Source organism: Dermacentor variabilis, chromosome 4, assembly GCF_050947875.1.
Source record: "Dermacentor variabilis isolate Ectoservices chromosome 4, ASM5094787v1, whole genome shotgun sequence".
NCBI lineage: Eukaryota > Metazoa > Arthropoda > Arachnida > Ixodida > Ixodidae > Dermacentor > Dermacentor variabilis.
Genome location: NC_134571.1, coordinates 188,718,606 through 189,006,963, shown reverse-complemented (window position 1 = coordinate 189,006,963; position 288,358 = coordinate 188,718,606). Strand labels below are relative to the sequence as shown.

At 46.1% G+C, this 288,358-nt stretch overlaps 2 protein-coding genes across 5 annotated transcripts; one reads left to right on the top strand and one right to left on the bottom strand.

Moving 5' to 3' along the window:
* The first annotated feature begins 92,887 nt into the window (after window positions 1–92,887).
* Hmgcl (hydroxymethylglutaryl-CoA lyase) lies at window positions 92,888–138,709 on the top strand. 4 transcript variants are annotated; one of them, XM_075690740.1, is made up of 10 exons: window positions 92,888–93,562; window positions 118,676–118,795; window positions 122,182–122,253; window positions 124,804–124,911; window positions 126,156–126,251; window positions 128,758–128,816; window positions 129,407–129,496; window positions 134,521–134,695; window positions 135,092–135,295; window positions 137,562–138,709. In XM_075690740.1, the coding sequence occupies exons 1-10, from the start codon at window positions 92,987–92,989 to the stop codon at window positions 137,661–137,663; spliced, it is 1,602 nt and encodes a 533-aa protein (XP_075546855.1). In that variant the 5' UTR covers window positions 92,888–92,986; the 3' UTR covers window positions 137,664–138,709. The 4 variants fall into 4 exon arrangements, with proteins under 4 accessions (XP_075546855.1, XP_075546856.1, XP_075546858.1 ...); XM_075690741.1 differs by lacking the exon at window positions 92,888–93,562 and adding an exon at window positions 99,672–99,878; XM_075690743.1 differs by lacking the exons at window positions 92,888–93,562; window positions 118,676–118,795 and adding an exon at window positions 119,226–119,460.
* A 780-nt stretch (window positions 138,710–139,489) lies between these two features.
* Window positions 139,490–260,748, bottom strand: LOC142580019 (uncharacterized). The gene is made up of 10 exons (XM_075690745.1): window positions 260,385–260,748; window positions 245,980–246,173; window positions 233,143–233,344; window positions 221,350–221,453; window positions 218,491–218,693; window positions 216,671–216,839; window positions 206,234–206,509; window positions 179,571–179,715; window positions 177,131–177,400; window positions 139,490–143,647 (listed from the first exon to the last, which is right to left on the bottom strand). The coding sequence occupies exons 3-10, from the start codon at window positions 233,297–233,299 to the stop codon at window positions 143,499–143,501; spliced, it is 1,473 nt and encodes a 490-aa protein (XP_075546860.1). The 5' UTR covers window positions 233,300–233,344; window positions 245,980–246,173; window positions 260,385–260,748; the 3' UTR covers window positions 139,490–143,498.
* Window positions 260,749–288,358: the final 27,610 nt, after the last annotated feature.

Here is a 288,358-nt window from a genome sequence, read left to right as displayed (position 1 = left end):
GTACTAATTGCGTACAAATTTTTTTGACGATTAATAAATAAACACTGCGAAATATGGAGGATACCACGTGACTGCGCTTTCACCCGCATCATAAAGCAGAGCCCTCCGAGTTAGTCCGTTATCTGACGCGCCCCGGCCGAAGTAAAACGTCGCGTTTGGTTTTAGTTGGAAACAGGCTGTGATAGTAGTTGTCTTAGCGTAGATAAAGTGTACGGCAGGTTTTTTTTTTTTCGTCACAACACCTATCACCACAAAATGGAATAGACAACGTCAGGGCAAATGTTTGAAGATACGCTCTGTTTCGTCCCAGTCGTCATGTGTTTCTCTAATGAGCAGGAGGAAAACATGATCCTTGCCTTGGGAGCTGCAAATGGCAACAATAGGAAGGCCGCAAATATATATCAGTCATGGAAGAGTGGTGGTAGATCAAACGCGTTGACAATCATCAGAAATTATGAAAACCTGAGACAAACCGGCAGCTTCAAGAAACATCGGCGTAGAACTCCACCTTTCAGTCCTAGCCTACGCACGAATGTTCTGCCACTTATCGCCTCAAACCCTCATGCTAGCGCGCGGGACCTGGGCGCCCAGGTACAAATTTCCAAGTCGTTAGTTTGGAGGCTTCTAAACGATTGCCTTTCACCCGTACCACCTTAACCAGCACCAATGCTTGGAAGATAGGGACCTGTAGAATCATCTATATTTCTCGAATTGGGCCCTCGCAAAAGCCGATGAGCCACCGGACTTTTTGAGTAGCATCATGTGCACAGATGAAGCCATTTTCACAGAAACGCACAGGTGAATTTGCATAATGCACATTGGAGTGACTACAATGCACACTGGGTAAAGCTCAATTGGCACCTGTACCAGTGGTCGTTCAATGTGTGGTGCGGAATTTACGCCGGTGCTATAACCGGTTTCATCTTCTATCTCAGACTGACTGGACATCGTTACGTGGACGAAATCCTTGAAGGTGTGGTTGATGAGTTTCTCAGCGAAGTCCCGCTGTCATGTGTTCTACTTCTGTGGCATTAGCAAGATGGGGCACCCGCACACAGCAGCCGCCGAGCACGAAACTGGATGCATGCGACTGCTCATGCGCAATAAATTGGAAAGCACGGACCTGTAAATTTGCCCGCTAGGTCGCCTGACCTCTCTCCTCTCGATTTCTTTCTTTGGGGTTATGTGAAAGATTGTGATTACATAATGAAGACGGACGTCAGATTAGCTAAAGGCAAGGATAACGGATGTACTCCGTAGAATTTCAGCGTCGGTAATAAAGAAAGCCACTGAAGGTGTGATAAAACGGACTCAGTACTGCGTAACTACAGAAGGATACCTACTCGAACACGTCCTCTAAGCAACAGCTGGTGTTCAGCGGGGCTTACGAGCAAGGACACAATAAAATCTGAAACTTTTTTTTTTTTTTGCAGGCATCCCGATTGCCGATTCGGCTCATTTAGAATGACTTTATTTTATTTCTTGAATGCATCGCTTCTCCCTTTTCTCTACGTGTGGTTCACTTCTCGGTCGGTTTGTTTCGGTTTTATTTCTTGCCACGAACCTGTTTTTTGCAGCAGGCATACGCTTTCAAAAAAAATAAAACCGTCACTTTAATTTGGCTTTCGTCCGAAGCAAGTATCTGGCGCGAGATCGAAAGAGCTCGCGCACACTTCCGATGCGGTGCGAGCAGAGCGGCAATTTTGAAACGTTCTATGCCTATTACATTGCTTTTCGCGTTTTGTGCGTGGTCAGAGTGGCGCTTCGGCCATGTTACCAAAGGGCTTTTGAGATCAATGTGATCAGTCGGCCTTGAGAGACGGAGAACAAGTGTGGTGCCAAAATGAGAGGAAGAAACAGCTGAGAAGCCGCGAAACCTGCTGTTGGTGCTGCTTCCGTACCATTATCAAGGTGATGCGCTGTCTCGTGGAGTTTACGACAGGCAATGCAATTGCTTTCAATCAGCTTACTTGAGGGCGCTGCTTTATGATGTGGGTGGGAGCGCACTAACGTGGTATTTTTTCATATTTCGTGAGGTTTCTGTGCCGGTAGCAAAAAATTGTGCGCAATTAGTACGTGGCTGAAGACACCACAGTTCCAAGCCATTTGGCGGTGCCTACTCATATCCCAGTTTCATAATTATAACAGCACTTATCAAGTTAAATAATTATTGCAATTACTGAAATAAACCTCAGTAACAAAAAAATTACTGACGGCTGGAGTAACGCTACAGCTCTTTCTTTAAGTCTTGGTGCATGATAGTTGGAGCACCCTTTATAATTCACTCAGTAACCAAAATGAGGCCAAGCCGGATTTACTCGAAATCAGAATCAACAGTAGGCATCCGCAGCAGCGCTTATACTCGGACTCGAAAACAAAAGAAAAAGAAAGAAAGACAAAGAGGCTGCAGTTTCGCCGGAAAGGCGAAGCAATATCAGTGATAGCTAAGTATACGACAATTAGACGAAGGAAGATTACACCACCGAGAGACGCCAGATTCTTGGTGCTGCGAGGAGACTCAGGCTGTGAAACTTAACTGTCTCCTACTATGAGCTCTTGTCAATTCTCACATTCTCCGACAAGTGATATATATATATATATATATATATATATATATATATATATATATATATATATATATATATATATATATATATATATATATATATATATATATATATATATATATGGGGCTCGCAAAGCGGCTCAGGAACTGGAATCACCCTCCCGGAAAAATTTCCGGGGGCGGAGGAAAAACTTTCCGCCTATGCCTTGGCCCGTAGAAAACGAATAACACTTCGGTGCTCGTACGCAGCGGACTTGCGAAGCACAACCGCCATAACAATTGACAGCAACGCCGTTCCACGGAGCTACCGGCATATAAGGTCGGGCCGATCCAAGAGAGGTCCGCCGCTGGTAATCAATATGTTGACTTCGCTTTTACAGCCGTAATTTGGCTAAAAAGATAGGCGTGAAGACTTTGTGATTCGCACTCGTATAACATTGAACACCCTGTATATGGTTTCCTACAACGCGACCTAATACAACAGCATGCTGTACGACGTCACAATGGGCCACGAGGCACAAGCCGTGACAATAACCCTGAAGACACCACCAAGCCTGTTGACATGAGGTGAGCATGCAGTGCCGACGGCCCGAATGCAAACCATGCCTCGCGTAAAAGAAACGTACGAAGCAGGAGACAAAAGTGTTTGCCATAAAATACTGGTGCTGGGCATATTCCTTTCAGCAAAGAAAGCCTTGGAGTGCCCAAGTTAATGCTTCCAGCCCACGATCTCTCCTGTTTTGTTTCGTTATTGTGGCCATTTTTTTTTGTTTGTAAATTGCAGTCCTTCATTGAGTTTTAGAAAACGGTCGCCCAACTTTGAGAAAAATCTAGCTAGCCAGCAAATGGTGCAGAAGAATGTCCATAGTGTACAAGTGCTGCCTGCTGGGCCATTTGGTTCATACTGAAACTAGACAAAACCAGCGGAAGATTCTCAGTGCCCTTCCACTCTGTGAAGAAGGATGACCAGGGAAGCTGCTTATGTGGGCCTCTGAATGGCGAACTGCTGTGCTGTGTGTTTCCTTGCTGTGCTCATGCGCAAAAGTTTTGGAACACATCATATTCAAGCACCTGTCACTTTTTCTCGAGCAACATAACCTACTCAACGACCGACAGCACGGCTTTCGTATGGGACTCTCAACTATCACACAACTGCTGGAAACTGTTCACGATATTGCGGCTATCCTAGATAAACAAGGCCAAATTGACATGATCTTCTTAGACTTTGAAAAAAGCGTTTGATCGTGTGTCTCATCCCAAACTTCTCACACAACTCAAACCTATACTGAAAAATGATACCTTAATTTCATGGATCGAGGCCTACCTCTCGTATCGAAATCAAACTGTCACTATCGACAAAGTGTGCTCCGATTCACGACCGGTGAAGTCGAGAATCCCTCAAGGTTCAGTGCTTGGGCCACTGTTCTTTTTAATATTCATAGATGACATCACCGCTGATATTCCGGTCACTATTAAGCTATTTGCAGACGACTGCATCCTTTATCAGGAAATACGCAGTCCACGCGACCAGGCTCTCTTAAACACAGCTTTAATCAAAATATCTTGGTGTGAAGTCTGGCAAATGAAGGTCAACGAAAAGAAGACGGTGGCTATGAGCGTGACGCGTAAACGGTCTCCCTTAAAATGCGATTATTTTATTATTGGCCAAAAACTATCTTTCGTTGATACTTACAAGTACTTGGGCGCCATACTTAGCGCTGATTTTAGGTGGAACGCGCATGTTGCCTACATCGAAAAGAAAGCTATGCAGAAATTCGGATTTTTAAGAAGGTCTCTGCGCAAATCCACCCCAAAATTAAAACTAATTGCATACAAAACTTACATCCGTCCAATCCTCGGGTACTCTTCCGTGGTTTGGGATCCGCATAGCCAAGAAAACACTAAAAAGCTTGAAATGATTCAAAGTAAAGCAATTAGATCTGTTTACAATCGCTACAGTTTCTTTACATCCCCCACTACACTTCTAAATAACGCTAACCTGGATACATTGCAGACAAGAAGACTACATGATCGTTTTAAATACATGTTTTTACTTTATCATGACAAGCTGCGCATAAACAAGGACACGTACATAGAATCCGTTAATCGGCGATCCAAGCGATCCGAGCGCCCAAAGAAACTGCGGGAGTATTCTTGCAAGACACGAGCTTTTAAAAATTCGTTTTTTCCGCGCACCGTTACTGAATGGAATGCTCTTTCTGCTGATACAGTAAACTGTACTACTGTTGAATCGTTCATGGCAAAGCTGCGGCAACAATCCACTTGATTTACCTCACCGTACATGCCCCCCCCCTTCCACTCTCTGGCCTCGTTCAACTCACGCGCACTACGCTTCAATTTACGTTTTCTAGTATTTTTGCAGTGTGCTAAAAATACTTGCTTGGCGTCATGTGTATATTTCGGTGTTCGCAAGGCGTAATGTTTACAAATTTATCTTGCTCTGATTATGGTATGTTCACTCGTTGCAGAGATGTTAGTCAAGAGATGTCTGTTGCCGTCATTCTGCCCTTTAATTGTATAATTTCTGGTATTCGTGTTTCAAGCGCTTGTTTCTTGTACCTGTGCATGCATCACGTTCTCCTAGTACCTGCATTGGACTTGCTTTGGCAACTTTTTTCTGTTGCGCTTCTAGATTTGTTTCTCTTTGTTTTCAAATATGATGTGTTATAACCCACTCCTGCCTAAGGCCCCAATGAGAGGTTGGCAGTACTCCTGAAATAAATAAATAAATAAACTGCACCTTCGCCGCGGGTCGGCCCGGCATTGAACTATCTTCGGGATCAGCCCACGTAGGGGAGTGCTTAACGCCTCCTTCACTTCCGCCGCGGGTCGGGCCGGCATTGCACAATCTTCGGAATCGGCCCACGCATGGGCAGTGCTTAACGACTGCTTCACCTCCGGCGCAGGTCGGGCCGGTATGGCCCTATCTCCGGGATCGGCCCAGGTATGGGGAGTTGTTTTTGCTTACAACGACACGAAAGTTTCCTTGGATAGTAGAGGTATGCAGCTTCGCTGTAAAAATTGCGACGTCAACACGACGGAAAGTAGAGATATCACAACGCTTGTGGCGTCCAACGCTTAGCGTTTATGTATCTCTTCTTTCCATCCAGTTTGCGTCGCTGTTTTTACGCTTGTTTTCTCAAGTTTTAATGCCCACACGTCGATGTTCAGCGCTAGTATTTATTTAAATAGAAACAAACACAATATGAACAGAAAGGACAGCCTCCCGTTTCTCCATGCACTGCATGCGCTCTGCAATATTTCCGCGTTTCAGATTTTTGCTTTTTCCAATTATGTTTATACGACTCATGAAAAAAACCACTTCCGGCCAGTCTTCTACCAACACCTCGGCAACCTGCATGCTCACCGAATCTCGCCTCTTGCACAGGTAAATGGTGCCTTACGTGTATTTTAAGTCGTGCAGCACTGCTCGCTTTGATATAGCTTCTAGCTTGTGTTTCTGTCGGTGGTAGCCCCGTTGAAAAGTGTTAAGAGGAAGCTTCAGCTCGGGCCCAACTCCGACGCGGCCTATTCAAATATATGTAAAAAGCAAAAACGTTTTGCTGAGACAACCCCTGGACTGATTTTAATGACATTTGTTGCATTTGAGAGAGAAAGTTAAATTCTAGTGACTGCTGGAAGCGGAATTTCGATTTAGGTCCTGAATTTTTTGGAAAGATTTTCAAAAATTTGAAACCTTGAAAAAAAATAGAAGTACGAAATTTACAAACTCATATCTCTGCATCAAGAACAGATATCGCGGTTCTGTAAACGGCATCCATTAGATAAGTCAAAGCGGACCAATTCGGTATGTCATTTTACATCTTACGTGAATTTGTTACGTTGGTTACAAGGGTTCTGCAAAAGCTGTATTTCCATATTCCTAAATATTTTATATTCATGTGTGACATATCAGTTTTGTCCGCTTTAGATGTACTATAATATATAATTCATATAATTGTATTATCGTTTTTCGTTGTTGAGCTACAAAGTTGTAAACTTGATAGTCTCGTTTCTCGAAAATTTTTAATTTTTGCAATTTTTAATAAAAAGTTCACGACCGAACTCAAAAATTCGAAACCAACAGTCACTACATTTGAACTTTCTCTTTTAAATGCAACAAACCTCGTCAAATTTGCTGCAGTGATTGCCTAGAAAAACGAATTCTCATTTTACATGTATTTAGATAGGAGCACCCGAGCTAAAGCTTCCTATATAAGGTTCTGTAACGTGCACTTAGCTGTGGGACCGACCTACCTTCTCCTCTTGGGGCGATGGCATTTTTCAGCTCATTTCTCTCATCAGCGTGCGAAAGAAGATAGATGCAGGTGCGCCAATCAACGCTCAGCTTCCACGTTCTACCAGCAAAGCTGAAGAGCAACTTCCACGATGAAAAGCAGAAAGAAGAACGGACACTACCAAAAACTCAGGAAACGTCACAAGCAACCACAGTCACCTCAGGCAACAGGAGACCGAAAAGCTGCCGCAACGTTTCGCAGGAGAGAAAGCCGGTATAATACAAGCTCAAGAATCGGAGGACACGCGACGAAGACGAGAGATGAACGAGTCGAACGACAAGAGGAAACAGTATTGAGCGGAAGCGTAGATGCACGCATGGCGTTCTGCATAACGTATGCAAAAAAAAAAGAAAGCTGATGAGCTTCCTGGCATGGGGGGGGGGGGGATGAATAAAATATGCATAGTCGAGAGATAGCGACCAGTTCTTTCGCAAGTTATTGTACAGAATGTCCTCTCACTTGCTTTGTTCTTCATCATTTAGACATGTTGTCGACGAGGCAATGCTCGCCATACTCGAGCAGCCATGCGCAACAACGCTGCGTCAAATTTTTCTTCTGCTACGCGCCTTGGAAAGTGCTGTACGCTGGCTAACTTGATATTCAAAGACGTGCTCGTGTGCCCCCCAGGCAAACGATGCGCCATAAGAATGCCAGGAACTAATAGCAATGCTCCTTTGAACGCTCCCTGAACCCTCGGTGCAGACTCATTTGGCAAGCACACGAGTGTCTAAGGAGCATTGCTAGAGGAAACTACGGCCCCACGATCATGCAGCTCTCATGGGAATGAGGGTTGGTACATGTATTTGCCTCATATTTGTGCTTCTGGCTTCAGACGTTCTTGTGGCTTTGTTTACAATCCTTTATCCGCTTTTATATTAAACTTAATTTTGAAGCATTCTTACTTTTATAAACCGAAAGACAACAAGAGTCTGCAGACATGCACAATCCAAGAGAATTGTTTCATCTGTAACGGAATATTTTGCTAGAAACTATGTATTTGCAAAGTCATAAAGCCATTTGGAACCACAAGGACGAAGTTTAGGCAAATACCGTGAACCATCATTCTTGTGCTCACTGAACCGCCATGCTTGCGCCTCCCGTGGACCGGAGTTCCTTTTAGCAATTGTGATAAGAAATTCTATGGTGGCCCGGTCTTCATTCAGAGTAAGCAAATGAAATGCTTGTGTATGTGTATACGCGTGCGCGCTGTAAACTTTACCTACTAACTTCTCCGACTGACCGGCATTCGTGTGGTTGCCACTATTGACAACGAATGATGCTAGAAAGATCTACATGTCGACGGCTGGAGGCACGCACCATTCACATAGCAGGAGATTGTGAATAACTGAAATTGGAATTTATTTCGCAACAAAGAAATGTTGAGAGGAGGACAGGTAAAAAGCTGTAAAAAACAAATTGAGGCGTCCTGACCTCCCAGCATCATCCGGATGAGCACGTCAGGTCAACAAATAAGTCACGCATGGTTGGCACGATCGGCGGATGATGTGTAAGATTGCCTTTCGGAAATTTATTTCTCGCTTAACAGAAACGATAACAGTGTTTGTGATTATCGCACCTAAGCCCATTTCCATCAATCTTCATTACTGGGTACGAGAGATTCATTTGTGGCGTCAAGAAGAAAGAGATCAAAATGAGATGCAGCGTCATTCAATGCATGAGTGTGCTCGTATAGTTTTGCAATATGGCATAAAATGGTGCACAAAATTGTCGACGCCTGTTTATTATACGTGGGAGTGTGAACCATACCTTTGAAGTAATGGTTCATTGATTTATAAGATTACAGAGCACTGGAGATAGAAGAGGCGTCTCTGTGGGGGGCTCCGGCTTAATTTCGCCTACCCCAAGTTCTTCAACGTGCCCCTAAATATAGGGATACGAAGATTTTTTTGTCATTAACATTCTATACCTGGCTATCTGTGTCTCTCTATCCTGTCCATCTTGTGGCTTCAAGTCGCTCTTGAATAAAAACAATACTTAAAATTCGTACAGCGCAAGGCGGATTCCAACTTGCGTCCCACACTTTCTTCAAGTACAGCAGCCAGATTCTTCAGCGCAGCCTTACAAATGCCCACGGGAAGCGAAAGATCCATTCTCTGTGTTAGAACGCAGCAACGCGCCACTGGTGAAATCTCGGAGGGCACGTAAACTTGCCCTGGGACTTCACGCGGGTGCCGCTAGGTGGCACAGCGGTTTCTAAAGAGAACTAGTTTTGAAGTGAGGAAGGCTCACAGTAAAATTGAGTATGAAGAACGAATGAGGAATACGGAAGAAAGTAAACAGGGTGGGGTGTTGAGGTATCTGTACGTGAAAAACATTGATTCACAGTGGAGGAACAGAACTAGGAAGCTTACCAGCAAGTATGCGGTCTGTAGAGTGAACAACACAGCTACAAGGAACGTCAAGCGGAATGTTAGAGAGGCTGAAATAATCTCATGGGTGGCGGCAATGGAAAAGAAACCTGCCATGCGTAACTACTGAAGAGGAAAAAAAGTAAATAAGGAAAGAAACAATTTATGATAACTCAAAGGGAAGCGCATTACTCTTCTAAGCGAGATCGGGATGCCTTAGAACACGCACCTATAAAGTTGAATATAAGAAGGAAGAAGAAGCATGTGCTTGCTGCGGTAAAGCTAGGGAAGCTATGGAGCATGTTTTATTAGAATGGGAAGGAAAAATTTGAAAGGGAAATCTTCAGAATAACGCAAATGGCAAGGTCTTGATATTTGAGGCTCGAGCTGGTCGCCTAAGGACAAAAACGTACCTGACCAAATATTCGCAACAAGTTCAGGCATGTATGTGTATGCTGCAGCAAAATCTGGAGACCAGTGAGCACATGCTAATGGAATGCGAAGGTATTCCCCCTGTGAGAGCCGTAGGTAGCGTACACCAAGCGCTTGGCCTTAAAGTGGGCGGTAGCATCAAGCAGGGAGCAGTCGAGATAACGAAGAAGCATTAAGAGTATTGATGGAAAAAAAGCAGGGAAGTGAATGTTACGACCGGATCCGTTACAGGCATACGTAGCGATACAAGGTAGATAGAGATGTTTTGAGGACGGAAAAAAGTATTATGGAGATGAATACAAAAATGCTAGAGCGAAATACATGCAGAGCATACCTGATTAAATAGAGCGGGATAGATGACTATTTGTCACTGCCCAGTTTAAAAGTGGATGCCAATAAATCGTCATCGAGAAGTACGACAGAAAATCCCGCCTGAGCTAGACGTCTCATAGATGACGCGTTTCGGCTCTGGCAGTAAGGTATGTCGCTGCTTTGCTTAATTGCTTATCGCGTTTTTATTTACAGTCGAGCCTTAATGCGATGAGAGAGACTTTGTACGCGACGACAAAGGCGAGTCGAACCTGTGATCTCGGGCTCAGCTGCAAAACGCCATAGTCAGTGATCCACCGCGGCAGGTTGCGGTGGGCAAGGCAGCGTGTTCGGAATATAAGTCCAGCGCATCGCTCATATTGCATAGCAGCAGTGACGAAAGTGGTTACGACCGAAAGTGGTTCCGTTTCTTCAGGCACCGCATACACTGTGTGCTTGCCATTTCGGGTCAGGTGCTGCTCGCAATAATGTTCAGTGCCTTATTGGACGCCAGCCTTGTTGGTCGAGCTTGCTGTCAAACTTTTATCGTCGGTCTGAAACAAGTTGTGTGACCGAGCTAGTTGGTAATCTATGATGACGTACCTCATCTGTGTGTTCGTAGAGTCTCAAATTTAAGCATCAACCAGTCTGCTCCACATATATCGGACCACAAGAAAGGGGAATATCGTAGCTTGCCATCTAGAAGCAGTCAATAAAAGGTTATTTTATGCTTTCCTTTGTACATGCGTGTTTCTTTTTTACTGAACATGCCCTGGAACATAATCGCAAAAGCTTTCGCGCAGATAAAACTGCGGAAATCTTCAAGAGCTCTTTCATGTTTTTTAACCTAAAAGGGAGACGCAATGTAAGTAGGCAATGACAGCAACCTTCTTTCGTACTGCTTCACGAGCCTTGAAAGAGCTGCTCATATCTTGGAAGTTGGAAAAAAAGACTGCGACGCCGCTTCTGATAGGGAGTTTATGAAAACTGACGAGGGGACGGTTGGCAGCGTCTGCGAAGAGACGTAGCTTGGAAAAATTGCAAGCATACTACTCGAAGACGTTGTTTGGTAGGAAGGCAGAATTCCGCATTTTAATCTTTGAATTACCAAGCACTTAAAGAAAGAAACATGGATGCATAGTAGTGTCTTACATGATAGAGTGTATAAGCGCGACTGAACGAGGTCGTAGAAAGGAACAGATACACAGAGACAGCGCTTACAGTGTCTTACACTTTTTTTAGCTAGGTGACATCGTCCTGCTAAGCGATTCTGGAGATCATTTACGCTGAATGAATGAGTGCTTGGAGATACAGAGGTAACAAGTAGACTTAAAGATTAACACTGCTTCTTGGAAGAACCTATGTACCTCCCAAGAACCGAACACTACTCACGGACATAATCGTCTTTGAAGTCTACGCTTTTCGCCTGGTGTTAAATCGGATGACAAAACTGCGTATTCATGTACGTGGATAAACTGTCAATCTCAGAAAGGTTGTTATGGCAAAAACTGCTATATATTGTTCAAACGTACAGATGAATACGTAACATCGTGTGGTTCGTTAGGATGATGATGGTACGGCTTAGACTTTCCTGACATCTCATCGTGTTTCATATACACCTCAAAGTTGCTTTTTGCCGTTTGTGGCAACGCAAGACAGCCAGCTAGATCAAATTGATGTCATTCGTCTTGAAAGCTGATGGAAAGACTATCATTAAACCGATTGCATAGAGCCCCACATACGCACTATATTCAGTATAAACGGGTTTGTGTCATGATTCCCGAGCTAATTTCGAAAATTATTGAAGGCGATGCATAACATAACTTACAAAGGGCTTCAGGAGGCCCTCTTTCAAGCAACAAAATCAACTTGTTCCTAGGCAGCACCCTTTGTTGATTCCCACTTTTTCACTCTTTCAAGGACAGAGGTGCATCACTCATTCGAAAGAAACGTTATGCAACGTAAAGGTTGATGTACGAGGGGCGTTCAACAACGATTTCCCCTCACCCAATTCCAGTGGACGGAGAGCAACGAAACATTGCAGATTTACTAGTCCTTCTCTACATAGGTGCCAGCCAGGGACACACACTTCTCCCATCTTTTTATGCAACTGTGAACACCTCGCTTGTAGAAGTCGACAGGTTGCACCAAAAGCGATGTTGTGACTTCAGAAATCAGTCTCATCATCTGGAAAATGCTTGCCCTTCAAATGTGACTTCATTGTTGGAAAGAACTGGAAGTCCGATGGTGCGAGGTCGGGTGAATAAGGGGGATGTGGTAGAATTTCAAAGCCGCAGCAGCCTGCTTCCATCTGGGCAACATGTGATTTGTGAACTGGGGCATTGTCTTGCAGAAGGCGGACACCTTTGGTGAGCATACCACTTCTCTTGCTTTTGATGACCTCCCACAATTTCCGCGTTAGTGAAGCATAGTATGTCCCAGTAATCGTGGCACCTTTGCTAGGAAATCTATCAAGACTACTTCGTGCTCGTCCCAAAAGACTGTGAGCATGACCTTGCCCTCTGAGGGCTGAGCGCGTGCCTTCTTTGGAGGCGGTAAGTCCAAGTGCTTCCATTGCATTGACTGGACTTTAGTCTCCGGATCATAGTGATGGACCCAGCTATTATCCTCTGTAATCAGTCTGTTGAATAAGTTCTCCTGGTTTCCATGGCACATGGTCAAAAGCGCCTGGGAGCATTCGACTCGTTCCTGCTTTTGGAAAGGTGCGAGCAGCCGGGGAACCCAGTGAGCGGATACCTTACGCATAAGAAGATGGTCCTGAATGATTTTTTTCATGGACCCTACACTAATCTTGACATTTTGGGCTAGGTCTCGAACGGTTGCGCGGCGATTTTCCAAAGTGGCGGCCTCCACTTGCTGGATGGTGTGTTCATCAATAGCAGAGTGGGTTCGCCCCGCAATCGGTGCCGTTTGCACCTAAATCTGACCACATTTGAATTGACGATGCCAGTATGATGGGGAATCCTCCCCATAAGCCTCTTTTATCTCATCGAACGTCTCCCTTGGAGTGCGGCCTTTCAATTACAGGAACTTGATGACTGTTCTGTATTCCACTGCATTCATTATCACACTTCACACTACTTCAGCACCTGTAAAAGAAAGTCCGTTATTAGTTCAAAGTTGCAAATTGCCATGTGACCTATAGTGGCTTATGTCATTACACATGCGCAGTTTCAGCATCCTGCAATAAATAGAAGGGAGTCAGGGGAAATCGTTATTGAACGTCCCTCGTATTTAGTTGAGGAGATGGGAGCAGTGTCAAACCGCAAAACTTTGCGGATTTTTTCACATCTCCTCAGCCATGTGATATACTAGTGGCACTATGTTCTCTAATGTACCTATTGTATAAAATTAATAAAAAAAGAAATCATTCACAGAGAGGATGAATGTATTTCAAGCACATGTAGAAAATAATCAATGTTCCTCCTGCTACGATAGCTACTCATCAAGGAATGAATGCTAGAAAAAGCAGGAGTTGTCAAGCGATGACCAAACGTGCGGCATTCAACTAAAGGAATTCATGTCACTGTTTATTGTAGTGTGTGGTTCTCAGTTCCTGCGGAAGGTGCGCTACCAGAGGCGCAAACAATGGCTTATTCAAATGGTTTCTGCCACAAGGGAAAATGGACAATCTGAATGCGGGAGGGATATTCAGATAATTTACATCTGCGTTCTCGCCTTTGTGTGAGATGATAACGTGCAATTCCTTTCATTCTACACGCGATCGGATGCAAAAGAGATAGCCTAAACAATGTACGATGGCTTTTGCGTAGGTCCCATGATAGCTTATTTTGTATAGTTGTGATGCGAGTTAGTGAGGAGACATTCTGATCTATTTTGAATGGCTTCCAATTTTCTAACGGGTTTTTCTATGCTTGAGTCCCATACCGCAGCGTCACACTCGAGAATCGGTCGAACATCGGTATATAGTAGGCGACATTTGCTTGATTTCCGGAGGTGCGCTTTGAAAGTTTCGTTTAATAAAGTTCAGCGTGCATCCCGCATTCCACTTGCACGTTCCATGTTAAACCCGACGAGAAAGCTACGCCCAAGTGTTTCGCGTTCTCAGCCGCAGCAACATTTCCATTTTAGGCGATAAGCGCAATTACATTACTCTTTTTTTCTGCTAAAACGAGTGAGGCTGCATTTTGATACGTTTGAGTTTAGGTGTCAATACCTGATTATGAATTGGAATCATGATTTGGAATCATGAATTGGAATCGCCATTGGAATCTGAACCTGGCAACGTTTAACGTTAGAACGCTATCTAGTGAGGCGAGTCTAGCAGTGTTATTGAAGGAATTAGAGGGTAGTAAATGGGATATAATAGGGCTCAGTGAGGTTAGGAGGACAAAAGAAGCATATACAGTGCTAAAAAGCGGGCATGTACTGTGTTACCGGGGCTTAGCGGAGAGACGAGAACTAGGAGTCGGATTCCTGATTAATAAGGAAATAGCTGGTAACATACAGGAATTCTATAGCATTAACGAGAGGGTGGCAGGTCTTGTTGTGAAACTTAATAAGAGGTACAAATTGAAGGTGGTACAAGTCTATGCCCCTACATGCAGTCATGATGACCAGGAAGTCGAAAGCTTTTATGAAGACGTGGAATCGGCGATGGGTAAAGTCAAAACAAAATACACTATACTGATGGGCGACTTCAATGCCAGGGTAGGCAATGTTACGTTTCACCTACGACGCGCGGTTTAGCCGGCGCGACTGCAACAAAGCGGCAGACATTTTGGCCCGTTCGGCGTCGCCGCTACGCCTCCCCGCCAAGCGCGTCCAGGCATGTTCCGATGCCACGTGTCTTCATGTGCGTGTGTGAGTGTATGTGCCATTGTGCCCGACCGGCGGCGATACGACAGTAGGGGTCACCTTCTCCTCCTTGTGCCCGACCGGCGGCGATACGACAGTAGGAGTCACCTTCTCCTCCCCATTGTGCCCGACCGGCGGCGATACGACAGTGTGAGTCACCTTCTCCGGCGACACGACAGTATGCGTCACCTTATCCCATTGTACAGTCACGTGCTCGTCTATTGAGGAGTTCCTTCTTGCCCTCAACTGCGAGAGTATAAAAACAGCTGCCCCCGGACGCAAAAGGAGGGCTCCGATTTCTTCTGTTGAGTAAAGTGCACTCCCGTCTCTCTACTTCGGTCAACCTGACCGCCAACTCTTTGCGATCTTAAAATAAACAAGTTGTTTTGTTGTTACCAGTCGACTCATGCTTTGCCGGGACCTTCGGATGATTCCAGTTGTACCCCAGGCCGCCAGGCCAACGCTACCCTTGGGGCTTGCGACCCAGGTGCAACAACGGGCGTCAGCGCCGAGTTCCCAACAAATCGCACCAGCGGTGCGACCACAACAGCAAGAAGCAGGCTGGAGACAAGTCAGTGGGGGAATATGGCATAGGCTCTAGGAATAGCAGAGGAGAATTATTAGTAGAGTTTGCAGAACAGAATAATATGCGGATAATGAACACCTTTTTCCGCAAGCGGGTTAGTCGAAAGTGCACGTGGAGGAGCCCGAATGGTGAGACTAGAAATGAAATCGACTTCATACTCTGCGCGAACCCTGGCATCATACAAGATGTAGACGTACTCGGCAAGGTACGCTGCAGTGACCATAGGATGGTAAGAACTCGAATTAGCCTAGACTTGAAGAGGGAACGGAAGAAACTGGTACACAAGAAGCCAATCAATGAGTTAGCGGTAAGAGGGAAACTAGAGGAATTCCGGATCAAGCTACAGAACAGGTATTCGGCTTTAACTCAGGAAGAGGACCTTAGTGTTGAAGCAATGAACGACTATCTCATGGGAACCATTAAGGAGTGCGCAATAGAAGTCGGTGGCAACTCCGTTAGACAGGAAACCAGTAAGCTATCGCAGGAGACGAAAGATCTGATCAAGAAACGCCAATGTATGAAAGCCTCTAACCCTACAGCTAGAATAGAACTGGCAGAACTTTCTAAGTTGATCAACAAGCGTAAGACAGCGGACATCAGGAACTATAATATGGATAGAATTGAACAGGCTCTCAGGAACGGAGGAAGCCTAAAAACAGTGAAGAAGAAACTAGGAATAGGCAAGAATCAGATGTGTGCGTTAAGAGACAAAGCCGGCAATATCGTTACTAATATGGATGAGATAGTTCAAGTGGCTGAGGAGTTCTATAGAGATTTATACAGTACCAGTGGCACCCACGACGATAGTGGAAGAGAGAATAGCCTAGAGGAATTCGAAATCCCACAGGTAACGCCAGAAGAAGTAAAGAAAGCCCTAGGAGCTATGCAAAGGGGGAAGGCAGCTGGGGAGGATCAGGTAACAGCAGATTTGTTGAAGGATAGTGGTCAGATTGTTCTAGAGAAACTGGCCACCCTGTATACGCAATGCCTCATAACCTCCAGCGTACCGGAGTCTTGGAAAAACGCTAACATAATCCTAATCCATAAGAAAGGGGACGCCAAAGACTTGAAAAATTATAAACCGATCAGCTTACTGTCCGTTGCCTACAAAGTATTTACTAAGGTAATCGCAAATAGAATCAGGAACACCTTAGACTTCTGTCAACCAAAGGACCAGGCAGGATTCCGTAAAGGCTACTCAACAATAGACCATATTCACACTATCAATCAAGTGATAGAGAAATGTGCAGAATATAACCAACCGTTATATATAGCTTTCATTGATTACGAGAAAGCGTTTGATTCAGTCGAAACCTCAGCAGTCATGGAGGCATTACGGAATCAGGGTGTAGATGAGCCATATGTAAAGATACTGGAAGATATCTATAGCGGCTCCACAGCCACCGTAGTCCTCCACAAAGAAAGCAACAAAATCCCTATAAAGAAAGGCGTCAGACAGGGAGATACGATATCTCCAATGCTATTCACAGCATGTTTACAGGAGGTATTCAGAGGCCTGGAGTGGGAAGAATTGGGGATAAAAGTTGATGGAGAATACCTTAGCAACTTGCGATTCGCTGATGATATTGCCTTGCTTAGTAACTCAGGAGACCAATTGCAATGCATGCTCACTGACCTGGAGAGGCAAAGCAGAAGGGTGGGTCTGAAAATTAATCTGCAGAAAACTAAAGTAATGTTTAACAGGCTCGGAAGAGAACAGCAGTTTACGATAGGTAGCGAAGCACTGGAAGGGGTAAGGGACTACATCTACTTAGGGCAGGTAGTGACCACGGATCCGGATCATGAGACTGAAATAACCAGAAGAATAAGAATGGGCTGGGGTGCGTTTGGCAGGCATTCTCAAATCATGAACAGCAGGTTGCCACTATCCCTCAAAAGGAAAGTGTATAACAGCTGTGTGTTACCAGTACTCACATATGGGGCAGAAACCTGGAGACTTACGAAAAGGGTTCTGCTGAAATTGAGGACGACGCAACGAGCTATGGAAAGAAGAATGATGGGTGTGACGTTAAGGGATAAGAAAAGAGCAGATTGGGTGAGGCAACAAACGCGGGTAAAGGACATCTTAGTTGAAATCAAGAAAAAGAAATGGGCATGGGCCGGACATGTAATGAGGAGGGAAGATAACCGATGGTCACTAAGGGTTACGGACTGGATTCCAAGGGAAGGGATGCGTAGCAGGGGGCGGCAGAAAGTTAGGTGGGCGGATGACATTAAGACGTTTGCAGGGACAACATGGCCACAATTAGTACATGACCGGGGTAGTTGGAGAAGTATGGGAGAGGCCTTTGCCCTGCAGTGGGCGTAACTAGGCTGATGATGATGATGACCTGATTATGAAGTCTTTACGTAATGTAAACGCTCGGTCCTTTTTCGCAATTTCTTTTGTTTCTCCTTGCTTGTCCTCCCGCTATTAATGTAGAAATATCTTCATTCCTACGATTATTACTGTTCTTATTTTGGCACTCCTGGCAGAAAAACTAATACAAATTTGCAATACCGAAGTGCTTCGCTCATGGGCGTGTCCCTTACCCAGGCAAGGTCGGCGTGTCCCTTGACCAAACTGAAACCAAACACTTTTTTCATATTATGTCTGGAAAGGTGTATAAATAGCGGCAGAGCACCTCAGACTGGCTGACCGACGTTACGATGGCATTCCACTACGATAGTTACACACCAATCGAAACTTTGGCCCGGTCTGGCTGAGGCACTTTACCCCTATTTATCAAAACTTTATCCTAGAGTCTGTTTCCATCAGTCGGCGCCCATTTTCAATTTAAATTTCTAAACATAGAGCAGCGCATGTGAAATTTGAAATTTCAACTTGAATTTCCTCTTGGTTTTTTTTAGAGCGCAGCTCTTTGGCGTCCGTTCCTGGGTTTCGCGTCGTCGTCGGCCTCGTAACCAGCTCCGCCCCCCTTTCATCCCCCCAGCGCTAGCAGCGACCGACTGATACCGCTGGATGCCGCTGACGCCGCTAGAGAGTCAAGATAACGTGTCGGCATCGGCGGCGTTGTCCCTGAAACCAACTCCGCAGCTGGGGTTGACTCACTATCGGCGTCAGCGGCATCAGTCAGTCGCTGCTATCTCTTCCCTCCTCCCTTTATCGTGTTGTCCGCTTGCTGCGCGCGCTTCTGCCCCCATCGTTTGCCGCTGGGTGTACACGCCGCCCCCCTCCCCCCTCTTCCTGCGAGTCTCCGGTTGTCAAAGCGCCGGCTCGAACTTAATTCCTTTCTTCGCTCCTCCTCCAATGCAACCCCTGTGCGGTGGCAATCAGAGAGCCAGATCGGTGGCGGCGGATCTGTATATGTGCACCGCCCGAGCCGAAATTGCCGCTGCCGTTCGCCACTGCGAAATTATCTGCCAGTTCTTTCTGAGCCATGAGCGAGACGACCGATGGAAGTCCTCCGTCTGCTGCTGCTGCTGCTGCTGCTAAACGAGCTGCCAGAGCAGAGGCCCAGCGCCGTCGCCGTCAGAATCCAGAGGTGCGTGCCACCGAAGCAGAAGCTTACCGTCGCCGCCGTCGAGATGATCCAGGAGTACGGGAAATATAAAAAAAAATTCTGTGATAGCGCATACATGTGTTGCTCGATTTCTTTGCCTCAATCTATCGAAAAGGTGAAACAGCTTATTTGCTGCGCTCAAATTTCGCATTAGGAAGTAACGTAATCGTCGGTGCGTTTTTTTTAACTCACAGTGGGCTGCGCAGTTCCGCCGAATTGCAATCCCACGCTTTCCCCACGCATCGAACCCGGCAGGCTTCCACTAATCGTTTTCTTCCTTACGCAGGTGCGCTTGCAGCAATGGCAACACGACATATAATACAGGCTCATGCGATGCGTGGCACGTGCGTGGTGTTCATTCGGGCTTCTGCGCGACGGAATACACACGAACCGGCGAGCGGACAAAAGGACGATAACTTCCCCATAACAGTCTGATACGCGTGACACGACTAGGAAAACAAAAGCTTGACTTGCCGCGATGGCTGAGAAACTGTAGTCCCCGTTTTCTCTTCGATGCTGCATCATTGCCAAACAGTACCGTGTCTTGTCTCGGCTTAAGATCTCCCATCTATCCACTGCCGTTGGCGCTAAGCTCTCAGCTCGCGTATCGTCCCTTCTCTTACACCGCAGAGCGCGGCCGTCTGTGTTACGTAATCCGTGGGGGCGGCGGTTGCACGAATGAGAGAAATCGGTGCCTCCAGTGAATCGCATATCGGTGGCAGGGAGGCCGTTGTATACGCATGCACCGACGCAAGCCTCGGGAACTTATCGGACTTTCCGAGGAAGTCGCATGCAGTGTGCGTGCTAGGGCGCCCCCATATGCGTTGTTTTTCTCTGTCTGCTCTCGCGTGTGTCGCTGTCGGTTAGATTAATAAGATCAGCCTGGAATGCACAGAGGAGGCCAAGGTTGAACGCCTTCGGTATAAGTTCATTTATTTACTTCACGTTTTCAGCTTGTCAAGTGCAATAGTGACGTCAATTAAGGCGATGACAGCTAGTGACGTTAAAAACACAATAAAATCGAGGGGTTCCTGTTGTGTCACACTTCGCAATATTTATACGATATGCCGCGAGTCCTTCTGATCTTTCCAAGTACAGCGTATCGCCCCTTCTGAGTGCACAGGTGTTGCAATTCGCGTGTCGCCGTGAACGACAACACTCCACAAACTTTTCCTTCGCTTTTCTAGGCATGAATAATGCAAATAAAAAAAACAACGCACTGAACCAATGAGCTAATAATGCCTAATACATTTATTTTGTTTTGATTGCATATATATGTATATATAATTTTTTTAATGCAGAGACGGGGCTAGAATTAGGGTACCATCGCGAGGAGATTCATTGCAAAATGCGACGCCGTGCTCATTCGTTCTTCTTTCCTTCCAAAGTACACTTTCACAGTCGAGGACCCTCATGCTGCTGTAATCGCCGCGGTTACCTAGTGGCTGCGGAGTCACGCTGACGAGATCGCAGGTTCGACCCTGGCCATCGCGGCGAGATTCCGACGGGACGAAATGCACAAACGAACGTGTACTTATATTTAGGGGAACGGTAAGGAAACCCACGTGGTCAAAGTTAACTTGGAGTTTCTACGTGCGTGCTTTGTAGTCAGATCGTTGTTCTGGCAACTAAAGTCGTGGTATATTTAACCGGCACCCTACGTGAAGCGGCCTCTAGGAGCACAAAAGAAGGCATGACGAAGAACGGGAGAGGGCAGCGTCGCTCCCTATTTTTGCTTTGTTCAGCGGCAACATACGAGAAGGGCGGACTGAGTTCAGGTAACCAGTCACATTGACATCTGAAACCAAGACAATGGTAATTTTCTTTACCACGTGGTCACCACGGGAGACAGAACACAATATCCCTAAGCTTGCAAAGAAGTCTGACGTAAGCAAGCTGCTTTGTCTGGCTGGTGGAATGCGATAAGGTGCGTTTGAGGTAGAACACTTTGTTCAGGGCTTTTTTTAGCTACGTACTGTATGTGCGCATTCCAGCTTAGGTCGGATGAGATGATTACGCCTTTTGTACTGGGTGACGCTTTGGAGAATAGTGCCAATGAAACCGTACGGGAACTGCAGACATGATTTTTTGTTTGTGACCGACACGCAGACAGTTTTGTCGGAATCTATCTCCATTTGCCAGTCTGCACACCACTGCACTACCTTATTTAGGGAATTGTTCAGTTTTGCTTGATCTTCGTGGTTACGCACAGTATGATAAAGAATGCAGTCGTCTGCAAATAGGCGAATGGTGACGTCGACTTGGTTTGTTATATAATCTATCTACAATAAGAACAGAATTGGGGCCAGAACAGAGCCCTGGGGAACGCCGGACAAAAGAGGGACATCACCAGAAAGATGATCATTGTATTCTACGTATGTTGAGCGGTTTGACAGAAAGTCATTGATTCAACGAACAAGAGGGCCGTTACCAAGCAGGCGTTAAGTTTGTGACGCAATTAACATGGGAAACACGATCAAACGCTTTAGAGAAATCCATAAAAATTATGTCTACCTGTAGTTGCTCATTAATGTTTTCAGTTAAGTCGTGAAGAGTTTCCAAGAGTTGGGTGACTGTTGATAAACCATTTCGAAAACCGTGCTGGTTTGAATGGATTAAATTGTTTGATTCCGCGAATTCTGTTAAGTGTTTCAAGATTATGTGCTCTAGTATTTTGCACCACGTGCACGTTAAAGAAATTGGCTGGTGGTTAGACAGGCAAGATGTGTCACCTGATTTTGGTATGGGAATATGAGCCACTTCGCAGGAAGGCGGCTCTCACGGAGTGGCTTTAAGAAAATTAAGTGAAGAAGCTTGCTTACTGGTTCTGCGTACCTTTTCAAGAAACTGTTCGAAATTCGATCTGGACCATTGCTTTTCTTTTCATCTAAATTCAACAAGAGAGATAATATGCCAGCTTGTGATATTTTTTGGGGTTCCCAAAACGCTTTCATGGCAGTGGCTAGGAACGAAATGGTTCAAGTAACCATTATCAACGGTGAAAATGGATTGAAAGTACTTGTTAAACGCGTTAGCTTTTTGCTTACTTTCCTGAGCATTCAGGGAGGGTACGTTAGAGCGTTTCACGCTTAGGTATACTATAGCGTCAGAATTTTTGAGGTGAGTTCCTGATAAAGCTGTATAATGAATTTTTGAGGAAACTGTTTTTGACACAACGTATTTTTCTTTTCAATGACGTCATTAGCAGTGTTATTTCGGAGTCAGTTTTTTTTTACACATATGGGATTTTCTTCTTTTCCCAAGTCTTCTTATTTTGCGCTTCAAGTGGATTATATCTCGACATATCCAAGGACTGAGTTTTCTAGTTTTTCTTTGAACTCGTGGAACAAAGGCGCTTATACAGTGCGTCACAATGGCTTTAAACTCGGTCCACACCACATCAATAGACGACTGCTGGTCGGAAGTGGGGACAAAAAATTTTGATATTTGTAGGCAAGGTAGGTCATGACAGCTGCATCGTCTGCATCTTTGAACGAGAGCACTCGCTTTATAGGACCGAGCGTTCGTACAGGATTTGGAAATTGTAAAGAACAAAATATTAGCTTGTGGTAAGATAACCTTCCAAGGGGTTCAACGTGAACAGTATACTCAAGGAAATGATCGCTAATAAACACAACGTCTAAGAGTGAACTTGAGGTACCGACTACCCTGGTTGGGAAATCGACAGTTTGTGTCAGGTTGTATGCTAACAGAATATCTGATTATTTATTTATTTATTTATTTATTTATTACATACTGCAGACCAATCTGGTTCAAGCAGGACGGGCATTACAATTTACAGAATATCTGTTTTACACAAAAGGAGAACAAGAAGAAAAGAAACATGATAGTACCAGAGTAAAGAACACAAAAAGACACTCATCTATTCATATAGTGCGTCATAAAGTTCTGTTAGGCTATTCCAGTCGGACACAGAACGCGGAAAAAAGGAAAATTTATAAACGTCTGGTCTTGCAAAGTAAGGGGTTAGAAAGTGTGTTTGGTAATGTCGCGTAGGTCTTGTGGCCAAAGGGGAAAGAAACTGCCTGTTCAATAGCCATTTTACCTTTAAGAAGTCAGCTTAAAAAATTCAAACGACATATTTTTCTTCTCGATTCAACCAGCTCAATGTTGTTAGCTTTCATGAGCTCAGAAGGAGAATCAGTATATTTGAATTTGGAATAGATAAACCTGACTGCTTTTCGCTGAATCCTTTCTAACTTTTTAATGTTAAGCTTAGTATAAGGATCCCAAACAATACAGCAATATTCAAGCTTAGGTCGTGTGAATGTGAAATAGCTAAGAAGTTTGACATTAGGAGGAGAATTACGAAGTTCATGTCTTAAGTAACATAGTTTGCGGAAAGCTGAAGAGCAAATGTTATCAATGTGCAGATTCCAAGAGAGGTTATTAGTGATTGTCACTCCTAGGTACTTGTAACTGGTAACCTGTTTCAAAGGAAGAGATGTCAGGTTATAAGTATATTTAAGAGGAGGTTTTTTAAGCGTTACACAAATATAACAATTTTATCGGTATTACCAGTCATGCCGAAATCTGTGCACCACTTAGATACGTTAATGAAATTCGAATTCAACTCAACCTGGTCATGTACACCTCTGATTTCACGAAATAAGACAACATCATCTGCAAATAACCGAATCTGAGTTCCAGGAGTAATTACGGAGACAATGTCATTTATATATAAAAGAAACAGCAAGGGTCCCAAAACACTTCCGTGAGGCACACCTGATGTTACAGAAAGACTGCAGGAATCAAAACCGTCAACTGAAACAAACTGCGTTCGGTTATGTAAGTAATCGGAAACCCAAGGGACCAAAATGTCGGGAAGGTTCTTATTTATGAGTTTATTGAGCAATTTATCATGAATAACTGTCAAATGCTTTACTAAAATCTTAAAATATCGCGTCAATTTGTCCATAATTATATATGCATCCTGCAAATAAATGAACTACCGTGACCAATTGTGTTGCAGTAGAGAAATTTCTTCTAAATCCGTGTTGAAAGCTTGAGAGTAGAATTTTCCTGAAGAAATTGAATGATGCGTTTTGCTACGTGTTCCAATAATTTACAACAAGAAGGTGTTAAGGATATTGGGCGATAACTTTCTAATAAAAAACGGTCACCTTTTTTATAGACGGGTATAACTTGAGCTGTTTTCCATTCATCAGGTAGCCTCGCACTTAATAGTGAACATCGAAACAAGATCACAAGACATTTAGCGATAGTTTGGGCATAACAACGAAGAAAATGTTGTGCAAACCATCAGGACCGCAAGTCTATTTTGTTTTCAGATTTAACAGTATTGCGACTACACCGTGATATTAAATGAAATCAATCTGGGATGCTAAAAATAACCCGTGACGCAGATTCATGGTTGTACTTGCCTTTGAATAGACTCCAGTAAAATAAGTATTAAAATACTCAGCGATGAGTTGTGGATCTGTAATAGAGATGCCATCAACCGAAACCTGCGTCACGTGCATGTCAGCATCGCTCAAGTAATTCCAAAATTTTCTTGGTTCATTATTCGTAAAGTTGGGTAAAGTTGTTGTGAAAAAAGAAATCCTTAGACTCGTGAATTGTACGTGTGAGATCGTTTTTGATACTATTCATGATAATAGGATTGGGAGTAGGCTGTTTAGCCCGTTTTAGTTTCCATTTCAAATGAATAATTTTTCGTGTTACTCAGAGTGTACGTTTATGCACTATCTTTAGCTTGTTTGGTACGAACGTATTCAAACAATAATTGCACATATCAGCAAACTTTTTCCATAGCAAACATACATCATGATGCTCTTCAGCAAAATCAGTCAGGCAATTTCCCATATGAGCAATCACAGAAGCATCATTAGCTCTGTCGTAATCTCTAAGATAACATATACAACTAGTTTTATGAGAAGCAAATTTCGCTAAGGGAATTGACATATATACAAGACAGTGGTCTGATAACCCTTCAACTATGACAGTGTGTTCCGTAAAATCCCGGTTTATAAAAGTCAAATCTAATATCGAGCAAGATGAACCCTGGATGCGAGTGGGATGTTTGACAATTTGAACCAGGTCATGAGTGAGCATAATATCAAAGACAATATTCATATTTTTGTTGAATTTGCTAGTTCCTTGCAGTCGCTCCCAGTCGACGCTGGGTAAATTAAAATCACCCAACAAAAAAAACTTTCTTATTGCGACAGAAGTACATGCACCCTTGTAATTTAATTAGGTAATCAGAAGTAGAATCAGGTGGCCTGTAGCATGCTATCAGGATAAAGCTATGACCCCAACAAGATATTTTAAGAATAAACACTCAAGATCGCAGAAGCAGTCGAGAACCGCTGCCTCAATTGAAGATTTAACCAGAATTGCTACGCCCCCGCCCCTGGTTTCTCCGTCTCTGCGAAAAACTTTATGAGAAGAAGGAAAGACTAAGTCATCTGCTATCTTCGGCAACATCTGAAATCTTCGGCAACAGAATATTCAGTATTTTTTAGTTTATAACCTTTCATTAGATATGGTGTCAAGCGTAACAATTCCTGGGGTCATTGAATTCCACCTTATATCAGGCAAGTTGAAGTCTCCCGCCATTATTATTTTGCTGCCATAGGATATGTGTTGTTGCTCGTATTCTGAAAGAGATTCCGTGAATAGTGGCTCAGCATCAGGCGGCCAATAAACTGCACCTATATGGAAGACATCTTTTGGACGGTGCACCAAACAGCCTCGATGCCTGTAGCCTCGGGCATGACACTAAGATATCCCTTGCCTAAACAGCAGTGCAACTCCCCCACCTCTTGTCTTTCTATCTTTGCGTACAATTGCATATTCCGCTAGCATAATTTCTTGGTTTAAAATATTCGAGTGAAGCCATGTCTCTGTAACGACGGCGATATCAGGCTGGTAAGCAAGTAGAACAGCTTCTAGTTCGTTGAATTTGTTCACCAGGTTGCGCGCACTTTTTTATTATTGCGATAAAGACTTGCCCTCAAGGCATAATTCTTGGTGCGTATATGTGTATTATATGTGTGCTGTGAGGCCTGTGGTGTGTATGAATTGAAGCAGTGTTTTGTGGAATCTGTTGTCATGTATCCAGCGGTCATAGCTGGTTGTCACACTGTAGCGGAGGCCGGCTTGCAGTAGGACATGCGAGCGTTCCGATTTTAAACCAGTACATGTCCATATTAGGTGGTATGTATCTGCTTCCATCACAGGAACGGAGCAGTATAAACACGTAGCACCCAGTGGTAAATGCGACCAGCTCCACCTTGAGATAAAAGCCGGTGTAAGGGCCACCCCGGCCCGAAGCCTCCTAAGCACAACTTCCTCCGCCCTAGTAAGGTGAAGTGAGGGAGCAGACACACGGTGGGATAAGAGTGCGTGTGTCCTGCCGGAGAAAATTTTTACGGGCTCGGAGCGAGTTAAGGTGTTGAGGTGGGAGGGGAATAGGCGGAAGATCAGGATCAGGAGGGCAGTGTGCCTGCTGGTCAGCAGCAACGTTGTGAGGGTTCGCTGAATGGCCTTGAATCCAGTGTACCTTGACGCAAGTAGCTGTTTTGTTATTGATAGTGTGTATTGTCTCGCAGATTCCCATAGCCTTATCAACCTTCTTGAGTTCCTGAATAGCCGCTAAAGAATCAGTGAAGATATCTAGTTACTTGATGGTAGGCAGCTTAGCACAGCTTCGTGGATGGCTTGAAGTTCCATTACTAGAGCGCTGGCTTCCGTAGATAAATAGCGCTGGTGGCCGCTGATGAAATTATGCGCAGTACTCAGGGATGATGTCCTTCCGCCGTCTGGGAGAATGGCAGCATCCGTATAGACTTTGCAGGTATTATCGCATGATGCATCGACGATATTGTGTTCATCAGTAATACCTGTTGTATCGCTGCGTCGTAACTTCGTTGGCTTATTAGTTGTGATGCTGGTGAATTCCCAGGGAGGCATTGGATAAGGCTGATTGTCAATCTGAGAGCCGCGTTGAAAATGAGCATGCAACGCAGCGAGAGCTGGAATAAGTTGCTTTTATGGCAAGTGCTTTTTCACATTGCAAAATTAGCTCTGCAATTGTGTTGAGCTGGGCATGTTCCTGTAAGCTTGTTATCGGAGTGATGCGGGGCAGTGCTGCGATTGTGCGCATAGCACCGCGATTAATCGTCTCCAACTGTGCCAGCTGTGCCAAAGTCAGCCGTTGAAATTGTGCCTGATCTAAAATTCGTGGCTGCAAGACTGCACACACCAACCGTAGAGCTACGTCAGTACGAACTTCAGCTGCTTTTGCTGCAATGCGACGAATAAGGTGAAGTGTTTTTGTCGAACTCAAATTTTACGGAGCCGGTGTGCACCACTGCCGGAGTGGTTAATATCGAGACCCAGTATGCGGACCTCAGAAGCCTCAGGGATTGTCACTGCGCCGAGTCTAAATGTAAAGGGGTGCTGCGTGATTTTTGTGCGCCCTTTCTTGTTGGCCACCACAACATAGCTTGATTTTTGGGCAGAAATGTCCAACCCTGCTTTCCGAGCGTAGTTGTTCAGAACATCAAGGGCTTCTTGAAGCTGTTGAGTTTGTCTAGATATATCTTCATGCACAGACCACAACGTGACGTCATCCGCATAGATTAAGAACCTCACGTCTGGAATCCGATGTAGTTGCCAGGCTAGAGGTATTAGAGCAACGTTGAAGAGAAGAGGAGCCAAAACCGAACCTTGTGGGACTCCTCTGTTCGATGTGAAGTATCGCTCTTGCCTTCCATCTACACTAATTACAAATGTGCGATTCTGAAGGAATGAGTAGATGAATCTTATCACCCGTGGTGAAAGTCCCAGGTCGATGAGGTTGGCTATAATGATTGCATGGTCTATATTGTCATAAGCTTTCGTTATGTCTGTTGCTACTACCGTGCGCACAGCTTGACTGTGTGGTGAAACCTGTAGAACATCGTCTGATAAGATAGAAACTCCGTCTTCAGTTCCCGAGTAAGAACGGAATCCAGTTTTAGCAGGATGATATTTATCGTGGCGTTCAAGCCACCAGGAAACACGCGTGGCCAGCATCTTTTCAGCGAGCTTGCAGACAATTGAGGTTAGTGAAATTGGCCGTAAAGACTGTAAGCTATTTGGAGACTTTCCTGGTTTCGGAATCACGACAACAATTGAATGCTTCCAGTCAGGTGGAACGTTTCCAGTCTCCCATACTTTATTAATAGCCTGAAGAAGTGCGTCAAGAGCTGCTCCTTCCATGTTCTTGAAAACCTCATAAATAATACCATCGGGACCAGGTGTTGTTCGTTGCTTCGAAGTTGCAATCGCCGCTATTAGTTCGGCCATGCTGAAAGAGCTGGATATTTCGGATTTGGAAGTTGTGTCAGACTCATCAATTTCGGTGCAGTTTATACGTGACGCTTGATCGTATTTCGGGAAAAATGCTCTAGCAGCGTGTTCTGCAAATTGATGTGGCGAACTCTGCATCGCTAACCTAACGCTCGCTGCAGGGTCAGGTTGCTTATGACCGCGTTCCATTGACCGGAGCGTATGCCAAAGTGCTCTGTTTCCAATGCCCGATCCAAGATTCTCGCACCACTCATACCATCGTCGTCGAGAAAGGTGCTTTTCGTGCCGACGCGCCTTCACCGCTATATGATTAGCACGTGCACGGCTACCTGGTGCATCGGGATTCCCCGACGCATACACTTCTGCCTGACATCGCTTTGCCCAAAGTTGCAAAAGGGCGAGGTCCGGTTGAGGTTGTTCCTCGTCAACTGTGGTTACAGAGGTGTTCCTCCGTAGCAGTTCTTGCAAAGCGGGAAGAATTTCTGAGGGCTCTGAGGGTACTTTATCAATCGATGATTCCCGAAACTTATCCCAATGCGTGACTGTTACTCGTCGCCGAATTTTCTTTATGCACGTTCTGTGCAAACCAATCATTATTGGCATATGATCACTGCCCCATGTATCTGGTTCGACCCCCCACTGCGGCATTCCAGGACCCAACCAGCACGTGAGGTCTGGAGTGTTTGTTCTACATACTGCGGGGACAGCACAGGTAGCCACAGCGTGATGGTTCAACAGTGTAAAAGTGGCATCGCTCATGATGTTTTTAATTTGGTATCCTCTTCGGGAGTTGTACTTGTACCCCCATTCTGTATGTGGGGCATTGAAGTCTCCACCCACGACAATAGGAATTCCAGGGTAGGTAGACCGGAGATGGGCTATCCACCCCAAGTTCAAGCGTGTGCGCTGTGGTCTGGCGTAGAATGACACTAGAATGACAGGAGTCTTCACTGGTCGTGTCAGGACCCCGACAACTTCTTGATTACCACTACACCATGGCTCCAGATCAATCACTGTGTGAGCAATATGCGATGATATATAAACTGCAGCTTTTCCCGGAGCTGAAGCCATTGTAGTAGCGCGTCTATCTCTAATAGATGGGTTATGATACCCATTAAAATTGGACAGGGAGCATAGCTTATTATGCTCTTGAATAAGCAGTGCCCATACATGTAGCTTATTGTATTGAAGCTTGGTTTTAATTTCTCCTAAATTCGGGCTTGGCCCCGACAATTCCACTGTAGAATTCCATCCTATGACAGCTGCTGCAGAGAATTAGCCATGATGCAGACAATTCTGAATGAGCAACTTTAGTTGAGCAAGTTTATATAAAACTGCTGTCGAAACAGCTTGGTTGACCTGTTGTGCCGGACGGGATCCAGGCGTAAGGGTGGCATTCGCAGTGGTTGATGCGTCACGTGTTGGTCCTATTTTCTGACGACGCAGAATTACCAATTCCTTATGTTTGCGTAGTCGCTCAATCTCTCTGGCCAGTGCGTCTATCCGAGCGTCAATGTCATCATGGTCATCATCCGACTGTGACAGAGGTTCCGGTAATTTCTGTTTCTTTGTCTGCGACTGCTTGCCACGTTTAAGAACAGAAGAATACAGTTGCGTTCCTGGGGCTCTTTCTTCTTCTGCCAAGAGCATCTCTGGCTCTTCTGCAAGAACCTCATAGCGATTGTGTGTTGTTACTATAGCCGTTTTTGGTATAGCCTTTCGTATCAGTACTGTGGCCTTCTGTTTAGTCGGACAATTTGTGCTTGTCATATCGTGCTCATCTGATTTACATAAGCCACATCGTTATCGTGGTTGACCTTCTGGTGTGAGCTTTTCTGGATCAATAGTACGCTGTGGGCAAAATGCCTGCATGTGTCTACGTTGAAAGCAGCGGTAGCAGAATATTGCCCGAGGGAGGTAGGGTTTAGGTCGCAATATGCAACCATAGTAACAAAACCGTTTTGGGATACATTGAGGGCCCTGTACCGTCGCTAAGCATGTACGGCTTTTGCCCATGAATCTAGCTGCGAGCACCCTGTGTGTCGTGGAGGTCAATTCACGACATATTATCTCAGGGGTGTCTTCCGGGTCAATGCTATAGACAACACACCTCTGTATATTAGGGCGCGATGCAAAGTAGCACTGCACAGGTAGGTGTTGATCTTCTGACAGCGGGATAGATGTTAAAGTGCACATTTTCTGCACATCACTGAGAGATGCCAAGTGCACAGAGATCGCGTTGGTGGATTTATATGTTGCGAACCCTTTCTATCCAGTGGTTTCAAAAGATTGGTCGATGACCCTTTGGACATATTTTGTCGCTACTGGAGTTATGTCGTAGCATGAAAGGGGGCGTATATGAACTCCGCGCGTTTATATTTATGGTTGTAGCTGATTGCGGTTTTGAGCACTGCGCGTCCGCATGCTGATGTGTTCTTCGTTTTTTATTTTACAATCTACGATACCGTTTGAATCGTTGTCCCAGGCGAAAAGGCGGCCATCAATGCGGACTTTGTCGAAGACTAGAAATCACTTTTCCTTGCGATCACGGTTCGCTTTTGTTTCTTCCCACAACTTCTTACTTCCCGGATAAGTCACGAAAAATCTTCGCCTATTGAGTAGCCGGACCCTTTTAGCCTAGAACATCGTTTTGAATAGTCAGTTTGTCACGGTGATCAAGTAGCTTCAGAATTACGGGCCTGCTTTCATCGTCGTCGTTATTCGGCTTTCGGTTTCCGAAGCGATTGATTCTTTCGATGCCTGGGGTATTAAAGTCCAGGACTTCCCCCAAAACTTTCTTCGAAACTGTTTCGTGCAGAATTTCTGGGGTTTCACCTTGTTCCTCTTTCACGCCATAAATAAGGTTCGATCGCCGACTTCTATTTTCTAGTTCATCGATTTTCTTACGCGTGAAGGCAAGGTCACCTTCAAGATCACTTATCCTTTTCAGACAGTTGGAAACCTGCTTTTCAAGCCTTGCGATTTTTTATAGCTTTTTGCGAATGGCTTCTAACTTTGCCATAGTTTCAGTCTTGCCAACTTTTATTTCCTGTATGTCCGCGTACATAAATATTAGCTGACCTGCGACAGAGGGACTGGGGTTTGTCTCGATGTCACCACTAAGCAGGAGCAATGACCGCACATAGGTGCTTATGCTACTAAACATTTCACTAAATGAGTAAATGGACCATGGGCATGGCAGCAACAGCAAGCAAACGTTGTCACTGCGGTATGACTTTCCGCAGTATTTTCTCACCTGAATGAACTAGAGAAATGGGTTTGAGCACTCCATCTTGGCGTTGCAGCCGTGCCCACTGCCAGCCGATCGCCAAGAAGCTCCTTTTATACGGATGGGTCTCGATGACGTTTGGCTTGCCGGATCCTTGAACGACAGGGTCACGCGGCGAGGAACATGGTTATCTACGAGGGCGAGTAGGGGCAGATGCGCCGCCGACACCAGTATCGGTATTCAGGAAGCCAGGGCGGAGGGTTGATGCGCATGGCATCCCGGAGCAAGCGCTGTCGTCATGGGCAGCAAGTCGAGCATTCCCTGAATGAAGAAAAGAAATGGGGTTTGAGCACTTCATCTTGGCGTTGCCGCCGGGCCCACTGCCAGCCGATCGCCAAGACGCGCCTTTTATATGGATGGGTCTCGATGGCGTTTGGCTTGCCGGATCCCTGAAAGACATGGACACGCGGCGGGGAACGTGGTTATCTGCGAGGGCGAGTAGGGGCAGATGCGCCGCCGACACCAGTATCGGTGCTCAGGAAGCCAGGGCGGAGGGTTGATGCGCATGGCATCCCGGAGCAAGCGTTGTCGTCATGGGCAGCAAGTCGAGCATTCCCTGAATGCAGAACAGAAATGGGTTTGAGCACTTCATCTTGGCGTTGTCGCCGTGCCCAAGGCAATCGAAGACATCAAGGCCCATTTTGGACCACCAACGCTTGAGAACGAACGTCAAATCTACAACTACAAACATGCATAACGTGTCAAAAAAGTAAAGAGCGTGGACATCGCAGGGAAGTCCTTAAATTAAATTATAGGATTGTAGGTGCCAGAACCATGCACGATCTGATTATAAGGCACGCCTTAGTGGGATACTGCAGAATAATCTGGACCTCTTGGAGTTACTTAACGTGGACCTAAATCTAGGTACACCAGCATTTTTGCATTTTTCCCGCATCGAAATGCGGCCGCCGTGGCCAGGATTTGATCCGACGACCTCGTGCTTAGCAGCTATAACACCACAGCCACTAAGCAACGAGCGCAGGTCGCGAAGTGTTTGTCACAACAAAGCAAGCATGCTTACGATGTCGAATTGAAAGTAAGTTAACAAATCATTATTTTATACCACTTAGGTGACAAATACGGCCGTAGACGTTTTTCATCTGCCATTTGTAGCTTCATTACTCGGAGCGTTCCCTGCACCTCACGATTGTTGAGGTATTGGCGTATTCGTAGTAAGTGCCTTTTTTTCGTTGACAAAGTGCCTAGAGCATATCCTGGTATTGTAGTTCGGGATCGAATGTAACAGGTCATCACCGCTGAAACATAATAGAGAGCAGTCAGCTGAGACTAAACAATGTGAACACTGAACAAATCTGCGCTAGCGTTCGCGAGAGAACGCTAATTTGCGAATACTCGGCGTGTGCTACGCTGCACTCCAACCTTAGTTCTGTTGTTTAAAGCGCGAGAAAATATCGGGATGAATCAGCCCGTTTCCGCTAGTCGCGTCTTGATCTTGGCGCAGAAAGAAGCTGCAGGTTGGCTTATTAATGCACAACAGAAAGCACAGTGTGTACAGAGCTCTAGCACGGAGCGCTTACGAAGCTAGATTTGACACCTTACAACCCCTATATACGCGTTTGTTTTGGGGCGAGACGAGCTAAACAACTATGTAAACCGATTTACAACAACGGGAACCAGTTCACGCGTTTTTATGCAGTTGTCACTTTACTGTGCGTTTCTACTCATGCCGCTGCTGGTGTTTGTTTTCCTTGTTATTGTTTTTGCATTCACTTCTTAGTCCGTTTAACGGAAATTCGCAAGACCGACACGTACCACGACGATCCACTTCAGCCGCCAAGTTGCTTCCCCCGGTTTTGAAGGGAAGCGGTACAATTTGATGCCGACATCCCCTTTGCGGTTGTGACAATCTTTAACGCAGCTATATCTGCACTTGTTCTTTTTGTTCACACTTCTCACGAAGGAGCTACCGAGACGCCGCGGTTAATCCATTGCAAAATTGAAAAAGGAAGCCTTCAGGCGGGCCTGAGCGCAGTACGGACAATGGTGGAATGGTGCTGAGGGCCTACAGGCGGGTACTCACCCCGCTGCTAGGTGGCAAGACATATACAGCCAAACTTCATTGAGGGGTTCCTACGACATTGCGCTGCTAAGTACGTGGTCGCGGGATTGAATCCCGCTAATGGCGGCCATATTTCGGTGGGGATGAAATCCGAAAGCGCTCGTGCCATGCATTGGGTGCACGGTAAAAATCCCCAGGTAGTTAAAATCAATCCGCCATTACCCACTACGACATAACTCATAATCAGAACGTGATTTTATAAGCAACTTCCCATAATTAAAAAAAATGTAAGACACGCGAGGAACGCCGGCTTCTTCAAGCCCCTGCGAGGTTGCATGAATGAGAGCGCCAGAGTATCCTCCATGCGCAGCGCCTATCGGGGGCGAGTTCCACCACTGAAAAATCTGGCGCCACCGTCGGGGTGACGTGGCATAAGGGATCACGTGGACATAGCGGTCACGTAGGCTGGATGGCCCGAAGCAAGCTAAAAGCGAAAGTTTAAAGTCCTACCTGCGCTGCGGTTCTGATTAAGTGGTGAGGCTTTCCCGCCGTGGGTGTGTGCTTGACAGCATTTGAAATCACTATAATAGGTAGTGGCTGCCTTTGGAGGCGTGCGTCATGGTAGGCTATTGCTCGGTGCCGCAGTGCCGGACGTAGGCAACAGAGCCCGGTGTCAGCCTTATTCACACGTAGCCGCAGGACCAGAAGCTGCGTGAAGCGTGGCTCGTGAAACTTAAAACCGGCAAGCAGCCATCGGCTACAACTCGGTTATGCCGCAAGTACATACGCGAGGAATATTTCTGCTACGGTGCCGGGACTGCGATGTTCGGTGAGTAGCAGAAAACGCGCACTGAGACATTCGCCCGCGCTCCCTGCCCGGCTAATGTCACGACGGTTTGGTCTATGAACTTGTTCATGCCAGACGCTGCCAAGTTGACTGGAATGGAAAAAGAGTAGTAAAAAGCACATTAAATAAAGGCATAACATACGGTCATCTTTTTGTTATGAATTACCGCACTGGATTACGAAAAAGAAGCAACGCAATATCACCCGCTGACTGCATACTGTGCGACGCAACTTTAGAAATAATATTGAAAAGTAAAAAAATATTGAATCGTCGCGACAGCACATCACAGTCGCCGTAGGCGTCGAAGTCGTTTGTTAAAACGAAATCGTCTTTGAAAAGCTCTGATAAAGCCCACGCAAGAATGTTTGCTTGTGGATTGTCAAATGCTCATATGCTGTGGCTTAAAGCTCACAGGATAGTGAGAAAATGCTCTCAGCGAAAGCGAAACATTGTGCGCGGACATGCATGCAGACGCGCAGTCGGTCGCCGCAAAACCGTGCGATCGCTGCATGCATTGATGCTTCATTCTGTTATGCGCCATTTTGTTATAAAGACCACCCACTATAAGAACATAATTCACATAGTTTGCGCTCAGCGATTGCCGGCCTTTCACGCAAGAAGCCGGTTGGGTAGACTCCATCGCGACGACCGCGCGCAGTGGCTTTCATGTATGTATTCGGTAAAGAGATAGCGTCTGTAAGCGATTCTGTGTTTTACGTCCGTTCAAGGTTATTATTTATACAGTAATAAAGTTCCCTCGTTTTGAGAGTACTTAGGGAAATGTACAGGAGGGCTACCGCATGATGTTTCTATTAAGCGCCGTAAGTTAAACCTATGAGGAGCGCGCCGCGTGTTCCCGCAAGAGAGGCACTTCCGACAGATGGCGACTCCGTAAGTCCTCTCCGTATCATCGGTGAGCAGGAACGTAGCCTCGAACCAGCGCGCCGCGCCACTCTCCTGCTCGCACTGGTATGCGCGGATTCCGTTTTATCCCAGCGGCACCTTGGAAAACTAGCAGTTTAACTGCGAATTATTGCAACTCTAACTTGTTCTGTCTGGGATTCCTGCGATGCCGGATGACTCAAGGTCGACGGGCTATACCACTCTTCTGTATTCGGTTGCAAAAATAACTTTTGGAAGCAACCGTGAAGTTCATCTTCAGCCGCGACGACTTCGTGGACACCGCCGCTGCGATAGCAGAGAAGCGACCGCTTTGCATTGTCAGCATAAAATGAAAGAACTTGATGCCATCGCGTGTATGTTCGGAAGGCATTGTTCGAAGTGAGCGCTCGGCGACGAACCCGGAATTCGGCACCCTTGATCAAACTGCGATATTAAAGAAAAGTTCGTATTCGAGTCGGTCAACTATTGCGACTGGATGAAGTTAACTATTTCTTCGTGCACGCACGCGCATTAAACTTATTTTTTTCGAACGTGTTCTAAGATTATCATGCTTGGCAACTAACGTTCTAGTGGAAGTTGACCGAGGGCATATTAGGAAAACAGTACATGCCGACTAAGAAATGAAGGTGTGTTCTTTTACATTCTGTAACTAGAACCATGTCTGCCGTGTGCACTCTAGTTCACATGGCCCCTCCCCTGCTTCCGAATCTCGCCGGCAAGCTGTCGACGCCGCTCATCGCGCGCTGCATTACTGCAGAAAATAAAGTTGTTGTTTCGAAGAGTAGTCGTTAGTTTTTCAGCTCTCTCGAGCAGGCGAGGTGCCCTTGCACGCACAGGCACCACTGGAGACCTCAGAGTGCGCGTAATCTTTCAACGCGCCGCGCACGTGCGTCTGGTTGAGCGCGGCCTATTCGCGACTACCATCATCACCTAATTTTATCCATGTTAACATCCATGTTAACAGTTATTTTGCACTTCCTTACTTTGTAAAGCTTGATGTCCGGATGCAAGATAAACAATGTTTAGAAAATTGCACCTAGAAAATTTTAGGAGCCTGAAACTAAGCTGTGAAAACGGGCTTCCTCTTAGCTTCGCAGTTACCTGGATAGGGAAGTACGCTGGTGCGGCACACCGCATGACACATGAGGACCCTTTGATTGTTGTCGCCTGAATGGTAATTTAATAGAGTTCCCGGCTAGACAAAGAATAATAACACGTTACATGTATACGTTACGTATCGACAATGTTCAGACTTGACTCGCCTACTATTTCGATCGTGGGCAGAGCTGCTCGAGCGCCTCTAGGCCCGTCGCAGTTCGGTATTGTGGCTATATCGAAGCTGAAAGCTTAGTGACGAACGCCAAGAAGTTTTCCAATCCCAACAACTTGCTGACACCCCTCGGGAAAGCGCGAAAACTTGCCACTAGTCGTCAACAGCACGTTCGCCGTGCACCCACCATGTGCGATCCCACATACCAGCATGGTGCCGCACGATAAACGGCGCTGCCATCGCAAAATCGAGGCGCCCTCAATACAACGGTCTGTAGGGCCTTCGGAAAAATGTTACATAGGAAAGTGTCCTATTCGCATTTCAATGGTGAGGAAAGAGACGTTATTTACATTTGTGTTGGACGTGATAATGCGACACACCTGACGCCTTTGCGTGCGTGTAAAAAATACGCACATTGTCGCAAATAGCTTTAAATCTGTCAAATGGTTGCAGGTATTATATTTTAATTTTGCGTTTGATCTCTGATTTTAGCCAGATATATCAAGGAAGCCTGCTTGAAAGTTCAGGGCTCCTATTCGCAAAACGCTCTAACGTTAGCATTCTACGTAGGAGCATATTTGAGCCCTTGCTTATGCTGGGCACATTCTTAGCCAAGGCATTAAATATCCAGAAGACGCTAAATCAAGACCACTCCCACCGCGGCTCGAGGCAGCCGCGAAGAGCTACGACCGAGACGATCAGCTCTGGGCCGTCCAGCAGGTCCTCGAGGCGCTCGAAAGGCACGGACCCAGCGAGCCGGCAACGGCGAGCGGAGACCCGCGCCGAGTAACGGCGACTTCGAGGATGACGTAGGCCCTCGTCGGGGCGCGCGAGCGCCCAACTGCAGGCATAAATAAAGTTTCTCCAATCCAATCCAATTAGCCAAGGCAGCACAGCCAATGTCGAAGAACATTCCCGAACATGAACTTTCGTGAATTCAATCCCTCTCTTTTTACGCGTGAATCTTGAAGTTAATAGTATTATTTTCGGGAATCATAGCAACCAAATGAATGTAAACCGTTCAGCTAGTATACCAGAACGCCTATAGGCTCATATTAAGGAACCAAAATTAGCTGGCACATTTGTTACTTCCTAGCAGGGGAACGGAAATCAACCTTTGTTTTAACATGATCATGTTTTCAGGCCGTAACAGCACCAACAGTGTAGCGCACTTCGGTGCTGACATTGCCAGCTGCTTGGATAAGGGCTTCGACGCCACGCGGTCAAGCGAAGTGGAAACACTACGCGTGAACTAAATATGCGCTTACGAGACGAGATCACAGGCAAATGCGCATGGATACGTAATGAAGTGTACTGGAAGCACACAAAATCTAAAATTCAAAAGCGCAGTCATAAGAGTAAAAAGAGGCTCTCTGATTTCATGCAGGCTTCATAGCTAAAATGATGAATATGATGATCATAATGATCCTTAAACATGGCGCATGCCCACAATCGGCTATCGGCTGTGAGCTACTTTGTCTGACATGGGCGTACGGGTCATTGGGCCTGAAGTTAACCAAAGAGGAGTGGGACGCGCTCCTTTCCCGTCCGGTCCCGTCCCGTCCCATCCGGTCTTTGATGTCTAAATCCTGGCCGTCGAGCGCGCCCACGATCGGGCTGGCAGGCCATATCTGTCAGTCCCGTCGTGGGATTAGCCGGGTGCGCATTTTATCGCGTTTTGCTGGCCCAATAAAAGTTCACTCACTCACTCACTCACTCACTCACTCGCTACTCCCTCACTCACTCACAATCAGGTAGTTGTAGGAAACGCACGCATAAGTACAGGAATAAAGTGATGAACTAGAAAAGGTAATGAGGTAACGGAATGATAGGCATTCCTTCTTTTTCGCTGGCGCTATGACCGTCCAATTGGAGGATAAAGATGCCGTCTGGAATAAGCCCCTTCCACGTCATGTCTATCGTGCGCTCCTGACCTCAACGTCTTTGATGCCCCACACATGACAGTTGTCACGTATAGCGGTTTATATATATATATATATATATATATATATATATATATATATATATATATATATATATATATATATATATATATATCTTCCGCTTCTTTCTTTGTTGTTTTGCTGTACCGCGCAGTCAACTCCCGTGTCAGCCTCCTGCCCATCGAATTAGACTTCTGATAACGGCGCTTATTCCCGGAAAGTGCGGTGCCCCGTGATTGCTTCGTGTGCTCCGCCGGTGGTTTCACAATAGCACATGTTTGCAGGGTGTTCTTTGCTCTTCCTTGCTCTTGCTTTTGCACCCAAGTCACAAGCACTTGTGGAAAGACCCAGCTATTCTAGCCGCCGCATTGTCAGAACTCAGCTCTTTCTTTTTTCGCCCTAAAATGCATAATACGTTCTCTGCTTTAAGCTCGAAAACTGTAAGCGATGCATATAGATTGGCGAGCTCTGCTGGGTTTCTGTTTCAGTTCAAGAATTCGAAACGACTCGCATCGCGAAATTTTCGAATAAGTAAAGATTTCTAGTACCATTAAATGAAGTGCGATATGGAGGAATTTGTAACACCGTCTATTCACAGGCTGTAACAGACCAGCGATTATCGTTAAAATTAAAAGTTGTTTTATTTGAATCCCGAATGTTGTCCTACCCGATCAGGTGGTATTTTTTTCGATAAACAAAAGTAAAAATAAAACCAAGCTAGCCTCAAAGGCCTAAACATTTTCACTATAAATAGCTGAAGACATAGGTAAAAGTTATTGACACTGCCTAATCTTTTTCATAAATAATGCTTTTAGTATCGACCTTCTTTCCTTAAAGGGCAACTCCGGCGATTCCTAAATGTCGACGGACGTTGATGAAATTAGCTGGGTAGGTTCCTCTGCACACTCCCGTCCTGCCCTCAAAAAATCAGGTTTGAGAGTTGCAGAAATTTTTTACACATGAATTTAATAAATTACCTCGAACACCCTACCTTACCTGCTCCTCAGTTACAGGCAACATTGAGTATGACGTCAGGGTAGTCCCACTCAGAGCCTGCCGGGATGCATTGTTACAATTGCTAGTAGATACAGCGGGACGTGGCGTTTTTCGTGGCGCTCGATGTTTCTGCGCAGGCGCGAGTAAGAGCGGGTGCGAGAGAGAAAATCTTGGGTCTTTGCTCCTTGAACATGTGACTGCCTAGGCACTACGGAGGAGGTTTCTTAGCGCATGTTGTATGCATTTGTCCTCTAGACATGCCGCTATCGCGGAGTGCGGTGGAATTTGTTTACGCTCCGCAGCTGGCAGCACGCGCGGTGAGGCAGTGGGCACGGACGTCTCACTTAGTGATGTGTCTGAAGGGGGAAGGTTTTGACTGGTGCACGTATAAGTCTCGGGGTGCTTTTTTTCGTCGCGACGATAGATTGCATTTCTTACAAGCACTGCTCCAGAAAGGCGCATGAAACCGGCAAACGGAGGCCTCAGGAGAGCACCTGAGGTTATAATAAAGCAGGCGGCGCAGAATCTACTGGGGAATCCAAGGGGTAGGGGTAGGGGGATCAAAGCTGGAAGCAGGGCGGCTAGTAGGTTGGGGCCTCCGAGGCTGTAGCATGCCAGGGGCTGTTCGCACAAAAAGTAGGCTCTCCGCGCAGACAGTCGATCTTATACACCCCTGGCACGCGCCGGGTTCTAGCTTTGGTGTCCCCATTGCCGTTTTGGTGTCCTGGAGGCGCCGCCAATAATGCGAAATAATGACACGGTGTAAAAATAAGTAAAAAGCACAATTGAGCAAATATAATTTCATGCAGTCGCCAACTTGTGATGCTAAGTTCAGCACTACCGCGCCCCGCGCCCCGCGCCTTCTGCACCATCAGTCACAACTTCGCCTCTGAAGGCACGTCGGACAGGCTTTCTCGCGCCTGCGGAGCTGGTGCTGTTGCGTTCGACCTGCGGGAGCTGGCGATCTTCGGGGAAGCGACAGTCCCCAACCGAATGGCGGCGGGATGTTAACTGCGGTCACTCGCTTTGCAAGAACGACAATACGACAGTCCCTAATCGAACGGCGCCGGGATATCTACACGCAGTCGGTGGACCAAGTATTGTTAGTGGATTCGCCGTCACCGCCACGGTTTGTTTGGAGCGGTGGAACTCCTTGAAGGAGGTGTTTTGCGGTGCCGTCTCACGGGTCTTAGAAGTCGTCAGTCAATGGACAGACGCGGCGGCCACTGTCTGCGGAGTCAACACTGGGATAAAGAAGCGCCTGCTCGGGACAGGGCCCGTATCTGCGAGAGCCCTCTCACCCCGTGTGGTCAGTGAAACTTGTGCGGAAGTGAGCGTGCAAACCCTCCCCCTCAAAGGCGGGTCGGTTACGATGACTTTGGACGCTCCGAATTGGTGGATGGTTGAACGGCCGTTTTCCCTCACCTAGGGATCTAGGGAGGACAGATGGGTTATAAGCAGTCATGGCGCGGCTGCTGAGTGTGCATTCTCTTTCAGTCATGCTAGACTGATGAACTGTAATGTTCTCATGTAGATACTGTAAATAAATCCCATATTCCTTGTTCTCGATGGGAACAAGCCTCTCCCTTCAACAACGTCCTCAGCGTGGATGAGTTGGACGATGGCATGGGCCAGCTACCATTTATTTCATGCCTGACCCCAACCCTTACGACTGGCTGACAGCGGTGAGACAGAGTTTGCATGGAGACGTGATGCTGTGTCTGCGGTGAGTGCTTGGTTCTTGCTTTGACTCCCTAGACTTCATTTTGTGGTTGTTCTGTTTAGAACAGTAGGGAAGCTGGATTGTTGATAGTTAGTTAGGTTGTGTTAACTAGGTATTTTTAGCGAGCAGGACCAGGGCAGTAAAGCTGCAATACTATCGACACGTTGCTGCTATACGCACCAGATTCCTCAGAGTGCACGCCCGTGTCGGAAGCCGCTCGTTAAGCTGAAGATTGCCGACAAGTAGCAAAGTGCTTCGCTACAGCCCACCAACAACGCCAGAAAAAACGCCCGCTATGATGACCACTCTGCTGCCGCAACATTCGCTCCTGGAGCACTTGCGTGGCTGCTTGTACCACCCTGCGCCCATGGCTTGTCGTCCAAACTACTCTCAAGTAATCATGGTCCCTACCGTGTCGTCGAGCGTACTTCCCCCGTAAACTACGTCATTGAACCTCTTACGCCGCACGGCGACCGTCGTCGTCGTCGACGTGGACGTGATGTTGTTCACGTAGACCGAGTCAAGCCGTACTTCGACCCTCTTGTCCCCACCTGTTAGATCGCCAGGATGGCTCCACCTTTCTCGACGGGGGCAAATGTATTGAATAAAGGAAGAGAATGACATCCCGGGCTCAGCGATCATCATCAAGAGCGGAGGGCACGAGATCGGCGCTCGCACACTACCATCTTGTTCTCCCTGCGTACTGTTCCGAGCTACTACCCGTCTGTTGGACTCGTCCAATAAACCTCTTTCCAATATATATATATATATATATATATATATATATATATATATATATATATATATATATATATAAACGAGAAGAAAGGGGGTTAACCGAGGGGCCCGATTTTTTGTTGTTGGCTTCTTATGATATATATATATATATATATATATATATATATATATATATATATATATATATATATATATATATATATATATATATATCACATGACATCCAATGTATTTTTCAAGAACCTGACAATGCTTTTTCGGCCAAAGATGAATAGTTGTATTTCCAGAGAGAGGCGCTTTTTTTTCAGTTTCCGTATGACAAACACGTTTCTTCACTTGTTCAAATTATAGTTCATGACTATCATATTTGCATGTCATGTGTTCGCATCTACTATCCTATTTGTGCTCACTATCCTATGTGAGCTGACGTAATGATATTCTTGTACCAGGTGTGATGTTCTGAAGAATAGACACTCTGCACGCCCGCGCGGCAGGCGCGCGTGAACACTTACGCGTTCACGCGAAGTATCACATCTTGCTGTGTGGCGTTCTCTCCTCTGCACCTGTCACATAGTGCCTACTGAGGCCATCATATTCAACATAGTAAGCAATATGCAAAAGCCCTGATACGCCAGGCAGTCTCACGAGTTATTCCTCAGCAATGTTATTGAAATTTTATGTTCTATTTACGGTCCGTCAAGAAAAATATGCTAAACTGTTCTCACACAGTAATGTGAATCGACAAAATTTAACCTTGGTAACGTGGTTATAGCGTATTCCAGCCTTACACTAATCTTCAAAATATATAACGAATATCCAGCAGGGACATTTATATAACATCTTTTCAACGTAAAAAAGAGGACCTTTTACAGTACCATCAACGTTAGTTTCACGTGAACTAGAGCAATCTCAACCTCTATTGCAGGTTTTGAATCTCCATCTGATGCATCTAATGTACCTCCAGTCAATGTTCGTGGTTTATAGGGGGTGACTGATTTAAGCGGAAGACACGCTGTTAGGTGCCATTAGCAATGTATCTCGTGATACGGGATTATAGCAGAACGAATGCAGGTGAAAAAGCCGTGATATAATACGGCGAGATGCAAAGGTTCGGGGATGGATTGTTTTAGCTGGGTGATAGTGGTTCGCTTTGAATGCTGCGAGGTGATAAAGCGCCCAGAGTCGTTTTGAATGGCTGGGATATTGTGAACGAGATTTGCTTGTGAGGGATTGCAGATGGAAGATGCATACTCAAGTTTTGTTCTAGCGTATGTCTGATATGCCAACATTTTTTATGTCAACTGATGCAGATTTTAGAGTGCGTTGAAGGCATCCAAGCGTTCGTAAGGCGTCTGAACAAATTGTTTTGATATGCGTGACCCATAGAAGCGACGGTGTAAGGTGCAAGCCGAGGTATTCACAAGGACTGTGCTTATAAGAGTTGAATCTATGCAGAAAGTGTGGCGAATATTGGTGCTATTTCGGGTGAATGAAAGATGCTTGCATTTGATGACATTGAGTGGCATGTATCTTCTTGCTGCACCATGTTGTAACAGCGCTGATGTATTGAAGTGCCATACAATCCACGGTATCAGCGATGGGATAGTAAATATCGTATTTATTGGCAAGAAATCTTAGTTTGTTTATTCGACGCGAAATCACTACTAGAAATTACATATAGAAGGGGTGATAACCCAGCAACCTGGGGAACTCCAAATGTAAAAATGCTGTGGTTAGAGCTTTTCTCGTCAATGGAGGTAAAATTAACACGCCTTGCAATAAAATTTTCGAGGCGATGGATCTAACTACGCTGGAGGCCGTGTGATGGCAGTTTTACTGACAGGTGTCTTTATAAAGCCTATGAAGCCCTGAACACGTTTGGTGATGAACAGGGAACTAATATTTGGAACGACATAATTATGCACACGTCCTACGCATTACCCTCTCATTTCTTTTTTACTTTAAATGACCACTAGAGTGTCGGCTATCCTCGTTCGCTCTCTAATCCACAGATACATGTCTTGCTGTGTCCTAACGTTACGTGCAACATTTTTCGTTCCATCGCTCATTGCGCGCTCCTTCGCCTCTCGAGGTTCTTTGTTAACCTCCAAGTTCCGGCGCCATATGTTAGCATCGGTAGAATGCAATGGTTGTACACTTCCGAAGCGCAAGCGTCAAATGGCCCATTGAGCGAAAATGCCGGTGTCTGTCGTCTGTAGTAGCGAAACGGTTCCTGCATTCGCATTGTCACTGGCTGCGACGCCACGTCACGAGCAGGCCTCGACAGAGGGCCCGCTTGCTGCGACGTCACATCAGGAGCGCGCTTCGACGGAGCAGAGCGGGCGAAAGGGCGCACCTGCGTCCTCGTTAGCGTGCCAGTTTTTGCCTCAAGGTAAAGAAAACGGAAGCCCAGACAAGGAAGGCAGAGAATAAGTTGGTTCAATGGAATTTGAAAATGATCAGGCATAACTTGGAATCACCTACCGCAATACAGGCGTAATGGGAGACCGCTAGAAAAAGCCTTCATCCTGCAGTGGACTTAATGAACGCTGCTGCGGCTGCTGCTGCTGCTGATGGTGAAGCTGAAGATCATGATGAATTATACACCCTATGGGCAAAAGTTGTCTCTTATTCGAGAAGCTCTCGGAAAGACTACAGGCGTAGGATGGAAACCTTCAAGTCACGCCAGCGTACGGCGAGACGGTCGCGGGTGGTCGTGCTGACATACAGTGCAATGCCGTGCTGGCACACAACTGTACCAGGCGCAGGCATGGCAGTATCCATGGCACTTCCGCTCCTTTCATTTAGAGGAGGTCCTGACCACACTGATGCAGTCCATTCTGACGAGACAAGAAGAGATGTGCTTCTTAAGACTTGTGCGTTTGTACCATTCCCATTGTCAAGACAGCGAGTTTCAATACGAACGAGGCGTAAGTTGGTAAAGTTTCATGCCCGCAAAAAATTGTCCGTAATTCCGTTCGTCCATAACTAACAAATGCCACATAATACCTGCCACCACTGTTGTTGTTCTTGTTGCCTATCACGCGTGTGGCTCCTACCCACGATGGGGGATTGGTCAAGAAATGGGTGGATTATTCCAAATTAATATGTAGCATAAGTTTCCGAATATCTATGTAATTAGCGTTGAATAGTGTAGAATTGCCTCTTAAAATAAAATCAGCAATGTCCTATGCAAACCCATTTGTCTTTTTGTCGTCCAAGTATGTCCTGCACATTGTTGTCTGTAGCATCGTAAAAGCCCGTCCTCATGTTTATAGGCTTATGTGTTGTGGAAGCATAGTGACTTTGGCATTTCGGTTTTACATTTATAGTCTTGTTACCGTGCCGTTTTACAGCAAGGCTGTTTATGCGGGCCCTGTGCCGTCGTTGCCGGAGTTCGCTAAAACTGTCACCGTCATCAATGGCTCGAGCGTCGTCGTTTTCTTCCACAGCTGGCTCCGTTGCCGCTCGTCATTCCAGCGTGTAATTTCACTTCTGTCTTCGTAATGGGAAGGCCGCGTTTACGGGGCTATGGGTCATGGCTTAAGGGTATACGAGTCATTCATTGTCCTAGGTGACGGACAGATTTAATTTTGAAGCAATTTTGAAGAAACGCAAGTTGCAGTGTTGGGCGAATGCTGCTAACCACGTCACTGAGCAAACTCGAGACATCGAACGCAAGCGACAACGGCGGACTGCGTCACTGACTTCGCTCTCTCCGTCGCAGTTGAACGTGTGCGTAACCCCATTATGAAACACAAGGACGTCAGTCGTCAATCCAATTTAAACAATCGTCGAAACGATCGCAGCGTCCGCATCTCCATTCCTGGGCCTTGCACCCAATATACGAAGCTTTGGATAAGTAGTGACGCACATTCTATCCCAGCTACAACTATGGGAAGGTCACGGGTGTGAGCAAATTGCGCGCGAAACAAAACCACGGCAAAACACAACTACAACCCTCACGCGCAAAAAAAAAAATGACTTGGAGAACCGCAAAAAAGCACTGCTAAAGCATGTTCATCACGCGAAGCACGCGAAAGGAAAAATGAGGTGAAAGAATGGTGAAACAAAATATTTACAATATAGACTGCTTGGGAAGTTTCACTTGCATGGTGTAACACTCACTGTAACTAAGACAGCTTCGCTGTTAGACTATCCTCACGGACTGGAAGGGGCGGTGATTTTTTATTCAAGAAGCAGCGCTCTGCTTAATTCAGCTAAGATTTTGCAGCGAACACCACACATCGCTGGGGTACGCACAGCCCATAGCGAGATGCACAGGACGTACAACTTGTTACTCTGCATTCCTGTCCTTCGTTCCTTTTGTTTTCATTCGACATTAGGGAGCCTACTTGCTTCGAGGCTTTCTTTCACGACTTACATAGGTCGACATAAACGACCAGTGGGAGAAATAAATGAGATGGGAAGGGAGGAAGAGTTAACCAAAGAGAAGCAACTAGTTTGTTACGCTCCGCCAGGATAACTGTAATGAGGGGAGGGGGGGGAGGCGAAAAAAGGCAAAGGTACAAGATAAATTGTACTGACATCATCGTCGATGATTGTAAGCAAATAACTGAACACTTCCAAAAATACTATTCGTTTTATTGCACGAATGATGCAATCGACCACGCATGTTTGTTGTAGTTGAGATATTTAGTCAGAATAGGTGGCTGTATTGGGTAGTATCAGGTATAAAACAGAGCCGGTCAACCAGCACATCTGTAGCCGTACTATAAATGAGCAACCCCCATAGGGGCGTCTGCGTCTGTAGGCGTTTGGTGTATTGCGACACCACGGACTCGAGCACATGGGGGTCGAACCCTTCTGTGTGTAGCTGAGCGCAGTTTAGACGTTCCCGAGGAAAATGGGATCCTGAGGGTTCAACCGGTGCCGAGTGTTTGAACTTTTATGGCCTCTCAGTACAGGCAGCACCCCTCATTGGCCTCTGCTTCACGTAGATGGCACCACCGGATTGATCCACCCGGGGAAATCGGTAGCTCCTTTTTCCTGCCCTCCTCGCCAATCTTCGGCTTTGTCTCTCACTTCCGATCTTTCCTGTCCGCTCTTTAATTCTATTTACTCTTGATTTCCTGAACAGCAAGGGTTAAACTTGTTTGGAGCAGCCAGTCTTAACTGTACATAATTGTTGATAGCAAATACCTACAGGTGGCGTCCGCAGGACTTGTGTTTTGTAAGTGCTGCGGCGTCGTCTTGTTGGATTTCACGGTGAGCGGCCGGCGTTACTGCCGAAATCTGCAGATGTACTTATGGACAGCTTTTAACCCAACCTCCCTGATCGTACTAAAAAGTCTTCCAATCTTTTGGTACCCAGAAGTAAGTCTTCCCCCGATTCCGTTCCGATGAACTCGAAAAGACGGTGAGAAGGATCTCAACTTTCCTGTTTTCAAAATGTCTGACTGAAATACTCGGCGCACGCTACAAAGCATCGTAGGGGGGCTAGCGTCAGTCTCCTTTCCGAACTCCCAAATAAGAAACAACACAAAAAGTGGTCTACCCTAGTACACTGACAGTATCTCCGCACCGCACGATGAACACCATCCGTGGCGCTGTTTTCTATGACGACTCGATCAATGTGACCGCAGCTGAACTATTAAAAGGCTGGGGCGAGCAAAATGTAATCAATGTAAAGCGAATAATGAAGCACCTTATAATTCATTTTGGCTCAAGCGATCGAGGCAGGCTATATAACTATCCAGACAATCGAGGCAGGCTATGTAAAGACCGAGGTCAGATCCAATGTGCCAAATCCACTTCGATGCTTTACGTATCAAAAAGCCATGTGACAGTTGGCGTTGTGCGACGAAAGCGCCCTGCAACTCGGATGAGCGAGAGCACGTGCACTGGCGGTGAACGTCTCCGTTTCTGCCGCCAACCACGAAAGTGAGCGCAAGAGGCTAAGTAACAACATACTGAGGAGGCGAGGAGTATCAGAGCCTCTCTAAAGGCATAATTAGCCAACTAGCTGAAATTGGGATTCTGCTCACAGCATAACAACTTCCTCGCATGATGACAGGAGCGTGTTGCCCCGTGGCACCACGGAAACCCCGTCGCTTGGCTCCCGCAGCTGAAGGTCACTCATTCTTTATTTTTTGCTTCTCTTTATTCTGTAGGGCATTTCGCTCCCAACGCAGACACGTCTGGTGAAAATGCTTTACGTGACGGCTTTACCTTCCACTATCAACACGTCAGAGTGTTAGAAAAAGATTTTGACACCACGGTCGTTGTTCGAAGCGATAAGTGCATTGTAAAAGGAGACGCCGTGTCCTTGCCTGGCGCCGTTCCTTGACTGTTCGAAGATCTGCCGGTGTGCTCGGGATCACGGCGCAAATTGTGCACTTTTTTCCCTGATGCCATCTTCATTTCTTCACAAGGGACAAGAATAAGCTTGCACGGGCAAGTAAGCGCGCAACATGCCCAGCCGGTGGGGGCAAGAAAGTGATGTGCTAAATTGCTTCCTTAATGGCTTCAACCATGCAAGCGAGCAGCAGTTCTTTTTTTCACTGCTTTTTCTCAATGCGACAGATAATCGTAAAAGAAATGCATTTTCCTCTTTTCATTCACTAATGTGTCAACTATGTTCATTTTTCTATTTTTAAACTACTTCATTAGAACTATTGGGCCTCAGCAGAACGATCCACTCCTCACATTTAATGAAATCACTAAACATTACCAACTTGGTCGGAGAATTTATCCTCTGCCTCACCCGAAGCTCAGCAGAGGTCAGTCAGCTACACTTAGAATGCTGCAGACGGGATCTTTCCCGTCGCGGGGATTCCTCAGTCGGATGTACTCGGATGTGGACCCTAGTTGTCCCGACTGCACTGAAACCTTTTGCTCAATGGCTCACATGCTCTGGCGATGTCCCACGTTGCCTAACGACTTCCTCTCCAGTGAAGCCGAATGGGAGGAGGCCATCAGAAGCACGGTACTCCGAAAGCAAGCCCAGGCTATCCAGAGGGCCCAGGAAAGAGCGGAGCGTCACGGCGTTCTGTCATTTACGTGGGCGCGGCCAGCGGCTACAATGGCCTCCCGTTAGGAGGTCCTGGTAGCTCCTCAGGATTAAATAAAGTTATTTGTCTGTCTGTCTGTCTGTCTGTCTGTCTGTCTGTCTGTCTGTCTGTCTGTCCGTGTACTTTACTTAGGCTAAGACGTATCGCAGCTTGTTTCCCACTAACGCCAAACGGGACGTGTTACTATCAGCCGTGGCGCGGCAGATAGGGCACTAGTTCGATCACGATGTTGTTTTTTTTATTCATTTCCCTTATTTCGTCCGGGCTAACTCAGGGGGAGGATGTTCGAGGGCGTTGCTTTATGATGCGGGTGGGAGCGCAATGACTTGGTATTCTCCATATTTCGCAGGGTTTATTTATCAGTACGAAATTAGTGCGCCGCTGAAAGCACCGCAGTTAGATATCCCTTGGGTGTGCCTACAAATGCCTCATTGACACTTCGATAATTAGTATAGCATGTCCCGAGTTAGATAATTAATTACAATGACCTCATTAAATATCAGTAACAAGAAAAGTGCTGGCAGCTACTCCGCTGTTATGGAAGCAATAAGCACTAGATTTTCTTCGAGTAACGCATTGCTCGTTTTTAAACCTTGGTGAACGATAGTTCAAAGGAAACCTTGTATACATTTATGGCCTCTGCATGCAAGTGACAATGTTTCAATGCCTATTAAAGGTTATAAATTATTAGAAATGTTTTTGATGAGTCATTAGCATTGTTTACTGGAAAGGCAATGCTGAGACACATATAATTCACGTGCATTTCACACGCCGGTAATAAAATACTCTGCCGGAGGGGTCACTGAAGTCTATAGGTTTTTTTCAGGGACAAAAAAAAGCACGCGAAGCAATTTGAAGCGAGGTGAACATGCAGAAACATCTTCATTCTCTATGCATAGGCTATCCATACCTTAAAAAATAATGGTTAATTGGCTACCTCCTTCTCTTTAAAATTGTGATGAAATTTGTACTTTGTATATATTTAAATATATTGTGTATGTGTATGGTGTTTACAGCGTAAATTTAAAACAATGCTGACGTTAGAAATACGGATGAGAGAGCCTCCGCTAGTGCTTCTAATACGCTTGTCCTCCTATTCTCAGGGTCTGTAGAAATAAAGCGAAAGTATGAATTAGAAGCCATGTACGTCCGCGCCAACAATGATGCAGTAAGCGATTAGCCACAATAGAATTGTAAGTGACAAGGTCGAAGCAAGTCACAAGAAACCTCAAATGATATGGTTCAGAAATGCTGTAGTAATGAGAGCTTATGTGTGTGCGTGAGTGGGGGGAAGGGGGAGGCTCTGGCATCGTCAGAGGCGGGGGGAGGCTCGGGCCCCGCAGTCCCCTCGTAGACGGCGCCTATGAAGCAGTATATTTGTATATTTGGCAGAATCTTGAGAGCCGACTGCCTAGCCACAGTGCCATACGTTCAAGTCGGCAACAACAGGACCCGCAGTGGTTTCTTACGTTGCTAAGCACGAGGTCGCAGGATCGTATTCCTGCCACGGCCGCCACCTTTGAATGTCGGCTGAATGCAATAACACCCGTGTACTGTGCATTGGGTGCACGTTAAAGAACCCCAGATTGTCAAAATTAATCCGCAGTCCCCCATTACGGCGCGCCTCACAATCAGATTGTGGTGTTGGAAAGTGAAACACCATAAGTTAATACTATTTTTTTTATAACAGGGCCATCTATAGAGATACTCAGGCGGCTGAATATGGCATTTCACCCTAATTCAGTCCACGAAGACCCATTGCACAAAGCGCGCAGCCTTGACAAGTGCAGAGGGACCGTTGAACAAAATTTCTGCAGAATGGTTGAGCGTGAGGACGCAGTAAGTGGTGTGCATTAAGAAAGGTAAGTGAGTAATATTAGCATATAATGTACAATTGAGAGAGGAAATAATTGTAAGGCTAGGGCAAACGCTAGTGATTCTGCATGAAATATGGGTGAGAACTATAGGAAATGCCAAGAGAGCGCTGAAACAATCCAGACAAGACGCCCATGCCTGCATTCTCATCGGAGAAAGAAGAGCCAATATGGCTATTATATACGTTGTCAGTGGCGATCTTGCTTAGGTGGGCTCGATATCAGTTAAATGTATACTGGCCAATCTTTTTGGATAAGCACGCACGAGTGCATGGTTTGGTTTGGTTTTCCTTCAGTAGGTCAAGTGCTTATTCGCTGCGGTGGGCTCACGATCGACATAGTAGGAAAGAAGCTAGCTATTAATGAAACCATAAATTTCCGGTAAGAAATTCACTAAATATAACGTACGAAGAATTTATTCACAAAAGTGCCTCAAAACAAATAAACATTCCTCCACTTCCGACCAAAAATTTCTATATGGGAGTGTTGTTGTTGTTGTTTCCAAGCTTAACCTTCCTTATCTTCTTCCTCCTCCTCTCTCTTAGGCAACACGTACACTCGTGATCTAATTTTAATTATGGTGTTTTACGTGCCAAAACCACTTTTTGATAATGAGGCACGCCGTAATGGGAGACTCCGGAACTTTGGACCACCTGGGGTTCTTTAACGTGCACGTAAATCTAAGAACACGGGCGTTTTCGCATTTCGCGCCCCCGTGGAAAATGCGGCCGCCAAAGCCGGAATACGATCGCGCGACCTCGTGCCAAACACCACAGCCATTAAGCAACCACGGCGGCTACGCTTGTGATCTGCATACGAGCTTCATTCAGCTGCTGCGTTTCTCAGCGCTCGACTCCCCATTTCTGTGTTTTGTCAGTTTGTTCTGCGCCTTTTCTGCCCACACCTCTTTCATCCAGGTGGGCACTGTGCCTCCTTGCGGAAGCAGCTGTCAACATGGCACGATAGTTTTTGTTTGTGGCCTGTTCGAAGAACAAGATCAATATTTGGGGCATTTACGTATTTTTGTATGTACTGACAGATTCGGCTTTCGTGAACGTGAGAAACGCATACGTTGTCGGGAAAACGAGTCCCGCTAGTTGAGCGGGTACACTTCAGCCACGTGAGTTTACCCACGCAGCACATTTAGTTTTTCGTTCTTTAATGTCCTACGCGCGAGAATTTCCCAACTCCTAAAAAAGAAGTTGCGCAAGGGAATGACGCAATGAACCTGCGCGTGCCGGAAGGAAGACCGGCACGGCGGTGGGCGCAGCGGCGGGACGCATTCTTTTACGCGTTACAGCGCTTTCCGATTGCCTCGGTATAAGGTCAGGCGCTTATCACATCTCGGGCAAACGTGCTCTGGGGCATCGCGGGTCGTCAGTTTGGCAAGAAACCCCGCTGTGGTTGATGTCACGTCGACAGCACAGTGACGAAACTTATAACCGAAAATCTCCTCGAACGACCTTCGTGGGCGGCGCTCCAGTGAGTGCTTTATACCGCTACTGCCTGCCACTATTCGCTCCTGGTGCCGCATTTCGTAGCGATACATTTCTCTCTTCTTTATTTATTCTTCTCGCCATTCGCTCTTGAATAGGAATGCGCCTAACCGCTGCTGCCGCTGCGATCGGTGGATGATAAGAATAATGGCAAACAAGAATATACGTTTGAAAATGAGGCTCTTGTTCTTTCGTGTCTTCAGCTGAAAAGGCGCCGCCCATGACGACTCGTTCGAGCTTGTGGCTCTGCAAGTACACGCACTCGGTTACTTGTTCTCTGTATTCATCACCAGTGGGGGGCGATGGACGAAGCAGCAGCAGCCGCTGCACATGTGTGAACTGCTGCCACTCTCTTAGTTCAGGCGTGCTGTAAGGCACGCGGTCCCTCCTACGTGCGCTGTTTACCCGCCGTAGTCGGCTAGTGGCTGTGGTGTTGCGCTGCTGAGGTGGAGGTCCCATGTTTGCTCCCGGCCGTGGCGGTCGCCTTCCGATGGGGGCCAAAGTGTTAACGTACTTATGAAGTACGCGCACGTTAAAGAACCCCCTGCAGGTGGTCCAAATTTCCTGAGTCCTCCACTGTCGTGTGCCTTATAATGAGAAAGTGGTTTTGGCATGTAAAAACACATCATGTAATTAATTTTATTTTGTCCCTCCCTTCGCAACAGCTGGGAGAGCTCGACCACTCCAACACAATATGCACCCTACACTATGGGCACTGCTGGTAGCCCACGTCAAATACTATATAACATCCCACCAAATGCACTCAGCATCAAGACCTGGGACTCAGAGGTACTAAAACACTGACAACATGGACTAAAAGTCGTTGTGAAATAAAGCATATTTCCCTCCCTCTCTATCTCTCTTCCGCTCCCTTCGACTTTTCCGCTGCTGTTGGCTGCTGTTGGCTGCTGTTCTGGGATACTTGGGTCATATTGAAAACAATGTGGTCATCAGGCTGTCATTGTCGTACCATTGTCATCTTTGCTGGCGGCTGGTTACGGTCGTCCAAGATTAGCTGGTACCAGATATAGTGCAAACACTGAAATAGTGCGAATTAAGACGGCCCGGTTGTCCGGTACTGGACATAGTGCAAGCAAGCACCGGATATAGCATTAATTAAGGGGGCCCGTGGCGGCGAGTGATGAACGTCAGTGCGGACGGAAGCTCTAACACCAGCATGCCGTCGTTCTTGTGTCGTCGTCATCATTCCGCCATTGTGATCATTCCTTCGCTGTCATGTCACCTCACCTTCATCTTTCCGTTGTTTCCACGCTGTCGCTGTCACTGCGCCGCACGTAGCCATCACGCCGTCGTCTTCAAGCCATCATCGCAATACCTTCCAAATCATTTCCATCGTCATCATGTCATTTTCGTCATCGCGCCATCATAACAGAGTCATCGTTATGTTGTTGTGCTCCTTCCATTGTAGTCATCTCGTCGTCGTCAATCTACTGCCGTCATCTCAATGTCATCTTGCGTTTGTCGTCACACCGTCGTCGGCATTCCAATCCCGTTATTTTCTTCGTCGCAGCATCGTCGCCATGACGTCATCTTCATACTGTTGGCATCATTCCAGCATCGGCAAGACGTCATCATAAAGCCGTCGTCGTCACACCATCGCGTCAATTATGCAGTCGTCATCATGCTGTCTTCTATCGTGTTCATTTTGCCCTACTGATTTTAATGATGCAGTCGTCATGCTTTCGTCGTGATTTCTCCATCGCCATTGCATGGTTATCATACCGCTATCTTTATGCCGTCGTGGTCGTTCCATCGTAGTCGTTCCTTCGTCATCGTGCGTGTAATATGCATCATCGAGCGCAAGGTGATTGCGTTGAGCCAGCTAGTTCTCAGAGGGAGTGTCCATTCGGGTAGTGCGACGTCTACTCGCAGATCGTCGCTAAGCAGCAACACCGTTGTTCACAAACACCAATGAAAGCTTCGTTCAGACCGACTTCCACGGCGCGTGGGATCCGGAGAGTTTTCTTTAAGTAGTTTTCCATTTCTGTGCCCTTTCTCTAAACGGCTCGTTGGGTACAGTCCGACAAGCCGCTGTGGCTCGCACTGTCCTGTCCTACTTATTATTTGCATTTCCTGAATAAACAATATTTTATTTTGTTATTACGAAATACAATTAACTAAAATAGAATGTTGTTCAAGCCGTACTCGGCAGTCTACATGTAATCATTGATGTCCATTCCCATTCGCCTTAGTCCCTTCGGCAGTTTCCCTTCACTTACTCTGAATAACTCAGCCTCACTCAGCTTACTCTGAATTTACTGGAACTCGCGCTCAACTGGACGACCTATCCCACTACTGCACAATTGCTCATGTAAAAAAAGAACAATTAAAGACGCCTTTCCCTGCACACCCCGCCATTAGAGAAGTGAGTTGAGACATGGTCTTAATTCTCTACCCGGCGACAACTAAAACTCCGCAATGATCAACCAAGTAAAGATGTGAAGCATATTGTTAAACAATTCCTAGAAAAAAAATACGCTATTTCATCGTGATTACACGCTGACCAAGACATGACAGAGCGAGCGACTTTCTTTCATCATCATCATCATCATCATCATCGTCATCATCATTTATTGTCCCTTAAAGGCCCCTCTCGAAGTATTACATAATGGGGGAGCGTATACAATGTAGATAATAAAAACAAAGGTAAAAAAAATAATAATGCACACAGGGACATAAAAAAAGAAGCAAAGAAGGCGACAGTTAAAACGGTGCTTGTCAATATTGGCTTTATGCCACAAGCGCCACACACGTCGGCGTTAGGGAAGCAGGGCGAGTATACAATGGTTACAGGGGAAAAAAACTCAATACACAAAAAGGGATGAAATTACATATCACCACAAATCGGAGCAAAAAGAAACATGTCATCTCAGATGATTTAACAACATCGCCTTAAACCTTGGCGCGTCGTGCTCATGAGTTAGTGAATCGGGCAGCAGATTCCATTCTTCAATTTCGGTCGGGAAGAAGGACTTGTTAAAAGCATTAGTGGAGCCATGAAATCGTTGGAGGCTATTTGAATTGAATAGGCGGCGCGATGTACGAATGGGAGGAGATATAAGGGAACCACGCAGATGGGGGAAATTGAAATAATTAGTTATGGAATAAACACAGGCGCGCAACTTTACGTCTGAGAGCTAAGGAAGTGAGGCCAAGTGATAGTTTGACAAGTGACATAATGAGAAATAAACCAGCAGCCCGATCTGCGCATGAGGAGGGTTTGCAAGACGCCATTCCATTCTCAAGACAAGACGCAGCCATAAAATTCCTGTGCTTGCAAATGAAGCCATAAGATCTTTATGGAACACACCAAGGTTTAAGCACACACGTCTACACCGACTGGATCGGTCCCTTCGACTTCGACCCCCATCTGGACTCTCTCGACTCGACACAGCAGTACTTTGCCGACTGTGGCTCGGTGTTGCTTTCACAAGATCTTTTGCCTACCGAGCCGGTATGGACGAGAGCGAGGCTTGCATTCACTGCGACAGCGAGGAGACTATAGAACACGTACTTTCCCACTCTCCTCGATATAGCGCGCACCGGCTGTCACTAGCGGCCGTGTTGGCACACCTTGACGACAGGCCAATTTCAGAACAGACAGTCTTGGAATGCCGACATGAACTGTAGTCGCACCGAAAGTCGGCCAAGCGTTTGTTGACCTTTTTACGAGGCAGTGGCCTATAGAAAGACTGCAATGACCCCATCCCGTCCCTCTTTCTTTTATTTTTCACGCCTTTCTTTTTATCCCCGTTCTTATTTCCCTCTTTACTTCCCCTTTCCCTTCCCCTAGCGCACTCTCTCGCTCTCTCTCCAAGCTGCAGGACTTTACTGCGAGGATTTGCTTCTTGCCTTGGCCATCTTTTGCGTGCCCGGCAATAGAGGCTATAATTGAGAACGTTGCGGTTCTTGTTGCCGAACAATGTCTCTCATCCAATGCAGGGGCTTACCCAAGAAGCAGGTCATTTTTACAAGTGCACTTTCTTGTGACTAATACAATATTAAAATAAACTAAAACAATTGTTTAAAAGTATGGGTTGGACACATAAAAAGCGTGCAGAAATACTTAAGTTAGAATGAAGGATTTAGACAAAAAATCATTTTAAAAGGAAGAACTAACACCAAAAATGCAGGATACAAGTTAGGAACACTAACAAGGCAGTCGTTTTGTGTCCCCGATAGAGCTGTACCTTGCAATATAGCTAGCCCTGTGGGAGCCTAGCGAACAGGCCACAATGGAGGGGAATAGCTGATGAAAGCTTTTAAGCTGGGCGAAATCAACCTTCCCAATTTTTTGTTTCGTTGTCCGAATGTCGGCGCCACAACAGAAAACAAGATTGGTCAGTATATTCCGGTGCGTTGTAAAAATTACACAGACGGAACGCAACACGCATAAACACAAATTCAGCCGCGAAATGCGGCAACATAGCTGGGAGGGGGGGGGGGGGGGTTGCAAGCGAAACATCCTGTTGCCCTGAAGGATTATTGTTACAAAGGACACAGAGACCACAGAAGTCGAAAGAGAAGGATACTGTACATATGCGGAAAGTTATCATCTGTCTGGGGAGGGCTGGGACCCGACCAGGTTTCCGAAACCTGTAGACACACACACACACACAGGCACACACACACACACACACACACACACACACACACACATATATATATATATATATATATATATATATATATACCGAAAGTGGAGAGACCACGGCTCCAGGCGCAGCACCAGCGGCGGGGCCGCTACGCGGCGCTGCTATTTCGCGCCACGCACTCGCTTCGAGAGTGCCCCGAATGACGGCTAACGTCACCCTCGCGCTGGCGCGGGTGCTTATCACGCTTGATAAATTTCTAGGGCACCGTTGGGCTGCTCTGCTGTTGACGGTGGAGGCGAAGGGTATTGATCATCGCAAAGCGCCTAAAGCCTCTAGGGCAAACTGCTTCCCTCCGGTTTAGGCGCGCCTTGACGGTTACGCCTCGATGCCGTGCCTGTTTCGGCATGCTGTTGGAAGGCACACACGGCTTCCACTCGACTCCCAAATCATTAGGTAGAGACCGGAGTCCTTCAATGCTTTTCTGGCCACGAAACTCCCTAACCCTATGGGAGAGCTTGCTATGTTGCCGCAGCAGTCACGCGGCGGCGGTGGGAGCTCGGTGGGGGCTAGACGAAAGCTGCGCGCTGCGTCACACAGCGTCAGTTCGCTCTTTATTCTATGGCTGGCCGGCCAAGTAGTCCTGTGGCATCGACAGTCGGCTTTCCTCATTTCAAGAGATAATGTGTTGACCTGTACAGCGTTGTGGCTCCGGCTACAGAAGTACCAGCGAAAAGGTATCGCTGTTTTGTTTGCCTAGTGAGGCCGATGAGCGGGAGAAATGGAATTTACGGCGACAGGAAGCTGACGGCTTTACCTTCCACTATCAATGCGTCAGAGTGTTAGAAAAAGATTTGGACACCACGGTCGTTGTTCGAAGCGATAAGTGCATTGAAAAAGGAGACACCGTGTCCTTGCCTGGCGCCGTTCCTTGACTGTTCGAAGATCTGCCGGTGCGCTCGGGATCACGGCGCAAATTGTGCACTTTTCTCCCAGATGCCAGCTTCATTTCTTCACAAGGGACAAGAATAAACTTGCACGGGCAAGTAAGCGCGCAACACGCCCAGCCGGTGGGGGCAAGAAAGTGATGTGCTAAATTGCTTCCTTAATGGCTTCAACCATGCAAGCAAGCAGGAGTTCTTTTTTCACTGCTTTTTCTCAATGCGATAGATAATCGTAAAAGAAATGCATTTTCCTCTTTTCATTCACTAATATGTCAACCATGTTCATTTTTCTATTTTTAAACTACTTCATTAGAACTATTCGCAGCTTGCTGTTTTTTGAGGTGCTTTCCATCGTATAATGTATTTTGCATTATTTCCTTGTTTACTGTGAATTTTGTTTCGCGACAGTGCCAAGTTCACGAACATATGTAATTAAATGTGTCATTATACTGAAGCTTGTGACGCAGTGGGCATTAGTGTGTCCTGAGCGTGACACGTTTTGGGGTATTTTGACCCATGTTGTGTGGTTCACATTCTGAATAAATCGGCAGTGCAGCAGCGGCATGTTCGTGAACACGTGTGCTTATTTTGGTTTAGATTAGTGACATGAAACACGGCTATGTTTCACTTAATCAAGTCTCCCCAGTGCATTCTTCATTACGCAATCTCCCGCCATGCAAGCGTAATCCGTCGAAGGAACACGCGCTGTCATTATGAAGCGTGCCAAATTGGAGTGGAGGTGATAGCGGGACTCGTGCCAGAAGGCGAGACATTTGTGAAAGCGCAACCAAAACGAGAATTACAGCTGCGCGGGTGGCCTTGCGTAGCTGCGCAACGTAAACTGAGACGCACTTTCGCTCGTGCAATGCCTACGTAACATGAACGTGTCAAGGTTGCGCGTCGCAAATGAGCAGACGGAGATTGCAAACTCGGAGTGAAGGCCAGGTTAGAGATAAGCGCGTATGCACGTGACACACGGACGTTGCCTGGCGAAAGCTACGTCGTTCCCGGTTTGAAATGTTGCCGACGCTCTCTGCGATAAGCTGCAGCATAGTGTAGTTAGCTTTTATAAAATGTAAACACGGCAAATCTAGTAGCCTTTCCGTTTTGTAATGCAGCAGCGGCAAGCTCGCGCTGCATAGATGGTCTCATTTCAAATAGCTAGCGCGATCGGCGCTGCTTCAATAATAATAATAATATTTGGGGTTTTACGTGCCAAAACCACTTTCTGATTATGAGGCACGCCGTAGTGGAGGACTCCGGAAATTTTGACCACCTGGGGTTCTTTAACGTGCACCTAAATCTAAGCACACGGGTGTTTTCGCATTTCGCCCCCATCGAAATGCGGCCGCCGTGGCCGGGATTCGATCCCGCGACCTCGTGCTCAGCAGGCCAACACCATAACCACTGAGCAACCACGGCGGGTCGCTGCTTCAAGTCTCGCTGCGAGGCTTAAATTTGCGAGTTGGCGAGTTTCGTAGGCTTTCACAGTGTCACAAGCCCAAGCAAACGACCTATTCCTAAGTAAATGACCTCATGCTCCCCTGCCTGAGATAAGGAACTGCGCTGCCACGACTCATACATTCAGTCAGGCTCGTACCCAAAGGGGGGCCCGGCCCCCCACCCCCCGAAATTAAGCGGCATAGCCTCCCCCCCCCCCCCCGTTTCCCGCCCACGCCACCAATCGTCACACACATTCCTAAGGCGCCGCCAAATCAATGTTGAGATTTCACAGTAATTTGGCGGTCAACATTTTGCTGCCTTTTTCACTCCTTTTAGATGGCGGTAGTTATCGGCATCTCCTGGGGTGTGAGAATGGACCCACGGTATCGTCTGGTGCCCCGGGCACGAAGGCCTGCGGGGCAACGAAGAGGCGGACTGCGCAGCTCGAGGTCTCACTAGCCGAGCGGCAGACCACACCGTTCTTCTGCCCCGACAGACCGACGAGCGACCCACGAGCTATTAACGACAAGTCAACAAATACTACAGGACCAACGTCTCGGAAGAACACAATACGCTCCCCCACACAAAGCTCTCAATAAACTCCAGGCAAGGGACTGGCGCCGCCTGCAAACTAACACATACCCACACTTGTCTCGTCTACACGCAATCTCCCCAGACAATTATACGTCCCGAACATGTCCCTGGTGTAGCAACCACACAGCGACACTCGCGCACATAACACACGAATGCACCCAACGTCCGGGCGACGCAATTTCGCCACGAGTCACACACACACTCACTCACACACACTCACAACACACACACTCACTACGTGGTCTTCGGAGGCGAGACTCTCCGAACTGGACCTGGCAAACCAACCGGAGACCCTCGACCAGGCCCGGCGAGCCGCGATCGCCAGTGGAGCCCTGTCAGAGGGAACCACCCAGGAATAATTCGCGCAACGGTTTCTGCAATAATAAAGTTCCTCCTCCTCCTCCTCCTCCTGGGGTGTGAAGGCCATTTTTCTCATAGACTCGGCGACCGCGCGGTTAACTCGAGATGCGTTCAGCGTCACCTCCTTTTCAACGGTCACGCGCATTGCTGTTGCTTCGTTAGTTCAGCCTTCTTTGTTTAGACAGATCCAGGGACCCGGAAAGAGATTCCGTTCGTAGTCAGCTGGTCTGTATGCACAAGAAACGTATTGCGGCCTGACAAAACGCCAGTTGCGTTTAACTTGTCCTATTGCTTCATTATTTCCTCGAGTGACGGCCCGCCGCGACGGTGGCAGATCCTCGGAACCATATACCCGCGGTATGAGTTAGATAAGGTGGAAAATAATATTATGCGAAACAGCGTCCATCATCAAATCCTTCAATAACCGTTAAGAGGAAGCTTTAGCTCGGGCAAAACTCCGATGCGGCCTACTCAAACAGATGTAAAACTCAAAAACGCGTTTCTTAGATAACACATGGACCGATTTTAATAAAATTTGTTGCGTTTGAGAGAGAAGGTAAATTCTAGTGACTGTTGGAAGCGGAATTTCGATTTATGGGGTGAATTTTGTGAAAAGATTTTCAAAAAGTCGGAAAGAATAGACGCACAGAGTTTATAAATTAATAGCTCTGCATCAAAAAGAGATACCGCGGTTCTGTAAACGGCATCCATTAGATCATTGAAGGCGGACAAATTCGATATGTCAATTTATGTATTACGCTAACTTGTTGCATTGTGTAGAAGGGTTCTGCAAGCGCTGTATTTCTATATAATAGATTTTTTTAGATTCATGTGTAACATACCGATGTTGTCCCTTTTAGATGTAACATAAGGTGCAATTCACACAATTGTGATATCATTTTTCCTTGCTGAGTTAGAGTTGTAAACGGGATAGTTTCGTTTTCTGAAAATATTTTATTTTTTGCCAATTTTTCAGTAAAATATTGACAATATAAATCAAACATTGGAAACCAGCAGTCACTAGATTTTAAGTTTCTCTTTTAAATGCAACAAACCTTGTCAAACTTGTTACAGTGGTTGCCGAGAAAAACGAATGCTCCTTTTACATGTGTTTAGATAGGAGCACCCGAGCTAAGGCTTCCTGTTAAATCCATAAGCATTATGACTGTCACCCGTTACCTCGTCTGGTAATTCCCTAACTGTACAGCACTTTTCGTGCAAACTTGGCAAGTGGAAACAAGAGTCGCAAAGAGTTGAGAAGTTAAGCGACCTACTAAGGGAGAGAGCCAAGGCAACACCCAAACAAGAAGAAAAAGCGTATATTAACAAATTCAACCGCTGTTTATAAAAATCGTTATGGATCAACATCTTTTTATTTAATAAGGAAGTAGAGCAAACGCCACCGGAAGTGGAGAACAGTTCCGTGTGTTTTGAATGACGCCTCTGCAGTTATCGGTCGAGCCGTCTGACGTATAGCCACTTCTCCGCTGTGCTTATGTATAGGTGTTTTTCTAACCTTCCGCGGTGGGCTGAGTACGTCTAGAACCGCAGCAGCGTTCTGCGCTCTACACGGTTGTACGGGACTGGCGGCCACGCATCGTTACGTAACTTCCCAAATAACAATACCAGTCGGTTGTGGCACTTAACTTGGTAGAGCAGTAAACGAGGGATCCAAAAGAACTGTGATTGTTCCGCAAATGTACATTCCTCTATAATCCTTCCAGGGGTAACACAAAAAACGCTGTTTTAATCGGATACAACTCAAGCCTGCAGTGAAGCCCTGCACACGCCCTCATAACCGCCAGCCACTGTTCCTCCGCGAGGCTGCAAATAATTCGTACTTTAAATTTTGCCTGTTACCCAAATCAGGTGGTAACCACAAAAATAAATTTATTAGCGCGTAAAGTTATACGTTTTCCCTCACCTATTATAGTGGAATGACCAATGCCTAATCCTTTATTGAACTGAAATAAAATACTTGCTTCGCTGCAACTATGCAGTATATTAACAAGTTGCAGTTCAGTTGGCAGTAAAATTTCATGAGTAAAACGGGCTCAGCAGTGAAATGTACCACATACTCAGGCGGCTGAATATGACATTTCACCCTAATTCAGTTCACGAAGACCCATTGCACAAAGCGCGCAGCCTTGACAAGTGCAGAGGGACCATTGAACAAAATTACTGCAGAATGGTTGACCGTGAGGACGCAGTAAGTGGTGTGCATTAAGAAAGGTAAGTGAGTAATATTAGCATATGATGTACAATTGAGAGAGGAAATAATTGTAAGGCTATGGCAAACGCTAGTGATTCTGCATGAAATATGGGTGAGAACTATAGGAAATGCCAAGAGAGCGCAGAAGCAATCCAGAGAAGACGCCCATGCCTGCATTCTCATCGGAGAAAGAGGAGCCAATATGGCTATTATGTAAGTTGTCAGTGGCGATCTTGCTTAGGTGGGCTCGTACGATATCAGTTAAATGCATACTGGGCAATCTTTTTGTGGAAGCACGCATGAGTGCATGGTTTGGTTTGGTTTTCCTTCAGTAAGTCAAGTGCTTATTTGCTGCGGTGGACTCACGATTCACATACTAGGAAAGAAGCTTAGCTATTAATGAAACGATAAATTTCCGGTAAGAAATTCACTAAATATAACGTACGAAGAATTTATTCACAAAAGTGCCTCAAAACAAATAAACATTCCTCCACTTCCGACCAAGAACTTCTATATGGGAGTGTCCAAGCTTAACCTTCCTTTTCTTCTTCCTCCTCCTCTCTCTTAGGCAACACGTACACTCGTGCTCCAATTTCAATTATGGTGTTTTACGTGCCAAAACCACTTTTTGATTATGAGGCACGCCGTAATGCGGGACTCCGGAACATTGGAGCACCTGGGGTTCTTTAACGTGCACCTAAATCTAGGCACACGGGTGTTTTCGCATTTCGCGCCCGCGTGGAAAATGCGGCCGCCGAAGCCGGAACTCGATCGCGCGACCTCGTGCCAAACACCACAGCCATTAAGCAACCACGGCGGCTACGCTTGTGATCTGCATACGAGCTTCATTCAGCTGCTGCGTTTCTCGGCGCTCGACTCCCCATTTCTGTGTTTTGTCAGTTTGTTCTGCGCCTTTTCTGCCCACACCTCTTTCATCCAGGTGGGCACTGTGCCTCCTTGCGGAAGCAGCTGTCAACATGGCACGATAGTTTTTGTTTGTGGCCTGTTCGAAGAACAAGATCAATATTTGGGGCATTTACGTATTTTTGTATGTACTGACAGATTCGGCTTTCGTGAACGTGAGAAACGCATACGTTGTCGGGAAAACGAGTCCCGCTAGTTGAGCGGGTACACTTCAGCCACGTGAGTTTACCCACGCAGCACATTTAGTTTTTCGTTCTTTAATGTCCTACGCGCGAGAATTTCCCAACTCCTAAAAAAGAAGTTGCGCAAGGGAATGACGCAATGAACCTGCGCGTGCCGGAAGGAAGACCGGCACGGCGGTGGGCGCAGCGGCGGGACGCATTCTTTTACGCGTTACAGCGCTTTCCGATTGCCTCGGTATAAGGTCAGGCGCTTATCACGTCTCGGGCGAACGTGCTCTGGGGCATCGCGGGTCGTCAGTTTGGCAAGAAACCCCGCTGTGGTTGATGTCACGTCGACAGCACAGTGACGAAACCTATAACCGAAAATCTCCTCGAACGACCTTCGTGGGCGGCGCTCCAATGAGTGCCTTATACCGCTATTGCCTGCCACTATTCGCTCCTGGTGCCGCATTTCGTAGCGATACATTTCTCTCTTCCTTATTTATTCTTCTCGGCATTAGCTCTTGAATAGGAATCCGCCTAACCGCTGCTGCCGCTGGGATCGGTGGATGATAAGAATAATGGAAAACAAGAATATGCGTTTGAAAATGAGGCTCTTGTTCTTTCGTGTCTTCAGCTGAATAGGCACCGCCCATGACGACTCGTTCGCGCTTGTAGCTCTGCAAGTACACGCACTCGGTTACTCTTTCTCTGTATTCATCACCAGCGGGGGGCGATAGACGAAGCAGCAGCAGCCGCTGCACATGTGTGAACTGCTGCCACTCTCTTAGTTCAGGCGTGCTGTGAGGCACGCGGTCCCTCCTACGTGCGCTGTTTGCCCGCCGTAGTCGGCTAGTGGCTGTGGTGTTGCGCTGCTGAGGTGGAGGTCCCATGTTTGCTCCCGGCCATGGCGGTCGCCTTCTGATGGGGGCCAAAGTGTTAACGTACTTATGAAGTACGCGCACGTTAAAGAACCCCCTGTAGGTGGTCCAAATTTCCTGAGTCCTCCACTGTCGTGTGCCTCATAATCAGAAAGTGATTTTGGCATGTAAAACCACATCATGTAATTAATTTTATTTTGTCCCTCCCTTCGCAACAGCTGGGAGAGCTCGACCACTCCAACACAATATGCACCCTACACTATGGGCACTGCTGGTAGCCCACGTCAAATACTATATAACATCCCACCAAATGCACTCAGCATCAAGACCTGGGACTCAGAGGTACTAAAACACTGACAACATGGACTAAAAGTCGTTGTGAAATAAAGCATATTTCCCTCCCTCTCTATCTTTCTTCCGCTCCCTTCGACTTTTCCGCTGCTGTTGGCTGCTGTTCTGGAATACTTGGGCCATATTGAAAACAATGTGGTCATCAGGCTGTCATTGTCGTACCATTGTCATCTTTGCTGGCGGCTGGCTACGGTCCTGCAAGATTAGCTGGTACCAGATATAGTGCAAACACTGGAATAGTGCGAATTAAGACGGCCCGGTTGTCCGGTACTGGACATAGTGCAAGCAAGCACCGGATATAGCATTAATTAAGGGGGCCCGTGGCGGCTAGTGATGCACGTCAGTGCGGACGGAAGCTCTAACACCAGCATGCCGTCGTTCTCGTGTCGTCGTCATCATTCCGCCATTGTGATCATTTCTTCGCTGTCATGTCACCTCACCTTCATCTTTCCGTTGTTTCCACGCTGTCGCTGTCACTGCGCCGCACGTAGTCATCATGTCGTCGTCTTCAAGCCATCATCGCAATACCTTCCAAATCATTTCCATCGTCATCATGTCATTGCCGTCATCGCGTCATCATAACAGAGTCATCGTTATGTTGTTGTGCTCTTTCCATTGTAGTCATCTCGTCGTTGTCAATCTACTGCCGTCATCTCAATGTCATCTTGCGTTTGCCGTCACACCATCGTCGGCATTCCAATCCCGTTATTTTATTCGTCGCAGCATCGTCGCCATGACGTCATCTTCATACTGTTGGCATCATTTTAGCATCGGCAAGACGTCATCATAAAGCCGTCGTCGTCACACCATCGCGTCAATCATGCAGTCGTCATCATGCTGTCTTCTATCGTGTTCATTTTGCCCTACTGATTTTAATGGTGCAGTCGTCATGCTTTCGTCGTGATTTCTCCGTCGCCATTGCATCGTTATCATACCGCTATCTTTATGCCGTCGGGGTCGTTCCATCGTAGTCGTTCCTTCGTCGTCATGCGTGTAATATGTATCATCGAGCGCAAGGTGATTGCGTTGAGCCAGGTAGTTCTCAAAGGGAGTGTCCATTCGGGTAGTTCGACGTTTACTCGCAGATCGTCGCTAAGCAGCAACACCGTTGTTCACAAACAGCAATGAAAGCTTCGTTCAAACCGACTTCCACGGCGCGTGGGATCCGGAGAGTTTTCTTTAAGTAGTTTTCCATTTCTGTGCCCTTTCTCTAAACGGCTCGTTGGGTACAGTCCGACAAGCCGCTGTGGCTCGCAGTGTCCTGTCCTACTTATTATTTCCATTTCCTGAATAAACAATATTTTATTTTGTTATTACGAAATACAATTAACTAAAATAGAATGTTGTTCAAGCCGTACTCGGCAGTCTACATGTAATCATTGACGTCCATTGCAATTCGTCTTAATAATAATAATATTTGGGGTTTTACATGCCAAAACCACTTTCTGATTATGAGGCACGCCGTAGTGGAGGACTCCGGAAATTTTGACCACCTGGGGTTCTTTAACGTGCACCTAAATCTAAGCACACGGGTGTTTTCGCATTTCGCCCCCATCGAAATGCGGCCGCCGTGGCCGGGATTCGATCCCGCGACCTCGTGCTCCGCAATTCGTCTTAGTCCCATCGGCAGTTTCCCTTCACTTACTCTGAATAACTCAGCCTCACTCAGCTTATTCTAAATTTACTGGAACTCGCGCTCAACTCGACAACCTATCCCACTACTGCACAATTGCTCGTGTAAAAAAAAGAACAATTAAAGACGCCGTTCCCTGCACACCCCGCCATTAGAGAAGTGAGTTGAGACATGGTCTTAATTCACTGCCCGGCGACAACTAAAACTCCGCAATGATCAACCAAGTAAAGATGTGAAGCATATTGTTTAACAATTCCTAGAAAAAAAAATACGCTATTTCATCGTGATTACACGGTGACGAAGACATGACAGAGCGAGCGACTTTCTTTCATCATCATCATCACCATCATCATCATTTTTTGTCCCTTAAAGGCCCCTGTCGAAGTATTACATAAGGGGGGAGCGTATACGATGTAGATAATAAAAACAAAGGTAAAAAATAACAATGTAGCACAGGGACATAAAAAAAAGAAGCAAAGAACGCGACAGTTAGAACGGTGCTTGTCAATATTGGCTTTATGCCACAAGCGCCACACACGTCGGCGTTAGTGCAACAGGGCGAGTACACAATGGTTACAGGGGAAAGAAACTCAATACAGAAAAATGGATAAAATTAGATATGACCACAAATCGGAGCAAAAAGAAACATGTCAACTCAGATGATTTAACAACATCGCCTTAAACCTTGTCGCGTCGTGCTCATGAGTTAGTGAATCGGGCAGCAGGTTCCATTCTTCAATTTCGGTTGGGAAGAAGGATTTGTTAAAAGCATCTGTGGAGCCATGAAGTCGTTGGACGCTAGTTGAATTGAATAGGCGGCGCGATGTACGAATGGGAGGAGATATAAGGGAACCACGCAGATAGGGGAAATTGAAATAATTAGTTATCGAATAAACACATGCAGGCGCGAAACTTTTCGTCTGAGAGCTAAGGAAGTGAGGCCAAGCGATAGTTTAATGGAGCTTACGCTGGGATGAAACTCGTATATCAACGATATGAAGCGTGCTGCACGGTTCTGGACGGATTTCAGCATGTTAATTAGGTAGGACTGATGAGGGCTCCAGATCGCGGATGCATATTCAAGCCTACTGCGGACAAAAGTTTCATATGCCAGTTTTCGTATGTTAGCGGGGGAAGTTGGAAGTGATCTTCTGATAAAACCAAGTGTACCTGAAGCGTCGGCCTTGATTTTTGTGATAAGAATCGACCCAAGTTAATTTGCTATTGATTGTGATGCCACGGTAACGATAAGATTCTACCTGCAATAGGTCCTCAGAAAATAAAGAGTAAGGATGAGTTAAATTAGAGCGCTTCCGAGAAATTTGCATAAAACTGCACTTCCTAGTGTTTAGTTCCATCATCCACAATGTGCATCAATTTTCAGTAAGCTTCAGATCATTCTGGAGGGCAGTTTGATCGTCTTTAGTATTTATACGCCGGTAGATAATGCAATCATCTGCGAAAAGGCGGATGGTGGATGAGATGTTGAGTGGGAGGTCATTAATAAAAATTAAGAAGAGAAGCGGACCCAATACAGACCCCTGTGGTACTCCGGAGGTGACGCAAGTAGAATTTGAAGGAAGTCCGCCTATTACGGTGAACTGAGAGCGAGCTGCAAGCTTTCTGTGTTGCTGCAATAAAATACAGGTCACTGGTGAAGCCTTCATCTTACTGGTCGCATTTCTGCTACAAAAACTTCAAAACACAAGAAATCCAAACGAAAGTGACGGTTTACGTGGGAACTTTCTGGAATTTTTTCAAGGATATGCTACACCTTTGCTGCCTTATTTGTATTTTTTCTTTTCGCGTCCGCTTATACAGATGCAGTGCAAGACATACAAAAGAATGTTAGCGGTCAGCTATGCGTCTTATTATTCATGCGTCGGTCTCAAATGGTTCCACGTTCCAAGCGAAGTTTTTATCGCCTGCCTCCCCGAGGTTTGGCGTGTCATTGCGCATCTCACTGAATAAACAGGGTCGACCCCGCAGTTGGAGTAATCTTAACGGGGCGCTTGCCGTCGACAGCGTACAAATACGTTTGGTGACTTGGTGGGCCGATCCTGACACCAGTGCGCGATTTGCGTCTCTGCAAGGTTTTTTTATGTTGTTTGCAAAGCAGGTCGATCCTGAAGGCAGTGCAATCAAAGAAATAGGTTAGCCGATCGCTGCTTATTTACAGTCGTCCGGGTGTAATATGCGGACCTTGATGGCTTGGGTCCTTTTCCGCGTTTGGCTTTGGTATCTAGCACAGTGGACGTGCCGGAGGTCTCTGAACCAGCCGAGGCGCAGAGAGAAACGGCAGGGAGAACACTTGTGACGACAGCGTGAAGGAATTGAAGACAGAGTAGTCTGCGGTGTGGTTCTCTTTTATACGTCGCGGATGCTATTCGCTTAGTTCAGTGCTACCGTAAATGACATTCACCAATGTTATGACTGACAGGAGGAATTAATCACGTCCTGCGAAGGGGTGTAGACGCGCTAAAGGAAAAGCTTTACGGTACCCCGTCTCGGTACTGAGAACGTGGTGAAACCGTCGAGAAGCACGGTGTGACGCCCACAGTGCGTGGTATCGACATGGCATTTTAGTGGAAGAGATTCTTCGGCTCAACCACGCCACTTTCTAGTGGTAGGTTCCTCTCTCGCCACGTTTTTGGGCCTCTTCAATAAAAGGGAATAACTGCAGGTGTCCGATGGCGGGATCGAACATCTGCATGCCTACCCTATATGCTCTAACCTTTGGGTCCCGATCACGCTGGTGGGCGACTTCAATGCCAAGGTAGGCAAGAAGCAGGCTGGAGACAAGGCAGTGGGGGAATATGGCATAGGCACAAGGAATAGCAGGGGAGAGTTAGTAGTAGAGTTTGCGGAACAGAATAGTATGCGGATAATGAATACCTTCTTCCGCAAGCGGGATACCCTCAAGTGGACGTAAGGAGCCCGAACGGCGAGACTAGAAATGAAATAGACTTCATACACTGCGCTAACCCTGGCATCATACAAGATGTGGACGTGCTCAGCAAGGTGCGCTGCAGTGACTATAGGATGGTAAGAACTCGAATTAGCCTAGACCTGAGGAGGGAACGGAAGAAACTGGTACATAAGAAGCCGACCAATGAGTTAGCGGTAAGAGGGAAAATAGAGGAATTCCAGATCAAGCTACAGAACAGGTATTCGGCTTTAACTCAGGAAGATGACCTTAGTGTTGCATCAATGAACGACAATCTTGCAGGCATCATTAAGAAGTGTGCAATAGAAATCGGTGGTAACTCCGTTAGACAGGATACCAGTAAGCTATCGCAGGAGACGAAAGATCTGATCAAGAAACGCCGCGCACCTTCTTCCCTCGTGGAAAAGACAGCTACCTCCTTGCGCCGTCTGGCACCTGCGTCACGTGCCAGTTTCTCGCATTCTTCCCTCGTAACAGCTGACGCTTTCAGACGGTGACTGTTTGCCTACACCGCTTTCGCGATCGGCGCACACGGCTGAGTCATTTCCCTGTATACAACTCTACGTAGAAGCTTTGCCACATTTGCCGCCTTCACGGATGACCCAGGTATAACTGTCTGTAACGTTTCTTCGACAGCTCACATATTCTGTTGTTGTTTTAACATAGACCGCACGACATAGACATAGACAATATGAGCGTATGGCACTTCGTCGCAGGTGGCAACACAATCTTTACTTCTCTCACTTACACCTGTCCAGTGCCTACAGCTATATAGCGTCCAGAAATCGGCATGTCGTAAGCTCGTGTCAAATAGGCCGAGCATAAACTTAGCGAGAGCGTCATACAATTGTCACCGCGTTTTTGTCATCTTGGCGCTGTTGTAACGCAAACGCTCGTGTCACACGACAGACAAGCGCTTGCCTCACAAAAATACATTCAGGCACTTGTTAATGCTTTGCAGTAACCCAAACGGGGCAGTATGGCCAATTACCTGCAAGACCCTTCGCATCACGTCGATTCCCATAGTGCACAATTACTTTTTTTTAGATGCGCATCAAGCAGTTCACGTCGGACCTACTCTGCTTTAGATGTCGTAACTAGCTCTCACAATAGCGGGGAAAAAGCATCGCGAGGTGACAAGTACCAGGTGGCAATTTGCATGTATAATGTGCACAGCGCTCGCGACCGCCTGTCTGCCCGGTCATTCCTGTTTCTCTTTCTGCAGGAAAGCTCCGTTGTTCGTGGCGCAAAAAGGGGCGGGACCGCCCAAGATGCGACAGCCGTTTTCAGGGGCCGTCCGGTGCGCCGCTTTTCGCGCCGCGAAGAACGTCAGCCGAGAAGGGATGACGCCTTGTTTTGACGTCAAAGGAAGCCACAGAAAGTTTTGCAAGATAAGAGGGATCAAGACGTGTTTTGCGAGCCGATGAGCCCGCCGACGCCCACTCTGGGAAAAACGTGCATCCTTTGGGGTTTACCTTCTCCGATCCCCATGCAATAATCGTTATCCTGCCATCAAATGGACGTCGTCATCAAGGATACTCATAATCAATGGTGCTAACGATTTTATAACGTAGACGGGCGGGTTTCGGAACGCGGTTTAATGTATCGATAAACGTGACCGGGTCCAAACTAGGTTGATACGATTCAGCGGATTTCAAACCCGAAAGTGTCTTGGCTACAAGATGCACTGTAGGCGAGAGTCCCGGACCAGTTTTCGCCAACTCAGGTTCACCTAACATGCACTGGTTTGTCAGTTCAATATCGCTGTACGGTTGCAGCCGCGGCCACCATCGAACTGCCGAACCAGAGCTCAGCTTGGCAATGCGCACCGCTGATTCACCATGATGCGCCACAAATTTGACAGGGCGCTAATGTGCGCAGCTTAAATTCCTAAATTTAGAAGGACCTACACCCTGTTTCAGTGAGTTTGTTAATTTACCACATTGTGCTTTTTAGTAAGAACAAAATTATTTTAAATATAGATATCCTGTGAAAGAGATCTGTTCCGTTTCACCATATTCAGGAAGATTCCTGAAAGAAGGAGAAGTGACCTGCACAGATCGCAATGTCCAGACACCTAAATAAAAAATATCGTTAATTATATTAAGAGTTACTCCCTTCGGGAACTATGTTTAAATTGCGAAATTATAGCTAAGCAAGAATGGTGCCATGCTTCCTTTACATAAATAGCACCCCCCATGTCTAGATATTCGGAACTAAAATTTGCTATAAACTGCATTAACGCTGTAGTTGGTATCTCCGCAAATTGATAGACAAATGCTCTTTAAGAAGTGTTACCCTGCACGCCAACATATTTCGCAAATATTTCGAAAGGGCCATTAGATGTTACGTTTCTGCTGAGCAGACATGAGTTCACTAATGCTCGTCTCATCATCATTATCATCATCATCATCATCATCTGCCTGGTTACGCCCACCACAGGGCAAAGGCTTCTCCCATACTTCTCCAACAACCCCGGTCATGAACTAATTGTGGCCATGTCGTCCCTGCAAACTTCTTAATCTCATCCGCCCACCTAACTTTCTGCCGGCCCCTGCTACGCTTCCCTTCCCTTGGAATCCAGTCCGTAACCCTTGATGACCATCGGTTATCTTCCCTCCTCATTACATGTCTTGCCCACGCCCATTTCTTTTTCTTGATTTCAACTAAGATGTCATTACCTCACGTTTGTTTCCTCACCCAATCTGCTCTTTTCTTACCCCTTAACGTTACACCCATCATTCTTTCCATAGCTCGTTGCATCGTCCTCAATTTGAGTAGAACCCTTTTCGTAAGCTTCCAGGTTTCTGCCCCGTACGTGAGTACTGGTAAGACGCAGCTATTATACACTTTTCTCTTGAGGGATAATGGCAACCTGCTGTTCATGATCTGAGAATGCCTGCCAAACGCACCCCAGCCCATTCTTATTCTTCTGATTATTTCCGTCTCATGATCCGGATCCGCCGTCACCACCTGCCCTAAGTAGATGTATTCCCTTACCACTTTCAGTGCCTCGCTACCCATTGTAAATTGCTGTTCTCTTCCGAGATTGTTAAACATTACTTTAGTTTTCTGCAGATTAATTTTTAGACCCGCTCTTCTGCTTTGCCTCTCCCGGTCAGTGAGCACGCATTGCAATTGGTCCTCTGAGTTATTAAGCAAGGCAATATCATCAGCGAATCGCAAGTTACTAAGGCATTCTCCATTAACGTTTATCCCCAATTCTTCCCAATCCAGGTCTCTGAATACCTGCTGTAAACACGCTGTGAATATCATTGGAGAGATCATATCTCCATTTTTACATATGGCTCGTCTACACCCTGATTCCGTAATGCCTCCATGACTGCTGAGGTTTCGACAGAATCAAACGTTTTCTCGTAATCAATGAAAGCTATATATAAGGGTTGGTTATATTCCGCACATTTCTCTATCACCTGATTGATAGTGTGAATATGGTCTATTGTTGAGTAGCCTTTACGGAATCCTGCCTGGTCCTTTGGTTGACAGAAGTCTAAGGTGTTCCTGATTCTATTTGCGATTACCTTAGTAAATAGTTTGTAGGCAACTGACAGTAAGCTTATCGGTCTATAATTTTTCAAGTCTTTGGCGTCCCCTTTCTTATGGATTAGGATTATGTTAGCGTTCTTCCAAGATTCCGGTACGCTCGAGGTCATGAGGCATTGCGTATACAGGGTGGCCAGTTTCTCTAGAACAATCTGCCCACCATCCTTCAACAAATCTGCGGTTAGGTGATCCTCCCCAGCTGCCTTCCCCCTTTGCATATCTCCAAGGCTTTCTTTACTTCTTCCGGCGTTACCTGTGGGATTTCGAATTCCTCTAGACTATTTTCTCTTCCATTATTGTCGTGGGTGCCACTGGTACTGTATAAATCTCTATAGAACTCCTCAGCCACTTGGACAATCTCATCCATATTAGTAATGATATTGCCGGCATACATCTGATTCTTGCCAGTTCCTAGTTTCTTCTTCACTGTTTGTAGGCTTCCTCCGCTCCTGAGAGCATGTTCAATTCTATCCATATTATACTTCCTTATGTCAGCTGTCTTACGCTTGTTGATTAACTTCGAAAGTTCTGCCAGTTCTATTCTAGCTGTAGGGTTAGATGCTTTCATACATTGGCGTTTCTTGATCAGATCTTTCTTCTCCTGCGATAGTTTGGTGGTATCCTGCGTAGCGGAGTTACCACCGACTTCCATTGCACACTCCTTAATGATACCCACAAGATTGTCGTTCATTGCTTCAACACTAAGGTCCTCTTCCTGAGTAAAAGCTGAATATCTGTTCTGTAGCTTTGATAACTCATTGATCGGCTTCTTATGTACCAGTTTCTTCCGTTCCCTCCTCAGGTCTAGGCTAATTCGAGTTCTTAACATCCTGTGGTCACTGCAGCGCACCTTGCTGAGCACGTCCACATCTTGTATGATGCCAGGGTTTGCGCAGAGTATGAAGTCTATTTCATTTCTAGTCTCGCCATTCGGGCTCCTCCACGTCCACTTTCGGCTATCCCGCTTGCGGAAGAAGGTATTCATTATCCGCATATTATTCTGTTCTGCAAACTCTACTAATAAGTCTCCCCTGCTATTCCTAGTGCCTATGCCATGTTCCCCCACTGCCTTGTCTCCAGTGGGCGAATATGGAGTGGGGGGAATACGGGCAATCCTGCTCTGGTGAGGGAGCGCGTTACCGTTTCTGGTCACCGGGATCACGCCACACTCCAGGCCTGTTTATGCAATTTTGTCAACACGCAGATTTTTTTTTTCGGTGAAAAATTGCCGACACCGGGATTCGATCTACGGACCTCTTGCACGCGAAACGGGTGTTCTACCTCTACGCCACCGCTGCACCCAATGCTCGGCTACACCTTCGCAATTTCGGTGTGTCCTAAGCGAACAATCAAAAAAAGTTAAGTGGTGGAAGTTTGTTAATCAGGTCATTGAACATGGCCATTGTCTTCTTTTTTTGGAAGTAGCGTCTGCCTCTTCAGATAATCCACCCGAACAGGTCGAGCTGCGTTATACGCTCCAGGAGGTTATGTTAAGATATCTTTAAAGGAACAAGCACGGTATAGAAGAAGTCGTTGTCAATAAGCCTTCAAAAGTTCCAGTCATGAGTTAATAACCGTGACACACATTTCTGCGGGAACACTCAGCATTCGCGTGTGTGAATTGCACAGCTGTAGTAAGTGGTTACTTGGGCAGAAAATGACATCAGTATAGTTAGCATCCGTCAACGGTAACTTCTCGCCAATGCACTTCCGAATTCCCGAACCCTCTGTACGCGAAGTCAAAAAGACCAACCTTTCTGAAATGAGCTGGTTAGTGTACACGTAAGGGAAATTATTGCGAACAGGATGAAATCAATAACATCAAGGGAGTGTCATCAACCACTTTTGCTGTACCCCAGTGTCAGTATGCATACGAACACACTGCTACCGAATAAATTGGTAATACATAAACAAACAAATAAATAAAAGAAACGCAATATCGCCTCATTTGGGTGCGTTGCAGTGCGCTCAGCAGAGATTGCCCTCATTGGGGTGCAGCGACAACGATGGTCTAATGAAAGAGAGTCACCCCTCCTGCGAATATGAGATTTTTCTAAAACCGGCACCGGAGGCATGAAGGAAAACAATCTCCTCAGGCTGATCAATGCCTTCGTACTATGTCACTTAACGTACACGATTTCTATGCATAACTGCCTCAGAGCGGAGCGAGACAAGCTCAACGGTCGAGGGTGCTCCCCGAACCTCAATGAGTCTACTCACGAGGCTGCCAGTCACCTCACCGACCGCGCTTCCTCTGCAAGGAGCGCCGACTCTCCTCCTCCCTACGGCTACAGGGACGCTCCCGCTACTCACAACGATATTATTAAATTCTTCTGCATGTCTAGAAGGGTCTTTCCACCCCCTCACCCCAAGTTGAGTAGGGCGCAAGCCGTTTCGCTTAGACTTCTACAGACCAGCACATATATACGTGTCTGGCCGTTCTCCACGAGGCTTACCCCTATCGCGGCGACGCCTGCCCGTCCTGTGGGCAGACCTCCACTCTAGCGCACATGCTCTGAGAATGCGGGTCGACATACCCCAAGTTCATCAAGGAGGAGTGGGACTCGATTCTGCGTAGCCCCGCTCCAGAAAAGCAAATATTGGCTGTCCGGCGTGCCCGCGACCGGGCCGGTGGGCTAGACCTGCCAGTCCCGACGTGGGACTAGCCGGTTGCGCGATGAGTTCGCGTCCTCGCCGGACCTGCAATAAGGTTTCTTCACTCACTGACTCACTAACTCGCTCGCTCACTCACTCACTCACTCACTCACTCACTCACTCACTCACTCACTCACTCACTCACTCACTCACTCACTCACTCACTCACTCAAATGTCATGTGCACACTGCCCACGACATCAATCTCAAATTGCGCATTTATTCGACTTAATGACTATCAAAAAAGACCCCTTGAGCATGTTCGATAAATCTGCCAGCTGATGAATTGACGACATACGTGGCTGAGCAGCATGGTAAAACGTCATTTATTTTGTGTGGCCATTGTCGGGCGCTATATTAGGATCACCAGGCCGTTCATCATTTCAAGTACCCAATCGGGCCCGGTCAGGCAATGTGCGGCCTACGTCATGCCTAAAATAACTTCATCCTGAATTCAGAAATGCCACTATCGGTAACATTGATCTGATGGTGTGAATACGAGTTTCACTAGACTCGAGACCTAGATGCCCTTCAATGGTCAAAACTCGTGAGCCTCTCTTAAAGCTGTGCTTCAAGCCAGATAAATAAGACATATGTGGTCACTTTGCTCGCCTCTGCTTTTTTACTTTTTTCCGCTATCGTTCACAATAAGAGTATTAGTATTGGCGCCCCGATCAGTAGAAATTCGGGTTTGTTGGTACGTTTTCTGGAAGGGTTTTCGGCGCAGCGCAACCAGATGCAAAGAAATGTCATCAACCAGAGATGTAGATATCGCGAGCATGCGCAATTTTAATATGATTGGCTTGCTCTGCCTACTTGAGCCGTTTCGAGCCGATCTGTCTGTCTGTCTGTCTGTCTTCTGTCTGTCTGTCTGTCTGTCTGTCTGTCTGTCTGTCTGTCTGTCTGTCTGTCTGTCTGTCTGTCTGTCTGTCTGTCCGCCATCCGTCCGCCTGTCCGTCCGTCCGCCCTCTCACCACCGACTGAGTGGCCTAAGTTGTCTACCAGCTAGGGTCACAAGGTATGTGCTCGTAATGTGATGTGGTAGTGTTCGTTCCTTCATCGTCATTCCACCTTCGTGATATCCTACTCTCATCACGCAGCCGTCGTCACGCCTTCTATGCCGACCCAGTGGCCCAAGCTGTCTACCAGCTAGAGCCACTCGGTATGCACTCGTGATGTGATGTGGCTGTGTTCGTTCCTTCATCGTCATTCCTTCTTCGTGATTCCTACTCTCTTCACGCAGCCGTCGTCACGCCTTCTACGCCGACTCAGTGGCCCAAGCTGTCTACCAGCTAGGGCCACTCGGTATGTGCTCGTGATGTTATGTGGCAGTGTTCGTTCCTTCATCGTCATTCCACCTTCGTGACAACTTACTCTCATCACGCAGCCGTCGTCGCGCCTTCTACGCCGACCCAGTGGCCCAAGCTGTCTACCAGCTAGAGCCACTCGGTATGTTCTCGTGATGTGGTGTGGCAGTGTTCGTTCCTTCATCGTCATTCCACCTTCGTGATATCCTACTCTCGTCACGCAGCCGTCGTCACGCCTTCTACGCCGACCCAGTGGCCCAAGCTGTCTACCAGCTAGAGCCACTCGGTATGCGCTCGTGATGTGATGTGGCTGTGTTCGTTCCTTCATCGTCATTCCTTCTTCGTGATATCCTACTCTCATCACGCAGCCGTCATCACGCCTTCTACGCCGACCCAGTGGCCCACGCTGTCTACCAGCTAGAGCCACTCGGTATGTGCTCGTGATGTGATGTGGCTGTGTTCGTTCCTTCATCGTCATTCCTTCTTCGTGATATCCTACTCTCATCACGCAGCCGTCATCACGCCTTCTACGCCGACTCAGTGGCCCAAGCTGTCTACCAGCTAGGGCCACTCGGTATGTGCTCGTGATGTGATGTGGCAGTGTTCGTTCCTTCATCGTCATTCCACCTTCGTGATATCCTACTCTCATCACGCAGCCGTCATCACGCCTTCTACGCCGACTCAGTGGCCCAAGCTGTCTACCAGATATGGCCACTCGGTATGTGCTCGTGATGTGATGTGGCAGTGTTCGTTCCTTCATCGTCATTCCACCTTCGTGATATCCTACTCCCATCACGCAGCCGTCGTCACGCCTTCTACGCCGACCCAGTGGCCCAAGCTGTCTACCAGCTAGAGCCACTCGGTATGTTCTCGTGATGTGATGTGGCAGTGTTCGTTCCTTCATCGTCATTCCACCTTCGTGATATCCTACTCTCGTCACGCAGCCGTCGTCACGCCTTCTACGCCGACCCAGTGGCCCAAGCGGTCTACCAGCTAGAGCCACTCGGTATGCGCTCGTGATGTGATGTGGCTGTGTTCGTTCCTTCATCGTCATTCCTTCTCCGTGATATCCTACTCTCATCACGCAGCCGTCGTCACGCCTTCTACGCCGACCCAGTGGCCCAAGCTGTCTATCAGCTAGGGCCACTCGGTATGTGCTCGTGATGTGATGTGGCAGTGTTTGTTCCTTCATCGTCATTCCACCTTCGTGATATCCTACTCTCATCACGCAGCCGTCGTCACGCCTTCTACGCCGACCCAGTGGCCCAAGCTGTCTGCCAGCTAGAGCCACTCGGTATGTTCTCGTGATGTGATGTGGCAGTGTTCGTTCCTTCATCGTCATTCTACCTTCATGATATCCTACTCTCGTCACGCAGCCGTCGTCACGCCTTCTACGCCGACCCAGTGGCCCAAGCTGTCTACCAGCTAGAGCCACTCGGTATGCGCTCATGATGTGATGTGGCTGTGTTCGTTCCTTCATTGTCATTCCTTCTTCGTGATATCCTACTCTCATCACGCAGCCGTCATCACGCCTTCTACGCCGACCCAGTGGCCCAAGCTGTCTACCAGCTAGAGCCACTCGGTATGTGCTCGTGATGTGATGTGGCTGTGTTCGTTCCTTCATCGTCATTCCTTCTCCGTGATATCCTACTCTCATCACGCAGCCGTCGTCACGCCTTCTACGCCGACCCAGTGGCCCAAGCTGTCTATCAGCTAGGGCCACTCGGTATGTGCTCGTGATGTGATGTGGCAGTGTTTGTTCCTTCATCGTCATTCCACCTTCGTGATATCCTACTCTCATCACGCAGCCGTCGTCACGCCTTCTACGCCGACCCAGTGGCCCAAGCTGTCTGCCAGCTAGAGCCACTCGGTATGTTCTCGTGATGTGATGTGGCAGTGTTCGTTCCTTCATCGTCATTCTACCTTCATGATATCCTACTCTCGTCACGCAGCCGTCGTCACGCCTTCTACGCCGACCCAGTGGCCCAAGCTGTCTACCAGCTAGAGCCACTCGGTATGCGCTCATGATGTGATGTGGCTGTGTTCGTTCCTTCATTGTCATTCCTTCTTCGTGATATCCTACTCTCATCACGCAGCCGTCGTCACGCCTTCTACGCCGACCCAGTGGCCCAAGCTGTCTGCCAGCTAGAGCCACTCGGTATGTTCTCGTGATGTGATGTGGCAGTGTTCGTTCCTTCATCGTCATTCTACCTTCATGATATCCTACTCTCGTCACGCAGCCGTCGTCACGCCTTCTACGCCGACCCAGTGGCCCAAGCTGTCTACCAGCTAGAGCCACTCGGTATGCGCTCATGATGTGATGTGGCTGTGTTCGTTCCTTCATTGTCATTCCTTCTTCGTGATATCCTACTCTCATCACGCAGCCGTCATCACGCCTTCTACGCCGACCCAGTGGCCCAAGCTGTCTACCAGCTAGAGCCACTCGGTATGTGCTCGTGATGTGATGTGGCTGTGTTCGTTCCTTCATCGTCATTCCTTCTTCGTGATATCCTACTCTCATCACGCAGCCGTCATCACGCCTTCTACGCCGACTCAGTGGCCCAAGCTGTCTACCAGATATGGCCACTCGGTATGTGCTCGTGATGTGATGTGGCAGTGTTCGTTCCTTCATCATCATTCCACCTTCGTGATATCCTACTCCCATCACGCAGCCGTCGTCACGCCTTCTACGCCGACCCAGTGGCCCAAGCTGTCTACCAGCTAGAGCCACTCGGTATGTGCTCGTGATGTGATGTGGCAGTGTTCGTTCCTTCCCCCGCAGGCGCGTCTGCGCAAGCAGGCGTTTGGTGTGTTGCGACACCACGTACCCGAGCACACGAGGGTTGGACCCTCCCGCGTGTAGCCGTGCGCGGCTTAGCCGTGTCTGGGGAAAGGGGGATCCTGGGGGTTGAGCTGATGCTGGGTGTTTGGACCTTTAAGGCCCCTCGGCGGAGGCAACACACCCCTTTGGCCTCTGCTTCACATAGACGGCACCCCCGGACTGACCCACCCGGGGGAAATCGGTAGTTGCCTTTTCCTGTCTTTCTCTCTCTTAAACCTTCGTCTTTCTCTCTCACTTTGCACCTTTCCTGTCTTCTTCTCACTTCGTTTACTTCCAATTCTCCAGGCAGCAAGGGTTAACCTGGTGTAGTTCATCCAACCTTGGATCTATTATATTGGGTTATAGTAGCTATGTACAGCTGGCGTCTGTGTTTCCTTCGGGTCTCGCAGCGTCCCCTTGTTGGGCTCGGTGGTGGGTGGCTGGCATAGCTGCCGAAATGTAATAAGTTATTGATGGCTTTAAGCACCTTTCCCCGACTTCCTGATCACCCTCTTTCGAAAAGAGGGCGCACCGAAGCAACTTTTCAATTCTTTGCCCAACGCACGGAATCCTTCCCGCGCTACCAAGTCATACATAGTCAGTGCCCTGATAAGACAGTAAGAACCCTTTCACCATTCACCGTTGCGAAAGTTCTCCCCGATGTTCATGGTCCTGGATACAAGATCACTAAAATGGCTAGCGGCGACTTACTGCTTGAAGTACGTGACCAGCTCCAACGTGAAAAGATTTCAAATATTCTGGCTTTTGGTGATGTCGAAGTCACAGTGACGCCACATCGATCTATGAACACATCCAGAGGTGTGGTGTCAGACGCCGATCTTTTGAACCTGAATGAAGAAGAACTACTCGAAGGATGGAAGGAACAAGAAGTTGTCAAAGTACAAAGAATAACGATCAAGCGCGACAACAAAGAACTTCCTACAAAACATCTCCTTCTCACGTTTGCTACAAGTGTTCTGCCAGAGTATCTCGACACAGGATACACAAAAACACGAGTAAGACCATACATTCCAAATCCACGTAGATGTTTCAAATGTCAAAGATTTGGCCATGGCTCACAAAGTTGCCGAGGCCGTCTCACTTGCGCAAAATGTGGTCAAGAGCATGCTTCCGACAACTGCACTGGCGCACTCCACTGTGTGAACTTCGACGGTGATCACGCCACATATTCCCGATCATGTCCGACGTGGAAAAAAGAAAAGGATATTATTACACTGAAAGTTAAAGAGAATATATCGTTTCAAGAAGCGCGGAAACGTGTTTCATTCATTCATACCGCAGGCTATGTTGGTGCGGCGCGTAAGGGGGCAACGCCGCAGCAGACTCCGGCATCAGCCCGGCCCACAAAGAGTGTGGCCGAAGTTGTGCCACCAGCCCCCTCGGCGATAGCAGCCAACGCTGCCTCGCCGTCACAGAAAGAGGGCCCATCGACCTCAGGGTTGGTAGGCACGAAGGTCTCATCTGCTCAGGTGAAGCCTTCACGACAAACGCGCCGCTCACAAGAGCGGACGTCCAGTGCCTCTCAAGAGGCAATGGACACTACTTCAAGCCAGACGGCGCAGCAAGCGCCCAAGGACCGCCGCCAGTCTCAGGACGGCGGCAAGAAAGACAAACTCCGCATTACAGGGCCTGGGAAGGCCCTGTAATCTAAATCAAATTTCCTCTCTTAACACACAGCACTCACACACACACACACGCACACACTATTAACTATGGGGACACAAATATTACAATGGAACGTCAGGGGTCTGCTACATAACCTCGATGATGTCAAGGAACTCTTGCGTAAATATAATCCAAAGGTGCTGTGTGTGCAAGAGACCCATTTAAAACTTACACAGACAGGATTTCTACCCCAATTTAACATTTTTCGCAAGGACCGTGACGATGCTTTTGCTTCGTCCGGTGGTGTCGCGATTATAGTTGATAAGCGTGTAGCATGCCAGGCCTTGGAACTCCGAACGCCGCTTGAGGCAATTGCGGTTCGAGCCTTACTGTTAGGTAAACTCATTACAATCTCTTCTGTGTATATACCACCCCAATATCGACTCCAAAGAACAGAATTTCTTAGTCTAATCGATGAGCTGCCTGAGCCCTACGTACTCGTTGGGGATTTCAACGCGCACCATACTCTCTGGGGAGACTCTCGATGCGATGTCAAAGGGCGCTTAATAGAAAATTTCCTTGTTTCTTCAGGTGCATGCATATTAAATAAAAAGGAGCCGACATTCTATAGCACAGCACATGGCACGTACTCTGCGATAGATTTAGCTATCTGCTCGGCTACACTTGTACCTTGCCTAGAATGGGAGGTAGTCAAAAACCCATATGGGAGTGATCATTTTCCCATCTGCCTCAAAGCTTTAGAACAAAATGAATTCCTACCACACCCCACTCAATGGAAAGTTGCATCCGCAGATTGGAAAAAATTTGAGGAAATCACCGAGATGCAGCGAAGCACTTTTAAAGATTTTAGTGTGAACGATGCTATTGCTTATTTTACCGCTTTTATAATTGACGCTGCAATAGAGTGCGTTCCACAAACAAAGGGGACTACAAAAAAGAGGCGCGTGCCGTGGTGGAATGAGCAATGCAAGAATGCGCGTAAGGAGCAAAACAAAGCCTGGCGTTTACTACGTCAATCTCCAACGGCAGAAAACCTCATCAACTTTAAGCACGTGAAATCCAAAGGCAGACGAACGCGTCGTATCGCTAAAAGAGAAAGCTGGGAAAAATACGTCACAAGCATAAATTCCTATACACAAGAAGCAAAATTCTGGAACAGGCTAAGAAAATTAATTACTCGACAAACCTACAACATTCCTTTGGTTGATGATGAAGGCCACAGCCTTCAAGACCAGGCGAATGCTCTGGGAGGACACTTCGAGCGAGTTTCTAGCTCTGCGAACTACTCGCAGTCATTCCAGCAACGTAAACAGATAGCTGAAAGTAAGGCGCTGAACCGTAAAGCTAGTGGAAGTGAACCGTATAATCATCCTTTAAGCATTGCTGAGTTCAAAGCTTCCTTGAACGGCTGCAGGAAATCTGCGCCAGGAGCCGACAGAATCATGTACATAATGATAAAACATCTTCACCCTGACACGCAGATGGCTCTGTTGTCTATTTTCAACACTATCTGGAAAACAGGAGACATTCTATTGGCATGGAAAGAGGCGATTGTAGTCCCTGTCTTGAAACAAGGTAAAGATCCGTCCTCTGTGGCAAGCTACCGGCCCATAGCACTCACAAGTTGTCTATGTAAGCTCTTTGAGAAAATGATAAATCGCAGGCTCTTGCACTTCCTTGAATCAAACAAGCTCCTTGATCCATATCAGTGTGGTTTTAGGGAAGGCCGATCGACGACAGACCACCTCGTTCGCATTGAAGCATATATTCGCGACGCTTTCATACACAAACAGTTCTTTCTTTCTGTATTCTTAGACATGGAAAAGGCTTACGACACCACGTGGCGGTATGGAATTCTACGTGACTTATCAGAGTTGGGCATCCGCGGAAAAATGCTTCATGTAATCGAAAGCTATTTATCAAATCGCACATTCCGTGTCAGAATTGGTAATGTTCTCTCGAGACCATTTCTACAGGAAACTGGGGTACCGCAAGGTGACGTGCTTAGATGCACACTTTTTATCATAAAAATGAATTCCTTGCGCTCATCAATACCGCGTAGTATATTTTATTCAGTATATCTTGATGACGTTCAGATTGGATTTAAGTCATGTAATCTCGCTATCTGCGAGCGACAAGTACAGCTTTGTTTAAACAAGGTGTCTAAGTGGGCTGATGAAAATGGCTTTACGCTCAATGTCAACAAGAGTACCTGTCTTCTTTTCACTCAAAAAAGAGGTCTCATAGCAAATCCTGAAGTTGAACTTCAGGGACAGCACACACCTGTGAGCACAGAACACAAATTTTTAGGCGTTATTTTAGACACGAAATTAACCTTTATTTCACACCTGAAGTACCTCAGAAACAAATGCCTAAAAACCATGAACATTCTTAAAATTTTGTCACACACAACGTGGGGTAGTGATAAGAAATGCATCCTGAACCTTTACAAGAGCCTCATTCGAACATGCTTAGATTATGGGGCAATAGTTTATCATTCGGCTAGCCCTAGTGCATTGAAGATGCTGGATCCTGTTCATCACCAAGATATCCGCCTCGCGACCGGTGCCTTCAGGACAAGTCCTGTGGGGAGTCTTTACGTTGAAACTAATAAGTGGTCGCTTCATTTTCAGAAGTCGTACTCAAGCTTTATGTATTTTCTGAAGGTAAATGCAAACCGTGAGCATCCCTCTTACCCAAGTGTAAACAACATGACATCTGCAACTTTATTTAATAATCGACCAGCAGTTAGAGAACCCTTCTCACTGCGTGTACGGAAACTCAGTCAAGAAATGGATGTTCCACTTTTTGAAAATCCTCTTATGGCTCCTGTCATGCTATGTCCGCCGTGGCAATGGCAGCTCATTGAGTGTGATACTTCGTTCGTTGAAATAACGAAGAACGCTCCCCAGGTACACATTGAAATGCACTTTCTTGAACTTCAGTCGAAGTACTCTTGCGAGGAATTTTACACAGCTGCCTCAAAGTCGCATGCCGGTGTTTCGTATGCAGCCGTCGGTCCATCATTTTCAGACTCCAACGTCCTGCACCCACAAACAAGCATATTCACTGCTGAGGCATATGCTGTACTGACAGCTGTTAAACATATCAAGAAAATGAAATTGCAAAGGGCCATTATAGTCACAGACTCCCTTAGTGTCGTAAAATCCCTAAAGTCACTCCAGAAACGCAACAATCCTGTACTCAATGAGCTATATTCGCTCCTGTGCACAGCATATACATCTAATCAGCACGTCATAATATGTTGGGTACCTGGGCACAGAGGCATTAAGGGCAGCATGCTTGCAGATGAAATTGCCACATCCATTGCAACGAAAGCTGGCAACTGTTCCGTAGGTATCCCTGCCTCAGACTTAAAGCCATTTTTGCGCAAGAAACTTAGGCGGTATTGGCAACAGAAGTGGGACACCGAAACCTCTAATTAACTCCATTTGATCGAGCCACAATTACGAAATTTCCCACCGATAACAAAAATACGGCGAATCGAGGTCATTTTCTGCCGCCTTCGGATAGGTCATACGTATGGCACGCACTCTTATCTCTTGACCGGTAGCGAACCTCCCATATGCTGTAGATGTGGCGAGACACTAACCGTCCTCCATGTCAAGCTGGAGTGTAGAGAAACGGAAACTAAAAGAAAAAAACACTTCCCTCTAGCCTACCGACAAAACATTCCTTTTCATCCTGCAATGTTGCTTGGTGCTGACCTGTTTTTTCACAGAAAGTACGTTTTTAACTATCTGGAAGATGTTAATTCATTACAAGTTATAGGGCCAACAGATTCGTAGCACAGCATCTTACCAGACGCTGCTGCTGCGAGAGTAACATTTTGTAGAGCACGTGCCTACAGGCCCTTGCACTTAAGGGCCTCTTGAGGCAATAGTGCTATTGGCATTTACATATTTTATTCCATCCCTCCATGAGAACATATCTTTTAAATTCGTAGTACATCAAAAAAGTCACTGTGACAATTTTAATAGATATATATTAATTTACTATTGTTTTAAGGCCCCTATACAGCCAGGTTCCATCGTTATAGCCAACCACGACGCCATTGATCATTACTTGCATCACTGACTCCATTAAAACATTGCCTGGCGCTCTTTGGCCATGAGTGGCCCTTGCGCCATAAAACCCCACATATCATCATCATCATCATTCGTTCCTTCATCGTCATTCCACCTTCGTGATATCCTATTGTCATCACGCAGCCGTCGTCACGCCTTCTACGCCGACTCAGTGGCCCAAGCTGTCTACCAGCTAGGGCCACTCGGTATGTGCTCGTGATGCGATGTGGCAGTGTTCGTTCCTGCATCGTCATTCCACCTTCGTGATATCTTACTCTCATCACGCAGCCGTCGTCGCGCCTTCTACGCCGACCCAGTGGCCCAAGCTGTCTACCAACTAGGGCCACACGGTATGTACGCGTGGTCGTAATGCTGTCATGGTAGTTCCATCATCGTCATTCCCGCTCTGTCATCCGACTCTCACGATACCGTCGTCGTCATGGAATAACCGTCACAGAGGCTTCGTGATATAATCGTCAACATATGCCATTGTGGTCATGCACTCATAGTTATGTACTCATACCATTGCCATGTCATTGTCGTCATTGCATCTTCGTCGAAGCATGCTGAAAACGGTGATAGGTGAGCGCGATAGCGATTATACACCGGCATTAGTGGAAGGCACACCGAAAGTGCGGCCGTAGCTGTGAGAAAGTATGATTTTGTTTATCAAGCCGATGTGCGTGCGATTCCTTTTTTCGGAATTGTTAAATGATGTATGCGATAATATGTTTCCTGTCCAACTGCTTTAGAGAGAGAGAGAGCGCTCTTTATTAGAAAAACAGAATTTTGCCGGCGAGTATATAACCGCTGGCATGCTACTCTTTATAGGGATGGGGAATGGGATTAAAAGATTCCAGAAGATAGTGGGAGAAAAAGAGTGATAAAAATAAATATGAAATGTCCGAGTGGACCTGATATTAATATTTACAGGTGACATGGCGGGTAAATTTGTATATGTAGTGTGCAATTTTTAAAGCTTTCCTATTACACCGATTTCTGTCAGGTATTTGAACAATAAATCTAAAACCCGTCGCTGTATTGAAGGGCCGGGCATTGGACCTAAGATGCTCGGTAACGTTAACGGTTCGTGGCAAGTCATGTCCATTTGTTGCTCAAAAAATTGTCTCTCGTCGCGGTACGCGGGGCATTCTAGTAATATGTGCTCAATTGTATCTAAGTTGCGACAGTTATCACAGTATGGGTTAGTAGTAAGCCCTATGCGGTACAGATAATTGTTCGCGTATACCACGTTCAGTCGAAGACGATGGCACAATGTCTCTAAGTGTCGAAGAAGTGGTCGTGGAATTTTCGGTCTCATTTCTGGCTCAATGTAACGCAGGAAGTTATCTTGGTGAAGTGGCAGATTCGAGATGCGGTCTTTTTCTTGATGGGCATATTTTTTTTTGCAATGTTTGAAGCGTCGGCTTTTGTAAAAAATGTTCTTTTGAACTTGCGGTATTGGAGTTCATTTCTGGTAGCTTCATCCTAATCAATCAACCTGGAGCATTTGACATTGCTTATCTTTACCACAGGGCTAAGATTGCTGGGAATTGCATAAAGTTCCAGTGGATACCTGGCCCCATGCCGGCATTTCGGGAAATGAAACTGCTTTAGTAGTTAGCCAATGAAAGCGAAACCAATAGGATCGAAAGCGAAACGACGCTTTTACACGTGATGCGGAGTTCAGCGCGTTTCCGTAGCCACGCGTGAATTTTGGTTTCCGAAGCACAGAATAATGCGCAAGTGTCTAATAATATGCCAGCTGCCATATTAAGCAATAATTATGCTGTACTTAACAACAGTCGACTTATGTGCAGTAATCTCATAGAATACATCCAAAGTACTAAGACTTCACCGCCGAGTCCCGCCACTTACTGGTTTTTAAGACTTTCTTTGCCACTTTAACATTCTAATTCACTCTAAAATTGAGAACAGCATGCTGCATTCTATAATTATAAATTATGATCATTTCATTTCCATCAACGTCTCACAACACATTCTGGCCATTTGTCAGTCCCTTTAAGAACATGTGGGCGACAAACATGTGGTTGTTATTTAAGACTTATAAAACGCGTGATTTATTTTATATTCTTGAATAACCAACGTGTGTTTAAGATCCAAGCTTCTACTTTGGCACTATAGAGTGTGCGCAAAAAACAACCAAAGGACCAGACTAGAGGGAGTGCCAAACTGGATTCGTTGCTTTGTTACGTCTGTTAACCAACTTACCCACCGCCGCATTCTCCTTTGGACGTTTCTTTGCACTTCATAATTTTAATCAGTATGCTGTTACAAATCAGCAACGCCTCTTTGGTCACAATATTGTGAACCTTTCATTACTCCTTGTTCATGTAAAAAAAGAAACATGTTGTCTTTAAGATGTCCTAAAGTCCTCTAGCATGCCAATGACGCAAGCGTAATGTGCTATTTGTAAACAAGTTTCACCGATTTCACTGGTAGTGATATTCTCATGCTTTAGAATTGTTTTAAAACCATTTGTATCTTTAGCTTTGGGCCGAGCCAACAAAAAGAAAAATATCCAAGCAGACGCCTCAGATGTCACGGGACATGATTCAGTTGAAGCGCAACATAAAGGGAACAAAAAAGATGCTTGCTGTTCCTATCTTAACCGAAGATCCCAATTGCAAAGTTGCACTTGTAGTACACCGGGCAGTGTATTACGATTTCAATACGTCACTATCAAGCCTCATTAAATATGACCTGCTACGATTCTCGAGCTACATTAGCGAAGCGATACATCTCAATTAGTCTAACTGAGGCCTGGCAGGGAAAGGCCTTTCCCCTAATGGTGCGTGTGCAAATAATGTTCCTGTCTGCTGTTCATGTGATGCCTGTTTTATTGCTAATCCTGTTATATTATTTTTATTGCATAATTTGGGACCAATACTATCACGCAGCCCTGACGGTATTCCAAAAGCTTTCCTTCACCGATAAGGGGAGATTGTTGCAAAGTTTCGTAGGTGTTGTCTCTTCATTGTCAGGGAAGTTGCAAAGAGACTGGAGGGTGACCCGAGTGGTGCCTATGTTTAAAGGAAAATACATTATTACTACATAGTTCCGCCACTTGTGGGCTAATACAATACACTATGGAAAAAATCATGCAACTTCATAGAGCAGTACTGATTAACTTTAACTCCTCCCAAGATGAGTTAAGTAAAGGGCACTCTACCAATACACAGATATAAGGCATTGAAAGTACTTCTATGGCGATAGGCGCCCCATATATGGCGGTGAGACAGCGGGCCACATTTTTCTGACTGTTGGGGCGCAACAGGAATTGTGCGAAGCGAGCAGTTCAATTGCAATAATGGTCCTGACGTTGGAACGTCGCCTTGGCAGTGGCGTAGCAACAGGGGGGGCCGGGGGGCCGTGGGCCCCGGGTGCACGGGGCCAGTAGGGGGGGGGGGTGTCATATACGTCTGAAGACGCCCGAAAATTGTCGATATCCTCGCGTTCCTCGACTACACCCGGGGGGGGGGGGGGGGGGGGTGACAGAAGAGCTAAGGGCCCCGGGTGCCAGACGACCTAGCTACGCCACTGCGCCTTGGTGAACCAGTAATGATGATTTAACTCAGTGCGGGGCCCTCAGACTAGCAGCTGAGGGCACAAGTGAGTCTGGTAGAATGCAAACGCGGTAGCAAACAGAAAAAAGTGGTGCGATCGCGCGTGCGGAAAGCAGAAGGCGGTGAAGACTTCGTCAGTTCGTCACGAAGATGTTGGGGAGTACTGCCAAACAAACGTGATTTTCTCCGAAGACCAAGGAAATGTCTAGAAACTGAATTACGCGTCGCTGAGGAAATTCCTTGGTAAACTTTAATCCTCCACCATAAAGCTTAAATTCGATCGTCGAAGCCGTTGTTAAACTTTCAATTCAAGCATTCCAAGGTATTAAAAAAACGGAATTGCCATGTCGTGCCTTAAGTCTGTTCTCACCAGATCCTGCATGCACAAAATGAGCGCCAGTTTTGATGCGCAGTTCTGGCGCCTATTAGAAGCAGGTTATCCTAGTGTAAAAGTGTCCACATTGGATGAACGCCTAAAGAAGTCGGTTTCGAGGGGGACGGACGTGATTACAGAAAGAAGTAATAGCAAAAAAAGAGTAGTGGCTATTCCGTACATTCATTCAGTGTCGCACAGGCTTAAAAAAGTTGCAAGTAGATATTGACACGTGTACTTATCTTTATCGGGCAACCACGTTTCGCCGCCTAACAAATGTAATCGCACAGCGTGGGACGCGCCTGCATGTGCCCGAAGTTTCTGGAAAGTTATCGATGCTTCTATCCGCTGTCTGTTGTCACCGAACCTTATGTTATCTGATTTCATCACCTGACGCGAATGGTGTAGAACTTTGTGGAAGGCACGTGGGTCCGAACGATTAGTCTGGAACATTCGACAACAGCTGTATAAAAGCCGACGCGCTTGGCCCGCTGATCAGATTTTCGACGATCGCCGACCGTGTTCGCCGCTATCGTTGTGTCATAAGTGCAGCCTGTTTTTGTGGGCACAGGTTCGCCCAATAAAAGTTAGTTTCTTTCACAGTATTACCACTGTGTTCTTCAACGTCACCACCACGTGACAATATGATGTTAATTTCGCTTTCACTGCGCCCGATAGGTTAGGTAAGATATGCGCTGCCGTGCAGAGGAAAAAAGAGCAGGTAAAAGGCAAAAAAAGAAAAGAACAGATATTTGTCCTGTGAAGCACAATAAGAACAACAGTTTTACCTGGTTTTACTGACTGTCGGTGTGGTTTATAACACTCCCCTTAGCTGTGGCCAGTTCTACGTAGGGCAAACGGGGCGGTGTATTAATCAAAGGCTAATGGAACATAAAAGGTGGATCGCCTGCTAATTTTTCCCTACATTGCCAAGATTGTAACTGCACGCCAGAGTTAGATGAATGCGCGATATTGTACAGGCATAAGAATGAAGATACACGTCTTATGGTAGAGGTATGGCATATCTATAATGGTGGAAGTGCGCGCATGAGTCAGCCTTCGGTTACTTTATATGAGGAAGAGATTAAGTGCCTTAACAGTTATCTATCAAGTAGACCGGCACGTGTACCCGACCGACACGTGGTGGTATACCATTCCAGAGCTTGCGCAGATCAGTTTTGTGTCTTCTTTCTTTTTTTCGCCTCAGTGCTCCCTTCAGTTGATAGTCGGCGTTCGTGTTGTCCACTTCTCTACTCTTGTGTCCTGTCTGCACACCTCACCTCCTTTTTGCATAATGAATCCTTACCAACTAGCTCAGCTGTCTGTCATTCTAAGCAATGAACAGACAGTTGCAATATAGGGCCAGGAAATACCTCGGCTAAAAGAATATAAATGCCTTGGTATATCGATAAACGAAGGCAATAGATATATGGAAACACAGGAAAAACAATAACAGTGAAGGGGAAGAGAAATGGGGCAGTTATAATGAAGCACAGAGCGCCATGGGGATACGTTAGGCACGAGGTGCTCCGGTGTATGTGGAAAGGTGTAATGGTTCCCGGACCTACTTGTGGAAATGCGGTTGTTTGCTTTAAATCGGGGTTACAATCAGGATTCGATGAGAACAAAAGGTCAGTGGGACGCCTCGTATTGGGCACTCACGGGAAGACTACAAATGAAGCTGTGCTGGGTGATATGGGCTGGACTAGTTTTGAAGGGAGGGAAGCTCACAGTAAAATTGATTATGAAGAACGACTGAGGAATATGGACGAAAGTAAATGGGTTTGGAGAGTGTTTAGGTATCTGCACAGGAAAAATATTGATTGACAGTGGAGGAACAGAACTAGGAAACTTACCAGCAAGTATGCGGCCTGTATGGTCGTGGAAATTACTTTTCGAAGCGAGATCGGGATGCCTTAGAACACGCACCTAAAACGCGAGATATAAGGAAGAAGAGCATGTGCTAGCTTGCTGCGGTAAAGGTAGGGAAACGATGGAGCATGTTTTATTAAAATGTGAAGACGTCTGCCCAGATGTCAGTTTAGGCACCACTGGCTTTCTTGAAGCCCTTGGGTTCAGCGAGAGCAGGGAAAAGTAAACATGTCCGTAATAGAGATTAGTAAAAGGCGATTTATTGGAAGATTAGTGGAAGTATGGAAACGACGAAAAACGGAGCCGTACAAAAGCATAGTTCGCAATAGGTAAAGGGACCCTCATAACATCCATCCGTCCAACCGTCCATGGAGTCCGTTTTTTCGAGTAGAAAGAAAGATAGTGGCGCGATGGCCTGGTTTACACATTGCCGTGCAGGGCGTTCTAATTCAAACCGCACGGTGGCTGGATTGATTTCCATCTCTTCTTAAAATACATTTCGTCAAAATTTGGGACGATACTATATGTGTGGACGAATGCTATGAGCGTCGAAGTTGAAATGGGGTGGTGGCTTGCGCCACCAAGCTGTTGCTGTTATTTTACCTAATGCTCTACCCATCTCTGTGACACACACGCACACACACACACGCACGCACGCACGCACACACACACACACACACACACACACACACACACACACACACACACACACACACACACACACACACACACACACACACACACACACACACTCACACAGAGAGAGAGAGAGAGAGAGAGAGAATTCCCAGCGTCAAAATTTCTGACCCACTATTGGGAATATTGTTTTTGTACGCCTCTGTTTGTGGTCTCCCAACTCTTCTGCCACCAAACCTCTATAAACGCCTCTTACAAAACTCAGTTGGTTGTGGCAATGCCTCCTTTTGCTTGCGGACATGTTTACTTTCCTTTTAAATCTTCAACTCCGGCGAGAGGTGCACGACAGTGCCACTGAGTTCGACAGAACACGTCGCTTTGCTTTTCTGCCCCTTCCGCCAGCGATCTCCTCTTTCCAGCATCGGTGACAGTAGACTTTGCCGCCGCCGTTCACGTGCACGATCTTATGTGAGTTTGTTTCGCTCACATTGAAAGCACCTATTTTTCACCAAAATTGCTTGCTGCCTGCTCGGCGGCATTCAGGCTCATCGACATAACGCGGACGTGGCATCCGAGATCCTGAATGAACATTTGTGATCTCAGGGCCCATTATGAACAACACTTTAGCTATTAAAATTGACAGATATAATTTTTCTTGCTCGTGCGGTGAGTACGGTAAATAGATTTTGTAAATAGGCGTTTATAATATTAACGCTTTGGTGAGAACGTGGTAAAATTCTAATTCGTGGAAATTGATGGTGGCTTCCTCAAAATGCTTCAAGCATGCCAACGTTCTACTTTTATCCAGTGCTCTCTCTTTTCTTTCTCTCTCTCTCTCTCTTTTCTTTCTCTCAAGTTAATTCGACGCGGACGCGGGCGTGGAAGTTTTGTTGACAAACAAAGCTCGTGCTGCCTGCTAAGTTGAACATTGGTCGTACAATGTCAACGGAGCTCTATGCGTTACACGCATCGCATAATCCTTTTAGTAGTCATCGTCGCTACTTTCTTCTTATTCCGTGCCCTTTACCGACGGACAGACCGCACGGGCCGTCTCTCCGCCTCCGTACGGAACTGGTGGGCCGGGGACATCGTGGACTTCGACAATGCCGACAACGTGACGGGCTTCGACTGGCCAATCGTTCCCAACGTCGTTCACTTCGTACGCCTAGGCAACGCATCACTCACCTTCACTGAGGCTGTTTGCATCCGAGCCGCGTGGATACAACAGCGGCCCACCTCGCTCATCGTGCATTGCGACCGGTGCGAGGAGTCGACGCGCTCGAGTCCTCACTGGCCACTGGTCGCCGGGATTCCCGGCTTGCGGCTCGCGACCGTCAAGAGGCCGCGCAACATATTCGGCAAGCGGCTCAGCTCCATCTACCACGCGTCGGATATCACCAGGCTCCGGATTCTGCGCAAGTTCGGCGGCATCTTCCTCGATGGCGACTCGTACCTCGTGCGCTCCTTGGAGCCGTTCCGGCGATTCGAAATGGCACTGGGATGGTACCCGAATCAAGCCCTCGGCACTCAGGTTGGTGGGATGATGGCATAGGTGATGCAGTAGGTAACCAACAGCATTCGAATGGGCCATGCCACTGGATCCAACGTTTCGACAAAGGAATCTGTCTTCATCAGGGCGAAGACAACGGGCTCACGTACGCAGACAAGTTTCTTTGTCAAAACGTTGGCTTCAGTCTCCACCTTCCTGTGAGCACCTGTGCTGTTCAGATTTACGTGCACGTATCAGTGAGCAAAGGGTACCATGACTTATACGGGTGTCACACGTTCACTTTCGATCGCGATCAAGTCCGATGCGTAGCGAAATACTCGACCGCGATTGGCTCCCTGTCGCAGCTTGCGCTAAGACACCAATCGCGACCGAGAAATCCGATCCGGACCGGGCTTGATCGCGATCAAAGGTGCGTCGTGGGACACACGTATTAGATACGGATACTGTACGCAACTGTATTGTTGCAAGAACTTTCTAGTTTGTGCCAAAGTATCAGATTTAAACCGACAGGTCATTGATGGAAGAAATGGATGGAAGAATAGTAAAGGCATTGATATTAAGATAAGTCGAACCTCATTATAAGGAACAGTCATCCTTGCCAAAAGAAAGAAACAAAAAATAGTTTGATAAAGGGAAAATCAGACATCCACCCTTTCGTAGCAATTGCTACAAAGGAAACCCATACAGGTTCCTCGAAAGAAAAGCCTCAAGCTGAAGAAAAATTCGTCCTGGTCCAGGAGGAATTTCACCGTTCGTGGAATCAGACATCCACGAACAGGTGGATGTCTGATTTTCCCTTTATTAATTACTTCTCTCCACTTTGCAGGTTTCCGCAGTACTATTACGTCAAAAAGCAGTTTCATATATATCAGTTAATTCGCCCTTTCGAAACTTGCTTATAACAAACGTAAGTGAAATTTCATGATGCATTGTGACCCGTTGTGGTTGCTTAGTGGCTACAATGTTGGGCTGCTGAGCACGAGGTCGCGGGATCGAATCCAGGCCACGGCGGCTGCATTTTCATGTGGGGCAAAATGCGAAAAACACCCGTGTACTTAGATATAGGCGCCCGTTAGAAAACCTCAGGTGGTCCGAATTTCCGGAGTCCTCCACTATGGCATGCCTCATAACCAGAAAGTGGGTTTGGCATGTTAAACCCCTTAATTTAATTTTAAATTAATGATGCGTTTTGTTAGCCACCAGTAGTATGACGAACAGCGTAGATGTCGAAAAGAATTAATATATATTAAAGATTAACCTGGATTAAATGATTGTTGCACATGGCCACTAGGAAGTGTAAAAGCAGTCGGAACCTTTGCCGCCTACCAGGCATCTTGTCCTCAACTTGAAATTCCCACCCACCCCCTCTCCACACACCTGTGCTCCTTGTGCTAGCTCCCATGGTCAATGCTCATTCTCAACTCCGCATGCCTTGCTTCTTCTTCTCTATAAAAGATGACACTAGCATTTCTTGATAACACTGTAGATGCGCACAATGCCGACATTGAACTGGCAGCAGTTCAGTATATAGAATTTGTTATCTCCCGTGGAGAAGTGCAGTTCACCAAGACTAAGCTAACCTTGTGTCCGTTTATCGTCAGTTGATTGTCCCAGTTGCACTGTCACTTCTGGAACAAGAATCCACGCTTCTATGCCTTGCTGTTGAAACTATAGATCACTGGAAAAATACACACTCCCAAAAACACTTGGGCAAGTATAGCTTAGACAACCCCAGTAACAGACGGTCATATTGCGTTCCCGGAAAACAGCAAAGCGCGCGGCTTCTTTGTCGTCATCTTGAAAATGCTCTGCTTGCTGCACCAAGCCCCACGAAGCTGCATTGTCGAAAAGAAAACACTGTGCTAGTGCCTTTACGCACCCCAGCCATGTGACATATGTGTAAGCAATCGATAAGATCTTTCTTTAATATTCTCCAAGTATTCTTGCATGCATGGTCAAGAAAAGCATAACAAACAGAGCTATAAAAGTAACTCCCCTGATCACTTTGTTTGCTGCATGGAAGTGGCTTTGTGGTGCTGGCAGCAGATGCCTCATGCTTAATGTATCCACTGTCCAGTCTGTTGTGAGGGACTTAAGTTAGATGAGTATTGGTTACTAAGTTTCACATGTCTGTGCAAATAAGTTGCTTTATCCAGGTTTGTTATATTCAGGTTTCACAGTGTAGATGTAAATTAGTTCAATAGGCTGGCTAAAGAATGAAAATCATTTATTGGTAGCCAGCCTCATGAATATGCACAAGAGTATGTTTATCTAGGCCAATTACTCACGGGGTCCCAGATCATGAGAAATAAATCTACAGAACAATAAGAATGGGTTGTAGTGCATACGGCAGGCATTACCAATTAAATCGTTACTGGTAGCTTACTGCCATAAATGGTGGAAGCTCAGAGGCTCACAAAGAAGCTTGAGAAGAAGTTCAGGACTGTGCAACGAGCGACGGAACACAAAATGATAGGCATAACAAGTACGACAGTGGTATGGATTAGAATGCAAGCAAGGGTAGCCGATATTCTGGCAGACATTAAGAGGAAGAAATGGAGTTGGCAGGCCATGCAATGTGTATAGTAAATAACCAGTAGCCTATGATAGTTACACGATGGGTGCCAAAAGAAGGAAAGCACTGTCGAGGACAGCAGAGAATTAGGGGCGTGATGAATTGAGGAAATTTGCCAGCATAAGATGGGGTCAGCTGGTACAAGATGGGGGTAATTCACTGGGAGAGGCCTTTGTCATGCGTTGGACATAAATAGGCTGATGATGAGGAAGATGGAAATTCACTGTATACAAAGAAGCAGCTCTAAACAAAGTTCAGAGCATCAAAACGAGAAGTGACAACCGTTTTCAGAAACACTAATGTGAACACGCCGAATAATATTGTTACGGAAAGATGAAAGAAGAGAGAGGAAGAAGAAGATCAGAGATGCTCGCTGCTGCGTGTTGGTGGTGGTCAGCCATCCTGACTACTCTGACTCATCCTGTATATATATCGTAAATATAGTCTTTTTGTACTCCTACCATCCCCGTAATAATATTAAGTGTTAGCTTTGTTTTTCAATGGACCTATAAAGGCGGCTATGTGAATTTAGATAAGTTACATTCATTAAGAATAATTTCTTGAAATTTGTTCTGTTCTTTTATCGCTTTAGACAAGAATGATTGATTCAAAGAATTTGCTGTAAGAAGTTTAAGTGCTATGTTTGAAACAGGCACAGTCGGTCAACTTTGCACAGTGGCGAGAGTGGGCAAAGCGAGATTCGCACTGACTGAAATTTGTTCCTTCATACAGCTCCAAAAGTGCCTTTTTCATTTGAATTGTGCCAATGCTGTGCCGCAATGTAGTTTCGGTGGTGTGAAAATTCTGAAGCTACCACTCAATACAAAACAAACCGTGGTGCCATTGCATTCATCGGCCACATTCATTCAGGGCATCACAGCCAGCGAGACTGGCGCTGTGACAGGTGATGGAATCGAATTGATTCCCATTTTTATTCGCCAACTGTGAGGCATGCATAAGGCTACAGTGAATTGGGTGGTCGTGCTAGCTTTGCGATAGCATGATCAACGCAGTAGTTTTACACATCAAGGGCTGATGCACGATGGTGCTTTGTAAACAAAAAGGTGATCAGCGTCCACCGTGCTTATTCGTGTTGCTTGCAACTTTATTAGTGGCACTGTATTCTACTTTTGAAGATAATTTGAGGTCGTTAAATTTAGCATTCAGCATTACAACCAAACACATGGCACTGAGGTACTAGACTGCGGTTCATGCTTTTTGTCACCTATGTCTTTGGTAATAGATGTGTTTTTATAAAGCTCGCAGTAAGAAAGTTGAAAGCGAACAAGCAAGTAGTCTAGCCCTATATTCCTGTCTTGTGAGTGTGTATGAGTGGCGGAATAAAGAACATTACGTGCTCACACTGCCCTGGTATGGTACATAAAACAAAACTTAAATGTTCAAAATAGCAAACCTACGAAGTGGTCCTTCCCTAACAGGAAAATAAAAGGAGACTAATTTCAGCTGCACTAGTAAATTACTTATATAAATAACAAAAGAGCCCCTCTTACTGTGAAAACAGGCTTCGCTAAGCCAGAAGAGATGCCAGAACGAAAGACAGTTGGCGACCCCGCCTTGGATTTCCTGCCGCAGATAATGATGATGTCATAGATTTTGATGGCAACTGCTCAGGCCCAGATAACAGTTCTTTGGTTGAGTTGTACTACATTCCATCCTAGAAGAACGGACGACTACTTAGCCAATTGCAAGAGCTTTTACAGATCCATAATGGCCCAAATACAAGAAAGTACTTTGAAATCTGGGACGCCAAGCTAGTGCTGATATTGCAGCACCAAATTCATTGAGGACTGTGACCTTCATTTGCTGTTCTAATAATCTACTTAATACCACAAAATTGAAGAGTGTTTCTCTTTTTTAGTGTTGCTTTATTGCTCCTTGTGTGGTTTTGCACAGTGCCGCCGGTAGCGTGTCACTGTTAATGTATGACCACTACTGCCATTACAGCTTGCTGTGGTGAATCACTTGTTTTGCACTTTGTTTTTATCAGTAAATGATTATATGAACTAAAGAAGACACTAAACTATATTTCATTTTTAGTGGAAGGCTTACACCTGCTCCAAACACAGAAGTAGGTGCTCCAAAATTAGATTTTGCATGCTCCAATGGCTGCTTCAAAATGCTGAAGGGCATTCCAACTGCTGCTAATGATCTAATTTCACTAATACTGTGATGACAAATGTACTGGAATGTGATGATTCTGGCTGCACAGTTTTGTATTCTTTCTGTATTCGACAACGTTTCACGAATACAATAGAAACTCCCCACCGGTAAAGTTCGATGCGGCATGCCTTTCATCTCTGCACAGTTCAATTCTTCACCATGGGTGTGTGCCATACTTAGAGAGAGACCAAACTAAATTGCAATTACTACTTGCTTTGCAAATGACACTGGCACAAGTAAGAAATAACTGTGAGTGTGAACGAGCGTTGGTGAGTATGAGTGGGCATGACTAGGAACATGAGTGAGTGCCAACAAGTGAGAGTGAGCACATAGCCTGCGAAAATATTGTTGAGTCATTATCAGTGAGTATTGGATTATTCTGCCAACTTGTGCTGACAGCTGAAATTGCCCTGTGTGGGCACAAGCAGAACAGCTCACAGCACGAGCAACGTGTTTGAATAGAATATTTAGAAATTGATTTTATTGGCCTGTACAAAGTAAAGGATGTGAAAAAAAGTAACTTCAGTAGAAAAGATTGTAATTATAATATCCCAGGTAACTGGAAGCAGTCTCACATGATGTAGAAAAATAAACTGATTACGGTAAATATGCCTTCATTACAAATGTGGTAAGCATGTCAGTATGTGCTGGTGATGTCATGAGAATAACTGTGTGCTCACACCTACTTCTGGGTCAGCATTATGTAAGTATTCTTTTCCTTTGATTATATCCATTTCTTATCACCTGTCGCAGCGAATGGCTAACATTGGCAATAACGAAGGCATGGTGTCATGCCAGCCAGTGACGAAGGGCAAAAGATTGGAAAAAGCAGGAGAATCTTTACATAACGCAGCCCCTAGATTCCTTTTGAAGTGCCCATCAATGACACCTGTAAAAAACAGTTGCTTGGGGCTGTGTGCGAAAATGTGCATATTGTTGTTTGGCCCCTTTATTTTCAGGTTCTTGTTGCCCACAAGAATGCCCGGTTTCTCCAACTTTGGTACAACTCGTACCGATACTACCGTCCCGAGCTGTGGTACTGGAATGCAGGACGCCTTCCCACAGAAATGATTCTGGTGCCAAGGCCGCACCTTGTTCACCGCGTGCCTTATGACTTTGGCGTGCACAATGTGGCACACCTCTTGTACGGTGTCTGCAAGCCCGACTGGAGACAGTTCTTTGCTATTCACCTCTTGTTTCGACACCGGGACTACTTGGTCACCTCAGATACATTTGGACCATTGACAGTGTTTAACGTGGGCCGCTACAACACGACATTTGGCCAGATGGTCAGGCTGGCTCTGTTTGGAACAACAAGACTCGGAGACCACCACACTTTGAAAGACCCTAAATGGTTTCTCGAAAATGAGCTAGAGTATGTCCTGGATGCTTGCTAACTTAAAGTGTTGGGGCACTTGACTGCCAGCCAGCCTTTGACGCCACTTCTCCCTTGTGACCTTGCCCAGCTGCCCTCGCAGACTTACTGCACCGCTTGTGGAGTTGTCTCAGGCTGTGCTCATGAAGGCATCACTACCTGCTGAAAGTGGGACTACACCCAAGCTGCCCCCCGGACAACCATCTGTAAATATAATGTCCAGATCATAGATACCTGCTGAAATTCATTGAATGGACTGAGGTCTCTAGAGGCCTCTTTCTGAAATTTGGGCATTGGTTCTTGGCATAGCGCAGCACCACATGGGGAGCATGCCATGTGACGTCCATGCAGATATAAATCAACACTTTGCTGCACAACCACCACATGTTGTAGAGTGTGCTGTGTCGATGCGCACCTCCTGACAAAGTGACATCCTCAGTGTTCCCTCTCCTTTCTCTCCCTCTTTTTGCCCTTTAACCCCCTTCCCCTGTGTAGGGTAGCAAGCTGGACAGGCATTTGGTCGACCTGCATACCTTTCTTTTTCTCTTCCCTTTCTCTCACTGAGCAGCACAAGCTACCGTATTTGCTCAAATGTAGGCCGATACCTTTTTAAAAGACGATGAGTACGAAAGTTGGGAGTCAGTTCAGATTTGAAAATGCAGTTTAACCACAGCCACCAGACACTCAGTGCATTTTGGATCCACAATATTCTAGGCACTATATTGCAACACCGCCTCAGGGATCTGGCGGCGGGCCACAAGATCTGGGAGGTCAAGATTGCAGCTGATGGTTCATGATGTGCCTCGTTTTTTTTTTAAACGTAGTGTGTCGTCGTTAGCAAGGACAGTGCACTGTAGGAAGAGGTCAAAGACATATAGGCTAGGCATATTGACAAAAATGACAACAAATGAATGTTGCACATGCTTGCGATGGCTGTCGGAAACCTTAATAACATGCATGTTATTTTTGTTGTCGGATGCCTTCTTTTCATTTAGTTTACATTTTAGTAAAGGTTTTAATGTCCTGGCCTTTTGAGTTTTTGGCATTTGCCTACAATCAAGGCTGGCATAGATTTGAGTAGATACAGTATGTATGTGTACGTATAATGTGCTTCACCTGTTTTATGTCATAGGGCGAACTTTCACATTAAAGGAAAGGGCATTGAAGATTTTTGCGAGAAAGGGAGGATAGCAGTCTCTCAGTTTGTAGACAAACATGGTTTTTGATTGTCAGCCTGGCTGCTAACCACGTGTTCATTAAGACCATGTTCATAATGCTTTTGTTTGTCATGACCTGTATATTGCCAGGCATGTTTTGTAAGGTTGTGCTTGATAAGCATTGTCACGTTCAAGTCATCGTGCAAGTGTGCTTGCGATATCATTGTTAGTGAATCTCAGAATCCCACATGTAGAAAGACAAACCCATCTAGAGTGTAAAAATTACTGTAGCATATTTTCAAATTTTTTGGCATTGGATTTGGCATTACCACATCCATACTGCGAACTTACCGCTGTTGTTGAAAAGGGTACAATCATTGCATTCTACTGGTGCTAACATATGTGGCAGAAACTTGCAAGTTAACAAACAAGCTCAAAAACAAGTTAAGGGCTGCACAAAGAGCAATAGAAGAAAAAATTTTCTGTGTAACGCTAAGAGGCAGGAAGGGAGCAGTGTAAATCAGAGACCAAATAGGGATAGCCGATGTTCTAGTTGACATTAAGAGAAAGAAATGGAGCTGGGCAGGCCATTTAATGTGTAGGGTGAGGAAGTTAGGAAATTCGCAGGCGCAAGTTGGAACCAGCTAGCGCAAGACAAGGGTAATTTGAGATTGCTGGGAGAGGTCTTCATCCTGACAACAGACATGAAAATAGGCTGATGGTGATAATTCTCAAACTTGTGTGATTATCTGAAGACAAAATAAATGACATTATGACACCTCTGTTGGTGATGACAGGTGAACTCTCCAGAAATGGAAACTAGAAAGCACTCATTACTATGAATTCAAAGTTCGGGTGGACATTTTAAGGGAGCCCCAACCACTCATCGTTAAAGGAAGTTAACTCCTGAGTCATGGTATGCATGGCAAAGATGGACGTAGAGGTTGATGATGAGCTAATCCATTCAATTCTGGAACTAGAGAGTATCGGTATATCTGATACTGCGAACAAGGAACTTGAGATGAGCTCAACTAGGCAGCACTTCAGGAAAACAATAGAGCTACATGGTGGCAGATACGTAGTGTCATTGCCTTCGAAAACCAGGTTTGAGCTGTGTGATAACAATGAAGCCGCCATTACAGAGGCTGAAGAAACTTTTGAGCCGCTTGTCGATCAAGGAGGATCTTCTACAGACTTATGATGCCATGATTTGTGACTATATACTGGCAGCTCATGTGGAAGTTGTAAAAGACCCACCTCAAAATCTGGTGAAGGTTTATTACATAAAGAAGTTATCTGACTACAAGCGCTGACAACAAGGTATGAGTTGTCTTCAATGCGTCGTCAAGAACATGGGGATGCAAGTTGCTTAGTGAGTGCTTGGAAAAAGGCGACAGCTTATATCGGGACCTCGTCAAAATATTACTGCGCTTACAACGCACCCCATCACCATAATGGCAGATATCGAGAAAACCTTCCTTCAGATTTCGATGCAAGAAAAAAACAGAGATGCCTTTCGATTTCTGTGGTTCGAAGGAGGTGTTGCTGAGCTTCTGCATAAAGACGCACAGGAATGGAGCATGACCAGAGTACCTTTCGGAGCAATGCGAAGCCCATTTCTGCTGACGGCAACCATTTTTCACCACGTAAGAGCGCCACCAAGTATGTCTTCGGCTGCCAAGACCTTGGGTGAGTCGTTTTACATTGGCGATTTAGTGACAGCAGCTGATTCAGAGGATGAAGCTGCCCAGTTTTGTAGAGAAGCACAACAGCTCCTGCTCTCGGCAGGAATGAATCTTCGCAAATGGTTGACAAATGCTAATGAGCTTATGAGCACAGTGGACGTCAAGCACCGCTCACCAGCCAGCAGGTGGCTGTACTTCATGACGCCTCAGTTGAAGTACTGGGCATTGTTTGGAGTCCCCACAGTGATGAGTTCAGCTTCTTGATGGCCAATCTTCTCGACTTTCTGAAAGAAAAATTGGACACAAAAAGGCTTGTCCTACAAATAACATCAAGAGCGTTCAATCCGATGGGATTCATTGCGCCATATACGGTGTCCGTACAAATATTGTTTCAAAAGATCTGGACACATGGGATTGACTGGGATGAGTGTCTGCCCACAGATTTATGAACAGAATGGCAAGACAGGGTGAGCCAGTTGACAAAGCTGCACTCAGGGTACTGCATTGCATCAGCATTAGCAAAGAGAAACTGCCACACGTACTAAAAGTGCACCTCTTTTGCAATGCAACTCCGTGCGCATACGGTGCAGTGGTTTACGTTGTGACTACACAAGCAAGACAGCCCCAGTTACTCATTGCAAACTCATGCGATGCTCCAGTCAAGACAGTAACTTTGCCTTTTCTAGAACTTCTGGGAGCGTTAATTGGTGCAAGGTTGATGAGCTTCGTATCCAGTGCACTTACAGACTTCCAGCTACGCTACACTATGTGAATGGACTCGACAACAGCATTATCGTGGCTTAGGAACGACGTACAGAAATGTAAACAGTTCCTTCACGACAGAGTCACTGAAATCCAAGAGCTAACCGAGAATTCCGCTTGGAAGTATTGCCTTGGTACTGAAAATCCTGCCGACCTGTTGACACAAGGTGTATCTATTGACCAGATAGCTGCGAGCAGCTCTTGGTGGCTAGGGCCTCACTGGCTTCAAGATCCTGAACACATCTGGACATCACAACCACTACAAACAGTGCACAACATAGTCGTCCATTGTGAAAAGGTGGCCGTTCAGGTATCACTTACCACTCACGTCATGCGTCCGCTAATTGTAATGGAGCATCACAGTAGACTTGATAAGCTGCTGAGAGTTACAGCATGGGTGCTGAGGTTCATCAGTTGCTGCAGATATAATGGCAGCGATAAAGAAACTAGTCCCCTCACGACAGAGGAGCTGTCGAGAGCCGAACAATACTGAATTTGACAAGTGCAAGATTAGTTTTTCAACGCAGAAATCAAAGCTATCTCAGAAGGGCATTTATCGATATAACGTCACTCATTGCAAGCCTGAACCCATTCTAGGACAAAGATAGGATACTTCGGGTTGGTGGCTGTTTAATGCTAATGGAATCTCTGGAAGGTGTCAAGCATCTGATTATACTGGCCAGTAATCGCCACTTTTCAAGGCTAATCGCAATCAAAGCATACTGTGAAGTACTTCACAGAATTGTTCGAGATACACTGACACAGTTGAGAGAGCGCTTCTGGATGTGCAAAGCATGAAGCCTGGTAAAGAAAGCAACCAAGGAATGTTACTTGTGCAAACATTACACCGTTACACCAAGCAGCGCTCCAGTAGCTCCGCTCGTAAAGCATCGGGTAACACAAGCACATGCGTTTGAAGTGGTCAGAGTGGGCTTCGTGGGACGTTTCTTCATAAGGACACCATTAAGAGATACGAAGAACTACATTTCTCTATTCATGTGCACAGCTTCGAGTGCGATCCACTTAAAACTTTTGTCCAGCGTGACATCTGAAGCATTCCTGACGTCCTTGCATTGCATTGTGCCTGACGAGTCCTTTCCCAAGTCATCTGTTCTGACAGTGTGAGGGCTTTCAAGAAAATGTCAGGGGATCTGCAAAAGCTTTGCAGAATGCCACTAGAAGGTGACTTCGCCAAACAGCTGAGCAGTAAAGGCATCAAATGGAAGTTTATTGTACCAAACGCTTCATGGTTGAGTGGATGGCGGGAGTAGCTTGTAAGATCATTCAGGATTTCACTCGGCAAACTTCAGTCCTTGATTTTGTTTTTCTTACTACATCTCTTTTTAATGCCTGTTGTGAATGCGATGTTATTGATAGAATAGCTGACCACAATGCTGTGTTAATTTCAGTTCCAGGCATTGCCCCTAAATCCCGCTATATCTACTGCACATTTCCCGACTTTAACTGTGCTGATGATTTGGCAATAACAGATGCCCTATGCGGTTCTTTTCACGAGTTTGAACTCATAAGTTTCACTGGTGATACTAACACCTTGACAAGTTTCTTCGAAAATCTTGTCAGTAAGTGTGTCAACCTTTTTATTCCTTTAAGAACAAAGAAAACAAACACTAAAATTCCTTGAATGACTGGGGACCTTTTGCATTTATCACGCCGTGTGGCCAGATTACGTCAATCCAAACGCTCTGGTGTTTCAACAAAACTCATGCAGCCCCATAGTGCTAACAAGGAACATTGTTCTAAAATGATTGCTGTAAAAGAATTTTATTACAAGGTAACCTTGCCAAAATTAATGATGACTAATCCCCGTAAATTTTGGAAAGCTATCCTGCCACCTAGGTCATCCTCGGACACATTAATAACTAACAATGTTGCAGTTTCTGATTTGCAAACAATAAACTTCTTCTTTTAATGCCTACTTCCACTCTAACTTTATGACTGATAACTCTGTAACCCTTGTTTTTGATTCCGAACCATACCCTCCAATCGACGAAATATCACTGTCTCCTGAGTGTGCACTTAACTTAATCCTAAACATAGACACCAAGAAGTCATGGTCCTGATGGTATCCGGACTGTTTTTTTCTTTCGATACTCTCTTTGGGGCAGCAGATATCGAACACTTATCTTTAGAAAATGTCTCCCAACCACCACCCTTCCTCCCTCATGGAAACTTGCTTCAATTCTGCCCTTATTTGAGTTGGGTAACGTTCAATTGTTATCTAACTATAGCCTAATCTCCTTAACAGCACATGCATGTAAATTACTCAAACACATTATCTTTAAACATATTATGGAATTTCTTGAAACTAACAAACTTTTATGCTCTTTCCAGCATTGTTTTAGACGTGGCCTTACTATAACACAAATAAAAGAATTTGTTCGTGACATCAGAAGCTCTTTAGACATAGGTGGCCAGATTGATGCTATTTTTATAGGCTTTGCAAAGGCCTTCGACAATGTCTGACACCCTGAACTTATGCACGAGCTGCTCGCTATACTAAAAAATGCATTTTTGGTTGGCTGGATATTTTACTTTATTTCCCAGCATTCGCAATATATATGTTTCAACTCTACTAACTCACCCTTGATGCCTGTTTCATCAGGTGTTCCCCAAGGCTCAGTACTGAGTCCTCTTTTATTCCTGCTTTATATTAATGATCTCCCCCTACACACCTCAGTTAAAATACACCTTCTTGTAGATGATTGCATTTTATATCATATAGTTAAGTCTCATGCTGATCATGTTGTCCTTAACAATTATTTTACTGGCTTCGGTAAGTGGTCCAAAGCACGGCAAATGAATATCAACTTTCCAAAACTGTCTCCATGTCCTCTACATGGCGCTCATGCCCTTCCTTCTTTGCCTATGCCTTTAACAACATTACTTTAAATAGGGTCTTCGAATTCAAATATTTAGGTACCCTACTAACAAACAATTTGTCGTGGTCAAAACACACTGATGTCACCTGTAACAAGGCCCTTAAATGACTACATTACTTACATCGTACGCTGCATCTTGCTCCTCAAGAAACTAAACTTCTTACATATAAAACTCTCATTCGCCCCATCCTCGAATATGGCTGTGTTGTATGGAATCCATACAAACACTGTGACGTCAAAAAAATAGAATCAATGCAAAAAAAAAAGAAGGCAGTGCGTTTTGTTTATAGAAGATATGACAAGGAATTTTCGCCATCTAACTTTCTTCCCTTACTTGGTCTCACTCCTCCTGCAGAGTGCCGCAAACTTGAATGCCTAAAATTTCTTCACACGTTAATTAATTCTCCTCGCCTCTCCTCTATAGATAACTATTCGACTTTTTCCAAACCCTCATGTACAGGAGTCACCATGCTCTAAATATCTCAACCTTTATTACCCGCATTGATTCCTTTAAATCCAGTTAATACAGTTTTTTTTATCAACCATTGAAGTCTGGAATTCAATAGTAGGCAACATCCATTCACTACCACTGAAGCAATTCATGCAAGCTTGTTTATAAACGTTTGTATGTTTGTTGTTCATCCCACTCCTGCAATAGCCTCATTAAGGCTGCAGTATGTATAAGTAAATAAATAAATAGTTAAATAAATAAATAAACTGTAAAGACATCGCTTCATGAGGTTCTTCAAAGAGCCTGCCTAAACTCTGAAGAACTCATGACAGTACTAGCAGAGGTTGAAGCCGTTGTCAATTCTAGGCCACTTACTTTCGTTGAGTCGGAAGACGGCAAACCATTCGCTCTGACTCCGGCCGATCTGTTGATTGGCCGTAGGTTCATGACAATACCACAAGGCAATAGTGAAGAACCAGAGATGTTGACGCATACGGAGGCTGTCCGGAGACTTCAGTACAGAAGGTGCCTGACCGAAAACTTATGGAAACGGTGGACCAAAGAGTGCTTACTCCAGCTTAGATCAGCACACATCTGTGACAAATGGGGCAAGAATAAAGTTAAAGGCGACGTTGTACATGTTGAAAACCTTCCATTTTCAAATGTGGCAACTCGTAAAGGGGATGGAAGTCTATGGAAGAGAAGATGGACACATTCACTCTTGCAAGGTAAAGCGACAAGACGGCCTTGTAACAAGGGCCATCCAAAGACTGTATCCGCTAGAAATACTGGCGTGACCGCACTTCGCAGCCAGGAATATGTTGAATTTCCCGCGCTCTTCCTACATGAACGAAGATGATCCTGGGGCCGGGGAGCACGTGAGCACATTTCAAGAGAAACTGGGGGCCATCTTTTACGTTCTGGGCTCAGATGGACGCTAATAAACGCCTTTCTGAGTCTTAAGTCTCTGTCGGCTGTTCTTTGTACCATATAGGTATTCCATAGCCTTTATAAATAGAGGACGGCATGATAGTTATGTCATACACTTCGATGACCACAGACAGTGCTTGTTGCTTTTACTGCCACCAAGTTGTACCTTGGTTTATTAAAAGTTGCCCGATGAACAGTTTACTTCCAAGTTGGTCATTTTTTGGCCTCCCTGCTCGCCAGCACCCATCACTACTGCATGACAATATCATAGGTCACGATCGGGCTTGTCACAATCAATATTGTACACACAAACATTATGGCACATATGACCCACATTATATGTAAGGAGAGGTGAGTTTGAATCATGGCAAAGGGTTCATAATTGTCAAAAACGAACTAGTGGGCTGTGTCAGCTTTTTTGCTTTGCTGCTCAGCTTGGCTTCTGTAAGTTGTGGGATGAAAACCTGCTCTCAACATTTTCCCAGCATCTGGCTTTCTGCAGAGATAAACCTGTGAGAAATAAATCTTTTTGAACTCCCATTCTGAATGCTGTGTTTGGACTGCTTCAAATTTCCCTGCATTACAAGGCAGTTCCCAGCATCTTATGTCAGAATTGAAAACATTTTTTCATTGGTGTTCGTGTGTGCCTGTCTCATGCACAGCAGTACACTCGACAGCTGCAACATGGGACAGTATTGCCTCTTTGTGCTTGTACTGTGTCTTGATGGGATTGGATTGCCTGTTTTCACAATTATTGGCCTGAAATTAAATATCCTTCAGTTCTTTAGTGATTTGTTTATATGTTTGTTTAGATGCCTACATATTATTGGCACAACATTACAATGACAGTCGTGTTACATCGGATGCTCTTCGACACTGTTTCTGTGTATGAATTTGCAGTTGCAAGCAAAAGCTTTCATGCCATAGGCACCGGGACAAAAACATTTACTCTGCACCCCTGAATATGGAGCCTAAAATAATGTTGTACGAAGCATTCATGCATGTCCAAGCAGTGCAGTGGATGCCCAAATTCTAGGCTGCGTGGTCGTGTCAGAAGAACATTAAAATTTGTTGCTACAGTCTTAGTTTCCAAACTATTGATTATCATGCTGTGTATGACAAAATCAGGACATCTAGCATGTGAATCAGAATTGCGAAACGTTTAGCATTTTCTGTAGTCAGCATGATTACATTGTATACATACCGTGCAGTATACGTAGTTGAAAAACAGGCTTGTGAGGTTGACAATCCTACATGAAGTGATTGTATTAACTATACTGACACAAAGCTTTTGTTTGTCTTCCTTCACTCGTTCTGTTAGGTGCTGTATATGGCAACTGCATAGTCACAATACTATAATGTGTCAGTTTCTGGAATGCACAACAAACTACTTTTGGATGTTTTGATGTGATCAGTGAAGCATCCCACCAAGAGTAGCATGGCTTCATGCTGTAGTGTTAGTTAAACGGGGTTCCTTGTTATACTCTGTTAAGCGGTCTGGTCACGTGGTGTTGCAAAAGCCACCAATGTGCAAGTCATTCAGCCCAATGCAGTAGTCGTAGGTTATGCAAAGACCATGTCACCAAAAGTGTGACGCCCACACTTTCACATCACCCTTTTCTTTTTTTCAAGCTTCTCCACATTCGACACCATCCAAGCCTAGTCCATCGCTGTAGGGTTCTTTTGGAACATAGATTGCCCATCTCACCTTTCAAGTATTGTCTCATCAAGTGTCTGGCATGCTCAGCTTTTGGTGAAATGGTTGTGGTAAATGGCCTGCTCAGTGACATTCATATCGGTAGTTTTGGATACTACATGATCGCCGCCTTCAACTCCTGTGATGTAATGAAACCTGTGCATGCTCAACTTTCTCAATCAATGAAGACAAAGCTAATATCTTTGTTGCATGTATTTTGAACTGGTCGCATTAAAGATTCTATAATTGATTATTTGTTACATGTTCAAGGAATCCAGAATTTCATAACATTGAGGTGTGTTACGATGTAGTATAGCACAGGAGGACCAAGGCCAGATAGTGTAATGGGGACTTGTGTACAAAGCACCGTATTTGCATGATTCTACCACGTCCCCGATTCTAACATGCAGTTATATTACTGCCTAAATATTTAAAGAAAAATAATTTGGTGTCGATTTTACCACACACATGAAGTAACAAAACCTGAGTCAATGCCTACCATGTTTCAACAATTTTATGCAAAATGTAAACGCACAGACACGCATACAGGTGAATCTTAGCAGCTGGTCGCTATCAGAGCCTGGCGAGACCTCCTTTTTGCTATCTATCGAATGCAGCAAGTCATCTTTCAGCTCCATCTAATGCACTAAAAATGCTGCACGTACTGCAAACTGGAAAATGCCGATTGCAAACCATGGCATTAAAAACAACGTACATTATATGACAGTGTGGCTAGCTACCTTGTATTGAGCTTTTTCCTTTTAGTAAAAATTTGTCTCATTTTTTTATTTTGAGTACAACTAGTTACGATTGTAATTCATGTGTAAATTTGGATGCACTATTTTAGTAAAAGGAGGTGTCCACTAGAATTGTGCAAATATGGCATATGCAAGGATGTAAAGAGTAGTTGCAATAAGTAATACGAAAAAATAAACAGAGGCCCCATATTGTGATAGGGAATTTAGGCATAAAAAAGCTAGACAAATTTTTTGTCGGGACTTGTTCCTGATTTCTATAGTGAAATGGGAGTAGAATTGAAGTCAAATGGGAAGTCAAATGGGACCTGCTTCAAGCAGACTGAAATGGAAATACCGAGGGGGAAAGAGTAACCTGAATCTGCTCTCTTCAGTGCATAGCTGCTTTAGAAGTTTTGCATGAAAGGAAGCTGCACCGTATGCATAAGTGTTGATGCCTGGAGGCCACTATTTACTAGTAAATATCTTTAAAGGGACACTAAACAGTGACATTATAAGTCAATCTAGGCTGGCAAAGTGTTCTTTTAAAAGTTAATTTTCAGCACAAGGTCGTGGTTTAGATTCCCAACTGCAATGGTCACATTTTGATCTGGGCTGTGTATAAAAATGCTTGTGTACCGTGCTTTGGGTGCACGTTAAAGAACCCCAGGCAGTTTCAGTTAACCCGGGGCAATGTACTGCAGTGTCCTTCATAACCCATGTTATAGTTTCAGGGTTTTAAACCCTACCTTTTAATTTTGAAAGATTCTTCTCATTCGTCTGGTGGAAAATGTTAAATAATCAGCAGGAAATAAAGGGCAAACTTCTCTTTATTCTTTTATTTTATTTCACACCAAAATCATGGCACCAGTATGCCAGCATGATGTTGCAGATTTTAAAGTATTTGCTTGTGTTGTGTCGTTTTGATTCAAAGCGTTCTGGAACTTGCCAGGTCACGTCTTTGGTTCATTTAGAATACAACATAGCACTTTTTCTCAGTGATAAGTTAGACTTCTGTAAAAGATAAGTCCATTTGTCAAAATACTATAGCTCCGGCCTGTCGAACAAGGTTTATCTCTTGTGCTCCTGTTACACAAGCATGTTAACAATGGTTAGGCTGTATCACACCTGCACAACATAAATAAATGTAAATGCACTAACTTATTTAATCATGGTAACTGCATATATAAGTACAATTAGGCCTTTTTGTAACAACCCATAACTGCTGTAAAGTCTTGTAATCAAGGTGCAGCCACAGCTGGCATACCTGTGTAACAAGGGTATTAGCTTTAAAAGCATTACTGGTTGCTGCCTTCTACTGTTGTCATGTGACAGTTTCCATAAATTTTGCATCACAAGTATGTGGCATGTTTTCTTGAAAGCATCTCGCATATTACTATGGAACATGCTTGTGATGTGATTCAAAATGCCTATGTTCCTCATTGCACGTGACATCTGGCAAATCAGTTCTGCAGAATCCCGCAAGGTGGCGGAAGTATCGTGAAAGGGAAAAAGTCACACAGTACTTGATATCTGTGCACTCATGGCAGCTGAGAAGATAATCATATTCATGTGGAGATCAATGCACATTAAAAGGCAAAAAGAAGTTCTTTAGCTGCTTCTTACTGCAATGCATATAAATCCTTAATGAATCTGTATCCATTCTGCAAAGGACATGACAACATCAAGACAGCCAGAAGAAGAATGCAGGTTTATTGGGAAGTGTTGCTTTTATAAATGACCAAGTGATAATGGACCGACCGTAGCAGACATGTCAGGAACAGGTGCACTGTCATGCACGTGCCTGATACATCCTTTTGCACAAACAAACAAAACAGACTGTGTTTACAGATTAGTACGCAATTTGATTAAATGCCTCGTCATAGTGAAGGTGTTGTGGGGGCCTCCTTTTCCGGGACAATATTCTCGGAGTTGGGGTCTGCAAACAATCCGGTGTTGACCTTCCTTCTGTGTTGGTTGTCCACTGTTGTGTCTCATCAGTCATTCGTGACGAGTCTGAGGCCTGCAATGTTGACCCAGCCAGAGAATGCATTGCAGGTACCTGAGGGTTGTCGACAGGTGTGCTCGCTTCTATTGTGTCGTCACCCTCTTCGCTGCTCGTTTCGGCAAACGGATCATCCGTTTGTATGAGGTATCCGCGGTTGCGCCGCAGAACTCGCCCGTCTTCAGTTACCAGCTGGTAGGACCTTGGAGCTTGTGTCCCTCTTACACTCGTTCTCCGATACCACATTCTCGTTCCTCACAGCCTTACTACGTCCCCTCGAGAAAGCCTCGGCAGAGGTTTGCCTTGTGCATGCTGGCAGTGCTTCTTCACCTCGGTGCAGGGTACTTCATGGAAGTCCCCCCTCCCTTGCAACAGTTCATTAGGGGATCGCCTGTCCTCCAGTGGAGCTGAGCGATAAGCCAGTAGTCCTTGCCAGAAGTCATTTCCCGACTCCTAAGATTTTTTCAAGATGCATTTGATAATCTGTACACCTTTCTCTGCCAAGTCATATAAATGCGGGCAGCGAGGACTACAATTTACATGTGTAAAATGATAGTTTCATGCAAACATGGCAAAGTCATAACTCGAAAACTGAGGTCCATTGTCTGTGCAAACTTCCAACGGGATGCCATATCTTGCAAAGATAACACTGAATGCATCAATTGTGGTCCTTGAGGTACTGTCCTGGAGTTGCTGGACCTCTGGAAAGTTCGAGAATGCATCATAAGTGACAAGGTAGGAGTCTCCAACAAAGCAAAATATGTCCACTCCAACCCTGTGCCACGGGCATCTGGGAACCGACCGCATCAGTAGAGGTTCTTTTGCTTGCGTCATAGAGTTTCATGTTATTATAACTAGAGGGAAATCTGGTGCTGCAATCATTCAACCATCGTGGGAATGATTGAAAGTACAGGCTACGGATTGGCATTCTGTTTACTGGGGATCTAGTCAACAAGTATTTTTTGGTAGTTTTGGTTTCGCACCAAGTGCAGTTGCTATAACCTGTGGGACAGTGCAACGCAAAGCTTTCTGCCTTTGTTCTGTTGCTCGAAGTGGCGATAGCATGCTGGGTCAGTGGCTGGGACGATGTTTTTGTCACAGTGTGGTGTTGAAGCCCTGATGAGAAAGTGACGGCATCGTAAACGTTGAAAGAACATGTTTTGACCGTTCAGACTGTGGTTTGTTAAGTGTGTTAGGTTGGCGCTGTAGCATTACATGCTCTATGACACTACGGAATAGAAAAAATAAGGCACTACTTATACAAGAAATAGACAGTTGTACTTCTAGTGCCTTGACAATCAAATTTCTCATTTATGTGTTCATTGAAATGCATGTTTTAGGAGACTTTGAGAACACAAACTTACTTGTGGTAGGAAAGGTTGTTGCTTTCTGCCTGTAGTCTAGTGTCGCAAAATTGGTAAGTGCAAAGCCACGCCGTAACGCTTTGGAAGCGGTACGTAAACATAAAATAAAATGAAGCATACTCATAGAAGGCCTCAAGCATTCCTGCTAGCAGTCCAGCAGATGTGCTTAAAAGTACTTGAAGGTGTTCAGCAATCGTGACAGCCGATGCAGCTATTCGAAAGAGTGCAGGAGTTCGCAAGTGCCTGTTGTCTGCGAGAAAAGTCTCGCGTTCGCAGCGAGCAGATGTCATAGCGGAGGACACTTGTAGCGTTCCTCTCAAGGGTGCAACACTTTTTCACAATACAAAATTTGTATTTCCATAAATACTTGAGTATTTTTGTATAAGTACATGCATGGTTGTTATTGCTGTTGTAAAAATAAAGAAATAATTATTATCTGGCGTTAAATCAAGAACAGAAATGCACAAGAATGTATACCGGTGGTGTGTCCTGGTGTAAACCATAGTAAACCGTGCTTCAATCTCAAAGTCATACAAAGTTTATGTAACGTGTTGTGCATTATATGAGACACTGCAGAAATAAAATTCGATTTTACGCTATAATATCTTAGTATAGCTTCGTTTACTGCGCCGCAAGCAAACGCCACTAGTCTAAATATCGGAGTCAATCCGAAAACTGTGCTTCCCATCATCCCCATTTAGGTTGAGGCAACGCTCAGGAGAGCCCCCATAGACACTAGTGCCACATTTCCCTCTAGGGTATTTATTTAGAAACTCTGTGGCTTGCACATAAGCATATTTCTTACAGGTTCAACAGCTTGCATGTAGCGCTACAATTTCACTGTTAAGTCCTGGCCAAAAAACAAGGCGGCATGCCCGCTCTTTGCACTTTTGAACCCCAAGATGTCCCGCATGAATTCTGGACAAAATCTTCTTTTGCGTGCTCTGGGGTACGATTACTTTGGAACCTTTAAAAGGTATCCCATTTACAACCGATAGTTCTTGTGAAAAAGGCTTGAATTCACCCTCAATGGGTTGGCTCCTTGACACACATTCCACCACTATCTGCAGGTAGTTGTCGCACGCAGTTTCTGTCCGCAATTCGCATTCTGTCGTTGGCGTCACCATGTAACCTAGGGACTGCACTGCATGAATTTCCACGTCGTTCATGTTTGTGTCTTGCCTGCTGCAGTCAGCAGCCATGGATTGTGATAACATATCAGCCAGAATCAGGTTCTTTCCCAGAATGTAGTGCAAAACAAGGTCATACTTAAACAGGCAAAGAAAAAAAGCTTTGCAGTTGGGGCGGCATGTCATCAATTGCTTTTTCCGATATCGACAAGAGTGGCTTGTGGTCACTTTCTATGAGTAGCTTTCGCCTCTAGACGAATTGATGAAATGTTTCGCATCCGAAGCAAATGCTAAGGGCCTCCTTTTCAATCTGAGCGTATCTTTGTTCTGCCTGTGTTAGAATGCGTGATGCGTATGCTACGGGTCGCCATTCATCGCTGTGACGTTGCAGAAGAGCTGCTTCTACATCGTCCCGTGAAGCATCGCACTAAATCTTGGTTTCCTTTTGAGCATCAAAGATAGCAAGCATGGGAGTTGTTGCCAAATCTTGTATTACGCTCTTCCACTCTCTAGCATGGTGTACAGTCCACTGAAAATCTGAGTGACACTTGATGAAATCCCTCAACAAAGCTGTTCATTCAAGCAGACGTGGCACAAATTTTCCGCAGTAGTTTAGCACTCGCAGCATGCATGCATTGTACATCGGGCTTGCTTGTTGGTTCCGGCATTTCAATCATGCTTTTAATGAGCTGTGGGTTCGGTAATATACCATTTGAGGTTATTATGTCACCAAGAAACTTGATTTCTGTCACGCCAAACTTGCACTTTTGTGCATTAAAAATCAGGCCAGCTTTTCAGTGGCTTTCAGGACAGTTACAAGGTGCTCGTCATGCTCTCACCCCGTTGAACCCCACACCAAAATGGTGTGGGGTTCCATGTTACCATGTATACTATAGTATGCTCGGTAGCCCATCTAGAACTTGAGTCATTGTTTGTTGAAACACTTCTGGTGCAGAGGATATTCCAAATGGTAGAAGCGAAAACTGGTATCTTCCAAAAGGTGACGAGAAAGTACATATCTTCAAGGTTTGCTCATCCAAAGCTATTTGGTGGTAGCCCGCATTAGCATCCAGGCAGATGAAGTAAGTGGCTTCCGCTGAGATAGCTTCTAAGTTTTCGTGCTTCAGGAGAGGAAAATGCTGCCTTTTAACATGGTGATGATATTCTTAGGATCCAAACAAACTCGTAGGCTGCCATATTTTGTTACAGGTACCAGTGGGCTTACCCAGTCAGTAGGCTCCTGTTCTTTCATGATGATTCCAGCACACACCATGCTTTCGAGTTCATTTTTGAGAGGCTCCTCCAGTGCCAGAGGAAAATGACAAGCTGGCTGGACAGCCGGTACTGCTCCAAATTTCAGGACCATGTGATAAGGCTGCTTCAGGCAACCAAGTCCCTCGAAAACATATCTGAAATCCTTCAGAGGACCATATGCAGAAGCTGCGTTCACAGCATCCACAGTATGGTGAATCAGTCTCAAGGACTCACTGGCTTCTAGTCCCACTATGCGCTGGCGACCATTTTTTACAATAAAGAATTTCACCGGAGTCTGGGCATTTCCAACACGCACAATTTCCCACACTCTACCAAAGCATGTTTAGACACCGTCGTTATACGCCCGCAGCACTGTGCTTGTCGGCTGTAGTTCGCATGATGGTAGTTTCCGATAGACTGAAAATGGCTAAAGTTTGCTGGCTTGTGATACCGTGTCTACCTTGAAGGAAATTGCCTGGCCATTAACTTGAGCTTTTACACTCCACTCATTCGTTTTTCCATCTTTACTGCAGACATCTAGGATATCAAAGTCACTCTCTTGAAGTTTGTTGACTTCACTCACTTCTCTCGACTTCCTACAGCATATAGCAAAGCTATATGGCACACATAGCATTTTTTTCCAAATGCTAGGCACTGCTTCGGTCTATGCTTACAGTTACACTGCCTGCACTGCAATTGTTCCCCACAGACCTTGCTGTCGTTTGTGCGCCTTGAAATGGCATCAACGCAGTCATCTACTTTGTGCCACACCTCATGTTGTTGTGCAACTGACTCTGCAGTTTTGCACATTTCTTCCGCTTTCAGTAACGTCAGCCCTTTCTCACAAAGCATCTTTTCCCGTCGCTTAGCGTTGTTGGTACCAAAGACAATTTGGTCCCTTACCAGTGAGTCATGTGAGACTTGTTTCTTTAAGTCACGTAGAATTTTTTCGAACGGTTCTCTTTCCGCTTGGGTCCTCATGTGAAACAGGTATCTTTCATGCACTTCTTTGGTCACCTCTGTGCAGTTGGCATCAAACTTTTGTATTAACGTCCTGTAGTCATCCTTGCTCTCATTCAGCTCAAACTTGAAATTGTTGAATACATCGAGCGCCTCGTCACCTGTGATGCTCAGCAGGAGTGCAGCTTTCGAAGCCTCACCTTTTTGCTGGTCCTTCACTTCCAATGCTTGCAGGAAGAGCTCAAACTTTTGCTTGAAACGTTTCCACAATGCCGAGATGTTTCCTGCCAGAAGCAGGGGCTCCGGTGCCTGCAGCCATTCCATGCTTGTGCTCCACCACTGCCTAAGCTAGAGTGTCGTAGCTACTTCTGACCATGAATCCATGCTGCGAAGGACGTGACAACAGCAAGATAGCTTTATGCAACAAGAAGAATTCATTATGCAAAAAAGAAGTGAGGCGTGCAGACAGGACACAAGAGTAGAGAAGTGGACAACACGAACACCAACTATCAACTGAAGGGAGCACTGAGGCGAAAAAAGAAAGAAGACACAAAACTCATCTACTACTTCTCTACTCTTGTGTCCTGTCTGCACGCCTCACTTCTTTTTTGCATAATGAATCCTTGCCAACTAGCTCAGCTTTATGTTGTTCTAAACAAGAAAAACGCAGGTTTACTGGGAAGTGTTGCTCTTAATAGCCAACCAAGTGATAATGGGCCGACCGCAGCACGCATGTCAGGAAGAGGCGTCATGCACGTGCCTGATACAGAATCAACCATACCTCCTGAATGTTCACAACACTGTGTTTTTTAGGCATATTCAAGACACCTAAGTGGTATCCATAATAATTGACGAACATGCACAGTATGTCACATGCACTACAAAGTTCACAGCCCTTAACACATGCCAGTGATGCAACATGGCTGCTGCTCTTAAGACCTTCTTGGACACTTAGTGGACATGGACTTCATCATTCAAAAGGAAGCAATCACCACAGTGTTCCTATTGCACGGTTAAGAATTACAGAGGAAATAGAACAGTGGAACCGGCACTGTTGGAGTAGTGCATACTGAAACAAACACCTTGTTTTTCTGGCTGTAACTAACTGGCTAGAGATGCTTATAATTCTGCTTATTAACTCAACTCGCTATGGCTGATGCTAAAATTAAAGCAAGAAAGTTCTACAACTCTTGTTATTGAAGTTTCTCCATTTAATACCAATTCTATGAACGGTTTGCTGTCCTAAGTTTGAGCAGCGAACATGTGCTTTGAGGACAGTAATGAATAGCTCTACTTATTGCCAGAAAATTTTCCACACAGAAGGTATCGTCCTTTACCTATGAAGCATTTTTGTTTGTGGAGAAGCCAGGGTTGCGGTAGTGGTCAAAATCCCTAATTCCAACCAAACACCTTGTCTTGCTTTATTCACTACTTGCCGACTTGAGAAGACAGCAGATGAAAGTAGATATTGTTACATGGTAATCCCTAACCTCTACCAGGATTCTGTGTGAGGAGAAAGCAAACAGCAAGACTTGCGGAATACTGATCACAAGACACTCGGTGACAACATGGGAGGCAGACCGTGAAGTATACAGCATCATCTTCAGCGGTCGGCTCAAGCTTTGCTTCCTCAATCATGTGCTGGGTGCGTTGTGAAAATGTTTCTTAATGCGACCAGTCCAGAACAGTAATGCGACAGTCCAGTCCAGTTCAAGTGCTGGATAGTTTCAGTTGTAAATCAGGCCTCTGGTTACGTCACACAAATTGAAGGGTGGCCATATGTTTGTGGTACAACAAAGCACTGATGTACAGATACCAATCAGCCCAGTGCAGTGGTCACAGGACCACTTACCATGTAATAAAAATGGAGCTGTGCACACATACGTCGCCATGTATCAGTTCATTTTAGTAGCATGCGCATATTTGTTTTGGGTGTGCCGATCCCTTCTAACTCTCATTTTTCCCATGGAGACAGCTTCTCGAGGAATGCAGTGTGCACGTTTCAAGCACAATTACTGTCTCCATCCACAACGCACTACTGTGCACGTCAGTGGCATGGAGAGGAGCACGTGAGGCAACCAATCAATTTGCCATCGTAAGTGGTTTGCTCTAATTAGCAGTCCTGACTTACTTATTGTTTTTTATCTTTTTATCACTTTGTAGGTATGGCGGCTGCGACTTTTGTGATTCGTAATCGGAAATTTCAAAGAGCGTGCTTTGTGCACATTTTTTACCTTGCAGTTTACGCTTGTTTTTATTGTTTTTGCTTTAAAATTACGGCGGCACAGGCGATCCCAGGGCTACAATGCCAATGGTCAATATCTCTGTCGAAGTTTTGGTTTCGGTTTCTAAGTAAATGGATTGACCACCCATTTGAAAGTGATTAAAAATGCGGTACTGGTTTGCAAATGAAGTGACGCTAAAGCTCCTGTAAATTATTTGCATTTTTACGTGGGTTACAAAAACATTTTGCACGAATCGCGCAGCCGCTCCAGAGGCCACGTATTGCGCGAAGCACAGCGTGTCGCTAGTGTAGCCGTTATCCAACTGCTGCACAGTGGTGCAGTCGTGTGTAAAATTGCGGTTGATCCGTGCGATACCGGCGCGTTGGCACGTAAACACTACAACGCGTGATTCGACTGTCATAGTGTGGAAATAACGTTAACACATAGTAGTACCATGTTTGTGTCATGTGGCGGATTCTTGAACCTAGGCGTCGGCCTGGCTCGCCGCATGTGTCGGACGTACGTCACTGCCAAGGTGAAGATCGAGCCACTCGATCAGGCTTTCTTTCTTTATTTTTCGCCAGCCATGCCGCGTACGTACCTTACGCAGCGCTGCTTCAGCGTTTATTTTTGTTTAGATTGTTGTTATTTTGCCGCTTTATCATAATCTCGTTTGCCGCCTTCCGACGACCATGCAGACAAAAGGAAACGGGTTTAAAACAGCGTATTCAATTATTGCTCTCTCTATATATTCTTTTTCAAGTTCTAGTGCCCGTCTGCTGTGTTATTACCTTTCTTAGCAGCCACCGGATAGACTTGGAAAACGCTGCAAGCAAAAATTGGCCCTGGTGACTGACCTTGACCCGCAGTGAAACATGAGCCGATCGGCGCCGGTTAATACGCTACACTACCAGCTGTTTCGTGCTTTGCGTTGTGTTGTGGGCTGTAGGCTGCTTGTGTGTAGGTTTCAGAACAGGTCTTTAGTGCTTAAATCCGCATTTTAAACTTTTAGTAGGTAACTCGCTGCTTTTGTAGATATGCGACACTGGCGCTGCTAGGTGAACGTGGACCTCGATAGAGCGTTTCACAGAACTTCGCTTTTCCGCGAGCATAGCCGGGGTATATTGATCATTGATCATACACCATCCGCCTAAGGTCTGTTGCCTGACTGTTGAAAGTCTTGCGGAGTATCTGTAAGTAGTTTGTAATTACGGTTATTTTCTCCGACGCCAATTGGGCATTCATTTAATCACTCGCGGAAATTTTCCGTGTACGGAGCGCGAGTTCGTACATTTCTTTTCCTTCAATCCTATTTTGTTTCTGCCTGCATTAATTCAGTTGGCGGGATGGTGCCGCTGCTTCTGTAATATCGATCACTGCTTCACCTACAGTCACGGGCACACAGTGGTCTGCCGACATCCGTACGCAGGTGCTCCTCCGGTTGCTTAAACCAGTTCTACCACCACATTCTGAATTCCGTCAAAACCGAAGAAGGGGAAAAAAAAAAGAAAAACTAGCCGCACATTTGTTCTTGTTCTTTGCTTGCCGGGAGCCGCAAAGGGAAAAGTCGCGCGACGAGCGCCCGTTGGCCACGTGACTTAATCACCCCAGCGATTGGCTTGAGGATTGGGCTTTACGACTAACGTCAGCGCGCGTCACAGCGAGGGAGAGGGTGTGGGGTATTTGAGTTCAGTCGCGGTTTCTGTGACCTCTCAGAACACGATTGAACTATTTCCACGAGGAGGAGCTTCCCCTACCCCCACCCCTTCCGATCAGAAAGCAAAACGGTTGCGTCGCGATCACTCGCACCGTGGTTCTTCGTTCCGTCGGCGCGGATTGTTGAGCGGAGAAGCGCACCCTTGGATATAACATGGTTGTTGCGGAGTTCGAACAATTCACACATCCAAAGGTTAGTGTTGGTGTTAGTGATTCAGTTTAAAGTTAATTGTCGCCCAGGTTTGAATCTGTAGTGCGTTTGAAAGTCGTTCAGAAGGAGGTAACTTGGAAACATGAGCCTATAATACTACAATTTCTTGTGCTTCCTTTTCTGGTGAAGTCTTGGATTAATTAAAGAAAAAGCTTCACTAGCTTCTAAATGACAGTTATTACACTGAACTGAAAGGAATTCTAGCAATACATGTTTTATGTGCAGATTGGAATGTTTGTTCTGCTGCATGTCCTGGTAATAGTGTCAATCCAGGCAGAATTGAAGTGTCAAGCCCACATATAGCGATGCCTGCATCGAATTTTATGACAGTATAGATTAGCCATTTATAAGCAAGCATCCGGCTGTTTTGGCACATGCAGCTGTGGGTCATGTGATATGTGCAGCTGTTGCGAACTGACTCGTCCAAGTGCAGCTGTTCTTCTACCACACGGCATTTTTAAGCAATGTCAGTTTGCCTATTTTTGCACTTCACATTGTAGGTGCACCATTCTTTTGCAGCCAAGTTGTTGCTATGTGCTACATGCTTCATTGCGTAGTGCTTTGGAAACGTTATTGATATCGTAAAAAAAGTGGAAGGCAAGCCTAATTTTCAGCTTGAAAGAGTACAGAGAGATTCGCACTTGATTGCACAACATTAAATTTGTGACATAACTTGCATTTACTGAGACTAGCAGTCTTGCTTGTTAATCATTAAGCAATATGCAGGAAAATTCAGTGTGCTAGAAATTTTCTCTTGCATCCTTTAGAAGGGCCTTCATCCGTGAGCTTAGGATTCAGTTGTATTAAGGCATACACATTCACATCTTTAGGCATCAGAGAAATCTGCATGTCAATAAGGTAAATATGAAATCGATAGAAACTCCTGGACTCATGGTCAAAAAGTGTTATCATAGTTTGATTGCTTGATGTGCCTTTTAGAAAATGCAAATCACTGCCTCATATGGGGGGGGGCGTACCCCCAGTGTGCATGTTGTACTGCTGCGAGTTCTCAGAGTTGTGTTTGTAGGTTGCTGTGGTTCTCTTGAGTTGTAAGCCTTGGAAGTTCTGGGTGGGAGTGTGCTTGAAGTAAGGGCTCGTATGGAAGTTGTGATTGCTGCAGCAATGCTGCAGCCAATGAACGTCAGCGGCGTAAGCTACACTGCAGTGGCTCTTTAGACACTCTGTCTGCAAGTGCCTCAAGTGTTGTGACAGAGGCAGTGTAGAATACATTTTACTCTGCAGTCCAGCGGAGAATGTGGTACTTATGCTGCACCAATGGCGAATGTGAATTTGTGACGGTGTGTCCCATTACTGTTTGTATATTTGCAGAACATTGGAAGCTTCCCAGACTATGTTAAAGTGGTTGAAGTGGGCGCCAGGGACGGCCTTCAGAATGAGAAGGTACATGTAGGCTCATTCCTTTCATTGTCATCTCTCATGTTTAGGTGCCGCTGCTTGTTTTATCATCTTATTGGGCAACCTTACGAAGGGTAGACTCCTCTCACTGCTTGCAATCATGGCCAAAAATTTTTGACTCATGCATGAAAGAAATATGTAATTATACATCATGTAATTCAGTGTAACATTAAGTCTGATGCTTTCATGTTGCAAAATCCCACGTATGTAATGTGTACATGAAAAGTGTCGCATCTAGGAACCTACATACCAGCAAACAAGCAAAGTTACCCATTTCTGCGAGCAGCAGCCGGGGCACACCACATGCGCCTGTGGCTGAAACAGTACGTCGCATAGTAGAAACGCAAAGATTCACAAATAATGCATAATGAGAGCATCACGGACTGAAATACAGCTGCACTGTGAAACATAAGACTTCTACAATTGCACCACTTGTGTGGCTGAAATGAAATGGAGTTAAAGGGCTCAACAGGCAATTGAATGGCAACAGTAAGCAAATAGTTGAGACACAAGTCATTATCGCAACTTGGATGCCACTTGTTGCATTGCAGCTGCTGAATATTTCTTTGGCAGTTGTGTATTTAGTACACTTGTATGTATCTAATGTATATGCGTCCCATGGAAATGATGAGGCATTCAGTACAAACACCACCATGGCTGTTGTCAAGCAACTGTCCCATATTCTGTGGTCACATTGACACATCCTCTTTCATTACCGGGCCTTGGCACAGTAGGCACAATGTATGTCAAGGGCAGGAAGACAATGGCAGTTACTCGTGTGCCGCAGCTTCCTATATTTGTTTCGTGTCCTACTTGGGGTAGTTTACATTGCACCCTCGGAACCTTCCTTGCTTGTGCACCTGTATTCATAAATACTGCATTTGTGCACGCATACTCAGCCTCCTCCCCACCACCGCACACTCTCAGAAAAGAGAAAATAAAAAAAAAATACATTGTGTACAACTTGTTCAAGAAGCCATCTAAACAACCCAGCACAGTTAACAGCACACGTGCAAGGATCAGAATTTCATTTAATATGCTAATTCATTTGAGTATTTTACCGTGCACAACACACTAACCGTGATGTTTTGCACTAATGGACTTCATTAGTTTCCGGCTGTAGTGTGTTCACAGGTTGGAACTTGCATTCATGGGTCACACTTTGGCAAAACACTGAGTCACTACCCTTACTGCTGTTCTCTGTTCACACGTGGTTCAAGTTGACTCCAGAGTAGAGTACAATTACTAAGTTAGATAGCACAATAAATACAAAGGGAAGCTATTAGTGTATTTTCTTGCATATTGCATGCCACTAACGCCTGAAAAATTTAGAAGGCCAAGTACCAAGTAGGGGCCTGGGTTAATGTTGGCTTGACAGTAATGAGACATTTATTCCTGTGTGAATGTGCACTGAAATACAGTAATTGCTTTAGTTTATAATTACTTTCTCACTTGATTCTCACTTTTTTTTTTCATTGTGCTAAGGCTTGTCATTTACTGGCATGCTTGCCATCAATGTGGCAGTCAGTGTGAACCATGATGACTTGCCTTTTTATGGCCTACATGACTTCAGGTGAAAGGTTTTGCTAATTGCTGCGGATGCAAATTCTCCTTGCTCCTTTGAGCCATTCAACCCTGCTTTGTCGACTCTTACTAGGACTGTATTCTTAATTGGTGATGTTTGGGGAAAATTTTCATTTTTCTGTGATTTGGCATTCAGTGCGATGTTCGTCACAGGAGTGGCGAGCATCCTGTCTATTGGATCAGCCAATCAGTGTGCGCAGAGAGTGATATCTTTCAATTTGGTCAGTTGAGCATGCAGCAAGTGATTTCAGATCCTAATTTTGGGCTAGCATGGAAGAAAGTTTGTAGGCTAAAATTGCACTTACTACGACACGTGCTTCTAGCAGGAGATATCGCACTCACCGGGGAACTTTTTTAATCAGTGTACTATGCCTGTTCTTTAGCATCGCCGTGCAGTCTATTTTTTCGCCCTCTGTGGCCATTTGTTGAACTTCAGAGTTTAGGGCCTGGTTGAACCCAGTAAATCTTCACAATTGAAAATGTCTGTCACAACTACTTCTCTGCGTGGGTACTTTGACTCCCCATGTGACACCATATGACAAACTTTGTATCTATCCTGGTGATCTGGCAGCTTTATGCTTTGGGATTAACAGTGTTTACCTAATGTGAAGGCTGTATGATGGGACCAAAGACTGGTTGTTCCGTCCCATCGGCATAGGAGAAGTCTGTGCACAGGAGCCAATTTAAAAATGAGCTTTACTGGCAGCTTTTTTTCCTTTACGCTGGGCATTCATTTTTCTGCAAGTCCTTTCTTTGTAATGGCAATTTGAGAGAGTGATCACCATTGCTCTGCTGGGCAGATTGCACTGTGCGGTGTGAGTTGTCCAAAATGGGCCGTCGTATTGCTCGAGACGTGACGACGGGCTTTTTACGTGTGCTGTAGTTTTGCACTTCCTCTCCTTTTCTTTCTTTCATCGTTCCTTATGCCTTTACGCTGCTTTCACGCTGCAGGAGATAGTGCCAACGAATACGAAGATTGAACTTATCAACAGGCTGGCGAGTTCGGGTCTCCCTGTTGTGGAAGCGACAAGCTTCGTTTCACCCAAGTGGGTCCCTCAGGTGAGCAAAGATAGCGTCGCCCTTGAGTGTGCTTGGACAATGTCATCTTTGGTTTGTCTCATTTTCACTCTTTTTGCACTTCAAGGTCATATACGAAAGGCCCATGTCATGAATGTATGTTAAAATGTGTGTGCCTCGTGAGCTCACTTTGATACTTTATTAAGAATTTAATGGCCTTGAACTTTTATGTATTTTTTGCTCTTTCTTTGCTATGGCCCCCAAAAGAGTGGTGAAACAGTGATTATAAAAAAATCAGTACTATTTTGTAAGTTCACTTGGGAAACGATGTTTCATATGAAATCGGAAATAGTTATCCACCTCTAGGTTGCGTAATGCTACCGAAAGAAAAAAGAGGTAAACATGCAAGTTTTTATGGGAAACTTCAGAGATTAAAAAATTTTAGTGGATCTCCAGGGATTGTACCCAAGTCCAGCACCTATCCGGAGCCATTGCTCCATATCTGAACTTACCAGGAAGCTAGCAGATCACGGAGTGAGACCAAATTAATCGACATCTGAAAGCACAAGAACACTCAAAAAGGGAAATCGGTTCAGTAGCAACACCTTGAAGTGGAAAAACTTTACTAAAAGGAAAATTTATCACTGACCTGGTAGTAGCACAAATGTGCAAAGCAAACACAATCCGGATTTCTAAAATAAAAAGCTTTGCACTTGAAGAAAATTTTGGCCTTCGTAGCTTCATGCCACTGTTAGGTGGATGGCAATCTTCCTTTTCATGGATCATTTTGACTGACTTTATCGCTTGTTTTTATTGACAAAAATCGAGCCTGCCTGTTGGATAGTTCGCTGCTCGTTCTTACCACTTTCTTTACGGATGGTCTGTTTTGGTTGGTTTCCCCGCAGGGTCTCAGTGTCTGATTCTGCCAAAGGTGTCAATCTGAACTTGTTGGCGCATCTTGACTATAAGCAGTTGAGCGCACAGGCCCCTGTGCACCCAATGTGCCCTCGCGTTTTCCTGCGCTCGACCAACTTTAGTCTGGTCTCGCCTCCATTTACTGAGACTTCACTTATACTTCAGGGTGCATGTTCTTCATGTATAAAATTCGTGACATAGTTTTACTGCGCCGTTATTCCGCGATCATTTCATTTGAGCATTTTTCTCCGGTGAGGCCCGTAATGTTTGTGTTGTCCTTGTTGCGTAAATTGCTTGCCGATTCCCTGTTCACAGTGCTATTGCCAAGAGAGTATTGACCACAATGAACGGCCACACGTGCTCTGTTCCAGATGGCAGACCACTCGGAGGTGCTGAGGGGCATTGAGAAGCACAAGGGCGTCAGCTATCCGGTTCTTGTGCCCAACATGAAGGGCTTCAAAGAAGCGGTGGGTGCTTATGTTTGTTACATCACACTGAAATTGTTTGCACTCTTTTTGTTTTAAACATGAAGGCCATAATGAAGTGAACACCCGTTGGCAGTAGTCCGGTGGCTTCTGGTGTTGCACTGCCGAGTTCAAGGTCATGGGTTTGGTTACCGGTGTGGCGCCACATTTTGGTGGGGGCGAAATGCAAAACCACTAAGATGCATGTTAAAGAATGCCACATGGTCAGAATTAATCCGCAGTGCCCATTACCGTGTGCCTCATACCGTATTTACTCGAATCTAACATGCACTTTTTTTCTCTATAAGATGGGTCTGAAAATTGCTTGCGCATTAGAATTGAGTACGACCCTAAATCTGTGTTACCATATCACCATCGGCATTTCAATATGGCCACCTCATACGCACTTCAAGCTTAGCTGCCGTAGCTTCCTCTATGTGCTGTATAGTACATGTGCTTAGGTTAGTCCACCATCCATCTTCCCGTTTTTTGTGTTTGCTCTATCAGCACGGAAGTGCCGATTGCAAAGAAACGACGAGTGTTCATCATGATGCCACAATTAAAAGGAAAGTGATCACGCGTGCGGAGTTTGGGTGTAAATCAGGCCGCATCATCGGCGTTCGGAGTTCCTGAAACTTGCGTGTGGGACTGGCGCAAACAGGAGAGGCGTTCTACTCCAGCGCCCGCTGCGTAGGCACGACCGCACGGCCCCTATCTTGAGAACAATCTGCGATGGAGACAGTCGACATATCCAGGTGCACCGCACTGTGTTATCATCGCTTAGTTCAGCTTGAAGTGAGAGGTCACAAAAAGGTCAATTCAGTCGCTCCTGCTACCGCACTTTCTCCACTCCAGTGTTTCGATAAAAAGTTTCCACGGTCATTGAGTGAGACGTGTTCATGTTTGCTTCTGTGCAGGTAACACCTTGATTGTTAACTAAGTTAATAAGGGAATGTTTAAAGGTTCATACGGCCAATAAAACTACTATCCTCGCTTTTCACACAGGTGTCCACTAATTTGCTAACGCAATCGATGCTTCGCCTTTCGGACGAAACTGTGCCCTTTTTTATATGTCGAAATTTTATTGCATTGGGAGTAAATCTTTGTTTTTACAAATGAGAGAAAGTTGTATTTTTGTATGAAATAATGAGGTGCACGGTACTGTGAAGGACTTTTCTTTTCTTTAGGTCATGGCAAATAGGTGCACATTACAATTGAGGGTGTTTTTTTTCCCCTTTTTGGTCATGGATAACGGGTGCACGTTACATTCGAGAGCGTGTTAGAATCGAGTAAATACGGTAATCATATTGTGGTTTTCACACGTAAAGCCCCAGAATCTAATCTCATATGTTCGATAGGAACAATAAGAGCAGTAGCTTCCCGTTTTAAGGATTGGTTCTGTGTAGCCTTGGTCAGTAAGTGCATATCATTGTGTGTCTTCACAGCTCATACAGTTTTCAGTGGAACGAGAAGTTAACTAAAAAGTTTGGAGCATTAGTAACATTTTAGTGAGGGCTAACTAAGTTGAAACATCACAGCTAAGCAAGGACACACAAAGAAATGGATACTGCATGCCTGTTCTTTGGCATTTGTTTATCTGTGCATCCTTGTTCTAGTCGCGCTGTTTCAACTTAGTCCTATGCCTTTGTGCATATAAAAGAGCACGCATATTAGAAATGGCAGTGCAGTTTTTCAAAAGCTTTTGCAACCATTAAGTTATTGTTGTTGCAGCCATCTCCCTTTAGAAAGCCTTCAGGATATCTTGACTAATAAAATTTGTTCTTAATACAGCAGGATTTCTATTAATTTGACTCTGATTAAATTGAAATACATTGTTTAAAGTACATTGTAGCACGAATAAACAACTTAGAAAAGCAATTGTAGCTATAACAGGGTAGAAGGCACATACAAACAGTTAATTGAAATCATCATCAAATGTTGTAGGTTCACGAGTGTGCCTCCATTGTGTTTCATGGGACCGCACAGTGATTTGCTTACTCTGGTGCATAGTCTTGTTAATATATTTGTTGATAGTAGGCCGCAATTATGTTTTGTTGTGTGCATTTGTTCATCTGTAGATGTTTAAAACTTGATAAATCATGCATTTGTAGTCCCTAGGAGTATAAGTGGGAGCTGGCTGTATTGCCCACTGAGTTCTTATAAGCCGCAGGCCTGTTTAGAACTGACATGAATGTGATAGGTAATGCAAAATATTGACACTTGACAGCTAACTTTGAGTGATGTAATCATTCAGAGCCAAGCTAACGTTGGCACAAAACCTGCTAAAGTTCCATTATATTTATTGTGTGAAGTCCATGGGGAATTTTAAGTGAATCGCTAGAAGTTTGAAGCAAGCTTTATAAGGAACATCTTTTATTCTGCCTTTCTGGTGAAAAACAAGTATTTTAAGGTATAGCTTCATCTTTGGTAATGTTATAAATTGTGGTACCCATTACTGAATGCTGCAGCATTATATGCAATGTTCTCATGCTTTCATCCACATCTGCAGCTTGCTGCCGGGGCCAAGGAAATTGCTGTGTTCGGAGCTGCGTCTGAAACATTCACACAGTGAGTGACTTATGCGTGGTGCTTGCCTTCGCCAACTGAGTGTCTAAGCCTGTGCAGATAACCTGAATGCTAGTGATAGTAGTAATACAGTTAATAAGACTGAATGATTGTAAGCTACGTAAAAAAATATATACATTGTTAAGCATCTTGAAACCGATATTACGCAGTATTTTAAACTGAGCACGTTGAATCACTCAGTGCTTTTTGTAGCGTGTGTAATAGAACAAGTGTATTGGGCCTGCAAGCACTCTCTGTACAAATAGAATGAACCTGCTCTTGCAGTGGCAAAGACAAGCGTTTTTGTGATTGTAAAGCTAGCTTTAGGATAAGGGCTGCAGAGAATTACGTGGTGTGTGTTTATTAGGAAGTGACCAGGCATAAGGTCAGCTCACACAAGACGGGAGTGATTGCAGTTTCTTGGTCTATCTTGAAGCAGTGATCAGTCATGCTCAGTGTTGTCAGAAGTGGACAAGTTGCCAAAGAGCTGCCTAAATTGAATTTTATGAAACCTGTCTATTGGAGAATTGTGTAGCTCACAGTTTCAAAACACTTCCCTCTAATGTTTTCTCTTTTTCTTTATTGACTTGTAGGAAGAACATCAACTGCAGCATTGAAGAGAGCATCAAGAAGTTTTATGATGTCATTGAGGCCGCGAAAGCAAACGACATTAAAGTCAGAGGGTGAGCTTTCATTCTTACCTACTTTTGCAGTTGTATTTCTGGGAGAAATATGACATAATTCAGTTTATTCAATATCTACTGCCAAATTATTGTTGCAGCCACAAATATGAATGGTGCACACGCAGAGGCTGTGGTAAATAGTATGAACAGCTGTGCAAGTTGGTACGATTGCATTCTTGAACTGCACAGTTGAACACGGGACAAGTGTAAGAAAATTTGCCAAGGACAAGTGCAGAATCGCAACTGAATTTATTGAATGAAACACAAAGTATATGTTTGCTGGCAGCTTCTCCTGATCAATTGCAAACATTAAAAAAAAAATCAACATTATGATTGTGAAACTTTCAGGCTATACTTGCTTCGCAGGTACACAAAATTTTTTGTCTGTTAGACAAAAGACTTGGGGGACACATGCAGCAGCCAGCCGTCAGATACAAAATGCATCAATGATTTCACAATTAGATTTTTCTTTTCTATTTCCTTGGAAATAATTTTTGTCTTTGAAGACCAGTTGGTTTGGTTGCCACATACTCGACAGTTCTCTGCTGGATGCACATTTGTCGCAGTCGCTCGTAGTAACTGCTTATGCTAACTTAGTCCCTTATTTACACAATGACCAGTTTTGCTTTTAGCTCTGCAGTTTTCAAGCATACACAGACAGCGAACAAAACTGGTTTCATAGCATGTTTAAGCATGGGCCACACTGAAATTCAATTTCAACTACGGTGCATCCAGACAACCTGCCTCTGTAAGGTGGGTCTTAAATGCATACCGACTCACATTGCGCTCCTCATCTTCACCTCATTCTTTAATGACGTGACTCGTGTTGTCACCCTTGTGTTCACCGGTGTCCATCATAAACCTATTGTATTGTGAAGCAGCACAAACTTGCCCAGTTACTTCTTATCGTGGTCTATATTAGTTTTGAGACCTGCTGAAAGCTACCTGACCTTTTAGCAGTGGAAGTATGACAGTAGCCCTTCTGCTCATCTATACTGAGCCTAGAACACTCGGCAAATTTGTTTACTCCTTGCTGATCGCATGCAAGCCCTTGTAACGGGGTTTGTTCAAAAAAGAAGAGCAAAACATTCTGCTCAGCAGGCCACTTCTTGCTTCTAGCCAGCTGTGGCATGCTGCATAAGCGAGTCGCTGCTTTCGGCCACTCCATTGTGATCTTTAGCCACTGAGCTACAGCTGCGAAACTGGGCGCTCATGGAGGGCGTTAGGTGAACCTCGCACATGTTGGGAGTGATGGAAAGGCTGGCATGAATGTGTTCTGGAATGCAAGGCCTGGCAGTACCTTCATAAGTGTTAAGTTTAATGCAGAGCATGTTATAATCCACTCATTTGGCACTCATCCCATGCCATGTTAGTAGTACTTTCATGGTTCATAGCAGTACCCAGAATCGCAGACTGAGCAGCATCAAAATTGGCAGCATCTACAGTCGAACCCACTTATAACAATATTCAAGTGCCATGAAAATTCCATTGTTATAACCGATAATTGTTATAACTGGGTTGCATGGAAAAATCAAAATAGGGGGATGCCAGAGCTGATGTGAGAAAACTATAATGGCGGGGAGGCCAGTGCCCCTCCCCACCACCTTCCTCCATCTGGCTGCTGATTGTGTTCACTCGTTTAACTGCTTCCTAGGTGCTTCGATCGCGTGTAGCAAGCCGCTGCTGTCGGTGTTAAGAATGGTACTTCTATAACTGTAAAGAGGGGTCATGGGTAGCAAGCGATATTTGAGCACCGCCGAGGTATTGCTTTGATGGCCCAAAAGGGGCCTTTCAAAAATTGCAAGAAATCTGCCGCGGCAGCCTGTCCGCTTGAGAAATCCAGAAGAAACCCTGAGGTGAGATCGCCACAAGCATCTCGTCACATACTTCTCACTGGCTTGCACGAGAAAACCCTACGTCCGTCAGCCTTGTATGCTTTACACGAAGCTTGCGACATCCTTCTCCAAGGCATCCAGGTGCTCCACGTAGTGTAGCGGAAGGTTCCTTGTGAAAGCGAAGCCCTGGAGGGGGGACTGAATCATCTGCTGGGCCTCCTGTGAGGACAACATTGAGGTAGCCTGCCCTACCACGTCATCGCTGCCGTCGTCGCCATCACTATCAGATAAAAGCATGTTCGCGACGATCGCCTCATCGGTTAGAAGCACTTAAGCTTTCTTTTCACTGGCAGCGTCGTACATTGTCGATGATCAGCGGGCGCATTAGCCATCTTCTGTTTTGGCGGCAAGTCAAACCAATCATTGTTCAAATGAGGCTGAGAAACTGTGTGGCCAGGAACGATTTCAACGCAACCAACAAAGACAAATGCAAGTGATTAAGCTGTTTGCAGAAATGCGATAATGAGGAGCCAGCGAGCAATCTGCGAGCAGTGCAGTTGGTGCGGTCCATTTGTGTTTCGGAGGGTGAGGCGGCTAGAGCTATGGGCGCAGCCCATTCGTGTTCGGAGGGGTGGAAGAACGACGGGCGAGAGGTGTGCGGAGACGACTGGAAAATGAGCGCGCAACCGCCGTTGAAGGAGCGGCCCATCATGCAGTGGCTCGAATTTTTTTTCTTTTTTTCTTTTCTAAGATTTCGTATTCCACTACCTTTCGGCTCGGACATCGAGCAGCCAGACTTTATCATTATAACCGATAATGCGGCATCGGGGCATTGTAGTAGGCAGGTTATTTCACCATGGAAAACATACAAAAGTTGATGCTGCCCCAGCTTCTCATTGTTATAATCAATATATTGTTAAAACCGGTATGGTTATAAGTGGATTCAACCGTGCATGCTTGTTGTGATGTGAGGTCACTCAGAGTGACTGTCATCGCTGCGAGCACGCACAAACTATTGTGCCACACTCAGTTGAGCAGCTACCTAGGAATATAAAGTTCAGGGTTGGGCACCAAATCAGTGTGAAGTTCTTATGCACAGCATAGCTGCTGCTCAAGGCAGCATTCACGCACAGTCTGCTTTAAAGCACACCATATAGTACGAACTATGTACAGTCAACAACCGATTTTCTGGACACCCGATTTCTTAAATGCCTTCACGGCACCGCCATGTCAATGTGTACAAATGTCTGAAATTTCACTCGCAAAAAACCTTCGCTGTCCGATTTTCCAGAATCTCTGCCATGACCACAGGTTCAGTGTGGCATTAATTGAAGCCACCACCGCCGCCATTTTGATTATCTCACCACCTCAAACAGGCGCTCTCGCGCGCAGATCCTTTGGCAGTCGTAGCCACCATCGTGGTAACGCTAGGCCTAGCTACTTTGATGTTCGCCAGCAAGCTTGTTGCTGTTCAGTGCGGTGTTTTTCATTGAAACAATTCGCCGCTGTTAGCAATAGCGTCAACTCCGCCTTTGTAATCCTCGCCAGTGGCTTCGAAGTTCGTAAAGCATGGCGCGTTGCATAATGCCGATTCTCAAAAGTCAGCTTCGCCTCTTTGCAGAAAGCATACCAAAAGTGGGAAGGGGTAGTTGTCACGGGGCACAATATGTTTCCCTTAATTATACACGCATGCACCCGTTGTCTCCTATTACAGTAGGAGCACTGATATGCCTAATAGGTGTACTGGCAAGCCTCTAGACCTATTTCGTAAGTGCTTGTGGCAATTTGATCCCTTGGGGCAGTAAAAGGTATGCGCTTTTTTAGATTGCCCGATTTCGCAGATGTTTTCGTGGGCCCCTAGAGAGTCTGGAAATCGGATTTTGACTGTAGTTCGAAAGAGTAAGCCCCACAGGGTAAGGGTGAAAGCTAACACAAGTGTCATAGGGCTCGTCCCTGTTGTTGCATGGGATGTTGTTCTTATTTTTCATGCCTTGTTCCTTAACCTAGAATATGTCACCAACTTCCACCAGCAAAGGTCTGCTACATATTCAACAGGTGTTGTTGTAAGAGCAACAGATTATCATAATTCATTCACCCAGTGCCAGAAATTAACCAGAGGCCCTTTATTTACTTAAATGTTTGTTTATTTATTAATTGCACCCTCAGAGCATGCATTACATTAGAGAGAAGAGGGGCTTTAATCACGCCAGCAAGGACAAGACGAAATAATGCAGGTATACAAAACAAGCAAATAAACAATGTCATAAAATAAGGTTATTTATTACATATACAAACAAAGCAAAAAGAAACAAAATAATATGTAAACTGAAGAGATGTGAGCACGAAAAAAATACTAGAGCATCTCAGAGAAGACTGCATTCTGCAGTGGTGCTTCATGGAGCTGTCTCAAAATGCCTGTCACGTGCACAAGCGCCAGCATATGCAGAAAGCAGTATAATATGCCAATCTGAGCAACGAATACATCAAGCTTAGTGAAGCTGTTCGAGCAATTTTTAAGTATTATGGGTCTTACTGCTGGCTGTCCTCAGTGATGATTCATCACTGGCGAACATACAGCCACTTTGGGGCTCCCACACTGGTTGTGTTGCTGAGCACACTCTCAATTTCGACAACCGCAGCCGTACAAATTCCTAGCTGACCTTCAAGGTAGAGCCGGTAAAACTCATGTGACAAAGAGAAATTATGGATTACCGCTCCATAAGATCCCAGCAAAAAATTTCTCTTCTGGAGTGAGGCACACCCAAGGTAACACTTATTTTATAGCCATTTATAATTGCATTTCAAAGCAAAATTCGGGAATCTGACACAGGTTAGATTGCTGGCCAATACGAAACGCACTGGCTTTCACCGCTGCGCGGAGGCAACTGTGTAACGCTCCTTAACAGCTTCGCTGTGATTACCAGCTTCGATTTAGCACAGTTGCTATTGGCTGTACTTACCTGATTGCCCAAAAACGAGGGTTGAGCACAGGCAGGACATACACAGCGCCATGTATGTCTCTTCAGTGTTTGTCCCTGGTTTTATGCACTAACTAGTCCGAATTTCCATTTGAGTGTACTTTCCTGCAACTCCAAGCTAAAACATGCTGGCTTTCCTTTTTTTATAAATACATGTAGTGCACCATATGCACCGTACTCACTACAACTGATCTTGTGCCTCTTTTTCCAGATATGTGTCGTGTGTGGTGGGCTGCCCGTACGAGGGTGCCACGTCACCTGATGTGGTGGCCAAGGTGGCTGGCATGCTGTACCGGGCAGGCTGCTACGAGATCTCCTTGGGGGATACCATCGGTGTCGGCACGCCGGGAACCATGCGGCCAATGTTGCAGGCGGTGCTCAAGGAGGTAAGCTCGGCCATTTGTGTAAGCTTTTACCGTGGGTTAAGCCTGCAGAGGCTTTTTCATTGCCAAACACACCTTACACATTTCCAAGTCACAGCAGGCCTTCCAAACATCAGATCACATCGGCAAGGTAGCACCCCTACATCTTTGGCTACCAAATTGACTGCAAACTGACTCCAGAGTTGGCTTTAGGCCAAAGCTAATTTAAGTTTAATTCAATTGCAGCAGTGTCCAGAGCCGACTACATATGTCAACCTCTGTAGTTTGGGATGCTAATTTTTAAGATGCAGGAGTCGGACCTACGCGCAAAATGACTAGTTTTTCTAGCTGCCAGTAGCCACAGCACTGGGATGATGCAGAGGCCCTTCTTAAATGCCTCGTATCTGTTGGCGTCTGCAGGTCCCAGCAAGCGCTCTGGCCGTCCACTGTCACGACACTTACGGCCAGGCACTGGCCAACATCCTGACCGCCTTGGCCATGGGCGTGGCCGTGGTTGACAGCTCTGTGGCCGGCCTCGGTGGCTGCCCCTACGCACGTGGTGCGACGGGAAATGTTGCCACCGAGGATGTCCTGTACATGCTGCACGGCATGGGCATACCCACGGTGAGTGAATGCCCGTCCCACCGAGGCTGCAGCTTTCTTACAAGTGAAAATCACACTCCACTTCCATCAATTTGACCCTGACACAACCTGTGAAATTGATCTGATTATCCGGCAGGTCAAATTAAACAAGATGCAGAAAGAGTGGCAAACTTCATCACTGGTTCATTTGGCACTGTTTGTCAGATTCTAACACTGTCTGGAAGTAATGTTTTGTTTAACTTATAGTGGGCTGGTGCAGGAACCCCAGTTTACAGTTACTTTAGGACTCCGAACACTCTCTCTGAAAAATTTTCTCTTTAATTGTTGCATCAAATTTCTGTAAGAGAAAGTGTATGCGAGCAAATACGGTATATTGAATTTCGACAGCTTTCAGTTTCAGTTTATTGTTAATTCAAGACACATCGTTGGTTGTTAGTAGTGTACAGGCAAGAGTCCCAAAGTCAAACAACCGCAGCGGGATGCTCGGTTGACAAGAAGATTTGTACAAATTCGTTCATTGATACAGCAGTGTAAAATTATTAAATCTACTAGCAAATAAAAAGTGAACGAAGCAGTGGAAATACAGTTAAACCTCGATATAATGAAATTGACAAATAGTTCATAGTACCATCAATAGCACACTATCGATATCGATAGTACATACTATGGAGTGCACCATCTACAGTGAACTATTGAGTGCGTAAAACTCTGCAACTTGCCACACGTGAATACTGCAATGTAAACTTGGCGATGTATCTCTGTTTCGAAATGCATGAAGTGGGTGTTACTGATTGTGAGGAATCATTAAATATTTAGTCTTTTTTTACTCTATCAATACAGTCAGCATCCAATTTTTCAGACTCCCTAGGAGCACGCCCAAAAAAATGAAAGTATACCTTTTACTGCCCCCAAGGGCCCAGATCACCACAGGCACGTATGAAATAGCTCTGAAGGCCTGCCAGTACACTTACAGTAAAACCTCGTTAATTCGAACTCGGTTAATTCGAAGGTTTTCGGCGGTCCCGTATTTTCCAATGTAAATTTGACCGGATAAATGGAACTGGCGGCCTAGGCCATCCCGGTTAAATAGAAGATTTGGGGTGCTATGCAGCAATTCCCGATCCCCATTTCACTGCAAACCCGACGAAGCGACGGCCATTCAGAACCACAAGGCAATGCCACATAGCAATCGCGATTATTTATAGAAGAAGCGCCTGACCAGTAGTACTGCTAGCAAAAAAATCAGTCCACGGCATGCCCCGCGCACCGCCGAAACGCGCGCCTGCAGAGGAGAAGACATGCTTCACTGCAATGCAGCGGGCATACTAGTTTTTGTCACGTGCTCTGGTCCCGCACTCCGCATGCTCCTCACAGTCGCAGCATCAGCATGTGTTCTGTGCCGCTGCCGCTGGCTGCCGTCCTCCCATTCTCTCTCCACACCTGCGGCGACGTGTGTGCGCACAACGCCGGTCTGCACCGTTTCTTTGTGTGCGATGGTTAGGGGTGTTGTAGCTAGCGTGGTGTTCTTTCTTTTTTTTTTTTCTGAACTGTGCAGAAGTGCCAATGAGCGAAGATGTCAAAGTATAAGACTTTAACACTGCAGCAGAAGTTCTGCTTGATCCAAGAAGAACACATGTTCCAAGACCGAGTTGGCTGAAAGGCACAGCGTGCCCCTCTCAACGTTGTCCACAATATTGAAGGACAAGTCGAAGGTACTGGAGGACTACAGCAAGACATATTCTTGGAAGCGGTCGCGAGTAGGGGCTCCCACGTACCAAGATGTGGAATCAGCTTTACTTCACTGGCTGCAGAAAGCAAACGCAGCCCACCTTCTAATCAATGGAACGATACTGCGGGATAAGGCCAACGACTCGGCTTTACAACTTGGGCACGAATAGGCCCGGCTGCTAGCAGATCTGCATGCCATTTCGAACCTTTGGTCAGTGTAAGAAGTCAGGAAAATTGTACAGCGAAGGGTTTCTTCGTCTGAAATCTTGGATGTTTCTATGCATTAACTCTGTAGGGTACTTGGCGGTGCCGCGAAGGTGTCTGAATTATCGGGCATGTCCGAAAAATCTGGGCGTCTGAAAAATCGATTGTTGACTGTAGTCCTAAAAAGCTGTCGATATTCAAGTTACCAATAGTTTTGCATAACTACTGACAAGATTTCATTTGTCCTCTTTCCTTGTCATGCATCCCTGCATTGTCCCTCACGTTCAAATGTGTGCCAACCGGCTCACATAAAGCACTGTAATAACCCTGTTCCCTTCTGTGTGTTCATTTGCAGGGTGTTGACCTTCAAAAGGTGATCGGCGTGGGTGACTTCATCTGCAAGGCACTCAACAGGCCAAACAATTCCAAGGTCTCGCGAGCCCTGAGCAGGCTTTAGAGTCACACGTGTAGCCAGTCTTCACCGCTTCATTCCGGAAGCCAAAGCCCCATCACTCTCATCGTCATCATCACTGCCCAATGTTGGTCACGTTGGCTCCTCCCTGGCTCCTGTCGGCACATTGCTGACTTGGCTTGGAAGGTGGCTCACCACTATAGTCATTGTTTTCGTACCGACCTCAGCAATATTTTTTTTTCTGATGGCCTTGTATTTAAGAACCTCATTATTGAGCAGTTCATGTAGTCACCGCAGATGCTTTGCGCGTATTTATTTTCACGCAGTACCTTATCGCTTAGGTTAATTATATGTACAGTTTCATCGTATACTTCACTTGTGCCATTTCTTTTGACACATCTGTGTTACTGTGCTGTTTTGCATATTCAAAGCAGCTTTTGTGGTCTGGGTCAACACACGGTCACCAGGATAGTTGAAGACCTCTGATCATTACTATTTCTTTGTAACTTATGAAATTAAATTAACTTGAGTTCAGTGCTAGTGAGATGTGTTAGCTTATATATTTTACATTGATACATAGGAAAACAGTGAAGCCTGTTACCAGAAAGTTGTACACATGAACATCGCACTGGAAATAATTCATTAAAGTTTATTTGATGCAACTAGTTTCTTTCAGTACAGCCTGATGGATTATTTTATATATGTGCTGTAAATCATTACCTTTGTTAACTAGACGCATGCATTCTATGGTTTTCTTTGTTGGTGTCAGCACAAATGTAACGGGAATTGCCTGCGTCTAGCTTCGTGTTGTGAAAGTTTGCCATTTTCCAGTTGAAGGCCAAAAGTTTCTCAGATTGTGCACTGTGATAGTGCCATAAGAAAACACACATTCCCAGCAGGGGTATCCTTTACTATTTCTTAAGAAATGTTTCATGGTGTTTTTTTTTTGTTGCATTTTTTTTGTGAGCATATACACATTCAAGGACAGCGTCCATGCTTTGACAATCAAGCTGCCTGTACCTTCTGTATAGAGCTTTATTATATAAGCTTCAAAATGCAGTTGTTGACAAATAAAATTTGTTGCTACAAAGTCTGTTGTCTCGGTCTAGTTACTGGCCAACACAGTAGTCAACAAGTACAGTGAGGCTTTTCGTCAGTGTTCTGAATACATATCTTAGCAAAATTAGTTACAAGAGTGTCAAGCTGCGTCATACTTCGAGCTAACAGTATTTAACCTTTTACAACTTCTTGTCCATAGAATTGCATATTTGTTTTCATTGCAATATAAGAAAATTTCACTGTCGCTGCGTAGGAATATTGAAGTAATAATAAATGGAAACTGGCCGCAGATGCAGATGGTGAAATTCCTGAATTGCATAGCTGCTTGGGAACACGTTTCAAATCCCGCAACAGACAGTGGCCACTGAAGTGGAGCAGCGTCCATTAACTATTAGTAACAGTACAATAGTTGAGTGCAACTTTAGAAGTCAGCGGCATTTGCCCCTCAAAGGCAGATGCACATGAGCCTCCAGAAAACGACGGCCACACTAGGCTGGCATCGTGAGCAAGATGGCCAGTGACCCCGCCGATGGAGGGCATGGCAACCCACGCTTCGAACTGAACTGAATCGCGTCAGCGGGACTATTTCTTTAGTTGCGGAGGGCAATCTGCTGCCGCGCTTCGGTGGGGCTTCTGCCTTCTTAAGTCTCACCCAGCTGTAGCAGTTCTAAACACAAGACACTCTCGTTTTCATGCTCTGTATAAAGTCCGATTGCGATTAGGATCGTATTGTGCCCTGCGTCACTTGTGCTTTCTGTGCGAGGGAAAGCATGCCCGAGTGGGCCGAGAGAGACGGTGGCCTAATACCCGTCTTCCTGCGAGCAAGAGGGGTGGGAGGTGAGCGAGCGCATGGTAACATTATCAGGCTTGTGCTAAAAGGGGCAAGGGCACGTCTCTTCTAACCCGACCATCGGTGTGTATGGCGCAGCTGGTCGCACATGCCTGCGCACCCTGTCTCGGAGGTAATGCCCTGTTTTACTGCACATTTAGTGCTTGAGGTTGCGTAATCTCCAGTTTCAGCGGCGCATTGAAGCGAGAGGCAGATGAAGCGTTCGCTCCCCTCTGCCTGTGCTCTTCGTCACACCAGCGCTGTGACAGCAGGTGTTCGTGGTGATTGAGCACACGGGTGGGAACCCTGCGCCATTTGTACTATTTGGATACAAATTCAATTTTCTGCGCCAAACATACGAAGATCGACCGAAATTTCGCCACCTTGCACCAAAACAGCTTCGGAATGTGTGTTCCAGCAGTGGCCGCGAGTGCAGCCGCTCGCATTCCACACATCGCGTGACGGCGCCTCCCACAGTTTCTCGTAATTTTCACGCTTGTAACGCCAGATCACATGCGCGCAGATGGCTCTGCCATATTAAGTTTCCTACAATCTCAGTTGCACACATACATACCATGAATTAACAGACGTAAAAGAACTCTGGACACGCTTTACAAATATTGTTAAATATTGAGAAAAGGCCTTTATTCTGGATCAATAAATGCATTAATCAGAATTACCGATGAATAAGTCGTGAAATAGAATTAAAAATTAGAATAAAATGATGGCGGAAGAAGGGAACTAAGAGCAACAAAGATAATCTGAACACTTCTAAAACTGAAGATTTCAGAGGCAAAAACCTGTTTCTTCAGCACTGCTTTATTTTCATTTATGGCGCACAACCACCAGAAATTCTGGTGATCTATGTCAGATGGTACGGAAACCATCTCACAAATTAAAACTTCAGATAAAGTTATCAACGATTCCAAGGATATTCCTAATGATATAAATGACACTTTCCAATCAGTTTTACAAAACATACTATCAAAGCGGTACTAAAACCTTACGCCTTGAAGGTACCCGTGGTAGAACTAACCGTAAGTGAAGAGGGCGTACTATCTCTTCCACATAAACTTGATTTAAAGAAATCCACTGGTCCCGACGTCATAACAAAATCATTCTGACGTCTATAATCAATTTCGGTATCTAAAAATCTATTTAATATATTCACACTTTCTCTTTAAACATCATCGTTACCACTCAATTGGCACAGTGCCAAAGTAATTCCAATACACAAAACGAATTCATAAATAGATTTAAATAACTACCGCCCAGTATGACTAATGAGCTCATGCTGAAAAATAATTGGACACATAATATTTAAGGGAATAATAGCTCACCTAGAAGCAAACGGAACTAATCTACCAACAACAGCATTGCTTTAGATCAGGTCTTTCAACTATACCTCAATTTGCTGAATGACATAGCTAACACAGTTAATGAAGATGTCCAATTAGCTCAAAATTTTTGGAATTCACTAAGGCATTCGATGTGGTTTCGCATCAGGATGAAATCACAAAACTAATGGCTTTTGGTATTCGAAACAAAATATCATGGATTTTAAATTTTCTGAAAAATCGGAAACAGTATGTAGCAGTTGAGAATAATTTTTCGCAGCAAGCTGATGCTAACTGTGGAGCAGCTCAGGGGCTGGTTCTTGCACAGCTGTTCCTCTTGTATATTAACGTTATCCAGTTTACCGTTAAGATCCCCATCTAGACACGACTGTTCGCTGATGACTGTGTTGTGTAGACAGCCACACATAACTCAGTCGACCAAATAGAACCTAACGATTCACTGCACACAACCTACTTTTGGTGCAACACTTGGGGCATGGAATATTAAACACATCAAAGACCCGTTGCATCTCATGTTCAAATTAAAAAATGCCCGTTAACTGTACATTTACGGGTGGAAGCACTCAAATCAATGAAAGTATTCAGGCAAAAAAATACTTGGGTATTGAACTCACCTTTAACCTTAATTGGGAGCCACATGTCTGAGCCATACGTCAGAAATATGAGCGAAAGTTATAATTCTTGAGAAGGAAATTAGAAACTACAGCGCCACATGTCAAACTAAATGCTTACATGACACTAATTGGCAACAGTTAAGTTTCTTCTCCTCCATGCCTTCCAGGCAGACGATTCTTCAAGGAGGCGACAGTTTGCAATCAAGGAGGCCAACTTAGAAATACGTAGGTTTATCGAGACAAAGTCGCATACATCGACTAGCGGCGGTCGATCATCGGCTCACTCGCTTCTCGCCCTCTCCTCTCTGTAGACACACTCTCCTAAATAACCTCACGAATTGGGGCGGTACCCTTATTTTAGGCCTCTTCGCTCACATTCTGCCAATCCGTTTTATTTTACAGTGGACGGACCGTCGGCAATGTACGCTGTGACCGCCCCCCTTTACTAGTCCGGATTTTGGAAAACACACATCGACATCACTTTAAGCGAATGCCACATATGGCCCGCTTGCTCGGGGTCCACACGCCTCTGTACAGCGCCGCGAGCCACTAACCCCGGACATGCGGCAGAAACGTACCCTCGCGCAACGTGGCCGTTACGCACGTATGCTCGACGGCGTAAACACTGACTCCCCCACCGCCACCGGAACGCCGCCGGGCAAGAACGCGCCTACATGCCGACATGCGTGCGGCGAGGCTTCGCCATTAGTTTACGTGTATCGTGACATGAGCGTAAAATTAGAAACACATCGGGGGACATGCGGCACGTCAGTGCAACCGACGTGGGCGCACACGGCACGTATACAAGAGTACGTTTATAAGACGCGCGAAAACACCGACGGGGCGACGCCAAAGATGAAAACTTCATTCCTAAGAATTGCCACAGCTTATTACCGTATATGTTCGCCTGCCCGTGCGACGCACTTTAAGCGCAATAAACTCAGTCAGCGTAACTTCTAACACGCATCCCAACGCTTGCGTAGGATACTTGTTTGCTTTTATGTCCCTGTAGAGTTGCACTCCTTCAGATGACTTCAAGATGGACGAAACAGCAAAACCACAGTGTGACGCTCAAACAGAGGTCTCCTGTTACTTCGCGCCGTAAATTATACTTCGTTTTTGGCACTTCTCGTCAATTACTCATGCCGCGGTGAATTTCAGCACTTCCATTACCTCATAGTAAAATATAAAGAAAAGAAAGATGTAAGGTCGTTGTGAATGTTCGCCTTGGTTAAGCTCATGTGTGTCTTATTTGATTGAAGTGCGTGCCTGCTCGACTTCTCTGGGGTCCACTCTGTGTTGAATTGCAATGTTGTGCTGTTGGCTCGCACCTGGGCCACTTCCACCGCTTCCAGAGAACGCCGCCTTTGGGAAGGCGCGGTGGCCGGACGCTGTCTGGCGAAAAATGGAGCGGCAGGGATTCTCGCGCGCTGGTTCTGGCGAGCGCCATAAATCGCGCAGCGAGGGGCACCTGGAGAAGGGAGTCTTTGGGGAGTGTTTGGGTCGGGCCGAGGCGGCGCGGGCGGTCCGACCTGGTCCGACCAGCGGCCGCCGCCGGACACATGGTCCCGCGGCTTGGGGAGAGAATGTGCGCGGCTGAGCGGGCAGTGTGGTCTGAGACTTGAGAGATGACGGACCGATCTCGTCAGGTGGCCCATCGCAGCGACGGACTGCTCCGAGGCCTTGCTCAGCCGCATTCGTAAATGTGAACCCGTTTTCCTTGTTTAATATATACTCAGTGTAACCGCTATAATGTCTATCTGTAAATAAATTCAGTTCAAATTATTGACATCCAGCATCTTTAGTCCCGGAATGGCGAAGCAGAGAACAGTGCAGCGGCTTAGGAAAAGGCGAGAACGAACGAAAACACCAAGAAAGGAGAACCCGCCGGAGGAAGAAAAACCTTACTAAAGAGAATGGAGGTTACATTTGAATAATACTGAAATGGCTCTTTGGCGCAATTCATAAGTCGGCGTGTGTCCGACAATGGCTTCTGCTGTGGGGAATACAATCTCTTGAGTCACACGCAGTGTGTGGTGCCACACAGAAAATCTATTCGTGCACCTTCTTCCACCAGAGCTTTACGGCTGACTTTTCCGGTTTCCGTCCTCGGTAGCGACTCCATGAAAAACACGCCGCCGTGGAGGTGCTTGTGCACAGCGAGGTGATCTGCCAGGAAGGAAAGAAAAAAGTGACGCATAAGTTTCAAGGACCGGATGTTTGTTTTCTTCAGGTGAGAGCAGTGACTACCATTCCCTGAGATCGTGAACGCTGAGGCCTCAGGAAAATATTTTCAATGTGATTCATTTCGATTACTAATTTCTTCATGATATATGTACCCGATAGGCGAGAAGTCCGCGGTAAAGCTATATCTCGATAGCTTAAGTGACAGAGGCACGGTCACCTAAAACACCTTCAAGGATATGTAGTCACGTGGATAGGGCAAAATTTTTGAAAAGATCAACAAAATAGCGTTCTTTCTACGCGTGTCCCACAGATGCTGTGATTACACGACCGCATCAGGGCTCGCACGAAGGGCGCGTTACTTTTTCATCGACAACTGACACTTCCGACGATGCCAGATTTCATGGCCACAGCTCTTCAAACTGTCACTTTACCTCTGACTCAGTAAAAATAGATCTGAGAAACAAAAATTATGGGATTAGTGGTTCAATTCAAAACGAAAAAACAATGCTCAAAGAAGCTCCGGTCTATTCAAACAGAAGTACGGAAGGGAACTTTTCATTTATGATTGCGTTTGAAGTCATTTCAAAATTTGGGTCATTGACACCTATCCCGTTGCTGCTTTTGCTTTGATTGACATCAGATACCGAGCACGCCAGCGCACGCCAGCATTTACTGTCCGACCAAAACGGTTGCAAAATTCACCGTAATGGATGTGCTGTAAACATTACTACGTGCAGTACTCAACGATTGATACTCGATACTCGGATAGCATGGTGGCTTGCCTTTTTGCGTTCCCGATTAGTGCTGGGTGATTGCTGACTAGCCGAATGCAGTCACAATGCATCGCACATACTCTAGCTTTCATGTGACAGCAAAATGCATCCGCGCAGTGTTTCCAGTACCCACCGGTGGCGCAAAAAGTGCACGACAGCCACGCGCTCTAAGTGCCGCGTTTCAGTTTCTGAGCGCTACACATGCACCGGCACCATACGTCACCAGGGAAAAAGGAAATGCATCAGAATGCACCAGGAAATGCATCGACATTTACCCAAACAACGCTAGGTATCCTGGGTAGGAAACACTCCGGTAGAACAAAGGACGTGAATGAAATCTATGATTCGATTATATGACTTTTCTTCGTCTGGGCCCTTGTCGATAATGTAGCTTCAGTGACATTGCTTGTCACCCTACCGTTAATATTCTCGAAGCCTCCACTTTGCTGGGAACCACTCTCTTTTTTTTAATTTGTAGCAGCATCGACGTCGAGAAAGATGAGGAGAACGGCGGCTAGCTAGGGACAAGTCCTTGCTCTTGGCACAGACGCGCTGTTGGCCTCGACAGAGCGACCGTTTCGTTGACCTGCAGCGCTGTTTTGGCTAAGTATCGGATGGTTTCAGGTGTCTCACTAACCTTATTTTAGTTCCTGGTTGACTGGCATTCCTTACGACAGCCGTCTTGAGCTCATGTCGACCAGTTCTCCTGGCCAGGCGCGATCCGCCTGGTCAGCATTCCTGCCACCTAATGAATTGCCTATAGATTTATTTTTTCGCAGTGGCGTCAGCACCATTCCTGTGGTGCTTGTGCCTACCATTGGAGGTTTCATCAGAATCACGAATCCACAGGCTGTCCAGAAGGCACCTAAGACCACGTCCAACCACTTCCAGACCATCACTGATGTGCGAGCGTTCGGACGGGGACGTATAGTGTGTCGTTCACCCGACCAGACCTGTGTTGAAGACCTCTTTATATGCACTTCATTCGCTTCCACCCCGGTGGGTGCTTTTATTCCGCCTCACCTCGCGTGCACCAAGGGTGTTGTACGGGGTGTAGACTCCCAATTAAGTCCTACCGAAACCCTGGACAAGCTATCCGCAGAAGGCGTCATTGCTATCTACCGTTGCAATCGACTGGCAAATAACGAGAGGGTTCCGACAGAATCTCTAATTGCAACGTTTGTGTGCACATCATGTCCATCTGAAATAAAGGTGTGGCCTCTTGTGTTCCGTGTAGAGCCGCTTGCGTCTCGTCCAATCCAGTGTCAGAATTGTTGGAGATTCGGGCACAGCACAGGAGGATGCAAGTCTAGCTTGCGTTGATGCACCTGTGGGGATGGTCATTCTTCAAGTGAATGGTCTACTCAATCTCAAAAGTGTTGCCTCTGTGGGGGAGCACAGCCAGCAGACTATTCGAACTGCTCAGCTCGGGCTCAAGAAATACAAATTCTTGAAATAATCGACCGCCGTCGCTGCTCCCGAAGAGATGCAATTTCAGTTATCAAAGACAGGGCCTTCGGATAATCTGGTGTTACAGCGCGCAACACTCCAAGCATGTATCTTAATCTCTCAGAAGCAATTGACTCTGCTGTGGAAAAAGCAATGGCTAAAGCTATGGATAAATTGATATCCAGTCTCTCTGATTGCTTAGCGCAAATCATTTCGAGTAACATGATGCAAATAATGCAGACCACTAAGACACCAATGCAGTCCCCAGTACCTAACCCAACACCTCGAAAGCCCTACAACGAGGTAGAGACGCCTTCCACAGTTGCAGAACATTCCACAGACACTACTTCGCTAGTCCAACTAGGCGAGGATGAGCCCTCTTATTCAGACACTGTTAGTGTCACAGATATGGAACTTGACACTCGAGCACCCAAACGTATGGGGTCCCCAATTTCAAAAAACTATGAAACCAAAATCAAAAAAGAGTCAACCATCTCCTGTGCTTACAAAAAGTATTCTAAAGGCGGCAGTTGCCGCTGCCGTGCGTTCAACACCATTGGACAGTTGAAAGTACTGTATTGTAACTGTCGTATATTTTCAGCTTTAACAGATTTATCTTGCCTATCTATTCAATTCAATCCAGATATCTTACTTCTTCAAGAAACACGGCTTTCACCAGAGAAAAATTTTCATTTAAAGGGTTTTCGGTCTTTTCGATTAGATCGAGACTCGCGAGGGGGAGGATTAATGATACTTGTTTCCAGTAAAATTTGTCATAAGCCAAACATTTCTTTTCAAATCATGGACTGCGACTGTGAAATTTTGGCCATAGATTTATGTCTCCCAGGATACCATCCGTTTTAAATCATATATGTTTATTTCCCCACCAGTGGGCAAAGTACACGTAAACTTCATAGGGCTGTGGCTGCCTGTAGAAAAAAAAATTGTTTGTTTGCTAGAGGTCCCTTTCGTTCGGTGTTAGATTTAACATTTTGTAGCGCTGGCATCAAGGTTTTGTCGTGGGTAGCGGTTGACTCAGCAACCAACAGTGATCATCTTCCTGTGTCATTTGAAATCGATTGTCAAATAACATCTTTAGAATACCAGGCATGCACATTTGTGGACCATACGAAATTTAAGACTTTCTTGCGTTCTGCCGTTTCGAAACTTGCCAATGCCAATGATAAGGAAATCGCTTCAACCATTTGCTCAATTCTAGAGGATTCCCGGAAGCAAGCTGAATTTGTCACCCCTTCGGCTAAAGGCACCGCTTGTCGTTGGTGGAATAATGAGTGTACGCGGGACTATAGAAAAAGAAAGGCCGTTTGGGAAATGCTTCTGCATAATCAGTGCCCGACAAATTAGAAAAAAATTATCAGTTTCACGCTGGCGTATTTAATCGTACTGTTAATCGAGCCAAAGAGGAATACGATATTAGGCATTACGATTATGTATCAAATTCGAAAAATAAGCGTGCTTTATTTGCATTCCTTAGTGCTAGGAAGGGGCTACCAACACCCTTAACATTAGACTCAATTGTTTTGACCCCGCAAGAACTGAGCGCCTCCCTAGAAGAGATTGCCGAAGGCTTAGAAAGTCCATTTACGGCCAGGCTTCGGGCTATTCATTCTACATTAGATCCTTGGGATGGCTTTACTCCAATTTGCTTAGCTGAACTAAATGAGACTGCACTATGTTTACCGAATTCAGCCCCTGGCCCTGATGGTGTCACAAATGCAATGTTAAAAATATTGTTACAGGAATCGCCTAACGTTCTTTTAGACCTGGTGAATTATTCAATTAAATATGCTTGGATTCCGTTGCAATGGAAGCTCGGGAAAGTAATATTGATGCTTAAGAAACAAGAAGTAACGTATGTATTGGAGAACATTAGGCCCATTGCGCTTACATCAAACGTAGTAAAATTCATTGAGGGGCTTCTTCACCGTCGTATAATGAAATTTATTAATGATAATGCCATTCTTAGTCCCTGTCAGATTGGTTTCAGGGCCGGCAGCTCCATCTGGCATGCCCACGTTGACTTAGAAAGCCGAATACAACTCGCTCGACCTCATAAGCAATACGCTGCCTTAGTGACGCTCGATATCGCTAAAGCATACGACACTGTGGAGCACACTGTATTGATCAATCGGTTAACATCCTGTGGTGTTCCTGGGTATATAGTAGCGTGGATTCCGTCATTCTTAGGTGAAAGAGAAGTCTATCGCTACGAAAGCGGCGTTTATTCTTCTAAGCACAAACAAACGAGAGGCGTACCGCAAGGCTCAGTCCTTTCCCCGGTGCTTTTTAATATTCTCATGAGCACACTACCTTGTCAACAAGAAGTAGCTACTTATGTTTTTGCAGACGATATTGCGTTTTTTGCATCTGCAAACGACATCCACACGCTATACCAACGACTGCAAACTTACCTTTATGCTCTGGAGAGGTGCTTAGATGTTAGTCACTTTACACTCAATGCCAGCAAATGTGCCGTTCTCGTTTTTCCGATACGTGACACAGTGCACAATTCATTGTCTTACGACCTTCAAGACACCACAGGTGGAATCTGGAACCTCGGGATTATTTATAACGCCTCTCTCAACTCGCGCTCACACACAGATCATGTAACTGGAAAAGGTACCCGTGCAACATCTGGAATAAGGACACTTTTAAAAGCTCGGTATGTGTTTAACCAGGAAACACTACTCTCTTTATACTACTCATTTATCCATTGACATATAAAATATTGCTTTGCATGCTGGGGCAATACGTATCGTACCCACTTACAATCATTACAAGTACTACAAAACCAGGCTGTTAGAATAATTACATTTAGTCCTAACCATTTCAATTCCAAATACTTATTACATAACTATAATATTCTTACTGTGGACGAGCTTATTAACTTTAGTCTTGGTACGTTTTTATATCGACAACTAGATAACGCTTACCGCAACAGTTTGATACCTCAGTGTTGTCTAATGAACACTAATCTTACGCGATTTGCACTAAACAATAACTTTATTCTACTCATGGTTCGCACAAATTATGGTAAGCAGAGTGTCCATTTTTCGACCGTTTCCCTCTGGAACACACTACCTCCTACTATCAAGTCATGCAAATCATTTCAATTTAAGCGACAACTAAAAGACCACATTTTATCATCTGCAACCACTTAGATAAGTATTTTTCCCCTCCAAATGTACATTTGGTTACGCAACACAAATTAAAGTTCATTTGGTTAGGTCTCATTATCCATTTACTTTCATAATGGTGTTATAGTTCTGTAATTAGTCGAATGTAGTAATATTATTATACTTTTTTACTAGCATGTTTGCAGTTGATTTGTTTAGTACTGCCAAACCTAAAACAATACCAAGTTTGTTATCTTTTGAATATTTTACACTATTTGTTGCAACCGTTTATATTTTTGCTTATACGCTGTACAGGAGGTCCCATTACAGTCTTTGACCTCGGGACCTCCTCGTGTATATTACTGCCTTGTACTATATCTTTTCTATTATTAATAATAAAACCTCAACCTCATGCAATTGGCATATTGCGTAGGCTGAGCAGTCGTCGAATAGGATTGAGAAGAGATACACTCCTAATGCTATATCGTACGTACGTCTGCCCTGTATCATGAATTTGGTTGCGTGCTCTTCTCTGGAGCTCCAGCCTACATGTCCCGTCCTCTAACCCTCTCAGAAAGAGAAGCATTACGTCTGTGTTTAGGTCTTCCTAAATTTGTTGCAAATTCTATTCTTTATATAGAATCCCGTGTTCCTCCTCTTTCGTGCAGGTTCCGGCTTTTGACAGTGCAGACGTTCTTACGGATTTATGAATCACCGCTGAGTCATCCCCAAGCAATCTTTATTTCACAACCTGCATTGTTTTTCGGTGTCATCATGCCGCGACTACATACTCCGCAAATTATATTCGTGCAAAAATTACTTGACTCTTTGGGCGTGCACATATGCGATGTACGTCCTATTCCCGACAGAGCTGTTGCAACGGATATTCAATTCGATGACGTTTTTCTTAATAATGTAAAATTACTTCCACACCGTATTCTTCACGGTATATTACAAGATCATCTGAAAAACCCTCAAACAAACATTGCAATTGCGACAGATGCTTCACAATGTGAAGAAAAGTCAGGTGTAAGAATATTTTCCTCGATTCTCGATTGGACATTTTCTCTTCGGCTGCCAGATTTCATACCGACCTTTATAGCCGAATTCATGGCCGTGGTGCTGGCATTACGCAAATTAGGACCATCAATTAATTCAGCCGTGATAGTCACTGATTCGCTATCATTGTGCTCATCCCTTACTGCTTCTAGTGATTCTTGCGTGATGAGGACGTTTCAATCATTGGTACCTGGGTACTTGAGAAGCGTGCGTTTGATTTGGGTGCCTGGCCATAAAGGACTAATCATAAATGAAATTGCAGATTCTCTAGCCGAGACATCGATAAGTGCTCCGATTCTCCTTTGCTGCCCTTTGACTGCTTATGTTACTGCTGCTAGATTTCGCAGGAGTGTCATTATACAGGCAGTATCAGGCTCCGCAATTACCAACTCTGTGGATTACGGACATCTAGCTCCTACACCCTTGGTACAGAGATTTTTGCCGAACACGGAAAATTGAAGTGTCCGTCACGAGGCTGCGCTGCCGTATACCTGCATTGAACTTCTACCTGAACAGGTCTGGTCTGGTCCTCTCACCATTATGATCATTCTGTGACGAAGTGGAGACAATAGACTATTTCTTGTTGTCTTGCAGACGTTTTTCTATTACAAGAAAACGACTACTCAAAATCCCGCTTCGCTCTATTCGTCTAACTTTGTCAGTGCCTGTGATCCTATCTTTTGGAGCCTCCATTATTGGGTTCCGTCACAGAAATGTTTGCTTTGCAATCCAAAATTACCTAATTGAAACCAATCGATTTCCATCTTAGACTGATAGTTCTCCCTCCCAACCATAGCTTTCTTTTATTTCTTGTCTATTAATTATTATTATTATTATTATTAATATTATTATTATTATTATTATTATTATTATTATGTTATACCCGGTTTTCCTCTGATTGTTTCCTTTTTTCTCCAAACACAAAACGTTTACTTTTAAACTCCAACGCTCTCAAATTGTTAACTCCCTTGTTATTATTATTATGTTTATACACCTAATTGAACTGTGGGTATGTGCCACGGCTACTCAGGACAACAACAACAACAACGACAAGCCATTGCCTAGGGAGCCTCGTGATCTGAGCCACGCGACCATGCGGGCGCGTGGCTCAGATCACGAGCGGCGGCGCGAAGTGCCGGGGAGATTTATCCCCCGAGGAATGACCGTCAGCTAGGGCCTTCTGCTCAGTAAAAATATACTCCTATTTATTGTGGCTCATTGTCGCCACTGATTTTGCACGCTACAAAATTGGTGACCACGGACAGCGGAAATGGCTGACGACAACCGCAATGCTTCCGATGATCAGCGCGGTACCACCGTCACGGATGACTGCGATCGAACCACACCTGCACTACAGCGCGACGTGGCTGCTCCTAAGTTGAGATTACCCCAGTACTGGCCAGCGGACCCCCACTCTGGATCGTTCAAGTAAGCAGCCAGTTCGCCATAGCGCGAGCCACGTCGCCGGTTCGAAAATTCCACCATCTCGTATCCTCGCTGCCACCCGAGATTGCCACCGAGCTTGCCTTGCGTTGCCGGACTTCAGCTGAATTCATCGAAGTGCCGTTTTGATCGTCGCCGCATTCCGATCCTTGGCCACATTGTGAACGCTGCCGGCTTACAACCTGACATCAAAAAAGATCGAGCCGTGAAAGACTTCCCTGTTCCCGTGTTCCAAAGATGTTCGCAACTTTGTGGGACTCTCCTTTTTTCGCCGGTGCGTGAATAATTTTGCAGTGATTATAAAACCGGTCACACAGCTTCGTAAACAAGACGCACCTTTTACCTGGGGTCCCGCGCAAGCCGCGGCTTTCTCCGAGTTAACCACATTCCTCACAGCACCTCCTGTTTTGGCCCACTTCGACCCATCATCTCAAAGCGAAGTCCGTAGTGACGCGAGTAGTTATGAAATAGGCACTGTCTTCGCCCAACGTGAACGTGGAGCGAACTGCGTCATCGCTTATGCCAGCAGGCTGCTGTCCGCATCGAAGCGGTATTACTAAATTACAGACAGTGAGTGCCTGGCGGTTGTATAGGCACTTGCAAGATATCACCTTATCTATTTGGTCTACCGTTCACCTTAGATTCCGACCACCATGCCCTGTGTTGGCTCGCCCCTTTGAAAGATCCTACTGGCAGTCTAGCTCGATGGGCACGACGCCTGCAAGAGTACACCTACACGGTGATATACACAAAGATGCGGATTGTTTGTCCCGCTACCCTATGACCGAATGTGACTGTTCCTGCACTGAGTACCTCGATTGCGTCTCTTTCGTGAGCTAGTTGCTTAACAAGGCCAACGAACAGCGTCAGGATGCCTGTTTACGGGAACTAATCGAGCGCCTGGAATCATCTCCCAGTGGCGCCTCTGTGCGCACATTCGCCATGAAGGATCGTACCCTGACAGTCCCGATGTTCTAGTAATCCCATCACACCTTCGCTCAACAGCACTTCCAAACCACTGGCCGCTTTGTGTTATTCGCACACATCACTGCATGTACCGTCGCTTCTATTGGCCTGGCCTGGTTATGTCAACACCTGCGAGCTCTTTCAACTTGGAAAAAAAAAACGTCTACGCTTCCTGCTAGGTATGTTGAGCCCATCGACGTCCCAACTGGTCCCTCCTTGCGTGTCGGTTTGGACTTTGTGGGACCCTTTCCTACATTTGCTCCAGCAAACAAATAGGTTGTCGTCGCTACCGATTACGCGATGCGCTATGCAATGAAACGAGCGCTGGCGACCAGATGTGCTACTTACGTGGCCGAATTTGTGCTCCCTGACGTAATTTTAGTACACGGTGCCCCACGTCAACTGCTGACTGATCAAGGTCACACCTTTCTGTGGAACGCCATTGACGATATCCTGCGCTGCTGCTCCACGCAGCACAGCATCACCACTTCATACCATCCCCATGCAGACGAACGGGCTCGCCGAGCCCTTGAATCGGACATTAACAGATACGCTTTCGAAATACGCTTCAGCTGACCACCATGAGTGGGACCTTGCACTTCATGCGCCACGTTCGCATGTAATTCCTCTCACCACGACACTGCTGGATACCCTCCCTTCTAACTTATGTTCAGACGTGAACCACCTTTACTATAGGACACATTCTATCTCACCCTGCAACCTCGACTAGTGAATATGCACGCTTAACGATTGCCCGGACTGATTACGCGTGACAGCTAACTCTTAGTATACTTGCTGCTTCCAAAGACAACCAGAAGCGCCTTTACGACCAGCGACACCCGACGAGCGTCTTGATCCGGGTGCTCTTGCGCTGATTTGGACTCCCTCCCGACATATGGGCCTTTCTGAAAAGCTCCTTCCTCGCCACACGGGCCCATACTTTGCGGTAGAGCACGTGAGTGCAACCGTAACTTTTTGAAAGACAGCAAATTCCAGGTGAGAGTTGGAGCGTTTTGCCCACCCACACCTACAATATAAGTATCCAACAAGAAGTGCTGAAGTCTGTCGAGTACTACAGTCTATGGGCAAGCTATCTCGTATTATTATTGTTGCTATAATTGAGGCAATGCTATGTCGGCCTGCAAATAGAAAAAGTTGAAACTAGACAAGGGGCAGGGGAAGAAAAGAGAATAAAGAAGAAGCGCGGTAGTCTTTCGGCAAGTGACTGACGCCTCGTGCGAGATTGTGCTCGCCAGTCCCACAAGACGTTGTGTTTGGTTGTGCGACGACGGCGTCCACGTTTCGATACTTAAGCATTATCATCCTTCCTCTGCTGTGGGTTTTCAGTGGCGTCGCACCGGCGCTCCTGTCGCCGGGCGTCATGCTGCGTGCTATTCGGAGAAGGTGATGTGGACACTTGGATTCAGTTGGACGTACCTCTAAGTGTCCTCCGGCCGATCTGAGGATGACGACGTGCCTTGCTTGATGTTGGCTGGTTTTCATGTTGGCCAGGGGTTTCTACTCATTGTAAATACCTCCTCTAGATAGTTTACCTACGGTACTTCCACGTAACAATATATAGGCCTAACTATAAGCATTATTGCCTGAGGAACTCTTATGTACTCTAACATGAGAGCATGCTCTGATTCTGCTTAAAATGTATTGAAGATGACTTCTTCAAGGAAACGCTGCTGTCCAGGTGATTACAGGGGAATCAATAGCCATTGTTTTCATTTCAAAGGTGAAGGATTTCTGCAGTACCTTGCCGAAGGCTTTAACACAATTAACAAATAGCGCGTAGACGTCTACAATAGAATGCTTGCAAGCATGTAGGTCAGTGAAAATATCGAATGACTGGTTTCTCATGTTCCACCGGAAGCCATGCTGGTCCACAAATAAGTGATTATTAGTGGATAAGTTAATCACTACGCTTGAACAAAGGATACATTCCAACGCTATAATTCGTAAGAATGATGTTACAAGCTTTATACTCCTAAGTATAATCCGGCTGTATATTAACACAAGCGTAGCAGTACCATTTCCGAAGCCAGGCAACGCCCCTCACCAACTTACTCAGGTGGCTACTATACTTTGCCTTGCTAGTGCTGTGGACTAAATACAAATATGTTGCAATCACTTGATATCGACATCACGAAGTCTGCTAATACAATGCCTCATGCTACTCTAGTAGGAGGAACGATGAACAAGAAAATTTGCAGTAGAGCACGTGAGTGCAACCGTAACTTTTTGAAGGACAGCAAATTCCAGGTGAGAGTTGGAGCGTTTTGCCCACCCACACCAACAATACAATACAAGTATCCTACAAGAAGTGCTGAAGTCTGTCGAGTACTACAGTCTATGGGCAAGCTATCTGGTATTATTGTTACTATAATTGAGGCAATGCTATGTCGGCCTGCAAATAGAAAAAGTTGAAACTAGACAAGGGGTGGGGGGAGAAAAGAGAATAAAGAAGAAGCGCGGTAGAACAAAATGGAGTCTGCGTTGTAAAGCTGCTAAGTGCAGTTTTAGTACATATTTTGGCGCAGCCGGCTTTGTACGATCCATGATGTTTGTAACCTTCTTCGTTCAGCCAGCCAAAGACATCCTCGTCTTCACGAAGTATGCGCTCTCTGGAGACCCGGCAGCCGATCTTACCGTCGACGTGACGACAGGTGAACTCGTGTCTATCGCTATGGAGAAGGAATCTATATCTTTGGACGAACTTTTAGAAAAAGGGTCCGTGAAGATAAACCTTCAAGTCTCCCTTTTCAACCGCCTTGTGCTATCGCAAGTAGAGAAGTCAGTCGCATCGGAACCAACTTACCATTCAGATCTCTCCGTTATGCTTCAAGCGATTCAGCATCAACAAAAGCAAGTTTTACAGCAAAATGAAATGATTCAGACTCTTGTCTCGGCTCTGAGTATCAAAGAAAGCGTTCTTACACAGATTGTGGAAGCTGAACCCTTTGACGCTTCCTCTGGGAATCCACAAGCTTGGATTACGCCTGTCGACAAAACGGCTGGGACACAGATGAAAGAAGAGTGAAGCATATGCTCCCTTTTCTAAATGGCATCGCAAGAAAATGGTACGAGGTGCGTATCATGGGACACCAATGTGATGCATGGAGCACGTGGAAGGAGATCTTCATCTTATCATTCCATTGCAGCCCGCTTGAGCGATGGGAACAAGCAATATTTTATCGCTACAGGTCTGGAGCAGTGCTCGAGTATTTCTTCGAATACAGTCGACTACCTCAACTTTCAGAGCGGGAACTTCCACTAAAATTTGTTAGAACGCTCATAATATATGGCCTACCTCGGGAATCGCAACGACAAATTCAAGCTGCACCACCAACAACTATGAAATAAAGTTCATCATACCATACCATACCATACCAACAACTATGGACGCTTTGCTGGAGTCACTTCAAGAAATCGCCTGCCATTGGATGGAGAGGATGATAAAGCCGTGTTGGGATGTCCAACGGGCAGGAGCAGCGAGAAACAGAGTTTCATGAACGGTTACCAAAGAACAGTTACCAAGAGGAAAGTCACCATAGGTCGTTGCATACCGCTGAAAGAGAGTCATTGCCTGAGGAACGCAAATTTCCCAGATTGAAAAAAACAACAACTAATCAATGAGGGTTCTCAGTATGACTCTATGACAAAAAAGACTGTTTCTTTGATTTCTCTGAATTTGTTACATAGATATATAGGCTAATGGACCAAGTACAAGAGCACTGAAAGACAGCGGAGCTACCTGCATCCATTCTTAAGGAAAGCAACGCAAACCCACAAGATGTATTCCGAGGGAGATCAGTTCTTGTGGGTGGATATGATGGAAGCGAGAGTATTGTGATTGGGCACGCCTGAAAGTAAAATACCAATCTAAAGAGGCAGAAGTGGTTGCATTAGTTTTAGACACTATAGAGTATGACTTTCTCCTATCTCGTCCTGACATAAAGTTGTTGAGACTGAATATTTATTGGGGCGATACGGTGTCTGTTGATCAAGAGGCTGACCGAACAGAGTCGGCACAGAAAGAAGACCATCTACGGATGCTGAGGAAAGACAGTGTAATTCCTTAACTCTACCCGAAATGGTATTCTTGGGAGGATATTCACCGGTTACATTTGATTTTTCCGACAAAACAGTTGAGAGTAAAAAGCCTTACAGTTTGACGAGAGAAAAGGAGGCGTGGCTAAAAGAAGAGCATAAAAGATGTTAGATGCTAATGTAATTCGCCCGTCGGTGTCTCCGTTTTCTTCAGCTATCACCATTGCTCCAAAGCAAGATGGTAGCTGGCGGCTATGTACGGATTACCGAGCCGTAAATATTCAAACCCTGTTGATTCCTTTCCCAATGCCAAATATTGACAGCATTATTGATGAAGCCGGAGGCTATACCTGCTTTTCCCGCATAGACTTATGCAAGGGCTTCTGGCAGGTGCCACTGCAAGAAGACACCAAGCAATACACCGCATTTACGACTTCCTTTGGCATATACGAATATAACCGACTTCCTTTTGAATGAAAAAACTCACCTATTTCGTTTCAAGACATGATGAACACAGTTTTGAATGCCTACATTGGATGCTTCTGCAACGTCCACGTGGACGACATCATCATATACTCTAAAAGTGAAAAGTCGCGTGAAGAACACCATGGTCATATTCTGGCAGCGTTATCTGATGCTAAGCTAAAAGTTAACTTCAAGAAGGGTGAGTTCTTCAAAACTAAGCTGACATTTTTTGGTACAGTTTTGGACGGAGCAACGAAGAATACGAAAGAAGAACAGGTAGCTCTTATAGCAAAATTAATAAAGTCATGCGATGTACACTCACTTCGCGTGTTTCTAGGCTTGGCGGGCCATTTCAGAGCATTTATTCAAGGTCATGCTCTGAAAAGTCACTCTCTGACAAGACTAAAAGAATGTTCCCTTTTGCTGGACAGAAGAATGTGATGACACCTACCGAGAATTGGTCCGAATAATTTCTTCTGATCCTGTGTTGTGCTTACCAGACTGCGCTGCCCTTCGAATTGAATACCGATGCATCTCGCTATATCACGGGAGCAGTCTTGTATCAGAGAGACTCATCACGACCACCAAACCAACAGCTTTTTTTTGTGTAGTTGGATACTACAGCTACACATTCAGCAAAATTTAATCGAATTGTACCACGACAGAAAAAGAAGTTCTGGCCTTTTAAAAGCTCACCTGGCACTTCCGTTCATATTTGGAAGATCCAAAGTTGAAGCTATACACAGATCATGAAGTACTAACGTACACGTTGAAGATGGCCGAACTGAAAAGGAAGATAGCTCGTTGGGTGGGTGAACTTCAGAAATTTGATTTTAAAGTAGCTCATCGCCCGGGAGCTTCTATGAAAGACGCGGATGCAATGCCGCGATTAGCCATTATGTTTCCAGACAATCATGAAGCGGCAAATGTTGCAGGGATGTGGGAATGAACGGAGGTTTTGCAACGCACTAAAAATGGACAAGTTGCCGTTCCTGCCTCCTTGGTTCCAAAAATATTGGAACTGTTTCATGATAGCCCCGAATCAGGAGGCCAAGCTGGCTTTTGGAAAACCTACATGTAAGCGACAAAAAGGCTCTTATGGTCTCGTATGAAGCAAGAAACAAAAATCTATGTAATATGATGTAATAAATGCCAGATTAACAAAGCAAAATGTAACCGACGCAAGAAATGGTTATACCACAATATTCTAACACGTCATTTGAGGTCATTCATCTGGGCTTCACGGAACTACGAAAAAAGCCTGAAGGAGTTAAGAAGACAAGCCTTCCTGTGGTGCATTGATGAGTGCACCAAGATGATTGCAGCAAGACCTGGTAAATAGTATGCTAACAGCGCAATTTTCTTTTTGAACACAAAACATTTTGACAATGTAAAAGTAATTAGCTCCGAAAATAGACCTGCTCTGCGAAGTCGTCGGCTACAGGAATGGGCTGAAAAGCGTAACATCAAGTTACGGTTCACTGCGCCATATCATGACGCAGCAAATGGGCTAGCTGAAAGGGCTAGCAGGGATATCAAACAGTACATTAGCATGTACCCAGCATTCCCAGGTGGTATTAAATGTTGTCTGGAAGCGGAAGTAGCTCACCACAACTGCTCGTATACAATTGGCCTGGGATGCACTCCTCTATTCGCTGCAGCTGGGAGACCACCTTGTCTGCCTGCGGATATAAGCCTCGCCATTGACGAGAACTTAAAACTCACAGAAGAAGCAAGAACTGAAGCTAGTAGATCAAGGTATCGTGAGAGAATGAAGAGAAATTTTGACAAGAGGCAAAATACAACGTTACCAACACTCCACGTCGATGACTTCGTACTGGTAAAAAGAGGGCCAAGCCTGAACATGGCCTATAACGGACCATTTCGTGTGCTCAAGACGGCAAGTCAACATGGACACTTAAAGACCATATGGTACATTGGTCCTAATGACACCATGGAATTAGCTGCTATTGGGAATATATTCAAATATCATCCCAGGAGGGATGCAAACAGTGCTAAGGGGAATGAAGCAATCCTATGACGGCGTGCAAATAGAAGAAGTTGAAACTGGAGAATGGGCAGGGGGAGAAAAGAGAATAAAGAAGAAGTGCGATAGAAAAAAATGGAGTCTGTGTTGTGAAGCTGCTAAGTGCAGTTTTATTACAATAATTATTCGATATGGAAACATACAAACGCACAAAGGAAACAGGGAGGGGGCAAGCTGACAAATGCCACCGAGAGGGGCACAACGCCTGCCTACTCGACCGGGAGGGAGGAATGAAAAGAGGAGAAGAGGAGAAGGAAATAGGAAGCAAAGAAATAGGAAAGAAAACAGGAAATAACCAAATGACAGAGACACGGACAAAAGAAAGTAGGAACACGGAAAAAAATGTCTATAAATGGGAGGCCAAATAAGTTTTCTGCATCAAAGTTAGCAAGGTTCTATGGGACTGGTCGCGTTGAGTAGCATTCCCTCTCGGAAACAGGCAATCGTAAAGGGTCGTACACTTGAGTCCAATCAGTCCATATTCCTTAATTAGCAGTGCACGTTGTGTGATGAAGACAGATTGTCCACAAACGCCTGTTTATTAACCCAGGATGCAGCACAGTGCGACAGTCACGGCTTGTGGGCAAAGGCTCGTCGCAATACCGACCAAGTACTCGCGCCTACACTGAACATGACATCATGCAGTATACTCATGTATGGCCGTACACATTAGGTAATTTTCGAATAGGGCCACAATGGCTTTATAGCCGCAAAAATAATAATAATAAATAAATAAAAATAAAACAATCGTCAGGGCCACTGCGCGTGCGCGAGACGCAAATACGGTGTTTGCGTTTGCGTCGGTGACGCTAGTTAATCGAAATCATGCAGCGATGCAAACTCGACGCAAAAGTTTTACGCCAAAAAACATGACGGCACCCATCAAAGTGGGGACTCTCGCTGCGCACCATATTCGCTAATATCATTCTTAACTATGCCCCACGTGCGATTCTGATCGCAACGGCTCCTTCACCAAGTCCCACTATCAACCATACACATAAAAAATGTTTACCTTTAATCCTAAAATGTGACATCCTCCTCCGGAAAACTCCGCGCTACCAAGCGGGTTCGATCAACACTAAAATGAAGCGCCAGCAAGATGGTACAGCGGCGTTGCACTGTACGTCCGTCAGTGAAAAATGCGCGAGTGATGAACCAAATGACTGTGATGGGCTCATAGTTTCTCACGATAGAGTGAGGAACTCCATAGACGGGCCTCTGCTTCCTTCTATGATAATAATGATGATGGCAACGGCGTGCTGTTTGGATTTCAGTTTTGCTAGCTGCGAAGCATTAACGGAAGCAGGCTTTCGCTTTTATGAATGCTTCGGCGCAACCTCGGCGCAATCTTCCGCTAGAATGCCCTTGTGGGATGTCGTGTCTGCCGAAGGACGAATCCCAACATGAAAACGTAACTCTTCTTTATTCGACTAACGATGGCAGCGGACGGGCATACCAACACTAAGTTTGTCACAGTAGCGGAAGGTAGAAGGCCGTCTTTCTCAGCCAGGCAGCCTGTTTTTATAGCCACCGTCGGTGACGCATACCTCGGGTGACGTGGCGGTGGCGCTATGTTTTATCGACCATGCAGTCCAGCGTGCAGCTGTGTTATGCCGGGCCAGGTGATAAGAAGACGGAGGGTGCGCAGATGTATGCGCGGAGTGTGTCGCCACATCCTTTTCGCACAAAACGGCGCAAAGGGTCGCTCTTCTGCTGTTTGGCGCAACTGGCGCAGCTATTCCACCATTGAAATTGGTGAAATAGAGACAGAAAATAATATTTAATGAGAGAAAAGCGGAAAGGTTGGCCGAAGGAGCATGTCTTTGGCCTGCTATTCCACACCGACGTAAAGAGGAAGGGTAAAACCGGCATTCTTGAATTATCCGTGGTCTGTTTGCGCTAGGTTTCAATTAGCAGATTTCTTTGTAACCAAATAACAAACCGCACAAAAACTACAAGCAATACGTCAGCTCACAGACACTATAAAAGTGCACAGACCTCACGATTTTCCATAATTTATTCGAATTTGTCATATTTAACCTAGCCCATTCTTGGGCAACTGGAATGTGCCACAGTGATACAAGGCAATATTTAAGCGTTTTTATGTTCTTGAATGCCTTGCTCCTTAGCTGCTCTTTATCATGAGGCTTTGTATAACTTCGCGGCCGTGATCATTCTAAAGCGAAGCGTAGTGCTTCACTCGTGTCGGCGTCGGTGTTGCAGTACGAAAAAAGCTTGTGCCGTGCGAAAATAAAAATTGCTTGCCGGGCTGCGGATTCGAAACACCGACCTCCGGGTTGCGAGACCATCATGCTAACCGATTCAGCCACGGTCGTATTATTATTTATATCTTGGCTGTTTTGTACTACTACACCAAACAACTGGCGTTTAGGAAAATAAGATAAATTAGTAAGTTTTCAGCACCAAGTGTCAGGCTTACTGGAATTACTATTTCAGAATTCTTTGAGCACGGTAAAGTGTTCCCCCCTTGACAGTCAGGCAGGTGCACTATCTTGTGCTTTCTGAGTTTGTGCAAATCTGGACGTGCATTCTCAAAAATACTTTCGTGCAGGCCGAGCACCCGGATCGCAGTGAAACCCCTCCATACGGGCGCGCCATAGTCAGTGAGGCCAACCGGCATAATAAGGTCAAACGGAAGTCCATCATCATTTTCTATACATAAATATCTAATGCCCGCTGAATCTAACTGAAAATCTTTCCTGATGGTCCCCTGAAGTACACTCCAAAAGAAGACACCCGCCCATCAATCTAGAAATACATGATCTATAGTTCCTGGTTCTGAGCAATGTGACCCCCATAGTAAGAAAAAGAAAAAAAAAACGATCTTCTATAAAGGTTTTGACAGGCAACGTACCCGCGTGAAGCTTAAGAAAGAACGGCTTGGTCCCTGGCGTAACTGACATTCTTTTCGCCCGCTTAAGCACGTCTTGTCCTTGGCCTCCAATGTATATGGCTATGTACATTGGAACCGGGAGAACTACGTCGTATACAGCTTTGTACAGTATTTTACGTTTCACTGAAAAAAAGTACTCATTTGAAAATCTAACAGACAAGAACCATGCACTTAAAATAGCTTCTTTAAGAAATCCACGAACAGGACCGGTCATATTCTCTGTACAGACTACATAGCCAGGCAATGCGCTCCTTAGCCTCACTTAGCGCACCGTGCGCAAGAAAGGATCGCTTAGGTCACGCCGAAATAAAAACCGGTTTATGACCTGTCATATAAAAAGGTGCATCATTCCCAAACTTCCGTCTCTGACTAGTCTGAACAAATTCGTTCTACTGCATCATTCCCAATTCGACGCCCACACAAATACTGCGAAGACGTGGTGCAACTTCAGTATATTTATACTTGCACAATGCAACACCTGTATTACATACGAGAGTTTTGCAACAAAAAATAGATTGAAACCTGCAGCTCTTGCAAACATTGACAGATGCAACCTTTCCACATGTTCGCTTTTATCTGTTTTTCTCTTGTCTGCTCTTGCCAATACTAATCGTTATTTCTGTAATATTCCAGCGGGACTCCTAGATATTCAACGGGTGTTGTCAGCAAGTTAACGTCGGCGAAAGTGACCGGGGTCCCCAGTTTACAAGGCTTCCCGTTAACTTGCCAAAACCATTTACTATTGCGATAGCTGTAGCTACAGTCTACCTGTACAACAACTTCCGCTATTTACCAAGCCGATTCTCCAAGCTGCCGGCTTGAACTTTCCCCAAAAGAACATAAGTGAAATGAAGTTCTTCCAAACGGCATATATGCAAGTTCGGGCAAGGCGAGGGTAGGATGGCTCAAAGCAGATTGTTTCACGCGTCTGGGCAGTCAGTACAATGTGTGAGGCTTGCCTCGGCTGTCGAGCCCGTGAACTATACTGCTCGTGTCTGAGCACATGGGGATGATTTTATTAGGCCTTGCAGCTCATTTCAAAGCGGCTGTCATTTGCAAGTGAAGCTTGTATTGCCTCACTCGTGACGGCGTTGGTTTTCCCGTACGCAAGAACTGAAGCCTTGCGAGCGAAAATAAGAATTGCTTGTCGGACTGCGGACTCGAACCAACGACCTCCGGGTTGCGAGGTCACCGTGCTCATTCAGCCACTGCCGGTTTATCACACGCGCCCTTTAAAGCGGGGTTTTGCATGCATGAAGAAGTAGATGTAGTTCAAGGCGTGAGCCTATCACAGGCGTCCCCTCCCTCCGGAGGAACGAAAGGGAATGATCGCGTGTTTATCTAGCTTCGCACCTGCCGTTTCCCGCCAGTCCTGGCCCGGCATTCAGATGGGGAGGCTGCACTTGGTTCGTTCTGCCGAAGAGCAGGCTGCGTTGAAGGAACGGCAGCAGGAGCGGGCCTCCCATCGTGCGTTTAGCCGAAGAACACGCGGCGTTTGATGAACGCCGCCGGGAACTCGCTCGAGAAAGGGCAGGTCGTCGACGTGCCGACATCGCCGTGAGGGAGCGCGAAGCCGATGCCCTACGATAACGACGAGCCGCGGATCCCGAGCTTCGCTTGCAGCCCTCTTCACAGTAGTAGAAGGGCATTAATTTCTTTTTCTTTTCATTCCGCTTAACTTCTGCTTAAAGAGCCTTGCTCATTCTTTTTTGTTATTGTTTGTTCAGTATTATATAAGGTTGTGCTCTTCCTTTTGTAACTATTCTTTAATTCCCCCCTCACCTGACACTCCAACTTTGCTGCCTGTGAGGTCTATAAATGAATAAACAGATAATTACATAAGCAGGTGTCATTCAATCCTTTGCATACACCTCTCACCATGCCTCCCTAAACAAACCTCATTGCGTTGGTGTCTCGCAGTGCGCGTCCACATTAACTGCCGTTTGCATATTGGGGTAGTTTGTGAAGTTTAGTGCACACAATTACATGGCATTAAGGTTCTGATCTATGCTATGCATAAACAAACCATACAACAGATGACATGTTGGAGTTTTGAAAATAAGTACAAATGTTTATATCGCAGTTAATGCAACAGCATTTAAGTGACCCCTTGACAAAAACTTCACTTCGCATAGGTTCCAACAAGTGCACTGAATCCGCATTTTTCGCTCATTAATGTGTTCGCTACTGTGTGGCGACATCTTATAGATTTCAAAACAAAGCTGAATGATTTACTTCGTTACAACATATTTAAAGAATACGCGCATCAGTGCGATTGCAACACCAGAACTTGACACAAACACGCACAAGATAGAATCGGAAACATGCTCAGGGCAAAATCCACAATGGTTGGATCCTCAAACTTATGAAGATGAACAGTTTCATTCCATCGCTGTTAATGAAAGCGAGAAAAAATCTTAACTTTCTTCTTGAAAAAAGTCGCATTGGGTAGTTTGGAGATGTAGTCAATGATTAACACTTTCAAAATAAATGAGTATAGCTTGCTAATCATATTGAAGCAGCCAAGAAAACAGTTTTTCCACCTTTGAGCGTTGAATTGCAGGCAATTCCAGCGTGCCTAAAATTTCGCAAATAAAATATGTTTAGTAATAGCAGATAGCAATGGACATTCAGTCTTCTTTTTTACTTTCTTACATTGGCTGAGTAATCTAGTTTGAAACGACTTCCATTAACATGTAATAATGCTGAGCTAATACCATTTAAATACATGAGTAGCTTAAGAAATCCTGATGATTGCTATATATTAGAGTGAAAGGAAGGAAGGAAGGAAAAAAGTGGGGAAGGAATGTCAGGGAGGTTAACCAGCTTAGCTAAACCTGTTTGTTACCCTGCACATGGAAGCGGGATGGGGGGATGAAAGATGGGAAGGAGAGAGAAAGAGAGCACATAGCACAGCACACACGTTGTCAGTTACAGCCCATCACTCTTGCACGGTACGTGATATAACTGTCACAGCCGCTTGTCCAAGCCCGTCTCTATGAAAAAACTAAGTGGTCCCTTTGTCGCGTTCAGCTGCGATATCTTTTGTCGGCGACATGTGAAAACCTTTTCAACTGACAACGGTATATCGTCAAGGTGGGCTAGAACGGAGGCCAGGGACTGTCTTTGAACATTATATTCAGGACAGTCGCACAGAATGTGTTCTAGCGTCTCCTCGCAAAGACAGGCATTACAGAGAGCGCTGTCGGCCATTCCAATGCAAATGAGCCTGATTTCGTGAATGCCACCCCAAGCCATAAGCGATAAAGCAGAGTGGCCTCTCTTCAGCGGAGTCCAGTTGGCATACAAAGATACATCGAAGGGGGCCGGTGGTATTGATGATTGCTCCGGTTGGTCTGGCTGCTTGGTGTGCACCATAGAGAAAGCGTGATCTCCTGTGCAAGCACTCGAAGTCTGTTGGCTGCGTCGGACCGTGAAAGTGGTATGGCCTCTTCCTGTGCGTCTTCAAGAGCTTCTCGACCGGCATTATCGGCGTCTTCGTTTCCTATTACGCCGCAGTGACTTGGCAGCTACTGAAACGTTACGTGATGTCCTTTCTCATGTGATGTATGGAGTAGGCATCTAATATCGAATACGAGCTGTTCGTATGGCCCGCGACGTAGAGACGATAGCGCAGATTGTAGGGCTGCCTTTGAGTCACTGAAGGTTAACCATTGTCCAGGTAGTTCCCGATTGACGAAACAAAGTGCAGCGCGAAGAGCAGCTAGTTCCGCAAATGTCGATGTCGTTGGGTGGTCAGTCCTAAAGCTGATGGTAATAGCTCTTGCTGGAACAACCATAGCACTGGACGAACACTGGATGTTTGTGGAACCATCAGTATAAATATGTACACTGTCCGCATACCTCACGTGCAGAAGAAGCAGAGACAGTTGTTTCAGCACAGGCGACGACAGCTCAGACTTTTTCCCGATTCCTGGTACACTGAGATGTACTGTGGGGCCGATAAGACACCAAGGGGGTATCGATGGTTTAGATGCAGCGGTGAAGCCCGAGGGAAGTTTGTCGTTGTACTTGACGATAGTTTTAGAGAATGATGCTTGGTGCCTGTCTGAAGGCAGTGTTGCAAGGTGGTGATAGGAGACACGTGCAAAATGTCTGATGTGCGTTCTCGGGGCTTCCACTGTAATGTGAGTTTGCATTGGATGGTCCCGAGTAATCGCAGTAGTTGCCACTGTTGACGTGCATCTGGGCAAACCACGGCAAACTCTGAGTGCTATATCTTAACAAAGCGAGAAAGAGAGCTCTGTAGAGTTTCAGCATTGCGTCTACTGGCAACCCCCCCGTCTTTCCTGTCAAGTATTTAAACAACTGGGAAGTTGCTGTCAAGTGCCGTTTCATGTAGGCCACGTGCAGGCTCCAACAGAGGTCTCGGTCAATAATTACGCCAAGAAATCTGTGCGTTCTGACATAGGAAATGGTCCGCCCATTGATTAAGATGACATAAGGCGTCATTAGTTGGCGAGTAAATGCCACTAGAGCGCCTTTTTCTGGTGATATGCTGAGACCTTGTTTACACAAGTAGCTCGCTGTCAAAGTTGCCGCTCTTTGAAACCGCGCACGTATCTGACGACGTGTGACTGCCGAAGTCCAGACACAGATGTCGTCTGCGTATATTGAAATTTTGATGGTAGTTGGCAAGTACTCAGCAAGTCCAACAAGAGCGAGGTTGAATAGCGTCGGGCTGAAAGCACCGCCGTAAGGAACGCCCCTGCTGGTATAGCGTCGCGTAGTTCGCCCGTCGTCAGTTAACACAAAGAATGTTCTTGCAGACAGGTAACTTGCAATCCACAAAAAGACTCGACCACCTAGGCCAACCGTCGCAAGAGTGTCGAGAAGGGCCTCATGTAATACGTTATCGTATGCGCCTTTCACATCTAAGAATAAAGCTGCAGATGAGGATGATCATAGCAACTTTATTGTACCACCGGATAAGGAGGCCCCTACTCCCGTCCCCGGCACACAGGCGTTGGAGACGGGGGCCGGAACCTCCGCGATTAGAAGCAAGCAAAGAGGCCTTGACTCTTCGCGGCTTCTTCCGCCAGGCGGATGGCGTGTTGCTGTGGAGTAGGGTCCTCGCTCCGCAGCAGGGCTTCCCAGGCCTCTCTACAATTTATGTTTGCTTTAGCGCCTGGTGAGCTAGCGCATTCCCAGATTATGTGATCGAGGGTCCCTCTTGCCCCACAGTGTTTGCACTCACCTTTTTCTCTATCATGCATAACATGGTATGCCCAGACCGGGTTTACGAAGTTCCCCGCTTGCAGGCGCCGCCATGCGACTGCCTCTCTGTTGTTTAGACTTTTATCCGGTGGTGGCACCAGTCTCCTGCGTAGCCGATAATTTTCGACAATCTCCGTATAATTTTGCAGACGCTCGTCCGGCAGTCGGGCGGTTCCACAGCCACCCGGAAGTAGAGAGCTCGGGCTAACTCGTGGGCCGCCTCGTTGCCAGGAACAGACGTGTGTGCAGGGGTCCAAATTAGGCTAATTTTTCTGTTCAGCCGTCTACTGGCCAGAACCCTTGTCGCTTCCGGCGAGATCCTACCCTTTCCAAAGTTCCAGATGGCCGTTCTGCTATCGCTAATAATGAAATTTGCTTCCGTTCCCACGCAAGCGAGCGCTATCGCAACTTCTTCAGCCGTTTCCGAGTTGAGGCTTCTAATGGTGGCGGCCGATACGGGGGCACCTCGGCCGTCGACCACCGAGGCGACCGCCGCACCCGACTTGCCACTTGCCGCGTCCACGTACGCAACCGACTTGCTGTCCATTGAATCAAAGCGTTTGATTACTGCTTCTGTTCTCTTTTCCCTCCTGTCCGTGTTGAATATGGGATGCATGTTACGAGGGGGGGGGGAATGATTATATTTTCTCGGCGGTCCCGCGGGATGTTTGTCTTGCCTCGCAGTCCCCTATCTGTTTGCAGGCCTACCATTTCGAGGATAGCTCTGCCCGTGGTCGTTCGGCTTAATCTTTCGAGCTGCGAAATTCTGACAGCTTCTGCTATTTCGTCCCCGGTATTGTGCACTCCCATAGAGAGAAGCTTCTCTGTGGAGGTGGTAATTGGTAAGCCTAAGGCCCTCTTTATGCACCGTCGAATGAGCAAGTCGAGTTTCCTCCTCTCCTCTGACCTGATGTTTAAGAAAGGCGTGGCATAGCAGACGCGGCTTATTACGAATGCTTGGGTTAGTTTAAGCAAGCTTCTTTCCTTCAGGCCTCGTCCTTTCAGCGCGACCCTTCTAAATATGCCAAGTGCTTGTGTGGCAAATCCCTCTAGATTTTTGATTGTCCCATCATTATATCCGTTTTCCTGTATGAAAAGTCCTAAGATTCTGATTTGGTTTACCTTTGGGACTGGTTTCCCCTCTACCTTAATGTCAAATTCCAAGCTATGCTTGCACCGGAGCGACTTTGGGTTGTAGACGAATAACTAAGACTTTTGCGGAGAGCACGAGAGACCCCTACTGGCAGCATAGTCCACGACAGTGTCCGCCGCCGCCTGCAGGCGCTCCTCGATGCTGGCATGGCTCCCCTGTTAGCCCAGAGGGTGATGTCATCCGCATACATACTGAAAGTTAGCCCCTGTATGCTTCTCAGAGCTTCGTGGAGGCCCCTCATCGCCACGTTGAAGAGGAACGGGGAAAGAACCGAGCCCTGCGGCGTGCCCCTGCTTTATAATTTTAGTGTAGGAGATTCAATATCTTGGAACTTCAAGCAGGCAGTTCTGTCTGACAAAAAGTCCTTAACATAGTCGAATGTTCGCGCGCCTACACCGATTTGTTGGAGACCGTGGAGTATCGCTTCGTGTTTAACATTATCAAAAGCCTTTGTCAAGTCCAGGCCGAGGATTACCTTGGCGTCTGTAGAATGTGAGTCGATTATGTCATGTTTTAGTCGGAGCATCACGTCCTGCGTACACAAGCCCGGTCGGAAGCTGATGATCTCGTGCGGCCACAGGTCGTTCTGCTCCATAAAGTGCGTCAGTCTTGTCTGGGCTACGCGCTCCATAAATTTCCCCATGCATGAGGTTAGGGAATCGGGTCTTAGATTTTCTAGTTTAGGCGGTTTGCCCGGGTTTGGAATTAGGATCACGTTTGCAATCTTCCACTGGCGTGGCAGGTGGCCTTTAGTCCAAATTTCTTGCATGTACTCCGTCAGAGCGCTGATGGAGGCATCGTCCAGATTTCTTCGAATTTTGTTAGTTATTCCGTCAGGGCCCGGGGCTGATTTGGTTTTTAGTCCCAATATTACTGCCCTAACCTCCGCCTCCGTGATGGGTGCGTCGAGCTCCTCATTTGGAGCTCCGTCGTACTCCGGGAGGGGGGGTGCTATGCGTATCACCAATGTACATGGTGATTAGTTTGTCCATAAATTCCGCGTCTGTACCCTCATACGCGTGCCTGGTTTTTGATAATCTAATTCCCGATAGAGATCTCGAATTGGTCGGATCCAATAGGTGTCTCAGCAGACCCCTCGTTTTGGAAAGGCTCATGCCCCTCTCCATCTCGTCGCATCTGCTGCACCAATTCTGTTCGCATAATTTGATCGCGTAATTTTCAATTTCTTTGTTATGTCTAGCAATCCGCCTTCTGAGATTACGGTTCGATTTCTGCTTCTTTAGTCTGCGCTCCATACCACGTTTTGCCTCCCACATGTGAAGCAGTTTGCTATCGACTATTTCCGGGGCATCGTCCCTTTCAAGCGTCTTGGTTGCCTCTTCAACGTGACGCGCGATGACCTCCGTCCATTTCTCTATGTTTGTGATTTTCCCCATGGCAGCTTTCTCTCGCTTCTACTTAAATAATCCCCATTCGGTGATCCTCGGTTGACTCGCACGACGCGTCCTCACCCCTTTTTTAAGGATCGAGGCCAGAATGAAATGATCACTTCCGAAATTGAGCTCCAATTGAAGTTTCTCCAATTCAGATCTGTCATATTTTTGGAGAAGGTCAGGTCAGGGGAGGTGTCTGCGCACACGCTGTTACCCACCCTGGTCGGACTGTGTGTAAGGTGAGTCCTAGCTCGTGCGCGTCCTCCCATAGCTGCCTACCTTTTGGATCTTGTTTAGCGTAACCACATTCCGGATGCGCTGCATTAAAGTCACCGACTATTAGCAGGGGATTAGTCCCGGCTATCTGAATAGCTTTGCGAAAGATGGCCCTGAATCGCACCTTTCTCTGCTGTGGAGTACTGTACAAGTTTAATAGGAACACGCTCGGTTCCTCTTTTCGTCCCGTAATAATTTCCAGAAGCACTGCCTCAATGTCTCTCCAGTTGATTTCGTGCACGACTGCCGCAATATTCCTCTTAGTCAACGTAGTGACGCGAGATTTCTCACCCCTGTCACTTGAAAAAGCTTGGTACCCTGAGAGTTGTGCTGCTTCGCCCGTCTGCTGCTGGGCTGCAGCTAGCGGTTTCTCATCTAATAGCGTCAAGTACTGTTGCACTAACGCTCGCTTGCGTTGGAAGCCGCGACAGTTCCACTGCCAGACTAAAGACTCACTTTGCGCGCCTCTGGCCATCTTGGAGCTGGTCGAGTTGTTCCTCCGCTTTTAGTTGCCATTCTCCGATGGCTACTAATTCTGCCCTTTGCTTTTGTGCTTCACCCGTAAGGGATTGGATCTGGCTTTGAGTCTGCTGTATTGCTCCCATAATTTGGGCCATGAAAGAATCAAATTTAGCTTCGATTTTTGCTTCTAATCTTTTCTCTAGTGCTACCAACGGATCAACGTCTTCCCCTTTGCGTTTCATTGGGGGTGGTCTAGCCGATTCGATAATCATATTTTCCTCGTCCGGTGCTGCAGCCTGCATGGGAGTCGCAGCCGTAGTGACCGGGCGGGTTGGCTTCGATACCAATTTTGGTTGCGCGTTGTGGGTGGAGGGGGACCCCGTACACGCCTGTAATTTTGGTCTATGCAACTCTTGAGTGAGCTTATTAATGACCTCTTTGCTTAATATATCGATCTCCTCATCTTTCTTATCTTTTGCCTGGGAAACCCCACTGGCAAAGCTTACATTGTTTCGGTCCCTGCTCTGCTCCCGCTTCTTAGTCCATGGGTGCGCCGGGTCCCTGGAGCTCGATCTCCCTCTTTGTCTGGGTCCGGAGCGCCCCGTGGTGCGGGACCGCAACGGCCACGCTGCTGGTGCCCTCCGGTGGTCTCCTCCAGCCTCAGAAAGGAGTCGGTTCTGACGCGAAAGTCCTCGTTTCAGTTCCTGACCTTGGAACAACCCCTGGGATTCACCTCGGCAGTCGCTCCGGCTTGCTGTTGCTGCTTCTGAAGTTGCTGCTGTAGCATGTTGATCTTTCGTTCCCACTGCCTCTTCTTCACCTCGTAAGGAACACGGTAGAGTTCTCTACATTTTCTGTCACCGAGCGGGTGTCCTTTCCCACACAGTTGGCAATTGGGTTCACATAGATGGTCTTGTGGTGGTTGCTCCATGCCACAGCCACGACACTTCACATACGCGGGGTCCGGGCAGACGTCCTCGCGGTGTCCGAGCCGCCCGCAGGCGTTACAAACTTCGTGCTTCTTGCGGTAGATTACGCAGCGTTGCGCCACGGGCGTAAGTCTCACCCACCGCGGCACCTCTTTGTCTTCGAACAGTATTAAAACCGTCCTCGACGTTCTTCTGACTCATCGTACTCCCAGGACTGGAGGATTCCCGTAGATTTGCAGCCTTTTCAAGATATCTGCGTCCGAGAAGGACAAAGGGACTTCATGCACGACGCCTTTTCCGCAGTCCTCCGGCATAGCGACGTACGTAGTCATTTCAATTTTTCCCCTTCGAACACGAGGAGCTTCAAGTCGGCGTATTTTCGCTTCCTTTCCGCGCTGACGGTAGCGACGAGAATGGAATGTTGCTTCACATTCATCAAGATGACATCCTCTCCGGCGGCGTCTGGACTGACGCCAGCCGCCCTTAGTATTACGCCTGCCAAATACGCACTTCCGTATTTCATTAGACGTACGAGACCGCCGTGCGGCCTCATGACTACTTTCTCGGCACCGTCCCGAAGTCGGGCAAATTGCCTTTCAGCCGACTTAGCCGCCATCTTCCTCCCTGCGAGCTTCTCGGCGGCTCGCTGCCGTTCCATATGGCGTGCCTCGTTGTTCACTAGGGGGGCCGCTTTTCCTTTCTTCTTTCTAACGTACCATTGCCCCGGCACGTTCAATTCTTCCGGATCGATCTCCGTACCTTCTACGGTCTCCATCATAGTCTTCGAGCTGAGATCAACCACATTGTCGATGGAAGAGCGGTCACGTCGGAAACCAGCCATGGAATTCGGATAAATCTTGTAGTGTTCAAGGTACCATTCCAGGTGGCCAATGATCATCCGTTCCATTATCTTTCCTACACTGCTGGCCAGCGCTATTGGGCGGAAAGAGGTGAGCTCTAGTGGGGATTTGCCCCGCTTAAAAAGTGGCACCAGGCAGCTTACTTTCCATTCGTCAGGAACATTTCCCTCCTGCCATGAGGAGTTGTAAACACTCAACAATTCTCTCCGTGCGGAATCTCCGAGATAGCACAAGGCTCGGTACGATATATCACCTGGACCTGGAGATGAGCGCCTGCAGAGAGCTAGTGCCGCTTTGAGCTCTTCCATTGTAAAAGGAAGGTCCATGCGGCAATCACGGGAATGTATTAGAGTGAGAGAATTATAACATTGAACAACCTTAATCATAATATGCTAATAACATTCATTTGCAACAAACAGGCTAACCGTTGGCGGTGTGCGAGGCTGTACAGATAGGCAAACAACCCTACGGCAAGTGCGTCTGCCGGGGGCCTACGTTCGGGAATTATGTGCAGCACGTATTGATATGGCCTTCTTGTTAGAGGTTCACAGTACACTAACAACGCGAGACACAGGACAACAAAGTCACATACAAAGAGAATTCATTTAGTCACATACAAAGAGAAATCAGTTGCCTTTGAACACCAAACGGTTTCGTAAATGTATTACCCCAAGGCACAAGGGTCACTAAGAAACCGCATCGCTGCTAGACGTATTTCCAACAAACGTTGATACCGCGCTTTTGTAGGCTGATACCATTAGCACACATATTAGCGATCATCTCGGAATTGTTATGTTTACTGCGAAAAATCGACACAGTAACCGCAGTAGGGTTCCATAATATTACATTCAGAAAGTAACGAATCAATCGAAGGTTTAGATCTTTTTGCGTTGATATTGGACTACAAGCACGCAACAGCGTTTACGAAGCAAGGTCATGTGACACCGCATATATTATACTCATAAACATTTTAAAGGAAATTTAGGAGATATTTCCCGTTAACCGAGATAAATAAAGCTTAGAAACTTGGAAACTGTGGCCTCGCCACGAATCGTTAGGCATGTAAATGCAAGCTCATGCTGTATACACGATTTATAGAAACTAGAGATCTCATACTTTTAATATAATTCATATAGGAAAAAACAATTAAAAATGAAAATCAACCACTAACCGTTATTACCAAACCATATTTTTCGGAGGCAAGTAGGCAGCATTCAGATGCGCTTTGGAAAAACCTAAATTCTTCATTGTATCCAACCACCTCCAATACTGTGTCTGTTAACATTCAATCCAATGGGAAAGGTCTACACGGTAATGTGCTAGCCATCGCCCTTCATAATTATTTAATTAAACAGTTTATCCAAGTTGGGTGGCCGCAGCCGGCACACCCAACTGCAGCGCTTGCATTTAAATTTTTGTAGTGGAATAGCTGCTCAGTGAAAAAGTGTAATTTTTTTTCGGAGATAGTGCCTATCAGAGGGTGATGCGCTTTGAATATCTCCATAATTCTTGTTACATATTTTTCTTAGCAGACGCAAGCACACCTTTACAAACTTTGTTCAGTTTTATCCCATAATCTGGATTCTGGCAATTTATATTTTTTGGTACATATATCTCGTTAATAAAATGTTTATTCGTGAAGAGCGCATTCATTCTGCTTTTCGTTTATATATTACACAAAGTATTGAGTGCAGTAGTTCCTTCAGAAAAAAAAAACCTACATGAAACACCAGTTTAAATCATGGCTGGGAAAGAGTTAGAGAATCATCGTCCAATTTTAATATTTCCCATCTTTTCCAAAGCCATAGACAAAGTTTGCCACGTTGAACTCTTATCGTACTTGGACAAGCATAACTTACTGCATGATTTTCAGCACGGCATCCGAAAACACCGACCAATAGATACAGCATGGTTCAGGCATAAAGAAGTTATTTTACCAGCGGTCAAAGAAGCAATTGCCGGTATTTAGTTCATTTTTGAAAGGCTTTTGACCTTAGCAATCATGATATATTGATTTATGAACTAGAAAAATACGTTGTCCTGTGGATTCCGCACAGGCTTCTGAAATCCTATTCTTCAAATAGAAAACAGTTCGTAAGCATTGAAAACAATTTGTATTTATTCAAAATGCGTGCTGGCGTTCGGCAGGTCAGTATACTGGGACCGCTTCTGTTCCTGCAATGTGCAAATGATTTACCGCGCAACGCTCGCGATTTCAGAAGAATCTCTTGCGCAGATAATGCCACAGTTTCCTTACGGGTGCATCTTAAAAAGGGATATAATGGAAAGTACATATGGCACCTAGTAACTTAAAAAGATGGGTAGATGTAAACCGTTAAAAATAAACGCCTCTAAAACTAAAATGGTTCTGTTTGCCTCAAAAGATAAAAACCTTAAAGGGTACTTATGGCAGCTGTGGGATCCTCACCCGTGCTCTTGGGACAAATGAAGGACAACACAGTAGCGCAAACAATCACAAGGGCATTTATCGCACCTTTCATAGATCAATGTCTGCTAGCCGAGTTTGCTATCCCCAAAACATGCCGATGGGCGCACGACAAATCGCGGAAGTCCGACTCACCGCGACCGGATAACGAGCGAATATGTTCGCCCCATGCTGGACACCAACGCCTGGTCGTTCGCGCGTACGGTCACGCGAACGGTGGCACGTTCGATTGAGGCCTCGCAAGACGGTCTCGCAGAAGCATGGATCGGCGCACGCGCGGGACGTCCGCGCTGCTTTCCAAACCCGAGCCAAAGAGGAAGAGCCTTCTCCTCTCCGCGCCCAAGTAACCCCGCTGTTAGGTGGCGTTAGCAGAGCCACACTCGCGCCATCTCTCGCAATGCGCTTCAACCACACCGACTGCCGCGTGCACCAGGACACGCGGCGAAGCCGGATTACAGGACATGGGAGCTATGCGGGAAAACAACATATCGGGGGACGCGTGAGGGTCACGCATCCCCACACAGCTTAGGTAATGAAGTTATACAAAATATCAATGGCCTAAATGCTTAGGGTTTGGTCTTCTCTAATAATTGGGTGTGGAATTAGCATGTAGGATACAATAAATCGAAAATGTCTTCTTTGGTTGCTATCTCGCGTACCAGTCATATGCTTCCGGTTAAAATTAAAATACTTCTGTATAACTGGCTTGTATTCTTAATTTTACAGCATTGTAGCACCACCTGGCGAACGACTGCCGTTACCAATCTGTCAAAAGTGCACTTACTTCAGTAATAAAAAGGCTCTTCGTTTCACTGCAAATGTGCCGTACTTCTCCCACCGTGGCGGCCTTATTATAAAGTACGATATTTTCCCTGTGTTTTCATCATGCAACTAAACAATGCTCATAATTTTCAAAGATTTCTTAAAGAATAATTACAGCGTAACTATTTCACTGCCTGGATTACAGTAAAATGCGCAAGCAATTAACACCAGCAAGACACAAAGAATTTCTTTTTTTTCAGTACCGTGAACGAAATAAAATAAGCAATCCACATCCTCGAATTGATCATCTTTGTTGAATAGGTTAAACGAACATAGCTCTGACAATACTTGCCATGCCAGGAACTTCAATAAAATGTACTGTGAACAGCTTTCTTGCATATGAAACCTACCTCTATAACTTACGTTTGTTATTATCTATATTTCTATTTTTTTGCAAAATTGTATGCGTTGACATGTTGCAAAAATAACCCGCTAAATTTTTACATAAAATGTCTTGCGAAATTAACATTATAATTGCACATCTTTTTCTGATATGTACGTATTCATTTGCACGACTTTTTTGTGCGTGTTTATGAACTGCATACAATCGCTGGACTTTTGTTTCTACTGTATTGCTATAGGGGGCAGGACATCCGTCAGGCTGTGTTAACATATTTTTGTATTCTCTCTCTGGCAAGGAAAATAAAACTGAATGGCAAATTTAATTGAAATTGCTCAAGGGCTAGTGGCTTAGTTCCACGCATTCTCTCATTTCCTCCATGATTATTTTCTCTAAAGGTTATAAGAAGTTAAAGTTAAGTAGATTTTTTCTTCTTCTAGTGTATGTTTTCCTCGTTATCCGTTGAACCTAATGATGAAGTATAAAGATCTTGTGTCTTTGAGCCACTTCGAAATGGAGGAAACAATGAAACCGAAGTATGTGCACGTGATGATCTTGATATAAAGTGGTTAAACATCGTATGACTGTGACACGTTTGTAATGCCTCGACGACGCCGCATGAATCATTTCGTGTGGCCACGTGCCATGATTTTATCGCACTCGTCTACAACCTCTAGGAAGCCTTGAGACATTTTATGACGCTTTGAAGAGCTTATTGACATGGGCAACCACTGAAGGTAGTGATCCTTACAGGCGGAGTAAACTTATAGTTCAGTGCCCTTTGTGATATCTTCAAGCTATGCAAGGTGAAGAGCGAGCGCAGAAAAGATAAATATGCAATTTCAATTTACAGAGCCAATAACTACACATTTCTCGGTGCACCTTGCTCCACATGATTGTAAGTGTGATGTCATGACAGCAGAAAGTATTCCCCAATGATTGCGACACTGTGAACAAGATGACGCTAAAAACGGCTGTGCGTCTTATGACGGCAAGTAGAGAACGAGCTTTAACAGAAACAAAGTTAGGGTATTTCACACATGGCGCTAGTTTAAGCCCAGTAAGTTAGCATATTTTAACATCTCTGTTGCGAATAGAAGGGTTTCTGTTATTATTGAAGAGGAAATGACCATGGTTTTAACGACCGGCCCTGGTCAACATCCACAAACGCTGATTTTGCAAGAATGTTACAGATTAGCGCAAGCAAACAATCATATCGCGCCAGCGTGTACCAACCTGAAACGGTGGTCTTTATCTTCTCCGCAAGTTCTTCCTCATATTGCTGCGAAATTGGTCCCCTGACAACGACGAAAGCAGCTGGTGCTTCTCCGTACTCATCGTGAGTCAGTCCTACGACGACCACTTCTGAGATGTCCCGCCGGTGTTCTTGGAGGACCAGTTCTTCTATCTCAGCAGGCACCACCTGATTGTCCAAGCATTTGATCATCTCCTTCAGCCGCTGGACTATGTACACCCTTCCATCGTTGTCGTAATATCCAGCGTCTCCTGGATTTAATTGTACACGATTGGTATCATCTTCAGTAAAATGCTATGTTTATGTCCGCTGCAGCACAAACGCTTTCCCTGGCGATCTTAAATTACAGCTGTATTGAGCTAGCTGATTCCAAGTTGTACTTGAAAAATAGCTAATTTGTTCACACCGTCTGATTCTCTGCTGCCCTCGACTACACTTCTCTTCCATTGGCTGCCATATTAGAAATTGTATCATAAAGGGGTTGCCTGCTCTACTCATTGCATGGCCTTCCCAGCTCCAATTTTTCCTTATAATGCGAACTACACTATATTGACACGTGCACTTATCTTTATCGGGCAACCACATTTAGCCGCCTAACAAATGTAATCGCACAGCGTGGGACGCGCCTGCATGTGCCCGAAATTTCTGGAAAGTTATCGATGTTTCTATCCGCTGTCTGTTGTCGCCGAACCTTATGTTATCTGATTTCATCACTTGACGCGAATGGTGTGGAACTTTGTGGAAGGCACGCGGGTCCGAACGATTAGTCTGGAACATTCGACGACTGCTCTATAGAAGCCGACGCGCTTGACCCGCCGATCAGATTTCCGACGATCGCCGACCATGTTCGCCGCTATCGTTGTGCTATAAGTGTCATCATCATCATCATCATCAGCCTGGTTACGCCCACTGCAGGACAAAGGCCTCTCCCATACTTCTCCAACAACCCCGGTCATGTACTAATTGTGGCCATGCCGTCCCTGCAAACTTCTTAATCTCATCCGCCCACCTAACTTTCTGCCGCCCCCTGCTACGCTTCCCTTCCCTTGGGATCCAGTCCGTAACCCTTAATGACCATCGGTTATCTTCCCTCCTCATTACATGTCCTGCCCATGCCCATTTCTTTTTCTTGATTTCAACTAAGATGTCATTAACTCGCGTTTGTTCTCTCACCCAATCTGCTCTTTTCTTATCCCTTAACGTTACACCTATAACGTCACTGCAGCGCTATAAGTGTAGCCTGTTTTATTGGGCACAGGTTCGCCCAATAAAAGCTAGTTTTGTATTCCACCGTATTGCTGTTTTCTTCACCGTCACTACCACGTGACAATATGGCTACCAGTGGCGTAGCTAGGTCGTCTTGCACCCGGGGCCCATAGGTCTCCTGTCACCCCCCTCTCCGGGTGTAGCCGGCGGTAAGAGAGGTGTCTTCAGACGTATATGACACCCCCCCCCCCTCACTGGCCCCTTGCACCCGGGGCCCACGGCCCCCCGGCCCCCCCCCCCCTGTTGCTACCCCACTGATGGCTACTCCATTCGCTATCAATCTGTACCACCGTCTACATGAGTGTTAACAGTATAGTAACTGAAGGTAATGACTGCGCTAAAAGTAACAATAAAGAAATTATTAAGCTATTCTCAAACGGCAAGTTACACTTCCCCGTCATCGAAAATATCTTCAGCACACGCGTACATGGGGTACGACAAGAAAGGGAAAATGGAAGGAAGGCGCGGTGCGATATGTTGCACTTCTCGGACCAGCTGCTCGTTAGCTTAGAGGCCGTTTTATGCCTACACAGAAAACGAGGGCATACGTACGGAAAGCCCGCTTTGCTAACGTTTCTACTGGTGGGCCAGCATTCTTGAGCGTTTGGCTTGTGGGCGCTATATATATATATATATATATATATATATATATATATATATATATATATATATATATATATATATATATATATATATATATATATATATACTTTTCTGCTTAGACCTTGCGATCGGCAAGTCCCGATGGATGAGTCCGATCGTTAGCAGACCAGCTTTCATTACGCCTGACGGCCTGTATGAGTTTACAGTAATACAAGTCGGCCTATGCAATGCGCCCGCGACATTCGAAAGAATGATGGACAAAATTCTGCAAGGCCTCAAATGGAAGACCTGTTTGTGTTATAAAGGCGACGTGGTAGTTTTCTCTCCTGATTTCACCACTCAAGTCTCGTCTACCCGAAGTTCGTACTTGCCTTGCCACCGCCGGCCTTCAACTTAATCTGAAAAAGTCCAAAGTCATAAAAAAATGCGGAGTATCATAGTTGAACTTGTAGTTCTTAAACAAACCTGGGCTTGCTGCAAGATTTCTTGCCCATGTACAGGAGTGTGCACAAAACTGTTAATGCATGCCTACGGATGATACTTCCAGCGTACCTGACCTGCACCAGCCATCTTCGTCGAAGAGCTGAGCTGTCTCTTTTGGCCTCTTGTAGTAACCCCTGGTCATCGATGGAATCCGAAAGCGCACTTCACCCGACTGGTTGGGCCCCAACTTCTTTTGTGTCGATAAGTCGACAATCTGCTTGAGAAAAAAAAAACAATACGCATGCCATACATTTTTATCCCGAGCTTATGATCATTAACCTTGTGTTCTATCATCAACCCGTGTCCTAAAGCTAACACGCGTAAATAATTTATATTTTTCCAGTGACCGCTTTTCACCAGCCAACTGTTCGTGCCAATTTATCGTTCTGCGCAAGGTGCACCATCCTGTCCAAGATCGTTGTCGAACATTATGAATTATTTAATAGCGAAATAGCGTTCTTTATTCTGATTGCATGTGTGTCATGAATAGCATTTAACATTATGGAACACACGCGAGCAATGGCGATTTCGCTGGAATATGTAAGGAGTAACGTATAATAATTCGTATAGAACTAAATAAATTAAATTAAATAAAGCGGTTTTGCTTGCCAAAACCACTTTTTGATTATGAGGCACGTCGTAGTGGGGGACTCCGGCAATTAGGACCACCTGGGGTTCATCATCATCATCATCATCATCATCATCATCATCATCCTGGTTACGCCCACTGCAAGGCAAAGGCCTCTCCAATACTTCTCCAACTACCCCGGTCATGTATAATTGTGGCCATGTCGTCCCTGCAAACTTCTTTGTCTCATCCGCCCACCTAACTTTCTGCCGACCCCTGCAACGCTTCCCTTCCCTTGGAATCCAGTCTGTAACACTTAATGACCATCGGTTATCTTCCCTCCTCATTACATGTCCTGCCCATGCCCATTTCTTTTTCTTGATTTTAACTAAGATGTCGTTAACTCGCGTTTGTTCCCTCACCCAATCTGTTCTTTTCTTATCCCTTAACGTTACACCCATCATTCTTTCCATAGCTCGTTGCGTCGTCCTCAATTTAAGTAGAACCCTTTACGTAAGCCTCGAGGTTTCTGCCCCGTACGTGAGTACTGAGTACTCACAGGGGTTCTTTAACGTGCAACTAAATCTAAGTACACGGTTGTTTTCGCATTTCGCCCGCATCGAAAGGCGGCTGCGGCCGGGATTCGATCCCGCGACCTCGTGCTTAGCAGCCCAACACCATAGCCCCTAAGTGACCATGGCAGGTGCCGGATAAAGCTCACCTAAAATGTTTATCCATGTACCCAATAAGCCAAAACGTGCTTTTTTCCGTAAAAGTTTGCCGCAAGGCATATTAGATAGACAAAAGTAAACAAAAGCTTCCAATTCTGTTTTGTGCAAAAACTTGACGATGAGGTGCCGTGTGTGAGGCGTGCACTGTAGTTGTCCTCCTCTCTCACGCGTCACACTGGACACGCTGCGTCGTCTGGAGGCACCGCCTTGAACTCCGTCCACGCACAGTGGCACATATCAAGTGGCCCAAGATGGCATCAGAGAAGTTCGTTGACGAGTGTCAGGCACATGCCCAGAGCTACCCACCCAGTGACGCATGGCCAGAGGTATATGGCGAGTTTCACATCACTCGAACAGCGCACAGCTTTAGAGTGCAATAGTTTCGGGTTCGGCCATCATATTAAAGCGAAGCTTGATTCAAACATTCCTTCAGCTTTTCCGCGACTGCTTGTGTATTGCAGAGTGCGTGCACCATGCTGAGAGTATTGGGGTCATGAAACTGTCTTGGTCGTACCATTGTCATCCCGCCACATTCGCGCATAATTGACCAGTAAGGAACACAGACACCAGATATATTGCAAGTCTCAGGGGCCCACGGCGGCAAGTGATGTACACTAGTGCTGACAGGATCTCTAGCACCAACAACATGCCGTCATCGTCGTTTCATGACCTTCGTGCCATTGCGATCATTTCCTTGTTATCATGACAGCCTCAGTATTGCGCCCCTCTTTATTCAGTCGCTGTCACTGCGTTGTCATATCGTTGATTTGAAGCTGTTACCTTCGAGCCGTTGTCGTTATACCGTCATCGTCATCGGTCCGTCCCCTTTACTGTATTGTCGTCACGGCATTTTTATTATTCCTTCGTCTCCACAGAGTCGCCGTCATGTCGTCGCGTTCGTTCCATGGTGGTCATTTTACTCCGACAGCAGCTAAGTGCTCGAAACTGGTTTTGCCTTGACCGTCCGTCCCGTCCCGATGCCCTGTTCGTCCGTCCTTTCCGTCCAGTTTGTTGCCGTCACATCGACCATTGTCTTTAGGGGCGACATGCTACGACGGTATTTTTTCTTCGTCAGGTCAGCTCGTCTTCCTGTGCTTCACCATTTTCAGGGGGAAAAAGAAAGTAAAGCTTCTCCAGCGCCCCACCCAGTGAAGCAATGCCATTGACCTGACCATGACGCAATGCCCACGTGGGAGTCTATCGCGCTAACCACTGAGCTCTCGCACAACAGTGCTGGGAAATTGGTGCTAGGTTTTGAGCTTCATACAGAGTCTGAGATCTGTGGCATATCTGCCAGTATTTTGAAGCTCAGTATAAACAATACTGTACTAGATGACCATAACATTAGGTGCATTGCATAGAAATTGTACTTTACAAGATGGCGGGCCGTCTGCGTTTTCGTAGTCATGTTCGGGAAAATAGCGTGGGCGGCCCAAAGCAGGCTTTCATAACAATGAATATGGTAAGCTTCAAACATGGCACACACAAACATAAAGGCTAAGCCGCGAATAAAATTGTTGAGATGAAAACGGTGAGCTAACTTGAAAAGCATCGACAACGCCAATGCCAACAGCAACGTCACAGCGCCATGGCAACGTTGTTTGCACATAAAATAGCTGGCATTATTTAAAGGCGTCAAGTGCCCTATATGGTAGTACGGCAAATGTAAAGCGAAAAGGAAACCTGTAAAATTACATAGGTGGCTTTGGGTCATCTCGCTCGTAACATAATTTGCAGTAGATTATGTAGCTGCACAGTCTATCTGAAGGAACCAGGTGGGACCTTCAGACCATTCATCGAGCCCTAAAACTCCTTTGAAAGATTTGGAGGACGCTTAAGCTTCGCCTTGAATAGTGGAACGCCATAGCATTCAGAGATTCCTCAGTGCTTCCCACGCTTCCCGGCAACTATAGCTTATGTAACTATAATATATTTACTGGCAAAATCCTGGAGGTAGTAAGCAGTAAAATGTAAGAGCACCGCGAACGAATAAAATTACTAGCACAAGCATTTGGCCTAACAACTACAATTAACGGTTGGATAAACTTATATATTTTAACAAACTTTATAGAGTCTACATAAGCTGGGGGGCTCTGAGAGCGACGGAGTCTATCCATGCACGTAGGACAAATTCCACTGAGTGCATTACTATATGACACAGAAATGAATTTACGAACATTATAAAAAGAAAGGATAACAACATATCTAATCAGCGTTACGTTCTCTGTACTATAAGAAAATTACAAACACTTCACAAAACTGCATCACTAACATTCTTGTGTGCTATTTTAAATTATATAGCTGTTTACACGACCGCACCCTTCTGCCTTAAGTGACCTCCCTGTAACCGCAGGATCCTTCTCCAGTTCTCACTAGTGGACGAACTCAATTGTTTAAACAATGCGAAGGCAAACAAAATGAAACTGAAAACAAAATAAATGAGCTGCTGGTTTCAAATGTTGAAAAATGCTATTATCCCAGTAAATGAACTCAAAGCCCGACTACTGTGCGTCAACACAGCATGCTAATCCGCTAATACGCTAATCCCACGTCGACTACGATAGAACTGGCTTGTATCACCCCATGGATGCCAGCATCGCTTCCAGACCGTTGGCCCTGTTCTTGTGTCTGGCAGCGTCACTGTACCCGGCAGCATCACTCGACTTGCGACCGGAATACCTATCGCCACTGACATCAATTCACACATCAGCTATAGAAGAACCGATGTGGACGGAGGCTTTTTATGGGCCCGGCTGTTGGTGCGTCCACGCACCACCCTAACCCGCAAATGTTCGTCATGCAGGTGTCACTTCACATGATCGCCCACCTTCTGTTCCCTGCCCTGGCTACGGTTTCTCCAGGCGTCCCCCAACCGCATCTGGCATGGCACGTGAACTACGATAGAACTGGCTTTTACCACCCGATGGATGCCAGCTTCGCTTTCAGACCCTTGGCACTGTTCTTGTGTCTGGCAGCGTCACTGTACCTGGCAGCATCACTCGACTTGCGACCGGAATACCTATCGCCACTGACATCAATTCACCCATCAGCTATGCATGCGTCTATTTGTCGTACAAAAAATTGGAGGACGCTTAAGCTTCGCCTTCAAGAGTGGAACGCGACAGCGTTCCTGTCGACCCGCCAAGGGGTGTAAGACAATGGGCTACAGGGCAGCCATCACTTACGAGGCGCCCCGCATCGGACGCGGTGAGCGTCGAGCCATATGGTCGAGCAACGCAGCGTTCGGCGCAGCAACGAAACGTGCGCCTGCGCAAGCGGAACGAACCAAAGAACTCGGTATCTCGGAGGGGGAAATGATGCACGCCAGCCAAACGTCGTGATCGGCACGGGCCGAAAGAAAGACAGATAGTGATCTAAAGAAAGGAAGGCCGCATGATTCTGCAGAGGGAGCAAGGCGAAGCGTTGTCAGGGGAGAGAGAGTTCATGCCGCGACCCGCCTCGCACCGGTCCTCGTACAGCTCCAATGCGCGCGTGGCGCGCCATCTGTCGGGCAGCGCCGTACATGGAGAGGAGGGGGTCTTCTATGTTTGCCGCAAGATGGCTCTGCGTGTGCGGAAAGCCCAGAAGAAATGCAGCGGAAACGCACTTCGCTACTCGTGTAATTGCGACTTCTGTAAGTTACATGTTCATAATTACCGATATACACCGCAGTATAACTTTCCACGGCTCGTTTCGAAGGCAACACCGCATTCACTAGAGGCGCGTTTGTACCGCTTGGAAGCATGGAACTCGTGGCTGAGTGGTAGCGTCTCCGTCTCACACTCCGGAGACCCTGGTTCGATTCCCACCCCGCCCATCTTGGAAGTTGCTTTTTATTTATGAAGTGCCTGCCGTGATTTATCGCTCACGGCCAACGCCGCGGACGCCGACACCGACACCGACGCCGACGACACCGGCTTTTCTGCGACACGAGCTCCTTAACGCTATCGCGTTAAAATCCCTCAGGTGACCTGATCCTAGGTGCCTAGGGACAGCATCGTTTAGGGATTTTTGAGAAGGCGCGATGCTGGCGCCGAGCGACGCCGTGTCGTGTTCGTCCTCGGCGTGATCGTTCTCTGGACAGCGCATTGTTCAAAATTGCTCGAGTGATCGTGCATGCTTTGCTTGTGTGGTGGTTGTAGGTTCTGTGTTACTTGGCGGAAAGCCGTGAGTAGTGGCGGTGCGGCAGTGCGGCTTTGGCCTCGGTGAGCTCTGGAACTACAGAATCTGCGTTGTGGGACCCGTGCTTTCTTGAGAACCCGGTGGTGGTGACAATTGAAATACCGAAGTGGCTTAGCGCCTCGGCAAAAAGTTCTGCGAACCGCGATGTGGCGTTGCCGTGTCCGACTTTGCTTAACGGACATCGAGGGATGTGCTGCTCGTTGCAAGTCATGTAAATGCAACTGCGTCGACCGACCACTGTTCAGCACTGAATGTGTGTTTGGTGCGCTGTGCTTGAAACGAGTGGTGCAGCCTGGCAGCGGGGGTGGCGGAGGAGCAGAGTGGCTTAGGGTTTGCGCGTTCACAGACATGTGCTCCCGTCTTGGTCTCATTAGCGGCTGTCGCGGGACTGCGGTGTGCTAGCTCCTTGCCTAGTATAAAGTTTACGACGCTAACACAGAGCATGTTCACGTGTTATAGCTGCTATGGGAGAACTCCCCTGGTTGTTCTGATGTTACTGGTGTTGTCACTGGAACTCCCGAATTTCTTGCTAGAATATTGCAAATAATGTTCTCATTGTGCTGCGAGGATTCAAACATATGATCAAAAGAGTAGCAGTCCACAATTCTACATTTCAGCCACTCTGCTGAAGGTTCAGTCGCGGTGAATACTGATCCCGGAGAGCGTGATCTAGCCAACAGGTGCCATGATTGGCTAACACCTGCTCAATGTCTGCGTACTGTATATAGAGCTGGCATCCACACCTTCAAGTTCTTACACATCACCTTCCCACTTGTGAAGGCAGTCCTATGTTAAATTTTCTTCTTACATGTGATGACAATGATTTGGTGCGCCTGCTTCATTAATCTCCTTCTAGTGCTTGGCTTCTCAGATTTACTGGATGGAGCTGTTGGTGTCTTGTTTTCCTCAAGCAAAGCGCAAGACCTAGCAATGGCTAGCCCAAATATAGATTTGAGAAAACCAAAACGAATTCAGCAGTAAGAAGCTAAAGGGTTGTTTTGGTGTAGATCAGTGGCTAAGTCCGGATATGAAAGAGGAGGAAGAACAGCCGAGTCTTTCCACGTTAACACTGTTAGGCACAACTCCCACAAATAAAAACGACTCTTACTTATTTTACTTTTTAAGGAGATTACCGACTTATGAATTAACTCATGAATTGTAGTAGAGAGAAAAAAAAAGTAAGAAAGCAGTGGCTTTTTGTGCGTAGACTATGCATACACCTGGTGCTCTTATGGTCATTTTTTCCCTACCGCTAAACCATTCTAAACAAGAAAAGTTTATACACAATTAGTTTATACCCAGACCACAACTAAACCACAGGTATTGGTGGTAAGCAAAGTATACTTGTTCGGTGACGTTTTCTGCAGCCCTGCTATTGGGCTTTCCTTCCTTTTCAGCTGTGCAGGTTCATTAAGAAGTGATGAGACAGTTTGACAATTTTAATCGTTGAAAGACTTAGCGAAACCTTTTTCGGGTTGTTTTTTCTTGGTTTCAGACTCTGCACATTGCATTTAAAGGCGTGTTTTCTGTGTTTGTTGCTTTTTCTTTATGGGTAGGGCATGTCAACATTTTTTACACCATTTCAAGTATGTGGTGCCATAGACTGTTCTTAGACGGAGTCTTGCCCTTTCATTCTGTACACCCGCCGTGGTTGCTCAGTGGCTATGGTGTTGGGCTGCTGAGCACGAGGTCGCGGGATCGAATCCCGGCCACGGCGGCCGCATTTCGATGGGGGCGAAATGCGAAAACACCCGTGTGCTTAGATTTAGGTGCACGTTAAAGAACCCCAGGTGGTCAAAATTTCTGGAGTCCTCCACTATGGCGTGCCTCATAATCAGAAAGTGGTTTTGGCACGTAAAACCCCAAATGTTATTATTATTCATTCTGTACAATTTGATGTCGGCTTTTTGTGTCCAAGGCCGTTTTACAGCGCGATTGTAGCATTTTGCTAAGTTTTGCCTCTGTCACCCAAGCTTGAAAGATTGCTACCCACTGCTGGTGGCATGACACCATGGGACATTTCTTTTTAAATAAAAGGAAGTCTGTCACTTATCCTGTGCACTGGTTGTATTTTGTCTCTTTGAATTGCAATTTGTTGCCTATATTTGCTCTTTTGTTGCATTTCAGATTAGGAATGGCTATCGTAATTGACATTTAACCCTACTGCACACAATGTGGATGATATGTAATTGCAATATATTGATTGATTGATTGAGTAACTTTTAATTTACAGTCCTGCAGAACGCGTATTAGCACGTCGCGGGTCGCTCCCACGTCGGGACCGACAGGCCTAGCCTGCCAGCCGCATCGTGGGCCTGCTGGACAGCCCAACGTTGCTCAGCCAGGAGTGGGTTGCGGAGGGCCGCCTCCCACCTAGCTGAGCTGAAGTCAGGGCTTGCTATAGAGATACATCCCCAGAGCATGTGCGAAAGTGTTGATCTATCCCCGCAAGCAGGGCACGCGTCATCAGTGTAAATCTCCGGATATATCGCATGTAACGTGAACAGGTTGGGATAGGTTTCTGTCTGCAACAGTCTGAATGTCAGTGCCTGAGGCCTAGTGAGCTTGGGGTGAGGAGGAGGGTATTGTCGCCGCGAGAGATAGAAGTGTTTAAGAAGTTCATTATAAGTGGCAGGCGCGTCCCTACCATGCGTAAGTCTCTCTTCGGCCGTTACAGCGCCAGCGCGGTCAGTCAGTGCGCGCGCGGCAGCGTGGGCCGTCTCATTGAGGTTCGTGGGGACACCCGCCATGTGCCCAACGTGGGCTGGGAACCAAGTAAGCAAGTGATACTTGATTCTATCCGGACCTGCCTTACGAAGCAGCCCAAAAGCCTGTTCTGAGATCACTCCACACTGAAATGCCCTAATAGCCAACCGTGAGTCACTGTAGATGACGTCGCTGCTGTCATCAAGCATCGCCAAGGCAATGGCCACCTGCTCGGCTATCGCCGGATCTCCGGTTCGTACAGATGCACAGTTTGTGAGTCGCTGTTTGGAATCCACCACTACTGCAGAAAAGGAGCACCCCTTCCGATATGCGGCCGCGTCAACAAAGCAGGCTCTACGCCCCTCTGTCTGGATCTGTTTGAGTATGGTTGAAGCTCTTGCTTTCCTTCTACCCTTGTTATATTCAGGGTGTACATTTCTTGGTATCGGCGATACCGAGATTAAATCTCGTATGTCCCGTGGTAACTGGCATTTTCGTGGCGCTTCTGCAGATGGTGGGTAGCCGAGCTCTTGTAATATCCTCCTACCGGCGGCGGTTGTGGAGAGTTTGGCAAGTTGCGCTCTTTCCTGAGCCTCTGCAATCTCCTCCAGAGTGTTATGCACACCTAGCTGGAGGAGGCGATTGGTGTTGGTGAAGATCGGTATACCCAGGGCTCCCTTAGTTATTTTCCTGAGCAACGTGTTGAGTTTGTTCCTCTCTGCTCTTTGCCATCTGTGCATAGCCGCCACGTAGGCAAAGTGGCAAAGCACAAAGGCGTTAATCAACCGTAACAGAATGTCTTCGTTAAGGCCATGATGGCGGTTAGCCACCCTTCGGATGAGACGTACTGCGTTGTCCGTCTTGGACGTGAGCTTGATTATCGTTTGCGCGTTAAAGCCAGTAGATTCGACTACCATGCCGCGTATTCTTATTGCGTCGACCCTAGGAATCTTGTCTCCCTTGCCCGTGCGAAGACAAATGGTGCTGTCTGACAGTGGTCTCCAGCCCATGGGCTTACGACCTCTTCTTAAGGGGCGGTAGAGTAAAAGCTCTGACTTCTTAGCCGAACAGTTTAATCCCGTGGGTCGAAGATAGCCCTCCGTGACCTCGATGGCCTCCTGTAACGCACTCTCAACCTGTCCGTCACTTCCTCCAACACACCAAATGGTAATGTCATCCGCATAGATGGTATGCCTGATGCCCTCGACTCGTGAGAGTGTTCTGGAAAGGCCGATCATGGTCAGGTTAAACAAAGTGGGCGAGATCACCGAGCCCTGTGGAGTGCCCCTTGTTCCAATCTCCACCTCTTCCGCGATCATGTCTCCTGCGCGGAGAGTCGCTCTTCGTCGGCGCAAAAATGACCTGACGTAATCATGGAATCTTACGCCCAGACCACCATAAATATAATAGAAGTTAATAATTCAAGAATAGTGCCTTTGCATGGTGGTGCAGCCATGAATTGTGGCTATAAGGTACCAGCGCTGCAGATAGCACTGCTTGGGCAGAATATAGTTCAACTCTACTACTTTCAAACGTCATTGCTTTTATCTGAATTTATATAGCTCCAGTTTCTATGAACAACACACATCTGGTGGAAGAGTGGCTTGCACCTGCAGTTGGGCCCAATGAATAGCCAAATTTCTGCCCATTTTCATGTTATTAGCATATTAGTAAAGGCAGTCGTTTTTATAGTAGCCTGTTTGCCCAGTGTAGAAGCCGCTGCAGGGTGTCAGGATCTCGTACACATCTTCAGCTTTGCAGGGGACACAGCATCTGGCACATAGTTTGTCACAGGCCATGTATTCGGGGCAAGTTGAGTTCACTCACTAGCAAAGGGAGAACCAAGCTTGTTGGATGTGAAGTAAACCGCCTGTATACTCAGGGGCCTTTTTCATTTCGTGTGACATATGTGGTTATAGCGACCCTTGTTTTAAGCACTTCTTGTCCAGCAGCGGTCGTTTGCTTTTGAAACACTCAGGATAGCTTTCAGCAAGCTGGACAGGAATAACACTGAAAAACCAGCACATGTTAATTCTCGCACTTATCATGCGAAGCTTCGTACAGTATGATGAAGGCGTAAATAAATGAGGGTGTTCCTCAAGGCCTTGTAGCACATGTCACGAGTTTGGAGCAACAGGATGTATAGCACTAACCATGGCCAAAGGTGTGGCCATGGTTGAAGTGCAGTGCAAGGTCAAGAAAACATATCTATGAGCAGCACCCTGGTAAAGGAGACTCTGGAAAAACTAGTGGGAGCCTGTTGAACATCTGGTCGACCCACTTGCTGGCTCCATAAGGCAAAGTATGATAAAGAGAAGGAAGTCATCAACACACCAGAAGGTTTTTACATATAAACACTGTGCTAAGGTCATAACATGCCAACAAGTCTTAGTGCGCAGGCTATGCACAACCAACTACATATGCCTTCTGTTCGGACATTGCTCATTGTAACTAACAAGGATGGAGTGGACAAAAAAAGAACAGCAGCTCCATTAATTTGGTTTCACTGGTATCAACAGTGTTTTGTGAGTGTACATTACCATACTCCCCAATGCCTTGGGTGACATCAGCAAGGACAAGCTTGAGGCAAGGGGTAATAGACGTCTTTACAAGCTAAACATGCATGCATGCATGGAAAGCACATTGTGTCCAAAAAGTAGGCACTTCACAGGGGCACTGGAGTAGGAACAGGTTATTAACAGTGGGCAAATACAAGCTACTAAACACCCAACACTGTTGCCATGTAACGACCTCTGAAACAATCCCTCTTAATGAGGAAATCATCTTCGTGTATCCATAAAGAGGGCAGATGGGCAAAGCCCCTTCAGTAATGCTGCCAGCTTCAAAAGCCCATTTTGCACATCTTGAATGCTTCCTTCTTAAGACTTTGCTCGTTGCAAGCATTCTACTGTCCAAAAGCTGTCATTGAGAGCACTGTTGGTTTGGTGGCAATAAAGTTCAGAAGCAATTGCGACAAACCTCCCTTCCTAGTTGGCCTGGATGCCCACCGTGCTTATGAAGCAGCACCATGAGGCAAGCAAGGTGAACTGATGCTTCCAAGCCCTTGTTCGTTTATCACACTGTTCTGTTAGTAACAACCATGAGACTTGAAACCAACAAGCTCAAGTTCTCCACTCGCATGGTTACTGCGGAGGATCCATAAAAAGCAAAAAACAGAAAACTCAAGGGAATGGATAAAGCACCATTTAACACTTGGTATTGCTACAGCCCACCCCCTTCTTTTATTCTGTCTGGTCGTGCTACATCTTTTTACTATAGATAGGCATGAACTTAGGTGATGTTCCCAATCAGTGTCCAATGTTTATATACACTATGTGCTGGTTCTAAGAGGTTCGAAACACTGCAATGGAAGCTTCAAGTAGAAAAGGTGCCGGGAAGAAAAAAAAAAGCTGTGCTGCAACCATCTCGGCAACATCTTGTCCCTTAAGTAAAAATTGTGCTTCCATATTAACTTGAGCCCTTCAGTTTAAAGTACCAGTGCACTTATGAACAATGAATCAATTCTCAAAGAGCATGTGCAGTCCAGCCAAAAGCAGGGGCAAGAATCCGCATTGCGCTCCTACATTGAAGGTGAATAACACGTACCATAATGGCGAATGTGCTTTAGTAAGCTTCCCTGCAATATGAATTTGTAATGTACAAAGAATTGTCAATGAAGCTTACCACGAGCACAGATGCACTTGCAAATTATATCACAATTGAAGATAATGAGCAAACCTATGTGCCCTTTCCACTCTTAGTATGCTTTACTGCACGATGCTTATTTACACCTCTGTATTGCGGTGTAGCAAGCTACAAAAGAAACTTTGCATAATTAGGCTTTTTAGGATTATCTTTCTCGCAATACACTAATATTTCGCGGTGAAGCCTAAGCAATGTACTGCGGTGAAGCATACTAAAAGTGAAAAGGGGCAAGAGTTTTTTAATCATACTCTCGCGAACCCTCCGCCTCTCAGGTCGCCTAAGTGGACATACTATGCTGGCTGATAGCGGCCCCCTCCCACTTTTAGTATGCTTCGCCGCGTAACTAAAATGTACTGCGGCGAAGAAGCCGTACATTTGTATTGAGTGAATAAACAAATGGTTTTTACAACAGTGCAGAAATAAACGCGCACCATGCATCAGTCTACCACACGGAAGAGCGTCGCAACATACGGTAGCTGATTCACACAGGCCGTGTAGCCCACTTATGAGTCGTAAAGGGTATTATGGGTAATTCAAAATTTCAGACACACATGTGTTTATGTTTACGTTCGCACTCCTTGCGTAATAAGACTCCCAGAACTTCCACAATAGAAAGTAATTTACAACACACAAATGCAAAGAACACAGCCATATGTCTCGTTTTCAACTCAGCCGTCATGCAAATTACATATAGCGCGGAAAAACGTGAACATGCTGTGTGTTAGCGTCGTAAACTTTATACTAGGCAAGGAGCTAGCACACCACAGTCCCGCGACAGCCGCTAATGAGACCAAGACGGAAGCACATGTCTGTGAACGCGCAAACGGAGCCCCTAAGCCACTCTGCTCCTCAGCCACCCCCGATGCACGGCTGCACCACTCGTTTCAAGCACAGCACACCAAACACACATTCAGCGCTGAACAGTGGGCGGTCGACGCAGTTGCATTTACATGACTTGCCGCGAGCAGCACATCCCTCGATGTCCGTTAAGCAAAGTCGGACACGGCGACGCCACATCGTGGTTCGCTGAACTTCGCTGCCGAGGCGCTAGGCCACTTCGATATTTCAATCGTCACCACCGCCGGGTTCTCTAGAAAGCACGGGTCACACAACGCAGATTCTGTACTGCCAGAGTTCACCGAGGCCAAAGCCGCACTGCCGCACCACCACTACTCACGTCTTTCCGCCAAGTAACACAGAACCTATAACCAACACACAAGCAACGCACGTACAGTCACATGAGCAATGATGAAGAACGCGCGGTCCAGAGAACGATCAGGCCGAGGACGAACACGCCACGGCGTCGCTCGGCGCCAGCATCGCGCCTTCTCAAAAATGCCTAAACAATGCTGTCCCTAGGCACTTAGGAACAGGTCACGTGAGTGATTTTTCTACGACAATTAGACGCACGCATCAGCTATACGCCTCGTGCACCGCCTATAGAGGCGCCACTGAAAGCCACCTAGCGGACGCTTTCAACAGTACACGCGGGAGCAGTAGCAGACGACAACCCTTCGCAGCAAGGATGGCTGGAGTTCGCGGCTGCGATTTCTTCTTTGTTCGGGTGCCAGGCTTCTTCTTCTGCGGTGACAGCTGTAGGGAAGATGCTGACCTCTGTGCGAGCGGGTATGAACACGATGTTACCGGTGTTTGGGACAACATGATCCACATACGTGCAAGGTGTGTCCCGCAGACAAACGCCATGAACCCCATTTACATGACGTGGAACTCATGTTCACTAGCCGATAAATTTTGTTGAGTTATGCGATCTCTCGACGGTTATTTTTATTCTACCCTAGCCGCAATGCTGCTTCTGTACCTGAATAATAAGCACCAGTCGTTTGTGCAGGCATATCAAACACATCCGCATGGTGCAATCTCCGCTTATGCCGTTGTGATTTTTCTGCCGATAAATACATGTGACATTGCCGAGTAAGTGCAGTCCAAGTCACCTAAAGAACAGTAATTGCCAATTTACTGATGGAAACGCGTACACTAGCCAACGAAGTCACCAAACACACGGGTTAATAAAAGCGCGTGTTAGTGCTGCACAGCCGATGCAATTTTGCTGCATACGCCGATGAACTACCGTTCCCGCTGCAGTTTGTGTAATCTTAAATTCCCCAAGGGAGCTGCTTGGAAACGTACAAAGCTAAAGACTGACTAACTTTTCAGTACTTTTTTATATTACTAGAGAGGTGCCACACGATATATTGAAAGGCAGAGCAGCGCCAGTGAAAGTAGATGAGCGCTGGCGGCAAGGCCCGGTTTAGTCGTCTGCAGCGTAGGTATAAGAAAGAATTCAGTTGAGTACAAAACTCACATGTAAGAAGGGACTACGTTGTGAAACAAACAAATCACTCGGCGTGTTAAGTTTGCTCAGGCAGCATCGAGGTGTGATGATTTCCCAAACGGGACGCGAACTTTTCAGCGAGAAATGGAACAAAAATACCATATGCAGCAGCTGTTAGCAATTCTCACCCTGAACTACCTATTTTCTAAACATATTTCCAAAAACGCAAACAATATCTAAGATGCCCTAGGGCGAAAAGAATAAAGGTGTTAAAGAACCACTTCCTTCATATCATTCCGATAAGACAAAGCGTGATTTATGCTTTTTACAAACAAGGCAGGGTGAAAACTTCGCAGCTCAAAAGAATCGACAAGCTTCAGAGGAACTTCACTTTGGCCTAGTTGGTGTTTACTGCATATCATATTAACCGCAAATAAAGACGGGGACAGACGGAGGGAACACATAAACCCCGTGCTGTTTACGTGTTCTCTCCCTCTGTCCCCGTCTTTATTTGCGGTCAATATGATACGCAATCGACAAGAGTTATGCATGGAGCAACTAGTAACAGTGAAACATGTGCGAAGCCACGTATAAAATAGGTGTAAAAACACAAAGTTCGCGACAGCTGGTGCGAGGATTTACCGCACCACATGAAACCAACAATTTCAGTTCTTGAAAACTTCAGTAGCTTTAACATACAACGCAATGCGCTCGTGCAGTCGTGCTGCCTAGCTAGCGCAACGCGGTAAAGAAGCGGAAAACAATATAAGCGGCAAACAGCATTCCGAACTTTAGCGAAATGCCTTTAAACCTCATGCTGCACTGCAGACGAACTTCGTTGCTCAAGCCTCAAACTATGATCGAGTGTAAAAAAAAAACACCGACGAGACAAAGGAAAGGATGAGAACAAGAAATTTCCCTTCGAAGCGACGATCCATTTTCGCTACCGTTGCTCCCGCTGACGAGGCCTTGCCGGGAATGATTAGAACCGTATCACCGGCACGTGTTCACCGGTATTTGAGCCCCCCACCCTGCAACAATTCTTCTTCGACATTCCCTGAAGCTTTGGCCACCCGACACGTGCGAATGCTGTTGCCTACCTTGCTCTAAAAACGTGAATAAGACAGAGAAGCACGATAAACGACACAAACTACGGCGCGCGCCAGGCTCCTCTCCCGCGTGTTCTGCGCAACGCCGCCACCAGTGGCGCGTCCGTCGGCGTGCACGGCGCGTATAGAAGAACAGATGTGGACGGAGGCGTTTTGTGGGCCCGGCTGCTGTGCGTCAACGCGCCACCCTAATCCGCTAATGTTTGTCATGCAGGTGTCACTTCACATGATCGTCCAGCTTCTGTTCCCTGCCCTGGCTACGGTTTCTCCAGGTGTCCCCCAACCGCATCCGGCATGGCACGTGAACTACGATAGAACTGGCTTTTACCACCCGATGGATGCCAACGTCGCTTCCAGACCGTTGGCACTGTTCTTGTGTCTGACAGCGTCACTGTACCCGGCAGCACCACTCGACTTGCGACCGGAATGCCTATCGCCACTGACATCAATTCACCCATTTGCTATAGAAGAACCGATGTGGACGGAGGCTTTTAGTGGGCCCGGCTGATGTGCATCAACCCGCCACCCTAATCCGCTAATGTTTGTCATGCAGGTGTCACTTCACATGACCGTCCACCTTCTGTTCCCTGCCCTGGCTACGGCTTCTCCAGCCACATCCTGCCTGGGACGTCGACTACGATAGAAGTGGCTTCTGCCACCCGATCGATGCAACGTTCTTGTGTCTGGCAGCGTCACTGTACCCGGCAGGATCACGCGACTTGCGACCGCAATACCTATCGCCACCGACATCAATTCACTCATCAGCTATAGAAGAACAGATGTGGACAGAGGCGTTTTGTGGGCCCGGCTGCTGTGCGTCAACAACATGCTAATCCGCTTATGTTCGTCATGCAGGTTAGTAAATCAAACAGTGTTTTTATAAAGCGTTCAAATAATTACTTTCTGCTGCAGCTGGCGGGCCCATATTGCTACCTTTCCATTGCTGTTCAGTGTTGTGATGTTATTCGCGCTTTACTGTTGCTGGCGGGTGACATGGAAACTAACTCTTGACCTGATAGTCGAGCCGCGCTAAAAGAACTTATGATGTAATCCGCAGGTCAATGGCAACTGATCCCCTAGATTCAAGGCCTGAAGTCTCAGTGACTAACAACTAACAACGAAGCAATATCCGCTCTGAACGTGCGTATGACTAAGCTGGAGAGCCATTGCCATAACCTAGCCCCCTTGCGTTCTGATATAGACAGCGTGAAGAGGGATGCTGCCCAGGCAGCACATGCAATACAGAGGCTGGAAGAGTGTCTTGATGATGCCGAGATGCATTCTCGGCGCAACAATTAAATTTTTTATGGTATCGCTGAATCTTCAGAGTCAGAGTCGTTCGCGCACTCAGAGGGTGTAATCATTGACCACTGTCGTAAACATACGAGCATCACGCTCGACCCGAAAGAAATCGAGCACGCGCACCGCCTAGGCAATCGTGCAGGTAATTGTAATCGCCCCATAATAGTGAAATCCACCTTTCACAAAACAAAAGACCTTGTTCTTTATAACGGTCGTAAGTTTAAAGCAGCGAACTTCTACGTTGCCGAGGATTTTACACGTCCTGTTCAATTTGCCCGCAGACACCTCGTTGTATTCGCAAAAAGCAAATCGACACCTTACTCCCTGCGCTTTAGAACTGTGTTCGTGGGTAATAAGCGCTACGTTCTTGAACAACGCACACAGAGTGTGAAAAAATTGCAATAGCAGCCAACTCTACGCGGGAAACCCACTTGCCCTACGGTATCGACAGGAGTTAACCTTTGCTATTCCATAATCTTTGCCAACGCGCACAGATTCTTTCCTAAGCGTGAAATTATGTCTAACATCATGTTGTCGTCTAATAGTAATTTGCTGATAATAACTGAAACCTGGCTGACTGACGATATTACCAATACCGAGGCTCTTGCTGATCTGCCGAATTTCTGCCTTTACCGGAAAGACCGCAAAATCTCACGAGCTGGTGGCATGATAATCGCTGCGCATCATCATTTATTTTGCTCGTTTGCAACCATTGAGACTGATCAGGAAATAACATTGCTAATCTGCCGCGCTTTACCGCAGACTGTTCTCTTGGGCGTTTGCTACAAATCACCACATAAGACTCCTGATTTTTCGCATAAACTTAACATCTTGAGCGAAATTAGTGAAAATTAAACACCCTAATGCAGAGATCCTTCTTTTTGGTGATTTTAATTTTCCACAAATCAACTGGACTAAATATAGTGCTTTAATCATAGGGAATGATGGTGCTAAATAATTTCTTGTGTGCCTTAATTTCGGTCTAACTCAACTTGTACTAGAGCCTACGCGAGTTACAAAAGACACCTATAGTGTACTCGACCTTATACTAACCAGCCATCCTGACAGTCTATCATCCATAACTTACCTCCGTGAGGGAAGTTATGGATGATGAGTTTAGCGATCAGAAAGTAATCCATGCCACCTTCACCTTTCAACCCATGCGACAACAAAAGTCCCATAAAACTGTATGCCTGTATGATAAAAGGAATTAAGCAGCTATTGATAATGAGTTAAGCGACTTCTTTTTGACCTTTGAGACATTATTCCATATGTAGTCACCTGAAGAAAACCGTACACTATTTAAAAGCAAAATTAATGAATTCGTAAAGGAACATATATCAAGAATAACTATCTACACCAATAAAAATAAGCCAGGGTTCACCAAAGCACTAAAGACGCTTGAAAATGAAAAGAAACGTCAATTCTGTCTAGCCGCGCGTCTTGGAAGCACCGAGGCATGGTCAAACTGCTACGTGGCAGAGAACGCCTACCTGAGCGCCATTCACAGTGCTGAAAAATCTTTTTATAACGTAGACCTGCCCCAGCTACTCACTCAAAGCCCTCGGCAGTTCTGGCGCATTTTAAATCCCCAAGAGGCTCGTACTATCACACTCTAAGAACAGTTTACACCCTTTGGCTTGCCCCTTCTGCCACACAAAAATAATCATCTGCCTTGATGCGTTTCCTTTCTTTATCGCTGCGAGCCCAGAACTTTCCAGTAACGAATGGCACGCGCGTTATCAGCATAGAACAGTTTACACCCTTGGAGTGCCCCTTCTGATAACGCGCGTGCCGTTCGTCACTGGAAAGTTCCGGGTTTGCAGCGATAAAGAAAGGAAACGCATCAAGGCAGATGATTATTTTTGTGTGGCAGAAGGGGCAAGCCAAAGGGTGTAAACTGTTCTTAGAGTGCAGCGTGACGAATGCAGCAGGCGACAGCGCAACGGACGCCGAGTGCGCTGATGTTTTCAATACAGCATTTTTTTTCCGCGTTTACAAAAGAAACTACCACTCCAGACTTCGTTCCAGTATTCCAAGGAGATAACTACTGCCCATTTCATTAACTAGTGTTCCTTGCGAAATCGTGGAACATGTCATATACTCGCATATCATAAACTTTTCAGACTCGGTAAACTTCTTTCATCCTTCTCAACAGGGTTTTCGTAAAGGGCTTTCATGTGAAACACAACTAGCTATCTTCTTTGGTGATCTGCGCGTTAATCTTGATAACAAATCTCGGACGCCGTGGTAGGTTTACGAATGGTAGAAACGCTCGAAAAGGCGTTTGTGTTTGAGTTTCCGAGTAGCAGAATTATGTTTTCTCGTATATTCGAATTACAATCTGACGCTATCATGTCTGTAGGTCGTATGTAAGTCGTACTTTATGATCATTCTGACGTATTTTACTTTGAGAAAATCAAATAGTTTGGTAACTTCCTTGAGCTAGACGGAGGGTTTGCGTGTTTAGGTATGCGTGGTTGGTTTTGCATGGCTCGCAATATTTGCCGAAGCGATGGTAGACGATGCACACGGGATGACGACGTTGGATTTTCTGCGACACGGCACCCTTAAAGGGAAGCTGAAAGGCTTTCCGGAAAAAAAAAAACCAGTGAATAGCTCGACGTCATGGTTTTCAACCCTCCGAATTCGAATATCGCATCGAAATTGATCGAAAGAAAGGGCAAACAGATTTTATTTCGACGAAAAGTGCAGCAGCAGACTCGGGCAGCTCGCGCGTATCGTTTCCGCCTGGGATTGGACGGGCGCCTCGTGACGTCGACAATGGTACTCGTCCGGACCGACCACCGTCGCTACACATGAAGCAGGGTGCAAGGTAGTTTGGTGATGTTTTGCTGAGACGGTAATGAAAAATTTCGAGAGCTTGCCTTTCTCTGAGGAATTCGTCCAAAGTCCAAACCCCATGAGAGCAATTTTGCGCGCGAAGGCGACGGCTTCGAGCGAGAAAACGGGCCGTCGCGTGAACAGATCGCTTGGTGTTGTCGCTCGATCGCTCGTTTTTAGAAATATGGAACTCGTTGCTCGTCGCCCGGAAGTGCTATGAGCGACTAGCCAATAGCGCGAAGCCGGAAGTGGATGTACGTAACTCAAGTACTACAGATTGTCGCACGGAACTAGCAAACTATGGAGTTTTACTCGTGCTAGAATAAGAACCTAGTGCAAGCCCTTCAGATATATTTTATGCTCCTTTTTACAGTAAATACATCAGCTTAAATTATTAAAGCACGCATCACGCTAGTTCGGGCGCGTTTACTGCTGCCCTCATACCGGGAAGTCGTCGCTCAAAGCCCTTGCTCGCGTGGAGTTCGGCTTGTAGGCGACGAGTGAACGCGACATCCATCTCCATCGCCTCGCTTGTCGCTGTTGCGTGCAAGATCGCTTTTGCGGGGCTTATACTTTACTCCCTACATGTACGAGCCGATTATGAAGAGCCGGCCTCTCCAAGAAGCAAAAAATGCTGGTGCAAGCAGTGCTTTCGACGCGAACGGAGGCGAAGTGTTAGCATCTCCTCGTGTTGGAAATGTTCTTTGGCGAGTTATCCTTTTTTTTTTGCTAAGCTGGCACTCAGCGATCCAGTGAGTTCGCTTCAGGGCAAACAACTGTAGTGTTATGTTCCTGCGTCCCTCCTCGTAGAACGTAAGCGGTGATGCGATTTTCGGCATTTGTGCGCTGCCCCAAAGCTGTCGGCAATTTACACAGATGGTTGAAACGTGGAAAAAGTTTACCGGCTCTTGTAGCACGTGTAGTGTAGAACCTTCATCAGCGCGCCATCCGCACGCTACTCGTAACCGGTGAATTCCGTCGGCTGCGTGAGATGGCCTGTTTCTCTATGTGCGTGAGAGAAGGGGGAGCGCAGCGTCCTGGCGTGAGCCGGCTTTCCACCACATGCAAACTTTACACTTGCACTGCGTTATGGTAGCTGCATGCAGGCTGTTTCACAACACACGTGCGAATAGAAAATTTGCGGCGCTTGGCGACGGAACCTGCGTAAAGGGTGGTAGATAAACATGTACCTTCCGTTCCGCGTGCTAACACGGAGAAACCAAAGCACGCTTTACTGATAAACTCTGGTAGTAATCGTCGTCACGGAAATGGTTGGAGTACAGAACTGATGTTCTTGAGCGCTTGAAATTCTTTCGCTGCACAGCAGCCTCCCACTTAGCTGAAAGCTTCTTGTATAGCGGTAAGTAATTGAAGACAACATCGGTCGCGGCCGCTGGTTTTCGTGCAACCGTAGGCTGCACAGAACGCCGGCATTGTCGTCCCACCATTTCAATTGATGGTGCGCACGTTAACTACCGCTCTACATAGACACAAAGGAATGCAGGGTCAAACGAAGCAGCTTATAACGGCACGCTAGCAGAAACAAGCACGGTCAGGCACGGTCGCGGAGACTGCGAAAGGATGGAACACCAGTGTTGACGTCACTACGCCGCAGTTTCCGGTCTCTGCTCCCATCGTCAGCGTCAGCAGCAGCGCGCGGCGTTCGACGGTGGGCGGAACGACAGCGCAATTTTAAGCGATGATTACGTCGCTCCTAAGTGAAAATCCCCTCCCCCCCCCCCACATTCTACCTGCATGGGTTATAAAGTTCCCGCATTTGTATATAAGCGTCTTATTGAATTCGACAGACTTTTCAGCTTCCATTTAATGCTGTCGAGTTAAAATCCATATCTGTTACCACTAGAAGGTTGCGTCGACGGGCACTTATGCTCGCTCCATGACAGCGCGCAATGTCGGCCCTGGAGAAGTCCTTACTGCTGATCATTTGTCAGTTTTCACAATCTCCACAATTGCCTCTGTGAACCTTGCCGCGTTTGAGTCGCCGGCGACAATCACTCTTTCCTTTTGCCTACTCTCGAGGCCTCTCCCTGCTTCCCTTTGTCATCCTTTTCGGCATGATTTTCATTTGACAAGGGGCATTCACCTCGGCGTTCCTGCTTTTCCTTTGTGGCCGCTTCCAGGTAGGTGAAGCTCTTTCCAGCTATCCCCACTCGGCGTTGCGCGCATTGCACGTGCTTTGTTGACACTCCCTGTCCTATCACGTCGGGACACGGCGGTCATTCGTCAAGATGCCGGCCCTTTTGTGCTTTTCCTCGGCTGCTTGAAGTATTTTTTGCATCGCCTTGCGTGCATTCCGCTCCATCTTTAGCTAATTTTTGAGTCCTTTGACCTGTTTTACAAACTAATGCTGGAGCTCCTTCATTTTCTTTAGTCTAGCATCGACATCACAGTATCTGCTGATCGACTCGATTCCCTGTCCATTCTCATCCCTCCCCTCGTCTACCTTGAGGGACCCCCCGCCCACTGGGCGCGTTACAGCTTTTGTTACCATGTCTTGCACTTCACGTTTTCTAATGCAAACACAGAAGCGCATAGAGCACGTACCTACAAGCAAAGGCCGATACGCGTAGAGCCTAAATCCTTAAAATTCTACAAATAATTATCAGCAATCTTGTAAAAGCAATAAATGCCGCACATATTTACGGTATGACTTACGTTCGCACGTGTTCAGAAACGCGGCCGTGCTCTCACTGTCCTACCAAAGCAATACTCCTCTTACCAATGCACACACACTAAAACCGCCAAAATAACTGACTTGCGTCTTCCATTATAACTTTTTTAAGACGCCAAAGAGCAACACAACCCAAAAGAGAACAGCGGGAAAGAGCGCCTCTCGTTCTTTCTTGTGCTGTGTGTTAACTTTGGCGCCTTAAAATAGTTATAATAAATCAATACCAACTTGCCCAACAAGAAGTTCTCTTTTGCAACTTTGAAACTAGTATATTAAGGTTATAAGGACTTAACGTTCCCCACAGTTGCACGTATTGAAACATCTGACACGAAAGGACACTGACTATTCTGCAAAACCAAATATACGTGAAACACACTCGCGCACACGAAAAAAGAACGAAAAGAAACAACCAGCTTAGTATTTGAAGGCTAAAATGATCAGCAAATAAAAAAAGAGAAGCAAGATGAAAGAGGGCACAAAAAACATGTTTTCGCCACCGCCATAGAGCCTAGGAAAAAAAAAACGTCTGTCCGCCTTTCTGTTGGCGTTGTTGTTGCGGAACGGTCTTCCTTGCACTGGTTATAACAATGTGTGTATTTCTGTACAATGTAGTTAAAGGATCTAGTTATTGTGACTCTACTAAACCTTGTTACTTTTTTCTGTTGTCTATCAAATACAACATAGTAACTTATTTTAGTAAAAGAAAGTACGGCACTATGAGTGACACAGCAGTTGCACAATCGCCGTGTGGCTTCACAAGTTTTCTTTTTTTTTTTACGGTAGCAGCAAAAGCAGCATTTTATCACAACGGTGTCTTGCATGATCACATCGAAGCATAAGAATGGTGGAAGTGCACGATTAATCTACTCTCACATTCATGAGAATGGTACGAATAATTTTGTATTATTTAAAGAGCCAACTATATTGCATTGTCTACATATTTAAATAATAATGGCTGCTACCTCCCGTTAACCTAAATAGAGCACGTTAACGAGCACTTTATAATAGTTGCCAGCTACTCAGTTTTGCGACGTCCTGTGTCTAACCACTGCAATGTTACCCATGGCTTCTTGAAATACTTTATTTACGCTTCTCTTTTGTAGCAGGTACTAAAAGTACTAAATCGCGAAAACTGACTAGCAGGTTAAAATTATTTCTACGTAATTGCATATCTACATGATAGAAGGCCTACACATTGCCTACAAACTGTTTACTAAGATAATCGCAAATAGACTAAGGAACACCTGAGACTTCCGTCAACCAAAGGACCAGGCAGGATTCCGTAAAGGCTACTCAACAATAGACCATATTCACACTATCAATAAGGTGATAGAGAAATGCGCGGAATATAACCAACCCTTATATATAGCTTTTATTCGTTACTAGAAAGCGTTTGATTCAGTCGAAACCTCAGCAGTCATGGAGGCATTACGGAATCAGGGTGTAGACGAGCCGTATGTAAAAATACTGAAAGATATCTATAACAGCTCCACAGCCACCGTAGTCCTCCATAAAGAAAGCAACAAAATCCCAATAAAGAAAGGCGTCAGGCAGGGAGATACGATCTCTCCAAGGCTATTCACAGCGTGTTTACAGGAGGTGTTCAGAGGCCTGGATTGGGAAGAATTGGGGATAATAGTTAATGGAGAATACCTTAGTAACTAGCGATTCACTGATGACAGTGCCTTGCTTAGTAACTTAGGGCACCAACAGCAATGCATGCTCACTGACCTGGACCGGCAAAGCAGAAGGGTGGGTCTGAAAATTAAGCTGCAGAAAACTAAAGTAATGTTTAACAGTCTCAGAAGAGAACAGCAGTCTACGATAGGTAGCGAGGCACTGGAAGTGGTAAGGAATACATCTACTTAGGGCAGGTAGTGTCCGCGGATCCGGATCATGAGACTGAAATAATCAGAAGGATAAGAATGGGCTGGGGTGCGTTTGGCAGGCATTCTCAGATCATGAACAGCAGGTTGCCATTATCCCTCAAGAGAAAAGTGTATAACAGCTGTGTCTTACCAGTACCCACCTACGGGGCAGAAACGTTGAGGCTTACAAAAAGGGTTCCACTTAAATTGAGGACGACGCAACGACCAATGGAAAGAAGAATAATCGGTGTAACGTTAAGGGATAAGAAGCGATCAGATTGGGTGAGGGAACAAACACGAGTTAATGACATCTTAGTTGAAATCAAGAAAAAGAAATCGGGGAGGGGGCATGGGCAGGACATGTAATGAGGAGGGAAGATAACCGATGGTCATTTATTCCAAGCGAAGGGAGGCGTAGCAGGGGGCGGCAGAAAGTTAGGTAGGAGGATGAGATTAAGAAGTTTGTAGGGACAGCATGGCCACAATTAGCACATGACCGGGGTAGTTGGAGAAGTATGGGAGAGGCCTTTGCCCAGTAGTGGGCGTAGCTAGGCTGATGATGATGATAATAATTAAAGGACACCTCATAAACAACTAACAATGATTGCTCAACCAGTCACCAGAATCACAATCACAGTAATAGAATTTTACGCCTAAGATCAATTGTGTCGTGCGACATCAAATGAGCCCTAGTGATTTTCTTTCCTACCGCAGAGTGGTCTCACGCAAACTGGCTAATATTTTGTGGTATCACAAGCATTGCGGAATGATTAACGCATCGCTATAAGGAATCGCTAAAGCGCTGCGTTCAAGTATCGCAGCGACCACTTGGTTTGTTTAACACGACGCCAAACGCTCTTTGTGAAGTGCTTGAATCACAGCGCAACCATACAATTTTACTGACTGCGACGAACGCAGGGCGCAACGATCAAGGATCGCGCGCTCGACACGGGCAGTCACTGATATTACTGCAGCGCAAAGAGTAGAGCGCAAAGCCAGATGAGCCTCGACACTGTTAAAAAATGCATACCGCCATTTCTGATTGCGCTGCGACCACGAAACAAACAGAACTTAAAAGACGTGTGTACCGCACGCGTACATGTAAGCAAGTAATGGCTAGCAGGCGAGGGGACGCGCCCTCCACACTGTCGTGGTCCAGCCAATGTCCGCCAGGCAGCGATTCCACCCTATCTCGCGGCCAATAGCACATTTGTCGTCCCATAAATATCAGTTCTTCCTCATCATTGAATCCCCATTGCGTCGGCGTCATACAGTCGTTATCATGTCTCCATGCAAAGGGGCAACTTGGCAAGCGTATGTCATAGCAAACTGGGACGAAATCGGAGTATGTGGCTTACAGCTGAAGCGACGAAAGCCTCAGAATTACCACTACACATGTTAAAAGAAGGTCACTCAAGGAATACGATCTTTCGCTACATAGCTCGAACGGTATTAACATTTCCGTCACACTCATCATGAAATGAGTTCTGCCGTATTCTTTTCGCAATTGTAGAGCCGAATACCTTAACAAATGTCTGGATCCTACCCGTCGAACTTGCGCCACGGATGAGCCATCTACAGCACACCATCTGCTGTGGAAATGTCCTGGCGTATCCTGACTGCGGAAAACCTGCCTTGCTAGGATACAGAGCCCATTCGTTGCACTAAACGACTGGATCCTTCCAAAAAAAACTCTTAACACCGCAAAGCTATATGCGACAGCTTGCTGCTCTATCTATTAAGGAGCGACACAATTAGCCTAGTCTAGGCACCTTGGCGAAAAAACTGCGTTTTCCTTTTAATATATGCACATATTTTGAATTAGCGAATTTACTTCTTCATATCTTTCTCATAATCGCTACAGGGATGCAACCCTCTTCCCCTCCCTCCCGTGGAACGAAAGCCAGAGGAGCCGCCCAGTGAAGGTGCTTAGATATGACCGCCCGGAGTGATGAAGGAATCGAGGCCACGATGAGTGGTGGGATTGCGGGAGCAAGAGCGGCGACATAGACAGGTTTGAATCGGTCAGCAGCGACGACGTCTTCACGACCATTAATGCCCAGCCTAAAAGCATTAGGAGTATGATGGAGCACGCGGAATGGTCCATCGTAGGCCGGGGTGAGGAATGGACAAAACGGTGGTGCCGGTCAGCAGAAATTACAGGAGCAAAGTCACAAAACGTGGTGCGTAACTCCCGGATGTAGGTGGAACCATCATCGGTGAAAGATGGCGACGATGGTGCAAATAATTATCCAGGAAAGCGCAGGAAAGAGCCACAGATGATTTCAGCCGAATAGCAAGCTAGGTCAGCCTTCAGTGCTGATTGGATGCCCAGAAGGACGAAGGGAATGTGGAGGAGCCTAGGGAACGTTGGTTGATAAGTGGTGAGGGCAGTCTTCAGTTTTAGATGAAGTTTCTATTGCAGCAAGTTTCTACTGCAGTTTCTTCTATAGAGCAAGTTTCTACTGCAGCTAGCAAGCCTTGGCATGGTGCAGTGGTAGGGCAGCTGACTCCCATGCCGTGCGCGCAGGTTCTATCCCGGATGGAACGATGTGTTTTTAATGCTTCCTGGCGACAACTGCGGCCGACACCGCCAGCGGATGCGGTGGGTGGCATTGCCAACAGAAACGGCTATTAGAGTGAGCCCATAACAGCGTACGGCGTAAAAATAGGTTGGTAATGATGATGATAAAGTTAGAGCCAATTCGTGTACGCATCAGTGTCACACCCACCTTAATCTCTGACGAAGGAGCAACAAAGCCAACGTCCACACCTTTGGTCGCGTGGATGGATGGTGAGCACAGGATACCCATGGACTCGGTCATGGCATATCCGTTCACCAGACACTCGAAGTCCACAAATGCCTCTTGAATTTCCCTGAGAAGGGGCTCCGAAAACACCAAGCCTCCGGTTCCGATGCGACGGATGCCCTTAAGCCGGTTTCCTGTGCTTTGCATCTCCGCCACGATCACCCGCAGATGTGTCGGTGGTAAGGAAAGTGACGTCACCTGTAAAGTGAGGAAATGTGATTTTTCGCCTAAGGGAGTGTAAAGCATATTATTGGGTGAGCTTTGCTAATCTAAATAAGTATAAAGGTCAACACACTTGCCTAGAACGAGAGGAACGACGTGCTAAACATTGCGCTGGCGACGTCTAAAGGTGACCTGTGGTGCAAAGTTAGCTGGATCTGAGCTTGAGTAACTACATTTCCAGTTAGTATTGATCTCTCTCGGCCTGGTGGTCGCCTCTAGATTTGGTAGCTGCGTTGGGCCTCAGGAGCGGGTTCTATACACGTGCGGTTACATCTGTAGGAAATTGAAAATAGTGAGCAAGAGAAGCAGAAGCATACCGTCAAGCGGTTTTCTGGCCAAATGGGCATACAACTCCGCTCTCGAACCAACTCTGATTTGCTCGCTGCTATTTCGCGTGGATGCTGTCAGATGGAACTGACTAGATCAACATGTTCAACGTCACCCGCAGCGCTGCATGCAGCACAACGGCGGGCGGAAGCACAGCCCGCCTTGTTCAGCCTTACTAAAACGAAAGGCGATGGTTGCGTATACGAGAGAAGTTTTCACTCTAAATATATTTGTTGAAGCAAATATTTCTAGGAAAGCCTTAGGGGAAGGAAATTCAGGAAAATATTTATTTAGGCTAGATGGTACAGATTCTTGCATTTCAACAGAGATAGATGTCGTATAAGGATCTCTTGTTATCTGTTTAGCGCACTTAGAATAATTTAAGGACACCTTAAATACCTCACAATACAAAGTAAAATATTATAGCAGGGAAGGCCCGGCGACTTCCGTATACGGTAGGGAAGGTGTGAAACAAAGCGTAGTGGTTAACATACATCAGTAAGTGACAAGTAAAAGATGATGGAGATGCTCAACTGAAGAAAGTATGAGGCAGCTGCATTCCTTAGAAGTTGAAGCTGGACTCGTTGAGTATTCATCTTCGTAACAGCTTTAAGAGTGTAAGCAAACAAATCCCATACATGCATGCATTCATACACACACCAACACCCATGAAATGACCCGCCTTTTAACACCAGCGCTTGAGTGAAAAGGCGGTTCTTTACTTGGGTGTTTTTGAATGAGAGTGTGAATGGGAATGTGGTCGGCTGCGCTCTTATGGTGTTGCCGTCCTTGTCTGAGTGCTGCAGGAATTAACGCCTCATGCTTTACACACCTACGCCAAGAGCGCATCACACACAGAAAGAGCCATTATCGCCTGTTGGGGCAATGAAGAGCGCTCATGGCACCATAGGCTCATTCGAATACTAGGCTTGAATTAGGTTTCACCGGCCTCTTGCACAATCTTGTTTATCGACAACACCCTTAACTCGTTTCTGTCAGGGTGTGCGCCACAATCGATCTTTCGTACGACAAGCAGAATCACCCTTCAAAGCACCGCAAGCCACTCGCAGAACTAAGAGCTACCCCAGTTGGTCGATGCGAACATATAGCGGTAGATTGAGTTGGATGATCGTACTGGAGAGAGAGACGAGGAAGAAAAAAAAAACAGTCGTAGGAGCAGGATTTCTTCGATGACTACTTACCAGTGCAGGCGTGGCTTGGTATTGGTACTTTTTATTTTACTTTTCATACGCTCCACTTTCGCAATGGCACCGAACAAAAGAGGTTTCGGCAGAAGCGTAGCGGACGTACGAAAAAGAAGGCAGTCGCGGAGGAAGCACTTCCCGCTCGAACTTCCTGGACTTAAAGGGAAGCTGAAAGGTTTTCCAGAAAAAATGAGTGAACATGTGGACATAATGGTTTTCAACCCTCCGAATTCGAATATCGTATCGAAATTGAGCGAAAGAAAGCGCAAATATATTTTATTTCGACGAAAAGTGCAGCAGCGGACACGCCCAGCTCGCGCGTCTCGTTTCCGCCTGTGATTGGTCGGGCGCCTCGTGACGTCAACACTAGTGTTCGTCCGAACCGACCGCTGTCGCTACACATGAAGCGCGGTGCCAGGTGGTTTGGTGCTGTTTTTCTGAGACGGTAATGGAAAATTTAGAGAGACTGCGTTTTTCTGAGGAGTTCGGCTTTACTCCCTGCATGTACGAGCCGATTGCGAAGAGCCGGCCTCTCGAAGAAGCAAACGATGCTGGTGCGAGCAGTGCTTTCGACGCGAACGAAAGCGAAGTCTTGGGATCTCCTCGTGTTGGAAATGCTCTTTGGTGAGTATGTTTTTTGCAAAGCGATCTAGGCATCTCGCCGATCTTTTGCCGATCTAGTGAGCTCGTTTCCAGTCAAACAACTGTAGTGTTGTGTTCCTGCATGCCTCCTCGTGGAACGTAAGCGGGGATGCGATCGTCGGCATTTGTGCGCTGTCCAAAGCTGTCGGCAATCTACAAAGACGGTTTAAACGCGTGAAAAGCTTCCCGGTTCATGCAGTACGTGTAGTGACCTTCATCTGTGCGCCATCCGCACACTGCTCGTAACCGAAGTCGTAAAGGCGGCAAATTCCGTCGGCTACGTGAGACGGTCGTGTCTACGTGCCTTGTGGGAAGTAATGGAAGACAACATCGGTCGCGGCCGCTGGTGCTCGTGCAACCGCAGGCTGCACAGAAAGCCGGCATGATCGGCCCACCACTTCAGTTGATGCTGCGCACGTTGACTACCACTCTACATACATGCAGACGCACCACCAAAGGAATGCACGGTCGATCGAAGCAGATTACGATGGCACGCACGCAGAAACAAGCACGGTCATGCACGGTCGCGCAGGCTGCGAAGGAACAAAACACTAGAGCTGACGTCCCAACATCGCGGTTTCCGGTCTCCGCTCGCCTCGTCAGCGTCAGCAGCAGCGCGCGGCATTCGACGGGGGGCGGAGCTACAGCGCAATTTTAACCGACGATTGCGTCGCTCCTAATTGAAAAAAAACCCCGAATTTTACCTACATGGTTTATAAGGTTCCCGCATCCGTATATGAGCGTCTTATTGAATTTGACAGACTCTTCAGCTTCCCTTTAATATCCGCTTTAGCCTAACGCAACACTAACGCATCTGACACCTGTCTTATTGCATTAACAGATCAGTGAATTTATGTCGGGCTAAGCTGTTGAGGCTCATTTCCGCTCCAGCGCGAACTGCAGTTGAGCTTGTTGATACAATAATGATGAGTCGAGAAAGAGGATGTGCCGAACTATGAAGGGAAAAGAATAGCCATGAAGGTTGTGCAGCTAGTAAGTTAGTTGTATGGTTCTATGGTGCAAAAGCTACGGTAGATAATATTACAGCACAATATTCATGATACGAACCTCAGTATTTCACTGGAATATTGCTAACATTGCCCAAAATTTCGTCCCCGAGCGAATGAGAAACTTGTGCATTATGGCAGCAGAGACGCTTTCGTTCCAAATTTTTTAGATGCTGTATGTCAGCGACTGAAACATGAGTTGGCCGAAGGCTGCGAAATTTTTTCAAATCGCGCGATCTAAACAAGAAAATTTCAAGAAAAAATTTAACTCTTCCCGTTGCAATAACTACGCGTGATTTGACCACCTTTTGTGCACACTTCCACGCGCGTTTTGCGTGTTCATTTGATAATCATCACCATAATCAGATTGGGCACTCATTTTTCTAACTGGTTGTTGTGAAAAGAGAACGCGAAGGACGTTGGTTGTCGTGGCCGCTTCAGTAAAGGCGCCGTTCGCTGCCAGTGGACTTGTCTCGCCTTTCCTCTCGCGACAAACTGGTAGAGGTGCTGCGCAGACCTAGGCGGCACCCTAGGCGATCTGGACCCAGAGCTGCAAACGCCACTGGCTTTCTCACCCCAATTCGCCCGAAGAAGCCGTCACCTGCAAGGGCCGCCACCGGAGTTCTATCTGCTGGCAAGTCCATCGAGAAAAATATCCCCCGCTATGGCAGACCAGATGCAGGAGACCCAAAGTGGTCATATCCCGTTTATTGCATATGCGCCACGCACGCTTTGATCTTTCTATGGTGACGCATTCGAGCACGTTGAATATTGGTTGGATGACTTCGAACGAATCGCCAGCTTCAAGGAGTGGGACGACACCAAGGAGATCCGATACGTCTGCTTTGCACTCGAGGATTCAGCATGCATAGGCTATGTTAACCACGAATTTATTTTGGCAAGCTGGAAAGAATTTCAGCGACAGCTTCGTGACACCTACAGGAGCGCTGAAAGGAAAGAACAAGCAGAGCGAGCCATGGTGTCACGAAATCATAGGCGAACCGACGGCACTGCTATGTTCGTCAAAGAAATGTCTCAGCTGTTTCGGTGAGCGGGTCCCTCAATGTCTGAGGAGGAGAAAGCGCGGCTTTCCATACGTGGAGTAAAAGAGCAACTGTTTGCCGACCTTGTGCGTAATCTTCGTACCGCTGTGCGGAGTTCCTTCTTGAGGCATCAACCATGGAGAGGAAGTTTCGGCAGCGGTCGTCGCAATATGAGCGTCTCACCGTCGCCGCCTGCTCCCTCGTGACAGGAATCGAAAGTAGATGTTTCACAGACCTCGTCCGGCGTGTGGCGAGGGAATAACTCCAAAGGTTGCACGCAGTGTGACCCCAGCCGAATGTGACGGCAATTACAGATGTAGTTCGTGACGAGATCCGACAGGTAACGCAACCTTTCGCGCACCCCTTGATAAATTATGCCCAAGCAATGCGTGTGCCAGTGCAAACTACAGTCAGTTTCTTCTCTCCAACAGGACAGGCGCCATTGCGTTTCCAAGAGCCAAAACCCCGCGTACGGCTTCATATAGTGACCCCCGACTGAACGCGAGGAAAGCAAGTGTGTGGCGCACGGCCAGAAATCGTCCGCTGTGTTACTACTGTGCGGAAGCCGGTGACCTTTACAGTACTGTACGTTCCCCCAAATGGGTCTCCGCTGCTTTTACCCTGAAACGCATTGCCCGCGCTAGGGCGAGTGCCCACAGGAATCGAAGGTTATCTGTCAGGACGTCATGACCTTGCGGTGACACAGCGACGGCAGTCTCGATCACCGTCTCCTAGTCACTTCGTTCCCCCTAGCAGCAACACTACCCCCTTCGATTCTGCCGGCCGCAGTTGCTCCAGCACATCGAAGGAACTAGCACCAGTGACCTGCAGGGGTGAGGTAGCTATCCGCGAAACATAAGTTTGCTCCCTCGACGCCGGCTGTGATCGACATCAATTTCCAACATCTCACATGATACCAGTTTCCGCTGACATTACCATTTCTGTTGATGGCTGCCAAGTAACTGCTCTCGTCGACACCGGTGCCGATTACTCTGTTCTCAGTGGTACATTAGCAGCTGCAATGTGGAACGTTACCACGCTTTGGGAAGGTCCCCAGCAGCGCACAGCCACTGGTCGTCTTGTAACACCAACAGGGCGATGAACGGCCAGAATTCAAATCCGCAATTTTACTTTTATTGGCTCTTTCTTCGTAATGCCGCATTGTTCGCGTGAAATAACCATGGTGATGGATTTCCCCCAGAAATATCAAGCCATCATTAATCTGCGCGACCTACTCGTTTCATTCTCTAGCCAACTCATTGTACCGCCGGATGAATACCCCTCAGAGCGAACAGCATTACGTGTCGTTGATCTCACAGTTGCAGTTCCTCCACGTAGTAGCATGTTCGATGTCGGCTAGTGCGAGTCCGACAAAAATGTTCCCAGAATTGCTGAAGCAACGTTTCCGCCCTACTAGGTCGTCAAATCTGCGTCGGAAGAGCTGTTCTTAACTCCATCGCAAGCAAACAGCGATCATGGTCACGAATTTCAGTGGAGAGTTACAGCAGTTTGTACAGCGCAGTGTAACAGCACACTTCGAGCACTTCAATGCACCAGAAGACTGCGCATCTTTCACAGAACTATCGGTCAGCAGTTCGCATGAGGCAAAGGCCGCCAGTGCAATTGAGGTGAGCCCGCACCTAGCGCCGGCGCAGATGAAGTCTCGTTCGCCTTCTGCGCTCGTTCAATGAGTTTAGCGTCCACTTCAAGAGTAAAACAGAATACGTTTATGAAACACCGCATCATCAACGATCCGTCTGTGAGGGCGTGCACGAACATACCCACCGGGTTTCCCAGAAGGCGCTTGATGCCACTTGTAGCGAATTCGAGCTGATACTCGAAGACGACAATGTACAACCTTCCAGTAGTCTGTGTGAATCACCGCTTATATTGGTGAAAAAGAAAGACGGCCGCCTACAGTTATGCGCGGGTAACCCGAAACTCAACCACTTCACAATAAAGATGTGTATCCTTTGCCCCGCATTGATGACTCCTTAGATCACCTCCGGCGTGCCTGATCTTTTCATCCATGGACTTGTGGAGTGGCTACTGGCAGATTGAAGTAGATGAGCGCGACCGTAAAAAGACTGCCTTTATTACAACGGATGGCCTAATATGGGTTTGGTGTTCTTCCCATTCGGCTTGTCTTAAGTTGCAACAACTTTTAAGCGAATGATGGTGTATGTCTCAACTGGCCTAAAGTGACAATCTTGTCTCGTGTATTTAGACGACACAATACTCTCCTCTGCAACGTTTGAACAACACATCGAGCAATCTAAAACCGTCCTTCAGGCCATCCTCACCGCTGGTCCCTCCCTTCAACATAAAAAATGCCTCATCGCATACTACGAACTCAAATTCATTGGCGACGTAGTCATTAACGCTGGAATTTGGCCTGACCCAGAGAAAACTGCGGCTGTTGCTTATTTCCCGACATCTAGAAACAAGCGGGAAGTCCGGCGCTTCCTGGAGCTCTCCGTCTGCTACCACCGCTTCGATGAGAATTTTTCACACCTCGATGAACCACTAACTCCGCTTACGAAGGACGACGTTTCTTTTGTTTGGGCACAAACAGCAAAACGCCTTTCGCGAGCTGCAGACCCGCCCACAATGACAGTGACAAGAACTTTATTGGAGTGTCCTGAGGAACTTGATTGATTCGGCTCCCCAATCAAGCAGGTGGCTCCGCCCACGACGGGACCGCGAGGTGGTGACTCTCTGCGACGTCACGGGCCCTCTGGGCGGCCTGTAGTTGGTGCGTCAATTCCGAGCTCTTTAGCAAGGCGTCCCACTTTGACTTGTATGGAAGGTCGGAGCACGCGTTGTATAGGCACAGTTAGAACATGTGGTCGAAGGAGCAGCATGCGTGACCGCATTTGGAGCCCGGCTGCGGAAGTGAGGGTCTATCCAACTGAGCGCTCTGGGAGCAGTTAGGATCTCGTCTGTAAGAGCCTGAAAGTAACGACCTGAGCCCTTTTCAGTTTCGGAATTGGGGGAGGGAATTTCCTAGTGCTGTGTCTGTAATGCGACGTAATTTCGGTATAGGTTGTTAGAGGATCTTTGAAGGGGCAATCCTGTGGGAGAGCCGGACTGTTATCTCGGACGCGGTTCGTAAATTCACGCGCCAGGCAGTTGGCCCGCTCGTTAGGGTTGCAACCCGCTTGGTTAGGTATATCATTCACGTGGGCCGGGAACCACGCTATGCTATGACCTCCAGTGCCTTCACCCGTAGCAATACGAAAAGATTTGTTGACCATGCCGGCTGCGTGTTCAGAAATTATAGCCGACGAGAAAGCCCTGACCGCCATGCGCGTGCCGGAGAAAATGGTCGTCGGGCCTTTTGCGGCTTGAAGGGTCGAGTCTCTCGCGGTTTCCTCCTTTTGGTTTGCATGTGTGCTCCAATTCTGGGCTACTTTGACACGGATACCGATACAAAAACACACGGATGCAAGCAACATTGGCATCGGTGTTGTTCTTGTGCAGCTACAACTAGGTATCGCTCGAGTTACTGCGTACGCCAGCTGAACTTTATCATCTTCGGAGAGAAATTATTTCACTACCGAAGACGAATGTTTCGCCATCACGTGGGCCATCGCGAAGTTTGGACTTTACCTGCTAGCTTGCCATTTCAAGTGAACGTATTCACTTCCACCTCAGCTGTGATGCCGCTTCTGGTATACATGTTGGCATGCTTATGTATTGTGATCTCCTCGCGACGCTCACGGCGCGCACGCTCAGATTCCGCGCGCGCCGGACGACCACCGCAAGGGAGACCCTAAACAAAGCTCTCTAGAAACCACAAAGAACATTTATTAAGTTTGGACTCAATACAGACACACGTTTTAACATCACGTCCGGTTATGAAGCGAATTAATACACAAAACATGGCCGAGTGGTCGCGGGTGGCCGCTAACGGTGCACCGCGACAGAGAGAGAACAAAGAACCCCAGCAGTAAGAGGCTGCCTACCTTAGGTCAGCACATGCCATCGTGCGCCCCACAGCAGAGAAAAGGGAAATAGAAAGAAACGACAGACGAACAGACGGGGGCACGATCGGAAGACGCTGCCTCAGGACATCGAGACGACGGAAGAGTGCGCGCGCCCGCCGAGGGCGGGACCCCAACGAGCCGAAGTATCCATCCGAAGGCGGCGGACAAAGGGGGCCGTCGCCGGCAGAGAGGAACACGTACGCACCCTCCGACGCCCCGATGTGGTCTCTCCGGACCCCGTGTTGCGCGCGCTTACTCGGAGTGCACGCAAGCAGGGCCCGAATCCCGCCAAAATGTTAGCCAATGGGGAAAGCCTGTTGACCATCCCGTGAGCGGGATGGCAGCAGAGCGACAGTGTTTTATGACCCGCTGCCACCCCGTCCAGGCAAGGAGGAGAGGGACACGGAGCCCCCGGCAACACAACGAAATGGCTCCACACAACCACCGCGAGAGCCCGAAAAACTCCGCGAGAGCCAGAAACCCCACAGTATGCACTTTTACTTTTTCTGATTGGATTAAATCAACACAGCTTGTGTTATAAAATAAAAAGCTGTGTTACTGCAATATACCTTCTTGTTTCTTGTGGGTGCTGTTATCACCTTTCTCTAAACCACTGCAGTTACTTTATGCACCGTTATTCTTAAATGAATGTATGGTTGCTGCTACGATACTGTGATAACATGTGGTATGCGGGAGTGCGAAACATAAACATGCGAAGACAGTGCGCCCTGCGGGGGCGAAGAGGACAGCGACTCTTTGCAAATACTCGCAAGAGTGATCATCATCATCGACACCAATTTGGGAGCGGCGGCAGTGGCGCCTCAAAAAGCGTGGCGCGAGAGAGTGTGGCCCGTGGCCCGTGGCGTGAGCAGTGCGCGAGGTTCGGCGGTCGACGGAAAACAGCTTCCTCGCTGGGCGTCTGGCCCATAGGAGCTATCGCCGCCCGCGCCAATACGCCACACCCCAGTCAACGCTGTCGCCCGCTGGGAGGTTACCTCGCTCCGCTCTTCCGCTGGGCACTGGTCCAGGAGGGCTGGCGGTCCTGAACCGGGGCGGTCGAGCGTTCGGATGAGCGGCCACAGGGCTACCCCGCCAGCTGTGGACGCAACCCGGTGATTGCGGCCCGCCACCTGAGCCCCGCGAGGTGGTCCGACGTGGCCGTTCGACCCGGCCGTTCGACCCGGCCGTTCGACCCGGCCGTTCGACCCGGCCGTTCGACCCGGCCGTTCGACCCGGCCGTCCGACCCGGCCGTCCGAACCGGCGGTCCGACCCGGCCGTCCGACACTGCTGTCCGACCCCGCTGGCCGACCCCGCAGGCCGACATCTGTTCCACGAGGTCTCCGACATGGCGACAGGCGCTTCTGCCTGAACTGTAGGCCAATTATAAGTCACCGATGCATAGCTATAGCTGCATGTCATCTATGGGGTATTTGGGGAACTGTCACGTGTGTGTGCCGTTTTCTGTGTTATGTACGTCAATACATGTCTGATGTGTGTTTGTGCTTCTGCTCGCTGCGTCTGCCTCTGATCCGGCCCCAATAACATCACAGATACCTTGTGCATACAAACACTGTGATCCTTCTGTGCGCTTCAGGTGGTGATGATTGAAATAAAATACAAGCTAGCTGGGTGTTCCAGTAGTGAGAGGAGAGCTTGTCCATTGTCTGCTACTTATGCTTCTCTAACGGTTCCATTAAATAGTCGTCGAGCGGAGGGTGATTAGTCGCTGGTAATTTAAGAGCCTTTCTCTTGGTCGTGTTTTCCGGTTGGCTGACACGACCAACCGCTCTCGCAGAGATCTGCAGAACCTTAATGTTATTACATGACGCACCATGCTACAAGGCCATTGAGCAAGGCTGCTATAAAAAACAAGATACTTCTATAGTTTAAAGCAAAGCTTTACATTTGCCAGCCACCAAGTACCTTGTATATTTCGACGAGTTCGCTGATGCATTGTAGACTCGCGCCGGGAGTCACTATCACAAAAGGTGTGCCCAAAAGCACGCCGAAAGTGATGCAGATGATTCCCGAGGCATGCGTGATGGGGGCAGCAATCAACACCACGTCGCTGGCATCCCAGGAAAAGCAAGGCCTGCGGCATATTCACATGACACATGTCTGAGGAAAGTTATTGCGAGAAGGAGATGTGTTATTAGTTCAAGTCAATCTTACAAGCCGATCCTTCAAAAGGCGCCCACGACAAAATATTTATTAGAGCCGTATTGAATATTTCAAGAGAAAGGAGGTTGGCAAATGAAACCAGGGGTGCTGTGCAGAAAAGCCCGAGTTCGGCAATATTCCAGATCTCTGCTAACTCTGGCGGCACTGTCAGAAGATTTAGCTAATGGCATCGAGACAAATTTGAACCCGGGGCACGTCTCCGATATTGTAAGGTTATCTAGATTCACGCTTGGGTTATCGTAGCTTGGGCACTGCTTCATGGGTGGCCGAAAAACAAGGAGTGAGCGGGTCGAACCAGGAGTGCCTTCATTCATTTGATTATTGTTCCGCCGAGTGCATTAACTGTCCAAGTCAGCTTTAGGAAAAAGTGTCATATTTTACCACATTCGAAGGGAAGCGAAGGGTTAGCACCACACTGTCCGCATTGGCAGTGGATAGGCAGAAAATGTCCGAAGGAGGGGACACGCCCCTGACGCGCCCCAGAAGTATGCGGCCACTTGCTTGCACCGGGTGTGTAGACAGATAGTCAGATAATCAAGGTATTACGAATTTCGTTGACAGCAATAAGGAGTGATGGCGCGTAACATTTCCCATTGGTATCTGTTTGAAACAACGAAGAGTGTACGCAGGGCGCGCTCGTGCTGACATACGTGGCTTTATCTCGATATTTTGTCTGATTCTTTCGCGCATTTCACGTTATGTTTGGTCACTGACTTCCGTCGAAAAAACTCAGGCGAGCGAAAAACTCGGGGCATCCTGCATAGCTCTCTAGACAAAGCTTTTATTGGCATTCGGCAATTGATAATTTTCATGTCCTCGTTTGTACTACGACTAAGAAACCAACGTAAAAGTGTAGAAATCGCCTATAAGTGAGCCATCTCCCTTATGCAATCCTTGGAAGTATGTTTCAGCGCCAGTCCAACCAACGGCTCGAATTGGATGAAGTAAGGTTCATCATTGACTACATGCGTCCTTAGTTCTGAGAGAAATTTTAGGAGCTGAAACACTTTCGCAACACGCATGCATTGCATTGAGAAGAAATCATTTTTCCTAAGGCTTTTTTTGTAGCGTACTTTTTAAACGGTATAAATACTTTTGCGTTATGACTTTCCGGTTACCACTTTACATTTAAATAATATCCACACCATCTTGCTCACTCCCACCAATGTCCGCTACAATGCGCTTTCCGCCCAAGTGATTATTGCAGATTATAGAGTTATTCCCAACCACCATCCCACACCATGGCCCTCTAACTCAGCATTACGCCATGGTTTCAATTTCAGACTATTCTGTTTTTATGGAATTATAATTTTTGAAACGTTGGCAACGCGCTCAATGAACTCGCTTTTCCTCCTCTTCCCAACCGAGAATGTTCATGAGGTGTTCAAAACTCGCTTTTCGGATAATTGATTCTAAAAAACACACTATTAGAATAATAGAGCGAGAACACAAAAGGCAATAGAGATGCACAAAACCACGGATCTGGTTTTTACAAAAACCTTTCCAGACTTTTTGCCCTTAATTGTTTTTTTTTACTATTCTGCTCATTAGTTTGGGCTTACCCTGCCGTGGCCATGTTTGCTACGAAGCCGTAGTGGGTGACGACCACACCTTTTGCAAGACCAGTGGTTCCTGAGGTGTAGCAAATCCCAAGCACGCAATCTTTAGGATCCTCCACGAGGACTTCTCGGAACAAAGCCTCGTCCATGTTAAGGAAAGAGGCCGTTGACTGAAATCCTTCCGTAGGAGCCGTCGCAAAGAGTCCCTGCAGAGAAAATTACATTAACATGAATCAAACAGTCACTGTCGCGCTAGGGGTAAACATAGATCTCTCGCTCCTCTCCGCGCGCAGATGAATATACATCCTCTAATTATCCATTCATCAGCAAAACAAAACAAAGTCAAGAAGAAGAAGGTCGTGTTTGGAGCGTTTCACAAATTTCATAGCCTTAGGGGGCTGAGAAGTGCTTAAAATTCGAGAAGAAAAGCAGGATAGGTGTACATCTAAAAGCAGTTCTTTCGAAAATGTGCGCACATTGGTTGCCCTCCAGCATCAGTGTGCTGTGCTCTCGTTCAGTGCTCATCTTACCTTTATCCGTGAAGCTGGGCACTGATAAGTGCTTATTTCAAGCATTATTTATGGTTTATTGATGAGATCTAGCGTACCTCATTTTAATTAGCTGTTGAAAAGACCACGTCATGTTTAAAGAGAGTTGCCAGATGGGACAAGTGAGATTTAGTAGCACACAGACAAAGCAGCGCGATGTCTATGTGCTCCTTCTTGTCTCCACCCATGGGGTAGCGCTGTTTTTCTTTTATCATGAGTGAACAAGCCAGAAATTCAACCTGGCTAAACACTAGACATCTGGGGAACCGGTCTCTGCTTTAACAATTGTACGTGGCAGCAAATACTGCCTGTCAAGAATGATTTTGGCAGCCTACAAGGGTCAACTCGTCGGACGGAATGCGGGGTTATCGGTAGTTTAGTCAAATCATATTTCATAGCACATGTAAAGGTGAAACTAATAGGCAGGCGACAGAGGCCTATTCGATCAAGCGGAGCAGTGGAACTTACCGTTTGTGTCCCGTGCTCATAACAGCCTGCTTCTTCAGGAAAGTCCTCTGCACGCATCTTTTGGATAACACGCTGTGTTGACAGGTCATTTCGCTTTAACGTTTCGTTGATTTTTCAGCGAGTGCCTTCACCACCGCGATCACGCGACTGATTGCTGTTCTTAAAGCAATTTTTCGTGTTGAATGAAGCTCATTTAGAGGTCAGCGCCCCTTTTATTTTGTGTACTTCTTCCGCGTCTGTTTGGTACCGTTACGTTTCTGGAGTATCATACGAATGTGTTATTGTTTACTTGTTTTTGTACGACTTATTTTTGTCTAACCCACTCCTGCAATAGCCCCATAAAGGGGCTGCAGTATGTATAAATAAAATAAATAAATAAAGAGAATCTGTGCCCTCCCCCTTCCCTCGCTGCTACTCACGGCAGAAAGAGGACAGGAAGTGCGCACTTACCACACAAGATAGAAGAACGATGAATAATTTGGACTGGCTGCTCGTGCACATATCAATTATGTGGTTCAAATAAAAATGAGCTTAGCAGACTGCCAAAAATCTGCCACGCTGCCTCTTCGAAAAATGTGAACGGGATTCTACTGAAAACCATTTCAGAGCAGCTTCCGCAGAGAACAGGGCAGAGCAGTTTTCGTTTTCGTAACAAATGCCTTTAGGCAAGTCAGTAGCGTCGACAATAAGGCTATACCACAAACAAAAAGCAATAGCATGCACTCTAAACTACCGAAAGATTACTCACGGCAATGAAAGGTCATTGCAACGCAGTATAGGACAACAAGGCATCTAAAATCACTCTCGTATGCTTTGTATTATGCTGGTTCATTTTTGATTACCTATTCAGAATAAGGTTATCGGTTCGTCCTGAAATCTCTCGACCGAGATCTATGCGGCAAGATACAACGGCTCATTGGCCTCAGTCAGAAAAAGGGTGCATTGATTCATTGATTTCCTGACAACAGAGATCTCAAAAGCACGAATATTTTGAAATAACAAGTCGTTACTCGTGATCAGTTCATGAATGCAATAGAGTTTCTGTACATGTCGCGCAAAACATAGTTGTTGTAGCGAAGAACACTCCTCTGCAGCACTGTTCTCGGGAAGCGCTGCTCGTCCTGAGACCCTGCGCTGATGGTCCGCCCCCAACCGCTGTTGGCTAATAAACACCTTTTCATTATATATAAATGTAAATATATGTAGGAGTCTTTGTTAAAAACTAGTTCCCAACAGTATACTATTAGGAGCAGTTATAATTCGCACGTAGATGATGCGATGTTCCTACAAAATTGCGCAAATAAAGAAGAGCACAAACTTTTTTACAGAACCAGCTACATCGGTAGCTGATTACCGTGTGTGTAACCAAAGGCATGTAACAACGCTTTTGGGCAGATAATAATAAAACAGCCTTTGTATGCGTGACATAATTCATTAAACAATTTTTCTCAACTGTAATTATTCAAGCATATGATTGCGAATGTAAAAGAAACTTAATATATCCCCTCTAAAGAAATAGATGCTGTCCTTGAGTATTACCAACTTTTTCACTCAGTGTTCATATTGATAACAGACCATGTAATATGCAGAGGCTCTGAGATCCTACCCGGCGAAACCCCAGTAACTATTGACTGAAGAGAAGACAAATTATAGCACACTGTTACATACTGAAAGATACAGTAAAGTACTGTTCAGGTGTACAAAGCACTAATAATAATGCATACTAGAGCTTTCTTTGTATTTTCATGTCACTAACACTATGCAGTAAGACAAGCCAGCTATGCAGCAATTGCTGAAACTATTATTTTTATTGTAGTAAGAAAAAATGTTCTGTGCATATTCTCACCTTTATTTCCAATGAAGACGCCGCCTTACGAGCCTTTTCCGCAAAGGCGGCATCCGTTAGAATGTGAGTGCTGTCGCTGTCGCTTAGCTGGTAGCGCAGTTCGCCTTGGTTGCGGGAAGGAAAGAAGAAACAAGGAAATTCATGTCAATGTTGGAGTCTAAACGGCGTGAAGCTTCTCTGAGTTGGAAGGTAAGATTTCAGCACCAGCGCGTGACACGACCGCCGCCTCATTGCTTGTGCCACTTGGCTGCCCGCCTCGTGAGGCAGAAGGCGATGTGCGATGCTTGGAAACGTGTGGTTGAATGAATGAATGAATTCTGGGGTTTTACGTGACAAAATCACGATTTGTTTATTGGGCACGCGGTAGTTTAATTTTCTGGAATAATGTAGAGAACCAGGAGACCTTTACCGTGCGCCCAATGCAACAGACACGGGCGTTTTGGCACTTCATCCCCATCGGAACGCGGCCGCCGTGAACGGGATTTGATCCCGCGTCTTAGTACTTAGCGCTGTATTATTCATAGTTATATGCACAGATAATTACGACGCATGTACAACTGTACGAAAAAAAATCTACCAGAAGCAATCTCATGATAAATCTCGATCTGAATGCGATTAGCATTGAAACGATGAAGTGACGCACCCTATTGCCAACGCCAAAACTTCTATGCAGCGGGCCTCCTCTACCTCTACTGCTGTCTTACTGCGCACGCTGCGCCATCTAGCGGTGCCACTGTAAAGTCTACGTGTGGCACGAATTTCATACCGTTGGTCATAGGATACTCTTAAAGGAACTTAAAGTTAGCGCTCACAGATTCATGGAACACACTTCTACTAGACAGATTCATAGAACAGCGACACACTTCTACTAGCACATACCGGACCCGAATTGATATAAAAGAGGGTCATTCAAGAGCAGCACCGACCGAGTGGCACACATTCAGTGCTCCAAGTCGGTGTCAACGGGGTTCATTCAAGTTCGGTACATAACCAGTGCAACATTTCCAGTGTCGCATTTCATGGTCCACATTGGCGTCAAAGATGGCCGTTAAAAAACGCCGAATAGGTACAAAGTGCCTGATATCAGGTACGTAAGTTGGTCCAGCGGTTAGTTTCGAATCCTGTTCCCGCATCACATCAAAAAATACAATTTGGCGGGAAAACGGTTTGAGATGTACATGATAGATAGATAGATAGATAGATAGATAGATACATAGACAGACAGACAGACAGACAGACAGACAGACAGACAGACAGACAGACAGACAGACAGACAGACAGACAGACAGACAGACAGACCGACAGACAGGTAGCCAGACTGGGAGATAGATAGATAGATAGATAGATAGATAGATAGATAGATAGATAGATAGATAGATAGATAGATAGATAGATAGATAGATAGATAGATAGATAGATAGATAGATAGATAGATAGATAGATAGATAATCGATGTGCCTACTTCAGGCGTATTGAGGCTATTTACAGATATCCTTAAAACGCTGGAAGTAGGCAAAGAATGCCAATCGCATTAAAAAACTACTGAAGGAGGGTGTAATATTGAGCTTGTTGGTAAAACATGCTTTAAAGTTCGATTGATAGCGCAAGTAAACCGGAGGGACTTTCAACGCTTTGTTTTCTCTTCTGTCCCTTCTGGTGTTTTTGCGCTGTTAATGAAACTCGAATACCGAAGGACTTGTGCCTCACAAAGGCAGTAAACGGATATGTCATCGGCGCGCTCCGTAACCACCGAGACGACGCAACCTCCACCGGCCGCCCTTGCCCGGGCCTCTTTCGCCGGGAGTCATATGGGAAGCCGCCTTCTCGCCGTTTCCCACCGACCGTCTTCGTCCCGGGACTGGCAGCTGGGTGTTCTTCGCTTCGGCTCCGCACCGTGACAGCGAAAATGGCCAATCGCTGATATCTCCAAGTGCCCACAACTACACCAACGCCTTCATACAAGTGAGCGCTCTCTACAGATCCCTCTTGAGGTTAGGGCGAACCCCAGGGGGGACACCAGGCCCGAGAAACTGGCCCCTTTGCGCCACTGCCGTGCTACGCCTTGCGACGCATCCTCCCCTACTGTTGCCAGTATGGAGGTTCAGGTGCAAGGTACGGACATGGACCCGAACCAGTATGACCCTCGGAACTGTACCCAAGGCCTGAGAACTCAGGCAAACCACCGGGAAACCAGAAAAGCGAGCCAAGGTACAAACGCCGATCCTGCTGGCCGGGAGACGCAGAGTCAGTCGCGGGAGACCGCCACAACTCCCGCACTACACAGCTCCTCGAAGCATCTACGCGCGCTCCGTACAGCTGCACAAAAGATCAAGCAACTGCCGGTTCTTCCCCCAGACGAATATAAAGTCGTCTTCCGCTCCCAGGGAGGCCTTGACCTGACGACGCTCCAGCCACGCTACCTCCTCCCCGCTCTCATGCAGGCCGCTGCACTGACCGACCTATCTACGCTGACACATCGGGTTCGCCGCGTCCATAACACTTGCATAGTGTCTGTGGCGAATCACGGTGACGCTTTCAAGCTCGTAAAACTCCATCCCATCATCTACGACGAACTTGAGTATGCCATGGCGGCATATAATGCACCCCCTGATGGCTCAGTTAGGGGAGTTATTACGAATGCTTACTGGAAAGAATCGCCACAAGAACTTCTAGCAGACTTGGCCCGCAACACCCACGCTACTGTACTAGAAGCTCGATGGCTGGGACTCACACGTTCGATACTCATCACCTTCGGCCAAGCCATCGTCCTCCGAAAAATTGTTTATGGCGGAGGACTGCATCTGTGCACGCCCTATATACCAAGAGTCGAGACCTGCAGTAACCGCCGCACCACAGTTCACCACAAGGATGTCTGTATACAGCCTAGGACACACAAGTGCCCCAGATGCGGCGAGCTACACCCGAAGGAGCCAAGCACAACATGAATTCCACTCTGCATCATTTTCCAAGGCCCTCATTTGTCCGGGACCCGAAAATGCAAGCACCGCCACCTCCATAGGACAACCAAGCCCACCTCCGAACGGGAACTACGATGCCGGCAACGAGTAGACCACCACTTACCGCGCAGTGCAGGATCTGAACGCTCGGAAGCATCTGTCGGCCAACAAACAGGGCGCTCTATGAGCTCGGACCGACCTACACGGGCCGACAAGCGGAATACACCCAACGTGACCACAAAACTGGCAAGCAACCCTGGAACCCTGGAACCTCGTGGCCACAAAACTGGCAAACAACACCCCGCTTACCCTGGAACCCCGTGACCAGTAGGTTCGGGCTCTGCGTGTGGAGGTAAGCCGCCTCACAACACACAACCCTGTTCCCCCCTCCTCCCCACCTTGGAATCCAAATTCTACTTAGAATCCGAATTTGACGCTGAATTAGTAGTTCTGGAGGCGCACGTCGAGCCCAAATTCACAACACTCGCCGAGCAGCTATCTTCTCGCCTTGAGCAACAGATAGACACACTTTTTACACGCTTAAACCCGCCGTGGTTGCTCAGTGGCTATGGTGTTGGGCTGCTGAGCACGAGGTCGCGGGATCGAATCCCCGGCCACGGCGGCCGCATTTCGATGGGGGCGAAATGCGAAAACACCCGTGTACTTAGATTTAGGTGCACGTTAAAGAACCCCAGGTGGTCAAAAATTTCCGGAGTCCTCCACTACGGCGTGCCTCATAATCAGAAAGTGGTTTTGGCACGTAAAACCCCAAATATTATATTATTATTATTTTTACACGCTTAAGCCCAACTCTCGGACGTACTTTCCACAATTTGAGACGCGCCTTGAGAGGCTAGAGACAAATACCAGCTCTTCACATGAGGGGTCCCCTACCTCTATCCTACACCCACCTACTCCTCTTATCCCACTTACACTACCACCAAGAGAACCTATCCTCGCCCCACTCATGGTGCAATCTGGCGGGCGGGGATAATTCTACCCACCTATCACTAATTCAATGAAACTGCCACGGGTTTCGGAAAGTGCGCACCAGTGCAACTCTTAATACCTACCCTTCCTGCCGTACCTAAGCTCCTTTTGTTACATGACACACAACATCAAGCCAAACTTCCCAGTTACCACGCAGTACACTCAACCACATCAGGAACACATAAAACACATAAGGAAGTATAATATGGATAGAATTGACCATGCTCTCAGGAACGGAGGAAGCCTAAAAGCAGTGAAGAAGAAACTAGGAATAGGCAGGAATCACATGTATGCGTTAAGAGACAAAGCCGGCAATATTATTACTTATATGGATGAGATAGTTCAAGTGGCTGAGGAGTGGTATAGAGATTTATGCAGTACCACAGTACCAGTGGCACCCACGACGATAATGGAAGGGAGCATAGCCTAGAGGAATTTGAAATCCCACAAGTAACGCCGGAAGAAGCAAAGAAAGCCTTGGGAGCTATGCAAAGGGGGAAGACAGCTGGGGAGCATCAGGTAACAGCAGATTTGTTGAAGGATGGTGGGCAGATTGTTCTAGAAAAAACTGGCCACCCTGTATACGCTATGCCTCATGACTTCGAGCGTACCGCTATCTTGGAAGAACGCTAACATAATCCTAATCCATAAGAAAGGGGACGCTGAAGGCTTGAAAAATTTTAGACTGATCAGCTTACTGTCCGTTGCCTACAAACTATTTACTAAGGTGATCGCAAATAGAATCAGGAACACCTTAGACTTCTGTCAACCAAAGGAACAGGGAGGATTCGGTAAAGGCTACTCAACAATAGACCATACTCACAGTATCAATCAGGTGATAGAGAAATGTGCGAAATATAACCAACCCTTGTATATAGCTTTCATTGATTACGAGAAAGCGTTTCATTCAGTCAAAACCTCAGCAGTCATGGAGGCATTCCGGATCAGGTTGTAGACGAGCCGTATGTAGAAATACTGAAAGATATCTATAGCGGCTCCACAGCCACCGTAGTCCTCCATAAAGAAAGCAACAAAATCCCAATAAAGAAAGGCGTCAGGCAGGGAGATACAATCTCTCCAATGCTATTCACAGCGTGTTTACAAGAGGTATTCAGAAACCTGGATTGGGAAGAATTGGGGATAAAAGTTAATGGAGAAGACCTTAGTAACTTGCGATTCGCTGATGATATTGCCTTGCTTAGTAGCTCAGGGGACTAATTGCAATGCACGCTCCCTGATCTGGAGAGGCAAAGCAGAAGAGTGGGTCTAAAAATTAATCTGCAGAAAACTAAAGTAATGTTTAACAGTCTCGGTAGAGAACAGCAGTTTACGATAGGTAGCGAGGCACTGGAAGTGGTAAGAGAATACATCTACTTAGGGCAGGAAGTGACCGCGGATCCGGATGATGAGACTGAAATAATCAGAAGAATAAGAATGGGCTGGGGTGCGTTTGGCAGGCATTCTCAAATCAATTTCCAGCAAACCGTATGGCATGAAGGAGCGTGATTTGTGTTGTCTCGTTCATGCCTTCCTACTCAGCCGCTTCCTCTACACAGTCCCATATCGTCGACTTCGAGAAGAAGAAATCGCCACCCTATATGCTATGCTTCGTAATGCCTGCAAGGTGGCCCTACACCTCCCCCCTAACACGCAAACCACCAAACTTCTCCAGCCTAGGCTCCACAACACCACACACGAACTCATGGAGGCCAACAGACAAGCATAATACACTCGCTTAGCCCAATCTTTCACAGGACGTTACATACTAGACGCTCTTAAAATTCCCATATCAGCAGCCGACCCCACACTCCTACCAGTTCCCCACCCCATACACACTCAGTGCATATTAAAACCTCTCCCTCGGAACAGCCGCGCCACCTATCATTCGGCCCACCGCAAAGCCCGTAAAAAAGCTCTCCACAAATACTACGGTTACGAAGCTGACGCTGTATGGGTGGACGCAACATGCACGGGCGAAAACATGGCAGCTGTAGTCGTTGACAATACACTCCATCTCATCGCAACTCTCCACCTTCCTGATGCATCCACCCCGGAATCCTCCGAAGAAGCGGCGATCGCGCCTGCCTTCACACACACTGATGCTCGGTACGTCCTTAGCGACTCAAAAACCGCACTCCTAAATTTTGCACGAGGACGAATCCACGAGACCGCTTTCCGCATTCTCAGCTCGCCCTCCGCAAACCCGCACCGCAATGTGGAACTGATTTGGGTGCCTGCGCACTCTGGGAACCCCGGCAACGAAGCCAACAAACCGATCCCTTCATCATCATCATCGTCATCATCCTAGTTACGCCCACTGCAGAGCAAAGGCCTTTCCTATACTTCTCCAACTACTCCGGTCATGTACTAATTGTGGTCATGCCGTCCCTGCAAACTTCTTAATCTCATCCGCCCACCTAACTTTCTGCCGCCGCCTGCTACGCTTCCCTTCCCTGGAATCGAGTCCGTAACCTTTAATGACCATCGGTTATCTTCCCTCCTCGTTACATGTCCTGCCCATGTCCCCCCCCCCCCCCATTTCATTTTCTTGATTTCAACTAAGATGTCATTACCTCGCGTTTGTTCCCTCAACCAATTTGCTCTTTTCTTATCCCTTAATGTTACAACCATCATTCTTCTTCCCAAAACTCAATTTAAGTAGAACCTTCTTCGTAAGCCTCCAGGTTTCTGCCCCATACGTGAGTACTAGTAAGACACAGCTATTATAGACTTTTCTCTTGAGGGATAATGGCAACCTGTTGTTCATGATCTGAACGCACTCCAGCGCATCCCAAACGCACCCTAAACGCACCCTAAACGCACCTCAGCTCATTGTTATTCATATGATTATTTCAGTCTCATCATCCGGATCCGCGGTCACTACCTGCCCTAAGTACATGTATTCCCTTACCACTTCCAGTGCCTCGCTACCTATCGTAAACTGCTGTTCTCTACCGAGACTGTTAAACATTACTTTAGTTTTCTGCAGATTAATTTTTAGACCCACCCTTCTGCTTTGCCTCTCCAGATCAGGGAGCATGCATTGCAATTGGTCCCCTGAGCTACTAAGCAAGGCAATATCATGAGCGAATCGCAAGTTACTAAGGTATTCTCCATTAACTCTTATCCCCAATTCTTCCCAATCCAGGTCTCTGAATACCTCTCGTAAACACACTGTGAATAGCATTGGAGAGTTCGTATCTCCCTGCCTGACTCCTTTCTTTATTGGGATTTTGTTGCTGTGTTTATGGAGGACTACGGTGGCTCTGGTGAAGGAGTGCGTTGCCGGGCCTGGTCCCGGTGACCAGAACCGGTTACGCACTCCCTCACCATAGTAGGATTGGCCACCCTGGTGCAGTACCTCACCACAACCTCCTACATGAATACAACAATCAAACCAGTTCCTTGGCAATTATCACGAAATATGATGGCGCTGGCTCGAGACCCGCACCCTTCCCTCCCCCTGTTTCCTTTCCCGCATCCGCCCGAGAGCATACACCCCCTCGTGTGCTCAATGCACTCACCCCCATGCTACTACGCTTACCCACATTCTCCTTGAATGCCCGACGGGAATGGTAGACCCCTAGGATTACTTGGGAGGAATGGGAGACCCTGCTCCGCTCCACGGACGCGGCCAGGCAGAAGATCGCCACTGACCGGGCCGCCCACGTCATGGTACTCCATGAAATCAGAAACGTGTAGTGCAGTGGGATCGTGTGGGGGCTATGGGACCTACGTGGACGAACCCTTTGGTCAAATAAAGTTGTCTCTCTCTCTGTCTCTCTCTCTAAAAAAGTCATGTTTTGGTTGTGTGGGGGAGAGCGGAGTTTCGGGCTTCGACTCGGACAGACGCGTCGGCGTTAGAATAAAGCGACTCTTTAATGGACAACGGCTCTTCCGTTGCGCTGCCACCGTGCACTCGAATCATCGAGGGGCGCCGACTTCGCACCTTAAACACCTGCCCTGCTTAACTGCTGTTGAAGCTACCAGAGGATAAAGGGAAAGGAAATTATTTGATAGCTAGGTAGATAGATAATTAGATAGATAGATAGATAGATAGATAGATAGATAGATAGATAGATAGATAGATAGATAGATAGATAGATAGATAGATAGATAGATAGATAGATAGATAGATAATCAGGCGCCGAAAGGTGCGTGAACTGCAGTATGCATGCTAATTGCATTGAGACTTCGAAGATTTCAAACCTCTCGTGTCACAGCGGCAGACCCTTTATGGTGGATCGGCCAAAAATGCACACGTACCCACTGCTCGTGTTTCCAGTTCGGGCATAGACTGCGAGCGAAGCTGTCTATGTGTATCACATAGACATCTTTATCCGGCGAGGGAACTACGACCAACACCGAATTCCAGGAAAGAGGCAAAGGAAGCTTCGCTTTAACGAAGTGGAAATCTAATTGCCCACTTTTCGCTGTTTTTGTTGCTTGGCAAAACTTCATTATTACAATCTTCGTAACTTAGCACAAGTTATGAGCAACTGGTGTTTAGCTCGTCGTAAAGTGAAAACGTTTGTAGTGGCATTAACATCTGCTTGACTTTGTATCCTGGTGAAGAAGTCGACAGTGCCGCCAGTTCTCTCGACAAAGGTGACACGTTGATGATAGTAACTGCTGTGTGTGTATTGGAACGGAGACCTGCGTTAGTTATATCTGATCATTTATAAGAAATAAATCGGAAAGAAACAATTTCAGTGAATCATCGAATTTACGCGGAACGAAAAAACGTCCGGTATTGCTTAAACCACACGCGCTGTTGGTGTCGTTCTTTTTAAGTGTAAAGTCGGTGCGACATAATTTTCTGCTCTCCGTCACAGCCTTATTTCTCGGCACCGATTTCTAAGCCAAATATCTCTCTGTTAAACAAGAGGGCTCAGGTGTAAGGAACTTATAACAAAAGCACTTTCACACGAAACAAACACACGGAAGTGTGCCATTGTAAACTAACTTATTCAGCAGCCGCTGCTCAAACTATATAAACATAACGCCTATACGCGCACTTTATAGGTAAATCACGGCAAGCATCTAGGCACTCAGAAGTGAAACAGACGTATTGCTAGACTGTAGTATTGCTAATCTAGTCTTGCCGCCATTCCGTATATAAACATGTCCCATCAGTTACCGTTAACTATTTTCAAATTGTTAGGATCCTTAGAATCTTTAAAAGCGGTAACTTAAATCTGAAATTCTCACATAATCAACCAAGACACCAAACATATTAGGCCACTAGCTAACCTTAATTCTTAACCTCACCTACTCTTCCATTTCGAACAATTTTTTCCTGCCTACTACTCAATTTAATGTACTCTTTCGGGTTTTTACGTCTGTACCAACTGTACGACCCGCTTCTGCCATGTACACTTGCCCCCACCCGCTTCTACGCGCGTTACCCTCCTGTTTGTTATACCGGCTTCGGTCCCCCTCCGCTTCTCTTTTCCCTTCCTTTCTTTTTCTTTAAATCTATTTTTTGAAACCCCCTCATCAACACATTCCGAAGTCAATATGCCCTTTTCGGCACCTCAACCCAGAGTATCGCCATTTCTGGATGCCGCCGTAACGACACCTACGTTGAGCGACTGGGGCAATGCCCCTTGAAAGACCATGCCGCTGCCTTTCAGTCACCCCACACATTGCACCGCAGACTCCTCGTCGCCATCTTAACTATTTCAATATTACTCGACGTATTGCTGCTATGCTACTCAAGTCACTCTTTCAATTCATGTTTTTTTTTCTGTGTGTGTGCGTGTTTTTTTTGTTGTTGTTGTTTTTTTTGTCTTTTGTGTAACTGGTGCCGTGACCGCCTGACCGGCCCTTATAATGCCACAAAAACATGCCGCCAACGACTCCCCCTGAATGCTTCCTAACCTCTCGCATCCCCAACACGCTCCCTAGCCCCCGTCTTTCTTAAATTTTTGTTTTTCTCTTTCTTGTTCTTTTTCTCTCCCCCTTTTTTTCGGTCTTGGTGCCGCCCTGGATTACCCCCCTTTTTTTTCTTTTTCCCTTTTTTTGCTTTTGTTTCTTTTCTCTTCTCCCCGCGTGCCCACTTTCACGCTCTTGTCCCCTCGTCTTGGGAACGAAGCTCACAGACGTCGGACGACAGCGCTTGTTTCCTCTGGTAGTCCCTCTCTTTAAAACCAGCCTCCAGCGACAACACCCGCACGTGACGTCACTGCACTAACCCTTTAAAACTAACACGCCGAGAATGACGAGGCCGCCTTTGACGAAGATAGGTCCTCCGATCGAAACGTTGGCCAGCCTTTCTGAGGCACCTTATCCCTGTTTACGAACTTTATACCACAGTGTGCTATTCCATCTGTCAACCCCTTTCTTGTTTTTGGACTTCCGCTATACTATGATTCTCTTGGCGTTTGGACTTTGTATCAGTGCACAATATTAGCGAGTGCAGGCGTGCCAGCTTGCATGACACTAAAAGGGCACTAAGCTACCATAGATGGTTGCCATATTTTCGAGTTTACGACAGGTTTCTTGGCTAGTATGGTTTTACTGATGTTCCATGTTGCGTCTAGGCAAGAATTAATGGCGTTGCTGTGGTGCCTTTGCTAATCGCGACACGGATTGTCAAAGAGCCTCTCTTTAAGCACAAATGTTTGCATGGGCTGATGGAGTGATGTAGAAGATATTATCCACAGACGAATTAAATCCTACAAAGCATGTTGACAAAACTGTAAGGGGCTTCTATTTTATGATACATGAAGGAGAGGGTAGCGACTCTATACTTCAGCACCCTGAAGTGCGCGATCTTGTATGACAGTAAATATCCTAAGCTTTAGTCCAAGTAGTACCATACCAAATAATACGCACTTCAGCCTTATTCGTTTCATTGTTAAGAAGGACCACAGTGGCTGCAGGCGCCCACAACTATAGAGAAATGTCTAATGAAGTACCCTCTCCTCTCATGCTGACCTTTCGCTTTGAGGGTGAACTCAGAAGCGGTGACACACTAAGGTCCGTGCATACAAAAAAATGACACGAACTAGGAACGAGATCACGAGACATCACTTTATTCCTATAGCACATTGTAAAGCCCCTAGCTGGTCCAAAGCGGGCACTGTCCAGGGCGAAAGCGTCATTCTGATATTCTTTAGGTGTAATTTGTGGGGCCGAATATTTCACTGTGGGTAAATTGGTGTTTTCACAACTGTTCAGGCGGCTTGATTATTTACGCTAGCGTACCTATATTATTATACATGTTTACTTGATACCTATGTGTTCTTGTGATCATAAGTCTCATAGGTATCAAAAGATACCTGTGATACCTACTTACTTTCTTTGCTTAACTAATTAATATTTACTGTATCATTACGGTTGCAAAAACAAAGGTAACAATACGTGTAGGACATCAGATTTTTAATGAGTTTTTTTAGGTTATATTTCCTGTCATATATAGCTACTTAGGGTGAGATTGCCATTTCTCGCAATTCATTTCGTAATTATAGACAATTACGTTCAAGTAGTTCCCAAACCGCAACGTTCGGAAAGTTTATATTGAAAATGCATTGCACAAGTAGTGCAAACAGTCTTTAGTTATCGTAAAGTATGCTTTACTTTGTGCTACAAGGATTTTTATATCTTCCTAGTCTAGCTGAAATGAACAACCACTTACTCTAATGAGCGATTGGGCATGACAATCAAACTGGAACATGGCCTGAAATAATCATTCATCTTGCGAAAAAATATGAAATTGCAGAAGGGTCAGAACAAAAGAAGGCGATTGGCCTGCTGACAATGGTCCTGCGCCCGTTCGGCTGGAAATAACGAGGTAAACTTTGGTAACTCAATAAATGTAGGCCACCTTTGGCTTGCTTACATTCTGTGAGCGATGTTTTGGCGGGTACGATGCTCGCTCCTGCGAAAACGCAGCCCCACATAGCAGCAACGTTCTGGACGCTGCTGTTGATGTGGACACAGACTCGGTCCCCGGGCTGAACCCCGTGCTTCTGGAATCCCACGGCGTAGCGTTGCATCAGCACAAACAATTGTCTCCTTGTCACCGAGACAGAACCGTCGGCCTGCATTTCATTTAGCACGTTTGAACTCGCGGTTAAGGTTTATGTTCTCGCATTTTGTAAGGAAGCAATAAAGTTATAAGAAAGCAGAAGCCAATGTGGTTTTCACACACCATAAAACAGCTTTTCACCCCAGCACGACGTTCTGGATGTTCTGAATAAATTTCACGCAGAACTCCCGCAGGCCGAAAGAGCTGGCACTCCAACTTCACATTCGTACACACTAAAATTGCGGGTGTAACTTTTTCATCAATATTATCATCATCATCATCTCTCTCTTTTTTTACTGCACTTTGTTAAGGTCAAATAAAATATTGGCTATCCCCGTTCGCTATTTGATCAAAACCACTTCTTCTAGTAGTTTGAATACTTCTAAACATGCAGTGAATTGAATTGCAGAGACTGTGCTTCCTTTCCTGAGCCCTTTCTTGGTAGCTGATATTGTACTTCCCTTGTGTAAAAGCAAGGTAGCTATCGAATCTTCGTTCCATCGCTCTTTCTGTGGTCCTTGACTTGTTCTCCAGCTTCTTCGTTAACCTCCAAGTTTTCGTCCCATATGTTAGCCCCGGTAGAATGCAATCATTGCGCACTCTTCAGTAGTAAGCACCCAGTCATTATTTGGTAATGCCTCTCGTATGTACTTCCACTCATATTTATTCTGCTGTAAAGTTACGTCTTATTATCAGGGTCCTTGTAATAGGCCTCGATAAAGGTACCTCCGCACATACTCTGGAGGCTGATAGCCGATCATGAATTCTTGTTCCCTTACCAGCTATTGTGTATTACCTTTGAGTTCAGCGTAACAATCTTCGACTCTACTATTACACTTTCTCGGTTAAGGTCTACATTAATTTGTTGCAGTTCAGTGACAGTCTAGCTGACCGTGACAATCTCGTCTGCAAACCGAAGGTTGCTGAGATATTCGCCGTTGATCCTATTCCTAAACTTTCCCAGAATGCGTTTAAACATGCAGAAAATAGGATTGGAGACTGTCTCCATTCTTGGCCCCTTTCTCGGTTGGTAATTTTCTACTTTTCTTGTGTAGAAGCGAGATAGCTATTGAATATTTGTACATATTGCCCAAGATATTCACGTATGCCTCCTTTACTCCTTGATTCCACAATGCCTCCATGACTGGTCGTATCACTACTGAATCAAGTAACTGTTCATAATCTACGAATGTCATACCGAGTGGCTGATTGGGCTCCGTAGAATTACGAATGCGCATAAAGCAAGTGAATGAACATGTACGCTACATCTCAGATGTAGTGTTGCATGTTTGTTGCTGCAGACAGTTTGATTGCATTCCTTTTGAAACGGAGTAGTGCCAGATATTCCTAGCCTGCTTGAGTTAATCGTTATTATGGGCATGCATAGCAGTTACGGTCGTGCCTGTCTCTCCTTGATGTTTTTTTTTGTTTTCAATAAAACATGTAACTAGATATTGTACAGTTACCTATGTCTGTAATGATTACGGTTTCATCAGTCGTATGTCTGCTTTTTTAATGACCAATACTTCAAACGACTTTTGCTTATATCCACTGCTGACCAGTCTATGTATCCGTCAGCTTTGAATCCCAGTGCTTCTGGAAGGGGGACGGTCACTACGGGTCCTTGTGGACGAATATTTTAGCACTCCATTCACATGCGCTGTGTCGTTTTCGTACGCTTGCTGCCGCAGACATACGCCTCAACCCGTTCCGAATACTTACTACCATATGTTTTTTTCTTCAGGCAGCCAGTCCAGGCCACAAACAGAAGGCACTACATTTTGTGTTATCACACGGATTTGGCCTTCTGATTTCTTCTTTTTTTCGTTTTTGTAAACCTGTACACTTTTTTTTCTTTTCATTCCTTATATTCAAGTTAATGCCTCCTTATCTCGCGGTTTCTTTTTGTGGCTACAAGTTGTCTATTTACACTTTAAGTCATCGTGTAGTTTTTGCGAACTTCGTCGACCGCATCCTCCATTCCCTGCCCACGCTTTTGAGGTACAGATGCTTATGCACTTTAGGCGCCCACCTATTTTTATTCGTGTTCGTGAGCCTTTCCTCAAAAAGATAAGTTTTCTCTACGCCTCTCGGACTTCAAAAAAGACCCTACCCATGTTACATTGCCCTGCCTCACTTGTGTTATATTGTGCTCCCAAAGCCGATCAGCCTATGGATCTTTGGTACGCTTCCAGCCCCGACAAATGGTCGATTATAAGCACAGTCTGGCATTTGCGAACGTTAGCGCTGGCCCCATTACTCCTTTCTAGATGACTTGCACAACGTCATATTTAATGTAGCTCCAAAGTGGTCTCAGTTTGAATATTTCCGTTTGCATGATTTGCGTACATTGCGTAGCTGGTGGGAAACATGAAGGCGCCCCGGACTCCTGCTTTCAGAATAATTCGCCTTTTAGCATTTCACTCAGAATAATTCGCTATAGTACATCGTGCCACAAATAGGTTGTTTTACGCAAACTCTTAGCGGCTTTACCCTTGAATAGCACTTGAAAATTTCGGCAGTATCTAAGCTAGCCAGAGCAAATACTCAGTACGGCAATACAAATTGGGAAAGTCGTAAAAGATAGGGTTTTAATCGCGGAGGCATTGAAAAACCAACTTGAAGTTCATTTTACTGAAGCGGTTGAGTATGGATCCCAAAGGGAAACCTCGCCTTTTGATCGCGGTATCTTGATTAGTAAAATTTGCGCCATATGAGTGCTATTAAATGTAGATAATAAAAGAAGATTCCCATGATCAGCTCACATTCCATATGTGTTTTGCGGCATTGCGGGGACAGATATGCTGGCTTACTACTGAACTATGGAACTTATCATTAGCTACATGCATAACTTATGGCTGCCGATATATATGTTTCTCGTCGGTGCATAAAGACGGATATCAATTGTTCATGTCTAGTTATCACTCTGTCTCCATTACGAATAGTTGTGGAGAGCTCCTAAAACACGTTATTATGCCATTTTTGCACGAGTATTATGTGAACGGAGCCTAGCGTAATAATGTCAACGTGGGTTTAGAAGCACGTCAAGCACTACCCAACTAGAGTTTTTTGCCTATGATTTTTCGCGTGTTTTTGACTCCTTTGGGCAAATAATGTACCATTTTTAGACTTTACTAAAACATTCTACAAACTTCCAAACGGTAAACTACTGTAAAAACTGGAACTTTTAGGGTTACCAGTGAATACAATTCAACGAACTATGGCATCCCTGACTAAGAGAAACAAGTATGTTCAAATATCGGCTACTCATTAAATGCACTGAGTGTAACCTCTGGAGCCCTGCGGAAAAGTGTCCTTGAGCCTGCTTTATTTCTGCTGTACGATAACTGTTTGGCAACGTAATTCCAGATGGCGTAACGAAAAGGTTGTTTGTGGATGATTGCATGCAACGAAGGGATATACGCAAACAAAACATGGACACTTCAAATGATGAACAGTAGTCGAACAAGCAAGGCCACTTTAAGCCAACGCTTTGACAGTGGGACTGTCAAGGGGACAAGGGGACGTCAGGGAAGCAGGCCAGTTTCTTAGCAGCGTTTTCATGTATATGTAGCTCACTCTCCCCATCCTCAGTGGTTGAAGAAGAGGAGAGTAAGCCGGAGCGTGGTGTGTCGTAGCTAACGTCAAAAACAAGCGGGAGTGGGGAACGTAGTAGACAGACCGTAGATATAAGGGGGAGGGACGTAACTGGGGGACATTGTGTGCATTTGTCTGATTAGTACAGCAAATGGATTCAAGCACTCCCTGGCAATAACCTTTATTTGTTTATTGTAGTGTATAAACACAGTAAATGGATTCAAGCACTACCTGGATGGATTCAAATGGATTCAATCACCTTTATTTGTTTATTGTAGTGTATAAACTTGTGAATGATATACGATTCTCTATACTTTCTATCTCTGAAACAGTGGTAGTTTGACTGTAGGATCTAAAGTTGAATTTCCTCTCAATTGTGACCTGACAGATTAGACTGTTCTGCCACTACTTTAGGAGATTTTTTGGTGTGTCCGCGCGGTGCTTGTTTAGTCCCACGTTTATTTGCTCTCATGTTCCTCCGGAGGATTGTTCGTGGCACAGTGAAAATTCCAACATGTAGATAATGTTTCAATTATTGCAGCCAGCTGGATTTCCTTTCGTGCATAGAATCGCTTGCAGTGTTTTTAAGTTTTATGTCATTTTGAAGTTGTTTGCACATCTTACACATGGGACGAGTAAAGGCTTCTTTGCTCGCTGTGCACTGAAGGTTTACTTTTGCGTGTGCTGATGCGTCTTTAAAGTTTGTATTGCGTCGAGGTGTGACTCTTAATACATCTGTGAGCACTTTTATAGGGCGCTCACTGCTTTGTAAGATTGGATAGTATTTCTGTAGAATATTGTTGATGTTCGGGAGTGCATTCGCATAGCTTATTATGCCTGCTAGTGCTTGGTTGTACTGCGATGTGCACTTTTTCGGAGCTAGCGATGAGCTCCTTTTTGATTTACACGTGTCACTATAATCCATGTCTTAGGGTGACACAATAATGAAACAGCGCAGCGACGCAGTCAGCAGAAAAAAACAACAGTACGGTGCACCGTACCGAGAACAAGCACGAGCTCTACATACCGATAGACCTATAGTGAAGCCAGAGAAGCTGGGTTTGAAAGGTTGACGCATTGAAAATGGCCCTTTGAGGTAGGAATTCATTGCAAAAGTTGGGACAGCTGAACTAGTTGGTGTGCTAACATGATTGTTTTTTGGACTGTATTAAACTTGCAAATGGTATATGCTTCTTTATACTTTCTAGATAGGCAAGAACAGTTGTTTGACCGTTGGATCTAAAGTATAATTTCCTCAATATTGTGATCTGGCGATTCGAGTGCTCTGCCTCTACTTTAGTAATTTTTTTGCCACATCTGTGCGGTGCGTGTTTATTCTAACATTGGTTGGCTCTGCTGTTTCGCCGGAGTATTGTTCGTGGGACCGTGAAAATCCCAACATGTAGATAACATTTGAACTATTGCAGGCAAAGCTGGATTTCATATTTGAAATAAACCAGCCCCAAGGACGTAGACAGCGGAAAGAAACAACAGAACGGTGCGCCGTACCACGGAGCAACACGAGCTCTGCGTACTGATATAGCTATGAGCGAAGCTAGAGAAGCTGAGTTTGAAAGGTTAACACATTGAACCGTTCTCTTCTTTCTTTCGGCTGTCCGCTTCCTTGGTGTTGTTTTATAATAATGTTACTACACCAACTCGCTTTGGCTGTGTCTACTTTTGCACTGACTTAAGGTGCTTTGCGGATAATTTGTTTCAGGTAGTGTTGTCCTTAGAATATTTAAATGCTGAACATAATCGCCATCGCTGCTATAGATCCGTATTACGCGTTGTGCCTGCCCAACAACTATTGCTCACTTACATTGCCGCGCGTGATGGCTAGTATACTTTAGATATCTAAACCCGTCAGGGCGCCTTGCACGGTGGAGGCTGATATTGCAAGAGTTCTAGATAACCGCAACCATAAGGGCAGAAATACTCTGACATCGACTGCTTGTATCGTGCCCCTATTGACCCACCATAGGAGACAATCAAAACGAGGACACCTTCATGGGAACAATAGGCCTAGACGACTACACTGAACAGCAACGAAGATACCTGGCTCTAAAAACCTCGTTCAATGCTTGGAAGTAAATACAGACGTCGTCCTTGGGTTATTTAGGCACGGATTATCTTCGTCTTCCTCTCAAAACGATGTCCTCGTAAAGAACTTCTAACTTGTCTGCGACAACTGCCTTCTGGTTTCGCCCTCCTCACTCAGGTCAGAGGTTCCACATGCCCTGCAAGATGCTGCTACCGTAGATAACCCCGGATTGTCCCCGTACTCTCGGGACGATGCAAGAGAAGTGTTACTGTCCGGGCCCGATCACCGACGTTCCTCATCACGTCAAGGCATGCCGAGACTACCAGGGACCGAAGAGACCACCAACAAGGCCAGCGCGATTGCTGCAGCCTATCAAGCCTCCTCGTCAAGCGTTCCAGTGGATCAGAATGGACATGTTTGTGCCTTTCCCGACGTCAACATGCATGAATAAATGCATCGTCGTGGTGACGGACTAGCTTACCCGCTTCGCTGAAACGAAAGCCATGCTGAAAGGTTGTGCAGCTGAAATGGAAACATTTTTCGTCGAGAACATCGTGCTGCGACATAGGGTCCCAGAAGTCCTCATCACCGACTGAGGAACGGCCTTTACAGCAGATCTCACCCAAACCATCCTGTAATACAGTCAGAGAAGGCAGCGCCGGACAACCACCTACCATCCCTAGACGAGTGGCGTTACGGAACGTGTAAATAAAACTCTTGCCAACATGCTAGCGAAATACTTTAACGTCAAGCACAAGAGGTGCAATGTTGTCCTTCCGTACGTAACGTTTGCGTCCAACACGGCAAAGCAAGAAACATTGCAAGTGACGCCGTTCAAGCTGGGGTAGGGAAGGAACTTGACGACGGTGCACGACGCCGTGCAGCCGCACGTCACCGACGAAGCCAACCTCGACTTCGCCGCCTATCTCCAGCATGCCGAAGAAGTCTGACATTTCGCCCGCCTGCGCCTCAAGAACCAGCAGAGGACCGAGAGTCGGCACTACAATCTTCGACGACGCTATGTGGAGTACCAGCCCGGCGACCGAGTTTGGATTTAAAGCTCTATTCGCCGACGAGGACTCATCGGAAATCTTTTGGATGCAATTTTAGGCTATACAAGATCCTCTGACCTATAGGATCTCTGGGCTATGCGGTCGTGGCAGACGGCATTACACAATCGCAGCGACTCTGCTCATGATGCATGTTGTGCACTGCAAGCCATACCAGCAGCGCTAACGACACTTTCGGATTTTATTTGTTTCTTATTTCGTTTTTCTTTGCTGTGTGTGCTTTTGTTCTTTCCTTTCGTGTTCTGTTCGCAGCGTCGGGGTGATGCTTTAAGACGGGGCCATGAACGTGCGCATAATTTTTTTATATTTTCGGTGAACGTTAGCCACAAGCCAATGTATTTTTACAATGTTCTCGCTCAGTGCATGGGCCACCTTTCTGTGTCGGGAGTTGGCAAAGTTTTACCGCTGGTTCTATCAGTTGTCTGCTACCACCGAACCTCGTGTAATCAGACAGTATGTGCGACACGAATTGTGTAGTGTTTCAGGAAGCCAGGCGGGCACCAGCGATTACGCAGGAGCGTCTGATCAGTAATCTATAAAAGCTGAATCGCTTGACCCACCAGTCAGATCTTCGGCAATCGACGAGTGTGCACACCGAGGACACTCGTCGATTCCGTAACGCACAAAGCACACATTTTTTCATGTATTGGTTCCCCCTATGTAATACCCCTTCGGGGGCCTTTAGGGGTATTATGAAATAAATGAATCAATAAATAAATAAATAAATAAATAAATAAATAAATAAATAAATAAATAAACCGCCACGAGTACTGAGTATTAGCTGTCTTGCTGGCCACAGGTTGGCCCAATAAACAGCGAGTTTCGTGGCTTGCGTTGTGGCACTGCGGTTGTTACCGCTGCTACAATATGTCACTGTGATTTCATACGTGCGCTTCATGAGATAAATTCGTGAAATGGAACTAGCACTGTCGAGCTTGGTGTTGACGTCTCTTATTATTGTCCTCTTTCCGTATTTTGTTGCTCTTCTCCCTGCATGTACGCGGAATAAATATATATGTATGTATATATATATATATATATATATATATATATATATATATATATATATATATATATATATATATATACAATAACGCCTCGCTCGCTTACTTATTTGGAAATGTGCTTCACCGTCCGTGTAACCGCAAGTACTATGTACACTCAAACGTCTCTACAGTGAAGTGACCTGTATAACGAAGGGTTGGGGCTATGATGCCGCTGAATTCCTATTGTTCAAGTTTATTGTGAACACATCTACAATCAAGACTATTACAACAAATTTGCGTGCCCAGCCAAATAAATTAGGTGTTCCTAGTAACCCATTTGTTCCTTGACAACGAAAGCCGTGTAATGGCACCGCCCCGGCCTTCCGGGGATACGCTCTGCGCTAGCAGTAACGGCCGCACTGTCGGCACACTGGACGGACCACTTTTGGCTACCAGAAGAGGTCCTGGAGCACTAGTCAATGAATCTCTCAAATCATACTCTGTTAATTGTAACACACCAGCGGGTGCGACTGCTGACGAATAGTTCGCAGGTGACGACGACGCCATGTTATAATTAAGTGACGACTGACAAAATCTTAAAAGCCAGCTTGGCCGGCAAGAACGCAAATGTCAATGAAGGCAACATGGATGGCGATCCTGTAAACGAGCCAAGAATCCTGACGGCGACGGAATCGGTAGTGGCATTAGAGGGTCTTAGCTTTATGCACCTGCGTTTCCTCGCGGAGCATGCTGTGAAACTCGGTGTACTCAAGTGGGCGTAGTGGCACAATCTATTAGATGAAGGGCGTACAAAAATCAGAGATTTATTCGACTGTTTCTCAGTTGAAATAGTGCCAAATAGTTTGTTTTTGTCGCTGAAAGCACTTAGCCTGTTCGATTGTGCGAGGTATGGTGCGCGGCTTCTACAATGGAGCCATGTGTACACCAAAAGATGTCAGAGGTCCCGAGAACTTTGTTAAAAGCGTTTGACCGTAGCACGTTAGCACATTGCGGTAAATGTCTAAGAGTAGCAGTGTTGACGCATGCATATTGGGCGTTCGAGGCGTTACGTGAGTGTGATGATTTAAGCAAACGAAGCGTTGAAGCGACCAAATGCCCACACAAGGTGAGGAAGAAATAAGATAGCAAAAGAAAGAATAATAGCTGACTTGTTTTATCGCCATTCCACCACGTGAGAGCGTGCCATGGTCAAATTGATGTTGTCATTTTGGCACTAGTAACAAAGGGTTAGTCGGGCTACTTGGTCTTGAAGAAGAAGAATAATAAAAAATTTGAAGCTCTCCAGAACAGATGCCTAACGAAAATTGAATATTAGATTTTAAACTCCGCCCGTTTACCTTCACGTTCACTTTTTGTATGTGTGCTTAGTAAGATGTGGTGTGATGCGGTAGGGGCCACGTGTGGGGAACGTTAGCAAAAAAAAAAAATGTGTGGTGGAGAGACAAGCTGCTGGAAAGGAGAGACGGTGGCCATCAGTCAACAAGATCACGGGCGGCTGAGGTGCCTCCGACCGCCAATGGACTGAAGCCAGCTACCAAGGCACAATAGGGCACAGCTGACGAGGAAGTATGTCCGAACCTTTCTGGAATTTCCTGCCTACCAGGAACCAGGAGGGCTATTCTGTAAGTGTACACTTAGTGGACACGTCTTTTTCGTCTGCTTAAGAAGTGCTGATTGGATGGAGGCGCCTGTATCCGACTGACACGTAGCCTAGACCAAATGGACATGTTCACTTGATGGACACTTAAAGAATGCCAAAGCCCCCCCCCCCCCCCCCCCCCGCCCATCTCCACTCCTCCCAGGATCCGGGTTAAACGCGCGGTATGCGGGTGATGGAAAATAAAGAGGATGAAAAAAAACGACAAGATTAACGCAGGAGGTAATGCTGAAGCATTAGCTCCTGCCTATTTCAGCGCCTTGAAAAAGAGAAGTCTACTTGTGGGAACGTTGGCTCCTGCTTTCATCTTCTCGTTTTCTCCACCCCCAAGCGCCGTGAATCATGGTGGTTTTGCGAGCGATGAATTCGAAGCGCTTGGACAGGGTGCGTGCAGACGCCCAGGACAACCGCTAGGCAACCCTGACTCACGGCGCGGTACGCTGGGACAATGTGTCCACGTTGTTGAAGTCGTAGCACACAATGTAATATTTGCTCTGGAGTAACCCACTGCGGTAGCTGAGCGGCTATGCTGTCGCGCTGCTGAGCACGAGGTGGCGCATTCAATCTCTCCAGCACTAACCGAACACTGACGGTGGCGGAATGCAAACGCTGTCCATAGAATCCATGCCATGGTGAATGTAAACTTCAATGCGATTACCACTAAGGCAACGTAGCAGCATACGCTATTGCCACAACCGAAACACGTCATCTGTATGCAGCCGTATGGGCACACGGGTTCCTCTTTCGCGCTTCCCTCTGGATCCGCTGCGACACCTAGCGATGCCACCTCGAAGTTCGCGCATGGCGCATGTGTTATATATTCATAGAAAATTGCCTGAATATATATGATGTGCATTGAATTGCGTCGACCAACAAATACAGTTTCAATGTTATTTTTCTCATTGAAGAGCCGCACACACTCAGGGGCACATACACGGTGGCCGAAGTTCGTCCAACAGTTTGTGTGGAACTCGGTTGCGTCAGGACACCAGCCTGGAACTGCAGCATTTAGGCCACGATTCTAATCCGCCAAACATGTTGTCGTGAAATAGCTTACGCGTGGAGAAATAGAGATACCAAAAACTGCATGTAGTTCGTCAAGAAAGCTAATCGTAGAAAACGTTCGTGTGCGGTGCATGCCAATTATCGAAGGTAGTCATAATTAATCTAGATTTCTTCGCTACTGCGTCCCTTATGGCCCACTGCGCAGTTCGGAGATGTTTAACCCCACATTTACCTTTCACGTGATCAGTATCCTTAGGACACCTCATGCACTTGCGTGAGGTCTATGTTTCTAGCTATCTAGCATATTCATTCTAATATAGGTCGACAATTTTTTTCTCGATAATGTTGCTCAAGAGTGAGCTATCGACCTATATATGTGGCTGTAGAATCTAGGCTTCTATTAGTCAACAAAGCTAGCAAAATTTCAAACCTATGGGAGTTGCTTTGTCGCATTCTCCGTAATGGCAGTCTGGAGATTATCCAGACGTGCTTTGCAACTACTGCATATCCAATACACTCTACCACACCGAGGTCGATGTCCTTTGACGTACCGAGGACGCTTGCGAAGCATTTGATCAGGACGACTTCTCTGGCAGTTCCGTCGAAGATGTACCTTGTGGTATCAACTAGCGAGATTTAGTAAGTGAGCTTGGGGTAAGTCAAGGCGTGTGATGTTCAAAGGTGTTCGTTTTTCTCATAGAATATAGGTCCAGCTACGCGTACGTACGTTCGAATTGCATTTTTTTTGTTTCTCAATTTCTCGGCGAGTTCGCTATACAGGGGGCGACTTATATCCGTGCTCGACCTTTCTTGAGTAAAACGGTCTCTGACTGTTTTTCCACCAACATTGGTAATTGGGTAGTGCATTGTTTAACGCGTAAAAGCATCGGGCTGCTGCGCTGCAGGGAACCGGGTTCGAAATTATCCATTGCACGAAATAAAGTCAAGGAGTACGCGATACGGGCTATGTGCCACTGTTCAGGGAATCTCAATCACGTCAACTTGGATCACGTGGTATGGAACGCTCTTCATGAACCTTTTGGCGCCAAGATGGGTCATTAGGTATGTGATACTCTGTATGTGCCACCCCTAAATGTAAAAAAGTGTCCTTTAAAATTTTCGTGGTGCTGAACAGAACGGAGCCCCTGTCAAATACAGTCGAACGCATCTATAACGAAGTGCTTGGGGCGTCCATTATCTGTCGTTATACAGGTAACTTCATTGTATTTGTAATAAATTGTAGACGCTGCACACTTAGTGAAATAAGTCGCAGTATTTTTTTTTGTGCACATTTCGTATGAGAGATTGTGTGACCGCAACCAAGGTTATTCCATCGAGGTTCAGGGCACGCTCCACGGCGAAACGTGAGAGTTACACATGGTGAAGCTGCCCATCGTTGAGTGCGCGTATTGTGTACCTCACCGTTCAACTGTTCGGTTTGTTTAAAAGCTCTCCGGCACTGTCGCCTTCATGGGCATTCCCAGCCTTTCTGCCCTAAATATTTTTGAAGGAGTCATCGTTCGTCAGCAGTCGCACCCGCTGCTCTGCTACGACATGCAGTGCATGAACTGGGCCATTCATGAAGCAGTGGAGTATCACTGAACACTCGCCGACATAGGCACACCCTTCTAGTGCATCCCTGGCATTGGCGTTAGCGCTAGCGCAGAGCACAGCTCAGTGGCCTCTGTGGAGAGCAGTGGCGCCATTGCCCTACGTCATATTCACTGCAATGCAACCACTCAGGCGTCAGGGACGCCCAAATTCCTTCTTTGTGCAGGCACACTCGTTGTAATCGTCGTTGAAGTAGAGGCGTTGGCGATGCATATAGAAGGCAGTAATTTGACCGGGACATTGGTAATATTTCGTTATACGGGTCATACTGCGTTATACAGGGGATATACCGAAAATGTTACCGGAATATATATTAAGATATGTGCGAGGTGCGGAATTCCCGGCGGTGCCGCTTAATGGCGTAGCGTTTCTAAAGGGATTCAGGAGAGAAGGGCTAGGTACACAAACGGGTTTCAGTCATACGGAGTTGCGGCGGTGGCAGTACCTTGTCTCGTTATATTGCTTCTATGCTAGTCTCATTAACGTCGATATCCATGGTGAAATGGGTTGTGTCTTAGTTTTTTTTTCAGGTGCTTAACTGTAGACTGGCAAAAAAAAAATTTCCGATACAACCATTATATGCATATGGCCTTTTCTGCATTCATTAAATGCTTAGATATTATTAAATGGGTGTCCAACTATTGTCTATTTACTTACTAGCGCCAGCTTCTCCGGCTCCTCCAGTAACGCCTTCTTCGCTGCAATGTACAAGGATCAGCAAGGAATATCAACCGCAGGAAACGGCGAGTATACTACACCATCTTCAATCTTTGCTCGCATCTCGTCAAGCCTTAGTGTTCTATAACAAACGCGCTTGTATTGAAGCGATGCTTAAACTCCTCAGGTGCCTCCTGCATGAGAAAAAAAAAGATGGATAGTAGTGTGAACATAAATCCAATGGTGTATGGCTGGAGTAATGGTAAATTATGCTGCAAGATCAACAACGCAACAACGTATCCACGTTGCTTGTGTTCGAAGAAATTCCTCTGCTTTTTGTAGTCCTGAATGGTGGGAGGATCCAGGCGTTTTTATTTACGGCGTACGAAGTGTGCGGCCATTTTTTTACCATCACTTTTGCCTCCCGGTCAGTAGATTACAAATACATTTCTTTACATCGTTTGGTCTGCTACAGTAAGCATAACCTGGAGTGCACACCAGAACATGCACGTGCACTCATCCATGTAGTAATTTACGGTGCGTCAAATTACTCGTAGCCTCCCTACGGAAGAACATCTGAAGCTAAAAAATCCGGTCGTTAGGCAAATACAGAGTCTTTTCTATATTTTTGTCAAAAATAAATACAAAAACATTTGCGAAATCTGCTGGGCCAATAGCCGAAGCTAGTTTATGCCCATTGTGCACATTTGTTAATTTAGCAACAACATACAGAAAACTCAGTTATACATGATCAATGCCCAACGCAATGGTGATAAACACTCACGACTCGACCGATAAGAAATCAATAAACGTAGCCCTTTGTCTTCAAAAAGTAGGAACGCTTGACAGAGAATAGAAAGTTGCTGGTCACATTGACTTCAGGCGGTACAGTATTCCACATTTTTGCGCCATAGTAATTAAAATGAATATCGGTTGTATTTCTAGTATTCCGGTTAGGCAACACAAAAGCAATATTTGACAGCGGATAATTATTCCGTATGACGTTATTCACCACAATTGCAATTTTCATTTGGTTTACCAAAGGGAATGGTAAAATATGTTCTCTATTGAACAAAAGGGGCAGCGAATTGATGTCTGTTCATGTACGTTATTATACGTAGCACTCTTTTCCGCAAAGAAATTATTGGCTCAATGTAGAACTTGTATGCGCTGGCCCATGACTCAAATCAGTATGTCAAGTGACAATGAAAAAGAGAAAAATAAATGATTTGCAGAACAGATATGCCCAATAACCTCCTAGTCCTTAGTAGAATGTAACAAGCTGAAGCAAGGCCAGTTAAGGTTGATGTCTCAGGTTACACATGTATTTAATGGCATAAACTTTCTCAAGCAATAGGTCATCAAGGCAAATATGTAATTGGGTATCTATGATATGTTTGTGTCTTGATCTAAACAGAACGTATTTCGTTTTAGCAGCATTTATTGTCAGTTGATTTGCTTTAAACCTTGTCGAGATGTGAGGTCAGTCGCTTATCTTAGCCTCCATTTCAGTCAATGTGTTGCCTGTAAAATTATTGCAGTGTCATCAGCGTACATGACAATTAGTTAAAGAGACAGGGAAGTCATTAAATGCAAAAGATAAATAAAACTGGGCCCAGAACTGATCCTTGGGGAACTCCAGCCCATACAGACTGCTGGGACAATTATAAGTGTCCCAGGTGCACTAATCGTCTTGTGTTAGTAATGTAACCGGTAAAAAAAAAGGGTGGAGTTCCAGAAGCCATAGTGCTCTAGCCTTTGCATTAAAGAAGTATGACTAACAGTATCAAATGCTTTCTTTTAATCTTATTATTATTATGTAGTTGTGAGCATAACTCTTGCGACAGTGCTATTACTGTTGTAGATGTAGAACTGTCATTCCTAAGGTCATGTTGACAGTGAGATATTATTTTGCTACTCTCCAAGTAGTCTCTTCGTTTACAATAAGTTAAAAAAACTATGATTAATATTCAGAACTAAGATTGGGAGGTAACTGCCTGGATCATTACTATTCCCGTATTTGTGAACTGGGACGACTCTAGCGATCTTCAACGTATCTGGATAAGGACCTTCGCAAATAGCGGGATTCAATAATGTTGTGTGGATTGGTGCAAGGTGGAAAATGTTCTCTTTCAGTGCTCGCACAGTCATGCCATCATGTCCTATTGTCTCGTTTTGTTAAAATATATTGACAACTGCTGTGATTTGACAATCATCAATGGCCTGAAGTAAACAATTTCGTGAACACGTAGGTAATTCAAAGAGCACGCATATAAGGTACTCTGGCCGCAAGCTCAGCGCTTAGGTTTGTGAAGTAACTAATAAATCTATCAGCTGTGTTGAAGTCAATTGGTAGAGGGACTACGTGCTGCTTTATTGGTTTTCCAATGAAATTATTTGCTACCTCCCACATTTTGCGGGTGTTTCATTCTGCAATTTATATTACCGTAGTGTTGTATTCTTAGTTTTTTCTCCGAATTATTGTCAGCACACAATTCCTGGACGATTTAAATGGCTTTAAATAATAAATGTTTTCTTTATAAAGTTTTCACTTGTGGCACCAGTTACCTTTCTCTTTTATGGCCTCAAGTAAGTTCTGGTTCTTTCGTTCGGCGCACAGATCGCACGTGCTTCCATCTAAACTTTGGTATGATAGATTCAAGAGCCTCTGCCAAATTATGAAATTCAGTGCGGAGATTTGTGTGATATATATCTTTGAGATTTAAATTGCTTATTTCCTATCTCAAAGGTTCATAGTTAATTCGTTCCCTTGGTATGGAGCTTAATCTAGTAGGAGTGTTCTGATTCGTACGCAGCAGGAAGAAAATTCGCGAGTGATCTGCTATAGTACCATCATACACAACCGCCACGACACTCTCCGTACTCTTGCATAATAAATGATCAGTTATAGTTGCTGAAGTCGCGGTAATTCTTCAATCAGTTATTATACTTTCAAAGTTAGATTATTCTAGCAAGAACGTGTAATCGCTGCTCAAACTTGAAGTAACATCAACGTTCAGGTCTCTCGTGATCAAAACAGACTCCATTGCTTTATCCCCATGCTACTCAGCATACTCTCCATGAAGTCTAGAATCAGAGAAATATTTAAGTTCGGAGGTTTATATATGACACCAGCCGATGTCCCACATGGCAATTCGATAAAAAGTGAGTCCATATCTCTATCTGTGGTCCAACATTCAGCTATAGTGACAAACAGTAGTGTAGATTTAATTAGCAATCCCACACCGCCCCCAAGCCAGTCTGCATATCTCGGCATGGATACAAAGTTATATGCAGGAACAGAAATTTCTCCGCCCATTCTCAGTCATGTTTCAGATATAGTTATGAGATCGAAATTATACTGATGTTCAGATAGAAATATTAGCAGTAAGTCTAAGTTTTTGCGAACGCTACGAATTTTACAACGGAGGAAGAAGTGTGAATGCTTCGTGTATGTATCGTTTGCTTGTTTAACCGCGAAAATCGTGGCAGCTAAGTGACGTCATAAGATAAGGTAGCAAGCTACGATTAAACAACTACTACTAGGTCGTCTTCACAAATATGTTTCCGCATTAAAATCTTGCGTTGCGATACCCAGGTGAACTTCCAGTCCTGGTTCTTTTTCTGCTGTATTGCTTTGTCAAGGAGAATCTTGTCCTCTGGGCATAAGCGTTCACTGACGAAAAGTGGCTTATCCTCCTCAAACCCCAATTCTGAAATAGAGAGCATTTGTTGTCTTACCTTTTGCACCAGCCGGTCGCGAACTGTTCCAGAGAAACGCTTTACTATAATGCTTGGTATATTCTTGTTTTACGTGCGAATGCCATGAACGACTTCAATGTCTTCAGGTTTTAGATCAATCTTTAGGTGTTTGGCTGTCTTAACCATCGTGTCGGGTAGCGATCCTTCACTAGAGTGTGACATGCCTTTAATCTCTGTTTCTGAGACAATACTCCCGTCGTATTTCACTGAGTCTTTACGCAGCAGCAAAGTCTCATTTCGCTGCTCAGTCTGCACTTTCTTAACAGCTGTCAAGTCCTGCACGACATTTTGTACGTCTGTACAGAGCCCTTCGAAAATGAAGTTCATGTGCGTCACGGCATTCCTTAGTTATGGTATCTCGCTCAGTCACACCTTGTTATCGGCTGCGAGCGACCTGATGTCTGCTCTAATAATTGTAGTTGCAGAGTACAGTTTAAGTCCAAGTTAGACTAGAATCTTCGCAAGCTCCTTTGGCTTCACAGTCAATCCCTCAGTTAATACTGACAGGGGATTCCATTCTTCATCCCCTGTAAATCGCACAACACTGCACGTCACAAGAAGGATTTATACTCACTGGCTCTTTACTAGCGTAAAGAAAGTTAAATGAAACTCTAATAGAGGAAAGCCCTACAAAGCGCGCAAAACTTTGTCAAGGCTCGGTTGCTTCATTGTTAAAGACGGCACGGCAGTTCGTAAGGGTATAGGTGCAACGCTATTACCCAAAACGCAACAAATACAACAGCGGAAAAAGACACTCCTCTGGCAGCCGTGGCAACGCAAACCTTCTAGCGCAGTTTCATAGATATAGCCTATGTGATTGTCAGTTCTGTTTAAAATATCGGCGAATCTAAACCGGGTATCTAGCAAAAAGTTTATTTGTTTCGATTTATGATTTGTGAGCTTATTCAAATTAACAAAATCGATCTGAAAGCCTGATTGCTAACAATGCGTAAAACATAAGCGCATAGCAACAAAAGCGTTTTGGTTTAGGCGAACTGGACGAAATACTGTTCTCTATATTGCTCGAGTAAGCACAGCCACTTGGTCAATGAGCATTTTTGATACCTACGTATGCAATATATACATGAACACTATCAAGAATATAGTAAATTTCATGTTTAATTGCACCCGCCGTAATGGCTTAATAACTATTGTTTTGCGCTGCTGTGCTCGAGGACGCGGGTTCGATCCCGGCCACGATGATCGTATGTCGACGGGGGCATAATGCCAGAAGTACTCGTGCGCTTAGATTTAGGTTGCATTTACTGAACGTCAGGTGATAAAAATTATTCCGGTGCATGCGCACACTACCGCGCGCGTCTAAAACTTTTTTCAACATTTTTATTCGCTTTAACATTGGGATACATAGCAAGGTAGGGAAGTTCACGATTCTGCTTCAAATGACGGGAATTATTCAAATTGTCAGTTATTTCTAGACAAATGTAGCTGTCATCCGAGTAGTCTTTTTGGGTGTGCTGAATTGTTGAAAAAAATTCACCGCCGAATAAGATACTTTCTAATGTGAAATTTGAGCGCAGCTCTAAATGCGTTTTCATTTCTAAATATATTGGCTGGCGCGGACAATGTCTCGTGCGAGGCATGTTGAAAATGGGCGAAGTGTGGCGCAACTGCCTCGCTAATCCGGAAATCGTGAGAGGCAGCGCGTGGGTGACGCGTGGGCGCCATTGACAGCCGCCGCCGCAGACAGGCCTCCGTTCATGCAGGGCTTTGTTTCCATATATGGTGTCGGCGGCGTCGCAAGTGAACAGACGACGCATGCTACTCTGGCGACACTTCGTAGCCATCGTCGCCACAGAGCCCGTCTTGCACGCACTAGGCTTTCGTTCTCACGTTTTCGCCATACCCTCCTCCACTTTCCGCCTCATGGTTCCATTGCACTCTATTCTTCCGCCTTCCTCCTCGCGATGTCTTCTATATCGCCGTCTTTCAACCTCTGCTGCGCTACGGGTTCGCTCTTTCTTCCTTCTCTGTGCTCGTTGGTTCAGAGACGCCGAGAGATGCCGACGCTAAACGCATGAACGGGCGCCTGAGAAGTGCGCTTTAAAAATCGCGGTCTAGCCCAGCACAGACGCTACTAGCTTTCGATCCCCGTGTGGCGTCAATTGGTGGCACTGCAGTATCTGCTTGCACAGTCTGTCGCGTCACCTCCACAATGCGTACACAGTGGGAACCCTGTTGATATGACCTGCTTTTACCAGCCTGAGACGGAACTCATTTTTCTTTGGTTACTGCGAAAAGAACTTGTATCATTTCCTGCACACAACAAAGCGTTTGTTGCTCGTGTATTTACCACTAAAGAGAAACATTTCGCTTAAAGCAAGTCATGGACCAATTCGCACAAATGCGTCATATGACAGCCCTACACGTCGTTAGCAATGATCAGCTTAGTACGTCCCAAACTTCGCTATTTTACATTAGGCGAAACCACATGTCACGGGGCTCAACACTTCGCCATCGCTACGCAGTGCCATGATGTGTATGACAATTAGATGAGGCCGCTCAACCACTTTCTCATTGATCTGAATCACGCACTGTTTCCTGTGTTATAAGCGACAATAGTGGCTCACATAAGCCAAAGCCGTGCAACTGAAGTTATCCGGCTCACATCTTCAAACCTAATTGCCATGAACGTGACACGAGGTTTGATTGCAGAGTGCTGGGTCAATGGATTTCTGTTTAGTGAAATTTCTACGAAGATTGCACCACTGTTATGCAAGTACTTGCTTTAAAGCGCTTGATCCCATGTGAGCGTGCAAATGAATTGGAGTGCAAATCATGAGCACAAATAAAATAGGCGGTGTGGATGCATAAAAAAATACCAAATTTGCCATAGGCTTTTGTTTGTTCACTTGCATAGATGAGAAAGTATCTGACTGACTCGAAGAGTCAGCAACTCTACAAAAGTGGATCCTGATACGTGCTTCGCGCGATGAACAACGGGAGCTAAGGAAAGATGCCCTGTGTCTGGTCACTTATCGTATCTTTACTAGCTGTGATTTACGAGATGGCACACTTTGGCGATAATGGGTATGCCTCTCTTCTGAAATGACAAATTTGCTGAAGGTAATGTGCGTTACCAGACAAAGGAAGAAAAACGTACGTCAGCTTTGATATTCGCAAAATACCTTAAGCGTGTGGAACTGCAAATAAAGCCCTTAAGAAATTGAACAACCGAAGCCCAGCACTAACAAAAGGCCGCTAAGGGAAGACATACGGAAAAATAAAGCCACAAGAATAAGTACGATACCTCACGAAAGAAAGCAGATTCACAACCTTCTGCGGGAACGAAACTTTGACAGCCAAATTCTGCGCTGTTTTGATTTTGCTATTTCCTCAACAAATTAGAAATGCGCGTGTAGCGCTGTAGTGCAGCGTTTTGATGCCCATTCACCCAAACTTTCCTTTCAGTAATTTTCGGGCCATATGGGGCGATGCTCTCTATGTGATATGAACTTTCTCACAAGAACATGCACTGCGGTCATTTCTTGCGATGATGTTCAATTTTTGTGCAGGCTGTGTTATTTCGAAATCAGTGAATAATTGTTTCAACAGAGCATGATTTCTATTGTTGAAATGTCGTGATCTCATGAGACAACACGCGCGTTTGCTAACCATTTACAAAACAGGCTTCCTCGAAGGCGCCTAGTTTTTGTAAAAACTCTTGCCACTTGGCGCTGGAGCTGGTAGAGATAACACGTTATTCTGGTGTGACGCGCGCACCCTGGCATCAGCAGCGATACTCACTACTTGGGGCTTAGGGCCATCGCCAAAAAGAGTGGCACTGCAGTCGGCGTGCCATGCACGAGAGATCATGTTGGCACAGCAGCTGTGTCGGCGGCGTCGGAAGCAGGGTAAAGAACGGAAAGTTTCGGAGTGTCAGAAGTTTCTGAGCCGCACCGTGGTTCGCTGTTGACCTACGGTAACTAATGACACATAAAAAGGAACTCGGGCTACAAGTATAAATATTAGCGAAGGACCATCACATATCCTTGTGGGCGACGAAGTCACTATCTGCATAGCGACAATGCTTTTCAACAGCTCAGCAAGCGTTTGCACAATGTTGTTTGCTTTTGTCATGCGGAATGCATATATTGCCGCAGAGAGCTCTCCACATGCCAGTTACGAGCACTCTTGTGAGGCACCTTTCGAAGCGTCTCATCGCTAAAACCCATTACTCGTCGCATCGCCATTAGAAGAGCGCCAGCAACGCCTCGCGCATGGCGATACAGCGCGTGTCTCCCGTGCACGCGCTCACGGCAGCGCCCGACTATGCCGTCCAATGAGAAGCCACTGCGTGGCTCTTGGCCTTCGGGGCGCGTGAAAAGTCCGTTCGGCGGACAGACGCGGTTGACTGCGGGATAGGCTCCTGCTAACTCTTCTTTTAAAGTGTGCGAATGCTTAATACTGAGTTTCCGGGCACAAGTTCGCCCACAATAAACCAGTGTGTTTAGTGTGCTTCATTGAAGAGTGCTACAATATGCTGCTACCTCGATGCGCGTGCGTCGCGCATAGCCACATTGCGTTGGCGGCAAAAAAAGAAAGACTGCGCGGAAAGCTGTGCGAAAGCTAACATAATACTGTTGTTTGCTTTCCGTGCTTTGTTGTCGCAGTTCCCTCATGAAGCAAGTTTGAATGCAACGGCGTTCCTAATACAAAATTCTCTGTTGCATTTTAGTTTTTCAGTCAGTGAAGATATTTTAGGCCACATTGACGGCGTAATTCGGCCTGTTGAAATATATTATTTAAAGAGGCAACTGTTACACGCACGGCAAGCCGAAATGTCCAGGTAGCCATTGTCGAAAAGATTACTTAATTGCAGAAAAGAAGAACTACTTTAGCTACTTCACACGCGTTTAGAGTACATGGGGTTTGAGTATCTGTCTCATCTTCTCGCTAAAAAACGACCATTTTTTGCCTCCAGAGAACAGTAGGGAGTCGCAAAGGGCATCAAAATGTAGGTCCTTAAGAGATTTAGCAGCTACAGGAGATTACGTAAAAATAGCGGTATGGACGTAAAAACCGTCAATACAGTCAAACGTAACCGCAGTGCGCAATGGATTTCACTGTCTGAGGTCGGCCCCCCTGGCCTTTAGGTAAAATAAAGGCTTGTAACCCAGAATGTGCCTGAACGAAGACAAAAGACGTAAAGACGTACTGAACGAAGACGTACATCCGCGTAAAAACAAAATGGAACGAAAAAGAAAGACCACCTGAAAAAAGAAAACTAGGGTGCGGAAAAAATGAAAGGACTGATGAGTGAATGCAGTCAATAATGGAACATTACCAAAATATTATACTATTATGCAAAATCACATTATATTTAATCTGCCAATATCAGTACGTATAAACACGTGTACCATGTACGTCGAGTTCGGCTTCTTTAGCGCCGACTTTGGTTGCATAATTTTTTTTTCGATTACTCATTCCATGTAAACATGTTGAAACTGTGAAATTGATCAGAAACCTAGTAACAATTTAGATATCTGCTTCTACGAAATGTGGTAGGTATATAATGGCGTTTTCTTTGCCCGTTCCTCAAGAGCGTCCCCCCGAAGTTTTTGGAACGATTACTGCTATGCCAGCGTATATTTTAGCGCAGTTTTACATATGAATATCTCCGATGTGATGCTAGTCTTAGAATTTTCGCTACGCAGATATGACTTTACTGGCTCTGAGCTTTCATTTCGGAACATAAATAAAGTGAATAAATGAAAATGTTATTATTGCGTATTTTTTTAATTAGCTACAAAGTAACTTCAATAATCGGGCAAGCAATGTCAGCCTCTTCATGTAAACTACTTCAACAGACGAAATTCTGTTATGCACGAGCAACCTTGAAAAAAAACCTCTTCTAGTGAAAAAAAAAAAAAAATAGACCGCAGGCTGCACCGCAAACAGAAAAATGAAAATATTGCGCGATATCATGCTGCGAAGTATCGCATTGAGATTGAAATATAGTGGCGATAACGTGGCTGGGCACGTGCTCGTTAAGAATCGCTGCATTGAAACGACATTGGTGTCTGTTTTATAGACAACGTGCAACGTCAACATATTTTGTTGCTTCTATCAAGCGTAAAACCGATTCGGCGCTTATCGGACTCCATCACAATGGCCGTAGAAAATGACAATGCATTGTTTTCTGTCACTATGCGGCGTGTGTAAAATGCTCTGTGTTGGCCCAGTGCTTGGAAACTTAACATCTTCCTTTGCATGTTGGGACTCTCCGCTAGGGGGGCGTGGAGTACTGACGTACTTCAGTTGACGAAGGAGACAGTCTAGGTTAAGTTTCAGCGCAGCTAAGTCCGGTGGGATGTTCTTCAACGATACAACTGATCAGGAGTTTACAATACAAGGCCATAAAATACACTGAGTGGCCGAATACAAATATCTCTGGATATGTAAAAACAAAGGGCAGATGTACACGGAAAACCACGAACAGTCTCTCATAGCAAAATGGCGAAGAGATGCCGGGATAAGGAAACGTAGGGCATTGTGGGGGTACAACAGGTATGAAGTACTGACAAGTATTTCAAAATGAATAATGGTACCGGGGCTTACTTTCGGGAATGCGGTCCTGTGCTGAAGGGCACAGGACCGCAGAACTTCAGTCGAGACTAGAAGCAAATCAGAGAGCTGTTGGAAGATTAGCACTAGGTTCCCACGGGAAAACCACAAAAGGTGTAGTACGGGAGGATATGGGCTGGGCATCGTTCGAAGTACGGGAAGCTCAGAGTAAAATCTATACGAAAAACGCCTGATGAAATTGGACGATAACAGGTGGGCAGCTAAGGTATTTACATACCTATACAGAAACAGCATTGACTCAAAATGGCGGAAAAGAACTAGGAAGCTAACTAGTAAGTATGCCAGACGCGAGGACGGAGAAAGGCAGAGCAATAAACGACAGGTTAAAAACGCGGAAGGTAAAAATTGGATAATAAGCATAGTATTGAACTATATCGATACTGGAAACCGTAGATCAGGAAGGAAACGTTTTATGATAACTCGAGAGGCAGTGCCCTACTCTTTGAGGCTAGGTCAAACTGTCTTAGAACGCGGAGCTATAAAAAGAAATTTAACGAAGAAGAAGGCACATTTACTGTGTGTGGTAAATCTGCAGAGACAATAGAACAAAAATGTGATGGCATAAGTATTTCAAGAAAATGGAGAATTTTAATACCTTACACTACAGTTAAAGAAAAATAAAAAAAACTGAACATGGTGGCGACTGCCATCACCCCGTTTCAAAGGGGACGCTCCTACCTTCCATCCATCCATCCACTTCACGTAGGCTCCTGCGTCTTGCGCTCATTACTACTGAAAAGCCACTCACCCCTTTCATTTTGCACCGGCAGAATGAGCAAGCTACAAGGAACCAGCGGATACCAGCTACTTTAAATGTGAGTGCGTTTTTGGTCAAGATTTCGAGCTTCAACTTCACCGACCACCCTGCGCCTTGCTGAGCCTAAAGCGGCGCGAGACCAGACCGGCCCGCCGGGAATAACCGTGGTCGCACGTGCAACAGACACACGGTGCGCGTGAGAGGAGTCCGACAGAGCTGGCTGCCGCACGTGCACTGTGAGCCGAAGAGGAGGTTCGGCGCTCGCAGGAGCTGCGGCTGACAGGCAGACTTTAGGATGAGCCAAGAAACACCCGTGAAGGATGCGACGTCAAGCGAACGACAAGAAGAAACAAGCGCAATGCACACAGACAGGCCCAGCGAAAGAAGTCAACGTCACGCAATCTTGGACCTACGATAAAAACAGCGGCACAACTATAGACCTCCACGACCAATGGTTGACATGGGAAAAAAAAGGCAAGAAGGAAATCACGCGCATCAAAGCCCCCGCAGCGACCCAATCCACACAAGAGCCAGCCATGCCGCCGCCGCCGCCACGCAAATCCAGAATGCCATCGCTAACGCTAACCTTGGGCGACATCAACATTGTCTACCACCCACACGCTTGCCTTGAACTCGCCAAATGATCACTTGTCGCAGTCACTCGTGCAGTCAGAAGAGCCAGCGTAATATTGGAAAAAGAATTCCATGACAACGCGCGAGTGCAAATGTAAAAAGAAGAAATGCTCATGATTGCAAGTACAGCCAACAAGAACTACGCTCAAAACTTAGCCAAGGCCTTCTCAACACCACCGAGCAGGGTAGAAAGAAAAGTGCAGGGTCACATTACATACGCTAGTTACTGCCCAAACAAGTTATAAAAACAATATTCATAATGTAGGTTCACAATATCACTCAAGCTGTAACTTCTTGAACGCTCAAGTTTAATTTGTCATTTGTAATAACGGACGTTCAAAAGGCATACAGCTCACCATACACTTGACTGTCATTGTTTGGCACTCAGATAGGGTTGCCGGTGCTCTTTTCGACGCCAGCTGTCCGTGAGTTCCGCGGCACCGGTTTTGCGCCGCCTCCTTCGATGGCGCCATGCTGCGTCCGGCTCCCCGCCGATGGTTGTCACGTGGTTGTGAGTAATCGTCGTAATTACTCCAACCAGTCTGCTTTGCGGGTAGCTATTTGCTTACATCTACCCTAGATTACGGGAGAGCCATCACTCTTGTACAATTTATTTTGCTCTGTGCTTCGCGGACTTCGACAGAAGTTCAGCCCATATAACCTCGTACTGCCTGATTTGTGATTTCACCGCGGGCCCCCAAAGCAAATCGGCGCCCTTACCTCTTCGTAATCTCCAGCCCCGGCAAGATTCCTGATTTCAAGCACAGAATCGCACTTACGAACATGAGCGCAGGCATCGTCACCCACTTTCCCTAATTTGGTAAGGCGAAAGCCACAAGTGGCTCGCTGCAATGGCTCATACCCGACAAAAGCGGCGTCTAGTCCTGTGATGCAAAAAATACGATGCAAAAGATATCATCCTCAGGAATGTCTCGTAAGCAAGCAAAGGTGCAATAAGAATAAGAATAAGAACAATAAGAATAAGGCTGAATAAGAAAGAATGAAGGAAAGAAAAAAGAGCGAAAGAAGAAACGAAAGCAGAAAGAAAAGAAGGAAAGAAAGAAAGAAAGAAAGAGAGAAAGCAAGAAAGAAAGAAAGAGAGAAAGAAAGAGAGAAAGGAAGAAAGAAAGAAAGAGAGAACGAAAGAATCTTTAGGTAATGCATTAGGTGCTTGACTGTGTCGTTGAGGAGGCCGACCTACTGCGCTATACGTTTACATCACACTGCGGCTCTTTATGTTATGCAAGAAGCCTGACCCCTTCGATCGTGTAACTTAATGCATTACTAGGTGTGCAGCAGGCTTTCGTCTTCACGTGTTACAGGTATGTAAGATGCTGGCGAATTTTTGCAGCCGCAAAATGCTGTACCGTTTATTATTGCCGCACTCCATTTCCCTTTCATTTTTATAATATTTTGGTGGACGCTTGAGTAGGCGTCTCTTTCGTTTATGCATGCGCCCGGACATTTATATTGCTTGGCTATGGGCATGATTTAGTCTTAAATTAACACCAGGTGATTACTGGTCTCTTGATTAAAGCTTACTTTTCCCGGTTTCTTAATGCTAATCTTAAGGCCTATATTCGTCGCGACATGCCCACATATGTTACCAGGTCGCTGTTAATTCCTTACATTTTTTGCGACTAACACAATGTATTTCGCATACATCAGCTCAGGAATGTTCAGTTGCACCTCTTCTTCATTACAGATGTAAAATAAATCGAAAACGAATTAACTCTTTTCCACTCATCCTTCTAAGTCAATCACATAAAACGCGAACATTATTGGAAATGGAGGTCATAGTTGCTTAAGTCCTCGGCGAATTTCCTTAACTGGATTTAATTTCTTCCCTTCCCATAGAATTTGCACGCACTTTCCCTAAAAATCTCTCTCAAGCGCTCCTAGGAAGCGTGGTATAAACCCTCGTGTTTGAGAATATACCATAGCAGTTCCCCGCATACGTTATCGCATGAGTCCCTAATATATAGAAACGCTATTCATAAATGTCAATTGTGAGCTACTACAATATCCATGCACTACGTTAGTGGAAGGACATTTATCTCTAAGCGTCTGCCTGGTCTAAAACAATTCTGTAGTTGCCCCAGTATATTAATTTTTCCCACCAACTTCAACAGCTCCCATTTCATAGTTTGCATTGTTATGTTACGCGTATATATTACCGAAATTAGTGTAGCTATTGTTGCTGCCTCAGAACATGTAGCTGGCCTGTACGAGCTTGTCTTATCGTTCTCACCGTCGGCTAGCGGAAAGCGCCACCACACGGCCATTCTGGCGTCTGTTAGAGCACTGCCTGCGAGATTGGGCGGCGCGCGGTCTCGAAGGCTATGGTTAAGGGAAGGAGAGGACGAATGCATGGACAAGTTGAAAATTGCCGCGCCAGGTTGGCGCGATGCACGTTATGGCAGCTAACAGCGTGCCCGTGATCATAACTACACAATTCCTAGCATTGCAATACTCCAACGCGCTCTTTTGCGACGCCAACCTCAAGGGAAAGTTCATGTATACTGCAGGCTACATTTACCAAGTCCAGGAGGTGGCGGTTGCCGGCGGTATGAAGATCACCGGGGCATGCGATCCTCAAACTATAATCTACGTAGCGACAAGACAGAAAACTTATTATGAAACTTACCTGCACTAGCATGCACAACAGGTTCTTGTTTTTGGGTTTCCGAACAAGCGAATAATTCAATCTACTGGCGAGTCCTTGCGGCGGGAAAGCGTAATCACACTGCAAGTGACGCTCTGCGGGCGTTCACGGGATGATGTCAAACTCGACGATGTAACGACGCTTAGACTAATGGCAATCTTGGTAAGGTAATAAAATCAATTAAGTTCGTTCTGTTGTTAAAAACATATAAGCCCGTGACACCCTCGCAGCACTTCATCAAGTAGGTTCATGATGGGCAACCATTCGGATAAAATGAATGATAAACCTAGAAATAGTTCACTTCCTGCTCGTAGCGAAAATTGTGGAAGTAGCACTAACTGGCCGTTAGTAATATCTGCTTGACGAAACATCAATAATGTTTTGAAAGTGTCATTCGTACCTTCTTCATGCGGCGACGAGATGATTTTCCCGCAGCACAGTGGAGGCAGTGATGTTTATACTGATCAATCTAGTGGACGTCAGCGCCGCCCAAAGCTTCTGGCTTGAGACGAGAGGTCACAGGGTATAGTCATTATTTTTAAAACGCAAGACTATGGTTTATCCCAGTACTTACGGACACCTGCGCTCGTGCCGAACAAACGAGCACAGAGAAAGATCACCAATGGAAATTAGTAGATGTTCAAACAAGATATGTTCAAAGGAAGATGGAAAGTTTAAGTAAGGAGCAGTAGTCGAACAAGTGAGGTTTCGACAATAGGACTTGTCTTCCTCAGGGCGGCCAGGGCTTTCCTTAGCGTCTTTTTTGCACGTGTAGCTCACTATTCGCCTCCATGAATGGGGAAGGAAGAAGACATATAGAATGGAGCGTGGTATCGCGTAGCTAATGTAAAAAAAAACAAAACAAAACAAGACAGAGGGAGAAGATGGACCGAAAAATTTCGTAGGGGCGCAACATTCATATGGGGACAGATTACCAGCGAAGCTGTTTACGCTGCATGCATGAGCTGCATACGTGGTCTAGATACCTTATGAAATCATACGCTTTTTAATACGGCAACACACTACGCTCAAACAAGCGCCGCCGCGGTCACCGCTCCTCCCATGCGTATGTCGAAACCACTGCTGCGGCCGCGTTGGCACCCTTGACACGCGTGAAGTTATAACCAAAGAAGCCCAGGCAACGTGCAAAGGCGCCGTCGCTGCATTCTTCTCATTATTCGTGAAACATCATTTAAAACAAACAAAGCGCATGAAAGCCAACTCCGACACCAAGTACACTTTCTAATATAATGAATAAAGGGAAAATCAGACATACACCCGTTCGTAGCAATTGCTACAAAGTAAACCCATTTTCCTTTCATTACTTTATTATTTATTATTTCTTAACTTATTCATTCATTACTTATTTCCCTTTATTCATTACTTCTCTCCACCTTGCGGGTTTCCGTAGAACTACTACGTCAAACTCTTGCCCTTGCTTCGTGTTGTCGACAAATTCGACTTCGCCCTACTATCTGCTAGCCGCCTGGTTAGCTCAGATGGTAGAGCGGCTGCCCGGGAAAGGCGGTGGTCCCGGGTTTGAGTCCCGGACCAGGACGAATTTTTCTTCAACTCTGAGGCTTTTCTTTCGAGGAACCCGTATGGGTTTCCTTTGTAGCAATTGCTACGAACGGGTGTATGCCTGATTTTCCCTTTATTCATTACTTCTCTCCACCTTGCGGGTTTCCGCAGAACTACTACGTCAAACTTTCTAATATAAATACAGTGTATCTCTTACAGCGCCGAATTCATGTAGTTCAAATTGGACCCAGAGAATTAAGCTTATCTTTAAGGTTTGCAAGGTGCTTGAAGCCTGCTTCGCGTCCGCCGCGAGTCGGCCCGCTATTTCACTGTCTCCGGGATCGGCCGACGCATTCCTGTCCACGCGCCGTGGTGCGGATGTAAACGGGCCAAGGTGTCCCCCTGGGCAAGCACGCCTGGTATTGCACTATCTGCGGGATCGGCGCACACATTCCTGTCACTCATACGGACGTAAGTCGCTCAGAGTAACTGCCATCTCCCCCTTCCATAGGAACGCATGCGGGTGATGCATACAGGGCCTAGAGGTAAACCGCTCCGCCGTAAACTGTCTACGGGAGGGACCAAAGCAAGTTTTGAGTGATGCGAGCAAATGTGAATAAGGGGGGGGGGGGGTGTGCTTGTTTTCGTTTCTTTCGAAGAGTAGAGATAGTAGGCAGAACCAAAAAAGAACCAACAGGCGTAGGTAGTGCTACCAATCCCGTTTGCGTGTTTGTTTAAGAAAGCAGGCGCTATTCGTCTAATCTGTGTGGAATTCTAAAGAGGTGGGGAGAGGGGGATGAGAAGGGAGAGATAGCAACTGATAGCTAGCTACCTGCGTTCTGTCTAAGTCCTTCGAAAAAGCTTCAATAGGAAGCACCAGTACTAATACGGTTGACCTCAATCCAGCCTTTGTTGACGAACCTCAAGAGGACCAACTCGAAGGCTCGACGATAAGCATTTTAATCGTCTCAGACAATTATTAGGGGGCAGTGACCAGCCGCGTCAAATGTTTCGCCGACAACCTATGTGCAGTAGACACTATATTTGGCTTGGTCATTCAAAGCATGTGCGCTAATATCTGCCGTCCCCTCCCTGTCACCGCGTAACACCAGTACAACTGCTTCATTCCTGACTTGCTCCGACTGCTTGTCCACTGAAGTCCGACCTGAAGATCCATCAGAGATGTGGCGGTTGGATGCCATAACCGACAGACATAACCGACATTACCATAACCGATGGGCGCAGGACGCTACGTAGTACCGCTGATGGTCAGGTGTAGCGTATTCTACGAACCGCACTTTAGGTGAAGGCTGGCTCAAACGTGAGTTTCAGCGCTTCGAACATCACCCAGCACTACTGCAGGAATACGATGCCGCCATGAGCGAGTACCTTAAGAAGGCCACGCGGAGAGAGTAGTGCCGTCTGAACCCCTCGGATAAACTGTTTATTACCTGCCTGATCATGCAGTAGTCCGACACGAAGCCGTGACTGCAAAAGTTCGCGTTGTGTTTGATGCCTCATCGCATGAATACGGCCAACCACCCTTAAATGACATGCTTGATAAAGACATCATGCTTGGTCCCGAACTCCTGCAGCTGCTCCTGCAGTTTAGATGCAGCAAGTTAGTACCCATCTCTGACATCTGGAAGCCCTTCCTCTACATATGCATCCGGTCAGAAGAGAGAGACAGTCGCCGTTTACTGTGGATCATCTGACTGCCGACATGTGATTATCGCGTCCCTTGAATCGTCGAAAGGCCCATGACCTGATCCCTTTCGGAGCGTCTGCTAGCACGTTGTTTCTGTCAGCAACCCTGCAGCACCACCTCGAAACACGGACGACAACGCACCCGGACATTGCAGCCCTCCTACAGAGGTACGAGGCACCTTACCTTGAGCTGCAAGATGCATGACACACCACGCAGCGTTTGACATCGTGACCTGGACGGGTGGTCGATAAGAGGTCGCTGTCGAAAATCAGACCAAGACATTTTAAAGTAAACGCGAGTTTCGCAGATTCAAATTTGCATAGCGAGCAGTGAGATGCATGTAAAATGAACACTGAAAGAGCAAGCATGCACATAGATCTGAAAATTAAAATTCATTAATAATAATAAAGGGCAGGCACATATCTGTTACCGAAATTTAAAAAAAAGTATAAAAAAGTCGCAGTTTTGCCCGGAAAGCGAAACACCGATTGCGATAGCAAATTAGTGGATAACTATACGAAGTAAGGATTGTAGTTTTATCGGTTGTATAACATTGTAAACATTCGTTTACGAATTAAATTAGCCCTATGATAGCGTCTGTAAGGGCGACTGAACGAGGACGTACACAGAAACAGACACACATACAGAGCGCCGTCTCTGTGTGTATGTTTCTTTCTACGTCCTCGTATCTTTCTTTCTGTATCTGTGCGTCTGTTTCTTTCTGCGCCCTCGCTCAGTCGTCCTTACACATTCTTTCATGGATTCTTACCAACTAGCCCACCAACGTGATTTAACTAAATTAACAAGCCGCGCAGGTTAACATGAACACATCTCGCTCAATCAGCGCGGAAACTCGCTGTCAAAATGCTGCAGTGAGGAATCGTGGCAGAAGCTGCGAGAGAATTGCCTGGGAGCGTCTCTCGCTTCAACGCGAACGAAACGTCGACACAACAGCGCATACGATGCTACGGGCCCTACGCGCACTCTGCAAACATCGAAGATCGCTTTAAGGATGAGGCCCGTGCGGACGCCAGGTCACTTCCAAGATACGGCGCCCGCACGGCCGCGCCTTAGAGAGCCGCCGGAGAAGAACGCCCCGTCGCTCGACTGAACCCGGTGCTTCCCGGGCGACAGGGAAGTGCGCGCTTCCGACGCGCCTTCCTCGCTCACACACGGGAGAATGAGCCCTGTTCGCAGGCTCGCCTTCGCACTCTTTCACTCGCACATACAGCACGCGGCGACGATTTTATCGCCCGTGGACTTTATACGGAAGCCCAGGGCGACGGCATAAATGCGCCTGGTGTGTCCCTATAATTGCTATCGCAGAAATAAGGGCTACTGGTTATATTTGTGTGAATAATGTCGATCTAATGCATGCAAAATGTCCTTCTTAAACATTTACACCTATTAGTTGGAGCGTATTAAAGGGACACTAAAGTGAAAAATGATTTCTTTTGCATCAGTAAATTACCGTTCTAAAACACCAAAAACACCACTCTTACAACGATAAGACGTTTGGTAAGCCAGAAAAAGCGCAAGAACGAAATACGGGTGGCGACGCCTACTTCAGTTCCCTCATCTGGGGGCTGTGTGTGTCTTAGATTTTGATGGCATCTTCTAGGGCCTACTAATTATATGTAGCCGTACAGATTGACAACATTATGTTTTAAAGGAACCAAATATTAAACATGGCAAGTTTCGGGAACCTTTATTCAGCCAACGCGGCCCAAATGCGAAAAATTGCTCGTGAAATCCCTGACGTCAAGCTGACGTACCGGCGCTGGGGTTTCGGCGCGAAATTCAAATACTGATACTTGGACCTTCATTTTCTCGTCTAATAATCAAACTATCTTTTGGAAATGACTGCTTGCAGGGTTCTCAAGCAATGCTTCATTAGTCTAAACTGATTGATTGTTTTGCTTTAGTGTCGCTTTAAAGATATGTAAATGGGATAGGACTCTATACTTTATACCTGTGGCAGACAGAAAGCGACTAAAATTTCCCCACTTCCACTCTAGTAATAGATTCGCCATGCCACCCCTGTACTACCAAAATTAATTTCATTGACACGACAGTTTCATTTGAAAAAGGAAAACTAAAAGCCATTGTTTACAGAAATCCAATGTATAGTCAGCAGTCTTTAGTTTATAAGTGTCATTAACCAGCGACACCATTAACAGGCAATATTCTTTTTCTACTCCAAAGCGTTCGATGAGGAGTGTCATACTAAGCTACTTATGAAACTTGACACAATTTTCAGAGGTGTACGCGGAAATCACTTGCTTGGTTGATAAGCCGTAACTTGTATCTGCGCTCCCAGTGTGTTAATTTAATAATGAGCACACTTTTAATTCGGTATTTCCTCCGGTGTCCCACAGGGCTGTGTATTAGGATCACGTTTGTTCATAATTTACAATTATGACGTCGTGAACGTTGTTACTAGAACTTCTGTGAAGCTCCATTAGCATGTAAACGATGATGTTTTGTACTCTAAAATGACTAATCAATGGCCAGGAGGTGCTGAATAATGGGTTCGATACCTTCTGGAACTAGAGTAAGCCATAGCAAATGCATATTAGCTTCAATAAAACGGTATCAATGACCTTTTCGAACAAAAACGAACTGAAATTCACCTACATCAATTATGAGAAGATTTCGACTAATGTCACGAAGTTTAGGTATCATGTAGTAACGGTTTCTTCCAACCTAAAATAGCACAAACACGCTAATTTGTTCCAAAGCACTAAAGCGACTTAGCTATTTAAAGAGAGCACTAAAACAGTTACCAAGCAATGAGAGCTAGGAGCTTATAAATCGCTTGTGAGGCTCGCTCTAGAATATCCATCTCTTGTCTGGTTACCTCACATACAAACTGGGATACATAGCGCAAGAAAGACGCAGGGACAAGCAGGAACACGGGACAAGCGCGCGTGTTCCTGCTTGTCCCTGTGTCTTTCTTGCGCTATGTATCCCAGTTTGTATGTATCCCACCTACACGCCCAAACTTCTTCCCTGATAAAATGGTCACCTCACGCCGCATATGACGTATCAAAGCTTGGGGTATTGTAGAAGAAAGATGTTAGCTTTATTTGTGCTTAATACGATTGCAATTTATCCCCTTCTCTATGCTGGCTTGCTATCGCTGGTACCGTTGGCACATATATGTACGTGTTAAGGCATTATAATGCTGCACATAATTGTGCATGCTTCTTTTCGTCGGCCGATCTGTAGCATTTGTTAGGTCGTCAGCGTGTAGAACACAAAGTGCTGATCCTTTGAATATTGTTTCCTTCCGATCTTACTTAGGTAAGTTCAAATTTTCTTACTTACCATTTACCATTAGGTTGTCAAACAACCTACATATCACCGAAAATTACCACATGTGCGTTTTTTGCAACGTGTTGATTGCACGTTGTTTTACTGTAACTTCTGACTCCCGCTATGTCTCAGACCTAAGACATCAATATTCGTATATAAAGCAATAAGCAAAAACAAAAAAAAATATTTTTTGCAGGCAAAAAGCATAAGGCAAACCTGCAGCGATCAGGGTGATTATGTTCACCATTTAAATAATGTGAGGCCAATGCTGATTTAAAGTAGGGTACGTGGTGTCGCAACACACCAAACGCCTGCTGACGCAGACGTCCCTGCGGGGATACAGCATGTCTAACGGAACATAAATGCACTGGGTTCCATGTGTTTAGTATTGCGGGCAGCCGCGCTCAGCAGGCCATATTGAAAATAAATGCACAAGACGTTTTCTGTCGAAAGTACCTGTTATGATCTGTTAAACACATTTCCAAACACTGCCTAGAAGTGACATTCATTATTTCTGAAGCATTTTATTCCATTCCTAGCTTTCAGTTCTGAGAAAACTGGGGATGCCCCTAAGGCACTTGCCTCAATATAATGTGTGTTTTAGTTCAATATCTGTTTGTACCTATTTATGACGTGCCATTTTCATGGTCCTCAATGGTATACTAAGAGCAATGTTATTTCTAATTTTCTGGGTTCACGAAAACGCATAAAATTTGTGTGCAAGCAGATTGTGCGAATCTAGAATGCCATTTTGAACAATACCACTGTTACTTCAACTATGAGCGTGGTTTATACCAATAATTTCGTGGAGGCCTAGTGCGACCTGTGTTCCCTGCTAACTGAGCACCACGAGCACCACACAGCTCGGAGCAATTCAAGTATCCATACAAAGCACGGACCACAAGCACAGTTTTGTCATCTTTCTCGAGCTCAAAGAAATGTCAACGTGCCTGACTCACTGTAGGCTCACGATGCACTTTCAGCTATGGAGCCCGCAGGTGCTTAATGACCTTATTAAGCGAAGCTGCCTGGCTGCGTATTTTAACATAGACGGAAAATACTCGCACAGTTAAAAAGAACTTCTCCTGAGCCTAATTGGCGTTTGCTGAGACATAATTGCTGTTAAAAGGTCAAACACGAAAAGCTAGAACTTAAAAGCACTGACGACATCGAATGCACATCCAAATGAATATTTTAACGAGCATGGAGAAGATGAATCACAAATGTGACGACGACTAGCCGTAGCAATATCGTAATTTATATTACAACAACAGACGGACGTATGAGTCGTGCATTCAGATTTTTTCTTTCTTATATAGTGTACTACCATTACCTCTCACAGACTGTGGTTATTGCTCTTTCCAAGAATTCTCCCCTCCTGAAGCGTATTTCCCACATGAAGACTTTTCTGAGTATGAGCAAATTACCTAATTCTTTAGCTCAACCTATTATAGGGTCTGCACCTTAAGTAAACTAGGATGGCTCCCACGCCGCAGACAACACAAAAATGAAATTCTGGAGCTTTATGTGCGAGAAGCATATTCTTATTGTGAGACACGCCGTAACGGAGGAACAAATATTAACGTTGACCACCTTGTGTTCAGGACCGTGCAGCCGTTGCATGGTGCGCGGCCGTTCTTGCATTTCGCACCTGTGGAAATGCGGCCGCCGAAGCCGGGACTCGAGCCAGCGTCTTCCGGCTTAGCGACGCAACGCCACAGCCGCGACCGCAAGAGGGCGCGTAATGTTCCTACCTTTTCCACGTCTACTTCCAGCAGCAAGCGTGTCTTATAAACCGCTCATTTTACACCGCCGCGCTTCCAGTCATTACTTATTCGACATGCCCAATCGTTCCATCAGATATACTGGCTCAGATACGAGCCAGTTGCAAGTACTCAACAGAAGCAAAAGTTCCACACTTTAAAGTTTTTTTTATTCTTTAGTATTTCTTTATTGCTTCTTTGTTCCCCATGATCAATGGAACTTCACTATAATACTTCACAAACGATGAAGAAAACACAATATAATGACGAAGGACTAGAAAAGCTCCGGAAAAATGTAATAGAAAGAAGGAATGCATGATGAGCAAAGCACCTAAATAATACATAGATAGTGGCAAATACAAATTGAGACATTGTTCCGTAAGCACAATTTCGAAGCTCTGGAATGTAATAAAGAAAAAGAGGAGTGTATAATTCAAAATTATTACAACGTGGAAATCAATAAACATTGCATAATGATACAAATTAAAACAATATTTTGTAACAACAAGCACTAATTTTAGATTAGTAATAGACGCCATTGAGTAAGTGCTGACAAGTTTGCTAGAAGGTAGGCTGTTCCATTCCGTTACCGTGCGAGGGGAAAAGGAATGCATAAAGACGTTGGTTCTACCATTATAAGGCGTTAATGAGGTAGCGTGGCGATGTCTTGTTCGGCGAGCAGTAAGGGATGTTATAGAAGCTTCGGGAGAAAGAGATAGTTTATTGTTACTCAGTAAGAAGAGTAAGAACAATGTATTCAATAGAGATACCAGCAGTCATAGAGGCATTGCGTAATCAAGGAGTACAGACCGCCTACGTAAATACCCTTGAAAATATCTACAGAGATCCCACAGCCACTTTAATTCTACACAAGAAAAGTAGGAGGATACCTATAAAGCAAGGGGTCACACAAGGAGACTCAATCTCCCCAATTCTGTTCACTGTGTGTTTGGAAGAAGTATTCAAGCTATTAAACTGGGAAACTTTGGGAGTAAGAATCTACGGGGAATACCTCAGCAACGTTCGGTTTGCCGATGTCATCGTTCTATTCAGCAACACTGCGCGCGAGTTACAACAAATTATTGAGGACCTTAAGAGGGAGAGTGTAAGAGTGGGGCTGAAGATTAATATGCAGAAGACAAAGATAATTATAAATAACCGGGCAAGGGAACAAGAGTTCAAGATCGCAACTCAGCGTCTACAGTCTGTGAAGGAGTACGTTTACCTTGGTCAACTAATCACAGGGAACCCTGGCCATGGTTAGGAAATTCACAGAAGAATAAACATGGGTTGGATCGCATACTGCAAACATCATGAGCTCTTGATGGGAGCTTACCGTTATCATTGAAAAGGAAGGTATCAGTGCATTTTACCGGTGCTTATATATGGGGCAGAGACTTGGAGACTGACAACGAAACTTGAGAACAAGTTGGGGACCGCGCAAAGAGCGATGGAACGAAGAATGCTAGGCATAACTTTAAAAGACAGAATGAGAGCGGTTTGGATCAGAGAGCAAACGGGTATGGACGCTATTCTAATAGACATTAAGAGAAAAAAAATGGTGCTGGGCAGGTCATGTAATGCACAGATTAGATAACCGTTGGACCATTAGGGCAACAGAATGTGTACAAAGAGAAGGGAAGCACATAGAATATGGCAGAAGACTAGGTGGCGCGACGAAATTAGGAAACTTGCAGGTGATAGTTGGAATCGGTTGGCGCAGGACAGGGGTAATTAGAGGTCGCCTTCGTCCTGCAGTGGACATAAAATAGGCTGATGATGATGATGAGTGAGAAGATTCATTTAAGCCTGTAATAATAATAATATTTGTGGTTTTACGTGCCAAAACCACTTTCTGATTATGAGGCACGCCGTAGTGGAGGACTCCGGAAATTTTGACCACCTGGGGTTCTTTAATGTGCACCTAAATCTAAGCACACGGATGTTTTCGCATTTCGCCCCCATCGAAATGCGGCCGCCGTGGCCGGGATTCGATCCCGCGACCTCGTGCTCAGCAGCCCAACACCATAGCCACTGAGCAACCACGGCGGGTCATTTAAGCCTGTGAATTTTTCTTAGTTGCAAAGACTGAATATTGTGCTCACACATTAATTGACTTGGGGAATCACTTGAGCGATATTTAGAGAAGATGAACCTTACTGCTTTGCGTTGTATCACTTCTAGCGCGTCGATGTTAGCTTTAGTATATGGATCCCATACAGTAGCTGCGTACTCGAGTTTAGGACGGACAAGAGAGGTGCAGGCGATAAGACGGGTTTCAGAAGGAGCGTGTTTTAATTGATGCCTCAGGTAGCAAAGCTTTTTAAAAGCTGAGTCGCAAAGTTTAACGATGTGCGCGTTCCAACTAAGGTTACTGGCTATTGTAACACCGAAGTACCTATATTCATTCACCTCCATAACAGATTTGGATGCTAGGCTATAGGTAAACGACAATTTATTAATTTTTCTAGTGATCTTCATAAATACTGTTTATGAATGTTACGCTGCATATTCCCGCGTGCACACCAAGTTAGTATGTCTTGAAGGTTAGAGTAACTTGATCTTGTTGGCAAGTGATTTCTTTAAAGAGGAGATAGTCATCAGCAAGAAGTCCTATTCGCACGGGCTCAGTAACAGTGTCGACAGTGTCATTAATATACATGTTAAATAATAATGGTACTCGAACACTACCCTGGGAAACCCCAGGGATGATAGGAAGGATACTGGAAGAACAATTATCAACTACCGCGAATTGCGTACGGTTGGAAAGATAAGTGCGAATCCAATTTACCAGATGTGAAGGAATGTTGAGATGTTCAAGTTTTTCTATTAGCTTTGCGTGCGATACAAGATCAAATGCTTTCCTGAAGTCCAAAATTATGACGTCTGTTTGCCCTGATTTGTTGACAATGCCAGCGAGACTGAATTACAGTGGTTAATTGGGTTACAGTGGAGAGGCCCTTTCAAAAACCATGCTGCATAGGAGATAGAATGGCTCTCTCATCGAGAAAAGTATTGATTTCAGAATCAATAATGTGTTCTAAAAGTGCGCAACGAGATGAGGTTAGTGATATGGGCGCTAGCTTGTCACTAGTGACGGATCGTCTCTTTAGTATCGGAACAATACGAGCAGAAAGCCAGTCGTTAGGAAGCACAGCCGATGAAAGGGTTGCACGAACGATAATAACAAAAAAGTGAGGTAGCATTTCGGCGTAACTGTGAAGAAACACGCTTGGTAGGTTATCAGGCCCTGGAGACGATATTGTATTTATATTCAGAAGCATAGTAAAGATGCCAGACAAAGAAACAAAACTTAGATCATCATTGTGTGCTACGCCATTCACCCGAGGGGTAGCGGGCGAGTCTAAAAGGACTTTTAAAATAAACATTGAAGTGATCAGTGATATCTTGCTTATTGACGACAGATTGCCCTCATGCATAATATGGTCGACTGATTTACTTTTTTTTTTTACTGTGATAGCCACAAAACTTGCAAGGAACAGTTCGGGTGAAGTTATGCAGGGTTAACTGGAAATAGCGAAGTTTAGGAGCACTGACAGCCTCATTTAATTTTGCTTGGTAGGGTCCTGCTATGTCACGAGAAATACCCTGTCGTCTTAGTCACTTGACCTTTCTCTTGTTACGCGTCATCCAGGGAGTAGATCTAGATGTTTCCTCGGTTTTATTTGGAATAAAGTTATCAAAACAGTGCGCACAAATATTCTCAAATTCATCCTAAAGTTGAACAGTGTCATGTCCCCCAATACCGCTAAGACGAAAGTCAAGATCCATAATGCTCTCATCCGTGGCGCGTGGGAAATATTTTCCAGTAATAGTTTTGCAATGAGACGATCTGAGATGATTAGGGTAGCAAGAAAAAGCCACAAGGTCATCATCAGAAATGCTATGTTCAGGAGAGATTGAATAATTATCTTAAGTCCGGCTAATAAACACAAGGTCAAGTATTCAGGCAGAAGCAGTGCTAATTCGTGTTCGCTCAGTAACCACTTTCTGCAAGTTGTGCATCAAAATGATGTTACGCAAGCGCTCATTATTTATATTAGCATCAGCGCTAGAAATTCCGCGACATCAACTCCCGGAAGATTGAAATGGACTATTAGAAAAATTTTGTTGTGTACAAAAGATGCCATGTGATCACGCAGATCATTAAGAAACTGCGGTGCGGAATCGGGAGCTAGTAAACAGCAACAAGCAAAAAGAGGTATTATGGCAAACAACTTTTAAAGAGATCGTTTCAAGATTAGCAGCTTGGCGTAGGAGAACTGCCGAGGTATCTTGTCAAAACAAAATAACAATACCGCCGCCTCTAGTAGGTCTATCACGACGGAAAGCATGATAATTAGAGGGAAAGACATCGTACCTTCTATTTCGTCATACAGCCATGCTCCTGTGATGACGCAACTGTGTGGGTTATGCGCAAAAATAGTCGCGTCAAGCTGATCACTCTTGTTGATAACACTGCGTGCACTGATATTTAAAATTCGGAATTCTTGTGGGGGAGGAAGTCAGTCCTTTTTTGAAGTACTGTGATAGTCATGAATTTTAATCCTGGTGTTCGTGGCATCGTTCCATCTAAAGTATTGATTGCTTGACCCGCAGTTTCGCGTCTATCAAACTAACGTTCTTGCCTTCTTTTTTCTGAGCCTTCACGCTCAAATCAGTTATGCTTACCTGAGGGTTTCCTGTGAATAATCATTTTGTACAGAAATTCTGGTCCCTCTTAGCTTGTGGGCGTTTTTTAAGATTTTAAGTTATTAATTGAAATCCTGAAAGAACATCATAACGCGTCTTTGTTTACCGGTCTTCGCTAAACTGTGGGTTCTTCCAATCGAGGTGCAATTTTTGTTTAGCATACGCGAAAAAATATCAGTCACAATATTTCGCTTAAGCTCGGTTTCTGTCTCAGCGGCTTCTTCCCGAAGGCCAATAGTTATCACGTTAGAGCGCCTACTCCTATCTTGAAATTCCACTACTTTGGTTTCTAGAGATTTAATGGTTTGTTCAAGTTCATCTACAAGAGCGATACGTTTTTCTAAAATAGCGAAACGATTGCCCCAATCAGTAAAAAGTTTTTCCATATTGTTCTGCTGCGTTCTAAGCATCGCCATATCTTCAACCAACTTGATTTGTCCTGCCAGTATTTCTTGCAGGAATTTTTCGATATCGGGGCCTGGATTTGTCTCAACGTCACCGCACAGCAAAAGTAAACACATACAGTATATTTCGAAAGCAATAGTAGTACAACGCAGGGGGCACGGTAAGAACAAAAGACAGCGGCAATCGCTCTTAAATGATGCAGAGTAGTAACTAACCTGTGTAAAGCAGAGGAAGGGCTTGTGAAGCCACATACCCGCAGTTGATCCGCCGTTGCCCACTGAAATCGTGCAGCTGCAGTCGTGCTTTTGTACAGCTGCCGACTGATGTCACATGATGTGCAGGTGGCGCTAGGGTTGGAGTGCGCGAGACCAAAGCTGGCCTAACGTGGAAGGAAGGGGTCTTGTGATAATTCTCCATCGTTGCTGACGTATTAAGAAAACACGTGGAAGGAACAGGCACATTTTGGCAGCTTCAGACCCGGTAGAACAACAGTTTCGGTGATACGTCGCTCCAGTCAAACGAAGAACGAGCACCTGCGTAAATCAGAGGAATGGCTTGTGAGGCCACATGCTCGCAGTTGGTCCGCCGTGCCCACCTTGTCTCATAATGCCAGAGCTCCTCTAACATTTATTGTGGCATTCCTTCAAAATAGTTATTTACGGGTGCATATATTCAAGCACATAACGGTTGCTTGCCAAACAGGCCGCAGAAGAGATATTCCATAGTCCATAGGACGAAGTTGCAGTAGGACATCCTTGCGTATCTCCTGAGTCGTTCGTATTAGTTTGCGCGCCGCTTACAAATTACCAATTCCACTCGCCTACTTAAATATCCTCCAGCAGCATAGTGTTGAGTATGATGGAATGGAACAGTCTATGCTTGTTGGTGTACCACAATGGTTCGCAAACCTTTTACGGATCTACAAAATTTTCTTTCACACTAACATGCGCAACAATCAGGAACATGGGACGTAGGCTAACGTAATAACCTTTTGCAAGTAGGAGCATGAAAAGGTAACATTTTGTAGGCTGTAAAAGTTTCCTTTGTAGGCTCAGGTTACTGCCTAACAGGACCTTGAAAAAGACAAGTCATCTTGTCGAAAAGTTGGCTCCTGCTATCACCTTCTTCTCGTGTTGCTCATCGTCTCAAACAGATGCCAATGTTCCCTTTTGGGACAATACCTTCGTCCTGCAAATTTCTAAACTGCTTTGATCGACTAGGTGTATCATTTTCACGTCGCAAGTCACCTCTCTCTGAAGCAGTGGTGAAATAGCGCAGTACTATAGCATGAACACTGCCAGGGAATTCAGGATGAAGGAAAGCAGCGGGTGTCACCGAGATACATTGCACTGCCTGACAATTTTTTATTGCAAAACACCCACTATTTCTGCTGTAGTCACATGCTAATTGACGACTGCCGAGAATGCGCTGTCTTAAGGCAAACATGCACGACATTATTGTATCGTATCAGTTGCGTACGCGCTCTTTTTATGATTCCTTTGTCTAGCACCACCTCTCTACTCCCTGGCTGTTGTCATGTAGTCACGTGAAGACTAGATACATCGTCAAGCGATCAAGAATAAACGCCAGACTTCTTGCTTCCTCGCTGCGTGTTCTTTGCTGGACGCCGGCACATTCGTTTACCAGAACATGACGTGACGTCCAAACAGCTAGGGGACAATCTGCATACAGGCACCTGTACGCCATTCAACCTGATCTCCTTGCCACCGAAACTTTCTTGAAGCAATGTCATGTGGAATGCGGAACGGAAACACCATATGTCGCTTGCGCATGTTGCAAAGAGCATCAAAACAACCAAACTCAGGCTTGTAGCGAGAGAAATAGTTTGACTATAGGAACGTTCCTACATTTAAGGGCACCAGTTGCACGTAACCTTCCCTTCTATTTTGTTGTCTAAAATACCTAGGCTTCTCCTTAATTTGGCTACTTGATTTTGTAACCAATTGGCCTAAGGAATCGCGCCCTCTTCTTACGCCGATGTGTTAACAACGCGGCCACTCTATCCTGCGTAGCCGGGTTCCGCCCCGTAACAGAGTGAACAAAAGGCATAAAGGCACGCATGTTGCCTGATGTCGTCGACCAGTTCACCATGGCCGTGGGGGTCAACGTGGGCAGGCCATCGACGCTCACACTGCATCATTCGAAAGAAAGGGCAAACGAGATTGCGGACAACGCGAGGTGACAGCAAAAATTGCGATTCCGTGTAAGGCTCCTACCTTTCCCCACTCGCTTGTGCTGGCGTACTTGTACTGTGGTAGTCATCGATACTGCGTGTTCGCGTGTCACTGCCACTATTACCCCAGAGAACGAACTACAAGGGCGCTGCGAGCGCCGCTTGCGTGACGTCAGTGAACGGACTCGCGCTTGTCTGCCGCAGTTCGCGCGGTGGCCGGGTGCCTTGTGCAGTGTTTTCGTTTGTTCGCCCTCGTTCCCTCTGCTTGCATACTTATGGCGGTCTTCTCAAATACATTTTTACGACGTCTTCGATCGCGAAAATTTATTCAAAGAGCTCATTTCTTAGGCGACAATACAGTTCCCAACGGCAACGTTGCAGTGCCAGCCGAAGGAGCACCGACCAGCCTATTGCGGGTTTTTCATGCGCGGATCGACAGTCGCAAGCACATACCACATAAGAATCCAGATATTACATTATAAATGCCGGGGTGCAATAACTATGCCACAATCGCTGGCTGTATATGATTTCTACAACAGTTACCTTGAGTTTAATCCGCTAAAACATGTGTGCTCACGACGAGTAGTTGATGGTACAATATTTAATTTTTCCATTTCTTCAAAAACACTCCGCAGTAACAAGAGGGCTTAACATTGCAGTTTAGATTCTACCAGCACCACTTGCCTTTTTAACTGCTTCTTAAAATTAGGCGGTTCCTCACGTGTTTACATTAAGTGGCGCAAATTTAAGTAAAGCTAATTGATGCTTGCAGCTGTTAGCAGAATCCGAAAAGGAATGTACCAATATATATTCCCTCTTCCGTGGTAGACGTTCAACTCACTTGAGCAATTTAGTGGTGCTTGTTGCTTGAGGAATATACATGACAAATATGTTTGGCGAACTGGCACAGGCTGCACGGCCCAAATTTTTTTAGGAAATATGTCTTTTGAACTCTATGGCTGCAGCCAGAAAGAAGCCGAAGCGTCAGTCATTAGTAGCATAGCACGTATTGAAAATATAATAATTCTCCGGTGGAGGGTAAAAATCAAGAGAAATATGTAATGCATGCGAGGTTCTCTTTCACGTACCGACGAAGCGAATAGTTAAACGTCGGTATCCGTAAGTACCCGTCGTGCGGAACTACGGTGGCGCCATATACCCTTCCTGCTCCCCCTCCCCCTCCCCCTCCCCCCCTTACAGGTTGCTTTTATTTAACTCGGCGGCGCCTACGCCCCGGCAGCCTGCTGCCTCCCCACCCTTCACTTCTTTGTTTTGCCTTGTGTTACCGTCGGCGAATGGGACGCATATTCGGAAAGCGCTCCTCTAAGTTGTGATGCGCATTGACGCTGGCGCAATGCTTGTGTTCACTGAAAGCTTTCGCATACCAGCTTGCCCGCCATCTATCCTTGTAGTTCGCCCCCCCCCCCCCCACTCTTTTGCAATGCTGTCCCACCTGTCTAGACGCGCGGACGCCTTTTCCCGAAGCTCTGTCGGCGAAGGTCTGCAAGTCAACGCAGCACAGAGTCGTACACTACGAAGTGTGCACCCGCTCCCTCCATACATTGAGAGGGAGAGAGAGAGAGAGAGAGAATAAACCTTTGAAAGCATTCGTTCGGGCAGCCAACTGAAGGCACGGCCGTGCCTTCAGTTGGCTGCCCTAAACTAAAGTAGACGTATTGAGAAGCGTCTCAAAACAAAAAGCTTCGTCTTTTTAAATTTCTGAGGATTTTTCCTCCGGAGTACGCTCTCTACGTAAGCTGATCTGGAACGCTGCCAAGTCCTTTCGAAGCAGTGGTGCTCTTGTAAAGCCTCAGTATGAACAAGTTTTCATTGACAGCGTTCGTCACCATACAGATGAATCTTCGAACAGTTTTGCGAAAAACACCACTGAATATACCTCATCATCCATATCTCCCCGTTGACTACGTCGCTCCTTCTTTGAACTGCTTACCTTAATAAATTTGAAAGTCAGAAGCACAGTGAATAACTTGCTTGATCACCTTATGCGTATTATAGGCCATGAAGTCATCAGGGCTCACTCTGAAGCCGGAAAAGTGCCTCTTCGTTTACGATGAGCTTCTGTTCTTGGGCCACGTCATCAGCGAATCTTGAGTCCTCCAGACGTACAGGAGACAGCTACCATCGCAAACTTCCCGCAGCCCATCGACAAGAAGGCAGTGCGAAGATTCCTTGGTATGTGTGCCTACTCCCGGTGCTTTTTCAATCACTTTTCAAGCATTGCTAAGACGCTCACACATCTAAACAAATGTGATGTCGAGCTTAAGTGGCAAACCCTGCAGTCCGACACATTTGAAGAACTCAAAGAACGCATGCAGAAGCCACCGATATTTGCGCACTGCGCCGAGGACGCCGACGCAGAAATCCGCATTAGCGCCAGTAGCCTAGGCCTCGGTGCCGTCCTAGTCCAATGGAAAGAGGGACTTGAACAGGTAACAGCTTACACTAGCCGGTCGCTATCGAAAACTGCAGGCAATTATTAGACGACGGAAAAGGAATGCCTCGCCATGATTTGGGCCACAGCAAAACTCCGCCGTTGTCTATATATCAGGCCATGCAAAGTCGTCAGCAAACATCACGTGTTGTGTTGGCTAGCGAATTTAAAGGACCCCGCAGGACGCCTTGCGCGGTGAAGCCTCGGACTGGAATATGACATCACTGTAACGTACAAGTCTGGACGAAAACACTCTGATGCCGAGTGTCCATCACGCACCCCCACTGGCCTGCCGCCGCAAAACGACGAGGATGACGGCGCGTTCCTTGGAATAATAAGCGTGGAAGACTTCACTTCACAGCAATAATTTGACACGGAGCTAAAAAAAACGAGTCGAGTATTTAGAAAAGAACACCGACTTTGTCCTTAGGATACGACATTTAAGCGAGAATTGTCTTCGTTTTCGCTTCAAGCAACCTACTCGTAAAGAACATCGCACAAGTCCGCGCCAACTGCCTTGTTGCTCGCGCAGCACTGCGTCCAGAAGTACTGGACGCCCTAAATTACAATAGACCGTTGTCAAAGTGAACCGTCGTGGCGACGGCCTACCTAACCGGCTTCGCTGAAACGAAAGCTCTGCCGAAAGGTAGCGCAGCCGAAGTGGCGCAATTCTCTGGCGCTGCGACATGGCGCCCCATAAGTCCTCATCGCTGACATAGGAATGGCCTTTACAGTAGAGCTCACCCAAGCCATTCTGCACTACAACCAGACAAACCACAAGAGGACAACTGCCTACCACCCGCAGACGAATGGTCTCATGGAGCGCCTGAACAAGACCCTCACCGACATTCTAGCAATGTACGTCGACGTCTAGCACAAGGAGTGGACGCACTCCAATCGTACGTAACCTTTGCTTGCAACATGGCGGTGCAAGAAATAGTACAGCGCACGCACTTCAACCTGGTTTACGACAGGAACCCGACTACTCTCGACACCGTACTGCCGCACGTCTGCGACAAAGAGAGTCTTGGCATCATCATCATCATCAGCCTGGTTGCACCCACTGCAGGGCAAAGACCTCACCCAAACTTCTCCAACTACCCCGGTCATGTACTAATTGTGGCCATGTCGTCCCTGCAAACTTTGTAATCTCATCCACCCACCTAACTTTCTGCCTCCCCCTGCTACGCTTCCCTTCCCTTGGAATCCAGTCCGTAACCCTTAATGACCATCGGTTATCTTCCTTCCTTATTACATGTCCTGCCCACGCCCATTTCTTATTCTTGATTTCAACTAAGATGTCATTAACTCGCGTTTGTTCCCTCACCCAATCTGCTCTTTCTTTATCCCTTAACGTTACTCCCACCATTCTTCTTTCCATAGCTCGTTGCGTCGTCCTCAATTTAAGTAGGACCCTTTCTGTAAGCCTCCAGGTTTCTGCCCCGTAGGTGAGTACTGGTGAGACACAACTATTATACACTTTTCTCTTGAGGGATAATGACAACCTGCTGTTCATGATCTCAGAATGCCTGCCAAACGCACCCCAGCCCATTCTTAGTCTTCTAGTTATTTCCGTCTCATGATTTGAATCCGCGGTCACTACCTGCCCTAAGTAGATGTATACCCTTACCACTTCCAGTGCTACACTACCTATTCGAAATTGCTGTTCTCTTCCGAGACTGTTAAACATTACCTTAGTTTTCTGCAGATTAATTTTTAGACCCACTCTTCTGCTTTGCCTCTCCAGGTCAGTGAGCAAGCATTGCAATTGGTCCCCTGAGTCCCCTGAGTCTTGACGCCGCCACGTATCTCCAGCGCGCCCAAGAAGCCCGACAGCTCACCTATCTGCGCATCAAGAACCAGCAGAGGACCGACAGCCCGTACTACAATGCCTGACAGCCCGACGGTGCGTCCATTACGAGCCTGGCATGACGAGCCGCGTTTTGGTTTGGACCCCAATATGCCGACGATGACTTAACGATGAGTTCTTACGCCGCTATTTCGGATCCTACAAGATCATCCGACGCATTGTCGCACTCAAATATGAGGTCCTGTGAGACTGCTTTTCGCTATCACAGCGGCGGCATTCACGACCCGAAATAGTACATGTTGTGCAATTTAAGACGTTCTACTAGTGCTAACGGGCTTTGGGAGTTTGCATACCTGAACTTTAGACTTTCCCTTTGGACTATGTTACTTTAGACTTTGTATCTTTGCATTTTGTTACTTTTGTTTAATTGCCCGCCGTGGTTGCTCAGCGGCTATGATGTTGGGCTGCTGAGCACGAGGTTGCGGGTTCGAATCGCTGCCACGGCGCCCGCATTTCGATGGGAGCGAAATGCGAAAACACCCGTATACTTAGATTTAGGTACTTCCGGAGTCCTCCACTACGGCGTGCCTCATAATCAGGAAGTGGTTTTGGCACGTAAAACCCCGTAATTTAATTTTTACTTTTGTTTAATTATTCTCCTATTGTTTTTCGCTCTCGTGTTTATAGCATCTGGACGATTGCTTTTTGAGATGGGGCATTGATAAGTGTACTATCGGCCAAAAAAGTAAACGGACCACGGCACCGCTGGCCGGAGTGGCTGCGGGGCCGCACCGGGGCGCTGCTATCTCGCACCGCGCGCTGACGGCGAGAGTGCCCCGAGTGACGCCAGACTTCGCCCTCTCTCTCTTACGGATCCTTGTCACGCTTGATAAATTTCTAGTGCGCCGTTCGGTTGCTCTGCTGCTGACGGTCGCGACGAAGGGGACTGTGCATCGCCGGTAGTTTAGCACATGGCGCTGTCGAACAGTAGTGGACGGCCGCGGGGCGTCAAACCGCGCCACTCAGAAGGAACGAAGACTCGTTCTTAATGTTGTTTTGCTTATATTCACCATACCTCTCATATGAGTGCATTTCGCTGGCGTCGGAAAGACTAATCGGAAAGACAAGTCGCTTCTGAAAGTTTATTCACGGAAGAAAATAAAAATTGGGGTTCCATGCGTTCAAGAGGTCCTCAATGGGATGAAAATTCGCCGTCGACTGCGATGACTTGGCCTACTCGCCTTGGCAGCGAGTCATAGAGCGCGGCCACTAGCTGCGGACGTCCGCGTAGTGCTTCTCACTCTTCCTTCACGGCATGCCAAAGCTGATCCGCTGTGCCACCACACAGGCGCCGTGAGGCAAGAGTCTTCTTCAACATTGCCCAAATGTTCTCGATGGGGTTAAGATCAGCCCCGTTAGGCGGCCACGGAAGCTGACGCACGGCGTAGCTCTCCAGAAGTGCACTCACAGCGCGGGCTTTGTGCACAGGGCTGCGGTCGTGCTGGAACATGTAGCACCCGTCCCGAAATGGCCCGTCCAGAACGTATGGAATCAAGTGCTTGACGAGGAGTTCGCAGTACTTCGACCCAGTGAACGAGCCCTCAATCCGCACGAGTGGGCCAAGGCCGTCCTTACTGATGGCGCCCCAAACACTAACCGAGCAGCGGCCGCTGCTGAGCACGCTGTGGATGTGGCCGGGGTCATATCTGGGCATATGAGAGAGCAGTCATTAACATATGTCGGGTACAAAACTTAACGCGCAGCCACCTCACTCTGCTGTAGAAAAAAAATAATGAAGGCTTACATCATATATACCCTGTCTAACATTCAGCTCGCTGATATGCAATGACGGAAAAGAAACACTTCGTAGTCAATACTGCGCCTACGTGTAGTCATGCAGTAAGACGAGAAATGAGGATGTACAGCATTCTTAAGGCTAGTATGCGTTGCAAACAATCCCTATTTTTTAGCACTGACTAGCTATGCAAACTTTACCCGCAACTTCCCCCAGCTGCAAGGATGACAGGTCGTACCTGCTGTTCAACGGACGCCACAGACGCTGCTGTTGGTCCCAGCGTGTGCTGAACGTTGACTCATCCGTGAAGATGACCTCCCGCCACTCCTCTGCAGTCCATTGCTCGAACGCTCGGGCAAAATTCAGTCGCTCTTCCCTCTGCTTCGTCGTCAGGTGCGGCTTCTGAGCGGCAACGCAGTTCATGGGACCTGCCTCTTGCAGTCTGCTCCTGATAGTCTCGCTGCAGCAACTGAGGTCCAGTGCGTCGCGAATTTCCCTGGCGTTCAGAAAGGGGTCAACAACAGCGGCAGCAACTATCTGTCGGTCCTCTTCCAACGTTGTAAGCCTTGGCCGCCCACTGCGCTGAGCATCAGCAATTCTGCCGTATTCATCCGTATAGGCTTGAATATTGCGGTTCACCGATGTTCTGCTCCTCCTAGTGCGGCGGCAGATTTCACGCTGAGGGACATGTGTACGTTCTATGCTAAGCCGCACGATGCGCCTTCTCTCCTCGATCGGCACCCGGGATGGCATTTTTTGCGACGAAACGAATGCGACCGTTCTCGTTTTTAAACATTTCCTAGTCTTACAGTGTCCAATGGCTGGACACAACCATATCTGGATAGCAGCGCGCACTACAAAGCGCGTCGCTGACACCGTTCCAGAGAATAAAAAGGAAATATTGAACGCCGGTGTCCTATTGGCCCCATTGCTGTGGCACCGCGGATCAGCTGCATCATACCGCGAAAGAAGGGTGGGAAGCACTACGCGGACGTGCGGAGCTAGTGGCCGCGCTCTATGACTCGATGCCAAGGCGAGTAGGCCAAGTAATCGCGGACGACGGCGAATTTTCATCCCATTGAGGACCTCTTCCACGCATGGAACCCCAATTTTTATTTTCTTCCGTGAATAAACTTTCACGAGCGACTTGTCTTTCCGATTAGTCTTTCCAATCATCTCTTTCTGACGGTACTTTTGTAAAGAAAGTTTTATAACGGACTGTGTATTGTAGTAGCGAACTAAAGCAGTGTGAAGAGGCGCACTGCTATAGTTAATAAACCCACTGCTGGAGACAATGCCGGAAAAGTAATATCGACAGAGAACCCGCGCCGGCAGTAAAGCTTGGCACCTGCAAGCGCGCGTCACCGTAGCCGCCGCTACGGCTGCTTTCGTTGTGTTGTCTAAAATCGAGCAGCAGTGGACGCCAGCGAAATGCACTCATATGAGAGGTATGGTGAATATAAGCAAAACAACATGAAGAACGAGTCTTCGTTCCTTCTCAGTGGCGCGGTTTGACGCCCCGCGGCCGTCCACTACTGTTCGACAGCGCCATGTGCTAAACTACCGGCGATGCACAGTCCCCTTCGTCGCGACCGTCAGCAGCAGAGCAACCGAACGGCGCACTAGAAATTTATCAAGCGTGACAAGGATCCGTAAGAGAGAGAGGGCGAAGTCTGGCGTCACTCGGGGCACTCTCGCCGTCAGCGCGCGGTGCGAGATAGCAGCGCCCCGGTGCGGCCCCGCAGCCACTCCGGCCAGCGGTGCCGTGGTCCGTTTACTTTTTTGGCCGATAGTACATCTTTATATATTTAGGGTGACCGCTTTTTACCGTCTAACAAAAGTAATCACTCAGCGCGGGACGCGGCTGCCTGTATCAGAAGTTTCTCGAATCTTATCGACGCTTCTAGCCGCTGTGTGTTGTAACCGAGCCTTGTCTAATCTCATTGCATATATGCGCGAAGGGATTTGTGTAGAAATTTCTTGAGGACACGCGGGCAACAGTGATTATTCTGGAACCTTCGATGACTCGTGCATAAAAGCAGACGTGCTTGCCCCGTAGATCAGATTTTTGACGATCGCCGAGTGTGTTGGCCGCTATCCTTGTTCCTTGAGAATAGCCTGTTTTTAAGGGCACAGCTTCGCCCAATAAAACGGTAGTTTTGCCACTCATAGTTTTGTCGCTTTATTCACCATGACCATACTGCGTGACATCTGGTGGAGGTGCTGCGCATGTTCATGCACCGGACGCCCCCGAAAAGCCGTGATCCAATCTCGGACCCTCAAGGCACCACCAACCCTGCCCCGGACCATCAAGGAAGCCGCAGACTACAGAATCTTCCCCTGGAGCATGATATTCTACCGGAGCAGAGAAGGATCAACACCAACACAGCAGCAACGATGAGAACAGTGTCGTCATCATGGTTAGTGCTTCAGCAACCCAAGGAGCCACCTACCTTTCGCGAAGCTTTATCAGAAGAACCAAGAGACCTGGCTCGAGACATTCGAGAGGGTCTCAGCCTAGAACAAGTGGAACCCTGCAGTCAAGTTGCGTTACGTCATTTCTCATTGGAGGGCTCCGTCAGGACTTGGTTCGAAAATCGAGAGTCCTCGCTAACGACATGGCACCTGTTCTGCAGCGAGTTCCTGAAAACTTTCACCAGCGTCGCCAGAAGAGAAAGGACCAAACTTCTACTACAAGCCCGATCGCAGCTCCCGACCGGGAACGTCGCGGTATGCACGAAGAGATGACTCATGTTTTCCATCACACCGATCCACAAATATGTGAGGGGAAGAAAGTACGTCTTCTCATGCGCGGTGTAAAAGAACAATTCTACGCCAGACTGATGCGCAACGCACCCACCACCGTAGCGCAATTTCTGTCGGAAGCAACGACAATTGAGAAGACTAGAATTGCGTACCAGGCAATTCAATCGCCGCTCAATGCCAGACTCTACAGAAGTGCAAGCACTCAGCTCCGACGACTGGCAAGAGACAATCACACAAATTGTGCGCGAAGAACTCCGGAAGGTGTTCCCAGCGTCACAGTCCCAAGTTAATTCGAAGGCTGACGTAGTTAGGGAATAAATACAGCTGTCATTGGTAGTTCTCCGCGAAGCGTCGCCGGAATCACCACAGCCTCAGCCTGAAGCGATTACCTACGCCCTCGTCGTCCGCCGTCCCGTTCCCCCTCAGCGTAGCACGCGCCTGCATGCAACGCAAGTTTCTCGAATGTTATCGATCGTTCGATCCGCTGTCTGTTGTCACCGAACGTTGTGCAATCTGATCGCATGTATGCGCGACGGGAATTACGTATAACTTTCTGCACGCTACGCGGGCTCCAGCGATCATTCTATACCTTCGATGACTCATGTATAAAAGCCGGCACGCTTGCCCTGCAGATCAGATTTTCGACGATCGACTACTGTCTTCGCCACTATCGTTGTCATTTGAGTATAGACTTCTTTTGACGGCACAAGTTCGCCCAATCAAAGGCTAGTTTCGTCGCTCATGGTTTGGATGCTCTCTTCACCGTCACCACTACGTGACAATCTCTGGAAGGAAGGCTGGTCTCTTAATTACTCACAGCAGCCGTTTCCTTTCCATCCCTCTACAAGGCTGTTTTACGTCCCACAAATGTATCATCCCCTGTCAAAAGCAGGAACTCTGGATATGAAGAGGTCACTGACCTGCGAGACGTTTGTCTTACATATTCTGAAGTACAACGGTTTCAGTTTGTGATTAAACGTTAGCATGAATCCACCGAACGTGGCAAACAGGTTCCCAGATTGTCCTTCGTCTGTGGCGTGGTTGGTGGTATACGGGATTGCAGACGTGCATGTTTCACGCTTGTTACATGCTTGTTACTGCTAACTGGCCACAAGAGCAGCCGGATGAGCACGGCTTAGATAACAGCGCGGAAAAAATACACGGAGACTAAAGGTACGTCCTCATGATCTTGGATTGCAGCGCGAAGAGACACGGAGGTCGGAGACACGGAGTCTGTGTCCGCGTCCATTCACGCTGCAACCCAAGATCATGTTACCGTAACAACTCGCCCAACTTTTTATCCTTTTGCGGTACGTCCCCACTTGCGGAAATAAGCGCGTGGAAGGCGGCGCGCTTAAAAGCGCGCATCGCGAAAGGCACTTTTGCGGCAAGAATGCTCTAGAATAGCAGCTTGCACTTGTTGGTTTTTCATCCTGGTGTTAACAGCGCAAACCGTAGACGGGACACGAGACTGAGAAGACGACACCACAAGCGCTGCCGAAATAAGCGCGCCGCCTTGTGTGCGCTTATTACCGCAAGTGAGGACGTACCTTGACGCAAATAAGCACACACGACGGCTTTACCAAGGTACCACACCTGCGGGGCAGCACACGCATATGCATGGAGGATAGGAAAGACTAGGAGGGAGCATCACGTGACGGTCATGAAGCCCAGTCATAAAATTCAGAAGACTTGGATGATGTGATATAGGCCCTCATGTGACAGGGCAGCGGTAGGTTTAGTTGGCTCGCTTTGGTTGCGTCTGCTGCTGGCGTTTCGGAATATGCCATTGGAACACGAATGTCTTCTGGATATCTCACTTACGTCCGAGCATCAAAGTCCTAGTTAGTTGTCCAATAGATAATATATGGATGGTAATTTCGGGGCATCCTATCTGCGAAATTCTTCGTACACCCACAAGGTTGAAATTTAGGACTAAATTAAATCCCAAAACTTTAGTCCTGTGCATGTCCGAATAATGTTTTCAATGGGATGCCCCATACTCGATTCATGCAGGGCCAACACTTGCAAGACCCGATGTAGGCGATGTATGTAACCGCAATTGAAATGATGCAACTGTTTCTCCGCTTTTGCTAATTCCACAACTTCGCTCAAACTCTGTCAACTCAATTCACCACGATGCAGATACATACTGCTAACTATACTAAATGGGTATACTCGATCGCAATAAATTATAGGGCCGCAAGTTTTTAAGAACCCAAAATCTGCCTCGGTTCCTGTTGCGTGGGACCAAAGCCGAACGCAAGCTGTTGCGTACTCCTCTCTAAGTCCTGACATTCATGCACGTACGTTTTCTACTATGATAGTAAAAAGCAATTTTATCGAACCTCCCCAAAAGACTATCACACCTTTTAGCTAAATTTATTGCGCGTGGTCCGTGAACTCCGTTGCGAAACCGGAGAGAGAACCGAGCAGAACGAAAACCATGGAAGAAGAAAAGAAGTCGGAATCCTTATGTAACAAAACTGAAGCCATGAAAAATCAGTTCGACAAGTACTACGTGATATGACGCGGAATGTTAAGTCTTGTCCACGGCTGCCCTCAGCGCATGCTCTTCCGTAAAGAGATGTCAGACAGTAACATGAAGCTGCCGTACTCAGTTCAACGATAAATGTAGGAATTGTAATGAACGACCCAAACTGCACAAGCATATTGGGAGAAAACGTGCTCAGAGTGGTAGACAGAGCACTGGAACCGCGCGTCAAAACCTACCGCAAATCTGACAATCACGTCAATCGAGCCCACTGCGTCGCTGAGGAGTTGACTTTTTTGAGACAGAAAAGCCGAAGGGGGTTCATTTCGCGGGGTTGCGAATGGTGGCCGCGTAACCGAATACAATCGTGTCCTACGCTCTCCCGACATGCCGAGAAAGCCGAGCACAGGAACCCCTGCCGCAGAAAAGAGCAGGGACTACCTTCACTCAGTTGAATAGGTAAAATGGTCGAATCGCTGCCGCCTGTTGCTTACACCACTTCTTGCGCTGCGTTGCGCATAGCCGGTCACCTGACCTTACGTCACCGTTTTATTGGAATTCTTCACCCTTCTGTGGAGAGGGTCAGACCATGCTCGGACGTGCTTGGCAAGTTTGCCAGATTGGGCTACTATTAGCCAAATTGGGCTACCTTCTATGGGGGTTAGCGCCGGGAATTATTAGTTGGCTACATGGCTATAGTTAGGCTATTTTAGAGCGCAGCTCTTTGGCGTCCGTTCCTGGGTTTCGCGTCGTCGTCGGCGTTGTCGTCGGCCTCGTAACCAGCTCCGCCCCCCTTTCATCCCCCCAGCGCTAGCAGCGACCGACTGATACCGCTGGATGCCGCTGACGCCGCTAGAGAGTCAAGATAACGTGACTGCATAGAACACCGTCGCCGCCATGCAGAAAGAGGAGGAAAGGGTCCCCCCCCCCCTGTTCTTGTGTGGCGGATAGGGTGCTCTTCAGTTGCCGACGCGCCGGTTATTTCACGTAGGCCCCGGCACGTCGACGAATACGTGA

What these genes read in the sequence shown, in the direction of transcription:
- Hmgcl (XM_075690740.1), top strand. Translation starts at nt 92,987, where the DNA reads ATGCGTTACACGCATCGCATAATCCTTTTAGTAGTCATCGTCGCTACT. An exon ending in CACCCAAGTGGGTCCCTCAG is followed by an intron (nt 124,912 to 126,155) that starts GTGAGCAAAGAT and finishes GCTCTGTTCCAG; the next exon opens with ATGGCAGACCACTCGGAGGT. An exon ending in ACGGCATGGGCATACCCACG is followed by an intron (nt 135,296 to 137,561) that starts GTGAGTGAATGC and finishes GTTCATTTGCAG; the next exon opens with GGTGTTGACCTTCAAAAGGT.
- LOC142580019 (XM_075690745.1), bottom strand. Translation starts at nt 233,299, where the DNA reads ATGCAACGCTACGCCGTGGGATTCCAGAAGCACGGGGTTCAGCCCGGG. An exon ending in AACTCGTCGAAATATACAAG is followed by an intron (nt 206,510 to 216,670) that starts GTACTTGGTGGC and finishes CTCACTTTACAG; the next exon opens with GTGACGTCACTTTCCTTACC. An exon ending in AGATGGCTGGTGCAGGTCAG is followed by an intron (nt 177,401 to 179,570) that starts GTACGCTGGAAG and finishes AATTAAATCCAG; the next exon opens with GAGACGCTGGATATTACGAC.